The sequence below is a fragment of the Schistocerca americana genome, chromosome 2 (genome assembly GCF_021461395.2).
Source record: "Schistocerca americana isolate TAMUIC-IGC-003095 chromosome 2, iqSchAmer2.1, whole genome shotgun sequence".
Classification (NCBI taxonomy): domain Eukaryota; kingdom Metazoa; phylum Arthropoda; class Insecta; order Orthoptera; family Acrididae; genus Schistocerca; species Schistocerca americana.
The window spans coordinates 174,927,482-175,215,839 of NC_060120.1; the positions used below are offsets into that span (position 1 = coordinate 174,927,482).

General features: G+C 39.7%; 2 protein-coding genes and 2 long non-coding RNA genes across 7 annotated transcripts; 2 read left to right on the top strand and 2 right to left on the bottom strand.

The window, feature by feature from the left end:
- The first annotated feature begins 16,971 nt into the window (after nt 1–16,971).
- On the top strand, nt 16,972–161,119 carry LOC124593740 (luc7-like protein 3). 2 transcript variants are annotated; one of them, XM_047132074.1, is made up of 9 exons: nt 16,976–17,281; nt 18,685–18,930; nt 44,745–44,951; nt 49,067–49,228; nt 61,232–61,410; nt 82,083–82,187; nt 94,982–95,079; nt 114,623–114,776; nt 160,376–161,119. In XM_047132074.1, exons 1-8 carry the CDS (start codon nt 17,177–17,179, stop codon nt 114,730–114,732), a joined length of 1,212 nt encoding a protein of 403 aa, XP_046988030.1. In that variant the 5' UTR covers nt 16,976–17,176; the 3' UTR covers nt 114,733–114,776; nt 160,376–161,119. The 2 variants fall into 2 exon arrangements, with proteins under 2 accessions (XP_046988031.1, XP_046988030.1); XM_047132075.1 differs by lacking the exons at nt 82,083–82,187; nt 94,982–95,079; nt 114,623–114,776; nt 160,376–161,119 and adding an exon at nt 61,504–61,870 and having other exon boundaries at nt 16,972–17,281.
- Nucleotides 100,687–120,437, bottom strand: LOC124593741. The gene is made up of 3 exons (XR_006978144.1): nt 120,359–120,437; nt 113,971–114,079; nt 100,687–100,780 (listed from the first exon to the last, which is right to left on the bottom strand). It is a non-coding gene; the product is annotated as an uncharacterized LOC124593741 (long non-coding RNA).
- A 37,260-nt stretch (nt 161,120–198,379) lies between the features above and the next one.
- Nucleotides 198,380–211,146, bottom strand: LOC124595763. Its single transcript, XR_006978239.1, has 3 exons — nt 210,880–211,146; nt 210,506–210,772; nt 198,380–198,420 (listed from the first exon to the last, which is right to left on the bottom strand). It is a non-coding gene; the product is annotated as an uncharacterized LOC124595763 (long non-coding RNA).
- On the top strand, nt 200,283–269,626 carry LOC124595762 (soluble calcium-activated nucleotidase 1). Of its 3 annotated transcripts, XM_047134640.1 has the most exons (7): nt 200,283–201,093; nt 206,635–206,838; nt 208,299–208,456; nt 222,103–222,216; nt 225,440–225,543; nt 256,410–256,555; nt 269,461–269,626. In XM_047134640.1, the coding sequence occupies exons 1-7, from the start codon at nt 200,436–200,438 to the stop codon at nt 269,586–269,588; spliced, it is 1,512 nt and encodes a 503-aa protein (XP_046990596.1). In that variant the 5' UTR covers nt 200,283–200,435; the 3' UTR covers nt 269,589–269,626. The 3 variants fall into 3 exon arrangements, with proteins under 3 accessions (XP_046990596.1, XP_046990598.1, XP_046990597.1); XM_047134642.1 differs by lacking the exons at nt 256,410–256,555; nt 269,461–269,626 and adding an exon at nt 230,888–230,903; XM_047134641.1 differs by lacking the exons at nt 225,440–225,543; nt 269,461–269,626 and having other exon boundaries at nt 256,410–256,538.
- The last annotated feature ends 18,732 nt before the right edge of the window (nt 269,627–288,358 follow it).

Sequence of the window (288,358 nt, forward strand, 5' to 3'; positions counted from 1 at the left end):
GCTGCACTTAAATTACAACCACTCGGTATTTGTTATGTTCCATTGCAGCCTTAGGATTCTCCAAAGACTGGTCAAGTTGCTCTCTTCTGTTGTAAGTGCGTCCTGGCCACACTTGCTGGGAGTACACTGTACCTCGACTGGTCAGCAAATATTAACTACTTATTATGTGCATTTCCTGCCTAGATTTTCTTCCCAGACTTGTTATGTTATAAGATTACAAAAGTGTTATTCAGTGTAATGAATGTTCAAAATGGAACTACAGCAAACTGAATTTTCTATCAGTGCTTTGCAGAACATGATAATACCAGGTGGTTATAATTAAACTTTCCCTATTTAACACATTATAACTAGGAAACTAATTACCACATGAGTACCATACTTGGTAGCATCAACGACCAGAGTATGGGGTGGGTGATTTCCATGCGTCACAGCGCCACCGACGAGTTCCAGTTATGGTCACCAGGTACAATGATTTGTCATCATCATTCATAGTCTCACACACCTGACCAGTTACAGTGCACTTGTTGACGTATCAAAATGACCTTTGACAAGAGGGGCAGGGCATTATTGGTGAAGCTCTGTTATCAAAACAACAGTAATGCTGCAGATGCCCTTCGAGAATATCGGCAGCCGAAAGGATTATGAAAGGGTCCTCTTTCTCCACTTGCTGTGTGGAGCATGATGATGTATGAATCAACAGGAGAACTGTGTGTCGCTACAAGAAGAGGCCGACGACCGGTTGCACCACAGGTGGTTGATGAAATAGCTGTTGCTATGGCAGATAATGCTGCACGCAATTCACGATCATCAGTAGTGTGCGTGCTGAACATCTGCAACTGTACTCGGGCTCGTTCACTACCTATTTTTCACGCGGCTCAGCTGCAAAGGGGTTGGCAGTGAACGGTTGCATTTGCGCCCCTACCATTAAGTCATATATTGGCTAGCTCATGAACAGCAGTGAATTGAACTATACACGTTCAGATTGAAACTTATTTATTCAAAAGAAACACTTTAACTTTGTGGCCACGCATTTTTAAGTTCACAAATAAATCCGATCTGTACAAATAATAATCAGTGAAATTCGCACACGGTTTGTCTCGCACCTACACACTTTCACGTTGTTCCTTCACATACACTGGCGTCCATGCTAACACTCGCGGCACTTTGCCGCTCCCAACTTGCCACCACAACCGACAACGACCAAAGACCCGATTTTCCCGCTCATATCCACAGTCATGAGTCAGGTCATGTGACACTACATTAGTCAAAATAATCCCTAAACATGGCCATAATTCGATTACAATTTTTATAAGATTTAAATACTTAAATCTAAATACATTATATAATTTTACACATTTATCACCACAATGTTATAATTCGTTGCAATTAAAAGAAAACCAAAACACTATGCAACGGAACTACAACGCCCATCAAAACACAAAACAAGTATTTTCCGGTCTATTTTGCCCAACATATTATCTCTGATGCTGTGCTTTAAATTTAAATTACGAACTACTTGAAAGAGCTCCATATTATCCCCTGTTACCTTACACATTCTGTGGTCCACTGTATGGAAGGTGCTTCGAACCATTCTCAAAGGGTATCCATACAAGATCCGTATCATACAGTAGCTTGCACCACAGGATGAACAATGACATGTTGACTTCACCCTCCATTTTCTCCCAAGGATTGAAGTTGACCAGGGCGGGCTGTGGACCATCCTATAGACAGATGTAGCTCATTTTTCTCTGACGGGTGAGGTGAAAACACAGAATTGCCTAGTGTGGGGATTTTCATATACAGTCACTGTGCATGAACTTCCTCCGTGTGGTGAACGTGCCATCATATGGTGTGGCTTCACTGCTATCACGGCTATGTTCATCATTGGCCCATTATTTTCGAACAGGTTGCTGCTCAAGGACCAAAGACATTTAGTAGCAGCATTACTGTGATATAATTTGCCCTTACAGGAGAGAGACACATTGAACTCAACAGTTTTCATGCAAGATGGGGCCCCACCGCACTTCACTCATGAAATTCACTTGCTTCTCTGAAACACATTTGGTAATGATCGAATTATCAGCCAATCGTTTCCAGATGCTTGGTGAGCACAATCACCTGATCTCACTCCCTGTGATATCTGGTTGTGGGGCTACCTGAAGGACAGGGTTTACGAGGGGAACATTCTCACTTGTGCTGATGTGCTGATATGAAGCACAGCATATCAAGAGAGGTAGCCAGCATACTTACAGACATGGTTTATTCTGTTGTGCAGAATGCTATCCTGCATTTGTAGACTCTTCTGAACACTGATGGGCGCCATATTGAGCTAATTTTTTAGCAGTAATGTTACCAGTATGTAATGTACTGTAGCAGCACATTAAAATTGTTTCAATTGAATTGATTGTGCATTATTTCTCTCCCCCATATCTTTGACATTAATGCTAAGAAAGTTGGTCCTTGTACATAATTAGTTTCGATGTTATAAGGTGTTAAATAGGGAAAGTTTAATTATAACCACCTGCTAATATTAAGTAGGAAACACTTATTAAGGTTACACATAATTATATTTATGTGGTCACAAACTGACTTTTGCCTCTTAGTCTGTCATTGGGTGACAACTGAATTGCACAAACAGATAAAATGACACGTGACTTACACAGACATTATTTACACAGAAGATACAAAAGAAACAAAACTTGTAGCATGTAGAGGGTTTTCATTGGAAAATATTACATTTTTATCATACAGAAATAGTTTCAAAAATAAAAAATAATGTTTTTCATATGGAGATACATTTAACAACTAATGAAAAAACGATTTTCAATTTCAGTATATTATTTGTAACTAAAACTTGATTTAACAGAGGTGAAAAAGGTAGCTGAGTTTAACCAATTAATTCAAAGCTGGCATTCTGTGTCATATGTCTGTTGATGTTGCTGATTTCCAGTATTCACAGTAGTGTCATCTTTCTGTTTCTCTTTACAGAAAGTAAAACTTCACGTTCTAAGCACATAAGTGTCTTTCTGTTAAAATACGATTGGCCAAGGTTAATCTTTGTTTCTTAATCTCCAGCTTCTCTTATGTTCATATATCCTAATTGCCACATCTCTGCTTCATTGGCCAATGTGTACCTTATGCTTGCATATGATTTTATAGACAGCACTCTATACCAAATATTGCAGTTTGTCTTTACTATTAATTGAAATTTTTCATGTTGTTACAATTTTAAAATGCAGGTCTGTAGTTGGAAGACTTCAGATTTTTTGGGAGGTTATTTGAAATTTTGTCAATACACATGCAAAAACAAACCCACGTTTTATAATACCAATGGCATATCAAAAATTTTATTCAGTAAGAAAGACAAACTACAATTTCAAATTGTTAGTGGGATTGTCTAATATTGTTCATATAGTGATCCAAAACGATGACATAGGAAACATCTCTTCTTTCGTTTGAATCTCATTACACTCTGGCAATGCTCACAATGAACAGGTAGAACAGTTAGCAAAGTTAACAGTTAGGTTAGAAATTATCTACCATTTACCAGTTCCTAAATCAGACCTTAGTCCATGGATGAAAGAGAAAATCAGTATCTACTGGGAAGAATATATCAGCTTATCTATTCTAGGAAGGACAATTGTATGCCTTGATACGAACATAACTTCATCTAAATCTTGGTTTTATGATAAAAAGATCTCTAGGAAGCTAATAACTTGTGTAGTTCAGATGCATTGTGGCCATGGATATTTTCCAACCTATCTACTTCTACATCTATACTCTGTGAATCACTTCAAATGCAATGGCAGAGGGTACAAGGGAATATCCCACTGTACCAGTTATTTGGGCATTTGACCATTCCATTCATGTATGGAGTATGGGAAATGATTATTTAAATTCCTCTGTGCTTGCCGGAATTAATCCATGATACTTAGAAAAACTGGTAGAAACCAACCTCGGGGAAGATCAATTTGGATTCTGTAGAAATATTGGGACACGTGAGGCAATACTAACCTTACGACTTATCTTTGAAAATAGATTAAGGAAAGGCAAATCTACTTGTCTAGCATTTGTAGACTTAGAGAAAGCTTTTGACATTGTTGACTGGAATACTCTCTTTCAAATTCTAAAGGTGGCAGGGGTAAAATCCAGGGAGCAAAAGGCTATTCGCAATTTGTACAGAAACCAGATGGCAGTTATAAGACTCGAGGGACATGAAAGGGAAGCAGTGGTTGGGAAGGGAGTGAGACAGGGTTGTAGCCTGTCCCCAATGTTATTCAATCTGTATATTGAGCAAGCAGTAAAGGAAACAAACAAAAAAATTCGGAGTAGGTATTAAAATCCGTGGAGAAGAAAGAAAAACTTTGAGGTTCGCCGATGACATTGTAATTCTGTCAGAGACAGCAAAGGACTCAGAAGATCAGTTGAACGGAATGGACAGTGTCTTGAAAGGAGGATGTAAGATGAACATCAATAAAAGCAAAACGAGGATAATGGAATGTAGTCGAATTAAGTCAGGTGATGCTGAGGGAATTAGATTAGGAAATGAGACACTTAAAGTAGTAAATGAGTTTTGGTATTTGAGGAACAAAATAACTGATGACAGTCGACGTACAGAAGATTAGAATGTAGACTGGCAATGGCAAGGAAAGCGTTTCTGAAGAAGAGAAATTTGTTAACATCGAGTATAGATTTATGTGTCAGGAAGTCGTTTCTGAAAGTATTTGTGTGGAGTGTAGCCATGTACAGAAGTGAAACATCGATGATAAATAGTTTGGACAAGAAGAGAATAGAAGCTTTCGAAATGTGGTGCTACAGAAGAATGCTGAAGATTAGAAGGGTAGATCACATAACTAATGAGGAGGTATTGAATAGAATTGGGGAGAAGAGGAGTTTGTGGCACAACTTGACTAGAAGAAGGGATTGGTTGGTAGGACATGTTCTGAGGCATCAAGGGATTACCAATTTTGTACTGGAGGGCTGCGTGGAGGGTGAAAATCGTATAGGGAGACCAAGAGATGAATACACTAAGCAAATTCAGAAGGATGTAGGTTGGAGTAGGTACTGGGAGATGAAGAAGCTTGCACAGGATAGAATAGCATGGAGAGCTGCATCAAACCAGTCTCAGCTCTGAAGACCACAACAACAACAACCTATAGGAGTAGTATGAAGAGAGTTGTAGTATATTCCTGGAGTCATCATTTAAAGCTAGTTCTTGAAACTTTGAAAAAGAAGACTTTCTCAGGACAGATTGTGTCTATCTTCAACAATCTGCCAGTTCAGATCTTTCAACATTTCAGTGACTCCCTCCCATGGGCCAGACAAACAGTGGCCATTCATGCTGCCCTTTTCTGAATATGTTCAGTATCCCTTGCTAGTCCTGTTTGGTGCACTTCCCACATACTCCAGCAATGTTCTATATTCGAATAGCATTAGAAGGTACCTCACAGCGCACAGAACTGCTGCCATCTTTCAAATGTGAAGCACTAGACGAAGCAGGGGAAACAGTAGCGATCTACAGAGCAGTGACACCACTGAGGTGTTGCCATAGAGATATTTACAAAACCACATTATGTTATTGGTTGAACTAGGCCCACAAAGTTGCCACAGCCATCCCACTGCCACTATCAAGGATCAACTTACGCCGACTCAGCTTCAGGGTTGGTCGCAGGAATGATCTGTAAGCAATCTCCTTTGTAGACTGATTGTATTTGATTAGTATTCTATCAACAAAATGAAGTCTGCTATCTGCTTTACCCACAGTGGAGAATATGTGGTTGTTCCACTTCATGTCCCTACCAAGCATTACACCAAAGAATTTGTAAGAGTTTACAATTTCCACTTTACAGGTTACTAAGTGTTTTCGTTTTGTGAAGTGCACCATTTTATATTTTTGAACATTTAAAGCAAATGGCCCATCATTGCATCTCTTTGAAATCTTATTAAGATCTGACTGAATATTTGTACCATTTCGTTCACACTGTACTTCATTCTATAAAACTGCATCATTTGCAAAATGTCAGAGGTTACCATTCATGTTGTTTGCGAGATCATTAAATACAATGTGAACAGCAAGGGACCCAGCACACTTCCCTGGGGTACACCTCAAGTTACTTGTAACTCTTCAGCAAATGGGAATCTTGTAGTGGTACATGCTGCTATAAAACATAGCCACATGTCTCACTTTCTTGTACTAGCCTGATGAAAGACATGCATGTGAAAAACCTGACTTTAATTAATAGTAGTGTAAATAGCATCTACTGTGGCCACGTTTGTTGCAATTTATGTGGATATATGAGAAAGAATAATGCAGGCACAGTTCAGAAAGTGAAGATGGATGTGTAATTTAAACTGGCACCTTGAAGTTATGCTTTGGGGGTGCTGTGGACTCCACGGACGAAAGGGACCTGACAACAATGATCGAGTAGTAAAGAAAAACGAATGTTGCTGTATAGACTCTGTGCTATGCTATCTCGAGTTAAGTACAAACTAAAGGTTTTGGTCAAACACTGAAGGGTCATGTATGAACATTTGGTCTGAAAAGCTTTGTTAATCATCAGTTGTTGTGAGCTGAGAACTGTATAAGCTCTCTTATAGCACTTACCCTCTGCAATTACAAAAGAAGTCAATGGTCAAATGCGTGGCACTGCATTAATAGGAACACAACATCAAGAGAAAACAAGACGGTGACCGGGAAATTCAGAAAAGAAGGTGACTGTTGTTACAGGGAAGAATAAAGACTGGGCAACTCGCACTATATCGATCGCTTAAAACCAACTCACAACAAGGAAAACATCTCACACAGCGTCTAACTTGAGAGTAAAGACAAGAGGAAATAAAATAAGATAGGTATAATGAAAAATTAAAACTAAAAACGAGAAGATGAACATCGTTGCCTAGGGCGACGGAAGTACGCAAGCCATCAGGACTGCAAAACACAAGGAGATAAGCCGACTAGGGAGAAGATTTTCGAAGAGCGGGTTCGACAACGACAAGTGTTGTGAGAGCTTTCAACAGCAGCACACCGTTGCTTCCCAGTAGGTAGCATAGGCAGGGCGCTACAGCACCTGGTGCGGCAAATTACATGAGCTGTGCAGTTTATCAACTCCAGAATTTGTGTGTAGTTATTTAATAATTGACTGTGACCTAAGGTGACACTCTTGATACTCAAATATAAAGATGGCAGAATACTAATATTTGGTGACAACAATTAGGTTTAAGATTAGAAATGTTGATCATTTGCGAAATATATTAAGATCGAGTAACTTCAGCTGCATAAATGACAACTGGAAGGCAGGAAGCATGTCTACATAATATAATGTGTTATTTTCATCCAAACAAAACAGAATTTGGTATTCTTAAGAGTAAACCAATTGAAACTTCTCCTAATCTAGAAAAGTTATAAGATCAATTAATGACTCAGAGCTAAAGAAGTTTAAAAGTAAGTTGAATTTAATAGAATGGAATAAAATAATAATCACTGCAGATGCAAATTAATCTATCAAGAAATTTTAGAACTGTTAACTTAACATTTTGAAGCATGTTGTCTTAAATACCACAAGAAAATAGCGAAGCAGATTCGCTGCACCACACAGCATAATCTAATAACCTGGTCCACCCCACATCTAAGTAGAATAATAATCATAATGCTATTCTGTCACGATATGTCTAAGCATAACAATGCTGACAAGGAAATATATGTGAAATGTCTGAAATCAAAGCAGAAAAGTGTGAAGCAAATGATACAAATACACTGAGCACAGTGAATAAATGCGAAGCTGTATGGGAAATTATTAAAACAGAAATAAACTGTGATGATAAAGTAAACCAGTTACCAATTCCACCTGACAATCTAAATTGCACATTTTGTCAGTCCTTAATCAGATGACGGCATCATGAAGCATGTGAGTAAAGCAGACAGCTTTCAAGGGACTCAAGTAACTGAGAAGACATCAATGAATCAATAAATAATCTCAGAATTTCTACAGGAGAGAAGTACTATGGCCTCTCAGATTACGTTATTAAATATATCAGAAATCAAATTGTAATGCCATTGACGAAAATAATCAGTAAAATTTTAAATGAAGATATTTATCTGGAATACTTAAAAATATCTGTAGTTAAACCAGCACATAATAAAGGAGATATAGCATGTCCGGATAACTCTTGACCTATATCACTTAAACTCATAATAATACTGTATGTATAAACAGATGATTCAATGTTTTGAACATAATGATATTCTTTTGTCCTCACTCTATGGTTTCAGATCCAGCCTTTCTACATTCAAAGTAATTGAGAGCATAGTAGCAAAAATATACAATTGTTTTGAAAATAAGAAAATTATCTGTGCAACTTGGTTGGACCTCAGAAAAGCTTTTGATTTTCTCATAAAAAAAACTCCAACACTATAGAGTGAGAGAGAATGCTCTGTGCCTAGTGCGGTCTTACTTGGGCAATAGAAAACAGTTCATTAAAGTAAAAAACCATATACAGAATATCTTCTGATTGTAAAGAGGTTACCTCAAGGATGTATTCGTGGACCTTTCCTTTTCATAATTTTCATAAATGAATAACCCACAGTTGTATCATGTGATTCATTGCTATATGCAGATGACACAACACTCATCACATGTGATATCAACCCTGAAAATGTGCAACACAACTTGACAGTTGCAACAGAGGCATATACTACCAGGCTTGAGGCAAATGTACTGCAGAAGAGCGATGGTAAAACTGAAGACACTGTATTCAGTCTGAATCCTCCCAGTCATGATAACAAAACAGTCAAATTACTAGAATTTCACATAGATTAAGAGTTCAGTTGGGATACTCACACAGGGAAATTATGTGACAGACTAGCAAGTGCCATTTGTTGGCTGTACAAGCTGAGGAGCAGTGTCAGTAAAAGAACTGCTACAATATGCACATTTTGCCTTCTTACGTTCCCATCCGAATTTGGGATACTATTATGGGGCAATTCCATAGGTTCGAAATTAGTGTTTAAATGGCGAAAGGAAACTGTAACATGCACTGAAGGACTCGAGCCATATGAATCATGTCGAGATTGTTCAAAGAAACTAAATATAATGGCAGTGACTAGCCTTTACAATTGCAGTTGCGTTGTCTTTGTTAAATAAAATCTAGGCATATTTGACTTAGGGAGGGCAGTTTATGACCATAACAGAAGAACTGGGCATACAAATAATGTGTCATACGCTATGCTTGCAAATACTCATAACAGTTACAAATATCTTGGTCCTATCTACTTTGACAAATTACCTGAAAATGCATATACAGTGCCAGTAAATAAATTTAAAACTAGTCTTTTGATATGAATGAAAAGTACAGTTAATTAACTCTGCTCAAGAGTTCCATCACTGTGTGTCAAATGAACCATGTTTCTTATAAGAATTAACAATAAATTAACTACAAACTTTACACATGCCACACTGTGTAACTATTTCATTACTGTTTCATATATTTATTGTTCGTTATCTGTTTGATTACTCAATAACTTTGTCATTCACTCACTATGTATTTCATATATGCTCTAATTATTAGGAAACTTTTTGTTGTTATTGGCATTTATTTAAATATATAGTTTATATAATTATCATTATTGTGTCAACTTTGATGACACTGACTGCATGTGAATATGCTCAAAGGTGAAATAAAACATTTTTAAATTTGTACATGAAGAAACAAATAAACCAAATGAGATGTCTAATGAAGTCGGGCAACTAGATGAACTATCTCAAAATAATAAAAAAGTAGACGATATGGCCAAGAAATAGAAAAAGTTTCAAATTACAGGAAACATTAGCTAATTTACCTAAGGAGTTGAAAACGAATGTAGTTGAGCGTTGTGATATAGAAGAGAAGATGCGAAAATAAAGTTTAAAAATGTAAATCATAAGATGACACGCTTAGAGAAATCATCTTTGAGCAATTATGAAACTATATTCAATCAAATCTCAGAGATTCAATATAAGGTAGAAATATTAGAACTACATAAAAAACTTTATTGAAATTTCTACCAATCCAAGTACTTGACTGATTTGGAGAAGCATCTAGAAGAAATGGTAAAACAAAAAGTACACGAAAAAGTAGATACCAACACCGCTACCTCTAGTACTGTGGAAGATACTATTAATAAAGGAGTGAGTCACACAAATTAGGGAAAGATTTAGGAGACACTAAACAGGAACTTAGAAGCAAAATAGCTACATCTAACATAGAATTATCGCCAGAATTATTGAAAGAATTGTGAACTGGAAATGGAGTTAGTTGTGCTAAGCAGTTTTCAAAGTTTAAGATGGAAGGAGAAGTACATTTATCGTACTTCTTAAGAATATGTTCTCAATCTATGCCTCAGAGGTATTGTGAGAGTTTAAATATAAGGAAACGGACGAGTAAGTTTTTCCCAAAATATACCGGCCCTTTCAAGATAATAGGGATACCACATTCTAAAGTAATATCTCTGATAGATCTCAAAATGGAATGTGAAACAGGACTTTATAACATTGATACAATAAACATGTTTAAGCCGTCAGGATAATCTGCCCTCTTTGCAGATTATGCAGGGTGACGACTGCCAGATTCCAAGTTAATTGCTTCATTTCTTTCCACTTTAGTTTTCTATGGGGCAATTTTTTCCTCTTTAACTATTCTATTGTCTTTCAACTATCTCCTACTATCTTACAGAGACTTTTCCAACATGAAAGGTATCTGTCAAAGAGGTACAGATGTACCTATGTTTTGAATACGTAAGTGCAGCAGAAGCTTTGTAAGTTATTGCAGGTAGGTAAAGATTTACTATAATAATTGAAGAAAATACTTGAGTACAATAAAATTAGGTATTTATTTGTACAGTCTTTATTAAAATGATCCCAGTAATTTTATATACCTTGTTTCTGGGATTCTATATTTTTTTCCTTCCATATAAAGATTAAGTTGGGTTTTATGCATGTTTTATAGGGGAGGTTAACTCCTGGAATGAGTTATATAGTTTTCTAAGTACCGTAGTACCTGTCACATGTAGGGTATATATGGGATGACCAACTATCCACACAATCGTTAAGATCCACAAAGGTGATTCGCGAAGACATTAGGACAAATGATAACAACTAAATAACAAATAATGTGTGACTACCAGATCTTTACTGGCTATCTGTTGGTGGGGGTTAGGATCAGTTTTCAGGGTATGGAATGATGAAGCTACAACAGTCCGTTCTGTAGGAAATGCTGACCATCTTCATCCTCTGGCGTCATAGTCAAGAATGTTAGCAGAAGGGGAACTTTGGGTCGGCAGTGGGGGTTGGCGGTTGGAAGGGAATCTGTCTTTGGTGCGTATCATCTTTTTCTTCTCAATCATAAAGCACTTATTCTTATACTTTCTTTTTTTCCTTCTCCATTAGGAGTACCAATTACATCTTCCCACTTTCCATATGCATGTGTTACTATCGCAGTAACCCTTCTCTTATCCAAACCATGTAGTGGTAATGACACCCTCTTATCTCAGCTAAAGCCGAGAGCTCATAACAAAAACAACATACAGACACTGACTAAAGGTTTTTTTCTCATAAAGGCATTAAGTTTTGTCTATTAAGCTGAATGGTTGTACCTCATATTAGTGATTTCATCTGAGTGGGGGGGGGGGGGGGAGGGGGCAAAGGATAGAAGGAGGTTCAAGCTAAGAAATTACCAAGTGATGTACTAATATAAGCTAAGTTATTCAGAGGCACTCATATAACACACAAATAATAACAGATCGAGAAATAGGAGCGATAAGAGAAAAAAGGAAGTAATAAACTTATATAGATTTTGGGTAAGGTCACTATGCTGAGGGAAATCTTCAATATTAGAAATGGTGTAGCCATATAGTATAAGCATGAAAGTGAAACGTATCCAAATTTGCAGAGAGGTAGAAGAATGAGAGGGTAGGTTTACCTAAGAAAGAGGGGAACCTATATCTGAGATCAGATGAATCCAAAGAAGGAAGGACCTGAACCAGTTTGGTAGGAATGAGAGGAAAGGTTTACCTATGAAAGAGGTAACCTATAACTAAGGCATATATATATATATATATATATATATATATATATTGAGCACACTGTATTGCCTTCACAAGGTATGTGCTCCTCCATTGTGTGTGTGTGTGTGTGTGTGTGTACCCCGGTCAGAGCACACATTTTCAGCTGTCCACATCGAGGTATATCAACAACACCTGTCAGCAGCTGAAGTTTTCAGTTAGCCATCATTTATTCAAGGGAAAAGCTGCACAGTCATCAACAGTAACTGTTCTTTCGAGAACATGTTACTGTCTTCGTATATATAGTTAAAGGCTACCCAGCCATTCACATTAGTCTGTGCGAATGTGCACAGGTTGCCCAAACTCTTATGGGAATCGCCAAAGCGTGCGCGAGTAATGAGTGGTTGGGCAAATGTCTATAAGGTACAAAACATATGTAGAATTGTGGACAGGTGGGAATGTGAGTCTCACGGGAAGCGTGCAAGGGATAACCCCCCCGCAGTCGCGCTATTCATCTGTGTCCTCAGTGGCTCAGATGGATAGAGCATCTGCCATGTAATCAGGAGATCCCGGGTTCGAGTCCCGGTCGGGGCACACGTTTTCAGCTGTCCACATCGATGTATATCAACAACACCTGTCAGCAGCTGAGGTTTTCAGTTAGTCATCATTTATTCCAGGGAAAAGCTGCACGGTCATCAACAGTAACTGTTCTTTCGAGAACAAGTTACTGTCTTCGTATATATAGTTAAAGGCTACCCAGCCATTCACATTAGTCTGTGCGAATGTGCACAGGTTGCCCAAACTCTTATGGGAATCGCCAAAGCGTGCGCGAGTAATGAGTGGTTGGGCAAATGTCTATAAGGTACAAAACATATGTAGAATTGTGGACAGGTGGGAATGTGAGTCTCACGGGAAGCGTGCAAGGGATAACCCCCCCGCAGTCGCGCTATTCATCTGTGTCCTCGGTGGCTCAGATGGATAGAGCGTCTGCCATGTAAGCAGGAGATCCCAGGTTCGAGTCCCGGTCGGGGCACATGTTTTCAGCTGTCCACATCGAGGTATATCAACAACACCTGTCAGCAGCTGAGGTTTTCAGTTAGTCATCATTTATTCCAGGGAAAAGCTGCACGGTCATCAACAGTAACTGTTCTTTCGAGAACAAGTTACTGTCTTCGTATATATAATTTATAGATTGCTTGTAAGGGTAGCCACACTATCTCTAATTGTGTAAGGTATTCCACATGACATCTTTCATATTAGTGGAGGAATCTGTAAAGCATAGCAACAAGTCTCACTTTTCATTTACTAGAACAATGAAAGATGTGTGTGTGTGTGTGTGTGAAAAACGTGACTTTAATTATTAGCAGCACAACGAGCATTTGCTGTGCCCACGTTTGTTAGAATTTATGTGCAGATATGAGAAAGAAAAAATGCGGCACTGCCCAGAATATGACAATGGATGTGTAATTTGAATAGGCCAATGAGGGGTCACCTGCACTTTGCAGTCATGCTTTGGGGATGCTGTGACTCCAAAGAAGAAAGGGGCCTGACAACAATGATCGAGCACTAAAGAAAAACGAATGTTTTTACGTAGACTGTGTGCTACACTATTACTGTGCTATACTAGTACGAACTTATAGTTTCGGTCAAACATTGAAGCATCATGTATTAACATGCATGAACATGCTGTCTGAAAAGTTTTGTTAATTATCAATTGTGTGAGTTGAGAACTTATTTGGACATAGAAGAGTTATGGGAACCATGTTTTGTGGTTTTGTAGTGAGTTGTTTGGATGTAGAAGCTCTCTTCTAGACCTCACCCTCCGCATTTGAAAAAAATGTCAGTGGCACTGTATAACAGAACGACATCATCAAAAGGAAACAAGACGGTGACCCAGAAATTCGGAAAAGAAAGTAACTGTTATTATAGGGAACGAGTAAAGACTTGGCATCTCGCAATATATCGACTACTTAAAGTCAAACCACAACAAGAAAAACACCTCGATCTTTAATTCTCCTTATTGTGATTGTGATATGTCCTATTTTGGTCTCAGCTGCTTTTTCTGCATTTGTTCCAAATGCAGTGCACTCTGGCAGAGTGCTATGGAAAATTTGGTAAGAACTAGTGTTCATCTAGCATGTGGTTTTCCAAGTACACTTTATGGCCACTCGACCCATAGGTATAAGTAAATATTTAAATTTTGTAATATACTCTTACTTTACATTACTGCTTGAATATAGCTAGAGGTTCTGGAAATGAATACTTAAAATCATATTTGTAACTAGTATTAACAAGGAACTGTATTAGTATTTGTAATGTGTATGTCTATATGGTAATTTTTTGCGAACTTCCAAATTAATAAACAAAAATGAAATGAACATCTTAGGCTTCTTTCCGGTCCCAGAGACTCCTCTCCGTTAACTCCCCGGAAATCCAGTGCAATGTAATATTCTCAGAACTGGTCGGTTCTTGTATATCACACTTTTCTATATAGTTTATCGCGTGACTGTCGGCTTTTTTTTATATATCAGTGAACAAAAGGAGAGAAAGCAAACCTAACTTGATTACACGTTGAAATGATTTGGTATTTGTTCGGAAAGTTGTTATTGTCAAGCAATCTGTGCATTTATCTGTTTTTTTTTAAAAAGTGAGTTTGTTCTTCTAATTGTTAACGGCTTAACAGCGTAACTGATTAAGGCAGAACAGTGTAACTCTTGGTGCCTAAATAGTGTATCTAACCTGAAGGGTAAATAAATAAATAAGTCGTCTCTCTTAAGCCGATTCACATATGCAACTAATGTGGCGCCACAGCTCTTGTCTTTCGGTAGTGACACCTTGAGCCATCCCTCGCACAGGACGCCACAAATTCTACGTAGTTGCACAGCTTTCAGTACGGCGTCTGTTGAAATTATGTGGTCGGGTATGAATATTAATGTGCTGGATATGGCATTAGAGCTGTGACATGAGTTAAATACAAGGAAGACGAAACCCAAATGTAGGATCCATAAATAGATTTCACACAGGTCCACAGACAGAATTATAAAAGAAATATCACACGAAGACGACAGTGCTGTCTACAATGGCGAACTAACCAACGGCTGGCATGTAAATATCATCTGCAGGCACGTCACTCTTCCGGGATTTTAGAATCTTATTGTGTTCGTTCATATATGCATTTTGAATAACCAAGTTTTAGTTTAACAGCTGCTACCATACACTCGGGGGCTATTTGCTGCGTATAATACACAATTTGTATGTGCTGGTGTTCTTGTAGTTCCAGAAACTGCGAAAGTGCACCCGTCCTCCACTGTTTTCACTTTTTTCAATAATAAAATGAAAACACAATGAAATCGAATGGATTGCAGCAGCAATTACTCCACGATAACTGCGACAGAATGCTTTTGTTTCGAAACGCTACCATAAGGGAGCAGTAATGGAAGGACAGTTGCGCAACATAATACATCGAAGTTGAACGTTTTGTGGCATGACGAACCTTGCGTCTCTTAAGTTGCGCCACTAAAAACTGGAAGTTCACACATACAGCAGCATTGCAACCACAGTCTAACAGTCGCGACACTTACTGCTGTAAAAGTTGTTGCCGTTTGACAGATGGAGCGACACTAGCGCTTCAAGCGGCAGGTAAGGTGAACGTCAGACGCGTCGTAAGCATAATGTGTGTTTGCATTCATTTCCTACGTAATCTCCGAATTACTCGAGTTAGTTTCTTGCCTCCAAGAGTTTGTGTAGTATCAGAAAGCATATACGTTTCTAAAAATGATTCTAAAATAAGCGCAAGTATGGACAAAAGCCATGAATAGAGTGACAAGCTACAACACATTCGTGAAGAAACACTTGTGACATTGGACAGAATTGCAGCTTACCACGTTGATATCAAAAGAATATAAACACACAGATTCACATGTAAGAAGCACGGGCATGTACCTCTACATGCAAAAGCGATGGACAGCTCGTTTATCGTTCTGTAGGCCTACTGTGTTTGTCACTGTCGCCTGTTGCCACAAGTACGACCATCTTTATGACAAATAGTGGGAGAAATATGCTGAAAACATTATAATGAGCTGATTACATTACATTTTACGTAAAAACCAAATATTTGAATAACTTTCATACAATCTGTCTGTAGGCACTTTCCTTGTCCCATAATAATTTCGCTCGAAGTCTAGCAATCTGCACGTTCTGACACTTCACACGCTTTTGCAAGACACGAACAGCTGCACTTAGTCTAACCACTTCATCGTCAAAGCAGGTCTGTGTTGATGATTCTCACGAATCTGGCACTAATACATGGAGAGTTGAACTGGCTGCTTCTGTGTCATAGGACTGTTTTACAGCTTTAGAGTGACTGTCGAATTTTTGTGGCAGTTTCCTCTTCGTCAGTTGAGGTGGCTTATTTGGAATGTCAAACAGTGTGGGTACTGCATTCCACACGAGTTTTTATTGTCTGCGTTCATGAACTGGTTTTGTTCTAAATGTAGCGAACAAAACCTAATATTATTATACAGGTAAACTGGGTCTTTCTTCATAAGGTCTTCTCGTCTGCTATTAACTAGCCATTTTTTTGCTCCTAAAGCGAAACATTCATCATTTATACACATACATTTGCAAGTGAATCCTGACGATACAGTTTAGTAACATGATGGTATATACCTCTCAGGATCCTTAGGAAACCTAAAAAAGACAGCTGTGGTGTCTTCTTCCTATTGCTGCTGCAATTTATTGCGCTACAAACGCTCCCGATGGTAAAAACCATTGTATAAATCAAAACAAACAATCACTATTCGCTTTCACAATCGCGCCGAACTCACAGTTCAAACTACCGGCCGCTTTGAGCGCTGCTGGCGCTGAATGCAACAAAATTGAGGCGAAGTGTCGCGACTGTTGTGTTAGACTGTGATTGCGACTGCAGTGTCCCATTAGCTTTGGCGATACTTTCGTTGTCTGTGTGGGCTCAGCTTTATTGTTTGGTGATATTGTATGAGCCTCTTTGAGAACGCGTTAATGTCAGACTTGACCTGTGATAGTTTTGATCTTTGATAGAATTGAATGTATTCAGCGATCTGTGTAGTGTAATTTGTTAGTAAGTGAACATTTGTGTGGAGTGATTTGCAGATAAAATAAAAAATGGCTGTGTTAGCAGCGGCAGCTCTTCTAGATGAACTTATGGGGAGAAATAGAAATATGGCACCAAATGACAAAACGAAGGAACTCAATTGGGAAGATCCAGAGGTACATAAATGTTCTGCAATTGCGTTTTTTTCTACCTTTGATATTATCAGTCCACCACCAATAATAATAAAAGACCATGTAACTAAAGCAATTTTCTCAAAAGATTTTGCAGTGTAGCAGTAAATGTGGGAGTGAAGCAATAAGGTCGAATAAAGTAGACGTATTACATATGCAAGCAGTTGAAGGGGTTCAACAGAACAGTTTTAACCGCTATTTTTAATTAGTTTGGAAACGCGCGTTAAACAATTTTCAGAGAGTATCTTCTGAGTATATGGTGTGTGGTAGTTATACCAAGCGTTTTATTTAAATAACAAAACTGTTCAAAAATGCCAAGCTTATCATGTTAGCTCTTTCTAATATTGGAAACGGTGCGAACTTCTGTATTCGATTAAAATAATACAGATACGTTGTTTTCATTAAATGCAGTGCTTCGAAAATGTGTTTATAGTTATCACAGATTAGTAATGCCGCTATGAAATGTGCCTGTTTTTAATAACCTTAGTGACGCCGTATCAGTATGTTACTGCTCTACTTTTGTCGTCACACCAAATATAATATGCTGTTCTTTTATAACATGTGGATCGCTCCCTTGCCTCTCACCCCAAACCCCGTGTCTCCCAATTTCTTCTTGCAGTCTTGCCTTTGGTATATGACGACACATTTCACATCAGCTTCTGCATACATTTTTTCATGTCTCATTTCTCTGTTTCTACTGGAAGTGAGGACCCAGCACTCTACTCTGCCTTTCTAATTTTAATGTTTCAAGCTTTGAGTTCACAGAGGCTGCTGAAGATGGTTTCTGGAACTTGGAAACTACTAAAAAATTGGTTTCTCAATATTCACATTAAGGCTTTAGATCTATTAGTACTCATGTCTACTTTAAACTTCTTATGAATCATATACTCTAGATTCCAGACAGTGTTTACTGATAGCTCCTTGCAGTTAATATTAATATAATCTTATTTCGAAGAAGTGTATGAAAGAACACCACTTGTGAACAAGGCTGAAGAGTTGTTGATAAAATAATAATCTATGGAAGAAAACTACATATGGTAACATTACAGGTATATAGTTTGCTTAGGAGGCAGTCAGAAAATTTCACTACAGGCAGCTCCGTCTCAACCTGGTGTCGATGTAACCCTCTTTCCGCCCTGAGGAAGGAATTAACATTTTCAAGCAACATAAGTTTTTTTCTACTTTTAAATGTCAGTGTGCCATTTGCTCTTGAAGGCCCATTATTCTCTAACCATTCTGTTTCCCTGTAATACAATTTTCTCAAATGATTTTTTTTCCTGTTGATAATGTTTCAGGTATGAAATTTCGGGTCTGAAATTTGATTGATATTATAGCCATTTGTTTATATTTTTCTATTGCAAATTCTATGAAATCACATTTGTTGACAGTACTGCAAGCTGTATATGGTGAAATTTTGTCCTCATGACTTGTTTGTAAATACGCGAGCTGACTTGGGGCAGTGTCCAAAGGTCCATGATGATGAAGTCAAAGCACTGTATGAAAAATCAAACAGCTATAAAAAACAGCAGTATGAAGATGAATTCATAAGGTTCTGCCAGAGTATGCTTAATGAAGTGGAGAGGAAGATAATCAAAGGAAAACAAAGACTTGCCTTAATGGGTAAAACTGATATGGTAAGTTAACTGCAAGTATTAAAAATTATTTCTGTATTGCTTTAAAGTAACATATAAAATAATTAATCTCCATATTTCTTCTTCCAAGCTATGTGGTATTTGCAGCATTGACAAATATTCTTAATGTTTTATGATCAAAAAACTTGTTTCTCCACTATTACACATGTAATATGTATTTAGGGGAAGGGGTAGCAGATGATGGCTGCTATAGTAGCTGTGTGCTGGAAACAGTTTAGTGGTGGTGACAATCGCCAACAGTTGTAAATTCTAGTAATTAATCAATAACGGTGCGTAACACCAGTGGGAACAGAAGATAAATGTAGAAAGTGGTAATTATGAATAAAAATGAGTAACTTAGGTGGGCTATTCCATCCGACAGACTGGGACATTTGCATAACATTTTAACAAGTTTCGTTTTCAGGTTATTCCATGCCACATGATCTAGAGATTTCTGCATGATCATCACAGAATTTGAGTGAACATTTGCACATGTTCCCAATAAACATTGGTAAAGTTTCGCAATCACTAATTCAGTACTTCAATATTATGAAAAGGATAGTTGCTGCTCACCATGCAGTGGAGATGCTGAGTCGCAGATAGGCACAAAATGAGCTGTCGGCCAACAAGGCTTTTATCGGAAATGCAAAGCCCCCCCCCCCCCCCCCCCCCCGCTCCACACACACACACACACACACACACACACACACACACACACACACACGCACGGCCAGTCTCTTGCAGCTGAATCTAGACTACGGGCAGCAGCGCATGATGGGAGAGGCAAGCGGATGGGGGTAAGGAGGAGACTGGGGTGGAGAGGGGGAAGGATAGCAGGTTAGGATGGGGGATGGTGAAGTGCTGCTAGTGGGAGCATGAAGGGACAAGATGGGGAGAGGGTAGGGCTGCTAGGTGGTGCAGTCGAGAGGTTAGACAGAGAGTGGGGGGGAGAGAGGTGTTGGGATAGTGGAAAAGGAGAGAATTAAAGACTGGGTGCGTTGGTGGAATAGAGGGCTGCATAGTGCTGGAATGGGATCAGGGAACGGGCTAGATGGGTAAGGACAATCCACCTAGCCCCTTCCCTGTTCCCATTCAGCACTGCACTGCCCTCTATTCCACCAATGTACCCAGTCTTGTTACTTCTCTCCTTTTCCACTCCCACGCTCAGTCTAATCACCCGACTGTACCTAAATGTCCTACCCTCTCTCTACCTTGCCCCTACATACCCCCACTAACAGCACTTCACTGTCCCCAACCACTACCCTGCTATCCCTTCTCCTCCACCCCCCAGCCTCCTCCTCACCCCCACCCAGTTGTGTCTCCCATCATGTGCTGCTGCTAGTAGACTGGCTTCAGCTGGATGCTATGGTCCTGTGTGTGTGTGTGTGTGTGTGTGTGTGTGTGTGTGTGTGTGTGTGTGTGTGTGTGCGCGCGCTCTCTCTCTCTTTTCGACAAAGGCCTTGTTGACCAAGCGTTCATTTTGTGAGGGTCACTTTGTTGTGCCTCCCTGTGACTCAGCATCTCCGCTGAATGGTGAGTAGCAACTATGGTTTTCATAATACTATCCTGGATTTTCTATTGTTTAACTCAATACTTCCAGAGATACGATCATTTGTTTGATCCCATAGCACAGCGAACAACAGTGCACTAGGCCGTCTTCTACAACTTTTTGCCCTCTCTTAAGCGAAATAATCGTAAAAAAATATTTCATGAGCAAATTTAATACGGATAATGTGAAACAATGTCCGTTGAAAAAATAGTCACGCGTAAAAGATGTGAAGTTTAGCTTTTTATATTTCTGGAAGTAATTGCTGGATGAACCTAAAACCGTGCATGTCATAACTTACCAATACAAGGTCTTAGAATTAGAATCTCTCTCTCTCTCTCTCTCTCTCTCTCTCTCTCTCTCTCTCTCTCACACACACACACACACACAGCTAGAAAACAAGAAGTTGGAAGCGTATTGAGAAAAGGGGTAGTACCCAAAATTAAAGTAGACGTCTTTTATTGTGTTCTACAAATGTTTAGTGCACTCTGGGGAAGGCAATATCAAAAGTCTTGATGAGATAATGTCTGAATAACTTGAAAAACTCCAAAAGAGAGATGTCTTTGTCACGCTTCATTGTGACATATTTCAGTCTTCAGAGTCAAGGCGCCATTTTGCGGCAACATTTTGACAAGTTTCGTACTCATCAACTCGGGTGAAATAGGGAACTTTACCGCAGAATGATGCCTTGACTCAGCTGATAATGCGAGAAAACTTCCATCATTGAAATACACCGAGAAAGCCTGCCTTCCCATATATATTTCAATCTGTTTTTCTGCTGTAACTACAAAATCAAACTGGTTATAAACTTCACAATTTTAATTTTGCATTACCAAGCCAATGCAGATCATGGCAGTAAAACTGTTGCATGACAGCTGCAGCTCATGTTTTTTAAGTAGTCTTCACTTTTTACATCATTATGACATTCTGAAAATTATAGTGAAGTTCATAGCAGTCTTCTTGACAGTTTTTGGAATGAATTCATATTACAGAGAATTATTAGTATTTTTTAAATTGTGTAATTCTGTTGATGTGCTATTTTAATTCTGGTTTAAGGTATGGTGTACTTCATGTTAGCACAATTTGCGATTTATGTGGAACATTAGTATACTGGTGAAGAATTATGTAAATGTGTTGCTAAGGTCCATCATGGCTTAACCACTTATGGCATATTTTAAAGTGAGAAAACCAGTTCCTAACCACCCAGGGGTCCATGTCCGATAGCTGTGCAACAGCAGCTGTGGGTGATTTTTTTTACCACAAGTTCCCAAGCCTGATTACAGTTTCTTTACGCAGGATATTCTGAGCTCAGTCGTCATGTGGTATCTTGAACAGAATAATCTCCTCTATGCCAATCGTGCCAAGCACAGATTTCAAAAACATCGATCATGTGAAACCCAACTTGTACTTTCCTCACGACATACTGAAAGCTTTGGATCAAAACAGTCAGGTAGATGCTGTATTTCTTAATTTTCGAAAAGCATATGGCTCAGTACCACACCTATGCTTATTGTCAAAATTACAGTCATATGGGGTATCAAATGAAATTTGTGACTGGATTGAGGACTTTTGGTAGTGAGGGTGCAACATACTATCTTGGATGGAGAGTTATCTTCAGGTGTAGAACTAACTTCGGGTGTGCCCCAAGTAAGTGTGTTGGGACCCTTGCTGTTCATGTTGTGTATTAATGGTCTTGCAGACAATAGTAAAATCAAGCTTTTTGTAGATGATGCAGTTACCTATAATGAAGTACTATCTGAAATAAACTGCCTAAGTATTCAGTGAGATTACAATGATATTTTCACATTGCAGCAGTGTGTGCGCTGATATGAAACTTCCTAGCAGATTAAAACCGTGTGGCAGACTGAGACTCGAACTCGAGACCTTTGCCTTTCACAGGCAAGTGCTCTATCATCTGAGCTACCCCAGCTTTCCTTCTTCCAATACCTCATCTCCTACCTTCTAAACTTCACAGAAGCCCCTTTGCGAAACTTGCAGAACTAGCACTCCTGGAAGAAAGGACATTGCGGAGACAAGGCTTAGCCACAGCCTGGGGGATGTTTCCAGAATGAGATTTTAACTCTGCAGGTTAGTGTGCGCTGATACGAAAGATCCAGACTTGGAGTCTTGTTCTGACTCACAGTTTTAATCGGCCAGGAAGTTTCATTCAGTATATCATCAGAGGGTCACTTTTGGAACTGGCCAACTCATACAAATATATAGATGTAGCACTTTGTAGGGATATGAAATGGAATGATCACATAGATTCGGACATGGGTAAAGCAGGTTGTAGACATTGGTTTTCTGGTAGACTGCTGGGGAAGTGCAATCAATCTACAAAGGAGATTGCTTATAAACCACTCCTGCGACCAGTTCTAGAATATTGCTTAAGTGTGCGGGACCCGTATCAGATAGGACCAATGGGATATTGAACATATACGGAGAAGGGCAGCATGAATGTTCACAGGTTTGCTTAATCCATGGGAGAGTGTCACAGAGATACTGAAGGAACTGAACTGGAAGACTCTTGAAGATAGACGTAAACTATCCCGAGAAAGTCTATTAATAAAGTTTCAAGCACCAGCTTTAAATCATTACTCTAGGAATAAACAACAACCCCCTATGTATCACTCACATAGGCATCTTGAAGATAAGATTAGAGTAGTTACTACACACCCAGAGGCATTCAAATAATCATTATTTATGTGGTCCATACCTGAATGGAACAGGAAGAAACCCAAATTACTGGTAAATGAGATGTACCCCCTGCCATGTACCCCAAGTTTGTTTGCAGAGTATAGATGTAGACCCCCCCCCCCCCAGGCTGACAACATTTCTGTAAGTGTCAGAGGCCTTAGTTAGGAGAGGTCTCTTTTAGGATCCTAAACTTAAGTTTGCTCCAAGCTACTAAAATATTTTACAGGTTTCTGTAGTGCTGCAGCATGTTATGAGGAAGACTAGACTGCTGGTCAGATGATGTCACTGATGGGATTGTTTGGGAAGAAATTTTGATAAGACAGAATTAAAAAATTACGCTTTCTGGATGTGATTGCCTCTTATGATTAGATTCACAAAAAAAACTATCGTTTTTATTGAATTTCTTAATTGATTTCATTTTTTATAAAGAGAATTTTGTAGAGTTGAATACTGTAGAGATGTCAAAAAAAAAAAGGCTACTTATTTCCAGTACTCAAGTTCATTTCTTGGTCATCAGGGCCTCTGATTTTATTTTCCACAAAAAGTACTAAACAATTGTAGTTCATAATGAAGATATCAGATATGATTATCAGTGAAATATGTACCCATCTTCAGTGCACCTCCACCGTGTCGTTGTTTTTAGTGTCTTATATGCTCACATTGCAAAATCAAATCAAGTTCTTAGGTAATTTGATTATGGTCTCTCTAGTGAAATTGGCTTATAAGAGTTTGCAGAAGAATCTTTCTTTGTAAAAGTGGGCCAGATATATTTGGCAATTTTAGAAAAATCGTCAGCTTTGCCCTCAATTTGTGAACTATTGGGAAGCAGTAGGAGAACAAAATTTTGCATTCTAAGACCTTGCATTGAGTTCTGAAGTAAAAGATTTCATGTTTATTCCACAATTGCTTCTGCAAATATAAAAAGCTAAACTTCACTTTTTTTTTTCTTCAAACATCCACTTCTTCGGCCAACTTTCCTGTAAATTATTACTTCAGTTAAGGGAGTGCAAAAAGATGTACAAAATGACCTAGTTTTGTTTCTGTCAAGAAAATATTGTTGGAGGTGTTATGTCTCACAGTTGCTGAAAACTCACGGGTGCTCTGTTGATAGCTCTACAATGGAACCAAACAAATGAACATATCTCTGGAAATATTGAATTAGTGATTGTGAAACTGTACCAGTGCTTACTAGGACCATGCGTAAAAGTTCACACAAACTTTCAGCAAAACCTGTGATGTTCATGTGAGAACTTTTGCAAAATTAGACCACTTGGTGTGGCACGGCGCATTCCAAACTTTAATTTATACTGGATCAGGAACTTTCTTTCTGTGACCATAACATGGGATAGACCTAAATACAATTTTAGTAAAACAAAATCATAGACATGCAAATGTGATAAAATGGTATAAAAATTATGTGAAATTACACCCAACTGGATTCTAAAAATTTTTATGGTAGATAAGTAGTGTGTAGCCATTTCTGCATTAATGTTTTGTTGTTCTCACTCCCCCCCCCCCCCCCCCCCCCCCAAACTGACAATGGGACTGACACAAAACAAGTTTCATTTTAACCTGTTTTATTGTAATAATATTGGTTTCCAACATGGACATATAAACAAATTACACATTTTAATGAAAAATGTACTGGCTGTGAAATATTTATGTTCAAGCCAAGGAATGAAAATCGTTGTCAGTGGTCGAGACACATTAAGAATTTGAAGAATATCAGACCTAGGCACCCTTGCGGTATTATCGGCTCTAAATGTATTGTCTTTCTAAAGGTGGTGACTTCTTGTTCATCAGCATCTACTGTTAGAACTTTTGTTTGAAGTCTGTAATGGATTTTTTGGTTGCAAATTTAACAAAAAAGGAACCACTCAAATATATTTTCATCCCACATTTCATCATTGACTACATTATTTAGAGCACACAGAGAACTCACTGTTGCAATTTTCTCTGAAACAAAATTAAATTCAAAAACATTTTTGGTGATGAAATACTCTTTAGAAGTTATTATTTGGGGGGAGATTACTGTACAGTACCATTCCACCTGCCTGCTTTGTTCCATTACATCATGAACACAACACAAATAAAATGCAATGGACAGCTGCAGGAATTAGGGGGTTTTTGGCAGGGAGAAACGACAAATATGACGATATGAATAATGTCGGCATTCCATATGCTGGAAAAACACACACACACACACACACACACACAATTAAAGCCACGAACTACACAACAAATGAACAATTTCAGGACCAATGACAAAACAGTAGCCGATCACTAATCACATTTAAATAACTGTCTCACAAGACAACAAAAACAAACTTCTAAATCACCAAGTAATACAGCAGTAAGTCTAATGCCATACTAACATCACTCGTAAACATAAACTCCGCACTGTAATGTGCTTAGCACTCCCTCTACAAACACAATCCATGTCAGTATGTCACACATGACAGCACACAACGTGACAGTTATGTCACTGGTCAAAGCCAACAAGTGGACTCTAAGCAAACAGTTGAGCATGTGGGCAATAGTGCATCCACACATTGTACAGAATAACTGTCATGGGTACTGCACAGTTATCATGAATAGCTACATCAATTAAAGACTTAAGCTTTTCAACTTATTCCTTACCAACTTCATAAACAGGACACCACATTTCTAGCCCAATATTTTCCAACCAAAAGCACATGCCATACCATTCATTTGAGTACAACTCAACAATGCCTTTACTATGAACTTGCTACCATGATACATTAGGCTAAAATTATATTGGATATTATTACTTTAACCACACCAGGGCCATTCCTAATTGAAAAACTATTTAAAAACTCACATAATGTAATACATCTATGAAAATAACTAATTTTAGAAAATATAATGTAATTGGATAGATTAAAAAATCTGTTCACCAAGTGGCAGCAGGAGAAACTACATATATAGGTTTTGAAATTTGCAAGCTTTCAGAGCCAATGTCTCCTGACAGAGGGGTTTTAGGGGAAGGAAGCAGGCAGAAGAAAATGACTGGGAGATGTTGGAAAAAGAGGCCAACAACCCCGGGTCACGGGAGACCCAGCTGGGATGGGAAGGAAGGAACGATTGTTGGGAACTGCACTGGATGAGATTTGAAAACCTAAGAGCTTAAAGGTGGAAGCTAGGGTGATATGCAAGACTGAGATTATTGACAAAACATCGTGCACGAGTTAATAAGAGTACAAAGCTAAGTGCATTTTATTTGTTAGAGGTGGGGCAGGGGGAAATGGACAGGGCAGAACATTAAAGATGTAGAAAACTAAATGGAAGTTAAGAAAGGAGCACTTATTGAGGATAAATGCTGTGACTGAAGAAATTAATATCAGTTAAGATGAGATGAGTGACGATAGCCAAGAACATGTTGTAATGCCAGTTCCCTCCTGCAGAGCTCTGAGAAGCTAGTGTGTGTGTGTGTGAGTGTGTGTGTGTGTGTGTGTGTGTGTGTGTGGAGGGGGGGGGGCTGAGCAGGAGAATGTAGGTGGCATGTGTGGTGAAACAGGTACTGGGGTCATGCTGTAAAGCATGCTCTTCAACAGGGTATTGTGTTGCCAGTGTGCATCCTCTGTTTATGTCCACTCATCATGACTGATAACTTGGTGGTGGTCATACCTATGTAAACAATGTTTACATGGCAGCTAGTACACAACATGGGTTGTTTCACAGGTGGCTCTCGCTTTGATAGCATAGTTTTTGCCAGTTACAGGGCTGGTACAGGTGGTGGTAGGAGGGCACTTAGGGTAAGATGTATAGCAGGAATGGTCAGAGATAGGAGCCAAAGGGTTAAGGAAATGGGTGTGGAAGTAGCATAAGGTCTGACAAAGATATTACAGAGATTGAGAGGGCGATTAAAAACTATTCTAGGTGTGGTGGGCAAAATATTGGACAGAATGGACCTTATTTCGAGGCATGATTTTAGTAAATCATAGCCTTGTCGAAGTAGCTGATTAACACATTCAAGACCAGTTCTACTAAGTTTTATTTGGGGGGCGGGGGGGATCGGCAGTACCAGGACTGGCTGTGATGGCTGGGGAAATCTGCTTTTGAACTAGGCTGGTTGGGTAATTACGTCCAGTGAAAGCTGAGGTGAAAATGGTGGTGTGTTCCTGTAAAGTGTCTGCATCTGGACAAACATGTTTGCCTCGAATGTGAGGCTTTGTGAGAGGGAACGTTTGAATGGAAAGGATGACAGCTGATAAAATGTAAGTATTTTTGTTTGTTGGTAGGATTAATGAGAACAAACGGCATTACGTGCTTGTGACAAGCTGGGGGATGTTTCCATTACCATCACGCCTCATATGAGCTTAATATGGTCCAGGGTATTATATTCCGCAGGGATCTTCTTTTGCAGTCTGAAGATGAACTGTATGCCAACTTAGAGCTGCGCGGTTAGAGGCACCATGTCACTGATTGCGTGACCCCTCCCACTGGAGGTTCAAGTCCTCCCTCGGACATGGGTGAGTGTGTCGTTCTTAGCATAAGTTAGTTTTAGTAGGGTGTAAGCCTAGGGACCGATGACCTCAGCAGTTTGGTCCCTTAGTAAATCACACACACATTTGAACATAGACAAGGCGCATTCATTGGGGTCCGAGGGATAATCAGGTTGCCACCAGTGCCTTCATCTTGGCCTTAGAGGGTGACACATTACCCAACAAGGTCAAGATGATTGTCATCCGCTGTTATGTCAAGCCATATATCCCTCCTCCAATGCAGGGTCTGAGGATGAGGTTAAGATTCTGGCGTCCGCTGAGACCTAGATCTCGCCAGACCCTCAGACACAATGGATATAGCCTGTTCAGGAAGTAAGTTGGTGGCAGCAGGTGACCCTGATGCGTAGACTGCCTCATTGAATGTTTCATGCCTTCCCAGTCTCATGATCACGTCATCCTCCAGTGGAATTGCGGAGGTTTTTTCCACCACCTGGCTGAGCTACGGCAACTGTTACACGTTACACCTGCTTTCTGCATTGCCCTCCAGGAAACCTGGTTCTCAGCAACGCGGACCCTTGCCCTTAACGTCTACAGGGGATATTACAAGAACCGTAACAAATATAATAGTGTGTCAGGTGTAGTTTGCATTTATGTCCTGAACTTGGTATACAGTGAACCTGTGCCCCTTCATACTCCTCTTGAAGCGGCGGTGACTGTCAGGATACGGACAACACAGGAAATAACTGTCTGCGGCGTATATCTCCCTCCTGATAGTGCAGTACCCTTGAGCATATTGGTTGCACTGATTGACCAACTCCCTAAACTTTCCCTACTTTTGGGTGATTTTAACGCCCATAACCCGTTGTGGGGTAGCACCATGCTTGCTGGCCATTGCAGAGATGTTGAAAATTTACTGTCCCAACTCGACCTCTGCCTCTTAAATTCTGGGGCCGCTACACATTTTAGTGTGGGTAATGGTAGTTACTGGGCCATTGATTTATCAGTTTGCAGCCCAGGACTTCTCCCATCAATCCACTGGAGAGCACATGACAACCTGTGTGACCACTCCCCATCTTCCTGTCATGCCCACGGACCTCTACCCATATGGGCTTTGAATAAGGCAGACTGGGTATCCTTCTCCTCTGCTGTAACCATTGAATCTCCCTCATGTGGTGCCATTGATTTGTGATTGAGCAGGTCACTACAACTGTAATTTCTGTGGCGGAAAACATGATACCTCGTTTTCTAGGGTGCCCCCGGCGAAAGACAGTCCCTTGGTGGACACCGGAAGTCGCTGAGGACATTAAAGAGTGTCAGCGAGCTCTACAGTGACATAAGTGGCACTCTTCCCTAGAGCACCTAATAGCCTTTAAGCGGCTCCGTGCCCTCGTTTGCCTGCTTGTAAAATGATGGAAACAGGAGTGTTGGGAAAGGTGTGTGTTGACCATCTGGTGCCATACGTCACCTTCCCAAGTCTGGATGAAGATTAGACGTCTTTTTGGGTACCAGACCCCAACAGGTGTCCCTGGCATTAACATCAATGGCGTGCTCTCTACCGCTGCAAACGCGATTGCTGAGCGCTATGCTCGAGCCTCTGCGTCGGAGAGCTACACCCTCAGTCTTTTGCACCCTCAAACAGTGGATGGAGAGGAAAGTCCTCTCGTTCACTACATGCTACAGTGGACCCTACTACGCCCCATTTACAGAGTAGGAGCTCCTCAGCAGCCTTGCACATTGCCCCGACAGCTCCTGGGCCGGATCTGATCCATAGTCAGATGAGTAAACATCTCGTCTGACTACAAGCGATATCTCCTCGTCATCTTCAACCAGGTCTGGTGTGATGGCGTCTTTCCATCGCAATGGTAGGAGAGCACCATCATTCCGGTGCTAAAACTCTAAAAATCCGCTTGATGTGGATAGCTATCGGCCTATCAGCTTCACCAACGTTCTCTGTAAGCTGCTGGAACGTATGATGTGTCTTGGGTTGGGTCGGGTCCTGGGGTTGCGTTGCCTACTGGCTCCATGTCAGGGCAGCTTCCGCCAGAGTCGCTCTACCACTGATAATCTTGTATCCCTCGAGTCTGCCATCTGAACAGCCTTTTTCAGACGCCAACACCTGGTTACCATCTTTTTTTGACTTACGTAGAGCATACAACATGGCCTGGCGACATCATATCCTTGCCACGTTGTATGAGTGGGGTCTCCAGGACTCGCTCCCGATTTTTATAAAAAACTTCCTGTCGCTCTGTACTTTCTGTGTCCCAAGTTGGTGTCTCCAATAGTTCCCCCTGCATTCAGGAGAAAGGCATTCCGCAGGGCTCCGTATTGAGTAAATAGTGGCTATTAACAGCCTAGCAGCAGCTGTAGGGCCGTGGGTCTCCCCTTCTCTGTATGTGGATGACTTCTGCATTTGGTATTGCTCCTCCAGTACTGGTGTTGCTGAGCGGCACTTACAGGGAGCCATTCATAAGATGCAGTCATGGACTGTAACCCAGAGCTTCCAGTTTTCAGCCGTGAAGTCGTGTGCCATGCACTTCTGTTTGCATCGTACCGTTTATCTGGAACCTGAACTTTTTCTTAATGATGATCCACTCACTGTAGTGGAGACATATTGATTCTTAGGACTGGTTTTCGGCACCCAATTGACTTGGCTACCTCACCTTTGTCAGCTTAAGCAGGAGTGCTGGCAAAACCTCAACGCTCTCCACTGCTGAGCAACACCAACTGGTGTGCAGATTGCTCTATGCTGCTGCAGCTCTACAGAGCCCTTGTTCAATCCTGCCATGACTATGAGAGTCTGGTTTATGGTTCGGCGGTGCCCTCAGCATTGCGTTTACTCGACCCAGTGCACCACTGTGGCGTTCACCTATCAACGGGAGCTTTTAGAACAAGTCCGGTGACCAGTGTCCTGGTGGAGGCTGGAGTCCATCCATTGCGGATCTGACGTGCACAACAGCTCACCAGTTATGTTTCACACATTCATAGTTCTCCTGAGCATCTGAATTACCGTCTCCTTTTCCCACCCGCGGCAGTTAATCTCCCGCATCGGTGCCCCAGTTCAGGGCTCGCAATTGTGGTTGGTGTGTGATCCCTTCTCACTGAACTGGAGTCCTTCCCTTTACCACCTCTACTTGAGGTCCGTTCACGTACAACTGCATGGTGTACACCTCGGCCGAAGCTTTGTTTGGACCTTTTGCACGGCCCTAAGGATTCTGTTAACCCTGTTGCTCTCCGCTGTCACTTCCTCTCGATTCTTGATGTGTTCTGGGGCTCTGAAATTGTATACACCTATGACTTCATGGCGGATGTTAATGTTGGCTTCGCTTCCACAGAGGCCATATTGAACAGCATTCCTTGCCCGCTGGCTGCGGTGTATTCACTGCATAGCTCATGGTCATATCTCGTGCACTCCAGTACATCCGTTCCTGTTCTGGTGAGTCGTTTCTTCTCTTTTCTGACTCCCTGAGCAGCTTACAAGCTATCAACCAGTCCTACCCTCACCATCCTTTGCTGGCGAACATCCAGGAGCCCATCTCTGCCCTGGAACGATCCGGTTGTTCATTGGTGTTTGCGTGGACCCCTGGACATGCCGGACTCCAAGGCAGTGAACTTGCTGACAGGTTGGCCAAAAAGGCTACGCAGAAACCGGTCCTGGAGATGGACATCTCTGAAACTGACCTGCATTGGCTTTGGGAGACAGTGGCATAGCAGTATAAACAACAAACTGCATGTCATTAAGGAGACTGCGAATGTGTGGAAGTCTTCCCCGCAGGCTTTTGGCAGGGAATGAGTTGTCCTTTGTCGGCTCTGCATTGGTCATATGTGGCTCACACATGGTTACCTCCTCCATCATGAGGACCCACCTCAGTGTCGCTGTGGCTCCCAAATGACAGTCGTCCACCTCTTGCTGGACTGCCCACTTTTAACTTTCCCAGCACCCTACCTTCGGTGTTGGGTGACAATGCCTCAACAGCAGCTTTAGTTTTACATTTTATTCATGAGGGTAGGTTTTATCATTTGATCTGAGTTCTAGTGCATGGAGGTTTCTTGTTTTTAATCTCTTCTCCCTGTTTCTTGCGTCTCTGTGGTTTTCTTGTCCTGTTATGTACATTGTAGTGTTTGTTGTCGTTCTTCTGGTTCTTTCTTTCTCCTGTTATTGTGCCATTCATCATCTTTGTTTTCTTCTTTCCCTTGGGTAATTTTTCTGCTGGGAGCAAAGGACCGATGACCTCACAATTTGGTCCCTTTCCCTCCCTTTTAAACGAACGAACGAACCAACCAACCAACCAACCAACCAACCAACCCATCTACCACCACCCTGTAACTGGCAAAATATATACTACCAGAGGGAGAGCCAATTGAAATGACACATGTTGTGTACCAGCTGTTATGTGAACACTATTTGGCCTTTTACATTGCCATGAATACCACCAAGTTATCAGTAGGGAAGAATGGGCATAGACAGGGGGTTTATACTGGCAACACACAATATCCTGTTGCAGAGCATGGGCTACAACATGACATTCGTGACCTCAGTGCCTGTCTCATCACATGTGTCATCTGGATTCGACCCCCGATACTAGTTTGTCAGAGCTCTGCAGGCGGGAACCATTGTTACACTTCCTTGGTTCTTGTCACCCAACTTGCCTTAATTTATACTAATTTCTTTGGTCTCTGCATTTCTTTTCAGTAACTATTCCTTGCTTCACTCCCTTTTAGGTTTCTATATCTTTTATGTTCTATCCTGTCTATTTTCCCCCGCCCCTCACCTTTTTCACATTCAGAGCGCTTAACTTTGCACTCTTATTAACTCGTGCATTGTGTTTCATCAGTAATCACTGTTTGCGTATTACCGTAGCTACCACTTTCAAGGTTTTTAAATCTCATCCAGTGCAGGTTTGCAACAATCACTCTTTTCTTCTCACCCCTTCAACTAAGTCTCCTCTGACACGGGGTTGTGGGCAACTTTTGCAGACTCTTCCCATTTCCTACACCCCATCAGTCATTAATTCCCCTTCCTTCCCCTTCAACCCTTTTGCCAGATGAAAGAACCACTGGCTCCGAAAGTCTGTAAATTTCAATACCTTTATATGTATTTTCTGTTGTGCCATTTGGATGGTGGGTTTTTTATCTATCCAATTACATTATATTCCCTAATGGGTATCAAATATTACTCAATATTAAAAAAAAACTTTAAATTTCTCTTTTTCATCAGAGTTTAGGATCATTAAAACAGTTCCTTCAAGTTGTTTAAAAGTAGGGAATAATAAACTACTTTCAGAGTTTCTTCAAACTGGTCTTTCAAGCTGTGATGGAACAGGACAAGTTACAAAAATTAATTGTAAAGTTTCAAATTTATGTTGTTAATTATTTGCATATTACATTGTTTTTGATAGTATTTATTACTTATGAAACATACTTGCATTTTTTAAATAACATGAAGTTGTTTGTTTTAGTGTGACAGAAAGGGACAGTGGAATACACATTTTTTAACTGCATTAAAGGCTTCTTTGCATTACAGGTCGATAACTATATTTTACATATTTAATAGTAGTACTAAAGAATTTATAAAAACAAAAATACAGAAAATTAATCACAGCACACTATAGGAAACCTGTCTTTTGGAACTGTGGTTCAGGAGCTTGCTTTCTTGTTAGCAGTACCTAGATTTGTGTCTACAATTGCCAGGGAATATGTAGCCTCTATTGGAGACATGATTCACATTTATTTTTGTAGAAAATTGTGTGTAATTTATTTAAAATTTTGCTTATAATTGATTGGATGTACAGATATGATCTGTTGAGAAAAGCAGCTGTGTTTGCCTGCAAGTGAAGAATGTGCTTCACTGATTAAGGTGTTAGGTAACAATATTTTTATTTTCCTACCCAGTTCATTAAATATATCATCTGCGGAATACTGATTTCGACCATTCATGAGTATTCATAGCTGTGTGACCCAGTTGTGACAACACTGCAGATAGAATCGATAAGATACGTAGCATTGAAGTACAACTGAAAAGAATACTATTCACACATTATGGGAAGACTTTTGGTGTGGTTGAAATGCATTGACAGATTTTGTTTTCCATTCGCTATAAAGCAGTAAATCAGAAGAAAGACGAAAGTAATGAGAGGTAGCAGAAATATGAACAGTGAGAAACTAAACATCTGGATTGGTTATCACAAAGCAGACGGGGTTAAATAATTGTGCTACCAAAGCATCAAAATAACCCAAGACAGTCAGAGCAAGGACATAAAAAAGCAGACCAGCACTGGCAGAAAAGGCATTCCTGGCCAAGAGAAGTCTACTAGTATCAAACAGACCTTAATTTAAGAAAGAAATTTTTGAGAATGTATATCTGGGACACAGCATTGTATGGCAGTGAAACATGGACTGTGGGAAAAACGGAGAAGAAGAGACTCAAAGCTACAGAAGAATGTTGAAAATTACATGGACTGTTAAGTAAGGAATGAGGAGGTTCTCTGCAGAATTGGTGAGGAAAGGAACATATAGAAAACACTGGCAAGAGGAAGAGACAGGATGGTAGGGCATCACTTAGAACATTAGAGAATAACTTCCATGGTACTAGAGGGAGCTGTAGAGAATAAAAATTGTAGAGCAAGACAGATAGGAATACACCCAGCAAATAATTGAGGATATAGGTTGCAAGTGCTACTCAGAGATGAAGAGATTGGCACAGGAGAAGAATTCGTAGTGGACCGCATCAAACTAGTCAGGAGGGTGTCTCAAGGAAAAAAGAAAAGAAAATGCAGAAAGTGGGCACAGTAAACTGGAAGTCAGCCACAAGTGTAAATAATTCTACATTGTGACTGACAGGTGTGAGGAGCAGTGTGCGGAAACAAGCTCCATGTGCCTCTCACGACAGAATATCTGTGTTCTGTAGAAAGCAGAAATGACAGATACTCAAAGGGATTGCCAGCCCCTTCTGGTGTTGTTCGGGTTGTAATCAGACTCCGTGATGGACCAGGGTTAATCTTTTCACTCATTCCAAAATTTAAAAATGCACAACACACAGCATTCAGTCACTTTCTGAGGTTGGCAGTGTCACAAACAAGGTTCAGGCCTGAACTCGACTGATATTTGAGACAACTACAGTTCAAAACACCTGCCGTCTGAAACTGCTGCCTTAAGTTCCCACAATACATCAACTTCCTAAACCTTAGCTACCAGACAAGTGGTTTTTTTTTTTTTTTTTAATGTTAGGTCATATAATAGGGTCCAAAGTTTCATTACACAGTGTGTATGTTATTCAGACCAGACCATTGTAATGCCTGCAGTTGGTCTGTCACCAGAGAATTGAGTAATCTGATACATTGTGTTTGTGGACATTTTATTTTGCGAGCACTTTCTTACACATTTTGTCTTTCCAAATTGAAGTTAACAAGGCGATGTGCAATACCAGTAATAGAAAACTGGTTACATTTTCAGTATTTATATGCAGAAAATAAACCTATTTCAAACTATCTCTAATAAAATATTTCACCTGGATACAATTTGCTATGCAAGGGCATTTATTAGGCTTTTTTGCATTTTTACATTTTGATGCACAGTATTGCTATATTTGCTTTTCATGTCCCTAAAAATTCATAGAAATTTACATGTTACCATGCATGTTTTATGCAGAGCAGGAATCTGTAAACCTGACTGCAAAAAATTTTCGTCCATGCAAGCAACCAACTTTAATATTTTGAATTTCAATAAGGCTTGTTTTTAAACAGTCTGGCCTGTTAAAAAGAAAGGTTTTGTGATATAGCTTTTAAATTATGGACGAAACATACACATCAATGACACACTAAAGTATGCTTGCAGCTGCTCCTCAGATTAGCATTTTCTTATGTCGTCTCCTCTTCTCCCCCTCTGTCCTTGATAGTAGACAACTGTAAATTATATCATCTGAGTTGTGACATTCAGAAACATGTATATGGCAGCTTGTGCACAGAGGATTGTTATTCCTTCATAGATCTATAAAAGTGATTGTAATATAATCTTGTTTAGCATATTGTATTTTAGAAAAACATAATCACATAACACTGGAAAATCCAGAATGGAATGTAATAATATTATGTAAAGGAAAGTTGCTACTTACCGTACAGCAGAGATGCTAAGTTGCAGATAGGCAGAACAAAAAGACTGTCATAGATAAAGCTTCCAGCCATCAAGGCTTTTGTCAGCAATTGATGTAGACACACACACACACACACACACACACTGCAAATGCAACTCACATCCATAAAACTATTTGAGTTACAGAACTGAAATTTGTTGTACTTTATTCAGTTTCTTCTCATGTTTAAAAATGTAGCCTACTTACTAGATTCAGAAAACATTGAATTTTCCAAAACATGTTTTTTAATTCTTAAAATTTCAAAATTATAAATTTGTTTTGTCTCGAAAAGAAAGTTGCTTATACACTACCAATACTGAAGCACCAAAGAAACTGGTATAGGCATGCTTATTCAAATACAGAGATACATAAACAAGCAGAAAATGTCACTGCAGTCAGAAACTCCTATATAAGACAAGTGTCTGGCGGAATTGTTAGATCAGTTACTGCTGCTACAATGGCAGGTTATCAAGATCTAAGTGAGTTTGAACGTGGTGTTATAGTTGGTGCACGAGCAATGGGACACAGCATCTCTGAAGTAGCAATGAAGTGGGGATTTTCCTGTACAACCATTTCACAAGTGTACCGCGGATATCAGGGATCTGCTAAAACATCAAATTTCCGACATTGCTAAGGCTTGAAAAAAACCTGCAAGAATGGGACCAATGACTACTGAAGAGAATCATTCAACGTGACAGAAGTGCAACCCTTCTGCTAACTGCTGCAGGTTTCAATGCTGGGCCATCAGCAGTTGTCACCATGCGAACCGTTCAATGCCGAAGCCCCATCTTGTGTTCCCTTGTTACAAAGCTTTATGCCTCCCCTGGGCCCGGCAACACCGAAATTGGACTGTTCATGACATTAAACATGTTGTCTGGTCGGGCGAGTCTCATTTCAAATTGTCTAGAGTGGATGGACATGTACAGATATGGAGACAACCTCACGAATCCATGGACCCTGCATGTCAGTAGTGGACTGTTTAAGCTGTTGGAGGCTCTGTAGTGGTGTGGGGCATGAGCAGTTGGAGTGATATGGGACCCCTGGTAAGTTTAGATACGACTCTGACAGATGACATGTGCATAAGCTTCCTGTCTGATCATCTGCGTCCATTCATGTTCACTGTGCATTCCAATGGACTTGGGCAATTGCAGCAGAATGATGCAACATCCCACACATCCAGAATCCCTACAGAGTGGCTCCAGGAACACTCTTCTGAATTTAAATACTTCCGCTGGCCCCCAGACTCCCTAGATGTGAACACTATTGAGCATAACTGGGATGCCTTACAGTGTGCTGTTCAGAAGAGATCTCCATCCCCTTCTACTTACAGATTTGTGGACAGCCCTGCAGGATTCATGGTGTCAGTTCCTTCCAACACCACTACAGATATCAGTAGAGTCCATTCCACATCGTGTTGTGGCATTTCTGTATGCTTGCGAGGGCCTTACATGATATTAGGCAGTTCTACCAGTTTCTTTGGCTCTTCAGTGTATAATGTGTGTGCTTAATCTCTTGATAGTATTCCAACGGGATCATACTGAAATAAAATTTAATTTTACTGAAATTTGCTTTGCCATCTGTATACAACTTTTGCAGACTGGTTCATGAAACTAAAGTTAAAATGATATTAAAAATTTTCCCATTGCGCCAGTTTTGTAGCAGCCTTCTGCAAACTGCACATAAAGTACTTTTTATTTTAGTTATGCACACAGACCCATTTCAGCGTATTTGCAATGTGTCTTCAGTGGATGTCAGATCAGTGTCTAAAGCTGTTTGTTTTACAATTAATGAATTACAACTAACATAAGTACAACCAATAAACAATAATTAAACAAAACTTTCCAATTAACTTTCCAATGAACTTAAATAGAGATCAATTCTTGAAACAAAATTAACAAAGCATTGGAGGGGGAAAGAGGAGCTGGTTGCCGGAGTGCAACACATGGTGCACGAGTCAAGCTTATGTGTAGCAACCTTTCTGAAATAGTAGTAGTGCCATTTTACACAAAATGCAATGAGAGTCATTACAGTCTGAGGGCTCGAGGACCAAACTTCACTGGCATGCATTACTGGGTTCGTGTAATGGTATTTCAAAAAATTATTGATTCATAGTTAATGCATTAATTTAATTTAAACTAATGAATTTTACATTTTTGTACCCCTTTTGGGTTTCATCTTTTTGATGCTTATGCTTTATCTTCCTTTGATTTCATAAGAACATACACTTTGAATAAAAAGTGGTGAAAATCTTGTTGCAATCCCTTAAAAAGAAACGGAGACTGAATGATTGACCTGATCTGGAATACTGAAGAAAGAATGAAAATCTGCACTTTATGTAGATGGAACTTATCAGTGAAAGAAAAGTGAGTTGCTGATCACTGAAATCTTACGGAAAGGTACAACTGAGTTGTAGCACGTCTTATGATCTTGAATTTGTTAATGCTGAAGAAGGCTTGCATTAATTGAACCACTCGTTGGATTCAGTATGAAAATCCTCAGTAATAAAGAAATGTATCAGCTCAAAGAAATAATGCAAAGATAAAGCTGATTAAATTAATTTGAAATTAAGTGAACCTTCTTACAGGGAGAAACAGGTGAAAATTAGAAAATATGTGACTATTATGGCACACAACCAGAAACTATTGACTATTTTAAAGACAAGTTTCGCATTTCTAATAGAAGTGAAAAGTTTTTAGTGCTGATTTCCCTAACCAAAGTAGGCAGTACACTCATTTAGAAAGAGTTTGGAGTAAGCAACTAGGTGGCAAGGAAAACAAAGTGGAAGAAAAGAGCATACACTCTACTCTGTATCCTAAGCCTGGATAGACCTTGTCTGCTAAATCAGTTCTGCTAGTGAAAGAGTTTTATTGTAATGATAATAGTAGCAGGTGAATGCCTGACAAACAGGATTACATTTCTATGGGAAAAGCTGTCGATGGAAAGCGTATGTATGTTCAAAACAGATTAGCTTTAAGAAACCAGAGAGAAATGTACAAAATTGGCTGTATTAAGGCCAAACAATTGTATTACAGCTGGAGCTAGTGGGACTCATACTGTTTGCATTTGTACAGTTCATCAAAATGTGAAAGTAATTATAGCTGGAGCAAATGTGAACATAATGTAAAGAAGGAAAGAATCACACCATTGGTTGATTTCGCATGGACTGACCCATTATTCAGTCTTTTTTTCTTTTCTTTTAGAAAACGTAATAGCTTTATTATTTGTAGTAATGAGGAATACAGGGTAATAATGAATAACAATATTGTTACAACTTACATGCACAGTGTGTATTGCAACTATATTCCACCACATAATTTCTGCATGCTCTGTAAAATTAAAGCTTGATTCTTCATGTACTTTCACTTTTTTCTTTCCAGGGACAGCATCCTTCAAAATGCTTTAATTCCTCTTTCTAGTAATATTGTTTTTTTTTTTTTTTTTTTTTTTTTTTTTTTTTTTTTTTTTTTTTTTTTTTTTTTTTTTTGCAAAAAAGCTTGAGCACTCTGGCTACCTCATTCTCTTTCCCGATACAGTTCATTCGCTAAGACTGAATTCCAAACCATGTTTGAAACCAGTTCTCTATGTTTTGGTGCTTTAAGAAACTCTCTTTCAAATTTATCACGCAATTTTGTAACTGTCAGGAAAGCAGTGACGACGACACTGGTAGCTTGAGAGCAAGGAATGAGTAGTTTTCCTCTGCTCATATTCTGTACAAGGGAATACATTTCTTGTTCATCTGAAATGTTCTCTAACACCAGAACATGACACAAAACTCACATTTTGTATGTTTCAAAACAGAGTAGCATCAATAACTTGCTATATATGTCAGAATAGGCAAATCTTCATTGCAATTTTCAGAAATTTCTGATGAATTAACTACAATTTCATCATACAGGGAATGAATCTCAATGCCAATAGTTCATGCCTCAGAGAAAATATCCTGTATAGATTGTACGCTGATCTCACCAAAAACAGTCGATTTTAAATTTAGCCCAATTACAGTGTGTAAGTGAAGCTTCTTTTCTACTTTGTACACCTGCCTGATGCTGACGTACTGACCTTCACATAATTGCCTATACTTTCCAAATCTCTCTTCAAGAATTATATAAAAGCCTGTGTTGTTTGGATTAATGCTGATTATGTTTCTTTTGTTTAGTAAGCCCTCATGATATCGAATGTTTACTTTTTCCCGTATACTTAGCCTTTCTAACATTCCATTAAGATATGCATACTCTGGGACAGCTGCTGAACATTGTTTTATAGGGCACATGAATTCATCATTTAATCTGTTACCTTTAAATGTTTTCACATTAGCTGTTTTCCACCATTTGACAAACAAACCAATGTAATTTGGTGTTTCTGCACAGTGATGTAAGAAGCGTTTTGAACCCAGGGTTTGAAGGGCATTAGCTGTGACATCACTGAAAATTTGCAGAGCTAGTTTAGAATTTTGTTTTTCAAAGTTATTCAGTCTCATTGCTTTCAAAGTCAGACCATAACAATGGTTTGCCAGTTTTTCATGTTCAAGGTCATACAGCTTCATTCAGTAGTCAGTCATATTGCATGCATTGTGGGATAAATCGTACAAGAATTATTTTTTGCTTTAACCAGTTATGTCAGGCGCACTTCATAATGTGTACAGGGATGGTTACAAAAAACAAAGGTCTTGTTAAATCTTCGGGATGGTTATATACATAAGAGACTGAAGGGGGATTTGAAAATGATGACATTGCCTTTCTATTAACAGAATTATTATCTGAAATTACAGACAATAATTTGAATCATGTGTCTTCAAGACCCAATATATATGATTACTCTTTCTGGGGACCTAAGTTAATACTAGAAAACACTCCTTGAATTGTTGATGGATGAGGGCCTACAAAAAAACCATAATCCCTATTAAACCTATAAGCACATGGAGAAATGCTGTAAGATAAACAAGAAAATGTCACGAATGAAGGAGTATATGCAAGATCCATTGATGATAGTAACTTCAACTGTTCAGTGGTTAAGTGTATATTTTTGCTCTTTTCATACTCAAATAATTGAAATGTCTGCATTATTTCACACACACAACTCAAAATTTGCTCAATATTATTTGCTGCATTAATCTGCATGTCAGCTTTTTCCTCACAAAAGATTACCTAATTCAACGATGCTTGAAACCCGTGTTAAAAACTCTTCACTGTTTAGACCTAACTTGTTTGTTTGCTTGTTCAAAACAAATACTGATACATCAAGGGTTTCACTAACAAGAACAGGATATTTTATCACAGGAACAGTTTGAATGTTAGCAAACAATACAGTGGTAGGTTTTGTAATAATACTCCAGAAGTCAGATAATTTTAACATTGACAATTTGGCCTTAACTCACACACTTTCCTTCATACTCTGCTGAACAGCAGCCTAAATATTTTAATTTAATTGTATAGATAAAAAATCTACTCACCATGTGGTGGCAGAACATGCATATAAAAGTGGGTTGTAATTAGGCAAGCTTTCGGAGCCAGTGACTCGTTCTTCAGACAAAGGGTTGAAGGGGAAGGAAGTGGGATGAAGGAAAAGGAATGGAGAGGTCTAGGAAAAGGGGTAGATCTCGGAAAAGCCGCCCAGAACTGCGGGTCAGGGGAGACTTACTGCACAGGATGAGAAGGAAAGACTTGTTCTTATATGCCTAAATATTTCGCTCTTCACATTTCTGTCTCTTCACCTCAGGACCAAATCTGTAGCTTCCAGGTTTTCTCAAATAGTGAGGGCAGTTTGGAAAAACAGATGGAACTGCTGTTGAAAACAGACTTGGTCTGGTGAGTGTGTGAGGAACTTCTGTATTTCTACTGTTATCTTGAGATGTTCTTATACTTTCAGTAGGGTGAAAATATTGTTCATGCACCTATAACCAGTAACCCACATGATAACTATGGAGATCAGATTATCACAATCATAATGAAGACTATCTAATATTACTGAAGGACTATTGTAAAATAGTGCTTGAGAAACTAACATATTTGTAAATGTTAAATATTACATTTTATAAATTTTTCTGATATGTGTTTATGAACTGTTAGCTGAGTTACCATAATGAATTCAGTGTCTGACCATTCGTATGAGGCTAATTTATGAACTGTTAGCTGAGTTACCATAACGAATTCAGTGTCTGACCATTCGTATTAGGCTAACTGCTCTTTCCTAAGTCCCACTATTCAAAAAGCAGGTTGAAATCCTTATTCCTTTTTTGCAATATATTGAGCACTGTAATTACCATATTCTTTCTGAGAGCAGTTCATTCATAAAAACAGACCCAAAAAAACTTAACGTGGAAAACAATAAATCAACCTGCTCTAGCAAGTAAGAACACATCCTCACCCCTAGTACCTGATCATGGAATGTATAAGACTGATCAAGCCAGAGATAAATTGGTCTCGGTCATAACAAAGGGCATCAGAATGAAGTAAAAAAGAGACATTAAAACTAATGAACAAAATAGACCCAGTGTAAACACTGTACTTCCCTGCAGCATAAATAAGCTAATTTTGTTACATATGAATGTGCAGTCCTTAAGGAGTTAAGTTACTGATCTCCAGTACTGGCTGAATGAAATCATGAACAGCATTCTATGTTTGAATGAACACTGGAATAAAGAAAAGAAATAGGCTTGGTTGTATAATTTGGTTGTTCAGTGACAACAATTTGTTTTTGAAGCCTCTGCTATGGCACTGTGCACTCAGAAGTGTCTGATGAGTAAACATTCGCAAAAAGTTCTCCACTTTAATTTTAATCAGTGCCAAATACAAGCGTTATAGAATTTTTGTCACAGGATATATTAACCCAGAAATAAGAGTAAAGAGAAAAAAATGTGATGTTTCCTAAATGTGTTAAGGTCAATAAATTTCTACTGCCGAAATGAAAAATTGACTAGGAAGGGAGTGTGCCTTAACAATTAGCAATGTGTGTAGAAATTAAGTAGAATGTGACACCATCAAATTAGGCATACCTGACCATTCTGGCATATGGCTCAAAACTGGAAACCTGCTTACTGACAATTCCAAGATGTCAGCTATATATACATAGTTCTCAAAGAAGGGGACACTGAAAAAATGAGAAATTACTTTTAACTAATTGAGTTGCCCAATAGACTAACCAGTGAGAAAGAGGGTAATGAATGCTTCTTTACGTTCATTTCCATCATGAAACACACTAGGCAGTAACTGCCCTCTTGTTTCTAAAAGATGCAAAACTTGTGATAGTCACAAACCACAATACAAAAAAATGGTATACACTGCAACGTAGTAAAATGAGGATATTTTACTCATGCTGAAGGACATAACTGCTGACAGTTGAAAGAACAAGAAAAGCTCTATAAGCTTAAGAAAAACCCACATATCAAAAATTAAAGCAGCAAGAATCAAAGCTGATGAACAGTACTTTAAATCTGAAAAATAACTGTAAAGCACCTAGAATGTGGTAACAAGTGAAATAAACATGGGAAAGGAGGAGATCACTATCTCAATCAACTGTAAGACTCTCAATGAGTATTTTGTGAATTCTGAAAGTTCCCTTGTATCACAAAGCGGCGATACATGTGGGGTTTTTTTTTTTTTTTTTTTTTTTTTTTTTTTTTTTTTTTTTTTTTTTTTCGGGGGGGGTCTCCTCTGCAGTCACAGAGTAAAACTGATAAAAGATTCACTTAGAGAAGAATTGGTGCTACAGACCTTATCTGCTCTGTAAACAAGCTGAACTGCTCCAGAACAGAGGACTGTCATGGGCTCAACAACAATGTTCTAAAATGTGTAATTGTGGAAATTAGAATGTCAGTGCTCTGTCTTGTTGAATTGTTGATAAAATTATTGATGATAGTACTTTCCCTGAATGCCTCAAAATCACAGTTGACAAAGCCAACTGCATGGTAGACATGCTGAAGAGCTGACAGACTTAAATATTTAAAACTGCTAAACACAATGCCTTATTGGATTTATATGAGTGGCTCGTTTCACATAGTAATAAACCACAAATATGCAGTGCTCCAAATCAGTAACACACTGCCAAAACATTAACACAGTAAGTGCTAGGGATCGTATAAATTTGAGGTTATGCTTCACATTATCAACTTCATAAAAAATTTCTCTCAGGCCGCCTTTGCACATGGTCACACAATATCTGTAAGGCATTTGTCTCTCCCTAACAGAAATAAGTGCTGTGTACCACAGAAATAAAATTAAAAGCATTGTAAAAGGCTACATTGTGCAGCAGTCACGCATCCCTATGCTCAGTTTCTCAGCACAACACGGGTTGCTTCCTTTTGTTACGACTACTCTTGGCATACCCATCTTGCTGTTCACAGGCAGCGCACAGGCCTTCTCAATCTATGTGGTATTGCAGATATCCTAACAGTGTCATCAGTAACCAGTTCAAGATGGTAGTGATTTGATGAGAAATAGTTGGACCATATCGCTTTTCCACTTTCTTGAATAAAATATTTCACTGCCTTTCATGACCAGAGACGGCTACACAGGATCTGAGCAAAAGGGGAGGTGGGGGGCTGGGGGGAAGAACTCTGGGAGAGGAGGAACCCCTATTTATCTTGTATCCCCTTACCCTCTTAACAGATAGGTCCCTCTTATTCTGGGGTCTGAGTGATCTGTGCATCCTTTTCAACCTTCCCTAGTTTACACACTTCACCTCCCCAGGGAATGAATTATTGGTTCTGAAAGCCAGGATACTGTTTTGAATTTTTATGTGCAGCTATTGGCAGTACTTAAATTCCATTTTCTAAAGGTGAATATTGTCCAGCAATTCTCATAGTTTTTTGTTTTGTAGAATGAATTTTCCATATAATACAATTAAAATGCTCTGGTTCTTTTAAGTGTTAAGATTTTTACCTCTACATTGTGTAGGTCTTGCTGGCTGCTTTATTTTTACTGTTTTCATCCACACGTAAAACCTTTTATATATAAATTTCTTATAAAACATTACTCTTCCGTTGCAGGTGTCCTTGTCACCGGCTCAAACTCAACGCAATGAAGAGCAGATTGCATTCCTCACTGAAAAAATCAATGGTCTTGTAAGTGAAGCAGAACAAATGGGTATTCAGGGAAATGTTGAACAAGCACAAGGACTTATGAAGCTATGTGATCAGCTAAAAGAAGAACGTGAGCAGTTAAGAGGAACCAATGAAAATAGTCATTGGCAGCAAGTAAGTGAAATACAAATTAAACATGGTTCAAAAAATTTCTGGTAAATCTCCCCAAGTCTGGTTAGCAACTGGAGAAATACATTATTACTCTGTTGCTTAACTTACAAAAAATATTAATAACAAGCATGTACTGATATATTTTACCTAAGGGCTCTGTTGAATTTTACAAACAATTATTCATGGATGTGCAACAGAGAATATTTTGCTATTTTGTATATTAACTCGATTTAATTGCTTGAAACATATACCGGTCTTTAGGTGTGTTTATACGAGGTCAGGCAGTATATAAAGATAAGCGGTTAATCACTTTGGTATCACATATAGAATGACATACTTTCACATTCTCATGTCTGTATAACTCATGTCCTGAGATGACACAGGTCCCAGAATAGTGGTGGAAGGTGATGATCTAACTGCAATCTGTCTGTAAGGTAAATAGTAGATACGTCCAATAGGATTAAATTCCGTAAAGCATGCTGACTGTGGTTCTTAAGTGATACTCTTATTTTGTAATCTTCCTTGTAAAGCTGTTTGATTCTGGATCTTGTTGTCCATAACAAGGAAATATGGGCTAAAGTGCACGTAACAGTGCTGACAGATGTTGCTGGCAATGCCTTGAGATAGCTCTTAGTCACGTGACAGTACGCAGTAGCCAGTGGGAATCACTGGATCTAATATGTTCTTATTTTTGAAATGAAGAGCAGTAACTTCCATTCATCTGGTTATCTAGAATGTTAAGGTTGGTTACTGATTTTTATATATTTTTTGTGTTGCATGTTTCTCAGAAAATTTCAGGAAGTTTGGTGATATTGTTTTGTATTCCAACAGAGTTGATTTAATTTGTCGAGATAAAATTGTAGAATGGCAGTTTGAGTAAGGTCTTATTACTAAACAAAGAATTTAGACAATGGAAAATCCAGAATGGGTTTTAACAATAATATAAAAAGGACAGTTGCTACTCAGCATAAGCAGAGATGCCGAGTCGTAGATAGACTGTCGCAAATACAGCTTTTGACCAACAAGGCCTTTGTCAAAAATGGAACACACACACACACACACACACACACACACACACACACACACTCGCCCGTGCATGACCACAGTCTGTGGCAGCTGAAGCCACACTGCTAGCAGCAGCACCAGTGCATGATGGGTGGGGGCAAGGGGGAGGAGGGATAGCAGAGTAGGGGTGGGGGAGTGTACAGGGATGAGGTGAGGGAGGGTGGGCAGCTAGGTGCATTTGGGAGCTTAGATGGAAAGCAGAGGAGTGGTGGGGGAGGGGGGGGGGGCAGGAAACGAGCGAGGTAAAAAGTGTGTGGGTGGAATATAGGGCTGTGTAGTGCTGGAATGAGGAAAGGAATGGGGCTGATGGGTGAGGACTATGAGTATCAAAATTGAGGTCAGGAGGGTTACAGAAAAGTAGGATATATTGCAGGGAGAGTTCCCACCTGCACAGTTCCTGTAACACTTGTGGCCTCGATCTTCATTAGTCATTGTCCTCACCCATCAGTCCCTGCTCTGTTCCCATTCCAGCACTACTCAGTCCTCGATTCCACCCACGCTCTTTTTACTTCTTTCCTGCTATCCCCCCCTCCCCCCCACCTCTCCCCCACCCTCTGTCTAAGCTCCTGACTGCACTTAGCTGCCCACCCTCCCTGCACCTCATCCCTGCATGCTCTCGAGCAGCACTCACCGTCCCCCGTCATTACCCTGCTATCCCTCTCCCTTCCCACCCTAGTCTCCTCCTTAACCTCCACCCAGTTGCCTCTCTCATCACGCACTGCTGCTGCTGCTCGCAGTGTGACTTCAGCTGCCACAGACTGTGGTCATGTGTGTGTGTGTGTGTGTGTGTGTGTGTGTGTGTGTGTGTGTGTGTGTGTCTTATAACTTGTTCCCAAAAGAAACAAACATGCGCTTCTGACTGTACTGGAAAATTTGTTTTTTGTAATCACTACTTCAATTAGTCACACTGCCATTTTGTTGATTTTAACAATAATGTTTTCTTTGCAAATGTCTAGATTTCCAAGATAATGATTAACTTGAGAGTAGCAGCACATCTTAAAGTTATGTTAATTGACTAGTACAGTCCAAGGTCTAGGTTAGGTTGGACTATGACAATTTGGTTGTGACTTGGCGAAGCAAACAAATCTCAACACAAAATTTGACTACCATAATACATTGCTGGATAGCATAGGTTGAGATAAGCTTTCGTATTGGCAGTAAACTGCATGTATTTCTTATTTCTGATTTTACTGAAAATTTGATGATCTTGTCCATTTACAACTTAACAGAACGAAATACCCTATTTTATTTCTGAATGAGCACTCTCATTGGTTAACAACAGTTGTCTTGGGATTCATCGTATTTCGTTGAGGCATATTTGTCTATTACCTTCGAAAAGTAATCATGTTCCAAGGTTTTGGCTACATTCTGTCTTATTAGCAAAGCTTAAATTGCTACAAGTGAACAAAATAATAGCTAAATATATTTATGAAGCAAAGGAAGTTACGAAGGAAAATATCATTGATTATCTGCTTCTGAACACGATTTGTCGTGTTGGCTTCTCGTGATCGATCACACGAACCATTACCAATAGCAGCATGCCACAGAAAAGCTGGTGACAGCATAAGTGACTTTTGGTATCAACTGTTTTTTTAAGTGTCAGCACGTCGAATTGAACTGTTGCCTATTTTATGGAAATTGAGAGTTCTATACCAAGTAAATTAACTTTTTGCTGCTATGGATTGTATTCACATCCTGCTATGCCACTCGCCAGGTGCTGTAGATGTGTATATGCATGATGCTTGAGTTTTCTTTCATGCTGCTGATCTCTAACTGCTGTGGAAGAGTTCCTTTCTTATCTCGGTGAATAAATACGTTTCAAAGTACTTGGCATAGAACATGTGTGTTTCAGTTCTTAACAACTGTTCCCCTTTCATGTCGTTTGACTCTTGTAACTGCAGTCTGGTTTCTGTACAAATTGAAAATAACATTTTGCTCTCTGTATTTTATTCCCGCTACCTTCAGAGTTTCAGAATGTAGTCAAGTCACCATTATCAGAAGCTTTCTCTGAATCTTCAAATGCTATAAACATAAGTTTGCCTTTATTCAGCCTGTCTTCTAAGAAAATGTGTAAGATCTGTATTGCCTTGTGTTTTGCGTATTTTTCTGGACCCCAAACTAGTCTTCTCTTAGATCATCTCCCAGCTTTTGCTTGCCCATGTAAATAACTTAAGTCAGTAGTTTGCAAGCATGGTGGTTTGTTAGTGTGAACAGGTCTACTTCAGAATTGGAATTCTTCCTCTTATATATTGCATACCACGTGAAAAAGTGGCTGGCTGTCCCAGAGATCTTAATAATTCTGAGGAAATGTCTACTCCAGGGACCTCGTTTCCATCTAAGTCTTTCAGTGCACCATCAAATTCTTCTCACAGTATCGTATATCCCATATCATCTTTACTTTCTTACTCTTCTCTTTCTATGATATTGTCCTCAGATTTGTCAAGCGGTTCTAGGCGCTGTAGTCCAGAACTGCGCGACTGCTACGGTCGCAGGTTCGAATCCTGCCTCGGGCATGGATGTGTGTGATGTCCTTAGGTTAGTTAGGTTTAATTAGTTCTAAGTTCTAGGGGACTGATGACCTCAGATGTTAAGTCCCATAGTGCTCAGAGCCATTTCCTCAGATTTGTTTGCATTGCATTCATCTTCTATATATTCTTTTCACCTTTTAGCTTTCCCTTCTTTGCTTAGTACTAGTATGCCATCTGAGCCCTTGATATCCGTTCAGCATGTTTCTACAGCCTTGCATTTCTCCTCTAGCTATTCGTGCTTAGCCATTTTCCATTTTGTGCTAATCTCATTTTTAGACATTTATATTTGCTTTCATCTACTTCATTTTTACATTTTCTCCTTTTGTCAATTAATCCATTACAATTGCACACCTCTTATCCATCCTTTACCCTCCACACCACTTACACGAGATCTGCCACACAGAACTATTTCCATATGTTGCCACATGACCATCCTTTCTCTGTTGTAGAAACCATCTCTAAATCAGCTGCTCATGGGAATCTAATAGATATGTAACACAGAGTATATGTTTATAATGCTTGCAGACAGCTGAACTGGCAGCTTCACAAGAGAAACAGATGGAAGTCTGTGATGTCTGTGGTGCATTTTTAATTGTTGGAGATGCACAACAACGAATTGATGATCATCTGATGGGGAAGCAACATGTTGGTTACGCAAAGCTTAAATCTGCATTGGATGAACTTATGGTGAGTTCCTAGACAGTAACAGCATATATCATAACCGATAACTTGGTTTCAAGTGAATATACATCATGGATTTTTGTGTGCACTCACTCTAAACATTCCTGTTGTCATACTTTACCATCACATGCGGAAATATGTGAACTACACTCATAAAAAATTCATGACTTTGAGGTGTGTCCTTGCATTGGATCAGTACAAAAGTTCATGCCATTTTTACAGTGCTAACAACACAGGTTACTGTGTGTTCTATTTTCAAAAGTAACAGTGAGTGCCTATTCAGTACATCAGCAGTTTTTTCATTTCATTTCTTGATAGCAATTTCTGTGATCAAGAATGCCAGTTTGGTTCCACTAAAAGCACAATTTTTTTAAGGGTATTCATCACCCTTCACAGGGGGTGTTGCTTTTTTTGATAGGCAAAGCTTTTCTTTCCTCTTCTTTAAGTTTGCATAAAGGCACCATTTCTTGTCACCTGTAACAATGTTTCTGGTTTGTGCCTATGAAAAGCCTAATGGTAACTGGCCAGCAAACGCAAACATATGGTTATTTGTAATTTTTGTTGTTGTACCTGTACTACCCTTGTACCAAATTTTTTATTCCATAATTTGTGAGTTTGCCATTCACAGAAAACCCAAATACCCAGATGTAAGAGTAGAAAACTCATTGTGCCGCCCCACCCCACAAAAACATGTATTTTATGACTGTACTTAGAAGAAAACAGCCTCAAGACAGAATTGAACACAGAAAGCTGTTTCCCTAAGCAGTGGCTGCAGGGCCAAAACAGTACATAATTTAGAAATACAAATACAAATACACAAGAACAAGACAGATATTTTACTTATGACTAGCTAGAGTAAGACAATGACCCAAATATAAGTTTATCTTTAAATTATATTCCTTCCCCCTCCCCCTCCCCCTTCACCCTCTATACATGTTTTGATCAATACTGTGTTGATGGGATATCTATGCATAAATAGCTATTAGTGCATATGCAAATGTATGCATACCTCATATTAATGATATGTGGTTTATTATTGGTGTCCACTGTTTTTATGGTTTATCATTGGCAATGTTATAATTTTACTCAGTAAAGTTAAAACATAGCTCTTTGGAGGGTACTTGACTTCTCATACACTAGACCCTGCCCCCGCCCCAGATTTGTTAATTTGTTACATTTATACGTTCCATAAATTTTTGTTAAGTGACATGACCCGACCCCCTTTTCACATCATTAGTGTGGCTGACACCAGTTTCTACTCAGACATCCTTTTCTATTACTAGGGACCTAATAGTAGAATGGTTCCACATGCATGTTGTACATGATTAACAGTATACATACTATCAATGGAAAATCCAGGATGGGATGTAACAATATTAGAGAAGAAAAGTTGCTACTCACCATATAGCAGAGATGCTGAGTCGTGATAGGCACAACAAAAAGATTCATACCATTAAAGCTTTCGGCCATTAAGGCCTTTGTCAGCAAAACACACACACACACACACACACACACACACACACACACACACACACACACTACTTGCAGTCTCAGATAAGAAGTGTGGTTTCAGGTATCTGAGACTGTAGACTTGTGTGCAAGTTGCGTTTGTGTGCAAGAGTGTGTGCGTGTGTGTTTGTGTGTCTATCGCTGACAAAGGCCTTAATGGCCAAAAGCTATAATTGCGTGAATCTTTTTGTTGTGCCTATTGCGACTCAGCATCTCCTCTATATGGTGAGTAGCAACTTTCCTTCTCTAATATAGTATACATACTATTGGTGATGCCATAGATTCAGGGCTTTTATATGCTTCACACCACTAACCTCCCCCTCCCCCCACCACCCCTACCTCTTTTTATACCTTTACATTTTCCATGTTGTTGAAACAGTTTTAGCTAATTTTCGTATGGATCTTGTATTTTTCTTTATAATTGGTCTGCACACATGGTACAAATATTAAACAATATGTATACTATGGGACAGACCATGGAGACATACAGCTACAGCAAATGTTACTCCGATCCCTGAAATTCTCTCCCCCCCCCCCCCCCTCGCCCCCCCTGTTCCTTTAAATTCTTACACTTTTGTAAAGCAGAAATAATTCCACAGCTAGCTTGTTCGGGTATAACATACATGTAGGTCTTTACTGATAGTTAAATCCATTGTTAGATATTCATACTGCTGCAATTGGATAGTGAAAGGTGTATTGAGCACATGACATGTTCAGATTACTGGAAATTTGTTTAATAAAATTGGTTAGGAATGGACAGTAAAGTCACACATGTTGTAATAATATGAATAATTACAGTTCCTGTATGACACCATTTGAAGTGACTTTAGCCTTGGTGTCTGTTGGTAACACTGACTAATCCTGGTCTTATATGGACTTGTCTTTGGAATTGTTTTGGTTGTTTGGTTTTTATGGTCTCTGGGTTTAGTGGTTATTGATTCTCATATTGTTTTAACATTGTCTACGTAAACTTTGTATTATCAAAAAACAAAGATGATGTGACTTACCAAACGAAAGTGCTGGCAGGTCGATAGACACACAAACAAACACAAACCTACACGCAAAATTCAAGCTTTCGCAACCAACCTTCATCAGGAAAGAGGGAAGGAGAGAGAAAGATGAAAGGATGTGGGTTTTAAGGGAGAGGGTAAGGAGTCATTCCAATCCTGGGAGCGGAAAGACTTACCTTAGGGGGGAAAAAAGGACGGGTATACACTCGTGCGCGCGCGCGCGCCCACACACACACACACACACACACACACACACACACACACACACACACACACACATATACAGACACAAGCAGACATATTTAATATTTATGATATGATTCACTGATGACATTGCTATCCTGAGTGAAAGTGAAGAAGAATTACATAATCTGCTGAATGTAATGTGCAATCTAATAAAGTACAGAATATGGATTGAGAGCAAATCTATGAAAGATGAAAGTAATGAGAAGCAGCAGAAATGAGAACAGCGAGAAACTTAACATTAGGATTGATGGTCACGAAGTGGATGAAGTTAAGAATTCTGTTACTTAGGCAGCAAAATAACAAACGACAGACAGAGCAAGGAGGACATCAAAAGCAGACTAGGACTGACGGAAAGGGGATTCCGGGCCAAGATAAATCTACTAGTATCAAACATAGGCCTTAAGTTAAGGAGGAAATTTCTGAGAAAGTATGTCTGGAGCACAGCATTGTATGGTAGTGAAACACGGACTATGGGAAAACCAGAACAGAAGAGAATCGAAGCATTTGAGATGTGGTACTACAGGTGAATGTTGAAAATTAAGTGGACTAATAAGGTCAGGAATGAGGAGGTTCTGCACAGAGTTGGAGAGGAAAGGAATATGTAGAAAACACTGACAAGGAGGCGGCACAGGATAGTAGGACATCTTAGACATCAGGGAATTACTTCCATGGTACTAGAGGGAGCTGTAGAGGGCAAAAACTGTACAGGAAGACAGAGATTGGAATATATCCAGCAAATAACAGAGGACGTGGGTTGCAAGTGCGACTCTGAGATGAAGAGTTCAGCATAGGAGAGGATATGGGGCGGGCCGCTTCAAACCCTGTCGGATGACTGGTGACCACAACAAAAAAGTTACCTTGGAAGGTGTTGAGGTAACACATAGCAACCAAAGACACTTGTTATTGCAATTCAGTTTCCAATGTTCAGCAGTGGATTCAACAGTTTGGTAATGCTGTATATTGTTTCAAGTGTGACCATGTTTAACTTTAGACTAAGTTTTTGAAGAGAATCATCTGAAGTATCTGTTGATCTGCACAAGTACTGTGGTAATGGGATTATATTAACTGAGAATGACAGTTGAATTTAGACGCTCCCTTAGTCTGTTCCAATTTTCTACTGTTGTGGCATGCTTTGATTGCCTTGGACCTGGACCCATTGCAAGCTCATCATATTATGGCTGTTAATATCACCTCTGTACATTGGCTTCATGGAATGCACTATCACTGGCTACCTGTGGGCTGCTTTCACTCAAGTTACATTGAATAGTGGCAGGTGATGAAAAATGGATATATTTTGCGAATCCTAAGTCTTGCAAATCGTGTGAATCCTGGCAAACAATCAACATCTACTGCAAGACCAAATCGCTTTGGAAAGAAGACAATGCTCTGTATTCGGTGGGATCAGGAGGAGGTCACCTATTATGAGCTGGTGAAACCATTAACACTGGTCGCTAATAACAGCAAATGATCAATTTAAATTGAGCATTATGTGAAAAATGGCCGAAACATGGGAAAGGCAAGCGCTCCATGATAACGCCCTATCACACACAGCAAAACGGGTCTGGGAAATACTAGGACATGCGGCTTATTCTCCAGACTTGGCTCTGTCCGATTATCATCTATTTACATCACAGGGACACACTCTCGTTGAACAGCACTTCAATTCATATGAAAATGTATGAAAGTGGCTCGCTGACTGCTTCGCTTCAAAAGAACTGTTTTATTTTTGCATGCCATTCATAGCCTGCCGGAGAGATGAGAGGATTATTTTGAATAAAATATTGTTTACCAATTTCAAACAACAGATGTGTAATTATTGCAACTAAATTCCGATTTTATACTTCTGAACCTGGTATGTTGTCTTAAAGTGCCACCTGTTTCCAAATATTGATTATTTGTTCATTTGTTGAAACGTTTTCTTAGTCGTGGTTCTTAAATGTAGAAATTTTGAGTCTGAGTTCTAAAAACAGCTGTTGGACAAAGCTTTTTGTCTGTAAATATTATCTTATTTAAATTATCATTAAACTAAGGTGTGTAATTTCATGAATCTGAAAAGGTAATCCTTTTAATTGGTTCTATATCTCTTAGTTATTTTTCTTAAATAAGTATGGTTTAATAAACAATGATTTAAACTCAATTCTGTCCAGTCCTTCCACTTAATTTTCTGTTTGCCTGCAGGAGGTTTGAACTCAAAATAGGATATTCAGATTTATGCATGCAAATTAACACACACAGTAAATAACACACTCCCTTGAAAATCAAGCACCTGGAGCAAAGAAGAAGAAATTTTAAACCTATGCATAGAAAGCACATTATGGCGTGGAAAATGAATACTAATAATAATAATAACAACAACAACAACAACAACAACAATAAACATTCATATGACATCTTGGGTGTGGGGGCATGATGGTAGGGACCATGTTCCCATGCAAACAAATACCAGAATGGAAAATAATCAGAAAAAAGACCACGACATCAGACTAACTATTGACAGTCATTTTACCACTGCAGATACATTTATAAGATATGGTTAAATACATGCAAATAACAAAATTGTTGCTAAAATGGTAGGAATTATGTCAACAATCACATACACAATGTATTTGATATCTTTGACCATCACTACAAAGGGCATCCTGCTGCCCAGTAACCCTTATGCCACGTCCTAAGTGAGCAACAGAGGCAACTGGCAGCAGGCAACAGGTTTAGACAACAAAACACAACCACACTTATAGTTACGGAAGTGACCTAGATGAGTGACATCTGCGGGGCTGCCTGTCCTCCGCTGCAACTCGTGATGTTTGAAGTCAAACATGTTTGAATTTTTTCACTGCAGTACATGCGAAAGTGAGAGCAACAGCTATGAGTCTTCTCGACAAAGTGCTGGAGCAGACATGCCAGCTGCTATGAAATACTTATCTGACTTCAAGGAAACTACGAGGGTGGTTTGAAAAGTTCTCAGAATGGAATAGAAAAAAGTACTTACATCAGTGAAACTTTTTTAAATTTTTCAATGTAATCTCCTTGTAGATTAATGCCCGGCTATCAATTCTTCGTTTTAAGTGAATCTTCATCCAACAAGAAAAATTTTCAGTTTTGAGAAGAGATGGAATTCTGATGGAGCCATATCACGTAAATAAGGCGGGTGTGGCAACAATTCATACCTCCGTTCATGTAATTTTGCCACGGTGACAGCACGTTTGTGGGAGCGCATTGTCTTGATGGAAGATGACTTTCTTCCTTGCTAAACCTGACCTTTTTCCATGTATCTTTTGTTGCAATTTGTCCACAAAGTTAGTGCAGTATTCTCCAGTAATTGGTGGCCCAGTTTGCTTTCTTTGGTGGCGGAGAATCAGCATGTTTCCACTGCTTTGACTGTTGTTTTGTCTCTGGGCACAAAAAAATCTTGTTCATTTCTCCTAAAACAGGTCAAACACTGTCTGATATGTCCATTCTCATGCGTTTTTGATCCAGCGTCAAGAGTTGCACCACCCATTTTGCAGATAATTTTTTCATTTATAATTCTACAGTTAAAATGTGATATACCCTCTCAGTTGACATCTGGCAAACGTGAACAATTTCACGCATTTTCAATCGGTGATCCTCCATGACCATTTCGTGTGCACTTTTGCAATGATTCCTGGAGTGGTGACACATTTTGTCTGCCACTGTGTGGATCATCATCTAAGATCTCCTGACCAAATTTAAATTCATTTGTCCACTTGGCTACAGTTGAATGTGAAGGAGCGGAGTCCCCCAGTGTATTCTGGAAATTAGTATGAATGTCCTTTGCTTTCATATCTTTCTTTACGAAGCACTTAATCACTGCTTGAATCCAGATTTTTCCATCTTCGCAAATCACTATGCGGCAACAACAGAGCCACATCACCCCCGACACTCTCTTCCACGAGCACTGATGTGGCACATGCTTACAGGCAACAGTCCAATGAATATCATGTGAACAACTTGTGCTAGCACTGACCTGTCGTGGTGATTCCGAGAACTTTTCAAATTACCCTTGTATTCAGTGAAAAAATTCTACTTATCATCTTACATCTTGATATCTTTGTTCAATATGGGATTGAATTTTTTTGTTGTTCATTTTAGTTACTGTGCTGCTCAAAATGAAGTAAAGGACTGCACAACATTTTTAAGAGTTTGCACAGTTAAAAATGCACAGTGTAGACTTTGCATGTTGTTCATTTTAGGTAATACGTATCTGCCTATGAAACGTAGCCAAGATAATGAAATTGTATTTAAAGTTGAGAATGGAACGATATCTCTCTCAGTTCTTGAGATTTTGAATTGTATATGTAGCAGATGGGTCGCACGTGATGTGTCCAATTCCATCCATGTGCATCAAGAATCACAAGTTTATAAAAATCATCATATTTCATAAATGGTTCAAGATATTGAAATGTTTTTTGCAAATGAAAGTACACAAAGATGACATTTTGTCATCTGATTAACAAACGGAATGTTTTAGTCAAAGGTTTGAGCAGAGCAAAGACAAGATTCCCTACGAATTGCACAATGTGCTTTGTCTAAATTTTTACAGCCAAATGAAAAGAGAGAAATGTGCAAACAAAGTATCAAAGTGACGAGCATGTGGTGTAATTTTGCAACAAAAATTTATGCTTGAAAGTAATCAAGGTAATTAAGGGAAACTTAATTACTGATTTTGGAGAAAACTGAAGTATTTCATGAGCAGTTGCTGCTAGCTAGGTAAATGAAGAGTCAAAAAGTTCATTTCTTCAACACCTAGTTATTTTGTGCACAAACAGAGACACTGGACTGAAATTTAACTGTCAACAAGGCTTCCTTCAAATCAAGTACTACATTTAGGACATTACAAAAACAGAAGACTGCTAGGAAGGCAAGTGAGATGTCAGTACTATCACATTTTTTTGAATGAATCTGGGGGGGGGGGGGGCAGGGGGAAGAAAAGACAAATCATATATTTTGTGAAATGATTTGTATAAAAGAAACAAAATATATTAGAGAAACATTTCACATGCCTCTGAATGATGCTTGAAATCATGTACAGTGAATGACATGGACCAAATGTTTATCTAGCCTAGTTTATTTCTTAATTTTATATAAATCATTTCATAAAAATTCCACCCATTTTTTTTCAGAAAATTGTGTGTTTTATTTATGCAGGCTATCTGGACTAACTGAAACACTTGGCATTGACAATGACTGCTGATGATTTACTTTCCAACAACCAAATATCAGTAAAATTTCGTGGTTGTTCAATGTGTTTTATTAGAAATTTAATGTGTGTGATATACTGGAACACGTGTATATACTTGAAGTCCAAGTACTTTGGCAAGACGTTAAAAATATACTTTGAGATGCAGTGCAAAGAGTACATATAAAACTTAAGAGACCGAACAGGTGATATGATTGTAGTTGAGTCAGTTAAAATATAACCAGCAGCTTCAGCTCAACCCAGAATAATTCAGATTACTAGCCAAAGACGCTACTGTTACACTAAGGTGATTAATTTATTGAATTCTCCACGAAGAATCCTTCCTTTGTAAATTTCATTCACCACACTCCCTTATCACCTTATTTTCCTAATTAAAGCTAACTGTGTTGCCTTCCTCTCAAGCTATAATACTCTTGAATTTAATCCTGCCTTTATCTCAACACAGCGAAACTAGACTACATGCATCCAGTAACAAACTACTGAATGCCACCAAAAGAGAAACGGCAAAGTAGTAAACCAGCTTCTGAGATGCATCTCACAACTTCATGTTAATCTGTCAGGAACAGTACATTCAAGTTACCACATAATTATTCACTAAATAACTAGTCTCAAAAGATGTGTGACTCAGCACTAAGTAACAGCAGACAGTCACTACAGTGGTAATGTAGACAATGCAGATAATCATGTAAATAATGGAAAGAGTAAAAAACTAAAGGAAGATGGTTCAAAGTTAACACCAGGCAGGCAGGTCTTCTAAGACCATTTTTGGAGCAATAGGAATGAATTTTTTATAATATTCTGTAACGATAATAATTTTTGAACTGGAAACACAAAGAGGTGAATGTGACTATTGGACTGAAATTTTTTCAGGCGACTGTCAACTTGGAGAAATGCATGGTAAACACTGAGCTGTCTTACAATATATTTATTCGCAACCAGTTTTGATCATTGATCATCTTCACAGTACTGGCATAAAAATGGAAACAAAGTGAAAACTGAATATCAACACAGATTACATTTTCATGAGAATTATTAGTCCGAAAAATTAAGCATACTTACAAAAAATATTGTGACAACTTCACTTGTCATACATGCCATTTAACCACAAAAGGCATCATAGCTGACTTGCAAATGGCAGAAAAAGGTACTTCACACCATAATACCGACTTAAGCAAGCGAAAAACATTGAAAAATGAACTATGTAACAGTAGTAGATGCAAAGCACCACTAGTCAGTTGCAACAACATCCATTAGGTAACACACAGGTGTCAATCAAAGAAGCTACAAGTCAAAGAACAAGGTCTAAGACCAAGTTCCAAAATATGCGCACACTATAGTACAGTCACAGAGCAATACATGTGCACTAAAATCACAATAAAAGAAATAAAATAAAAGCAGATGCAAATGTATAACTTTTTCACTTCATTTCAATACAATATTATGTAATACAGTAGCCACATGATACTAATCATTTGGTCAAAAACACCACATAAGCAAAATAAACACAGTCATGTACAATAATATGCAATAAAACCGTCACATTACCCAATTGCAATATCACATGATGAAAACTGAGCATTTAGTAAGACCTGCATCATACAAAACTGTAAACAGGTATGCGATGTTGAAGAAATTACATTAGGCAATCCAAATACCATGAATCATTGAAACTGGAAGCAGACAGAGGTCTGAGGATGCAAACAATGTAACAGAATGAGGAGCTGCAGACTGCATACAGTGTTATGTCAGATAATAATCACCTGATATTATTAAAAAAATTATTGATATTACAATGTCAACATAACAAACCACAGACTTGGTGAAAACACCATAATAAAAAGTTTAATATAATAGAGGGAAACAATCCACGTGGGAAAAATTTATCAAAAACCAAAGATGATGTGACTTACCAAACGAAAGTGCTGGCAGGTCGAAAGACACACAAACAAACACACAAAATTCAAGCTTTCGCAACAAACTGTTGCCTCATCAGGAAAGAGGGAAGGAGAGGGAAAGACGAAAGGATGTGGGTTTTAAGGGAGAGGGTAAGGAGTCATTCCAATCCCGGGAGCGGAAAGACTTACCTTAGGGGGGGGAAAGTTCCACTCCTGAGCCTTTCTTTCATTTCCATCATTGCTTTTTCCGCACACCAATTGAACAATAGGGGGGAAAGACTACACCCCTGTCTTACACCCTTGTTAATCCGAGCACTTCATTCTTAGTTGTCCTCTCTTATTATTCCCTCTTGGCTGTTGTACGTACTGTATAGTACCCATCTCACCCTATAGCTTACCCCTACTTTTCTCAAAATTTCGAACATCTCGCACCATTTTAATTTGTCGAACGCTTTTTCCAGGTCGACAAATCCTACGAACATGTCTTGATTTTTCTTTAGTCTTGCTTCCATTATGAACCGCAATGTTAGAATTGCCTCTCTGGTGCCTTTATCTTTTTTAAAGCCCAACTGATTGTCATCTAGCACATCCTCAATTTTCTTTTCCGTTCTTCTGTATATTATTCTTGTCAGCAACTTGGATGCATGAGTTACTAAGCTGATTGTGCGATAATTCATGCACTTGTCAGCTCTTGCAGTCTTCGGAGTTGTATGGATGATAGTTTGTTGTGACTTGGCAAGACAGCCAAGCCACTATGAGATAGCCGAAAGGCACGCATTTAAGCTCACGCAGGCTTGCGTGAGGTCTGGAACAGTTAAAGGAGTTGAGTCTAGTAAAAAAAGTATGTAGCTTTTGGAATACTTAACTTCAATCCATAATTGGCAAACATCGGTCTGACGGTACATGCATCACAAGATAAATAGCAAATGATAATTGCGCCTTGCTAGGTCATAGCAAATGACGTAGCTGAAGGCTATGCTAACTATCGTCTCGGCAAATGAGAGCGTAATTTGTCAGTGAACCATCGCTAGCAAAGTCGGCTGTACAACTGGGGCGAGTGCTGGGAAGTCTCTCTAGACCTGCCGTGTGGCGGCGCTCGGTCTGCAATCACTGACAGTGGCGACACGCGGGTCCGACGTATACTAACGGACCGCAGCCGATTTAAAGGCTACCACCTAGCAAGTGTGGTGTCTGGCGGTGACACCACATATTTTTCCAAACCTCAGATGGTATGTTGCTGGACTAATACTTTCTACACATCAGTGTGAATAGTTGTTTTATTGCCACTTGCCCTAATGATTTTAGAAATTCTGATGGAATGTTATCTATCCCTTCTGCCTTATTTGATCTTAAGTCCTCCAGAGCTCTTTTCAATTCTGATTCTAATACTGGATCCCCTATCTCTTTAAACTCCTGTTTCTTCTCCTGTCACTTCAGACTAATCTTTCCCCTCAGAGACCTTCAATGTACAAGGTATTAAGTTGAGCAACATTACTCAAATCGAGCAATTTATCGGATCAGAAAGCTCCTTGTATAAGATGATTTCCACCAAGGAACCAACAGCAAATTCAAATTGCCAAGACCACACAAATGTTCCATCTATAGATAACACCCGTGTCCACAACTATTAAATAGGCAAAAATTTAGAAGGCTACCAATCACTCCATGGCACATCAGATTCAGCCAGAGGGCACATACTGCCCACGGACTCTGCGCGGCTCCCCCCCCCCCCCCCTCCCCCCCACCCCCACCCCCCCCCCACCCCCCGGTCCGACTTCAGAACACCAACTAGCCATCCAATCTGCTGCTGCTTCTCACTGCCCATCATGGCTCCACGACACACCCTGGCACCATGAGCTCCAAGCCGCAAGAAGTGACATACACCAGGCGCGTGGGGCTTGCTTTCAAAGAGGGACCCAACCGTGGCTCATGAGCATCATGAATCTTTGTGTTTGTACTGCATTTTTATTTGGAATTATAAAATAATGCTGGTAACAACTATGTTGCGTCTCATGTGCATCTTTGATAGGTAGTTTTAATTTTGTTACTCATACTGCCAACGGCAGGTACCTAGTAGCTAAGGATTTTCACTACTTTCTTTGTGTAATTTGAATATTGTGTGTTGCTTCAGACAGCACGTCAGAAAGCTCGTGAGGAAAAAGAAAAGAAACGTGAAGAGGAAAGAAGAGAACGGAATCGATTGAGGGAAGAAGAAGAACGGAAAAGGAATCGTGAAAGAGGCAGAGAAAGGGATGAACACCGTAGAATGAGGGAAGAGGAAGAGAGACGATCACGTTCTCGAAGATCCAGGTTTGTAGTAATTTATTAATTTGTTGTTTCTGTATTGATCTGAAAGATGAAAGAATTCCCCATGTGTAATGATTATTATTCTGCATGTACTAGGTAAATGTCAAGAGGAAGCACAGTTATGTGTACTGAAACAAATGAAAGTTGCAGTTGTGGTTCTAGGTGTTGCATTGATACGTAACACATGGGACTATCTCCCTCTTGTCATTGTAATGGTGACACTTTGTCTAAGATCAGACAGAAATTTTTGTTTTCCTTTAATAATAAAACTTGGAGCATGCTGCCTGGCAACTTGACTCTGCTTTGTATTTGTACATTTACTGAAACCTGCTTGAATATTTCGTCCTATACTTTCCTGTTCAGTGTTTCCTATAAAATTTTGTGCAGAAACAAACTTTGTATATTCTGGAATCTTTGTCCTCACCTTTGTGTTTTCTGGATAGAATTTATCATCTGTTATTTCTATAATTTCTGAACCAAATTTTTAAGTCTTTAACATGTTTAAGAAGGACAAATGACAAGATCTTGAGCAGTCTTTGAAGTGATGTGTGCAAACCCTTATTCAGTCTAATTTTGTAATTGTACAATTAAAAAAAAAAAAATAAATAAATAAATAAATCCATTTTCTCGTACATGACGTTTCACATTTTCAGTGATCTGGCAACCAAGAGACACTCAAATTGAGAGCGAGACAACTATTAAAGATGCTTAGAAGATAGACATAATTTTTGTTCACTAAAATACTTGATAATTCCACATAAAAAACAGCACGAAAATAAAACACATTATATTACTAAGTGACTGTCCCGGAATCCCAGAACCAGCTGAAGGATGAGTATCTGACAGCTTCCAAGGGCAACAAAAATTTTATTCTTAACATTTCACATAATTATTGACCAAATTTAAAGATTCATAATACTATCATAAACTGCTCATTAAGAGGTATTATGTATTGTTAGAAGTTTAACACAATAAGACAAGTATTGCAGTTAGAAACAGTTTTAAGACAGTGTAACTGACAGCGTGCAAATACCTGGACTTTTTTCACCCAGTATTTAAGAATCGGATCGCTTAGTAGTTTGCAACAAACTTTACACATAATTTCAAATTTTAATGAAACTTTCTTTCTGACACCCCCAGGAAACGATGAAAGGAAAAAGTTTATTGCTTATTACATTTTCGCTGTTCATGCAGTAAAACTTCAGCATCAGATATGACATTTTAATTAATACTTCTTTACTACTGACTAAATTCATAACACAGTTTGCAGACAGTATACAAATATACCTGCAATATATCATTGCGTGATTCACAATCCTGGAGATATGATGCGATAAACATTGAGATGCATGAAAAACTTGCTGTTGCTTAACATGGAGAGTAAATTACCCAACTTTCTTCATCCAGTGTTTCACAATGAGAGCAGTTAGCGACTTCCAACAAGTTTAATGGCATAATTTCAAAGTTTTTGTCACTTATATGCATAACGTCGAATATTTAAGACTCTGACTCATTTGTAAAGTTATTGGACATTTGGAGCTGAGCTATACATGAGAGAGAGATTCTTTAAAGAATCGGGGATTTACTTGTTAGTACTAATTAGAAAACTCACAAAATTATGTATACTGATGTAAGCACTTAAATTAACTGCTGCTTATATTAACAATTCATGTGTGATATCTTAATTACCAGATTCTGTTCCAGAAATTTGTATTAATCCTGGGTGATACTAAATGCCAAATAGCTCGGCAAGCTTAGCCAGCTTATATAATGGGAAATTTGTGCAATAACAACTATAAGCAATGGGATAGATTGTTGCCCACCACCGTAGACAAGGCATTGAACAGCAGATACGCATATTTCAAAGTGGATTAATCAATTGGACAGTCCTCCTCCACATGTAAAAATCTCCCCCCCCCCCCCTACACACACACACACACACACACACACACACACACACACACACACACACACACACACACACCAGTCGGGGCTTAGAGTTGCACAGAGGCAACTGGTTATAGAGTGTGTGTGTGTGTGTGTGTGTGTGTGTGTGTGTGTGTGTGTGTGTGTGTGTGTGGAGGACTCCATGAAAGCTGTCTTACTTTTAAATGTGCAGGTCTATTGCCAGCATCCAGTTTATAGAGTGACTAGCAATCTAGCCTATTTCATATTGTTTTTTATGTATCTACAAGGTGTGTGAGAAAAATAGTGAGTGACAACACTGTGAGCGATCTGGCAACACTGTGCTGTTCTTCTTGTGTAGACCGGTGGATTCATCCCTAACAGATGCTCAGTCAGAGTTTGTTCTGTACAGCCATCAAGTGATTTTCGAGAATGCCATCAGTGAAACTGTGTTTGTGTTGTGTGTTATGAAAATGGAACAGCAAAATTTAGAGGAATGTTACGCAAACAGTTTTGTGTTAAACTTGTGAAATCCATGAGTGTGTCCTTTGAAAGTTGGAACTGGTCTATGGGGAACATTTCTTTTCAAGAGCACGAGTTTTTCACTCGCACAAATCATTTTTTGAAGGATGAGTATATGCTGAAGATGAACATTGCTCAGGGAGACAATCAACATCACAAACTGTTGAAAATATAAAATGTGTGCATGCTCTTGTGAGATTTTCGTCTGGTCAAACTATCAACCAAGTGGTTTACAAAGATGTAATTGAAAGGCTCAGGAAAAGGGTGAATAAAGTGACACCGTACATTGCAGACATGCGGATGCTGCATCTTGACAATGCCCTGTGTCACAGAGCCCCTCTATTACGGTGTTTCCTCCCTCAGAAGGCATTCCTGTTGTTCTGCAGTCCCCCTATTCATTTGAGCTGAGTCCTTGTGACTGTTTTCTTTTCCCAAAATTGAAAAATGTCTTAAAAGGACTGACATGTTAAAGACCCTACCGGTTCAAACCTTTCAGTGTTGCTACCCAGACTGGAATGACGTTTCTGCTGTGTACATTGGCGGAAAGGAACTACTTTGAATGGGACGATATTTTTATTTGAAGAAAATAAATCTCGTTAGTTTTCTCACACAACTTGTGTATAATGAAAATCCACAGTGAAACATCAATGTCAGTATTAGAATAGAATGCTACTCACGACATAGATGTGGTGTCAAATGGCTGGGAGGCACATGTAATAGTAGCCTGCTCAATTTTAGCTATTGGACGAAGTCTTTAATTAGTTTCTGATAGCTACAATCTAACAGTGTGTTATTAAATGTACCTGTCTGCTGCCAACCACATCCTCTCTGTGGTGATTAGCTTTATTCAGTCTTGAGGTTTGCGTTTTTGTACCAAATTTCAATTTTTTGTGAATACTCAAATTTTCATATGATTAATAGTTAAAAATGAGAATGTTAGTTTTATTAAAAGATTATTAATTATTATTGATTAATTAACATTTCTGTTTGATAGTAAATTTAAAATTAAAATAAAATCTAAAAAAAAAGAAAAGAATTGGTTCTAGACAAAATATAATTAGTGACTTTGTGACTGCGGGACTTAAATATTATCCATCCAGCTACCGGTGGCTTCATTCTTAGTTTCTCTTCACTTACTGAAAATACCATACTTTGTTGCAGGATTATCAGTCTGTAATGTGCATTGCCACTGAAAATATCCATTTAATTAAATTCCGTTGGGAATATACATTCAAAAATTGATCAAGAACCATTCCTTACCTTGTATGGAAATAACTTTTACACACAAGCTTTGACACAGCCTGATGGTCTGCGTCTGTCATTATACTCTTCCAGCTACAGCTCTGAAGTAAATTCCTTAGAGATTGGGATGTTTGCCACAGCAATACATCTATCAAATTCGCCTCGTCATGGAATACCTCTTTGCTTTTTGTGACTCATATATTGGTATTTTGCATCATTTTCAGGACACTGAATGAGGCATTCGTTGAGATGTACCATATGTGTGTGTGTTTTGAACACTAGTCTACCCTTCTGATGCTGTTGTGATCACTCGCATCTCATCCCATATCTCTCTCTCTCTCTCTCTCTCTCTCTCTCTCTCTCTCTCTCTCTCTCTCTCTCTCCCCCCCTCACACACACACACACACACACACACACACACACACACACACACACACTTGCGCGCCTGAAACATCTAGTAACTTAGACATGTCAGGTGATTTTGATAATTTTTGCATTATGAGCATTACCTCATGGTCCATTGGAACAAGGAACATTGGGTACAGAAATATACTTTGGAGCACAGCCTAATGACTATAACATTAAAAAATCACCATGGATGCACATACCAGTCTTGAAAGGGTGCATTGAGGTTACAACTTCTGTCTCAGGTTAGTGATATTTCACGTGTTCATAACCAAACCCAAAACAGAATTTTGCGGCATCTTAAAAATGAAATGTTCCAAGCACATTTTAATGTATTAATATGAGTGACAGGATAATTTGCCAACTCATGGGTGGGGGTAACTCCAAAACCCTACCTCAAACCAAAGTATTGGAAGTGCACAAATAGTTCTGAAAGAGTCCTGCAAATGGGAGGACACTGTGTGACGTTCACTTGCTTTATTTCTTTGTTGATAGTCCTTGGTGTCAACGTATGGCATTGTTATGCTGGCTAAAAAATGGAGTGGAAATTCAATACTGACTACTGTAAATGATTTAGCTGACAGTTGTACAGCTTTGTTTCACAGTTCTTTACTTTCACTGCTCACAATCCCCCAGTATTACACAGTTATACAGTCAGTTCACTATTGGTAAACTTTTGATAAGCCTCATTGATAGTTTGCAGGCAAACATCAGCATTCTGCTACAATAGTTTTCTGTTGAACATCTATGAGCAGTAAATACCTAACCACACAGTTCTTTCAGAATAATAATACACTGTGTGTGATATTATGTCTTAAATCAATTGAACAGACACTGTCATTGTTTTAACACACAACCTATTTGTGTTACACTAATTCCAATGTTAAAGCATTATTGTTATTTTAATGATACAGACTTCCCATCTGAAAATCGGCTGTGGACAGACTGTCTCGGGACCAAAATTCAGCCATTTATATATCTTCACAATAATAGGCACTGAAACTATACATTGTTCAATGTTTAAGTTACAGAAATTGCAATTGAAACATAACTCATCCAATTAACTGAATACATTGAAAATTTCCTCCTCTTTAACAGTTCCTTCCATCACAGAGGTTAGGCCAAATTATTTGTTTAAATAATGAAATTAACAGATATAGTTATGCAAACAAGCTTTTTACAAATCTGGTAATTATTTTGGTATTAAATAAGGGCAGGCTTCGCTAATACATTTTCAAATAGAGCCAAAAAATACTTTAAGAATCCTAGTAGTTTTTCTTCCAAATGTTTATAATTAGTACACAATTTATATTTTTTTATAAACATTCAGGCAAGTTGAGATGTTTTTAACTGCTTAAGATGAATTTTTTTCATATTGCATTCCAAAAAATAGGTTTTTATTAATGAAAGACATTTTATAGTGAATGACATTATATAGAGAAATAATAGTATAGCTTTTAAAACTCAAAATAATGCATTACAAATTTTTCAAGATCACCATTAATAAAATCCTGAGTATACTTGTGCACTGGACGTAGGCTAAAATATCCTGAAACTTAATCATTTTTAGTTTCTGTGTAGATATGAAGTTCAACCACATATTTCACAATGATTTCCTGTGAACAGAAATATTGGAGGAGTTGAGTTGAGGACAGTGGACATATATCTCTCTTACCACTGGTGAGCAGCTGTCAGTCGGATGACGAACTGTTGTCACTCTGTCTCTAATGAAGTAATACCACATTCTTCTTCACTTTCTAAGATCCTCAATTCAATGGCAGACCCATGATCTCTATAGCCAGTAATTTTTTTGTTTGTTTTTGTTTTGTGCACTGCCTAAACAATAATATAGGACAGAGGCTGAAAGTGCACATTTTGTTGTTAAGTATCCATAGCTTTGCACAGTAAAGATGAAACATAGTGCCAAACACCTCAACCGAAACATGACATCAGGCTACAAACATGGAAACGGATGCTCTTGTGACCAAACAGTGAACTATCAGCACCGAGACGGACATAAGCAATGTTTTATTTCTTAATTTATTTATATTTCTTTAATTTATTTTTTTAAAAGGTTTGTTGTTAATCTGCCTGAGTATACTTGGAATTTTAAGTTCTATTAAAATAAAAAAAAAAAGATAACTTAGGATTTTATGTTAAGGAATTAACATACTTGTATATAAGACACTACCATTTGATTCGCAAATGTGTAATGATTGTGATGTCCACATTTCAGATTTTAACTGATTTGTTTTATACATAGACATAAACACAGTTTTGGGTTTTAGGTAAATTGTATGGCATTTGGTAGTCACAATTTCCTGCGTAATTATTTTAGTCTTCTTCCGTATTAATCTGACAGTGTTTTAATGGCACATTTGAAACCAAAAACTGTGTTCTAAATTTTACATTTCATGGATAGTAATGTGTAGGTGTGTCTAAATAGGTTAGTTCGAGTACAGGTGTGATTTGAACTGAGACTGTGTTGTATGATCTTTCTTTCTCTTGTCTAATTTTAGATACTTTAAAGTTGAGCTTCACAACTATACTTAAGAGGGGGAAAAGCTTGTATTATCCTGCATTATTATCCAGATGCTATTACCCTGCTGAAGTGCATGCTAAATGTATAGTAAATATGAGGGCCATAGTATATTTTTCTCTGACATGTGGCAGAATTGAAAATTAAATAGAGTGTGAATACCGTAAAGGGTTTATGTACAGATACTTCATACGCATATTAATTTATTTTACAACGTACTCATTGTGGCAAATGACATTTGAGGCATTAGTCATGATGATACACCTGTGTTCCTTTCTCCGCTGTAACAGATGTTGAGGAATGAGGAAAAGGCAGACAATACCATCTATGATCAGCTGTTAAATTTATAGATAGGCTGTCAACTGCAGTCTGAGAACATATTGTTGTCAGAGAGAAGAGGGAATGCAAACGTAAACTCTTTGTATGATACAGTAAAGCTTATTCTGAGTGTTAATCCTCTTTCTAATATTGCTAACAGTGATTGTAATAATCCACAATATTAAATTTTGATGCCAAAACCCAGGGAAAATGGAGAAGAGGTAAGGATTTATATCCACAAAGAAGAATTTTGACACACTTAAAGTTCAAAAATTTTGAAAGCATCATCCTACACTCAACAAATAAATAATGTGCAACAGTTGCTATTCCAGTTTTGCTTGCTGATTAATTTCTCATTGGTTTACATATATCCGTGTACATAAAGGTCTGTGATTGCAGTGCTGATTCTTGATGATTTTAGCTTGCGTAGATAGTCAGTAATGAACTATCTGAGTTTGGCTATTGGAAGAATTACACGCTATGCCCAGGACAGCAGTGATTATATACAAGATAAACTCCAAACATATCACATTATGTAAACTGTAAATGTTGACTGCCATAAATGTCACACTTGTTAAAATTTTCTGGGTAATTAATCTGTGGTCAAATGAATTTCATATTTATATCCAATGTTTTGTCTCCATCTGGATGACATCTACAAGGCAGTTGTAGTTTTTTGAAGGTCCAGTGCGTACCCTAACTCGCTACTGAGTGAAGTAAAATTCCATTTCCGTGTGCTTCTGCGCAGATCTGTGGTGACACCTGTTTTGAGGTCGAGTGCAGTTGGCTGTTATCAGTTGCTGGTGTTTGCTATTGATATCACACCTGGTGGAAGAGTGGTACACATCTGCTTCAGTACTGGAATCCAGGTACTGCTCAGTTTCACACCCTCCTCTTTCTGATTAAATTTACTTGGGTGTTCAGTAATCTCTGTTGCCACCCTGTGTAGCCTTTCATAGTAGCCACTTGCCCCTGCCAGTACCAGAGTTTTAACAAACTGCATCAGGTGGTCTCCTGGCTGCAAAGCATAATCTTCAATAGTTTGTCTTCCAGTCTCTCCTCTTCTACAGTTGCCCTTATTTTCTTTTAGTCACTTTTCAACAGTTCTTTTAGTATGGAATAGATCCACATAAATTGAGAAAGCTTTTGTGAAGACCAAATACACAAAAATCTGCGAAAGCCCAAACAGGTGAAATGGTTTAGTGGAAAGTATATTCAAGGGATGGGGATAAAACACTTACAGTGCTTCAGCTCACTTGCCTAAACATAAAGGTCACCATCCAGTATTAAATTACACCCATATGTTGGAGACATAGAAAACAGCAGAGAACTGCATTGTTGTGTTATGTTTTGACAAGTTACGGTGTTACTATCTCATTAACAATGGCAGTATTACTTAGTCTGGTCACTGAACTAAGCCAAATTGTGACATTACAACTATTATCAAAAACAGTAATGTTCTTCTGGCGTGGTACAATAGATAAGGCTTAACACCCAGACTTCTTTTTTACATATACTCTATAGCATCACAAACCATTGTTAATTTGCCTTATAGTTAAGTCACCACTTCTTGCTAAATCCTAATATATTTCAATATTTATATTCTTTTGTGATGAAGACTGTCTTAGTTTACTTCACCAGGAATTATTGGATAAAGTAAATACTTCATCTCTAGATATACGTTTACATGTTTCATCACTGATATCAATTTATTTCATGTCAAAACAATTACACCAATGCACAATATTAGACCAAGGCCAAGATTAAAATTGTATAAACAGCAAGATCATACTTCTTCAATTGTGTGGCACATAGTAACCATATTTCATTTCAAAACACTTATAAATTTATTATAATAATATGCAACGAAGCTCGTGATAGTGCAGCCTACAACTTCTCCCTGGCATTGGCCATTAGCTGTTTCGCTGTAGTGACCTGGACTGTCACCTGTCAGGCCCGTAGATAAGTGCCAGGCCACATTGTCAAGAACTTCCCCTCGTGAAACTGAAAGAAAACACAATTTTTTTTTTTTTTAATACTTTGGTAGATATCTACATCTGCATTTATACTTCGCAAGCCAGCCAACGGTGTGTGGCGGACGGCATTTTACGTGTCACTGTCATTACCTCCCTTTCCTGTTCCAGTCTCGTATGGTTCGTGGGAAGAACGACTGCCGGAAAGCCTCCGTGCGTGCTCAAATCTCCCTAATATTACATTCGTGATCTCCTCGGGGGGTATAAGTAGGGGGAAGCAATATATTAGATACCTCATCCAGAAACACACCCTCTCGAAACCTGGATAGCAAGCTACACCACGATGCAGAGCGCCTCTCTTGCAGAGTCTGCCACTTGAGTTTGCTAAACATCTCCGTAACGCTATCACGCTTACCAAATACCCGTGTGACGAAACACGCCGTTCTTCTTTGGATCTTCTCTATCTCCTCTGTCAACCCGACCTGGTACGGATCCCACACTGATGAGCAATACTCAAGTAAAGGTCAAACAAGTGTTTTGTAAGTCACCTCCTTTGTTGATGGACTACATTTTCTAAGGACTCTCCCAATGAATCTCAACCTGGCACCCGCCTTACCAACAATTAATTTTATATGATCATTCCACTTCAGATCGTTCCATACGCATACTCCCAGATGTTTTACAGAAGTAATTGCTACCAGTGTTTGTTCCGCTATCATATAATCATGCAATAAAGGATCCTTCTTTCTATGTATTCGCAATACATTACATTTGTCTATGTTAAGTATCAGTTGCCACTCCTTGCACCAAGTGCCTATCCGCTGCAGATCTTCCTGCATTTCGCTGCAATTTTCTAATGCTGCAACTTCTCTACTACAGCATCATCCGCGAAAAGCTGCACGGAACTTCCGACACTATCTACTAGGTCATTTATATATATTGTGAAAAGCAATGGTCCCATAACACTCCCCTGTGGCACGCCAGAGGTTACTTTAACGTCTGTAGACGTCTCTCCATTGAGAACAACATGTTGTGTTCTGTTTGCTAAAAACTCTTCAATCCAGCCACAGAGCTGGTCTGATATTCCGTAGGCTCTTACTTTATCAGGCGACAGTGCGGAACTGTATCGAACGCCTTCTGGAAGTCTTGGAAAATGGCATCTACCTGGGAGCGTGTATCTAACATTTTCTGGGTTTCATGAACAAATAAAGCGAGTTAGGTCTCACACGATCGCTGTTTCCGGAATCCATGTTGATTCCTACAGAGTAGATTCTGGGTTTCCAAAAATGACACGATACGCGAGCAAAAAACGTGTTCTAAAATTCTACAACAGATCGATGTCAGAGATATAGGCCTATAGTTTTGCGCATCTGCTCAACGACCCTTCTTGAAAACTGGAACTACCTGTGCTCTTTTCCAGTCATTTGGAACCTTCCATTCCTCTAGAGACTTGCGGTACACGGCTGTTAGAAGGGGGGCAAATTCTTTCGCATGTATAAAATAATATACATTCAGAATAAAGTGATTTTTATTTACATGACATTGCTCAGGCAGAATATGACAGCTGTGTAACAGTGAATATTCTGGAACAGTACAAAACACTTCCGTATCAACTATAAATGAACACCCTTTCCTCTGAGGTACTCAGGAACACCTAAATTATAAGTAGATGAAATCATTTACTGCAGAAATCTGTAAGCAAACTAAACAAAAACAAAAATCTAAATGAATGATTGTTGTAGAGTTTTTTGAGTAAATCGATGTTGCTGACCCCCAAAATGTTGAGGGATATGTCTAAAGGGAAAGCAGAGTTGAAAATTTCGGGACAGTTTCGCAGCAGCTTGTATGAAATTGACAAAATGACACTGCAGACCATCTAATCACTCCATATTAGACTAAGAATAAGCTTTGTGAATGGGATTATTCAAAAAAATCTCAGAGCCAATTTTGAACTGATAAAAATGGTGTAAAGTAAGGATGCCACAAAGTTCTGTTCCTCTACTGTTCTCTGGATACCTATCGATTCTGTCACCAGAATGTGAGTGCCAAGTCGCCCCCCCCCCCCTCCCCCCACCCCACCCCCCACCCCCTCCGCTCCTTTTTCAGGTACTAAGTTTTGCAGCAGTTAAGTGTTCATCATTCTTTATAGTTCATGAGCTGATATTACCCATTACCATATCTGCTTTTCATAATCATACCTGACCTTTACAACTAGAAAACTTTCCCGTTATTTCTTACATCTCATAAGAGAGAATTGGTATGTATTAAGAAAACAGTAGAGGAACTGAACTGTGTGGTACTCTTTAACTTAACAGCACACAGTCAGTTTGAAATTCGCTCCTTGTTTTCTGTCACTGCAGGAAACACACTGTCCTGTGTGTGAAATGTACCATTGGTGAGTCTCTCCTAGTCTTATAATTTTCCAAATTATACAACACGTAACATGGACCACATAATTGAATGCTTTCGTAACATCTTAAATTACAATTTAGTCATAAAAGCACTTTACACGGAGAAGAATGATGTTTCTCTTACCACTTCATTTCCTATGTAAAATCTAATTTCATGTTACTTCTCTTTTCTGTGTTATTTTTTTCAAACCTTCAAATTACTATTAGTTACAATATTAACCAGAAATTGTTTTCCTTCTTTCTTTCACCATTGTTGTAAATTGATTTTGCTGACAGGTATTTTAATTTATTAGGAGAGCAACTGCCCAAAGGGCGAATTGCGCAGGTGGCAGAGTGCAGCACTAATATATTATCCTTAAGATTGTTAGCCAACTTGATATTTCATCATACTGCACTCTCAAGTGATTTCATGCCTGACACAATCTCGTTATGGCTTGTTTTCTGTAAATGCATGTTACATAACTCTCATGTAACACCAGCTTGGAGACCTGCATACTAGCTGACTATTGTCAGAAATCGGTGATTAAATATATTGCATCACACTCATAGATCACTGACAGTTTCATTCTTCCTCAGAAGAGAGATGATATGGGATATAATATGTTGACGACCTACACAACTGACCACGGGTTTAATTTTTTTAATGAGTCCCCAATTTTCTTTCGTGTAGCGCTCTCGTGGGGAAGATGGTAGAACATCAGTTTGTTGTACAGAGGATCCTGGGTTTGAGCTCTTGTCATGCCAGTATTTGTACTGTAGTACATGTGAAACTATTAATAATAATAATAATAATAATAATAATAAACAAGCATTGGCCAAACAACTTAGAAGATACAAAAAAAGTGAAAATAGAAGGAAACAAAACCAAACATTCAACACAACCCAAAAGAAACTTTACCAGACAATAGATAACACACACACATTAAAAATAGACAATCCACCTAACATAACAGACATGGAACACTTCTGGAGCAACATATGGTCAAACCCGGTACAACATAACAGGAATGCATGGTGGATACAAGCAGAAACAGACACATACAAGATGATACCACAAATGCCTGAAGTGATAATTTTGCAACATGAAGTCACCCAAGCAATTAATTCTACTCACAATTGGAAAGCCCCTGGAAAAGATAAAATAGCAAATTTCTGGCTAAAGAAGTTCACCTCAACACATTCACATCTAACTAAATTATTTAACATTAACGATATGAATATAATAGAGGGAAACATTCCACGTGGGAAAAATATATCTAAAAACACAGATGATGTGACTTACCGAACGAAAGTGCTGGCAGGTCGATAGACACACAAACATACACATGAAATTCAAGCTTTCCCAACAAACTGTTGCTTCATCAGGAAAGAGGGAAAGACGAAAGGATATGGGTTTTAAGGGAGAGGGTAAGGAGTCATTCCAATCCCGGGAGCGGAAAGACTTACCTTAGGGGGAAAGAAGGGGTATACACTCGCGCGCACGCGCACACATCCATCCGCACATACACAGACACAAGCAGACATTTTGTCTGTGTGTGTGTGTGTGTGTGTGTGTGTGTGTGTGTGTGTGTGTGTGTGTGTGCGTGTGTGTGTGTGCGAGCGAGTGTATACCCCTTCTTTCCCCCTAAGGTAAGTCTTTCCGCTCACGGGATTGGAATGACTCCTTACCCTCTCCCTTAAAACCCACATCCTTTCGTCTTTCCCTCTCCTTCCCTCTTTCCTGATGAGGCAACAGTTTGTTGCGAAAGCTTGAATTTCATGTGTATGTTTGTGTTTGTTTGTGTGTCTATCGACCTGCCAGCACTTTCGTTCGGTAAGTCACATCATCTGTGTTTTTAGATATAAATTATTTAACAGTTACATTGCAGACCCATACACATTCCCTGATACACTTACACATGGAATAACTTATCTGAAACCTAAAGATCAAGCAGACACAGCAAACCCAGCTAAATATCGCCCCATAACATGCCTACCGACAATATACAAAATATTAACTTCAGTCATTACACAGAAATTAATGACACACACAACACAGAACAAAATTATAAATGAAGAACAAAAAGGCTGTTGCAAAGGAGCACGAGGATGTAAAGAGCAACTGATAATAGATGCAGAGGTGGCATATCAATCTAAAACTAAACAAAGGTCGCTACACCAGGCATACATTGATTACCAAAAAGCTTTTGATAGTGTACCCCACTCATGGTTACTACAAATATTGGAAATATACAAAGTAGATCCTAAATTGATACAGTTCCTAAACATAGTAATGAAAAATTGGAAAACCACACTTAATATCCAAACAAATTCAAATAATATCACATCACAGCCAATACAGATTAAGCATGGAATATACCAAGGAGACTCATTAAGTCCTTTCTGGTTCTGTCTTGCTCTGAACCCACTATCCAACGTGCTAAATAATACAAATTATGGATACAATATTACTGGAACATACCCACACAAAATCACACATTTGCTATACATGGATGATCTAAAACTACTGGCAGCAACAAATCAGCAACTCAACCAATTACTAAAGATAACAGAAGTATTCAGCAATGATATAAATATGGCTTTTGGAACAGACAAATGTAAGAAAAATAGCATAGTCAAGGGAAAATACACTAAACAAGAAGATTACATATTGGATAACCACAGCGACTGCATAGAAGCGATGGAAAAAACAGATGCCTATAAATATCTAATATACAGACAAAAAATAGGAATAGATAATACAAATATTAAAGAAGAACTTAAAGAAAAATATAGACAAAGACTAACAAAAATACTGAAAACAGAATTGACAGCAAGAAACGAGACAAAAGCTATAAATACTTATGCTATACCAATATTGACCTACTCATTTGGAGTAGTGAAATGGAGTAACACAGACATAGAAGCACTCAATACACTTATACGATCACAATGCCACAAATATAGAATACATCACATACATTCAGCAACAGAAAGATTAACATTAAGCAGAAAGGAAGGAGGAAGGGGATTTATCAACATAAAAAACCTACATTATGGACAGGTAGACAATTTAAGAAAATTCTTTATAGAACGAGCAGAAACTAGCAAAATACACAAAGCAATCACTCATATAAATACATCGGCTACACCACTGCAATTTCATAACCACTTCTACAACCCTTTAGATCACATAACATCAACAGATACGAAGAAAGTAAATTGGAAAAAGAAAACACTACATGGCAAGCACCCGTATCATCTAACACAGCCACACATCGATCAAGACGCATCCAACACATGGCTAAGAAAAGGCAATATATACAGTGAGATGCAAGGATTCATGATTGCAATACAGGTTCAAACAATAAACACCAGATATTACAGCAAGCATATTATTAAAGATCCCAATACCACAACAGATAAATGCAGACTTTGCAAACAACAAATACAAACAGTAGATCACATCACAAGCGGATGTACATACTAGCAAATACAGAATACCCCAGAAGACATGACAATGCAGCAAAAATAATACATCAACAGCTTGCCTTACAACATAAACTTATAAAATAACACGTTCCCACATACAAGTATGCACCACAAAATGTACTGGAGGATGATGAATACAAATTATACTGGAACAGAACCATTATAACAGATAAAACACCACCCATAACAAACCTGACATCATACTCACCAGTAAGAAGAAGAAATTAACACAACTAATCGAAATATCCATACCCAATACGACAAATATACAAAAGAAAACAGGAGAAAAAATTGAAAAATACATCCAACTGGCTGACGAAGTCGAGGACATGTGGCATCAGGATAAAGTTGACATTATACCAATTATACTATCAACTACAGGAGTCATACCACACAATATCCACCAGTACATCAATGCAATACAGCTACATCCGAACTTATATATACAACTACAGAAATCCATAATTATTGATACATGTTCAATTACCTGAAAGTTCCTAAATGCAATATAACATATACTGTACAGTTAAAAGGAAGTCACGCTTGATCAAGGTCCGCGTCACTTTCCATTTTTGACCAGACGTAACGTCTGAGAAAAGAAAAAAAGAATAATAATAATAATAAATTAATTCCACGTTTGTGATACAACTGTTTCTTTATTATTTTATTCAGATTGTTTGTGGTTATTCTATGAAACTACAAATTTACACTATAGGTTTGCTTCTTTCAAATAAACGAAGTAAAAGCAGACTGCCAGTAGAACATTGCTGTAAAATCTGATCAGTGATTGTAAATGTCAGAACATGATGTCCCATATAACAGTTTCACATGTAGTGGCATGACCAGGGCTCAAACCTGGGATCCTTCACATGATAAACTAATGCTATGTTAACTTCCCTATGGGAGCACTACACTATAGACACTCACTGTTATGCTTTTCCTGTATGCTTCAGGTCAGGTGCTACTTATTACTTACCATTTACGTGCTATCTCCTGGACAGCATCACATTGCATAAATTATATCTGAGTTTCGGTTGATACTCTGTCAGTATACAATGTTTGATATCGATATGACTGTCAGAGGTTTGAGTGTTGGTATAATGCATGAGTACAAGCTTTAGTATTGTCTGCAGTGAAATTCAATGGCTGGGCTGTTACTTTCCTTGATTAATATATATTTTTGCACCAGATGCAACATAGTCGTGTATATGAACAGTGATCCAATACTGTCAAATGTTTTTTATGCCAGTCTTTGATCACAATATCAGTTCTTTTGACGTTGACCGGTTTCAGTCAGTAATGACCATCCTCAGATCTTTTCTACACCATGTCCTAAAGTGATAAGGCCGTAATGGCATCGTCAAAACATATAAATTTACTCAGCACAGCATCGTCGCATGGATATGGCCTACTCTACATCTTATTTTAGATCTATGTGACGATGCTGTGCTGAGTATATTTATATGTTTTGACGATGCCATTAACAGCCTTATCACTTTAGGACATGGTGTAGAAAAGATCTGAGGATGGTCATTACTGACTGAAACCGGTCATCGCCAAAAGAATTGATATTGTGATCAAAGACTGGAATAAAAAACATTCGATACATTTTTGCTGTGGCGTGTTATAGTGTAGTCTGTTTTTTGAATGTTTCCTTTGGGCAGCTGTCAGCAGTGAACATGTATTTCAGGAAATTCATGACTCTTAGGTTCATTAGAACAATTTATTAATTTGCTACCAGTTTTGGTCACTGACCATCATCTTGCATGAAAAATTGGCTATTGCAGGTCTTATTTCAATTGTGTTGAACCATGAAATCACATTAACTATCATTGTTGTAAGTAATAATGTAAAAGAACAATGCTTTCTGCACATCAGGAAACTGTTCCCTGTTGTGTGTTCATGAGGAAGGCTGCTGATGTGTGAAAAGGAATGTCCTTCTATATTATTACTTATGAAACTGACAGTTAATGCAATTATGTGGTTAACATGATTCACATGTGACTTGCCGTAGCCAATTTTTTGTGCCAGATGATGGTCAGTGACTGAAACCAGTAGCAAATTGATAAATTGTTCTATTGTAGCCAAATGTCATAAATTTTCTGGAAATATGTTTTTTGCTAAGTAATCTTTTAATGGAAAATAGGTGTCAAAGAAAATTGTTTTCGTGTTGCCTTTTGTCATAGTTGTGTCAAGTGTGTTTTCTGATTTGTCCTTAAATGTTTTTGCTGCAAGTAGACTCTTATCTGTAAATATTTTTTGCCTTCTAGAAACATGACTTCTGTGGCTCCTTTGTTTTAATATTTGTGTTATCATTATGTGACGAGCTTCTATTCAGTTTTCTCTCTGTGTTCCTTTCAGCAATAATGTTGGTCACTTGTTAACAAAGATTCTCTTATGTGGAGTTTAAACTAGTACAGGACAAGGAATGCCAACTTCTGTAAACTGTGAGTCACTTCAATTTGGACTACCATAATTAGGAGAAAAGGTGTTGATAAAACCATTGTGTCCAGGTATTAAGAATGTCACCTAATCCTCAGAGAGATCTGGAAATTACATTGGTACTTGACTTTGTAAGATTATGACTGAATTCTCCAGGTTGTGTCTATTTTAGAATATTCCATCAGAGTAGTAGTAGTAGCTGAGAATTTGTTTGGATTGCTTCAATAAAGCATTGGAAAGCAGTGATCAGAAGGTAAACAAGGGGCAGAAATGCAAGTTTTGATGGCTGATACGTGATGAAAACCTACATGGTAAACTGGGATAACATAATGACAAGAAACAGCAACATACTGGTGGCAGAAGGAAATAGTTGGTACAAGCATTGCTACCATAGAACCACGGTGTTTTAATATTTGAATAGTTCTGCTCTGTGGTCATTTTCCGTGCCATTTAGCTGTGATGAAAAAAATTGTTCCTTAAGAGGTTGTTTTCATAAACAACCTGCTTGGATATGTCAATATAATCCTTTCTCTTGGACCATGATTACTTCTCCATCTTTACCATGAGCCCACAATATCCCTTTACGCTAACACACGTTGATTTCAAAGAAAAAAAATCTTTGGCGTCATGTTGTGGAATCTGTTCATTATTTTGTTTGTGATATTTGTATATTTTGTCCATGAATAACCAAAAGTGTGTTTAACCTTAAGCGGGCATGCTGTTTTTGCTCGAGTAGGCGCGTGAGGTATTCAGTACCCCACCGCCTATGAGCAGTTATAATTTCTTTAGGAATTGTTAAATATTTTATATTTTGCAGTAATATTTTTGTACATTTGTTTCAAAAGCTTTAATCAGTACCTGAATGAAGAAATTATGTAAAAGAGTGAGAAAATAAATTATTTAATTCATATATGACAATCAACTAGTAATATAAAGATAGCTATACATTTTAATTTCAATTATTTTTTGTTAACTCTTTAGAAATATATTGTACCTACAATAAATCAATTGCACAAAAATAATAAATGATGATTCAGTCGGTCTCCTCTTGATGACATGTAACACACCTAGGGTCTGTAATCTGATGTGCGTGTCAAGTAAACCTATTGCACTTCACACAAACTTTCATTTTGGAGTTGTTTTTTTTTCCCTTCCACACACAAGGCAATGCCCTTCTTCCTCTTCTCTGACTGCACTGGTGTGAGTGACATCTGAAGGGACTTTCCTTCTTAGAAATTTAGGAATATTGGTTGGTAGTGATATGATTTTCGATGTATTTTTCAAGTGTCCATTCATCAGTGCAAACACTAAAGTCTTCAAAAAATGTTGATTGTTCCTTCTGGTTTGAAAAGTGAATGCAAAATTTGGCAATTTATTCCAGCTATAATTAGCAAAGTATAAAATAAGATCAGAGGCCTTCTCCCTGTAATTCGAGAAACATAGTATCCTGCTATCAATTTGTCCATAGTATCCACTCCTCCTTTAGTGCGATTGTAATCAATAATGATGGTTGGCTTTCCTGTTTGGAGGTCAGTACCATCCGTACCATGCATTGTGGACAGCAGTATCACTGAATGATTATTTTTTGTTGAGTATGAGAAACGATTTATTACCTTGAAAGCCAAAGTTTGATACTTTTTTAGAGGCAAGTGGGATCTCCGTTTTGTTCTTACGAAGAGTGCCTAGAATGGTCACTTTTCCTCTAACATATCTTCTGCTAACTGGCACCTTGTGTACCAGTTGTCAATGGTGACATTTTTGTATGTACCTATTTGTCGCTTGTCAGCCTTTTTTACAATTTCTACTGGTCTGTTTGATACTTGAAATGGTCCATCTGGCTGCTTTCCCATACATACTTCAATATTACTGATGTAAAGATTCTTTGCGTCACACATGGCCAATATTTTTATCCCATATTTGGTGGGTTTGGATAGTGTGTACTGGATCTAGGAGCAGTGCCCTGTAAGTCCAATCAACATTTCGTCGGTCCTCACATATTCAGTAGTATTATAGGATCCTTTCAGGTTGGTTGTAATGGAATGTAAAAGCTTTCTGGCAGTAGCTAACTTGTCAAGTTTTCTCCTTTCATTTCGAGTGGAAATGTCATCTAACCTCATACGACGCATTACAAACAGAAATCTCTTATAGCCCGTTGTGGCTCTTGGGATATCCATCCTGTACCATTTGACTCCAAGTTCTTCTGTATTTACGTGTTGACCTTTCTTTTTCTTTATGCCTGTCAAAAATAAAATGTCGAATAGTGCCATAATTTCACTTTTGTCTGTAACTTTACAATCTCTTGTACATTTGTAGTTTGTTCTAAGGTTGTCAGTATATCTGTTGTTCTGGGATAGTATTATATCAATTTCAAAAAGCTTGAAAAAACACATCTATTCCAATAGAAATATTGTTTGAATAGCTTGTGAGACTGGGTGAAACTTTTATAATAATGTTTTGCTTAATTGTTCTTGTTTTAGAGGCCAGTTTTGTACTCCATTTTGATTGTTTGTCTTTTCCTACGAAAAATTCAATTTCTGAACTTCTTTCTTCCTCACTCTTACTTTCGCCCTGCTATTCGGAGTTAGTTTCATGGTCTTGATCGCTAATATGAACTTCTTTGTTACTCAGGTCATCTTCACTTTCAGCTAATTCAAAAAGTCTCTTGGCTTTGTCAGGCTCTTGAAGATATGCAGGTATGTCCTCAAATGTTGTAAAATCTTTGGACGTAAAAATAAATAGGCAAGAAAGAAAAAATTGTTGGCTAACAACTCTTACATTGCAAAAATGTACGAAAAAAATACTTGCATATTTTTTGATAATTGTAATAAATGCTGTTGTGAAAAGGTACTTTTATGGTTCAATACTTTACTTAGATAAAGTGAAAATTGCACACTCTTTCCAAATTGTCAGAAACAAGTATAATATGAGTTGGTGCACCACATATGGACTGCCCCACCATGTTTTCCCTGTGATACAATGAGATACTGAGTGCTCAGAGTCGAGGAAGGAGAGTAGAGGTGAGGAAAGGGGCAAGGAGGGTACAGTGATCAAATGCCTAGAGTTGCCACATCACAGGGCTCTGTGTTATACCACAGCACTATGTAATTCCGCAGTGGGTACTCGATACCTCAGCACGCCTGCTCGAAGATTAAGAAGTGCTTTCTTAATATTGCTGTGCATTGATGTAATCGATTATAGGTTTGTGCAGATGAATGCCATTTATACTTCTGTAGGTACATACAAAAAATACAAAATATAATAATATCATAGTGGCAAATTTAAAATAAATTTCCTACTTATGCTTGGAACACAAGCACAGAAACAAGTTGCAGTAACTAAAAAAATTGACTGTATTGGTGGTTTATCATTCCAAATACATTTGTCACAACTCTCAGACCTACACTTTAATTTGGCTGCAATTAAAAATGATTTTGGTGATGATTGCAGAAGCCCACACCATTCCTCTCACAGAAGTAGGAGTCATCCCAGAAAAGGAAATGAAAAAGAGCACCACCACAAAAGCAGAGGGAAAAGCACAGAAGACAGGAGCCAGTAAGTTCCTAATACTTGTATAACTAAATTATTAGCAACTTGTAATTTTCATCTACTTTGGATCTTAAATCAAAAGTAGTGAAATTGTAATTTGTTTTAAGATTTAAAGATATGTACCATCTTCAGTGCTTGGTGGCCGACACACGTGATATTTCGTTTTGCACTTGGAGAGTCAGACCAGATGTAAAGATCCGCACCATTTTCTTAATGAAGGGCTAGATGTTCACGACAAAATTCAGTATTAAACTGTTGAACTAGTCTACTACAATCATCGTATATACTTACTGTCAGAAGCATCTCATTCAGACAATAAGGTAAGGTTTTAAGAAATGTAATAGAAGCTAAGAATGTAATTAACGGAATTAAATCAAAGCAATATGGGATGTGAAGTGGTCAGAAGTGAGGGAGCACAGGAGCTGCCAAGAGATCAAAAATTGAAATCCAAGTTAAAGTGCCACTAGGAGCATAAAAATATGCACATCTTGTCATTTCTCACTGACTGCATGTAATATATCATTTAGTGTCATGCATTTGTGAAAAATCACAGATGCATTCATTCAGCAAGTACTGAAGAGAAAACTGATGAGTTTATAGTGATCACAATCATTCCTGCCACTAAGAAAAGTGTGTGTCACTCTGTCCTCGAGTACTTCATGTGGTCAGTGGCAATAGGAATGTTTTCAAACCCAAACTGAAGACTCCTTTCTTCAAATACTCATATTCTCTGCAGAAATATTTAAGGATTGTTTATCTGTGGTTTTTGTTACTACAACACGCTAAATAGAATTCTTGAAATAATGCTGTTGTATTGATGATTCAAAATTATTTCTAAAAAGTCTTGATTTTGCCATTGCAGCAACTAAACTAGGTTTGGAGACATAATACAGCCACATGACATTGTTGCTCATATTTGGACTTTAAAGATAACAAAGGTATAATCAAAAAGTATTTTGCGACTGAGTGTCCTTTGTCGAAGGTGGTAGAGTATATGAGAACAAAGTAATCGGCACTTCAGACTACTACATGAAAACAAAGCATCAGAATTCACTTAACAATTGATCTCCTTAGATGAAATGTGCCTTCGGTGTCAGTAATTGCTGGTGAACAGTACACAGTCATTGATGAAATGGATCGCCACATAAGACTGTGTTATACGAATAAGAAACATGGAATTAATGTTTTCGAATTGACAGTGAGCTTGTATTTTGTTGTAAATACAGAAGCCCTGATAAGGTGAATTGAACATTAATATCCAGGTACTTCTCACAAAGAAGTTACTTCAATATCATAACCACAAATGTTGGAGATATTGATACGGTTAATATTTTTAAAGTAAGCTTACATATTGTCACATGTGCACACAACAAAACACACATTTATTCGTAAGCTTGATATTGTTTTGGTTGAGCACTATGGCGATTATTTGCACTTTTATATCTGATTCTGTAGGAAGTATTCCTCAAGGGTTTGCATGTTTCCAATGGCCTGATTTAGGACTTACATCTCATTGTCATAGTATTTGTCTTCACTGTGTGTCTCACAATCCAGCTTCTTGTTGTGTTTATATTTGTTTGTTTTTCAGTTTTCTGTCTCATTGTTAATTAAATGATTCTGATTGAAGTGACTTCAATTTTTTTGTAACCATTAGGAGTAGTTGCCACAGTAGAAAGTGATTAGTTACTGAACTCCTTTCCTTTTAGCTGTGTTTTCAGAATTATAATTTTGAGATAATAGAAGCTTCAGCCCAGTGTCTCCACAATGTGAGTCTGGTAGAAAGAAGACATCACAGTAATTCTTAACCAGAAGGACATTTGATACTAATAAAGCATTAATTTTAGAATGGCAGTTCACTAATATTTAAGTGTTTCATTACAGTCAGCTAAAGTAGTCAGTCCTGGAACAACATTCCCTCTCAGCTGTTATGAGGGATAAAATGGTACTTCATTTCCCTGTAAAACTCATTATGCACATTGTTCTGTCTGGAAATTGTTATTTATTAAGTTTTGGCTAATGAGGGTTTGCACTGCTTTCACACACTTTATCAGCATTGGCTATGTATATCTGTTGGAACATTAGTTAATGCCACTACTGCAAATAGAGGAGGAGAAGCTGGAAGTAATTTTGCTGTACAGTACCTCCAGTATGTATACACAAGCATCTGTTGGTGGCTAAATCTAAACTTGACATGCTGATGGATCGATTATGTGCTGTCACAGACACTTCCTCTTTCGAATGTGAACTTTAAATATCTGTATGTATGAGATCATGAGATATCATGAAAGAAGGTTGTATACCTGGAAGAATCCTGGAGATACTAAAAGGTATCAGATAGATTATACAATGGTAAGACAGAGATTTAGGAACCAGGTTTTAAATTGTAAGACATTTCCAGGGGCAGATGTGGATTCTGACCACAATCTATTGGTTATGAACTGCAGATTGAAACTGAAGAAACTGCAAAAAGGCGGGAATTTAAGGAGATGGGACCTGGATAAACTGAAAGAACCAGAGGTTGTAGACAGTTTCAGGGAGAGCATAAGGGAACAATTGACAGGAATGGGGGAAAGAAATACAGTAGAAGAAAAATGGGTAGCTCTGAGGGATGAAGTAGTGAAGGATCAAGTAGGTAAAAAGACGAGGGCTAATAGGAATCCTTGGGTAAGTGAAGAAATATTGAATTTAATTGATGAAAGGAGATAATATAAAAATGCAGTAAATGAAGCAGGCAAAAAGGAATACAAACGTCTCAAAAATGAGATCGACAGGAAGTGCAAAATGGCTAAGCAGGGATGGCTAGAGGACAAATGTAAGGATGTAGAGACTTGTCTCACTAGGGGTAAGATAGATGCTGCCTACAGGAAAATTAAAGATACCTTTGGAGAAAAGAGAACCACTTGTATGAATATCAAAAGCTCAGATGGCAACCCAGTTCTAAGCAAAGAAGGGAAGGCAGAAAGGTGGAAGGAGTATATAGAGGGTTTATACAAGGGCGATGTACTTGAGGATAATATTATGTAAATGGAAGAGGATGTATATGAAGATGAAATGGGAGATAAGATACTGCGTGAAGAGTTTGACAGAGCACTGAAAGACCTGAGTCGAAACAAGGCCCCGGGAGTAGACAACATTCCATTAGAACTACTGATGGCCTTGGGAGAGCCAGTCATGACAAAACTCTACCATCTGGTGAGCAAGATGTATGAGACAGGCGAAATACCCTCAGACTTCAAGCAGAATATAATAATTCCAATCCCAAAGAAAGCAGGTGCTGACAGATGTGAAAATAACCGAACTATCAGTTTAATAAGTCACAGCTGCAAAATACTAACGCGAATTCTTTACAGACGAATGGAAAAACTGGTAGAAGTGGACCTCGGGGAAGATCAGTTTGGATTCCGTAGAAATGTTGGAACACGTGAGGCAATACTAACCTTACGACTTACCTTAGAAGAAAGATTAAGAAAAGGCAAACCTACGTTTCTAGCATTTGTAGACTTAGAGAAAGCTTTTGACAACGTTAACTGGAATACTCTCTTTCAAATTCTGAAGGTGGCAGGGGTAAAATACAGGGAGCGAAAGGCTATTTACAGTTTGTACAGAAACCAGATGGCAGTTATAAGAGTCGAGGGGTATGAAAGGGAAGCAGTGGTTGGGAAGGGAGTGAGACAGGGTTGTAGCCTATCCCCGATGCTACTCAATCTGTATATTGAGCAAGCAGTAAAGGAAACAAAAGAAAAATTCGGAGTAGGTATTAAAATTCATGGAGAAGAAGTAAAAACTTTGAGGTTCGCCGATGACATTGTAATTCTGTCAGAGACAGCAAAGGACTTGGAAGAGCAGTTGAACGGAATGGACAGTGTCTTGAAAGGAGGATATAAGATGAACATCAACAAATGCAAAATGAGGATAATGGAATGTAGTCAAGTTAAATCGGGTGATGCTGAGGGGATTAGATTAGGAAATGAGACACTTAAAGTAGTAAAGGAGTTTTGCTATTTAGGGAGTAAAATAACTGATGATGGTCAAAGTAGAGAGGATATAAAATGTAGACTGGCAATGGCAAGGAAATCGTTTCTGAAGAAGAGAAATTTGTTAATATCGAGTATAGATTTAAGTGTCAGGAAGTCGTTTCTGAAAGTATTTGTATGGAGTGTAGCCATGTATGGAAGTGAAACATGGACGATAACCAGTTTGGACAAGAAGTGAATAGAAGCTTTCGAAATGTGGTGCTACAGAAGAATGCTGAAGATTAGATGGGTAGATCACATAACTAATGAGGAGGTATTGAATAGAATTGGAGAGAAGAGGAGTTTGTGGCACAACTTGACAAGAAGAAGGGACCAGTTGGTAGGACATGTTCTGAGGCATCAAGGGATCACAAATTTAGCATTGGAGGGCAGCGTGGAGGGTAAAAATCGTAGAGGGAGACCAAGAGATCAATACACTAAGCAGATTCAGAAGGATGTAGGTTGCAGTAGGTACTGGGAGATGAAGAATCTTGCACAGGATAGAGTAGCATGGAGAGCTGCATCAAACCAGTCTCAGGACTGAAGACCACAACAACAACACGAGATATCTTACTGTTGACTTTCATTAAGGACAAAGTTTAGATGTCTCCATTAAGTGTCATTCCCAGGATTTGAAAGAACCATTACTGAAGTCATCAAGAGCATTACACCAGTGCTGCTTGAGAAGGTTTCATGAAAATGGAATTTCTGGATAGGTCATATTACCCATGGGCTCACATTTCTCTGTACATATTTCAAACTTTTCTGTTTAAGAGAGTAGTAAAATCATGTGTCTGTGTTCAGTCGTGATGATGGTATAGCCTTTTGAATTTTTCCAGTAACTAGTAGTCAGTCTGTACTGTGTTGTCATGTGATTGCAAGTAATTGATGGCATAGTAAATAAATTTGTGTTCCAAGTCATATCTGTGATTTGTCTCAAAATGGTCTTCTGTAAAATATGCAGTGTATTAAACATCAGGATTTCATAAATATGTACTGAATTATTGTCTCCATTCCAGATATTCTATAGTTGAGTGAGACACTATTGATGAGAAACACACTTGTTGGTACTCCTGACCATGAGATAGATCAAGTAAAGAAGGCACCTTGCACCCCTTGGTCAGTAAGAAAAGAACTATAATTTAAAAAGAAATAATGTTCACCAAACCTGAGAAAATTCTGGTCCTACGCAAAATCACAAAGCGGGTCTAAGGCTTCTATCCTTTCTCTTGTTGACAAGTATGGTGTGGCAGTAGAATATAGAAGAAGGGAAGTTTAAATTTTGCATTTAAGATATAGTTCACGGTGGAGGATTATACAAACATACCACCGTTTGGCCCTCGCACAGACTCTCATATGGAGGACGTGGATTCAGGCATCCCTGGGGTAGAGAAACAATAAGAGTTAAAAGCAAATAAGTTTCCAGTTCCAGACAGAATCCCAATTCTCTTGTACAAAGAGTGCTCTACGGTGTTGGCCCTTACTTAGCCTGCATTTATTGCAAATCTCTGACCCAGTGCAAAGTCCCAAGCAACTGGAGAAAAGTTTGCTGCAGAATTCTCGAACATATTCTCAGTTTGAACATAATAAATTTTCTCGAATTACAGTATAAGAGAGAAAGATATTCTAGATTTAGGAGCAGCAGACCAAGCAGCACAATTTTTGTCACTATCAAAATTTAATTTGGCCTGCATAACAAGATTATATAGGAATTTTAGTCACAAAAATGTGCTGCTATTTATTAAAAATACCAAGCCTCACCATGTGGTCAGTAAACAAACACACTGCAACAAATGACACCTACTGAGTGGTGTAGTTAAAGTGTGGCTAATCATGGAGGTTCGGTGTGGGCTGTAACTATTGTGCGGCAGTGAAACTTAGTAGCTAAGCTAATGCCTTAGTGTGGAACCTATTTATGCTAAAAATAATTTGTTCCAATTTTGACCACCAGGTGTAGATCTGGTGCTGTACAGTATCTCATCGAGGAATTGTGCAAGTGGCAGTTAACAATAAAATCAACATTATGCCTTTCTCAATTGTTTGATCTTTCCTGCCCACATCTTGTTCCTAATCCATTGCCCATGGGAACATTTCTGTACACCTTTCTTGCATTCACAGATTTACAGCTGGTGGCTAACATTGGAACTAAGTTTCTTACATCATGAATCGGTTCTGCATTAATACAGTAGAATGTCTACCAAGTTTCACTGCCATACGATAATTGCGGCCCACGCTGATCCTCGGTGATTAGCTGCACTTTAATTTTAACCACCTGGTACAATAACTTTTGCACTGCACAAGTATATTCAGTGAACACTTCCATTTTTTTTAACAGTGCAGACTAAGTAGATTAGTGGTAACAAAAGGAATTAGAGCGTGTAGCATTGAGAGGAGGAAACTGCATATGGAGCCAAAAGTTAATTGAAGCACGAATTTCTTAAATATGCAATCACTTATGAAAAAAATATTTGACAGAGTAGTTAAACCAACAAAGCATACTGCAACAAATGGATTCATTTGCAAAAAAATCAAAAGCTGTGTGGCCCGTTATAAGAGACGTAGTTTGCAGTGAAGTGGACTATAAATTGTAGCATGTCAGAGAAATTGCTCAGATTTTAAGTTTTCCAATGTTTCAGGCTTTGGTGGTTATGTGAAAATTTAATGTCCTACAAATTTAAACCTAGTGGATTGGGATGAGGTCCACATGAGAATAATGAAAAATGGTTGTAGTATTGCAAGCCCACTGTCCCTCAAACCAACCAGTCTTTTGATGACTGTGGATATGTTTGTGGAATACAATGGTGTGTAGTGCTGGTGTGGGAGCAGGGAATGGAATTGGTAGATGGAATGAATAGTGAATGTTGTGGCTAGAGGGGGATGGGGGTGGTGTTATGGGAATGAAGTATTTGTTGTATAAAGACAAGACACAGGCATTTGGAGTGGGTGGCTGTGCCACTATTGAACACTATCTTTGCCAATGCCTGACTGACCCCAGACCTAAAACATCCTTCCAGGGCACCATGACCATACCATCATCTGACCATCGGAAAGACTATAGAGAAGCAACAAATAAATCACCAGGTCCAGATGGAATCCCAATTCAATTTTACATAGAGTACTCCACAGAATAGCCCCCTTACCCAGCTTGCACTTGTTGTGAATCTCTCACCCAGAACAAAATCCCAAGTGACTGGGAAAAAGCTCAGGAGACCCCAGAGTGTAAGAAAGGTAAACGAAAAGATCCACAAAATTACAGATCTACAAATCAGCACGGTTTTAGAAAGCATTGCTCTTGTGAAACTGAGCTTACCCTTCTCTCACATGACATAATGCGAACTATGGAAAACAGATTCAATACTTCTAGATTTTCAGAAAGCGTATGACTTGTCCCAAAGACTTCTTAAGTAATAGAACCCTGCATGTTGTCCTCGACGTCAATATTCCCCACAGACAAGGGTTTGTCAGCAGTGCTCCAGAGTAGTGTGATAGAACCGTCATTATTTTCTATATACGTAAATGGTCTGGCCAACAGGATGGGCAGCAATCTGCAGTTGTCTGCTGATGATGCTGTGATGAACAGTAAGGTGTTGAAGTTAAGTGGCTGTAGAAAGATACAAGATGACTTAGAAAAAATTTCTAGTTGGAGTGATGAATGTCAGCTAGCTCTAAGTGTGAAGAAATGTAAGTTAATATAATAGAGGGAAACATTCCATGTGGGAAAAATATATCTAAAAACAAAGATGGTGACTTAACAAACGAAAGTGCTGGCAGGTCGATAGACACACAAACATACACAAAATTCGAGCTTTCGCAACAAACTGTTGCCTCATCAGGAAAGAGGGAAGGAGAGGGAAAGACAAAAGGATCTGGGTTTTAAGGGAGAGGGTAAGGAGTCATTCCAATCCCGGGAGCGGAAAGACTTACCTTAGGGGGGAAAAAGGACGGGTATACACTCGCGCGTGCACACACACACACACACACACACACACACACACACACACACACACACAGACACAAGCAGACATATTTGTAAGTTAATGCATATTAGTAGGAAGGACAAACCTGTAATGTTAGGTTACAGAATTACTAGTGTCCTGCATGGCACAGTCAAGTCATTTAAATATCTGGGCTTAATGTCGAAAAGTGACATGAAATGGACCATGCGTGTGGGAACTGTGGTAGGGAAGGCGAATGGTCGACTTCAGTTTATTGGGAGAATTTTAGGGAAAAGTGGTTCACTTGTAAAGGAGACCACACATAGGACACTGGTGCAACTTATTCTCGAGTACTGCTTGAGTGTTTGGGATCCATACCAGGTCAGATTGAAGGAAGGCACTGGAGCAATACAGAGGTGGGCTGCTAGATTTGTTGTCGGTAGGTTCGAACTGACAGGTTTGAAAATTACTGAACTGTCAGTTTAATAAGTCATGGTTGCAAAATACTAACACAACTTCTTTACAGAAGAATGGAAAAACTGTTAGAAGCTGACCTCAGGGAAGATCACTTTGGATTCTGGAGAAATGTAGGAACGTGCAAGGCAATACTGACCCTACAACTTCTCATAGAAGATAGGATAAGGAAAGGCAAAACTCTTTTTATAGCATTTGTAGGCTTAGAGAAAGCTTTTGACAGTGTTGACTGGAATACTCTCTCTCAAATTCTAAAGGTGACAGTGCTAAAGTACTGGGATCAAAAAGCTATTTATAATTTGTAGAGAAACCATATGGCAGTTATAAGAATTGAGGGTCATGAAAGTGGAGCAGTGATTGAGGAGGGAGGGAGGCAGGGTTGTAGCCTATCCCTGATATTATTCAATCTATATATTGTGCAAGCATTAAAGGAAACAATGGAAAAATTTGGAGTAGGAATTAAAATCCAGGGAAAAGAAATAAAAACCTTGAGATTTGCTGATGATATTGTAATTCTGTCAGAGACAGCAATGGACTTGGAAGAACAGCTGAATGGAATGGACAGTGTTTTGAATGGAGGATGTAAGAAGAACATTAACAAAAGCAAAATGAGAATAATTTAATGTAGTTGAATTAAATCGGGTGATGCTGAGGGAATTAGAGTGAGACACAGAAAGTAGTAAATGAGTTCTGTTGTTTGGGCAGTGGTGATAGTAGATTAGAAGCTATTGAAATTTGGTGCTACAAAAGAATGTTAAAGATAAGGTGGTCAGATCACACAACTGAGGAGGTGGTACTGGCCTCAACATTCGTTATTCGCTCCGTCTACCTATTCTGTTCCTTGCTCCCACACCAGCACTACACACCATTCTATTCTTCCTATGTACCCACTGTCTGTTCCCTTCCCTACCTCTTTCTCCCCCTTTTTTTTTTGTTCCCTCACTGTCCCTCCCTGGACATAACCTCCTGACTCTGCACCTAGAAGCCCTATCATACCCTCAGCACATCCGTGTACACACTCTCGGGCAGCACAACATTCTCCTCCCCCTACCCACCCCATGCCTCCTCCCTATCCCCACTACCCACCCCAGATTGCTGATTATGTCAGAGTCAGTTGCAGCCAGCAATCGCAACACTGCAGCTGGAGACAATGACCATGTGTCTTGAGGTAAGCTTGTATGAGTGTCCATGTGCGTGTTTTCTAGTTCAAAAGAATGACTTGCTTGTTCAAAATAATGAGATCGGCAACAGTGAGAAAGACCTGTAGTTTCCCGTTTCACCTTGTGTTCATTTTTTATGAATTGGCTGAACTTCAGCATATTTTAGTTGATCTGGGACATCCCTCATGAAAAGAATGGTTTATTTGAGTGACAGTGTGTGTGATCCAGCGAGTTTAAATAAAGGGATCACTCATTTAGTACTGGAGGGAAGCGTGGGGGGGGATGTAAAAATCAGTGTGACCAACTGATGAATACATTAAGCAGATTCAGAAGGATGCAGGTTGCAGTAACTACTAGGAGATGAAGAGGCTTGCACAGGCTAGAGTAGCATGGGGAGCTGCATCAAACCAGTCTTTGAACTGAAGACCACAAGAACAACAAGTCTGCACAACACATAAGTGTTACAGAGATGCTTTGGAAACTCAAATGGCAGTCCCTAGTGGGAGGGCGACGTTATTTTTGAGAAACACTATAGAGAAAACTTAGAAAATGGTATTTGAAGCTGACTGCCAAATGATTCTACTACTGCCAACATACATTGTGCGTAAGGACCATGAAGATAATATTGACAGTCCTTTTTCCCTCTCTGTATTCATAAGTGGAAGAGGAAAGGAAATGACTAGGAGTGGTATGGGGTAACATCTGCCATGAATCAGACGGTGGCTTGCGGAGTATTGATGTAGATGTAGACCAATTACGTACTCACCCACAACTACTTCTCTTTTCAAGGCATCACCTACAGAGAGGTGGGTAATAGAGCAATAGGTACCCACATGGCACCATCCTCTGTCAATCTATCCACAGTCTATTCATGGGCCATCAAGAGGGATTGTTCATAACCAACTAGAATCCCAAGCCTCTCATCTGCTTCATATTGTTTGATGACACATTTGGAATCTTGACTGAGGGTGTGGTCACCTTACCCACATTCCTCCAGAACCCCAACCTCGTCTCCCCATTCAATTCACCTGATCCTCCTTAATCCAAAGTCATCATCCTTCATATTATCATCGTTAAAGGATGGCTGCATCAGGAACACTGTCCACATCAAACCTACCAACCACCAATAGCTGCCATGCATTCCATACCAAGAAGTCCCTTCCATTCAGCCTAGCCGTCCTTTGTAATCACATTTGTAATGATGAGCAGTCAATCCCCAAATATGCAAAGAGTCTCAGAGGGCTTCACAGACCGAAATTACACTCCCAGTCTTGTTCAGAAACAGATCTCCTGTGCCTTCTCTCTCCAGTCATCTACCACGTCTGTCATACCCACTGTCTAGCCAAGAAGGAACAATACTCGCATGACTCAATACCACCCAGGACTGGAGCAAGTGAATTGCATTCTCCGGCAGGGTTTCGACTAACTTTTGTTGTGCCCTGAAATGAGGAATATCCTACCTTCTGTCCTCCCAACCTTTCCACAGTGGTATTCTGCCACACACCGAAACTAAGCAATATCTTTGTCCATCATTATTCCTTCCCTGCTCCCAACCCCTTGTCTCAGGGTTAGTATGCCTGTAATAGACCTCGACAGTGTCGAGAAATGTTGTAAATGTTTGAAAATGATCCTCATTTTTTAAACTCAGTTAAAACTGGTGATGAGTCATGGGTTTTTGAGTACGACCCTGAGACAAAAAGGCAGAGTTCAGAGTGGCACACCCCATCGTTGCCCCATCCCAAGAAGGCACGCATGAGCAAGTCCAGGATCAAAACTATGCTCATTGTCTTCTTTGACGTCAGAGGCATTGTTGACCACGAATTCGTACCTACCGAGACTACAGTGAACTCAGCTTTCTACTTGGAAGTGCTCAAAAGATTGAAAAGGAGGCTCTCATGCTGCCGAAGCTACATCAAGGACACGTGGAAAGTTCACCATGACAACGCACCAAGTCACAGCGCCTTCGTTGTCAACGACTTCCCGGCCAGGGCTGAGACCCCATTGGTTCCCCAGCGTCCCTACTGTCCTGACCTGGCTCCCGCTGACTTTTTTTTTGTTTCGTCGGTTGAAACAAGGAGTCGTGAAAGGAAACCATTGGGACGCAATTGAAAGCATCCAGGCGCATGTTACATCTGCTGTAAAGGACATTACGGAAAAGGCATTCCAGGATGCCTTCCAGGCATGGAAACACCGCCTCCAGAAGTATATGGATGCAAGAGGGTGCTATTTTGAGAATTTTTGATTATTTGTACGAATATATTCAAAAAATGATTTTTATGAATTTGGTCGCATTACTTATGGAATGCACCTTGTATAGTAGCTTCTCTGGAGCTCTTGGAGTGATAAATGCTAGAATATCTTGACTATCAGCCACATAGTTTTTCTGTTAAATCCTTCAATACAGAAATTTTCCTTGAGTGCCCATGTGCAGTGCCTTCTTCTTAAAAACCAGGAGCCTGTGTTGAGTGATGAGCAGCCACTATTTTGAATGAGTATTTGTCGGCAGATACCTCAGGAATGTAATAAAGCTTTTTCATTGCACCTTAACATTTTTTTTTAAATCTCTGTCTTTGAATGAAGTCCTTGAAAAATAGTGAACTGTAACTGGTGCCTCCTTGTTTGCATCATTGAGAGACATGGCCAGCTACGCCCTTTGTCAGACATACCCTAAAGTCTGCTGTATTGGTTCTCATTACTTTGGTTAATACACACACTGTCTTGCATAATTTGATACAACTTGTAAAGTTAGTTACAGGCAGAATAGAGTGTGGTCTCCAACCCAGTGCCATGCTATGAACTGCTTTTAAATAGTAATATAAATTACTCTCTGTAGATTATTAGCAAATAGAATGGAATTAACCCAGGACTAGTGCAAGCCATGTGTTTAAAATTTGTAGTGGCACGTGTACCATATATTAGATTTATAATAAAAGTGTAGACAAATAAATGATTGTGTGCCACTGCATTGCTTGTCACATTATCAGTGGGTTTATATTTCTGTAGAACAAAATAAATATCTTGAAAAAGTACGATTGTGACACAGTTGATGTCAGTTCGAGTAGTTTCTACAATTAAGTCCTGATTGTTTCCCTAGCTCTGTTGAAACCACAGAGTATGTGCTTTCCTTAATATCTTCTTCCAGTAGAATGTTAAAATACCCGATGCATAGAAGAATGTATCATACACACATAACAATGAAATGTTAACTTTTGTTTCAGTCACTCCTCTCATCATAGTCACTCCATTGATGGATCTAACCGTGACCATGGGAGAAGCGCAAGCAGACATTCAGATCATAGAAGGGAAAAAGACAGAGGTAGAAATTAATATTTGTAAACATGTTATTTCCTATTACCTTTCTTTCTCTCTGTTAACTGTACCATAAACTACTATAAGCAATAAGCAAACAGATAATGCCCATTCTCATAATCCGATAAGATAGGTTTCCACTTTCAAAGCCAAATTTTTTTCAAAAGAAGTGAAGAAAATATACGATAAAGAAAAAGTTTGTATTCATTTATGTTTTGCATGAGTGACTTTCTTGAGAAAATAACACCTTGTGGCACATCCACATGAGATGCTAGTATGTAAATCAGCTGCCGACCTGTCAAAAGTAGATTGGTGATGTGAATTATCAACTGATTATTGTATCTGTCTGGTTCTAAAATTTAGTGTGTAGAAGTGTGTGTGAAACTTATCAGCTTGTACTACCTTTGTTCTCATTAATTCGCCTGTTTTCAGTGGATATGTGGTTGGTGCTACTGTTTGAATGAATGTAGGAACTTTCACAGTGAGTCGTCAGCAGTTTATAAATTTGGCTCCAGTAATTACAGTGTACGGTCACGTTAATGTGACCACCGCATGTGTTAGACATAATGTAAAATAACCACTCGCATATGGCAAGTGGAGGGCGCTAGTGGAGAGGGTATATGAAGTGTGTCGGGAGGATGTGGAAAATAGTGCAGTAATTGTTATAATGCAGAAATGGAGTGATAAACTGTCGTCCAAAAGGGCATGATCATTGGCTTATAGGCCAAGGGTGGAAGTATTTCAAGTGGCAAAGTTTGTAAACTGTTCACATGCCACCGTGGTTAAAAATGCTGTGGATGGCAAATGGTGCTATCCTAAACCAGTGCCAAGGTAACTGTGGTGCACCAAGGGCCATAGATGACACAGGTGAACGATGGCTGCGGAGATGTGTGTGGACGAATAGACATGCAACTGTTGGGCAGTTGACCATCCAGTTGAACCAAGGGGCTGCCAGTGATGTCTCCTCAATGACTGTTCCATGAACGTTGCTGCGTATGAGCCTCTGCAGCAGGGGCCTAGTTTTCACGCCCATGCCGACTGCTGTTTATTGGTGATGCAGGCTAGACTTTGTATGGCAGTATCGCAACTGGATGTGCACCGAGTGGCAACAGGTGGCCCTTTTGAAGTGAATCATGTTTTATGCTCCTTAGGACAGATGGCCTTTGGCGTGTATGGCACTGAAACAATTGACAGAAGGGTCCAGGCTGGAGGATGGTGCATTATGGTCTGGGTAATGTTTTTGTAGCATTCCCTGGGTGATCTCATCATTCTGGAAGACACAATGGGTCAACAGAAGTATGCATCTATCCTTGGGGACAATGTCCACCTCTAATTGCAGTTTTTGATAATACAATGTAAATGGATAGACAAAAATCTACTCACCAAGTGGTGGCAGAAGAACACAAACACAAGGTTTAACTTTCAAAGCCAGTGGCTCCTTCTTGTGACAGAAGAATTTAAGGGTAAGGAAGAGGGCTGAAGGAAAAGGGGTGCAGTTTGTTTTTTCTCAACATGATGGCATCTACCAGCACTACAGTGCAACATATCTCACAGTTTGCAACGTACATGCATGCTTCAAAGGACAACAGAAAGAGTTTACCATACTCCCATGACTGCCAAATCACTCAGGATTTGAACCCAATCAAGAATCTTGATACTACCTCAATCAGGCTGTTCTCACTGTGGACCCTTAGCCGTGAAACCTAGCACAGCAGACCACAGCATTGGAATTGGCAGGTCTCTACATTCTTGTCATTACCTTACAGAACCTCAGTGAGCATCTTCCTGTATGTCTGCGCTGCAAGAGGTGGTTATTCAGGCTTTTGACAGGTGGTCACATTAATGTGACTGAACCATGTAATATAATTACAGTGATATGTATTTTATAATTATACAATATTATGTAGAAATAGATAGCACAAAAGTTCGATGGCATATCAGGAAGAAAATACGCTAGGTAGATACACAAAATCGTATATGCCGCAAGTTATGGATAGTTAAAAATAAATAAGAACATGTCTAGAGAAAAGTTGTTGTACATTGTATTTAACAGCATGGTGGGAAAAAAGGTGCAAGAGCTGACTTTGGAGAATGGAGAAGTTTTTCTGGAGAAACATCCAAAGAGTACAGCTTGAGGTCTAACAACCAGGCAGTTGTGTTGCAAGACTAAGCCAAATGATGTTTTTTGTGATGTTAGCTTGTGTTATGTACTTCAAACACAATCTGTCGCCGAGTCATTGTCCACTAGATTGTTAATGTAAATTGTTAATAGTAGTGGCTGTACAACACACTCTTGTGGTACTCCCAAAATTATCTTTACATTTGTCTCTCTTATTAAATTAAGAATGACATGTTGAGTCCAATTTCAAAAGATGTCCTGTAACCAATCTCGAATTTGGTCAGATACTTGGTAAACTCGTATTTTGTTCATTAAAGGACTGTGGAACTGTATTTGAATGCCTTTTGGAAGTCAAGGAACATGCCATCAACCTGGGTGTCATTGTCCCTGAGGCAGTGGATGTAATGGACAAACAGACCTGAGTCTCACAATATCTCTGTTCGCAGAATCGATGTTGATTTTTACAGACATTTTTTGTTCAAAAACGTTGTAATGCATGAGCGTAAAACGTCTTCCATAATCCTATGAGAGATTGACGTCAGCGATAGAAGCCCATACTTATGCACATCTGTCCAACAGTTTGTATAGAAAATGGGCATGATCTGCTCTTTTTCTCCAATTGCTAGGCACCTTTGGTTGCTCCAGTGATCTACGATGAACTACTGCTAGAAGGGGAGCAAGTTCTTTCACATAAACAATATAGAACGTCACAGGTATTTCAGCAGGTCTAGTTGTCTTTCCACTGTCAAGCATTTCTAGTTGATTTTGTATTCTGGGATCACTAATCTCTGTATGTGCAATTTCAGTATTTGTGCATTGATTGAAAGGAGAAACTGATGGTCTTCCGTGGTGAAACATCAGAAGAAGATCAAATTCACTTTTTCAGCCTACACCCTGTTATTTTCCATTTCAGTTCCAGTATGGCCACTGAGCAACGAAATAGGTGATTTTGATCCTTTTACTGACTTTATGTTAGACCAAACCTTCTTAGGATTTATAGTCACTTCTTTAGGCAAAATTTTACTTTGAAATTCACTGAGTGCTTCTTGTACTGCTCTCCTCACACTCATTTTGGCATTATTCAACATCTGTTTGTCCGTCAGGCTTTGACTTCACATAATCAGAGATGAATCTGTCTTTTCTCTCGCAATAACTTTGTAACATGGCTGTTGAACCAGGGTGGATCTGTTCCATCCCCTACGACCTTGCTCAGCACATACTTGTCTATGGCATAGTGTACAGTGCATCTGCTCCATATCTTCATTCAGAGGGCTGAATATATGATGATGATATCTTAGATACTCTGCATTTTGTATCCTGTCACTCTCACTAACCACCTATTTTGGAGTGCTAACCTACCATGATTTCCTAAAGTAAAGGATGAGATCTAGGGCTGCAGTTTCAGTGGGGGTGAAGAAGCAGCAACTAATAGTGGTGGATAGGAACCAATGTTTCAGCACATCCAAAATGTGGTAGGATGGCATAAGGAATGTGCAGCTTTAGAAAGTGGTTGCAAAACTATCCAAAATGGGTAAATGGTAGAGTTTAATAAACTATTCCAAAACCCAAAACAATGGTTGCTGTGTCATTTCTTAAGAGTTAACACAGTCATGCTGTTCAACCCATTCACTGTGACTTTCTGTGCCCTGCAATATAAGCACCACAGGACAAATGTACACTCGATGTTCTTATTCACAAGACATGTACATTAGTGTTTCAGTCATCTTTGTTTCAGCATGTGTCCTGTTGCCTAGTAGGCACAGGGTCCACCATGGGCCCTGATTGCTTGTTCCATGCATGATGGCATCAACACATATAAGCCACAAATGGCGTCCTGTGGTATTACCGTCCATGCAGTTGGTTCCAAAGTTCATCTTTGGTGGTTGGCATTGGGTCAAAGTGCTGCACCCGTCATTTCACCATACCTCTCACCTTTTCTTTTGGCGACGAGTCTGGTGATCTGGCGGACAGGGTAAAAGGCTGACATCATGTGACACCAAGAAGGCATGTGTTCATGCAGCACGTAGTCATGCATTGTCTTGCTGGAAAGTGGTGTTTGGGTTGATGTGCGGAAAAGGTGTGGCTAAGGTTTGCAGGGTGTCATTCACGTAGGTTACATTGGTCACCGTGCCCTGGATACACACAAAGTGTGATTTGCGGTTGTATCCAATAGCAGCACCCCACACTGTACGTATCGTAAGAATGCAGTGACTGTGATGTCACTCTCCGTCTGCAGCAAACCAAAATGTGACCACCATTTTCAAATAAGCAGAACCTGGATTCGTCCAAAAACACTACCTGATGCCATTCCTGTCCCTAGTGATGTTGTTTCGTACACCATTGCCATCTTGCATATTTCTGCACATTTCTCAAAGGTAGGCGGAGAAGTGGACGACATGCACGTAACCCATGCCGTAATAAACAGCAGTACTACCCCTGTTACTAACAATTTGAACCTAGACATCCTCTATGGCTTTGCTGCCAACAAAAATGTAGTTCAAACCTCAAATACAATTTGTATCTATGAAAAATTGCGTAAGAGAACATCTGTGCCAAATGCGAAGCCCACTGCATCAGAACAGAAAGACATTACAACCAAACTGTTGATCAAGAAACACAATGAGGAAGGGGCAAATGTACATGATTTTCAGTATTCTCTTACTGACAGAGCCTAGATAATTTAAAGACAGCCGTAAGAGGAAAGTTCTTTTTCATGCAGTAAGTACACATAGTTCTCGTAAACTTGGCTATTATAAATTTTTGTAGTACAGAGTAATATCACTGTAAAGTGCAGTTCAACCTTTTGTTCGTGGCATGAATATTGATGAAGTTCAAGGGAAAGTAATTATTCATTGGCACATGCATTATGTCACTCTCTTATTGCAATCTGATTGCCATGCATTACTCCTGTAAATGTCCTTACTTTCATCGGATCATTTCTCTGTGCAATGGTGATGGAATGTATGTGTTGCTAGAATGTTGTCTTTGCTGACCAGATAATATGAAAGAAATTTAAGGCACTTCTTAATTAAGTTGAAATATAAGTGGTAATACACTGAACTGTACTCTATGTTGACAATGTGGCTATATTCATCACTTTCATAGACATAAAGTTTGGAAAAATAGGTGGCTTACGATGTATTCACATTATTTGTGAATAACTCGAGGACACCTTTTCAACATTACATACTCCATTATGATCTGATCTGAAATATCAGAAGTTCATAAATTCGTTACTGTTAAGCAAGGTACAATAAATTTATTGGTAATACAAAGAATATTAACGAATTATTTGTGTTTTGATTTACTTATCTACTGCAGAACTGATCGTGAAGGTGTTCATTTCTGTACTGGCTTATGCTTGTTCAGACAATATGGGAAATTTGTTTTTCTATGCCAAAAAGATGCTCAGACACAAAGGAAGACTTTGTTACAATGAATTTATAAAGTTAAACTTGTGATCTTTCATTGCTTACCGTTTCATGGTACCAACCAATAAATTTCTGTATTCCTTCTCTGTACCATGGAATGAGGTGCCATTGATCAGTTTGGAAATTTAAATTGCTGTATTTTCGAAAATTCAAATGTACTGAAAATGGAAAGAAATAGGATATTGTTTTTTACTGTACAATTGATACAATGAATTTGATTTTTTAAATGAGCAATATGTTGAAGAAAAATGCAAATGTGAGTGATCAATGTTAAACTGTACAGTGAGTTACTTTAATTCCCCTGATTTTTTTTCAATGAAATTGAAAACAGTCCCTTTGAGCAACATTTTCCCTAAAGAATGGAAAAAATTGCTTAAGTGCAAAAAAGTTATTAAATTTTTAAAAGTTTGAGGGTGTCATTCATCAGGGCAATAAAAAATACTTTTGAAAAAAATCAGCCTTATATAATAAAGTAATAAGTAATATGATAGTGTTTTACAAACTGTTAGGAATTCTAGAATGATTAAACACAAATCAAAACATCAATCACAGTTTCCTTGATCAGAAATATTAATTGTAAAACATAATTAGAAACTAATATCAGTCATCTTCTTAGATCTATAACTCATGAATATTAATTTCAAATGAAAAAATAACAAATTCACCCTCCTCTATAAGTTTTGTTAAAAAAGATATTGCATTGTCATGATCTGTTTCTGAAATATCCTGGGTTCTTTTAAATTTCGTTTTATTTTCAGCTGACTTGAAACTCTCTACAAGTAAGGATTCTGTTTCAGTAATTTGGCAAACATATTTTCAGATATATTTGCCATGCCTCGAAAACAATTTCACCAACAAAAATGTCTGCAACTCGTGGTCTAGTGGTTAGAATTGCTGCCACTGGATCATGGGGTCCCAGGTTCAATTCTCGGCCGGGTTGGGATTTTCTCTGCCCGGGGACTGGGTGTTTGTGTTGTCATCATTATCATTTGTGATAGTGGCTAAATTGGACTGCTTAAAAATAAAGAAAAAGACTGTGTAAAAATTGGGACTTTATATAGGAACTGATGACCGTACAGTTTAGAGCCCCACAAACTAATCATCACCACCAATAAAAATCCTTCTGAAGTGCGTTCTGTCTACTCATCTTCATATTTCACCACATCTTCCTCAGGATCATTTTCATTCAGTTGTCTATCTGGATTTCCTCACTTATACACCTGTAGCTCTGGCTTGAGATGAAACTGGCTCAACCAGTGCTTGCGTTTCTATTTCTTGATGACCAGAATCTGTGGTGGCGTTCTGTTAGTCTCTCTTGTTATTACTGTGCTGATTTTGAGATTGGAATGTTTCCTCTCGCAATACAATATTCTTTCCAGGAGCTACCTCCAAACCTCTCTTCTTTCTTGCTGGTCAGTTTGAAGTGCTTCCATATCTTGAGTCTTTCAAGAAATCTGTTGAAGTATTTTTCAGTTCCCTGTTCTTTAATATGTTATCTTGTAAGGCGATTAAGAACTTTTTGATTGTGAAAAGGACAAATACCACTTTCACAAAATCTGCTCACAATATTCCGTTTAACCCTGGAAGTTATGCCTTTGTGAGAAAAATTTGGTTTTTGTTGTGCTTGATTCATTTTATTGAGAATCTGGAAATCAGAAAATCTGGAAATATATCCTTTGGAATAGTTGACAATTTAGCATTCTTCATCTTCCAATTTGTCAGCACTTGGTGTCGGGCTGTTTTTATTGAGCGGGAGAATGCCACCTCCAGAGATTGGCATAAGTGTGTTGAATGTGGCACTAAACATACAAAATCATCATCATTTTCACCACAAAGTTATATGACATCTTCATCTAAATGAGAAGAAAGATTATCTCCAATAAGAACTTTACATCTAGGCGATCTTTTTGAATGCGGCAAAAAACTACTTCCAAGCCAATCTCTGAATGTTCAAGTATCAGTCCAACCTCTGACTGTACAGTTAAATGGTGATCCTGTTTAGGAACAATGCTGATTGCGTATGATGGTAAAAGCACACCGTAATCAGACCCACAAATCATAATTGATGTGATGCTTGTAGATAAATTCATTGGCTTTTCCAGGTATTTGTCACCTCTACGATATATCCCTGGATCATCACTCAAGTTAGACTCATTGTAAGTGAAAATAAGAGTCCGGCACATATTCTAAAGTTTTTTCGAGGTTGTTGAAATATTTCTTGAAATTATCAGGGGATACTGCGGCTCGAGCTCGTTTGATGTTAGTAGCAACCTGTTTAGAATACTTGTTTTTGTGATGCTTCAGTAGTATGACCAGTCTTCTCCAGTAAGCTTGTTTCTATAGCACTGAAACAAAAAAGGCTAGCCATCATTGCAAATGTATTGATAGTTTACATTAAAACTGCAAAATTGCTAGGTCTGAGGGTGAGATTGATCAGTGACCAAAGAAACCCCTTGCCTGTGTTCAGTGACACCCTCTGAAGAATAAAAATAAATTTAAAAAACCTTACAGTGAATGAAATATTTGAGGTTGGAATACAAAACAAGACCTCTTTCTCAAGCTAATTAAACACATACCAACATAAACTACCATATTTCTAGCACCTTTCATATCCAGTCTGGTACCCTGAAGTTATTTAAGCCTTTGAAATAGTTAAAATGTGATAGGTTTTTTATGAAAATCTCCCATATCGATCCATTTGTACATGGAGTTCTTGGTCGCTGACAAAGAGTTACTTTGAGTGCTGCCAGTGCAGAAACAAAATTTGACACGAAGTAATTCTAAGTAATTCTTCTTTTTAAAAATTGCGAAGTTTTTATGAAAGTTACGCCGTGAATCAAAGTAATGCCATTCGGCAGTATCTAACACAATTAAATTTACAGATAAAATCTGCTAATGCACACTTTTTTGGTGTTTTGTATAATGTTGGCATTCACAACTGCCCTCAATAAATATTGAAGAAAATCTTTTTCCACCATTTTACAGTCTTTCACTGGAAGGGATAGTAACTCATCAGCTGGTCTCCTCTGTCAGCACCTGTTTTAGGCAAGTTGTAGTCTAATACAATGTCTGGCTTTACTACCTCAACATATCTTCTCCAGGATTTTACACTGACATATGAAGCAGTCATCTTATGCTGTGTTGACAACATCACATTTGTCTTTCCATTTCAAGCAGAAAATGTGTCCTTCGGGACAAAATGTCATTTCTCCTTCCCTTAGTTTTTCATTTGTTAGGTCACTAGGCAAACCTATCCTGTTTCTCATCACAGTTCCAACTCCCGTTGTATTTCTTTCCCATAGTTCTTCAAGGACTGCAGCACTTCGATAAAATCTGTCCGGCCAGGTATACCACAAGTCCTTTTCCCAAGTAAGAGGGACATAGCCTAAGCAGCAGGGATTTCACAGAATTTTCAACATTTCCTCCAGCACAAATGTCAGAATTGCACATGTAACCTGTTTGAGCATCACTTACAAAATACAGTTTTATCCCATATTTTTCTGATTTGTCTTTCATATAAACATGGAATCCAGCTCTTTCTCAAAAAGGACATATTTCTTCACCCACAGTCAGGTTTTGTGATGGATAAAAGACTTTTCTGCACCTCTCTGTGAAAAAGTTCCAAACAGGCCTTACTTTATGCAGAGAGTCATGGTCTGGTTCTTGTTGAGGTCTTCATAGCGCATTATTGTTCACATGCAGCATCCTGAATATGGCAAGAAATCTGTCTTGTGACATTAGCTGAGAAGCAAATGATGAAGGAAGCACAGGGTCTTCAGACCAATAATCCCTAAGCTTAGGTTTCTTTAGAGCACGCATATGCAAAACGATTGCAAAAAATTGATGTACTTCATGTATCCTCGCTGCTCTCCATTTCTTCCATACAGATTTTGGTTTGATTCTGTTCTGCCGCCGAAGTTCAGAAATAGTATCAGTAGCGTATATATTTGTCTCTGGCTTTCCTTTTAGAAACCTGCTGTGATCAAAAAATTGGTACAAAGTTAGTTTTGTTGATAATGTATCAACAGGAACCTGAATTCCACTCATTTCTTCAAACAGAGGTAATTCAGGGAGTGCATCAAAATGACACCATTCATTATGAAGGGCAGGCTGTTGAACTGAATGACAAACCTGACTAATAGAAACTTGTGCATTAGCTTCTTCATACTCACTACCATCAGCAGCACAGGTTTAACTCTCCAGCTCATGCGAGTCATCATCGTCTTCTGAAAAATTGCCGATGTCGTCCAAAAGATCATCAAGTTCTGAGCCATTGTTCAAGAGTTCTTCAATCTCTAAGGTTGACAAGTGAAGTCTGTTAGCCATATTCACTATTTATTTGTGTCTCTACACACGGGAAGGATGCACACAATAGCACAACGCTTATGAAAAGCCAAACAATTAGTCTTGCCACTCACAAACGTAAAACACACATTTAAATCACAAATAAATAAGTCAGAAGTGAAGGACGTATGACATACATCTGTCAGATTTTATGGTTAAAACATAGTGAACGTATCTAGTACGTCCATCGGCTCCAGTGTGTTAAATTATTGCAAGGTTGCGGTTACTGATGTCATTCAGTGCAGAAGGTGGTCTATAATTTTGTATTGTGTCTCTCTTTTTAAAAAACCACTTTATTTGCCAAGATCGCTATGTTAACACAATAACTGGAGTAATAGTTTCGGCAATATGTATTGCCATCCTCAAATCTTTGAAAATGAAATATCTAGAGGTTACTGCCCTACAATCAAAAAATAAATAAAAATGTAGTAGGACATACATAAATATTTTTTAATAAATGAAACATACCATAAAAAGTCAAGGCATTGCAGTGATGTGCCCCGTGAGAAGCACTGCATCAGTAATGATCAGCGTTGTCATCTAAATTAATTACAACAAACACCTCCTGGTTGGGAGAATAGGTACATCTCAAGTCTTTACCTCTACCTGATGGATTGAACGGGACACACATGTATGCTATGGAATGTAGCATACTGAACACAACTGAAGGATCCATTCATAACAAACTCTGCTATTTGAACTGGCGGTAGATGAATGATGACTCACGTAAAATACATTCATAATTGAATACTCCAGTTAACAGTGTAGGGAAAGATTGCTACTTACCATAAAGAAGACAAGTTAAATTGCAGACAGGCTCAAATAAGACACACCAAGTTTTCGACCACAGCCTTCATCATTAAAAAACAAACACACACACACACACACACACACACACACACACACACACCATTCATGCACACAAGCAAGCACACCTCATGCACACATGACCGCCAACTCCAGCATCTCGGGCCAGAATGCAGCTATGACGTGGGACGCAAGCAGAACTCAGCAGGGGGCAGGGAAGGGGAAGGGATAGTAGTGAACGGGCAGGGGGAGAGATCAACACTGTCTGGTAGAGTGTACAGGGACCAGAATGCCAACAGGTGGCGTGTCGGGAGGTGGGGCTGGGAGATGGGGGAAAAAGGAAAGGAGCAGCAAAAGACAGACAGATGCATTGGCAAAGGGTGGCAAATAAACAGGGCGAGAGACGAGAATGAGGAGGAGTGATAGGACAGAGGGTGTGGAAACTGTTGGTTGAACGGTGTGGGGACTGTATGTTACTGCAGGTTGAAGCCAGAATAATCACGGGAGTGGAGAATGTGTTGTAAGGATAATGCCCGTCTGCACCGTTGAGAAAAGCTGGTTGTGGAGGGAAGGATCCACATGGCTCGGGTAGTGAGCAGTCATTGAAATCAATTGTGTTATATTCCAACATGGTTGCTTTCACAGGTGACGTGCCCCTGATGGGGTAGGATACACAGGACTGGAATAGGAAGTGCTGGGTGGGTGTATTGAGCAGGTTTTTCACCTGGGTTTTCCACAGGGATATGATTCTTGTGGCAAGGGGTTGGCATTAAGAGTGGCATAGAGATGGACTAGGAAGTTGTGGAGGTGGGTGGACAACGGAACACCACATTGGGAAGGGTGAGAAGTATCTTGGGTAGAACGTCGCTCATTTCAGGGCGTGATAATAGGTAATCAAAGCCCTGGCGAAGGATGGGGTTCAGTTGTTCCAGTCCGGGGTGGTACCAGGCGATGAAGGGACACTTCTTTGTGGGTGGTTCTGGGGGGGGGGGGGGGGGGGGGGATTGGGGATGTGAGGAGAAATGGCATGAGATCTGCTTGTGGAACAGGTATTGGTGACAGTGCCTGTCTGTGAAGGCCTTGGTGAGACCCTCAGCATACTGAGCAAGAGAGTTTGTCACTGCAGGTACATCATACCCGGGTGGCCAGGCTGTATAGAAGAGATTTTTTTGTGTCAAAAGGTATGACAGCTGTTAAAATGCAGGTACTGTTGGTGGGTTTAATATGGACAGAGGTGCAGATGGAGCCATCAGACAGGAGGAGGTCAACATCTAGGAAGGTGGCATGCTGGTTTGAGTAGGACCACAGGAAGCAAATGAGAGAGAAGAAGGTGTTGAAGTTGTTAAAGAAAGAAGGTGTTTCTTGGCCCTGGGTCCAATCATGAAGATTTCATCTGTGAACCTGAACCAGACTAAGGAAGGTCTCCTCTAGATGGCCCCTAGAAAGGTTGGTATAGGAGGGTGCCATGTGGGTGCCCATGGCTGTGCTGCAGATTTGTTTAAATAACTTCCCTTCAAAGGAGATACAGTTGTGAGTTAGGATAAAGTTGGTAAGGTGTATGACGAATGATTTAGTGGGTTTGGAGTCTGAAGGATGTTGGGAAAGATAGTGTTCTGGAGTGGTAAGATCATGGGTTCAAATGGCTCTGAGCACTATGCGACTTAACATCTATGCTCATCAGTCCCCTAGAACTTAGAACGACTTAAACCTAACTAACATAAGGACAGCACACAACACCCAGTCATCACGAGGCAGAGAAAATCCCTGACCCCGCCAGGAATTGAACCCGGGCGCGGGAAACGAGAACGCTACCACACAACCACGAGCTGCGGACTAAGACCATGGGCATGAAGGATGATGGTGTATAGGGAGGTGGTGTCAACATTGACAAGTAGGGATCCAGGAGGTAAATGGGTGGGAATGGTGGGGGGTTAGTGAAGGAAATGGTTGGTGTCTTTGACATGGGGAGCTAGATTACAGGCAATTGGTTAGACGTGGTGGTCATTGAGGGCTGGAATTCTTTCAGTGGGGGCATGATAACCAGCTGCAATGGGGTTTCCAGGATTGTTGGGTTTGTATATTTTCGGAAGCATGTAGAAGGTGGGTGTGTTGGGTATTGTAGGGGTGGGGGGGGGGGGGGATGGATTCAGGGGAGATGTTCTGGGAAAGGCCTAAGGCTTTAAGCAGGGATTGGAAGTTGTGTTAGACTTCTGTGATGGAATCACTCTGACAGAGTTTATAGATGGAAGAGTCAGGTGATTGGCAGAGCCTTCTGCCACTTAGTCACTGCGTTTCACAACAACAATAGTGGAACCTTTGCCTGCAGGTAGGATGATTAGATCAGGATTTGTTTTGAGGCTGTGTATGGCTCTCTTTCTTCTACTGAAAGGTTGGTGCTCTGAGGAAGGAAATTGGGGAGGGATGGTGATGCTAAGTTGGAGGTAAGGAATTCCTGGAAGGTTACCAGCAGATGGTTAGAAGGGAGTGGGGGATCACAATTGGATGGTGGTATGAACTGGAAGAGTAAGGGTTCGGTGTTGGAATTAGGATGATTTTGGTTGGGGGGATTGGTGGCAAAGAAGTGCTTCCATTGCAGGGATCAGGAGGAGGAGAGTAGGTCTTTGACAAGTCCAACATGGTTAATTTTGGGTGTAGGGCTAAAGGTGGGGCCTTTGGGTAGGACTGAAACTTCTATGGAGCAGAGGGTTTTGGTGGAAAGGCTAACAAAAGTGTTACAGGAATGTTTAGGATCTGGGTTTGGTGGAGAGTTGGTAGGGAGTTCTGGGGGATGTGGCAAGTTGAAAGGTCAGCTAGGCAAGGGTATGATTTACACTGTGGATACGATATGCCACTCCTAATGCCAAATCGAGGTGCAAAACTTACCCAGTTCACCCACCCATCACTTCCTGTTCCAGTCCTGTAATCCTACCCCTTCAGGGCCGATCCACCTGTGAAAGCACCCATGTCATTTACCAGCTCTGCCACAGTGATTGCACACCTTTTTATATTGGTATGACTACCAACCAGCTGACCACCAGAACAAACGACCATGGAAAACTACGGCCAAGAGCAGAGTAGACCACCCTGTGGCACAACATGCATCTGAATATAACACACTTGATTTCAATGACTGCTCACTACCTGTGCCACATGGATGCTTCCCTCCACCACCTGCTTTTTCTGAATGGTGCAGATGGATGTTATCCTTATAACGCATTCTCCACACTAGTGATTACCCCGAACTCATACTATGGTAACATACAGTCCTCACACCCTCCACCCAACGGTTTCCACACCCTCTGTCCTATCATCTCCTCCCCATTCTCATCTCCCACACTGTTTATTTGCCACCTTCTGCCAATGCATCCGCCAGTCTTTCACCACTCCTCTCCTTTTTTGCTCCTTTTTCCCCATCTCCCTGCCCCATAACCTCCTGACACTGCACCTGATGGCCTTCTAGTCCCTCCCACCCATACACTACTATCCCTTCCCTTTCCCCTCCAGATTGCTGCTTGCATCCCACGTGATAGTTGCATTCTGGCCTGAGTTGCTGGAATTAGTGGTCATATGTGCATGAGGTGTGCTTGCTTGTGTGTATGAATGGTGCGTGACTCTTTTACTGATGAAGGCTGTGGCCGAAAGCTTTATGTAAGTATCTTTTAATTGTGTGTATCTGCAACTTAATGTGTCTTCTTTAAGGTAAATAGCAATCTGTCTTTCGCCTCATTGTTGATATTCCTACCTGAAGTTTCCATTGTTTAATACTCCAGTTATATATACCCTCCTATTCACATACTAGATATAGTTTGACTTAATACTCATACTATTTAAGTATTTACACTCATAATTGAATTTAATCCTAATAAGTAAAATGTATGTATGTTATGTGTGATGCCTGACACAGCACAGAGTTCATTATTAATAAACTTTCCTCCAATCAGCGATAAACGATCTGCCAATTTACATAACTTGTATTCAGTATTCAGAACTAAATAGTCCATCTATATACTAATTCAAAATCATGTGCATACTGCATTAAAGTGTAAAACTATTATGATGATCAAAAATTAATAGGAATATTTGTTTTTCTTAAAGAATCTTTAATTATTGATCATCATCAACAACTTTGTCCCTTTCAAAGTAATCTCCCTCAGGTACAATACACTTGTGCCAGCACTTTTTCCAATCTTAGAAGCACCTCTGGAACTCGCTTTTCATTATGGTGTTCAGCTCCTTCTGGGATTTTTATTTTGTCTCGTCAGCAGTGCCAAAACTATGTCCTTCCATGGTTCTTTTCAGGCTTTGGAATAGAAAGAAATTGCAGAGAACCATGTGTGATGAATATGTTGGATAAGGCATGTGATGATTTTGTTTCTTTCCAAAAAATCATGAACAAGCATTGAGGTTTGAGCGGGAACATTATTGTGACGGAATTTCCATGATTGGTTTTGCCACAGTTCTGGTCATTTTCTTTGGGTTGCTTGACGTAAATGGCACATAACTTCCAGGCAGTATTCCTTATTGGCTGTACAGCAGTAAGACAGGAACTCACGTTGCACTATGCCATTGTGATCAAAGAAAACAGTGAGAAGAACCTTCACACATGATCAAACTTGTCGAATTTTTTTCAGTCTTGGCTCCACAGGCAGTTTCCATCAGGACGATTGGGCCTAGATTTCGACATCATAAAGGGACACCCATGTTTCATCACCTGTTATAACATTGTTAAGAAGTTCTGTATCATTGTCAGCTTCATTCAGCAATTCTTGAGCAATTTCAGAACAAACTTTGGTACTACAAGTTTCGTGCTAAAACATCTGAAAAAATTGCTTGATAGGGGTCAAGAATATGTCAACATCACCAGCAAATTCTCTGATGGTGATTCAGCAATTTTCCAAAATCATTTTCAGTACTACTTCCACATAATCATCAGTAATTGATGTGCCAGGGCATCCATGATGGTCATCATCTTCTCGACATTTCTTGTGTACAGACTAGATTTTGGTCTTTACACCATTATTGAATACAAAGATCGTAGACCATTAACTTATTTTGTTGTATACAGTGACATATTATTTCACGCCATTATATAGTACAAAGTTCTTAGGCCATCCACAACATTTTGCTGCGCACTGTATAAGATGACAAATGTACAGTTCAGCACATTTGATTGAAATGATATAAATGATACAAAATTAACTTCTCATAGGAATGCAGCTTATCATCGTGCAGGCACATCATATTTGAGGAAGTCAGCCCAAAGCAGGCAGACACACTCTTGTCTTACTCATAGATTTGCCAATAGCCACAGTCAACATTTTGAATGCGATGCTGCACTTTATTCCATTTTTCAACCAAACTTTAATGCAAATTCTTCAATTCATCTTATTCAAAAGTAAAAGTCACGAAGCACTCAAAAACACATGTAATAATCTTTCCGACTTTCATCAAAAACTAAATGCTGAAAACAGCTGAAATGCAAACATATGTCAGGAAAATGTGAACCAACAAGATAAAAAAAATTGCAAAATTTATTTCTAAAGCCCACAGAATAAAAACATTCCCATTACTCATTGATCCCACTTTGTACTTGAGTATCTCCACTTGTAATTCTACTTTCTTCACCGCCAGTGCATATCAGGCCAAAATCACCGTTTAGAAACTTGTTACAGTTTAAAGCTTCATTTAAATGTTGACATGTGGCGAAATCACAACTCAGTCCCCCAGTTACACTTTCACTACAGCATAAGTATTTTTCATATATGGGTTTAAAATAATCATAGACTTTAGTCAGCTCACTAGGACACAAAAATTCTCTTTTAAATGCTGTTTCAAATTGACACAGAGTTTGAAACGTACACTGGTATTTAGCACTCTAGTCTATAGATTCCTGTTGTAAATTTGTAAGAATAAAAATAGATTGAGTCATATCTGCCCAACTTTTTGCTAACTCTTCCTTACATTGTTCCAAAAGTGCAAATGAATGTACAGAACCATCTGGTTTGAACTTTTGAAATTTCTTGCTGGTGTACTGAAATATCACCCAAAGAATTGGTGATTGTGTTAGTAAAATCAACATTCTGTTGTACTGCTGGTTCGTTTCGTTCTGTTAGGTGCTTCTCCAAACTAGTCACCGTATATTGGGCACTCTTAACTACTACATCGAAAACTCTACTTTGTTATAATCTCTCTACATACCCACCCATATCTGGGATTTGATTATATAAAATTTTGGGTTAATTAAGTATCTCTTGAAATCATTCATTCACTTCATTGCCTATTGGGTTACTCTATTTGTTTAGTTTGGCAGGCAGCTTCTTAGGCAAAATCTAATATTAAGAGTTTCTACATTAGAAGGTTTATCATTTGCAGAGTCTGCTTGCATAGCTACTTCCTCTCCTTGTGTCTTTACATCGGAGATGCCATTTTTTTAACACCTCTTTTTGGGTTTTAAGTGTGGTAATAACATCAGTTAACTCTTGCTTTGTGGTTTAATGTCTATTTACCAGTTCTTCTAACTGGTCTAGCTTCCTAAGTTTTTTTTAATATCTCTGCTAACAAATTTTCCGTATTACATGTAGCCTTAGTCAAAAGGTAACAATACTGCATACACTTAAGGCCATGATATCCTGTTATTTTGTGTTGAAACAAACAGGAAGAGGCAATTGTTCATTTATCTACAACACTCTGAGCAAATCACTCAATATGTACCTATTTCTTGTTGTAGACCCAGTTAACATGGTCAGCTAATCTTGCTTACATCTAGTGTAGTGATAAATTACACTTACTTTTGTTTTACAACATGATGGAATTACTTCTTCGTAAATATTGCAATCACATTGGACTTTGGTTTTTACTTTGTGTACTTGTGTTGCTTGGGACAACAGTGTATATTTTTCTCTTATTTTCTTCAAATTTTTTTTTTTTTTTTTTGTAAAATCCCAAATACTCTCTTTTTCACACCTCCAATTTGCATCCTGCACCAGGGAGCTAAACGAGGTGTAAACAACCAGGCAGTCCTGTTGCTGAAGTAAGCCAAATGAGATGTTTTGTGGTGTTACCTTGTGTTATGTACTTCAAGCATGATCTGTCACCCATATTGTGTGTATGATAGTTTACGTCGTAAGTAATTTCTGGTCGCAGTTCTTAAAGCAAATTACTTGCTTGGTCCTGCTTTGCAGTACCACATGACATTTCTCTTGAACTACTTCACTGTGATGCGATTTATTGGTGCTAGAAGAGAGCTGTATCTGTCCGACCTACTAAATGACATACACAGCTTAGTGGTAATTTTTCTGTATTTTACACCCATTGATTTTTCTACACAGCTTTAATTACAGTGATGGTTGAGCACCTCTCATAGCTCATGACATACTGTTTAAAACAGATGTGTGTCGTACTATGACATGAGCAATCAAAAGTAAGCGACAGTTTTTAAAATGACATTTGTTTCTGGTTGTTTACGTTGTTGAGCCCATTTCTCTCTTCCTTGACCATCAAGGCATTACCAAGCCACAGTGCCCAAGGAGCAAGTGCTGTGCCACGGCAGGTGTAAAGGTTTATTTGCTGTAATGCCTTGCCAATGTTCAGAGCAGACATGATGTACATTTACACAGACATAGAAACAAGAGTGTGCAGAATGGGATATTTTACGCTTGCCTACTACCTAAACCACCTGTTTTTTCAGCTCTCACAAAAATCTTTCATTTGTGTAAGAGAGTAAGAGTGGAACATGTTATTCTGAAGAATCTGGTGTTACACTACAAAATCAAAGTGTTTCACATTACCATCACACTGTGAATTGGAAAAGGAGAAAAGCAGCCTGTAGATTAAGAAGCATGTATTGCCTGAAAGTGTGGTGGTTTCTGCTCTTGGATTCTTACCAAAGTTAGGGTCCTTTTGCTGCATTTCATTCCACAAAGTTCCCATCCCTTTACTGTATTTAGAAAATATTGAAACTAGTTGTTACAGTTTAAATACATATCATTAATTGTGTGACTGGGCAGAATGTACTGAGTATTTTGTTATAAACACAAGTGTGAACCATTAAAGTATCCATAAATAAATGATCTATACCTATAAGACAGAGACACAGCAAGCACCCTTAATATCTAAATACAAGCACAAAATGGACAGCAGATAGCATTTCACAGACACAATTTGTTTCAGTGGTACGTAAACACAAATGGCAACTTACCATTCAAGTCAGTGTACAGGAGTAATAGACATAGTGTGGTGCAGTAGTCATACTTGTCACAAGTAGTCAGTATGGACAAGAAAGTCACTCACGTAAATCATGCTTTAGACTGGAAAAAAAAGATTAAATGAAGTGTCATTTTAACAGCCATGAATCATGTTCTAGAGAAATGGCTCAATAATTAGCAGTTGTGAAAGAACACAGAATTAAAGCACAAGTTCAGCAGGAAGACTGGAATAACACAAACAACCATTATTATTGTTAAGTTACCATCTTGATGAAATGAGAGTGAATTGTAGTTATGCAATGATTTGGAAAGTTAAGTCACGAAGGCACGTGAATCGGTCATTCAGAGTTGTACTTTGGTAAGCAACCAAATATTTGTATAGTTACTTCGTGACCATAGCCCCAAGTGACAGCAAATTGTATAGTTTCTTGTTCAGTTCTTCCTTCCTATTACATCTGTATCATTTGAAAAAACTGATTTATAGTTTTAATGTAGTCAATACAAAGTGTTGCTAACCATCCCTTTCTGTGGTACTAGATGTCATTAACATAAAGATTATACAATAATATGAACTTGACGTTGTAATCTTCATCTCTATCTTAATAGTATAGTGGATATATATATATAGATACATATTTTTTATAGGAGTAAATGGAGATTCAAGTAGACGTGGATCATCACCTCATCGTAGCTCCAGTCATTACAGGCACAGTTCACGGAGTGCAGGAGGAAGCGGATCGCATGGGAATGTTTAGCAAGTGCCCAACATTTGAATCAGTGAGTGAGATTCTCCAAACAGGTATGTGCTCAGTTTCATTGAGATTACTGCTGAGGAAAATCAAATGCTACTTACCAATTTGCCTTTCAGAAAAATCAGCTATGAGGTAAGTGAGACATGTTGGCCTTCCTTAACCCCACTACCAGATTTGTCTGTCACAGGAGGCCCTGTTACAAATGGAAAAATTCCCTATTCCAGCTTTGTTTGGTTATATGTTCTTATCCTCATTGTATTAGAAAAATAATTGTGTTAGTGGTATAAAAATATTTATGCAGTGGTCTCGCAGCATGTTAGTAAATGTAAAGAAATTTTAATATGAAGTCATTCATGAATTTATTCTAATTGGAACTTTTTTCATCCACACATTTTAATAACTTTATTATTGGAACTTTGTATGTGGCTGCTTGATCTGTGTCTGATTAATAGGTGTTTGTAATTTCATGCTGTATGTAGGCGGTAGTAACACAAACTTAAATTTTTTGTGTTTCAGTAACAAGGAATGCCTGTAATTTTCCAATATATTCTTGATACTTCTGAATAGTTTAACATATTGTACCCCATAGGGGGGGGCGGGGGGGGGGGGGGGGGGGGGGGGAACTGTTTCATCCATCAAAGTCGGTGCGAAAGTTCCTTAACAAACCAACGTGTGTAGCTCGTATGTTGAAAGGCATTCAATTTTGAGAATAAGTGTATGAACCCTGATCCATTCTTAAACTTCTTGATATATCTGTGTTGCTGTCTTTGTTTCTTCAAGGCACAGTTTTTCAAATATTGTATATTTCGTTTTGCTAACCAGTACCTAAACAATGCAATAATTTCCTCTTCAACAGATTTGTGTTAGAATAAAAACACTTTGAACACGCTACAGTGAAACCTCTATATAACGTTTTTCAAGGGACCACAAATTCTGAATACTGTATAGAGGAAAACACTATAAAGAGGAAGGCTTCCAAATAATAATTATAGGGCATTACTGGAGATAGGGATACCACTAATCAGCTTTGAAAAATTGTGCCATAGAAGACATTTTAAATTTTCACAATACCGTAATATGATATTCATTGCAAATGATCAATGTATCAAATGATTAGTTTTTTGTAATTAAACCATGAGGCCCGGTAGGTGGATGGGTGAAAATAAATGGATCAGTTTGTACTGTGAAAAGTTATAACAGATTCTTAAGATATGAAATCATTGTCCAAAGCTGACAGGTGGTATCCCGTTCTTCAGTTGACCCAATTATAGAATATGAATCAAATTTTGTTTATGATATACTGCACATATTACATAAAAACACAATAAGTGGTACAGATTAAAAAAGAATTAGTCACAAAAAAATTACTTTAATAATTAAATTATGAAATGGAACTTAAATTTGCACAGAACTCTAGAAACCTATCCAATCTGAAAATCACATACCTATGATTTTTTTAAATATTCAAGCAAGCATATTTGTTTTCTATTTCTCCTTGACTGTATGGCAATCATTTATTGCTTGTTCTGTCCTCAAGTCTATGGGCCATCATATATCTCCTGAATGTTTCAAAGGCTTCAGCTGCCTTAGTGTATGAGGGCACAGGGTCGTCTTCCTTGTCACTGTCACTTCCACTACCACTATTATTCTCCAAACTTCTCTCTGCAGTCAGCTTCTCAATACTTTGTACTCCTGTGGTTTCCACGTTGTCATCCACAGCCACAAAGTCCTCAAAAGTGACAGAATCACTGCCTATTAATTCCTGAAACTCTTGCAAATCACTTGCAACATCTTCCGCAGGAGCTGCCATCTCATTTTCATAGAATCCGCTTTTGTGAAACAGTTTTTAATAGTTTCAGCACTGACTTCCCTCCACAAGTACATAATTAAATTTATTGCCTGTAAAATATTCAGCTTCAGTTGTGAGCTCTGCTGGCTTCCTGGTTTTCTTTGATCCTTCAAATTCAAGGCCTTTTTGTACAAGGGCTATCCTATATTTAACCTTAAGGGCGTGTATTATTTCCAAGTCCAAAGGTTGCAGTTGGGTGACAGGAAAATTACTTTCGCATTTCTCAGAAAGGATAAGTCTGGTGGACGTGCTGCACATCTATCCACAAACAGCAGCACTTTTCTTGCAGCACTCCCCATTTTGGCATCAAATTCTCTGAGAAAACGTAAAAATATCTCACTCGTCATCCATGGTTTGGCATTGTTTGTATATTTGCACGGAAACATGGAAATGCTTTTGAAGCACCTTGGAGTTTTTTGGCGTTCCGATAACCAAAGGTTTCAGTTTTTCACTGCATCGGTGTTTGTACACAACAAAACGGTAAGACATTTCTTGCTCTTCTTACCGCCTTGGCAATTTTCCCCATGAAAAGTAAATGTCTTTATCAGTTTGTAGCCATGTATCAGATTAGGGAGAGTCTGCATACACTGAGTTACAGTTGGTTCGTCCACACTTTTACTTTCTCCACATTCCGCTTTGTATACAACACCATGATGCTGTCAAAATTTATCAATCCATCCATTGGACGCCTTAAAATTTTCCATTCCTAACTGCAGTGATATTTGAAGCACCTTCTCCTTCAGATTAGTTCAGTTTATAGGAATGTTTGCAATGCGTGCTTTCTGAAACCAAGTTAATAAAACTTCCTCCATTTCGTCATAAGTCGATGGTTTCACATGCATGCATTTCCAATTTCCACAATTCTCAAACCCTTCCATTATCGACGATCTGTTTTTCATAGTAGTGTTGAGGGGGCCAGTTCAAATTGCTTCGCTAGCTCCACGTGACTCTCACCAGAAGATGCCTCCACTTTTTTAATAACAGAAAACTTCTCTTGCAGAGAAATGTTCTTCCACTTTTCACTCATATCCACCGATGAGAGCTTTTTTTAAAAAAAAAAAAGGTTATATCGAAGACACACCCTCACTAGACACACAAACTGTTTGCTGATCAGCTCACACAACATGCTATGAATACAAAGCATCGACTGAAATGGCACCAAAAAGCAAGAAGAATGTGTGTCACATGTCACGTGACCGGATTCTGCCACTGACATATGAAACACGCTGAGCGCAGGCTTTCGGAGCTGGTGCAAATTGTGAATCCACAGATTGGAAAACTGTGTGTTTACATCCAGTCACTTAAACATTATAAAGAGATGAATAATTGACCAGGGTTCCAAAAATATGAGTGAGTGTTACATGGAGGAAATTGTAATATGGAGTAAACTCAGTAAAGAGGAAAATTTAACATTGTTTATATGGGCTTTTAGTCAGGACCGAAAAAAACGGACGTAATACAGAGGAAAACATTATATGGAAGAATGTTATAAAGAGGTTTCACTGTATAATTAAATGCAGCTGATTCCATAATACTGTGACAATCTTAGTTTCTTTGTGTATAAAACACACAATTTTCAATTACATGGAAGAGATTGAATTTATTGGATAATTTTATCCAAATTTGCTGAATAAAAAAGACTTTAAAATAGTTCCACTGTTAGAACTTTCAAAATTACTAGATGATGTTTGATTAATTTTGAGGATGGTAGTTACACAAATGGTACCTATGGGACATGTTTGTTGATGAAATTTCATGAAATGAATTCCTCTCTCTGCTCTAAATATTTTACCCCTTCCTAGTCCAAACACCATTATTCGCTGTCCATGCATCTTGTTGCCTGGGAAATCTTTGTAAACAGTCTAGTGCCACCGTGTGTGTGTGTGTGTGTGTGTGTGTGTGTGTGTGTGTGTGTGTGTGTGTGTAGAGTAAATTAGTGGCTATCGATTATCATTACATTACATTAATACTTGTTCCATAGATCATGAATAATACACACAGACACGCGGTGTTCAAAAAGTCTCTCCGCAATGCCATATGATTGTTCACTTGCCTGGGTTTTTCAATGAAACAATAAATGCACGATACCACAGTGATATTCTGTACCTGTTCGTAGGAGAACTTGGGTTAAGTGAAATACTGAACGGTTATTTTCAACAAGATGGTGCAACCGCGCATACAGCTCGCGTTTCAATGTCACTGCTTGCTGATGTTTTTGGTGATCGTATAATTTCACAGGGACTTTGGCCTCCACGATCACCTGATCTAACACCACCTGACTTTTTCTTCTAAAGCAACTGTCTATAAAAACCGTCCAAAATCCAGCAATGAGTTGAAAACTGCAATATTCACTTTCACTGCTTCTGTTACAGAAGAAATGTTACAGCTTGTGTTTGGAAACATGATTACGTGAATTGAATTGTGTGTTCAAGAACAGGGGTGACACTTTCAACATTTAATTTGAAAATTTGTAAGTAAAAATGAATATTCAATAAATTAATAACTTGTATTTCTCTGAGTTTCATTTCAGCATATTCACTGCGGCATACAGCACATGCGGCTAACAATCATACGGTGCTGCGGAGAGACTTTTTGAACACCCCGTGTGTGTGTGTGTGTGTGTGTGTGTGTGTGTGTGTATTATCTGACACATTCCACATCATTAAAAAATTTCGTATTCATTATCTATGGAACAAGTATTAATGTAATGTAATTATCTATCAGTGTGCTGCTTTCTTGTACCATTCGAGTAGGAAAATCAACAACTGACATGAAATTGAAAGAACCGAGTAGTACTTCAAAGTCAGTCTTTCTATCAGACTCTTTCAGAAAATCTACATTGAAATCCCACAAACAATAATCTGTTTCCCTCTGTCTGACAGACAGCACAACAAAGAAGCCATGTTTTTCAAAATTACCTGAAAACTTCCCAGTGGAGACCTATACACAGCTACAGTTAAAAAAGTACCGTTATTTAGTCTAAGCTACCACACACATGCTTGTATACGTTGTTGAATGCAAAAATTTTTAGTTCATAAATTTTTCACTCTGTGATAAATTTTAACAGGTATAGCAACTCCTCCTCTCTCCATAGTGTCTCCCTTTTCCATATTTGTGACTATATGATGTTCAGACTGGCATACTAGATTTATTCCACCGCCAATTTCTAAATTTTCTAAACAAACAAGAAGCTCATCTACTTTATCAATCAGTGGAGGTGCTAGCACTTTGGTCACATATTTTTTTTTTTTATTTTTTTATTTTTTTTTTAAGGTGTGCATTATATGTTACCTGACTTGTAAATGTGCTCTTGAAATTGGTCATTGTGGCAGAGCAAAAGTAGTGTGCCTCCTTATATCTCTTAACAGAAGATATATTAAGAAACTTGTTCTCTTCCTTACTTTGTTAATAGGGAGGTTTTCCGAATTTACCTAACGATCACAGCGCAAGGTGTATTGTACCACATGGAATCCATTCCAATACATAATCATGTAAGAGGATAGACGAGTACAGTTACATAAAATGATGTTAACATGGTCGAACCAATATTGTGACGACCTGCAACTAAGTACTTTCATGTGATGTGCACCTGCTACTTTGTAGTCTGATGCAGACATACGGCAGTTAAGAGTATGAAGTCACTGAGTGAGACTGTCATATGGAAAGAAAAAAAAAAAAAGATCTGTATTTATGAATGCCAGGCTAAGATACATGTACTAACTGTAAGGACTGTGCAGAAATCATATGTGCTTTGGACATATTTTTGCTATAGGAAAATACCTTTAATGTATCAACAGCAAAAAATGACTTTTCATGCTGGAGTAGTGGCTGCTCAAAGCTCCTTCTCCGTCAGGTGACATCAGCTTCCTGTTTTGTTATTTTGTTATTGTTATTCTCACATTTGGCTGCAAATTTCTGTAACAATACAGTCAGCAAGTATAATAGCAATGTAGCATAACATGATCATCAATTACAAATTATAAGACAAATGATTTAGACAGTATGGAATCCTGTTAGGGGAAAGCCATGTACGGGAACAATCTGGGCATTGGAGGGAAAAAAATCTGACCAAATATGCAAAGTAAACTGCAGAAATGCTGTTTGTTGCTTTCTAAAACTTGCAGCAATGGAAGCCATGTACTAGCAATGAAAACCAAAGAAACATACATCCTGTCCAGATTTGTGAATGACTGAGTAAATAAAAAATTTTAAGCATTATTTCCCTGAACAAGCTAATATTTGAACAAAACAGTGTGGCTGATACTTGTTATATTATTATTATGTAGTGGGTACCTTGCTGTTATACCAAAACAAACAAATTGCATGTATTCATAGTAGAAGGTATCATGAAACCAACTAAAGTTCTTCTAAAACTAATTAGTCAAGGCACACACAATAAAGTAAGGTGCACATGTTAAGATGTAAATAATGTGACTCAAGCTCACTGGCTAAGTGACAGAGTGCAAATCGGAAGGCCCTAGTTTCGATTCCCACTCAGTCTGAGGATATTATTCTGCACTTACAGATACTTTCATCTCTGGCAATGAGTTGTATATGTGGAAGAATGTGAATTTGTACCTTGCTTTGGATCCACACTACCCAGAAACCTGTCAAAAGCATAAGACTTTTCCATATCCTTTACCCTGTCACATTGAGTTACAAAATAACCCTTTCCTTAATTTGGAACTAGTTAATGCTCTTGACTCACCACTTGATGTGGCCCCAGCCCAGATTGAATTCATAGTTAGATGATCCATCATGCTCTGCCAACAGATTGAAAGGATATTAGCACAGTGAATATGCTGGGGTCTCAAATCACAGGGCCTTGTAGCCCCCTACCATCTGATTAGGCTGGAAACAGCAATCCGACAGCCTTTTTCTAAGTGTCAGTATCTCATTGCAGCACTTTTTGACCTACGTAAGGCCTGTGATGCCACTCGGTGCCATCATTTTACTTCTATAACTCGGGATTTCAAGTCTCCTTGCCAATTTTTATTCACCAGTTTTTATACCACCAGTTATTTCGTGTTAAGAGTTGGCACACTCAGCTCCCCTTAGGTCCAAGAGACTGGTGTGCTGCAAATGTCTTGAGTGTTACTCCTCCTTCTCACCATCAGTGGTCTAGTGACTGCCTTGGTACCAGTGGTCAATCTCAAGCTGCATTTCGACGACTTTTTCATTTGGTATAATCTCTAGCCTCGGCTGAACACCTGCTCCCAGCCGCCATCTAAGGGCCTCCCTTAGGACCCTTCCTCATTGCTTCCAGTTCTCTCTGACGGAAAAGTGAGTGTATCTGTCCTTGTCATCGTATTTTATAAGTTCCCCTCACCCAGCGTTCTGGGTGACTTTTCCAAACTCTCCCCATTTCCTAAACCTCCCCAGTCCCCCCCCCCCACCCGCCCCTGTCCCTCCTTATTCTTCCCCCTTTCCACCCCAATTCTTTTTCTTTCCACTTCAGCCCTTCTGCCAGGAGGAGGAGCCACTGGCTCCAAAAGATTGCACAGTCCCTTAACCTTCATATCTGTGTTCTCCTGCTGCTGCTGCTTGGTGAGTAGATTATTTAGCTATTCAGTTACATTATATTTTCAAAAATTGATTAGTTTCGTTGATATATTAGCCCATGGAAAAGTGAATCAATCAATGCAGATGGTTGGAGACACCTCCCGCTGCATGTTAGATCTGGGGGTCTCTTGTCCCTACCTCCTTTACCAGCTGCCTTGGTTATTGACCTTTCACTCTGTTGTTCATGCTTCTAGATGCAGTTACCCTATTTCTCGTCTATACCCTAGTTTCCGTTTTAGGGGTAGCTCTCTGATGAATAATGAAATGGTTGCTGTTCCCATCTTTAACTTTGACTATAACAAATTGGGAGTGGGATGCATGTGCGAGTGATGGCCACCATCACTTGCGGAGCCATTTGGGACACTCACCTGAACCTACCCATCTACTGACCTGTTATTTCTCTCCCCATATTTTCTTATTGTTGGTCCAATTGATGTCTTTCATTTTTAGCCTACTAAGTTTTACTATCATGAACCTCCCTGCTACAAAGCATTATTTACTCTGTAACTGTCCTCACCCTTAGTCTGGTTGGTGCGGATCAGCTGAGAGTGCTGTTTCTCTCACCATAGATGATCCATGAGTGAGTTCTATTCTGCTCTCTGACCCACACACTGGCCCGACCTATATACTTTTACCTCTTTTTAAATTATGTCTCCGATCTGGCAACAGTATCACTTTCAGTGCCTTGATTTTACCATTTCTTACCCACTTTCATAAGTTGATCAACTTTCTGGCTAATATTACTTATACTAGAGAATCTGTGTCTTGATCAAGGGACTTATGAGCTTGCTATTTAGTCCTGTAATCCCCAACCAACCTACTATAGTCGATAGGTTAAAGTAACCTCCAACTAATATAGCATGATCAGGGTACTTCCACGCTGCTGAGGCAAGGCTTTCTGTGAATGATTCTGCAACTGTTAAGGTGAAATAGGGTGGGTGATGAAAACCTCTAATGATTAACTTAAATTCACCTAGGCCAGTTATTCACATCTAGATAATTTTGCATTCAGACACTATTTGGACTTCAATAGATATAGTATTTTTGTTAATCACAATGAACACTTCCACTCCTGTGGCATTTAACCAGTCTTCTCTCATTAAATATTGCAAAGCTTCCTACTGCAAGTTTCACCCAGCTCACTGTTCTGAGTGTAATTTGAGTATGACCCCTTTCCTGGAGGGCAACAAATTCAGGGACGCTTGAACAAATTACTGTTAAAGTTTTGACATTTGAAGTTTATTTAATTTCCGCACAATTCATTTTACTATCTCCACATCGACTGGTGAGTGTTCATCAGAGGCCCTCAAACTATTGCCTGACCTTAGCGTCTGCTTCCCCGTATAGTGTATTCCCGACTATCAAGGAGAATCCTACAATTGTCAGTCTCATAACACATGTCTGAAATCTGCAGCCAGGACCATCACAGAAGCAACTTAACCTCTCATTGAGACCTTCCACTCACTCCAAAGCAAAAGACCTGATCAATTCTGGGTACAGTGGTGCAAGTTGTAAGGTCTGCTTGCACCTGACAAAAAAAGACCAGCAGTTTTTACCACCTGTATGTTCTTAGGTTGCTCTCAGAACCCAAGCAACAGGCATCATTGGTGCCAATGTGAGCCACACACTGACGGCTGCACCCCTGATAGCTGCAGGCAGGGCTATCGCAACACCTTGGACGAGCCCCATGGCAGATGTACTGAGTGCATGGTGGACTTCTGTCCAAACATAGACACTATTTCCTTAAGGGTCCATGACAGACTTAATGTTAGAGATCCTTATAACTAGCAGACACCTTCATCAGTGTGCCTGCTCAGATGCTGTTGAAAGAGAAGCCATTTGTCCTCTCATAGGATGAATGTTTGAGGCCAGTCTCCACATTGTCTGTGCCTCAACCATCATGAATGCTACTCACCTTGAGGCGAACACTAGAAGGTGCTCTAGCTGTAGAGTATGTGGCAAACAACCAACACCTGAGGTATTCTGTGTGATACTCTGTTTCCTTGACACCTCTACACCACAAGCTTCAGAGTGCTGACCATGGCCAACAGCATCTTCAGTTCTTCGCGAACACGATCTACCTAAGGGGCTGTATCTTTTTTTTTTTTTTTTTTTGGTCGTGTATGCAATGTCAGCTGAAGTAAATCTAATGAGACTGTTTTTTATCTTTTTATTGGTGGATGCAGTGTTAGTTGCCACTGTGAGGAAGTAGTTGTTGAATTATATCACTGATTTTCCTACTTTTCCAGAGCAAGTAAGGAGGCTTCCTTTGTTTGAAAGTGCAGTCATACGTACCAAACCCTTTGTAATACTTTAAACACCAGTGAAATGTAAGAAAGAGGCAACCCATGATAAATGTGGCAAAGCAGTCCACATATTGCCCCCAAAGGCTCGGAGAAATTGCTCCAGCAATCACACAGCATGGAGTTGTGCCTGTCCTGTTTTTCCAGAATAAAAGAAAGTGGAAATGTGAAGTGAATGCACTGTTGTGAAGTGAAAATGACACTGAACTGAAGGTGTCTACAGAAAAGTGCTAGCCCCTAATTTAGTAAGAATTAGTCTAATTGAGCAATCTGTTGTGTTTTTCAAAGCACCTCATGCTGGAAACAAGTTTTTCCATGTGTACTACTAGAAAGAGCTGTCTACTATATAATTTGTATGGTTTTATTGTTATGTTCTTGTCTTTGAATTTAACCGAGCATATATACACAATAACTCAAAATACACTCGTATGGGTTAACAGTTTGACGACCTTTTCAGTGTTTGTCTCTAAAAGCTGATACATTGTCAATGATGAAAATAAATTCCAAATATGACTCTACAACCATAGTTACATTATTTTTTCACAGTTTCTGTGTAGGTCAATCACAAATTTATTGCAGTGACAAATTTTTACAGTCAGCATTGTTAGGTGCTGCTAGAAAATTAAGCTTAAAACGCAGTTCCCTATCAAACCACTAATATCTATGGTATAAAAGATTCTATTATTTTGACATGAAACTGTATTTTTAAGCTTTGTTTTAAAACTGTATCTAATGATGGCTAATTATTGAAACTGTACAGCATGCCTGTTTTAATATTTGTGTGTTCAGATTCAAATTTGTTGGTATCTTGAAGTTCTGAACTACTGCATCTGTAAATAAATTTTCTTCTTGGACCATGTTGGCACAGGTTGCTGGGCCTTGTTTCCACTATCATTGTACTTGTGCTGTAATTGAATAAACTTCACTAGCTTTTTGACACACTGTGAAATAATACAACATGCTTCCTCTTTTAACAAATGCATATATTGCCTCTCATCGTGCAGTCACTTATTGTGTGTCAACATCTAACAACAGGGAAACATCTCGTCTGTACAGTTCGAGATTATACATTCAACTAATAACATTTTTGACAGATCTCTAAACATCTTCTCTTATGTTATGTTGTAGCATCATTCATCATTGTCACAGCATTCGGGGTTTGTCTGCAATGCACTGCGCTACTCCAAACCAGTATGCTGACCCAGATATTACCAAACCCCATGCAGGTACCACAACTCATTGTAATGTTGTGATCGCCATTCCACTTTGAAGACATGTGGCGTCCGTCCATATAAGTGTTACATGCAAAACGGATGACAGAAATCCGCAAATAGCTTTCCATCCTAAACTACATTGTTTTAGTTATTGTGACCATCGTTGGTTGGTAGGTAGATGTAGGGTTATATGTCACTGCCAGAGTGATATGTCACACCAAATATTCCCCGCTTAGATGAATGATGTCACTTTAAATAGACAAATATGCTGCAGTACCTATATTTAAACTCTTGGCCTTTCCATTACTACATTATCTTTGAATCTTACTCCTGTTTGTACAGTATTGCTTTGATTATTCATTCCAAAGTGGAATCAAAGAAATATTAGGTCCTATTATGATGATAATACAGGGTGGCGCAGGGGAACGGGAAATTTTGAACGTTACAGTTGGCAGCACTGTAGCGCCGGCAGATGTTCGAAACTTTGCACAATGGATGTGAACGCATTGCCATTTAGTAATCATGGAGAATTGGACTGGTGCGGAACTTGCAGTAGCCGTGAGAGCGTTTTACAAAAATGGTGATAGTGCGACTGCCGCGCAGAGAACATTTCGACAGCAGTACCGGCTTGGACGTCATGGACGTGTCCCATCTGCGCATGCGATTACAATGTGGGTGTGTAATTCTGAAGAAACAGGATCTGCCTTGAAAAAGAAACCTCCAGGTGGCATTCCAACGGTAAGTACCCCAGAGAACATTGCAGCTGCTAGAGCTGCAATCGAGAGAAGTCCTCACCGCTCCGTTCGACAGCATGCATCTTCGCTAGGGATTAAGCAACGAAGCGTACAAAGAATACTGTAGGAATTAGACTTCCATCCCTATAAGTTGCAGATTGTGCAACACTTACATGAACGAGACCCAGCGTCACTTATGGAGTTTAGTAGCCAGATATTGGCTAAAATAAACGAGGACGCGAATTTCCTTGGTAATTTATGGATATCAGACGAAGTCCATTTCCACATGAACGGATTCGTAAACAAACAGAATTTTCGTTATTGGGCACAGGACAATCCTTGTGAGTTTCACCAGCGACCTCTACATAGTGCCAAGGTCACAATATGGTGTGCTGTATCATGTCATGGTGTTATCGGCCCCTATTTTTTTGAACGTGGGGATGGTAGTGCAGTGACAGTAACATCCGCTCGATATTTTGAAATGCTTCAAACATTCTTTACACCGAGACTGTACGAGCTTAATCTTAACGTCGAAAATATGTGGTTTCAGCAGGACGGAGCCACATCACACACTGCTCGACAATCAATGGCAGCAGTTCGTCAATCAATGGAAGACACATTATTTCATGTAACGGTGACATTGCATGGCCTGCGAGATCCCCTGATCTTAGTGTGTGCGACTTCTTCCTGTGGGGATATCTTAAAGGCAAGGTGTACCCTACACGTCCTGCAACAATCCATGAACTGAAGGAGAACATTGAAAACGAAATCACTGCCATTCCCCAAGATTTGCTACACCGCGCATTCCAGAGTTTTCATAACAGGCTGTTAGTGTGAACGCCGAATGGGAGCACATCTTTCCGATGTCATCTTTAAAAAGTAAAGAGACACTTTTGGACATTTTGATCGTAAAGACATACTGAATAATGGCATACTGAATACATTCACTTTCATTAATGAATTACTAGTTTTATGAATTTATTCATGGAAATGACATTATTTCGAAATTTCCTGTTTCCCTGCGCCACCCTGTATTACATTACTTCGACTGGAAGCTACTTAAGTTGTGCTACATCCTGCTGCATGGTGTCTTCAATTTGCACCATCCCCTTTTGGGTTCCCCCAGAACATGCCAGACAGGTGCCCTCTTGGCTAACCTTCTCGATCAACTAAGCCTCATTTGTCTTAACACGGGAGCACCCACATACCTTTCAGATTCCATGCACATCTATTCCCATTTGGACCTTTCCTTCTGCACTGCCCATCTTGCCTATCATCTCGAGTGGTCCATACTCTCTGGCATGTACTCAAGAGACCGTATCTCGTGTGCTATCAGTTTGCTGACTCCTACACCCATGTGCACAACCAAATGGCAGCTTTCTAAGGCTACCTGGAGGCTTTACTCCTCCCTGGCGACCTTCGACGAACAACATTTCCCCAGTTGTGATGACCATGTAGAATATCTTACAAATGTTATCCTTACTATTACAAAACATTCAATTCCTTGCACATCATCTATACTGTGCCGTGTCTCAGTCTCTTGATGGACTGAGGCTTGCCACGACGCAATAGGCATGTGGAGACATGTTCTCCACATTTTTGACCACCATGCTATGATGGCACACTGCATTCGTTATAAACAGTTGCGTGCACTGTGTTGTGGTGTTCTTCAGGATCACAAAAAAGCTAGCTGGTTTTGATTTACTAGTTCTTTTAATTGTTCCACTCCCTGTTCTATCGTGAACCAAGTGGAGGCGGCTCAGGCAGTACTCTTCTCTTCTCAGAATCGCGAGTGCTACAATGCCACCTTTACTATGAGGGAGCTAAATTATGGTCTTACTATATCCCGATCCTCCACACCAGGGCCTGATGATGTTAACATTCAGATGTTGCAGAACGTTTCTCTTGCGGGCAAGTACTTACTCCTTCATACATACAATCGCATCTGGGCAGAGGTAAAGTTTCCCAGATGCTAGCGTGAAGCCACTGTCATACCCGTGCCTAAGCCTGGTAAGGACAGAAACCTTTCTTCTAGTTACAGTCCCATTTCTCTCACTAGCTGTGTTTGCAGAGTGATGGAACATACAATTTATGCCTAGCTGGTGTGGTGGTTTGAGTCTCGCAGTTTACTAACCACTGCACAGTGCAGATTTTGAGGGTAGCATTCTGAAGTTGACCATCTCGTCACTTTGTCAACACGTGTCATGAATGGGTTTCTGCGGAAATATCAGACTGTGGCCATATTTTTTGATTTGGAAAAAGCATTAAGACACCTGCTGGAGGACTGGTATCCTCCGTACTCTGTATGTGGAGGTTCTGCCTTGTTGGACACCTTTATACTGGAAAACGGTGTGCCTGGTTCCGTCCTTGCCATCACCATTAACCCTATTATGGCTCGTCTCCCGGCGGGCATCTTCAGCTCCCTTTTCATTGATGATTTTGCCACCTATTGCAGTTTTCCAGACATGTCTCCTTAAGCAGCATCTTGAGGGTTGTCTCGATCATCTTTACTCGTGGCGCATCAACAGTGGCTTTTGCTTTTCCACTGATAAAACCATTTGTGTGAAATTCTGATGGTGCAGTTGGTTTCTTCCACTGTCTTTACATCTTGGGCATGTTGCTCTTCCATTCACTGAAACTACGAATTTCCTGGGGGCTCATTCTTGATAGGAAACTTTCCTTGTTTTTTGGCATGTCTTACCTGGCCGTCCACTGTATGCGGTCCGTTAATGTCCTACATGTCATCCGCAGTACTCCCTGGGGAGTTGATCAGATCACTCTCCTTCATTTGCATTGGTCCCTTGTCCATTCAAAACCAGACTGTGTGTGTTTTGTTTATGCATCTACAGGTATGCAGAAGTTGCCGAACTACCGCTGTCATGCAGCCATGATTTTCTCCTCAGCAGATACACATGCCGTTTGTCTACCATGCCTGGCCACCCATCCTGTGCCGCCTCCTTCGTTGACTCCTTTGATCGCCAGTATGGGGTGCATCCCTCTTCTCTGTTACCTCCAGAGTTTGCTTTCGGCTATTGCTCCGACAGCTCAACTTGACACCACCTGCCACTTTGCCAATAGGTGTGAACCCTTCACTGCCTTGGCTTCTTGGACAGCATTTGCTTCCTAAGGACATTACTCCAGACTCGGCCTATCACCATAAGTTTCTCAACCTTCGCACGGAACATCGCTTTAGTACCTCTGTGTACACTGATGGCTCTTGGATTTACCATGGTGTTGAGTGTGCTTCCGTCCTTGGCACCAACAATTTTCAGTATAGCTTCCAGAAAACTGCTCAGTATTTACAGCGGAGCTCTTCGCTCTTTTTTCATCCCACAAAATACATCCGCCGACACAGGCTTTTCAATTGTCATCTGCTCTGACTTACTTAGTGCCCTTCAGAACCTGTTTGTTCTGTACACCATCCATCCCTTACTGTAGTGGGTTCAGGAATGCTTTCACTTGCTCGCTCTTGATGGAGCCATTGCGATGTGGGTCGCTGTTAACCTCCATCTGATGGGGAAACGAGGCTGCCATCCTCCTACCTCGGCCTGCTAGTTTTCCATTCCCTCCAGTGATCTCTGTATTACCGTCTGTCAGCACGTGGTGTCACTTTGGCATACCAACTGGTCGTCCCTTCATGGGAACATGCTCTGGAGAATTAAACCTTTCTCAGTGCCTTGGACGACCTCCTCTTGGTCCTCTCTCTGTGAGATCATTATTTTAGCTAGGTTGCATATTGGGCAATGTCTTTTTAACCATCACCATTTGTTAACTGATGATCCCCCCACCTCTTTGTGCTCATTGCCCTCAGTTTTTGACAGTTCACCATTTCCTTAGGGAATGCCCTTTTTTTAACCACTTATGTTCTCATTTATGTTTGCCATCTGAATTATTGGCCATTTTAGTGAATGACACGCTGGCTGTCGACCGCATTTTACTTTTTATCCATCGTAGCAATAGGGCAAATGACATTTAATCTTTAGTTCAGGACCTCAATTGTCTCTGTGGCATATTTTATGGACTTTTCTCCAAGTCCCTTTATTTTAGCTGTCTTTCCTTCCATCGATTGGGCTTAATGTGTAGTTGTTTTTAACTCCTTTTTCATTTTCGTGTTCGACAGTTCTGACATGGGCGGTTATGACCCTAGTTGTTTTGCACCCAGTACATATTTTTAGATACACCACCTGACCTTAGTTTGCTTAATGTAGGCACAAGGGCACCTGCATCCTATTTTAAATATCCCTTCTTATTTCTTTTTGAGTTTCCACAAATATTTGACCCTTTCCACACCCATGACAAGTGATGCTCAACACAGCGAAGTTTCTTTTCCACATCGGTCGATCCTTATTCAATACAATTTTCCGTAGCTCTCATATGCTCCATTCTTGGGGAATCTGACTTTACTGGGCATCAATGCTGCATAGTACTGCCATTAGAGAACTCTGTGTCAAACTGTAGCAGTTCTGTTGAGAGAAAGGTTGTAATTATTACAGTCAAATACATTGGTGAAAATGGTTAGTTTGTCATGCACAGTCATTTCTGAGGAAGAGATTGTAGAGCTTTTGGAGGAATGTCTTAGTGAAAACAAAAGTGACAATGATTTTGATGATAACAGTGATTCATTTTTCAATAACTTGAGTGAAATAATGATGGTAACAGTCCCCCCTGAAGTGTTTCAAAAAATATCACACAGTGCAAGTTTTTGTGTTGTAATGCTTATGTGTTAAATATATTTGAATGAAAGTACACTTTTTATTTTAATGTATATCCTATTTGCCAGTCAATGAACACATTTTTCACTTAAAAAGATTTGTGCAATTCTCTGAGGCATGCTAGCCACCCAGGTGACAGCAATTTAAATAAGAATGCTTGGAGAGATGCCCTGTCTGCATTACATATTACAAAGGGTTAAAGTCATCATTTGACCTAACATAAATTTTTAAACATAAATATACAGCTAAACATCAGTTTTTTTTTCCACTGTAAATAATTTCCTTGAATGCTAATACTAAGTTATTAGCACAGTTCTATGTAGACATTAGACATAACAAAAATTGACATCCCACTGGTGTAAAAGATTCAAAGTACCACTTCCAAAAAGTCGACAGAATTGTATTCTGTATTCGTTTCAACCACTGTAATTGTAATTGTGCTCTAAAATTAAACAATCTTTCCCTGAGCAATCAATTGCAGATGTCATCTGATGAAAGTGTTGTCAACAGAAAATGTAATATTTTGCTGGAAATTTTGCAACAATAAATCTTTATTTCATACCTCAAAGATTGCAAGTGTGGAACCCGACATGTCTGCCTCACTTAAATCTATATTCTGTTTCGAATTATCAAAATTGACACTTGTCTCTGAAGTTTCAATTCAACAAAACGTTTAGTTAATAGATTTACAACTAAATCAAACTGTATAGATATATAAAAATGTAACTCCTCTGGTATATTTTAAATGGTGGAGTCTAGTTTAGTTTTTCTATTATTTGTTTCTAATTTTTCCATGTGAGACTCTGTGATGCTCTTCTGACTTTTGAACTTGCTTATCTGTTTTCTTCTTTAAATCACCACTAGCAGTCTCTAGTCTGTCATTAAATTCAGTGATTGTACCTTTGACTCATGAAGAGTCTTTCCAATCTAACCTCTAGAGTGTCAGTATTTGAGTTAGTAGTCTCCCATCTAACACCTCAAGTGTTCAAGCCTGTATTGAATTATTTAGATCTGTTTTGATTCAGCTTTATTTGCATCTAGCTTGGTATTTGAGTGAGTATTATGAGCTTTCACATCTCCCAGCATCTTAAATACCTCTTCCCTCATACGGGTCAGTACAGGCATACAGTGAAACCGATGAGTCTGCAACTAATCTTCTCCTGCTTAAACTCTCACATTGGAGAGATTACTCCAGTAAAAAAAATATCTTTTGAACACTACGACACTTTAATTACCCCAATAAAAAAGGAAGAGGAGGAGGAGAAGAAGAAGAAGAAGAAGAAGAACAATAGAAGTCAGTTTGGCTTCAACACAGCTCACCTGAGTGATTTATGTGGCTCGCAGCATCGTGACAATGACGTGGCACCATATCACTGTACTCCGTGAAGTGGACTACTGTTGGTAGGTGCACTGCTGGTGATGATACTACCTACCTACTACTGTGATGTAGTCTTTGGAACTTATGAAACATAGTCTTTTATAATATCAACCAACGATCTCCCAACTGGTGGGCTTTAATTCTTCTATGATTTAATAGTTTTTGATATTTAGTTATTATTTATTGACAAATTATTTCTTCTCAAATGTATTTATTTCCTTGGATGTTATTACTTGCTGTTGATTTTGTTACTAATGACAACAGCAATATAACCATTGATAGGTTTTTAATTAAATTTTACTTTCACATTATAGTCAGTTTAGTCTGAATATTTTTTAAAATTTTTATTGATTTCCAGCACCGAATTATTCTGGGTCCTGTCACCAGGGCGCCAGAAGTAATGTTCCCCTTCTGATATTTGTGCGCTCATATTCGGATTTGTTATCTTGAAGATCTGAATTGTTGCGTCTGCAAATAAATTTTCTTCTTGGACCGTGTCAATGCAGCCACTGCACCTGGACCTCGTTTTCACTGCAGTTGTATCTATGCCTTTATTAGGTAAACTTCACCAACTTTCAACCCTCTATGAAGGAATATAAAGTACTTCTTCTTTTTTAAAAAAGTTCTTATATTGCCTCTCAGTGTACAATCACTTATTGTGTTTTAATATTTAGCAAGAGGGAAACATCGATCATATGTGCAGCTCAAAATTGAACAGTTGACTGATGACACTTCTGATATTTCTCTAGAGATCTTCTGTTCTGCCTTGATGTCATTTAGCATTGTCATGGCACATGCATTTTCTCAGTGGTGCAATGTGGTGCTCCAAACTACGCCAACCCATGTAGGTTACATAAACCACACCCATGTACGGCAATGTGTGGTAAAATTACAGTTGTTGTCACACTTTGAAGACAAACAGTATTCATATGTGTAAATGTTACAACTAAACTATTACATGGTTTGAACTACTGCAACCATCCTGTGTTATTCGTCATTTAGGCAGATATAAAGTTACACATCAATGTGCCAGAGTGATATGCTTTACACAGCGTGTAGTTGCAGTTAATTTATGTACAAACTAGATGAAAATTATTCAAAATAATGGTGTGTGTGTGTGTGTGTGTGTGTGTGTGTGTGTGTGTGTGTGTGTGTGTGTGTGCGCGTGTGTGTGCACACTACATTTCTCAAATATCCCCTTGGTGTTAGTTCCTCAAACTTCACTGAGAAAGGAGGTGAACAATGCAGAAAAACCTCATTACTAAGATGGCTCTCCTTTCAGCTGTGGCATAGTAAGAAGTTCATAACAAAAATAATCAATTATTGACAATATAATGTAAATGGGTAGATAAAATATCTACTCACCAAGTGACGGCAGGAGCACTCACAGAAAAAAGGTTTAACTTTTACGAGATTTCGGAGCCAGTGGCTCCTTCTTCTGGCAAAAAGTTGAAGGGCAAGGAAGAGGGGTGAAGGAAATTGGACTGGAGAGGTTTAGAGAATGGGGTACAGTCCAAAAAAATCACCCAGAACCCTGGGTCAGCAGATACTTACTGGGTGGGATGAGAAGGAAAGAGACATTCCTTTTTCTTTACCCCTCTTCCTTCCCCTTTCAACTCTTCTGCCAGAAGGAGGAGCCACTGGCTTCGAAAGCTTATAAAAGTTAAACCTGTGTGTGTGTGTGTGTGTGTGTGTGTGTGTGTGCGCGCGCGCGCGCGCGCATGTGTGCGTGCGCGTGGGTGCTGCCTCTAGGTGAGTAGATAATAAACAGTTTGCAACAATGAGGGAATTTGAGTACCTTGTTCCAGGAAAACAATGCATTCTACTAACACTTCTACAGAGGTGTCAAAATTATTAGACTCAAGGTTGTTTTTTCTTCAAATGAACACATTTTACAGTTTAAAAGAATTTGTTCACCAAATGAGAATACCTTAGTACTTTATATGCAATGCATGCCTTTATTCCTAATGAGCAGTTCGACATATCGTGGTTTTGTGTATGTGAGCCTTGAGCATGAATTTTTGATGTCTTCATCATGATGTCATATATAGATCAGTTTCTTGATGAGTTGCAGCCTTGAATTGCTGATGCTCCTCAACTTCTGGTTAACAATTGCCCCCCAATTCTCTATAGCATTTATGTAGGGGACTATTTCCAGCTATGACAAAGTTTTTACATCATTTTCAACTAAGAGCTGTGCAGCTGAATTAGCTTTATGGCAAGGTGCACCATTGTGCATAAACACAAAGTTACCGTTGGGAAATAATTCCTTCACCTGGGATAAAAGCCTCTTTTCCTAAATTTTACTATACCGAGTCTGATTCACAGTTCCTTCCACAATGTAGAGGCAGCCAGTACCCTTTGCTGACATGACACCCCACCCCACAACAGACTTAGGATGTTCCACAGTTTGCACTATACAAAACTCAGAAATACAAAACTTAGAAAACTCTTCCTCAACCATGCTTCAGATGTACTGTCTACTTTCTTCATGTATGGAGAATATAGACTAGTCAGGAAAGCAGACCTGAAAGGGGGGGAGGGGCAGTTTAATCATAAAAGGGCCATGATTTCAGATGTTATATGCTCATATGAACAGAAGGAAAAAAAGAATTTCTCCATATCTGTTTTCAATATTTTGTTGAAAACAAACATTCAACTTTCAAAATAAATTTTCACGTATAGGTTCTCAATTGGTTTAAATAAAGTTTATTTGCCTAGCTCAAGTCCTCTTCAAACTGATTTCTAGCTTCATGAATCCATTTAAATCTCTTTGCTCTCATTGCTAGAATGCTTTCTGCAGCTTGTAGAGGTACAAACATTGACTCTAAAGTTCTCCAGAACCGTGTTGAAATCTTGACTGGTAGCTGATCTGTTGTTTTTTCGCCATCTGAACAAGTTTACATTGAGTTCTAGGGGACAGTAGGCTCTTGCGTCCACAGTTCTCCTGATGTGCAGGACTGAAATTAATGCCATCTTTCACTGCCTGGCAAATGTAGAGTACAGATTTTTGTGAAATTTGTAACCTGCTTGCTATTTCTCACTGGGAGTACTGTTTTTCTTCAAGTAACTGTTTGATAGTAGTAACTTTTCTTGGTTACAGATTGCTTTTTGGACCCAAGTCCAACAAATACCTGACAAATGAAAGAATTATCGATAATAAAGACAATATTTATATTTTATGGCTAAAATTCAAGCAGAGATACTCATAAATTATTGTTTGATTATACATTAAATATAAACACACCTGAAGTATGTCCCAGCAAAATTAAACTGTCTCCAAAACAGCTGCAAACAAGCAATCTCTGCCTCAACAATAACAGTTGACTGATAGGGAGTGCTGCCAACATTGTTATTGGCACAGTACTGCCATATAGATATAATTGAGTGAAAATGCCAAAATCAGATGGTTGAATAATTCTAGAGCGAAATACACTCCTGGAAATGGAAAAAAGAACACATTGACACCGGTGTGTCAGACCCACCATACTTGCTCCGGACACTGCGAGAGGGCTGTACAAGCAATGATCACACGCACGGCACAGCGGACACACCAGGAACCGCGGTGTTGGCCGTCGAATGGCGCTAGCAGCGCAGCATTTGTGCACCGCCGCCGTCAGTGCCAGCCAGTTTGCCGTGGCATACGGAGCTCCATCGCAGTCTTTAACACTGGTAGCATGCCGCGACAGCGTGGACGTGAACCGTATGTGCAGTTGACGGACTTTGAGCGAGGGCGTATAGTGGGCATGCGGGAGGCCGGGTGGACGTACCGCCGAATTGCTCAACACGTGGGGCGTGAGGTCTCCACAGTACATCGATATTGTCGCCAGTGGTCGGCGGAAGGTGCACATGCCCGTGGACCTGGGACCGGACCGCAGCGACGCACGGATGCACGCCAAGACCGTAGGATCCTACGCAGTGCCGTAGGGGACCGCACCGCCACTTCCCAGCAAATTAGGGACACTGTTGCTCCTGGGGTATCAGCGAGGACCATTCGCAACCGTCTCCATGAAGCTGGGCTATGGTCCCGCACACCGTTAGGCCGTCTTCCGCTCACGCCCCAACATCATGCAGCCCGCCTCCAGTGGTGTCGCAACAGGCGTGAATGGAGGGACGAATGGAGACGTGTCGTCTTCAGCGATGAGAGTCGCTTCTGCCTTGGTGCCAATGATGGTCGTATGTGTGTTTGGCGCCGTGCAGGTGAGCGCCACAATCAGGACTGCATACGACCGAGGCACACAGGGCCAACACCCGGCATCATGGTGTGGGGAGCGATCTCCTACACTGGCCGTACACCACTGGTGATCGTCGAGGGGACACTGAATAGTGCACGGTACATCCAAACCGTCATCGAACCCATCGTTCTACCATTCCTAGACCGGCAAGGGAACTTGCTGTTCCAACAGGACAATGCACGTCCGCATGTATCCCGTGCCACCCAACGTCCTCTAGAAGGTGTAAGTCAACTACCCTGGCCAGCAAGATCTCCGGATCTGTCCCCCATTGAGCATGTTTGGGACTGGATGAAGCGTCGTCTCACGCGGTCTGCACGTCCAGCACGAACGCTGGTCCAACTGAGGCGCCAGGTGGAAATGGCATGACAAGCCGTTCCACAGGACTACATCCAGCATCTCTACGATCGTCTCCATGGGAGAATAGCAGCCTGCATTGCTGCGAAAGGTGGATATACAATGTACTAGTGCCCACATTGTGCATGCTCTGTTGGCTGTGTCTATGTGCCTGTGGTTCTGTCAGTGTGATCATGTGATGTATCTGACCCCAGGAATATGTCAATAAAGTTTCCCCTTCCTGGGACAATAAATTCACGGTGTTCTTATTTCAATTTCCAGGAGTGTACATTAGAGAACATCAATCTTTTTATTTTGTGTCTAATAATTTTCACACCTCTGTATACTAAAAAACTGCGGTTTCATTAATTATACACCTTATTTCTGCCACAAGAAACAATAGACAATGTGGCTCTCGCAGATCCCATAGCACAATGCCCCCATTGTTTCCTCAGTTTAGAGGTAATAAAACAAACTGCCATGAAACTGAAAATTAACTTGTCCTTGTGCCAATATGCTGATAGCCTCTTGATGTTTAAGAAGATATTTATATTAAAGACTCTTTGTAACACTTTCTCTGCATATGGTCATTCTTTCCTGTTGATCTTCCAGTCTGTCCCCCAATTCTTACGGATACTGCTGAATTAAGTCAGTGGTTAGCTTCTTTCTCTTTAACCGCCTTCTCTGTTAATATTATAACAGCAGTAAGACACTTCTAACGGTGCTTCTTCCGTGTGTGGAAGTCTTTTGACCAGTATTCTATTATGATATTTTGTTCTCTATACACATCAAGAATCTGAAAGCAAGAGCTCTTAAAACACTGAACTTGGTAGTGCCTTAATCACATCTCATGGGGAGCTGGCATCTGCTCACATCTTAAAAGGTTTTTTATCTGACTCTTTTTATTATCGATATGTGTACTAATCAATTAAGCCTGTGTATTTGGAAATTGCGAGTTATGTTTACTGAGATAGGATTAGGCTGGCTTCATATGCTTACATAACAAACCATGTATCCAGTTTCTATGGCCTTACTTTAAAGCCACCACTTTCTGTTCAACAGCTGCTTATGTTACATCAAATCATAGTCAGCTTTATAAGGTCCATCTGTTTCACTGTTATTAGCATCCTATACTGATTCTCTCATACACACTAGAACTGGTCGTCATAGCTCATTTAGAAGGGGGAAAAAAGAAGAAAATTGGAATCACCTCCAACATCAAACATGATACCACTTGGTTTGAGCCAACTTAGTTTGTAGCTAGAGCATTTGTGAACTAGTTTGCCATTTGGATGTTTAAGAAGCCTAGAATCTTTATTGGCTTGCTGGTGTGCAGAATTAGTTGTATGCCATTGTACTTTTGTAAATAAGTTGTATAAAATATTTCAAATGCGAACCATAATTATGAAGCATTACAAGTAAATGAATCTGTGTAGTAGGAGCATTATACTGCTAATAGCTCATGGTTTGGATGATCATGTTCTCAAAAGGTTTTCAAGCTTTATGAATTGTGTGTTAAGCAGAGAAGCTAGTCGCGAAGGTTCAAACTCCCCTACCTGTTAACAGTAGTAGCAGTGTGTTGTATCATTTTATTGGATGCCCAGAACTATAGGAAATAGGTGAAATTAAGCTATGGCAGTCAGTGTGTCCTGAAGAAATGTTGTGGCACAACATGCCAGTGTGTCCTGAAGAAATGTTGTGGTACAACATGCCGTCATCTTGGTGACATGGGGGAAACAAGTTGTCAGAAGTGAGAAATACTAAGTTGTAGTTCATAAAATCTGCAAGCAAGTCATCACAAACATTGCTCCTGCCGTCTTAGATGACAAGGTGGGTTCGGTAACTAGTCTCTGAATAACGCATTGCCCTATTACTTAGGAGTTATTCAGTCTAGACTAACAATAAATATGAAATGCTTATGGTACATAAGTTAGTGTGTTGCCTTTTAAAAGGGGACCTTTATAAGTGATCAGTCATAATTTTTTTATGTAGTCACTTTAATCCTTTTGTTCCATTTCAAGTGTACTTTTTTTTGTACAAAGCCTTTCCTAAGTGTTAAACTTATTGTATGCTTGTGTGTGTGAAAGAGCTACAGAAACTTCTTTTAAAAAAATCTTAAGCACTAATAAATGAATCCCCATTTCCTCCAAGTATTTTAGTGTGTTTGTTGGTATGTTAAACATAAAGTGGTTATATTTTTGCAGTTTCTGCCAAATATGAAACTTCCTGGCAGATTAAAACTGTGTGCCGGACCGAGACCCGAACTCGGGAACTTTGCCTTTCGCGGGCAAGTGCTCTACCGACTGAGCTACCCAAGCACGACTCACGCCCCGTCCTCACAGCTTTACTTCTGCCAGTACCTCGTCTCCTACCTTCCAAACTTAACAGAAGCTCTCCTGCGAACCTTGCAGAACTAGCACTCCTGAAAGAAAGGATATTGTGGAGACATGGCTTAGCCACAGCCTGGGGGATGTTTCCAGAATGAGATTTTCACTCTGCAGCGGAGTGTGCGCTGAACCCACCGATTCCATAGTCGTGCTTGGGTAGCTCAGTCGGTAGAGCACTTGCCCGCGAAAGGCAAAGATCCCGAGTTCGAGTCTCGGTCCGGCACACAGTTTTAATCCACCAGGAAGTTTCATATCAGCGCACACTCCGCCATAGAGTGAAAATCTCATTCTGCCAAATATGTTTTTGCAGTCAGAAATCTAGCTTTTACTTACAACTGAAGTGGAAATAACATTAGAATTCAGCCTCTTAATATCTAACATAAGGACTTAATCTCTGTACTTATGCAGGAGGTTTACTAGCTACAGATGAAAATGAAAACTGCAGTATTATAATGAAAATTGCAGTATTGTAACTATATCTTCCTGCTGAATGGAATTTACTTAGTTTGTACAGCAAATAATTTATTTTTGCTTAGGCCATTGGCCATATCACATAAAAACATATAAAACCTTAGACATCATCAATCTAACTTGTTGCTCCCAAGCAGATAACCTGACATATCGTACAAAATTGTACACTACTTGCCATTAAAATTGCTACACCAAGAAGAAATGCAGATGATAAACGGGTACTCATTGGACAAATATATTATACTAGAACTGGCACGTGATTACATTTTCACGCAATTTGGGTGCATAGATCCTGAGAAATCAGTACCCAGAACAACCACCTCTGGCTGTAATAACGGCCTTGATACGCCTGGGCATTGAGTCAAACAGAGGTTGGATGGCGTGTACAGCTACAGCTTCCCATGCAGCTTCAACACAATATCACAGTTCATAAAGAGTAGTGACTGACGTATTGTGACGAGCCAGTTGCTCGGCCACCATTGACCAGACGTTTTCAATTGGTGAGAGATCTGGAGAATGTGCTGGCCAGGGCAGCAGTCGAACATTTTCTGTATCCAGAAAGGCCTGTACAGGGCATGCAACATGCGGTCATGCATTATCCTGCTGAAATGTATAGTTTCGCAGGGATCGAATGAAGGGTAGAGCTACGGGTCGTAACATATCTGAAATGTAACGTCTACTATTCAAAGTGCCATCGATGCAAACGAGGTGACCGAGACCTGTAACCAAAGGCACCCCATACCATCATGCCGGGTGATACACCAGTATGGCGATGACGAATACACGCTTCCAATGTGCGTTCACCGCGATGCCGCCAAACGTGGATGTGACCATCATGTTGATTTAAACAGAACCTGGATTCATCCGAAAAAATGACTTTTTGCCATTCGTACACCCAGGTTCATCATAGAGTACACCATTGCAGGTGCTTCTGTCTGTGATGCAGCGTCCAGGGTAACCGCAGCCATGGTCACCGAGCTGATAGTCCATGCTGCTGCAAACGTCATCAAACTGTTGGTGCAGATGGTTGTTATCTTGCAAACGTCCCCATCTGTTGACTCAGGGATCGAGACGTGGCTGCACAATCCATTACAGCCATGTGGATAAGATGCCTGTCATCTCGACTGCTAGTGATACGAGGCCATTGGGATCCAGCACGGCGTTCCGTATTACCCTCCTGAACCCACCGATTCCATATTCTGCTAACAGTCATTGGATCTCGACCAACGTGAGCAGCAGAGTCGCGATATGATGAACCGCAATTGCGATAGGCTACAGTCCGACCTTTATCAAAGTCGGAAACGTGATAGTACGCATTTCTCCTCCTTACCCGAGGCATCACAGCAATGTTTTACCAGGCAATGCCGGTGAACTGCTGTTTGTGTATGAGAAATTGGTTGACCTCATGTCAGCACGTTGTAGGTGTCGCCACCGGTGCCAACCTTGTGTGAATGCTCTGAAAAGCTAATCATTTGCATATCACAGCATCTTCTTCCTGTCGGTTAAATTTCACTTTCTGTTAAGTTTGTTAAACATGATGTTTAGAACCCAGGGAGACAATCCTGTTGACAATGTTGTTCATTACCTCCCTCACAATGCCTGCATATTTTAATGCAAGATTTTACTCATCAAGAACAGTGAAGTGTGAATGTGGCTTATAATATACGATGTTGATACAAATTTGGTCTTTGGCCTTGCTAAGATAGCTAATGATTATTTAGTTGTATTAATCACATAAGACAAAAAGTGAAAAGATTCCCATCCAACATGAGCAGCAGGTACAGGACCAGTAGATAAGAAGCATGAGAGAGGATCTTTTTTTTCCTATTCAATAATTTTCAAACATACTTAATTTCCCTCAGTCAGTTCACCAAACAATTATAGTCTTTCACATCATCTTTCTTCCAGTGTGTCCAAAGAAACAAACATTTTCAATACAACAGGGCCCATTTCCACATACTTCTGGTCTCATTATCATAATTTATACATGTCTCATCTAATGTGACTGGTTGTCAATTTTATATGTACTTTTTTTGGTAATTCTTCATTAGGTGAGTTAACATGAAGCAATGTCCTTTTTTAGGATGTCATTGCTGTTTATTCCATGTCCAGATAATGTTTCATGAAATTCATTACATCACTGGTGTATGCCTAGAAAATAATGGGAGCATTAAAAGTAATTGCTCACCATATAACAGAAGTCATCTGACACATAAACCAGATTGAAAATGAGGTTGAACTTTGACAATGAAATTTTCTTCTTTAGAGCTAAAACACACACACACACACACACACACACACACACACTGTTTTGGCTGCAGTGTAATGTTGTTTTATTTTGTGTGTTTCTTACAAACTAATGCCTAAACTGAACTTTAATTTGCAAATTATAGATCATAGAGTTGCAGTCTTACTCAATAGCCTTGAGACCCGTATGTTTACATTAGTGAGCTCTCTTGAAAAACAAATGAAGGAAACATTTTTTGTTGTTGTTGTAGTAATAAGACACTGATGCATAACAGTTGCTTCTTCAGTTGTTATATTGTTATTTGCGTATTGAGTTCTTACTATTTCAGAAAGTTGATTAATTTATTATATTTGTGAACAGCATAAAGAAAAGTAAAGTCTAAGGTTTTTGGAGAGCAATATTTACAACTTGGGGTAAGATCCATTTCTATGCATGTTCATTCACATCTCAGCTGCAAAATGTTCTGTTTACTATAGATTATCAATTTATGTGTCTGTTATTGACATATTGGGAGCTGTGACAGATAAATGCTTTATTCCAGAAATCAAACAATGGAAAATCCAGGATGGAATGTAACAGTATTATGAGAAGGAAAGTTGCTATTCACCATATAGCAATGATGCTGAGTCTCAGATAGGCACATCAAAAAGACTCTCACAATTAAAGCTTTCGGCCATTAAGGCCTTCGTCAACAATACACACACACACGAGACTGTAGTCTCAGGCAACTGAAACCACACTGCGACCAGCACGGGACTGTAGTCTCAGGCAGCTGAAACCACACTGCGACCAGCAGCACCAGTGCATGATGGGAGTGGTGACTAGGTGTGGGTAAGGAGGAGGCCGGGGCAGGGAGGGAGAGGGATGTATGGTGGTGGTGGCGGCAGACACTGAAGTGCTGCAGGTTAGACGTAGGACAGGAGAGAGGTGGGGGGGGGGGGGGGCAGGGGTAGCGGAAAAGGAGATATATAAAAAGACTAGGTGTGGTGGTGGAATGACAGCTGTGTAGTGCTGGAATGGGAATACAGAAGGGGCTGGATGGGTGAGGACAGTGACTAACAAAGGTGGGGTCAGGAGGGTTATGGGAACGTAGTATGTATTGTGGGGAAAGTTCCCAGCTGCGCAATTCAGAAAAGCTGGTGTTGGTGGGAAGGATCCATATGGCACAGGCTGTGAAGCAGTAGAAACATTGATCAATAAGTCATTCCGTACTAACTACGACTGGCCTTCCACTTTCTTTTGTTGTTGCAATATGCAGATAGTGAACTCAGTACTTCTTTTTTATGTATTTTTCTGTAGTTGCTTCAGCATTGTACAGCTGCAGCATTTTCACAAAATCATTTTATCATGACTCTCTGTAGTAATATAGGTGAATCTCTCTCAGTTCATGCAGCTTCCTGTACTCTAACCTCTGCAACACTCCCATTATTTCATCCATGCATCATAGCAGTCAGCTTAAATAATCACTCTGTTGTATGATGTTTGTCACTGTAGTGTATCTTCATTATAAATACAAATATGAAGGCATAGAAAAAAAGATATATGGGGATGATCTAAGGGATTACTTCCAAATTGATTTTTATCTTTCTCTTCCTTGGACTTCGGACATTTAATATTAAACACTTTTTGTACTTTGTATTATTCATTGGTGTATTCTCTGTTTAATAGGAGTGATCTAAGTTAAAATACAGGAGCACCATTCGTTTTCTAGTTGTTTATTATGGAGATTTAAGAGAAACAACCGTGTACTCCTGTGAGCAAGACGATTGCTGTTGCCTTCAAACAAGGTCTCCTCTTCACACCTCCCCTCTGCCCTGTCCACCGTTTGTGAATATTTGTCATTAACTTTATTAGGATAAATTCAGAGTGTCAACAAATGTTGATTACTTATAGTTCCTTGGGCCCTGGGTCTAAATTTATTTTTGACAGTTTCATAGCTTTTATATTTTCTCATTGTTTTATTACTGTTATTAACTTTACACATTACCATATATTACCTTTTTGTTTTTATGTTGTAGATCTTATTATCCCGTACTGCTACCAATGTTGCCCCATTAGTTTCACTCCTTCCCCCCCCCCTCCCCCCCCCCCCCCCCCCTCTCTCTCTCTCTCTCTCTCTCTCTCTCTCTCTCTCTCTCTCTCTCTCTCTCTCTCTCTGTCTCACTCTGTCTCTCCAGTAACATGGCATGCAAAGATCCACATCCATTATTCAAAAGTGAAAAATGGTTAGGTTTAATTGTTCAAACTTGTTCAGAGTGTGAGAATTTCTGTTGTATAAAAACACACTGACAGTAGAATGGTGTCAGTATGGGGTTTTCCTTCCCTGTTTACATGATTATACATTGAGTCTTCACCTGTATTTAAACAGTGCGTGTTCAGTTCTTCCTCTCAAATCTGAATGCTTGTGTTCACTTACCATAAACCGTTCTATGAAAATGTCAGATGGTTGTCACTTATTTCATGTAGCCAGCTTCCATTTTCTGTATCATCACTACATATTAGACATTTTCACCATCTAAGACTTTATTGTTGATCCAGTACTGCATTTATCAAAGTTGTTAGTGAAATGACACAATTTCAGAGATTTCACTGGTCTAATGTAGAAGTGCTTTTATGTATATAGATTGAAGCGGCGAGTGAAAATTTGTACCAAGGCCGGGAATTGAACCTGGGTCTCTTGCTTACTATGCAGATACACTAGCCACTAAACCACCTTGGCACAGCAGATAGCACAACCGCATGGCAGCTGTAGTGGAAGTGAGAATTTGGATGAAGGAGGAATGCATGCCAGGGTAATCCATGCAGTTGTGCAAACCACTGTGCCAAGGTGGCTTAGTGGCTAGAGCATCTGCACAGTAAGCAGGAGACCCAGGTTTGATTCCCAGCCTTGGTACAAATTTTCACTTGCCGCTTCGGTCTGTATACATAGAAGTTCGTAGTCACTGCATGAGTGCAAATCACATTTTTCATTGTTATATCAAATTGGTGCTGTTTGCATCAATATTGCAGTCATAAATATAACATTTGCTTTGAAGTAAACAAGTCATTAGGAAGCGTACAGTACACGTTGATGGTTTAGTAATAGCATTTATGAACAAAGCTTAGTCAGAAACTGGAATGGACTGGAACAGTACAGTAACCATCTTCAAAGTTTTGAGACTTCGTCTTGGTTGTTATTGTATCTTGTCATATTTTTAAAGTAATCTTCCTTGAAATGATCGTATGGCATTGTTGTCTGGGAGGCCCCATTTGGGGGAGTTCGGCCCCCGAATTGCAAGTTCTTTTTAGGTGACGCCACATCGGCGACTTGTGTGCACTGCTACATCTATTCAAACCACTTGCTGAAGGCTTCATAATACTTTTTTTTTACAACATTATTAAAGCAAGCGTCATATGTAGGGACATCTGTTTCTGCAGACGCAAATCGACGACCTTAGTTTGGCGAACAGGAAGAAGTCATAAAGATAAATTGTAACTATAGGGTGGGTGAGACAGTGTCTGGACCCAAGACTTCTCATTGAAGTACTTAATTTTTTATGCCCAGTAAGCATTTATTTATTTTTTAGTACTCATCCATAGCTGAGGTCCCTTCTACAGGTTGGACAAATAGAAGCCTCCCGGAAAACATAATTCCAAGGGACAAAGAAACACAGTAGAGGAAAGGAAATACAGTACTAACCTGACTAGAGCAGATGTTGAAAGTGACCACCATTGTTTTCTTGGCACTTTTGGGTCCTGGTCAGCAAGTTGCTAAAGGCAAAACAAAGCTGGACTGCTGGAATTGCTGCAGCCTCATCCAAAATGCTCTGGTGCAGTTCTGGAGGGTTGTTGCGATACCCCTTAGACTTCAGGGCTCCCCACACAAAGTAATCACAAACTGACAGATCAGCTGACCTTGGTGGCAAGCTATGACCGCGATTAAACTGACCTCTGCTAACATCTCTGTTAAGCGTAAAGATTACATAAATGGGCTCAGAAGGTTAGCAAGTTGTGGGGTGGCTGCACCATCATGTTGGAAGTAACTGTAGATCTTTACCTTTGCTGTTCGTTAAGGTACATTCATGTCCAATTGTATCCATTCATCCGGGCCACTTTTATTTGCCGCACCCTGAACATCATGAAGAGTCACTGTCAAATGTTTTATAGCCACTATCTGTGGTATGTATCTTCACGGAGTACACTATACTGACCTGTTTGAGTAGGGAGCTGAAGTTGAAGGCTTCTGTCTCTCATACTAGCAGATGATGAAAGAGCCATAAAGTAAAGCAAGGTATCCTAGCAAATTTAAACTGCTTCAGGTGTACACAGCTGTGTGTTGGACTGAGCATATGGAGCGAATGGCCCCCTCATGCAGACAAGGCCTGGGGATAACTCTCACTGTGGTTCCCTACACAGTGAACTATTCCATGTACTTGGGTTGGTATAACATACTAGTAGCTCAGCTGGCTCACTTTCAGCTTAGCTGACACATATTTTACACTAGTGTTACGTCACTAATAGAATTATGGCCTAGAGAATGCCCTGGTAAAAGCACCACCATTGAGGAACCTTCCTAAAAATTAAGGGATTTTTGACTACATTATTTATTCCCCTAAAAACCAATGCACATCTGCCTGTTAAAGTATCATTTATCTACCAACTTTTTCTGGTACTAAATTACAGAAAGTGGACATGCTATAAAGTGTTTTATTTCGTAAATATTTGAAGATTTAAGTTCTGATAGGATTCATTGCTGTCATTAGTCTATGAGATTTTTCTCCTCATCTGTGTGTTTCTTGTTTTCTTTTATGGTTTAACAGTTCAGCTATACGAGCATGCTTATTACGTGCAGTTAGTAATCTACAACTACATACATATCCATAAGCCATGATATGGTGCTTGCTGGAGGGTACCTTGTGCCACTGTTAGTAATTTCCTTTCCTGTTCTAGTCACAAATAGATCGAGGGAAAAACAGCTCTTTGCATGCCTCCATACAAGCTCAAATTTCTTGTTCCTTTGTGGTCCTTATGTGGTATATATGTTTGTGGTAATTTGCTGAATGGAACTGAAAGTTGTGCAGTGGGATGTGAAGTGTGGAAAATATGATGGAGGTCTTGTTTATATGAGGAACCTTCTATTTGATGTAGATTCAGTTTTTGTTTGGTATGGATTCTATGTGACAGTGTGTGTTTGTTACCTATGTTTCTGTGAAGTCTGCAGAGATTTGATTTCAATGAAGAACATCACAGTTCCTGGCTATAAAAAGCTTAATTCATGATGTTATCACATTGTGATTGATAGACAAAATATTTTCAGATTTCCAGTCAGATTGATAATTCCATATTTATTAATGACCATAATCATATTCTATAGTGCTTACTACCAGGACTCCAGCCATGAATGTGTGTGTGTGTGTGTGTGTGTGTGTGTGTGTGTGTGTGTGTGTGTGTGTGTTTGTGTTTAATTCCTTCATGATAAATGATAAGGCCGACAAAATGCACTTTTAAATATGACTCGTCTTTCCAAGAGCAGAGCGTATGCAGAAATAGTGTATGTGTAGACATTAGACAGGAGATAGTCCCAAGAGTAATAACTTTCGAGCATCCCACAAAGCATATGTACTTTGTACTGACTGAATGAAATTCATAATGCCTTTTCACAACTGTGTTTTACTTTGGTTCTTTTGGGTTCTCTCACTCTTTTAAATGTCTTGAAAAGAATTTCATGGTTTCCATGCCATGAAATCTTGCATACAGGTGATGGAGGACACTACATTTGCCTAGTGCACCTGCCCAAATGATATATTCCTCTACATCATGGTTTTTCAGTGTGTGAGTTGGAACAAGAAACTTGTGAAATACCCTTGCATCCACCTTCTGAATCTCTTAAGTTTTGCTGCCACCTCATCAGATACATGACTTAAACTTGTAATTTAAATGTAGTTTTTTTGTTCTGTCAAATCTTGTCTAGTTAATGGAAAACATCTCTTGCAGTAAATTTCTGTGTTGGGTATCAGCATTAGCATGTAAGGAATTTTGAGGTAATCACCACCTTCATTACACATTGTTTTTGTTGTTCGGTACAGAACAGTTTGCAGATATATGAAGTAAATAGAGACCATTGTTTCATTATTCATTATTTGCAAATATATTATGTGACCAAAATTTAAAAAAGACAAAGTGGGCAACAATCATTTATTTTTCACTTTCTTGTTCATCATTTCTCTTTGAAATTATTCTTAGACATTATTTTATATTGTGGAAAGGATTTTCAAAGTGGTTGCTTTGATGATCCATTACTATGCAGTGATAAAAAAAACATGCCACAATGGTTTGGACTAAATGTTGGCCAGTGTTCAGGAGTTGATTTTATGAAGATGGATGACACCTGTTGTATGCATTTCTGTATTGTTGGAGATTGATGCTATAATTTTGTTCATTGTCAAGCTATTAGTGTCCCCTATATCTAAATATGAAAATTGAAAAATGGAAATTTTATGTCATACTAGTTGCGCGTGAAAACCTGATTAGCAGCAAATTTGGATTTTAGCCAGCAGCAACTTGAGAAATGTTTCATGCATTAACTAAATGCAATTCGTAGTGAGCTTAGGAAAGAGAAGATAAAAAATATAAAAATGTAACAGATACATACACAGTAAATTATTCAGAGAAGTTCTTCCATATTTGTTTTATCTTTTTGTACATATTTCTTTTCTTTTCTACAATCACCAAAGAATGGTACTTTAGTACTTACAAAGCTCAAAATTTATTAAAGTCTTCTTATATTCATTTTTTGTTGATCATTCCCCAACAGCCAAAGCTTATACTGTTGGGTCACTTTATTTTGCTGTGATACTCTTACAGCTTTCATTTATTATTTACTTCTTAGAATGTCACATTCTGTTTTCATATCTGATATTCGAAATGTTTTTCGTAGTCCACATGATTTTTACTTCTTGTTGATTTTTGAAAAATTCCTCTCCCACCATTTGGAAGTATTTCACAAAAGTAATCACAATATATATGCTCTCCATTTCTGTTATTTAGTGGGATTATTTTGTTTTGCATTAATTGCGTAGCTCACAGAAAACAGACTGCTGGAAATTTGGAAATTCTCTCCCAGCTAATTTCTTTCTTGTGTCAGATAAAACTGTTTGTCAAGTGATTGTTTAGTGTATGTGATTATTACCAGACTATGAACAGCACTAAGTTTCATGAATACTGTATATATTTTTGAATTTAGTATGTGTTGTTATTCGTGTTAGATCCACTAACAACAATTTTAAGCATTGAGAATGCAGAAGTTAGTTAAAGATGTACATGTTTCCCATATTTATTGAAAAACTTGTTTATTGATCACCCCTCACACCTACCTTAATTCCACTTCCATAATAGCCGAGGAGAATATATTAGATGTGCATTGGAAAGAATAAGCCACACTCCGATACCTTGCCTCCAACATTATACTCTCATACTTAATATTGTGCAGTTGTAATTTCATTTGTGTTTGAATTGACTGTTTGCATTACGAAGTCAACAATCCTGTGTAGATAAAATTACAATGGAAGAGACTACTATAAAATACATGTTTTGTACCAATAAAGTAACGTAGTGAATTTGTGGGGATAGTGATGTAAGGAGTTTGTTAGTTTTGACTGATTGATAGTGTAACATTTACTCCACTAGCAATGCTGTCCGCTCAGCCTGCTTGTGATTCGTTGGTTGGCTTAGAGCCTGCTGGTGTAAACATCTTCAGGATTTTACTCATTTCCAGGTGATCTCTAGCTACTATAGTTTAAGGATCTCATTTATTGCGTGGTTTATTTGTGACAACATTTAAGATAGCAAATGTTTAATTACTTAATATTAAATATTTTATTTTAGGCAGATAATGCATATAGTTATATTAATTACGTGCTTTTAGGATTTCTGAAACACTTTCTGGCAAGCAGCACCAGTGGAGGAATCTATCTGGGTATACGTAATTATCACTATGAACTTGTTTTTGAAATAATTCCCAAAAACTATTCACTGTGTGTTTAAATGTCTTAATGCTTCTTTGTTAAATTGTTTGAAAGTTGAGCACAAAATATAAAAGGATTCATTGTTGTTGGCATGAAGTGCCTAAATTAACTGTATGTAATGAATAAACTGTTAAAAATGGTTTCATCCTGCATAAAAGGTAAATGATGACCTATTAAAACCAGTTCACTCTGTGTGAAAATAGCAGTTAATCGTGTGCAAGTGTAAAAAAACTGTTTGTGTTGCCACAGTTGTGGCCAACATAAAATTTCAACTACCATCATATCAAAACAGTTTTATTTTGTGCTTGAATTTAATTTGATAGATTTTCTTTGTGGCTGTTATGGCACTGTTTCAAAATGTTCACATAATTGTCGAAGATAAACTGATACAGGAAATATTAAAAAATTAAGAGTTTTAATCTCTACTGAAATGAAAGCAAAATCAGAGGAAAATAGTTGTCCATTTTATAATTCCATTTATGATTCCTGCATCTCTTTCAAAGTCCCTTAATTTCTCAACCATAGGGTTGTGCCATGTACAAATTTGATTTCATATCCTTCTGCATTAAGAGTTTTATTAAACTTTTCCTGGGGCCTCTTAATAGTAGGACTGTGTAGTATCTGCTACTGGAGTTTCTGGAGCATTTAAATAACTCTCTTGCAGTCACTAAACGTGACTATGCCACAACATGCTCCATTTCATTAGATATTTTCTATCTCTTCTAAACTGGTAAGGCCCCCAGACTGATAAGCAGTACCCAAGAATCTGTTGAATGAGTGTTTTGTGAGCCACTGCTTTCGTGGATGAAGAATGTTTCCTTCACATTCTGCGAATAGCTTCTTCTGGTAATTACTGGTACCAGTGATTTATCATTTATAATGTAAGGGAACAGTAATGGACCCCCTTGCCTATTTATGTGCAGTATAATACATTTCTTTACTTTTATGGTCACAGTCAACTGCCAGATTCTGCACCAATTGTTGAACCTTTGCAGATCCTCTTTCAATTCACTACAGTCTTCTGAGGTTTCTACTTTCCTATAGACAACAGCAATGGTTCACAAATAGCCTCCCAGAATTTCCAATGTTATCCACTAGACCATTTATGTATTACGCATATAGTAAACAGTACCAACCCTATAACACACTCTGATTACTGTTGAAATTACTTTTACACTTGTTGATTTAGTCCCCTGAAAAACAAGGTGATGAGTGCTATGTACTAGGAGACCCTGAATCCAGTCATAAATGTTGTCCAATATTTGGTTCACCAAACTACTGTGCAGAACTGTTTCGAATTCCTCCTGGAAGCAGAGGATCACAGCATCAACCTCGCTACTGTTGTCTGTTGTGCTCTGTTTCTCAAGGATAGACAGAGCAAGCTGAGTTTTGGAAAGTGTCTGGCTGTGAAATACTTGTTGGTATTTACAGTTTACAAGTCATTTTCATTCTCCAGTCATTTTCGTTCTCCAGAAATGTTATGATGCAAGAGCATAAAACATGTTCTTCAGTTCTGCAACAGATCGGTATTAATATACAATTATGTGCATCTGTCAGATGAACCTTTTTGGAAACAGGAATGAATTTTGCCTCTTTCAGTAGCCTGGTACTCTGTTATTCCAGTGACCTACAACAAACTGCTTCTAGAAGGGGAGCAAGTTCTTATGCATAATTTCTATTCCTCAATCACTTATCTCAATATCTGCCATTTGAGAGTTTGTGCAATGACCAAAAAAGACAAATCGTATTACACTTTTCCACAGTGAAGCATTTTTGAAAGACTGGATTCAGTATTTGACCTCCTCTATGTCATCTGCTTTGGCACCAGTATGATCACTGAGAGACTAGATTATTTTGACTGGCTTTTGACTTAATCTAAGGCCAACACTTCTTAAAATCTGTGGTCAGTTCAGTTAGCAAAATTGTACTTTTGGATTCATTGAATGCTTCTTGCATTGCATTTGTTATTGCTAATTCTTGACGTGGCTTAAATCTGTGAGGCAGCTCTCTTTGTTTTCATAGCAACTTTGTAAAAGGGCTCGATCAACAGTAGGTCTTTCCCATACCTCACAATCATCCATTTGTACTCCATGTCTTCATTCCCAGCACTAAATATTTGATCTGACAGATTGGCTGCTCTGTAATTTGTTTTACATCATCCAATAAAAATGTTTTCCTACCTTAAGACACCTTATAACACCTGTAGTAATTGATGCTATAACAATCTCATGATCACTGATGCCCTTTTTATGTTAAATGATTCAAAATTTGTATATGTTAGTCACTGAGGGCTTTAAGATGTTACAATCTCGACTTAGTTCTCTAACTCCGTCAAACATTTTTCAGAAATAAATGTTCAGAACAATCTCTCACTAATCCGTGTTCTTGACATTACTTTTAATGATGTGAGTGTCACCTTCTTTTGCTGACAGATTAAAGTGTCACCCTGTTACAGTCATCTGATCAGGAAACTTGTCCATTATATTCTCCAGGATTTCTCTAAAGTAACCTACCATTACAGGTTCTACAGCAGCTGGTATATAAAAGCACCTGATTATCGTGTTTGACCTGTCATTAATGCTTACCATCACCCAGATTATTTTACTATCTATTTAGGTGGCCCTACACTTCTCCAACCAATAGCATATGCCGAGAACGCCACATCCAAGATTGTCACACCATACTTTGAGACATGGTTAGACCTTCCAATTTTCTCCAAACTAGAGGGTCACAATCATTGATTATACATGTGTGATGCTGCAGATAGTGATCCATGCTTACATCCTGCGAACTGTGTAAAAGAACTGAGGATGACCTCAGAACCTAGATGGCAAGCATCATTTGTACCAACATGAGCTATGATTTGCAGCCAGTTGCAAGTAGTATTTTACTCATTATTAAAGGTTCCGCCTTTTATGCAAAACACTGTTTTTTCTTGTTACCCAAACATGTTTTGGCCTCTCTGTGCCATCATCAGTGGGTTTTGTTTATTGAAAAACTGTAAAAAGTGTATGTATTTTAGGTTGTAACTGGTCTAACAAACTGAAGCTGAAAGACAAGTTTATATATATATATATATATATACAATTATGACAGCGGGTCATCTGCAAACCATACATTGTAAATGTGAATTTTATCTGCAAGTTAACACATCGCTTAATTTTTTTAAATGTGATATTGGTGTGGCAAAAGTTTTGCATATATGCTTATTAATGTAATGTATTTGATTTAAAAAAATATATATTTTGTGTATATATCTGTTAATGTAATAACAAGTATATACACAAAACATTTTGACATAGCAAAATCGCATTTTTTTAAATCAAAGGCTGTCTTAATCCACAGATAAAATTAACATTTACGTCATTTGGTTTGCAGATGACAAGTTATCAGTGCAGGACACCAAACAGATGGTTCTGCAAAATCATATGACATACAATCAAAGTATGGACAAAAACTTCCTGTAGTCCTCATTTTGTTAGGCTGCTTACAACCTAAAAATGTTGATTTCTACAGTTTTTCAGTAAACATAACACACTGATGATGGCACAGAGGTGATGAAACATGTTTGGAAAACAAGAAAAAACAGTGTTTTGCATAAAAGCCGGAACCTGTATCCAATAAATTTAACAACAAACATAGACAAAAGTCCAAAAGACAAATACAGGCATATAGTATGTTCAGAAGCTGCCAATAGTCTCTCTTTCCCGTCTTCGACAACACCACTTTGTAAACATTCGAAGTACACATTGGCCTTCATTTGTGATGTGCCAGTTATTTCTCTAAAGGGCTCCATTACCCATCTAACATTGGTGCTCCCAATTGCCAGTGTGTCCACTCTGATCTTGTGTGGACTTGCTATGAAAATCTAACTGGGCCCAGATTTGAAGCATGCTGTGCTGGCTCAGATATGTTATCAGCATAGGGCAGCACTTAGTACCTACCGAGAGAATGTAAGCGGACAGCTGTGCTCTCTGATTTTGGATTCTCCTTCTGCTCTGAGAAAAGAAATCCACTATTCACTCAGCAAGTGAGGACAAATTTCTTACCTTGCTCATTGGTATGTGGTGCAATGTTGGAGATATCAGCAACACTAGAGTGTCACAACTTTCGCTAAAGTGCTCAAACATTGCTACAACTTGAGCTGTGGCCTGAAGCCTGTTGATCTTGTTTGTGGCTACTACCTTTTTCCAGACAATGGCCAATTCCCCTCATGTCCACACTCACAAACACCACAGTCCCTATCCATGTCTCGTTATACAAAACTATATAATAATAATAATAATAATAATAATAATAAAATGTGTCAACCAAAGTAGTCAGAAAATGAGAAGTGCAAAAGATAGAAAAAATAAGCAATGGAACACCCCAATGGTGATTCTATAAATGGCGTAAATCTCAGCTATGGTGTCGTCTCGACATACTGAAGACGATACTGCTAATCCCTGTCAAGGAAAACCACAAGCTCCAATTTTAGTACAGATGCACTAAACACAGCTGAACTGCACACAAGCCACATGCATATATCAGTAGGCTGCTTAACAACAATCAGACTGTCCTATTGTGGTGCTGTTGATAGTAGAAATCTACACAATTAAAAGTATGAAACACACAAAATATAAACAAGGAAAATAGTTATTTTTGTCAATTGTAGTAACAATCCTCATCAGTAAATGAGCCCTGCTTTGAAGATAACCAGTATGGTCAATCACGTAAGCAAAATATAGAAGTCAGAGGTTGGGGAAGAATAAGCACCAAACTTCAGTTGGCAGGAATAATGTGAAGAAGTGTAGCTTGAGTGCAGTAGTGAAGTTTGTAAGACAGTCATGACAAAACTACCTGTATATCATTCCTAACTTGTTTGGCTGGTAAATGTGTGAAGAACATCATACACACTGCCAGCAAATATCAGATAAGTGGAACAGAGTGGAGACTTACTTTTGAAACCATTAACTCACTAATAAAGTTCAGGGACAAGGCAGTTCTTTTGTCCTCTTTTTTTATTTTTGGAGACACATTGAAATATGACAAGTCAAATGATTTGCATAAATGCACAGACTTTCTTCTCCTTGTGATGCATATGGAAAGGAATGGTCCTTGGCATTTGGAAAATAATGGTTGGTTGTTATCATAGCCATTCAGTTTGTGCACTAACAGAATTAGGAGGAAAAAGACATAAACCATTCATCAATACAAAAGTGATGTTTGTACTTGAATAGTTGCACAGAGATTAATTAACCTGACTTAAGATAGTTAAGATGATATGGGAATTCACCAGAATAATAATTTATTTCTATAATAATGGTATTAAGAGAAATGTGCTAGAGAAAAATAAAAAATGAAAGCTTGGGTTTCCATTGGCATAGCATTCCAATGGAAATGTTATGTAATTTCTTATGGGAATGTGTTTTTCATATTTAGGGTCTAAGTTACACTGATGTTTCTCATAACAGAGGAGGAAGTCACTTTGTAAGAAAACGTTATCAAATTTTTTAGGCAGCTTTAGTTTACTTCTCACTTTTAATCTACGTAAAATTTTTGAAAACATTATCAGCAATCCTATATATTAATATGATAATTTAGAAAAAAGTCTTGATCGCAAATTTCTTTTAATCGGAGTGACCGGTTTCAATCCTTAAGGATCATCTTCAGACTCCAAAACGGCAGGTGGACTTCCATGAAGAAACATGCGCCGACCCACGACACTGAACTGACTGCTCTCTGCACCAGTTCAGCATTGTGGGGCGGTGCAGCTTGCTCCATGGAAGTCCACCTGCCATTCTGGAGTCTGAAGATGATCCTTAAGGATTGAAACAGGTCACTCTGATCAAAAGAAATTTGTGATCAAGACTGTTTTTTAATTATCATTAACCTATTTCTCCATCTATTGCTTAAGGATGACATTACGTTCCTACTTTCCAGTCTCCTGTCTTCTTACATTTCTAATCATTATTAACACCACTTACACAACTCGACATGCACTTTGTTACTTGCTCAGGATGATTACACTTCAGATATTTACCATGCAAGCCACACTAGTATGTATTGTGTATCACTTGAACTGCTTACCACCCTCACTCATCCCAAACTGATTCCAATTACATTCCCTCTAAAAATCACTTCATGCTTCATTTCACTATTAGCCTTTAATAGTGATGTAATGCACTCAGTAATTGTAAAACAACTCATTCACAGAAGACTGCATTCTACGAGGGTGGTTTGAAAAGTTCGCAGAGTCTGATAGAAAAAAAGTACTTACTTCACTGAAACTTTTTTAATTTCTCCTTGTAGATTAATGCACTTCGTCCAACGATGTTCCAGTGCCTTGATTCCATCTCAAAAATGAGTTTCCTCCAGGCCTGCAAAATAGTTGTCAACTCCGGTTATCAATTCTTCATTTGAAGTGAATCTTCGACCACCGAGAAAAATTTTCAGTTTTGGGAAGAGATGGAAGTCTGACGGAGCTGTATCAGGTGAATAAAGACAGGTGTGGCAATAATTCATACATTAGTTCGTGTAATTTTGCCATGTCGACAGCACGTGTGCGGGCGCGCATTGTCTTGATGGAAGATGACTTTCTTCCTTGCTAAACCAGACCTTTTTTCACCTATCTTTTGTTGCAATTTGTCCAGGAAGTTAACATAATATTCTCTAGTAATTGTTTGCCCAGTTGGGAGATAATCTACAAACAGAATCCCCTTCGCATCCCAGAACACTGATGCCGTGACCTTTCCCGCCAAAGGAATTGTCTTTGCTTTCGTTGGTGGTGCAGAATCAGGATGTTCTCACTGCTTTGACTGTTGTTTTGTCTGTGGGGTATAGTATTGCATCCAATTTTCATCTGTGGTCACAAACTGACACAGAAAATCTTGTTAGTTTCTCCTAAAATGGGCCAAACATTGTTCCGATATATCCATCTCATGCATTTGTGATCCATCGTCAAGAGTCGTGGTACCCATCTTGCAGGTAATTTTTTCATTTCTAATTCTTCAGTTAAAATGTGATACACCGTTTCAGATGACATCTGGCAAGTGTGAGCAATTTCACGCACTTTCAATCAGCGATCCTCCAAGACCACTTTGCGCACTTTTGTAATGAGTTCTGGAGTAGTGACACATCTTGGTCAACCACTGGGCAGATCATCATCCAAGCTGTCCCAACCAAATTTAAATTCATTTGTCCTATTGGCAACAGTGGGATATGAAGGAGCATTCCCCCAGTGTAATCTGGAAATCGGCATGAACGTCCTTTGCTTTCATACCTTTCTTTACGAAGTACTTAATTACTGCTCAAATCACGATTTCCCCCCCCCCTCCTCCCCCCATCTTTGCAAATCACTACACGGGAACAACAATAGAGCCATGTTACCACCACAGTTCTCTTCTAAGATCACGGACATGGCACGTGTTTAAAGACAACAGCCCAATGAATATCACATGGACAACTCGTTGCGCTATCGCTGACATCTTGTGGTGATTCCAAGAGCTTTTAAAGCCACCCTCGTAAATATTGCTCCCTTCATGAAATATGACGAAGGTTATTTTATGGGTTGTGGACATTTATGCAATAAAAGCTTTACATTTCCTCATTATCACCAAAAAATTTGAAAATGGTGAACATTAAAATTGAGTTAATAGAAGCCTTTCATCACTACTGCGAAAATTAGTAATGCAAAGCTAACTTTTTGTATAATGTGTTGTTAAGCAATTCATAACCGTAGAAAAGAAGTTGAGCATCTTGGCTTAGCTTTCGATCTTGTTCCTGTTTATAGCAAGCTTGCACATACTGTATTTGTCCCTCATTCCGGAAGATTGAGGTAGATGTTGCATGGAAAATTATTATATGACATCATATTGCAGCTCTCTTCATACTGAGTACATAAAGTACAGTGTTTATTATGTTGAACAAGTTTAATCTTCCTTGAAGTAATTAACTGGAGAACATATAGTAAAAAAAGTTTACAGTTTTGTGTCAACAGACATACTGTAACTTTAGAAAATCCAGTAGGGAATAATAATAATATTATGAAAAGAATAGATTGCTACTCATCATATAGTGGAGATGTTGAGTCAGAGATAGGCACAACAAAAAGACAGTCAAACAAGTAAGCTTTCAGCCAAAGGGCCGTGTTTGGGGGGGGGGGGGGGGTAGTGTTTAATTTGGAAGAAGGCATTTTGACCAAAAGCTTACTTGTCAGTCTTTCTGTTGCACCTTTCTGTGGCTCAACATCTCTGCTACACAGTGAGAAGCCATCTATCCTTTTCATAATACCAAACGGCTGTAACTTTAGCCAGAAGTAAAACTACAACATTTTCTCATGCATGTTAATATTGTGTGATAACAGGTTTGGCAGTAAATGAAAACTGAAATGAATTCCCTTCTTAAATCTTCATTGAGGTTAGCTGACTGTCAGTGTGGTCGTTCGTCATAACTAACTTCACTTGTGCCATGTGTTGTATGAGAGCACATATGTTTTAAATCATTAATTTCATCTCTCCGCTAACATTGTCATTCTAGCTTTTATGTTTGCTCCCATGATAAATCTCACTACTGCTGTAGCCAGCTGCATTCAGGAGCCTCAGAATTTATGTTAAAAGAATGATTTGAACAGATTCCTCCTTGAAAGTTTTTTAGTGGCAGTTTAACAAAATTACAGCTTATTCCCTTACTTGTCACAGTAGTTCGCTTTGAGACTGCAGTAGTATTGTTTTTTGCCATAGTGTGAATATTATGTTGAGTGCCCTGGTATCTAACGATTACGCATTTTCTACTTTTGCCTTTTGTACTGGGCACATTAAAGACAGTATAAACAAAATCTGCTCTAATTTTGTTAGTCAGAAGACAGGATGACGGGTGGAATTCCGTGACTGTTTATGTCCATTGTGCTGACCTCGTAATACATTGTAGCAAGATTTAAGCAGTGGTACATACTCAAGTGAATCACAGAAAAGCTGTTTGAAGTATCTTTAAAACTGCGCCATTTTGCTGTAGATTTGTTACAGAATGAAATAAAAATTAACAAGCATCTGGTTAAATGTTAGAGTGAGAAATATGATATTTAGTAACCATGATGCTCTTTCATACTACAAAAGTACACTTGAGTGCTGTAATCTATTTGTTGAAACAACAGAATTTTTAAAGTAATGTCTGCATTGCCAGAAAGTGTGATCAGAATCCTAATATATATTTACAAATAAATCATTTGGGGTAGTTCTGCTATTTTATTGCAGCAGATTAGGCATGGAAAATAACTACTATGACATCATATCCAGCGCAATTGTGTGGGGACAATTTCATCTTCATTGTATCCCCTTATCCCCACAAATGGTGTGTTAATGAAAGGATTCATTTAGAGGTATTTATATTTTTTCAAGCAGGATTTGTATATCATAGTTAACTTTGATTCTCACACATAAACACATGAAAAAATGCATGTGTTTTTGTGTATTAAATGACTGCAAACTTGGCAATGAAAAACTGTTATTTTGCTATTTTTTACATTAATAAAAAATAAATATGATTGGAAATATATAAACAGTTTCCAGTTAGTAATGTGTTCATTCATAAATTCAGCTGTAAAAATATAGAGAAGTTATCCCACTTTATATTGTGATTCATTGCAGAAGTTAAAATTTGATTTGAAACATAATGAACTTTATTGCCTTGTTGCTGCAGTTACATGTTATAGTTGATTATTAAGTTTGAGATGGTGTAATGTTTTGACAGTAATAATAAGCAATGTAATAAGTGAGAAAAACAGTAAACTTGTAACTGGACTGACCATACATGCAAGGCATAGGTATTTTAGTGAAGTGACACTGCACTAATCTCTGTCTTATGATTGGTGATACTGAATACTCAGAATACAGTTGTTTGTTAGCTGAATTTAAAGTGTACTTTTAAACTTCAATGTTGCTTGATATTACATGCATGCACACGTGGTAATGATAATTGTACTTCATTTGCAGTTAGCTCAGAATCCCTAAAATGAGTAATTTGCTTATTCAATTACTCAGTATTTTACGACCATATAATGGTGTAAAATGCACATTCACAAAACTTCAGATGTCTACAGTGAATAATTGCAGCAATATTCTTATTTCCAAAGTAAATATTGTGCTTCTGTCAGTTCCTCGCACCATCTTGAACCAAGTGTGCTGATAAATATAAGATATTGTGATATCTATGACTAAAAGCTGTAATATTACTTCTTTCAGTCACATAAAAAGGGTATGCTGTCTACAGTGTACTCAAGAAGCAGTGTCAATATCCTTGCAAGCAGGAGTACAGAGCTATATTTGATTGAAGATCTTGGTCTCTCACTGTGTCGGCACAACCTGGCGATGTTCTGTTTGGAAATGTTTCTCTTGGAATCTTCAAGATGTCATCCCAAATGCAAGGTGATCTTTATTTATAAGCATCCTTCTTTTGTTATTGCTACTGGCTCTGAAAATTAAAAATCACATTCCCCTAGTGTCCAGTCATTTACATTAACTGGTTTATATGAATTTGTAAGATTAATAAATTGTGGTTCACTGAATGTATTACATCACTACTCACTTTCAGTAAATGACAGCATTATCTTTGTAATCATTGTAATAGTTCATCATTCATCATGCATTTGTGTATGTTACTGTGAAGTGAGTAGTGTCTTGATATGGAGGCAGCAAATGTAATTTTGTTACTCCCAAGTAAAATGTGATAATATCAAATGAGCAGAAAATATGCAACAAGCAGACCACCATATTGCTGGAACTGCTGTAATTTGCTGCATGACTACAGCTTCTTTTATCATTGTTTTGATGCCACCTGGATATCCATTTTGATAAGGTATGTTTGAAGCATCTTTAATGTTTTAGAATGAAATTACTTTTTATACAAATGATGATTCATAGTGATGAGTTACAAGAATTGTAAAATTATGTTATGGAAAGGAAATAAATTCTTGAACATCAGGAGTATTCTTTTTATTGTTGGAATCTTGTTATTTCTTTCATTTGAAACCCATGATTCTTTTATCATCAGACAGGATTAAAATTTCAGTAATATCTGTCAAACTAACAGTCAGATGTGGTCAGTAAGATGTGTACATAATGTTTATCTCTCATGTGGGTCATGTTGTTATTTGACATGCCTGCAAAATAATCCTCTCTGTCTTGTTTTAAGGGAGATGACATGATGATATTATAAATACCAAGGTTGTGTGGTTGATAGTATCTGTGAAAAAGTTTATTTAGCATTCCTTCAAATAGACTTTTTCTGAGTATGAGTCATAATTGGAAAATGCAGACCCTGCAGTAACACTAGGTACATGCAAAGGGTTGCCTTTTTGTCACAGAAGAATATATATAGTTATCAGAAGGTGACCATTTGTCAGAAGTGCCATGTGATTCACTCTTGTACAAATATGGCAATTAAAAGCTGTTACCCTTCACCTTTTCTCAGATAAAATATAAATGAGCATGAATACATATGCACATGATATAAAATTGTGAAGTATTATTTTAATAACTCCAGATCAAAATATTATTACAATAATTGGAAAACTTTCAATATCAAATCTGTAAAGACTGGTAGGAATCATCAATACTCACATTTTGAGACAAACTGTTCTGTTGAGGAAGTAGCACAGTGATGAGCATGAATGCTGTTGCATTGCGCGCGCGCGTGTGTGTGTGTGTGTGTGTGTGTGTGTGTGTGTGTGTGTGTGTGTGTTTGTTTTTATTTATTTAGTTATTTAAACTTTTTGTTATGATAAGGTACAAGCAGCAATACTTTCATTTTGTAGCATTCTAAAATATATGTATACACCTTGAGTGAACAGAAATGGTGAACATTTTGGAGAGCTCAGCCTAACGTTGTCGCATTCAGGTTTGGTATACTTGAGGCCGCTTTTGCAGAAAGTCTTCTGTTATAAAACTTGCAGGTATTTAACCTAAAAGTATTAGACTTGATGATGGTAGATTGTGTGATTCTACATCTACACAATTACTGTGCAGTTCACTCTTAAGTGTTGGGCAGAGGGTTCATAGAAACTTTCTGATTATTTCTCGTCCTTTCCACTCTTGAAAAGCAAGTGGCAAAAGTGAACACATGAATCTTTCCATGAAAGCTCTGTTTTCTATTATTATATTGGGATGGTCATTTCTCCCAGTGGCAACTGTGTCAGAAAGTTAGGATTTTCTGAATTGCAAGGATGATAGAAACTGTTAGTGAAAAGAACTCATAAGTACATTCATGGAAAAAATGGGTCTGGGAAGTGAAACAATCACTAACATATTCATCTTGCTCATAGCTGTGGGACTTTGTACTACATAACATGTCCTCCCAGTAATGCCATCCTATATTAATCTCTTGGAGCACTAGAGTCTGGTTGAGGAGCACAACTCTCTTTAATTTCAATACTGGATTTGCATTTGGGAGGATAGATTCAAATACCCGTCCAGCCATCCTGATTTAGTATTTCCATGGATTCTCTAAGTCTTTTAAGGCAAACGTCAAGATGATTCCGTTGAAAAATACATGGTCAGTTTACTTCCTCAATCTGAGCTTTAACTCTGTCTCAAGTAATGCCAAAGTAATAGAGCTTTGACATTTTAGAAGAATAGTAACATATGTCTTGCACTTTCACTTCATATCCATTGAAACATCTAACAATTTAGAATATTCTGTTTCATTCATTGATTTACTGTCATGTATTATTTCTAATGACGTGCTCAGGATTTGAGCAATTTGATCAACACTGAAATGCATTTGTTGTTTATTGTCTAAGTGCAGTGGCAGTCCATTTTCAGATAACCAGTTGTTAATTTTTAAGAAAATGTGATTTAATTTTCAAGCGTTGCATTGTCAGAAAAGAAACTTATTTCTGCTTCTTGGATATATGAAAGCAGATCATTTACATAAAATGAACAAGAACAGGCCCAATATTGATCCCTGTGGATTCCTGTAGAGATTATTACCCATTCTGAAGACTCTGGTTATGTACATTCATTTGGGCCTTAATCTGATAAACACCTTCTTTAAGTTAGGTAGGATGAAAACTAGTTATCAGCACGATCTCTGATACAACAATATTTGAGCTTCTCTGGTAGAATACTGTGAACTGCACAGTCAGATGCTTTTGACATGTTACAGCAAATACCAGCAGGTAATATTTTGCCTTTTAAATTTTATATAATCTGATTCATGAATTGAAAAATGGCATGGTCTGCGGAGAGACATTTTTGATGTGCAGTTTGAGATTAAGTATCTCATTTTAGGGAGATGCATTGTGGTGAATTCAACTGCAGTGATGTGTTTTCAGGATTACACTGTGTTTCGTGACATTTTAACTTACCTTGCTGCTTGTTCCTGCTCACTGTGCTGCGTTGAATCCATTCAAGTGTATAGTTATCATTCCTTTTGGCATTTTAGCATAGTAGCAATTCAGTTAGATAGAAGTTTTGATAGCTGTAGTTCTGTGTAGTTTGTAGTCAGGTAGCTTAATCAGATGTAGTTCATAGCAAACTTAGCTTAAGGCATTCTTAGATTAAGTAGGTGTAGCTAGAAGAATATAAAGCATATTTAATTTTAATATAACTCATTCTTTCATTCACATAATAATCTTGTACATAGTTTTTCATTCCTGTGTGTGTTTCTATGTTTATAAATAGTTCGTGTGTGTGTTTTTCCTTTCCTCGTGTCTGTATTCCTTTTTTGTAGCATTTAGTTTTCTTTTTGTAAATATCCTCATTCCCTCTCCCTCTCTTCTTCTTCTTCTTCTTCTTTTTTTTAAGAATATTGCTTCCTTCTACCATCTTAATCTATTTCCTATTTTTCCTACTAGTTCATGAAGAGTACCAACACTGGCACTACATTTAATCATTCAAATTGTCAGAATAATTGCTCTTTCAGTTGCTTGTGGTAGCACTTGCCGCTTTGTAAAAAGCTAGGCAGCATATTGTTAGTATTTTGCAGTCCATCGCCTGTGCGACATGATTGCTGTGTTCTCATGTAATTGAGAAGTACTGTGGGGAGGGGGAGAGTGAATGACCTTCCAAACAGACCCCTTTTCTGCTGCACCTTACATACGCGCTGCAGGCAGTATTGTTGTATACATATACATATATGTACTATTGACGAATATGTTTAATGCACAGTGCACTGGGAATGTTTACCTTTTCAAATAGTATTACAAACATAAATTCTATTACAGCCTATTTCATTTCAAGTCATCTTACTGACCTTACTTTGCATGTTATTTACACCTCAGTCTATATACGTGTGTGTGTGTGTGTGTGTGTGTGTGTGTGTGTGTGTGTGTGTGTGTGTGTGTGTGTTCGTTTTTGTGTAATAAATGTCATCCTAACAACAATTTTTTTTTACTTCCATATTTTGCCTTCATATGTGATTTAGAAATGACTCTCTCTCCTAATTGCATTCTGTGTAATGTTTGAGGTCCATGACCTCCATCTTATTGTACAAATTCCTTTATGCAGGCACAATCCATGCTTTTTCCTGGTGTTTGGATTACTTAGTAAGTAATATCGTGGGTGTCGTATTTTATGTATGATGTAAGGTCATACATACACTAATTGCCATTTTTGGTTCCGTTTCCTATGTTTTATTGATGGTGGGTGTGTTCGTAACAACACTACTTGCCCTACATGAAAAGTGGTCTTAGGGCCAATCTTTTTATCCCGAGTACTTGCAATATCCATTTTCTAACATTTGGGAAATAACAGAACAATGTGATTCTACTAGTGCACTGTGTTACCCATAATGTCCCCAAGCGTTGTGTGTCTACTATATAAAACTGACGATGCATTTTCCTGGCAACCAGACACCAGTTATGAGAATCAGGCATTCTTCGGTAAAATAATACTCGATTGTGCTATTTGTATTAATTCCCTTGTTCAGAGTAGTAATTGTCCACAAGCTGTTGCCTTGCCTTATGCCACTGTTCATCGTCTTCTTGTAACTGGGCCATGTTCTTTCACATTTTAGGGTAATAATATCTGAAAGAATTGTTGTGCATAAGGAGTACTCTGAAATCTGAGGTCTGCTCCGTGACTTCCACATACTCAATCTTTTCTTGTGGAATTCTAGAGAAGGCATCTGCCAAAATATTCTGTTCACCCTTGACATGAATGATTTCAAAATCAAATCCTTTTAAGAACAGGCACCATCTGGCTAACCGTTTGTGTAGTAATTTGCACATTAATAGGAATGAAAGTGCTTGATGATCACAGAATACCTTAGTATGATTTATCCTTAAAATTAATGACATTTTTAAAAAGCTCAGTAAGCTCGTCACTCTCTGTAAGTGCACGACTTGCGAAACTGATGATGTTTATGTTTTGACATACATGTTCTGTCGTGATTTGATACAGTATTGCCCCCCGTCCTTGTGTCAAGGCGTCAGTACTAAGAGAGAATTCTTTCGTCGTATCTGGGTATATTAAAATGTCGGAGTTTAATAAAGCCTGTTTAATTGCCTCAAAATCCTCCTGGCACTCGAGTGTCCACAACTGCATGTGGGTTTTTCTCAAAAATTCAGAGGAGCATTGCTATTTAATAGCTGATTTGGCAAGAATCTGAAAAAAATGATACAAACACTACAAATGCCTTACGCTGTTCCTTTGTCCTTTGTCCATGGTCTAGGAAAACGTTTATGTCTTGCCTGTTGGGATCAGGTCTAATACTTGTAGGTGAGATGATGGTGCCTAAAAATTTTCTCTCTTCCTACACAGACTCGATTTTTTTTCAAGTTAGCGATAAATTCATATTCAGAGAATCTTTCTAAAAAATTTCTGAGTATTTGTTCATGAGCTTCCCAAGTGGATGGGGCTATGAGGTGGTCAGCCACATTCACAGTGACTTGGCTCAAAAGTTCTGGCCCAAGCTCTCCTGTCTAATGCAACAATAAATACTCCGACACACGTTAATGCCAAATAGCTGAACCCAAAATTGGTAACTTCTACTGGTGCACACAAAGGCAATGTACTGGCAACTTTCAGGATGGAGTAAAATTTGCCAGCACAAGGCCCTGAGGTCAGTCAAGGTCAAGTACTTAGTGAAATTTTAACAATTACTCTTCAATATGTCTGACCTGGTTTTTAAGGATATGATCATTTTATTTGTTTTGCTGGTAACAAGATGAACAGTATCGTCAGATTTGGTTACTGCTAAAACTGGATTGCAGTATGCTGAGTGCGATAGTTCAGTTATACAGGGTGTTACAAAAAGGTACGGCCAAACTTTCAGGAAACATTCCTCGCTTAATTTCCATGTTAGAGCTCATTTTAGTTTCGCCTCAATTCACCGCCAGTTGGCCCAATTGAAGGAAGGTAATGTTGACTTCGGTGCTTGTGTTGACATGCGACTCATTGCTCTACAGTACTAGCATCAAGCACATCAGTACGTAGCATCAACAGGTTAGTGTTCATCACGAACGTGGTTTTGCAGTCAGCGCAATGTTTACAAATGCGGAGTTGGCAGATGTCCATTTGATGTATGGATTAGCACGGGGCAATAGCCGTGGCGCGGTACGTTTGTATCGAGACAGATTTCCAGAACGAAGGTTTCCCGACAGGAAGACGTTCGAAGCAATTTGATCGGCATCTTAGGGAGCACGGAACATTCCAACCTATGACTCACAACTGGGGAAGACCTAGAACGAGGAGGACACCTGCAATGAATGAGGCAATTCTTCGTGCAGTTAACGATAACCCTAATGTCAGTGTCAGAGAAGTTGCTGCTGTACAAGGTAACGTTGACCTCGTCACTGTATGGAGAGTGCTAAGGGAGAACCAGTTGTTTCCGTGCCATGTACAGCGTGTGCAGGCACTATCAGCAGCTGATTGGGCTCCAGGGGTACACTTCTGCGAATGGTTCATCCAACAATGTGTCAATCCTCATTTCAGTGCAAATGTTCTCTTTATGGATGAGGCTTCATTCCAACATGATCAAATTGTAAATTTTCACAATCAACATGTGTGGGCTGACGAGAATCCGCACGCAATTGTGCAATCACGTCATCAACACATTTTTCCGGTGAACGTTTGGGCAGGCATTGTTGGTGGTGTCTTGATTGGGCCCCCTGTTCTTCCACCTACACTCAATGGAGCACGTTATCATGATTTCATATGGGATACTCTACCTGTGCTGCTAGAACATGTGCCTTTACAAGTACGACATAACATGTGGTTCATGCACAATGGAGCTCCTGCACATTTCAGTCGAAGTGTTCGTACGCTTCTCAACAACAGATTCGGTGACCGATGGATTGGTAGAGGCGGACCAGTTCCATGGCCTCCACGCTCTCCTGACCTCAACCCTCTTGACTTTCATTTGTGGGGGCATTGGAAAGCTCTTGTCTACGCAACCCCGGTACCAAATGTAGAGACTTCTCGTGCTCGTATTGTGGACGGCTGTGATACAGTACGCCATTTTCCAGGGCTGCATCAGCACATCAGGGATTCCATGCGACGGAGGGTGGATGCGTGTATCCTTGCTAACGGAGGACTTTTTGAACATTTCCTGTAACAAAGTGTTTGAAGTCACGCTGGTACGTTCTATTGCTGTGTGTTTCCATTCCATGATTAATGTGATTTGAAGAGAAGTAATAAAATGAGCTCTAACATGGAAAGTAAGCATTTCCGGACACATGTCCACATAACATATTTTATTTCTTTGTGTGTGAGGAATGTTTCCTGAAAGTTTGGCCGTACCTTTTTGTAACACCCTTTATTGTACTTAATCATGCGCTCGATCTCTTTCCTGATGGCCTTCTTTTTTGTTGGTGGAATTGTGTATGACTTGCGACATAAAGTTTAATGTGGATATACCTTCATTACACTGGGTTTTTCTTCAAAAACGTGAGAGAATTGTTGCAATAAAGCATGTGAATCATGCTTCTGTTCTTGTGCACATGTGGTTGACTCAACTTTTTGATGTATATTCTATTGGGCCCCCCATGAACCGTGGACCTAGCCGTCGGTGGGGAGGCTTGCGTGCCTCAACGATACAGATATCTGTACTGTAGGTGCAACCACAACGGAGGAGTATCTGTTGAGAGGCCAGACAAACGTGTGGTTCCTGAAGAGGGGCAGCAGCCTTTTCAGTAGTTGCAGGGGTAACAGTCTGGATGATTGACTGATCTGGCCCTGTAACACTAACCAAAACGGCCTTGCTGTAGTGGTACTGCGAACGGCTGAAAGCAAGGGGAAACTACAGCCGTAATTTTTCCCAAGGGCATGCAGCTTTACTGTATGGTTAAATGATGATGGCGTCCTCATGGGTAAAATATTCCAGAGGTAAAATAGTCCACCATTCGGATCTCCGGGCGGGGACTACTCAAGAGGACGTCATTATCAGGAGAATGAAAACTGGCGTTCTACGGATCGGAGCGTGGCATGTTAGATCCCTTAATCGGGCAGGTAGGTTAGAAAATTTAAAAAGGGAAATGGGTAGGTTAAAGTTAGATATAGTGGGAATTAGTGGAGTTTGGTAGCAGGATGAACAAGACTTCTGGTCAGGTGACTACAGGGTTATAAACACAAAATCAAATAGGGGTAATGCAGGAGTAGGTTTAATAATGAATAAAAAAAATAGGAGTGCAGGTAAGCTACTACAAACAGCATAGTGAACGCATTATTGTGGCCAAGATAGACACGAAGCCCACGCCTACTACAGTAGTACAAGTTTATATGCCAACTAGCTCTGCAGATGATGAAGAAATTGATGAAATGTAAGATGAGATAAAAGAAATTATTCAGGTAGTGAAGGGAGATGAAAATTTAATAGTCATGGGTGACTGGAATTCGACAGTAGGAAAAGGAAGAGAAGGAAACGTAGTAGGTGAATATGGATTGGGGTTAAGAAATGAAAGAGGAAGCCACCTGGTAGAATTTTGCGCAGAGCATAACTTAATCATAGCTAACACTTGGTTCAAGAATCATAAAAGAAGGTTGTATACATGGAAGAACCCTGGAGATACTAAAAGGTTTCAGATAGATTATATAATGGTAAGACAGAGATTTAGGAACCAGGTTTTAAATTGTAAGACATTTCCAGGGGCAGATGTGGACTCTGACCACAATCTATTGGTTATGAACTGTAGATTAAAACACCGAGTGAGGTGGCACAGTGGTTAGACACTGGACTCGCATTCGGGAGGACGTCGGTTCAATCCCGCGTCCGGCCATCCTGATTTAGGTTTTCCGTGATCCCCTAAATCGCTCCAGGCAAATGCCGGGATGGTTCCTTTCAAAGGGCACGGCCGACTTCCTTCCCTGCCCTTCCCTAATCCGATGAGACCGATGACCTCGCTGTCTGGTCTCCTTCCCCAACACAACCAACCAACCAACCAACCAGATTAAAACTGAAGAAACGGCAAAAAGGTGGGAATTTAAGGAGATGGGACCTGGATAAACTGAAAGAACCAAAGGTTGTACAGAGTTTCGGGGAGAGCGTAAGGGAACAATTGACAGGAATGGGGGAAAGAAATACAGTAGAAGAAGAATGGGTAGCTTTGAGGAATGAAATAGTGAAGGCAGCAGAGGATCAAGTAGGTAAAAAGACGAGGGCTAGTAGAACTCCTTGGGTAATAGAAGAAATATTGAACTTAATTGATGAAAGGAGAAAATATAAAAATGCAGTAAATGAAGCAGGCAAAAAGGAATACAAACGTCTCAAAAATGAGATCGACAGGAAGTGCAAAATGGCTAAGCAGGGATAGCTAGAGGACAAATGTAAGGATGTAGAGGCTTATCTCATGAGGGATGAGATAGATACTGCCTACAGGAAAATTAAAGAGACCTTTGGAGAAAAGAGAACCACTTGTATGAATCTCAAGAGCTCTGATGGAAACCCAGTTCTAAGCAAAGGAGGGAAAGCAGAAAGGTGGAAGGAGTATATAGAGGGTCTCCACAGGGGCGATGTTCTTGAGGACAATTATGGAAATGGAAGAGGATGTAGATGAGGAAGAAATGGGAGATATGATACCGCGTGAAGAGTTCGACAGAGCACTGGAAGACCTGAGTTGAAACAAAGCCCCAGGAGTAGACAGCATTCCATTAGAACTACTGACAGCCTTGGGAGAGCCAGTCCTGACAAAACTCTACCATCTGGCGAGCAAGATGTATGAGACAGGCAAAATACCCTCAGACTTCAAGAAGAATATAATAATTCCAATTCCAAAGAAAGCAGGTGTTGACAGATGTGAAAATTACCGAACTATCAGTTTAATAAGTCACGGTTGCAAAATACTAATGCGAATTCTTTACAGACGAATGGAAAAACTAGTAGAAGCTGACCTCGGGGAAGATCAGTTTGGATTCCGTAGAAATATCGGAACACGTGAGGCAATACTGACCCTACGACTTATCATAGAAGCTAGATTAAAGAAAGGCAAACGTACGTTTCTAGCATTTGTAGACTTGGAGAAAGCTTTTGACAATGTTGACTGGAATACTCTCTTTCAAATTCTGAAAGTGGCAGGGGTAAAATACAGGAAGCGAAAGGCTATCTACAATTTGTACAGAAACCAGATGGCAGTTATAAGAGTCGAGGGGTATGAAAGGGAAGCAGTGGTTGGGAAGGGAGTGAGACAGGGTTGTAGCCTATCCCCGATGCTATTCAATCTGTATTGAGCAAGCACTAAAGGAAACAAAAGAAAAGTTCGGAGCAGGTATTAAAATCCATGGAGAAGAAATAAAAACTTTAAGGTTCGCCGATGGCATTGTAATTCTGTCAGAGACAGCAAAGGATTTGGAAGAGCAGTTGAACGGAATGGACAGTGTCTTGAACGGACGGTATAAGATGAACATCAACAAAAGCAAAGCGAGGGTAATGGAATGTAGTCGCATTAACTCGGGTGATGCTGAGGGAATTAGATTAGGAAATGAGACGCTTAAAGTAGTAAGAGTTTTGCTATTTGGAGAGCAAAATAACTGATGATGGTCGAAGTAGAGAGAATATAAAATGTAGACTGGCAATGGCAAGGAAAGTGTTTCTGAAGAAGAGAAATTTGTTAACATCGAGTATAGATTTAAGTGTCAGTAAGTTGTTTCTGAAAGTATTTGTATGGAGTGTAGCCATGTATGGAAGTGAAACATGGATGATAACTAGTTCGGACAAGAAGAGAATAGAAGCTTTCGAAATGTGGTGCTACAGAAGAATGCTGAAGATTAGATGGGTAGATCACATAACTAATGAGGAGGTATTGAATAGGATTGGGGAGAAGAAGAGTTTGTGGCACAACTTGACTAGAAGTAGGGATCGGTTGGTAGGACATGTTCTGAGGCATCAAGGGATGACCAATTTGGTACCGGAGGGCAGTGTGGAGGGTAAAAATCGTAGAGGGAGACCAAGAGATGAATACACTAAGCAGATTCAGAAGGATGTAGGCTGCAGTAGGTACTGGGAGATGAAGAAACTTGCACAGGATGGAGTAGAGTGGAGAGCTGCATCAAACCAGTCTCAGGACTGAAGGCCACAACAACAGCATTCTATTGGGGTGGTCACGTTCTTTGTCAACTGAAATAGGTTTTTCGTCAACATACAAATGGCACTTTGCTTTATCTAGATCAATCTTTATGGGATACTTCTTGAAAAATTCCATGCCCAACAATCTGTTAAGTATTAATTTTTCTACTACTAAAAATGGTCATGTAAATATGTTTTCATTTATGTTAATAGTTAAAAAAAGTTTGCAGGCGACAATTTTTTTTTACATGTCTAGTTCCGTAGGACCAAACTGAGGAGCGAATCTCGAAGGTCATGGAACGTATCAGTACATGAAATTACAACATAAAAGTAATAACAGATAAAAAAAATTTTTAATCCAGAAAAAGACACACCATAAGTTATGTAAATACCGTCAACAATACAACACAGGAATCAGCTTAATTTAGCAAGGAACTCCTCAACAGAATAGGAGTAGTGAGCCATGAGGAAACTTTTCAGTTTTGATTTGAAAGTATGTGGATTACTGCTAAGATTTTTGAATTCTTGTGGTAGCTTATTGAAAGTGGATGCAGCACTATACTGCACACTTTTCTGCACAAGAGTCAAGGAAATGTGATCCAAACACAGATTGGATTTCTTCCTAGTAATAACTAAGTGAAAGCTGCTAATTCTTGGGAATAAACTGATATTGTTAACAAGAAATGACAGTAGAGAATACATATATTTAGAGGTCAATGTCAGAATACCCAGACAGATTAACAGGGGTCGACAAGATGTTCGCAAACTTACGCCACTCATTGCCCAAGCTGCCCGTTTCTGAGCCAAAAATATCCTTTGAGAATGGGAAGAGTTATCCCAAAATATAATACCATATGTCATAAGCAAATGAAAGTAAGCAAAGTAGATTACTTTTCATGTCGAACTATCACTTACTTCAGATACCGTTCAAACAGTAAATATGGCAGCATTAAGTCTTCGAATAAGATCCTGAACATAGGCTTTCCATGACAGTTTACTGCCAACCGAACATTTAGAAATTTGAACTGTTCAGTTTCAGTAATCATATGCCCTTTCTGTGAAATTAAAATGTTGGGTTTTGTTGAATTGTGTGTTAGAAACAGTACAAATTGAGACTTACTGTGATTTAGTGTTAGTTTATTTTCTACAAGACATGAACTGTGTCTTGAACTGCACTATTTGAAATGGTGCCAACGTTGTGCACAGCATTCTTTACTACCAAGCTAGTATCATCAGCAAACAGAAATATTTTAGAATCACCTGTTATACCAGAGGCCATATCATTTACAGAAATTCTAGTACTTTTCAGTTGTAATCTTATTCTGACATTATCGTCAATGTATTTCCTTTACCTGATTTTACACTAATTGCAAGAATGAACAGATGTGCAGAACTATAGGCCTATATCTCTAATGTCGATCAGTTGTAGAATTTTGGAACACGTATTATGTTAGAGTATAATGATTTTTCTGGAGACTAGAAATCTACTCTGTAGGAATCAGCATGGGTTTCGAAAAAGACGATCATGTGAAAACCAGCTCGCGCTGTTCGTCCACGAGACTCAGAGGGCCATAGACACGGGTTCCCAGGTAGATGCCGTGTTTCTTGACTTCCGCAAGGTGTTCGATACAGTTCCCCACAGTCGTTTAAGGAACAAAGTAAGAGCATATGGACTATCAGATCAATTGTGTGACTGGATTGAAGAGTTCCTAGATAACAGAATGCAGCATGTCATTCTCAATCGAGAGAAGTCTTCTGAAGTAAGAGTGATTTCAGGTGTGCCGCAGGGGAGTGTCGTAGGACCGTTGCTATTCACAATATACATAAATGACCTTGTGAATGACATCGGAAGTTCACCGAGGCTTTTTGTGGATGATGCTGTGGTATATCGAGAGGTTGTAACAATGGAAAATTGTACTGAAATGCAAGAGGATCTGCAGCGAATTGACGCATGGTGCAGGGAATGGCAATTGATTCTCAATGTAGACAAGAGTAATGTGCTGCGAATACATAGAAAGAAAGATCCCTTATCATTTAGCTACAATATAGCAGGTCAGCAACTGGAAGCAGTTAATTCCATAAATTATCTGGGAGTACGCATTAGGAGTGATTTAAAATGGAATGATCATATAAAGTTGATTGTCGGTAAAGCAGATGCCAGACTGAGATTCACTGGAAGAATCCTAGGGAAATGCAATCCGAAAACAAAGGAAGTAGGTTACAGTACACTTGTTCGCCCAGTGCTTGAATACTGCTCAGCAGTGTGGGACCCGTACCAGATAGGGTTGATAGAAGAGATAGAGAAGATCCAACGCAGAGCATTGCACTTCGTTACAGGATCATTTAGTAATTGCAAAAGCGTTACGGAGATGATAGATAAACTCCAGTGGAAGACTCTGCGGGAGAGACGCTCAGTAGCTCGGTACGGGCTTTTGTTGAAGTTTCAAGAACATACCTTCACCGAGGAGTCAAGCAGTATATTGCTCCCTCCTACGTATATCTCGCGAAGAGACCATGAGGATAAAATCAGAGAGATTAGAGCCCACACAGAGGCATACCAACAATCCTTCTTTCCACGAACAATACAAGACTGCAATAGAAGGGAGAACCGATACAGGTACTCAAGGTACCCTCCGCCACACACCGCCAGGTGGCTTGTGGAGTATGGATGTCGATGTAGATGTAGATTGAAGCTTATTATTTATCTGACATATAATACTACTGTCCTTCGCCTTTATGTTGGTTCTATTTTCTCGTTTTATTTGTATTTGTATTATTTTTGCAATTTTAAGATTAATGTGAGTTTGCTCATGGGGTGGCAACTGGGTCATATCAGGCACTACTTTGGTGCTTGCAATAAAATTTTTAATCATACTGTCTCCAAGGTATGGTTGTGTGTTAAATTTCAGGCCTTTGTTTAGTATGTTCATTTCTGTTGGAGTGAATCTAATGTTGGTCAGATTTTCAACCCTCTGGAAGAAACTTAGGTTACTCTGCATGTGATATTTATTTTCATTGAGTTTATTTAAATATTTTTCATGTATGAGCCTACGTATCTTCTGTTCTGTGTTAGTCGTATGTTTGAACCCATATATTACATCTTGCAAATTTATCAGTTGCTGATAAAATGTGATTTGTCTCTAAGTATGATAGGACACTATCAAGATCTAAGTGAGCTAAATATAGTTTAACATTTAAATTATTCTTATGTTTAAACTTATCATGGATTTCACTGGTCACCCAATTGCGTTCTTGTATGCCCATGTTTAGGTATTATTTCTGACAAAATTACTCGATGTTTCAAGAATACAAAATTACACACCAGCTACAGAACCACTAACAGTCTAAAAGATGATTGAGACACATACCATGTATATCAGAACCATTTCCGTAATCAGGAATCTACTAAATTAACTGTGAAGAATGCCCAAAATTTCATTTTGACAAACAGGAAGAAAAGTTAGTACACGATTTAAAGAACACATGGCAATAAGCAACAATAACCCATTCACGTTTGCTGCACACTAAAAAGATACCAACCACAAAATACCTAATATAGATGGATCACTTCAAATGTTACGTAGGTTACAGAAAGGAAAAATTGTGGAAGAAATTGAAATTTACATCCACCTAAAAGATCAGTCAGTCTAAGATTTAAATGAGCAAAAACACCTGTGAAATTGCAAATTCCTAGACAACTTTCTACCAGTTCTATAGTGAAACATCACACAACCATAAAGCAATACTAGACTCTCTTAGTTCTCAGTACTGTTTCATTAGAGTACTGTGATAGATTTCATATATAAGATCTTCGTACCAACTATTCAAAAATAACGGCCTCCCGCGATTACAGAACAAATATTTACAAGTTATTTTAAAGAAATTACATATAGTCATATTTACACCAATGATGAACGATAATTAAACATAACTGAGAACAAAAGCATATGCAGTAGCAAATTTCTGTAAAATAATTATCATCTTCCTAGTGTTAAGTACATTAAAACATGGGCCTTATATATAAGACCTTTGCAACAACTGTTCGAAAGTAATGTGCTCCTAAAATAGCTTGAACACCTCGGATTTATTTTATGAGCATAACATGATGCCATAGGAGCAACGACATGCATGACATAATCTACTACTAAAATAATCATCCATAAAGTAAGTTATAATGCGCCTAGTATATCTACAGATGTGACTTGGTCCTACACCAAGATGACAAGTGTCACTAATGTATCCAGTGTATGATACTTTCATTTTAGATACTTGAAAATGGCCTAAGGCCGAAATTCTACAATCGTACATAAAATAAAGAGAATGGCAAAGGCATCAAGAAATCTTTCAAAAAATTCATCACAGCTGCGGACCCTTTCGCACTGAATATATAAAGTTCATGGGCAGGGCTATGAATTGCATATAGCTACATACGGGAAGCTGCTTACAAAAAAAGATGTTTATTGTGCTTTAAAACAGATATGTATTAATTTGTGAAATGTGGAGTTTAACACATTGAAAATTTTTAAAAAATCTACTATTTGCTGATACTGTCTTAACTACATTGAATGAATACTCTAATTGTAGATGCTATAGGCTCCCAACACACAACATATGATGAAATGGAGAGTGCACATTAACACAGTAATTAATGTGTTCACGTGGATGGACCATTGCACCAACCTCGTCCTGGAAGCAAATTTTACACAGCTGAGTACCCTCAGCCACATGCTGTTCAGATAACACTGCTTTGTTCAGAATGTCTGCCTCAAGTTTAATTTTTAAGGCAATGTTTATTGTAATTATTGCATTTTTCATTTGACAGATAGTTGTTGCCCTTCACACATATCAGAAACACACATTTGGAGAACCACAGAGCGTGTGCTGTCCATGGATCGTCCTTTTCATGTAAATGCTTCAGATCACCACCACACTGAAAACACACTGTTTCATCACCATCACAATCACCATTACCAGTGTAAAAGTACACCATTTCACTTAGCACATCCGGTCACTGCTTAGTAGCAAGAAACTACCCATCGAATGATGCAAATCTAACCTCCTGCATGCTGTACTTAAGCCACACTGGTCTAACGCCCTTGACCTTGGCATCTAGCAGGATTTCATGATTCCTGGAGTAACCTTGGAGAAAAGGAGAGGCTGATACTGTTGTCAGCAAAATATAACATGTTCAGTTGTCTCAGCTGTGATATGACGCCACAGGTAAAAACATGCTGACAGATAATGAGTTAGAATTTTTGGGCCAAACAGGCCCTGTCATACTACTACAGCCAGTGTTAATCTACAGTGCCTGCAAACAAAATGTGATCCATGTCAGTATTTTTAGATGATGTCAAGCCAGATATGTTGTGTATATCTGAGCACTGGCTAGCCAAAAAAGAGGGTGATTACCTGCATATGTATTGATACCTTGAGGGGGTGACTTCATTGTACTACCACTCATGGACATGTGTCTTTATAAGCCAACATGAACCTCAGTACAAGGAAAAATGACTTAATAAATTTCAGTTCAGATTTGTATTTAAAACTGGCTACTTTGGAACCAGTAGATATTAATATAATTGTTGTTTCTGTTAGCATTCACCAAATACAAAATCTGAAAACTTTATTGGCCAAATGGAAAGTTGTTTATGTCACCCTGTCACATCTTGGTCAACAGCTCAAATGTGTAGTGATTTTCAAGTGTACATAGGTGACAATAGTGCAAAAGAGAGAGTTATCTTGAATTTGATAAATAGTTATGGTATGTTTGGAGACTTCCAGTAAGAGGTGATGCCTGTCTTGATACCTTTATCATAAACTTAGGTAGCTGGATTACAAAATAAGTGTAGTTAATCCGATGGTAGCAGATCACATTGCGCTAGCTGTGGAGCTGCTAACGAAGAATATGAGAAATCGGCAGTTAAATACATGACAATAAAATGATGTTTCTCGGGAGAGTTGTACTAATGGAAAAACTAGAGGCCTTCAGAGCTGCACTATCTGATATTGACAGAGAACAGAAAATTGTAGAATCAGTGTTTTCCAAACACTGCAAACCAAATGTGATTAAATATTCCCAATGATACCTAAGAAAGGTAACGTGAAGAAAATACAAAAAAAAAGTAGTCAAAGAAAAGACATAGTACACACTTGAAATAGCCAAACTGAAAAGTGTTATCTTAATCTTGAGTGATCATTGCAAGACAGCCACAGATCTTCATTGTAATTGTTTGAAGGCCAAGAACCTGTACAGGAAAGAAGTGGAGAAATCCGAGGAGAAAGGCAATGACAGGTTCATGGGAGAAGCCTATAATCCATGCTAAGCACCCTGGAACCTTGTGAATGAAAACTGGAAAAACCTATCTCCTTCATAAATACCTGCAGTCCTGATAATTTTAATGATTACTTCATTAAAGTTGTTGCAAACACTGTAGCTGAAAGCCCAAATTTGGGTGTGGATCCTGTTGTTTGCTTTGAAACCATAATCCACTGCAAAATGGAAAATCTGCAGAAAGTGCAACCAAATGACATTGTAAAAATAGTGGAAGTCTAGAAACGTTTGGGGTGTGTAGACATTTATGAGATGTCCTGTACCATCCTGAAGAAAATTACCACTGAAATGGATCTTCCTTTAATCACTCCAATAAACAACTGCTTATCTACAGGAGTCTTCCCAGGCTTCTTGAAACTGGCAGTGTTAGCTAAACTGATTGAATCTGTTATAAAAAATGGGTTTTTGAATTACTCTAAGTAAAATAGTGTTTTCCATGATACACAACCTTGTTTTCAATCAATGGGAAGTCTAGTTTGGAATATCGGCAATATTACAAAAAAGATAGACTGCTACTCACCTTAAAGGTGATACATTGAGTTGCAGACAGGCACAACAGAAAGATACAATGGAAAGACTGTTGCACATTAAGCTTACTGCTAAAGCCTTCATCAGAAAAGAGAAACACACATCCATTCACACAAGTAAGCAAGCCTCACACACACGACTGCCATCTGTGACTGCTCATGCCAGAACGAAACTGAAAAATACAGAAGAGGAGCAACAATACATAGTGTGCTGGGAAGGGAGGAGGGATACCTGGTATGGGTTGGGGAAGAGGGAACAATGCTGGATGGCAGAGCATGCAGAGATTAGAGGTGGCAGAGATGGCTGCATGGTGCACTGTCTGGAGGCTGTGGGGAGGTATTTAAGGGAAAAAAGGGAGCAAAAAGAAGAGGAGCAGATGAGGGGAAAAGATCGGTGGCTGTGCATTAGCAGAGAGCAGTGCACATTGAGCGTGGGGACATGAGATGGGAGACGATAGGACAGAGAGGCAGAAACTGTTGGGGGAGGAAGTGAGGACAGTGGGTTACTGTAGCTTGAGGTCATGATAATTTCAGGAGGAGAGAATGTATTATAAGGATCACTTCCAACTGCACATTTCAGGAAAATTGGGTTGTGGAGGGGGGATACAGATGGCCCAGGTTGTGAAGCAGCCATTGAAATCAAGCATTTTATGTTCAGCTGCAAGTGGACAACTTAGCCACCTTTTGGTGTTGACCATTTATCTTCGTGGATAGCTGGTTGGTAATCACACCAACATAAAAACTGAGCAATGATTGCAGCAGAGCTGATACACAATATGGCTACTTTCACAGGTGGCCCAACCTCTGATGGGGTAGGATAAGTCTATGGCAGGACTGGAATAGGAATTGCTGGGTAGATGGATTGGGCAGGTCTTGCACCTGAGTCATCCATGGAGATATGACTCCTGTAGCAATGGGTCGGGACTGAGAGTGGCTTAGGAATGGACTTGCATGTTGTGAAGGTTGAGGGATCAATAAAACACCAATTTAGGAGGGGTGGGAAGGATCTTGGGTAGGATGTCCCTTATTTCAGGGCATGATAGGTGATTAATGCTCTGACAAAGGATGTGTTCAGTTGTTCCAGTCCAAAGGGGTGCTGGCTGATCAAGGGGGAATTTCTTTTTAGCTGGTTCTGAGTGGTGGTGGGTAGATTGATGGTGTGTGGTGCTACAGTATGGAAAATATATTTGTGGACCAGGTCTGGGGGTAATCCATGTCTATGAAGGCAGCTGTGAGACCTGCATCAAGCTGGAAAAGGAGTTTGTGTCACTGCAGATATGCGGTCCCTGGTTGGTCAGGATTTTTTGGTGTAGAGGGGATGGCAGATGGCAAAATGCAGGTACTGCTGGTGGTTGATGCATTTAATTTGGATAAAGGTGTGGATGGAGCCATCAGAGGGGAGAGGTCAGCGTCCAGGAAGGTGGCATACTGGGTTGAAGAGGACCCAGTGAAGCAGATAGGACAGAATGTGTTGATGTTTTGAAGGAATGTGGATAGGGTGTCTTGGCTAAGAGTTCAAATCATGTGAATATGGACAATGAACCTGAACCAGACTAGGGGTTTGGGGTTTTGAGAAACTAGGTAAGTTTCCTCTAGATGCCCCATAAACAGGTTGGCATAGGAGGGTGCTATACAGGTGCTCATAAGTGTGCCACAGATTTGTTTGTATTATGTTTCCTTCAAACAAGAGGCAGTTGCCCAAAATGCATCCTCGCACATCAAAGATACCAATCACTTCGTCATTGACTCTTTGCTATCTCCACTCCTTTACCACCTGGATCCCTACTCGTCACTGCTGATGTCGCTTCTCTCTACACCAACATCCTTCATGCCCATGGTGTTGCCCCTATTGAAGATTACCTCTCCTAGCACCTGTCAGACTCCAAACTCACTACCTCATTCCACATACATCTTCCTAACTTTATTCTAAAACACAACTAATTCTTGTTTTGAGTGAAGGTGGACAAACAAATCCATGGCATAGCCTTCGGTACCCACAGTGCACCCTCCTATGCCAACCTGTTTATATGTCATATAGGAAAGCTTCCTAGCCTCACAAAACCCCAAATCCATGGTCTGGTTCAGGTCCATTGTTAATCCCTTCATGATCTGATACCCAATCCTAATTCCTTCACAACCTTGACATCTTCTCTTCCATCCACTTCACCTGATGCTCCTCATTCCAGCATCACTCCTTGTATTTTTGTGCCTCCCTCATGTTAAAGAAAATATAAATTCCTTCAGCAAAAGGCATGAGATACACAACCACACCACCCCCACACAAAAAGAACATAAACAACCTATCAACTGTCCAAAACAAGAGACAGCTTTCTGACAATTGCCATGGAAGAGCAGGCCCTGCCACTGGAGAAGTTCAAGAAAAAAGTCTCAAAAAACTTAAATTTACATCCACTCTACTTTAGGGTTGCCATCTGTCCCAGCATATCGGGAACACCATAGTTATGGACATTCTTGTCATGACATCCCGACAAGACCCAATTTTTGTATGTCCATCCTTTTGACTAGAGGTCAGTGGGACTATAATCGTTTTAAGAAAATGAAACACTACAGCTGTTCTTATGATGTCATTTATTGTGTAGCTACCAGTTTCGTTGCTTTAATGCACTAACTTCAGCACTTAGTTGATGCTGAAGGTGTTATCACGATCCATATATATGATGCATCAGTGGCCAATGTAACTGGTTTATGTAGACTATCTGTAACTCTGAGGTCGTCTCACCAACCATCAACTGTCAACTCATTTTCTTACAATAGACTCAATTTTGTCCTGATTTTGCAAAACCAAGAAATAAATAATTTGAGGAACAGGCAATGGTTTTCTATATCGTATCATTTGATTACTTAGAGAAATTGGTAATTTCTTTTAATAAATGTCAAATCTTTGATTGGCTGACACTATCTGAAACACAGAATGTGTGATGATTGAAAGCACTGTAATAAACCTGACTGAAAATGACGTGAAAATTTCAAGCAACAATTGTTTTCAGGAATATATGTACCTGAAGAACTTTTTAGAAATAAGGCGTTGCTGAGAAGAATGGAAGTCTGAAAGAGAGGTGGATTTACTTACTTAAGGAAACCAAAAATCCTGAATGCAAATGCCAAATACTAAATTTATGCAAGTACTTGTTTTCTATTCCTACACACAGTAACACTGTCGAAAGAAAATTTCGCTAATGTCGGCACAGTGGACTGATGAAAGAAATCGACTGCTGTCAAGGACTGTGGAATCAATAGTACAGTGCCAGTTTAACTACAAGCTGACTAGTATGAAGTTTTATAAATACATAAAAGTGAAAAAAGACTTGCTGTAAAGGTGAAATAGTCCAGAAATTTGGTGTACCAACTACTTCTGCCTCAACAAGCTCCATGTAATTGTGTTCTAAATAAGAAGCAATTATATTAAATAATTTTTTTACTTCATTTCCACACATCCTTCTCAGTGTCCTGATGAGGTATCAGATAGATGTGACACAGCTAGCTGTACTCCATCCAGGTATTTTTTTACTCTGAGGGAAGTGAATGGATTTACCGAACAATCTTCAAACCTCCTAAATCTGGCAGAGAACTGAAATGTCAAAGACATATGAAATTTGTCTATATTAAAACGCTTAATCTGTTCAAATTTTTTGTAATTTTACATATTTTTGCATGTAATATATCAATTTTGTAATTTTTATACTAACCAGCTATGGCTGGTGAACGATGCTGACTTGTTAATAAATAATAATAATAAGTATTAAATTGTAACGTATTTACACGGCGCATAGAAGATAATGTGCGCAGACTCGCTGCACGTTAATACAGGTAGCGTAGGAAAAGTGGTGTCCCTGTGAACTACAAGCAGCACTGTTGCTTGAGATTCAGGTTGATGTATAATAGGACAGTGTCGATTGTTTTTGGCTAGATTTACTTTGTGGATTTGTTTACGGTGTTTTGAGTGAATGTTGAAGAGCTGAAGACCACAAGGAGGTGTTAAGAGTACTTAGGTACTCGTTTTTACAGAAGAAAAAGAAAAAAAAAATGGCTACGTTTTTCGTTCCAGCGTGCAGATCTGGCTGCAGAGAAACTGAAGGTAAATATTTTTAGGACCTCAAAGAATGAAGTAGAATTTTTTAAATGGGTGAGAGCATTTCATCCGAAAGACGCAGATCTCTCTCAAATGTTTTGTGTGCGATTCATATTTCGGTGAGGAAAATCAAAAAGCAGACTTAAACTGTTTATGGTGGTAAACATGTTGAGATTCGAAGACAAAGTTGGTCTCTTAAACCAGGAGCGGATCTTAATTTATTTTCCAGTTCACTGACACACACACACACACACACACACACACACACAAGAAAATCACGTGTAAAACACTCGCAGAAGAGAAGCTGCGGAAAGAAAACAGTAGACAAGACGCAGTTGCGATGTCTGAGTGTTTTTTCTGTCCAGGAAAACGTTGGGAACGCTACGTTACCGGATGGAGCCTAAGTTGAGAACAGCATTGAAGTGAAGTGCAAAAAAATGGAAATTGTGAAATCAAGTGATAAAATATGAACAGCGAATGCTGAAATAAACCACCTGCGAAAGTAACTCTCGGATTAAAAGCGTAAAGCCCGGTTTACACGACGAAATTGGGTTGCACCACTCGTTGCGTGTAGTTAGTTGAACGCAAATGTTTTCATATTTGACTGTAGACACGGCGAAACCAGTGTATACATTGTTCCGTCGTTTTGTGGGTCCCTGAGTCGTGTCTGAAATGAAAGTTTTGGCAGCTGCCCGTCGCACGAGATGTAATGGAGTTAAAGTTTGTTGCGTGGAATCGGTGCATAAGAACAAAATAATAAACGTGTTTCGATTCGTGACTCGATGAAGAAAAGACGTCAGCTCGGTTGCTCAGCATCCTTGCTGAAATAATTTATATTAGAAGACCCCAGAAGTGCTGTTAATTATCTTAGATTGTCACCAGAATTGTTCACCTTTCTTCTAAATAGAGTTAATTATGCGATAAGGAATAAAGGTACTTTAATGGATGAAGCACTGTCGCAGGAACTGAAATATGTCATTACTGCGTGCATTACAATCGAGAACACTTCGCATGCTATGAGATACGGTTTTAGTTGGTGATGACGCCATTTCATTAACGCCTATAATTATTAACATTAACAGTAATAATTATTAACATTAACAGTAATAATTATTAACATTAGCGACAATAATTATTCGAAGCAGGCCGCATTAAGAAGAGAATGGTTTGCAAACTTATCTCCAAAGACAGATCTGTACAGTGGCAATATTTCAATATTCTAACATGTGTGAATGGAGAGCACTGCAGCGACGTTTTAAATAGATGAATAAAGAATGCAGCTTCTAGAATTTGTATAGCCTTCCCTCCTGTCAACAATACTGTTGGTCAACTTGAACTATGGGATTTTAGTGTTGTAGACGAGAGCATTGCTAGAATTACACCTGCTTGTATTTTTATTAATTCAGTTGTATATGTGCTCCTAACTCAATAAATTTTGCCCTGCAGTTCAGATATTGTCAAACCTATGTTATGATCGCACATGACGGTCTCAGCGGCAGCAATATGTTGCTTATTTTTGTAATCAGCATCACTGAAATCCCACAAACACCTATGCAAAACATAGATATCCAAAATGCGAACATTATTCACCGTTCCCCACTTCTTATTTCAGTTTGTCTATACTCAACGAACACCCACAACCTCAAAACTCATGCAACTAGTACTCGCCAAAGTTGCCACACGCTGAAAGTGTTTAGTTTCACCAACGAGTTGCGCAAACGCGCGGCGCCCATGCGCAGTGGCCGGTAGCGCAGTTACCTGCAACCTAGTGTCGCCGTGTAAACTAGGCTTAAGACAGCTCAGTCAAATGTCCCCCATCACTGTAAAATCGGTAAGAAAAGGAACTCGTGGCTGACACTCATACATTTACATACGACACATCATCCGAAAGACGAAAACCGAATTTCGCAAACCGTGTTTCATTGTCGTGTTTACATGTTACGGTCTGAAGCGTATTTGCAAGCTCGGTTAAATATGGTGCTTGGAAAACAGCTATTACAGTTTCTTATTTAGTCTGCACAATCGCTGTTTCTCTTCAGTTACATGAGGTGTAAACAGCTTCAGTCTAATATATTTACTTATCCTTCACCGTCCATATTAGCCAAAAATTTTGAAAAACAAGACGAAACCTGACATCCCAACCACGTTTCAAAACTCGTTGCGTTTCATGGCAGCGAAAATCTGTTGCTGAATTGGAAAACTGGCAACCAGAAGCAGATTTCCAGAATCGATTTTGAAGTGTTTAGTAGACCAGCCAGAAGCAGTATTGGGAATTCGGTTTACGAAATCCAGTTTTGGGAGTCCCATGCGAACGGGCTGACTACGTCAAAGAAACGCCACCAGAAAACAAGCGAATGTGTTATGACAACGAGTTTCTTCTGGACAGCGTGCTCTTAAAAATTAAGTAACCCAAAGGAGATAGATATTTTCTAAGCACCGTTTGTTCACACAACCTTCCGAAACCCAACTCCCAAATTTAGTAAATAATCTCAGCTGCTCAAGTGGAACTAAAATACATGCTATGGAAGCCATTAGGAATTGTTTTGCAGGAAATACAAGATGAAAACAAAGAAGTGCTGCTTTTTGATGGAGTTAAGCTCCAAGAAAAGCGGTACATTACAATAACACTTCGCTGAAAATTGGCGGTTTCGTCAATTCACGGATATATGGTAATCAACCGAATGAAAAGATCTGCAATGTCTAGAAATTACTGGCATAAAAATAAAGTTACCTGCTCTATATCGAAGTACGCCCACGCGCAACTCTCTGCGCATGCAGAAAGTTGTTACAAATATGGGAAGTTCACACGACCACAGTTTCAATCTTCTGCTCGCCCGCCCTTTGTCGGTGTAAAAAATAAATTTCAGTGGCAAGCGGCTACATTCTCGTGAAGTAACCTCAGAGTTTATTGCATTTATTCGGAAATGGAGAAAATTCTATTACGGTCTGTGTTTGTAACTTGGGTTACAAAAAGAAAAGAAAACCAGAAACGGGGAGACAGTTCAAAATGATCTACATAGTGGCTGCTTCGGCAAATGCAGTAGCAGAACCTAAATTTACTTCACGAGTTGGCCGGCCGGTGTGGCGGAGTGGTTCTAGGCGCTACAGTCTGGAACCGCGCGACCGATACGGTTGCAGGTTCGAATCCTGCCTCGGGCATGGATGTGTGTGATGTCCTAACGTTAGTTAGGTTTAAGTAGTTCTAAGTTCTAGGGGACTGAAGACCTCAGAAGTTAAGTCCCATAGTGCTCAGAGCCATTTGACCCATTTGAACTTCACGAGTTGCAGCGCGGACCCAACCACTGACGTAGTCATATGAAGATGGATTTAGAAAGGTATACTCATCTTTTGACGCTCGTAGCAGGTAGTATTACACGTAAAAGCTTTTATGAGGAAAGCAATTTCTCCACGTGAGTGTATAACAGTAACGTTAATATTCCTGGCAGTAGGAGGTACGAGGGTCTAGAATTTGCTACTTCAGTTTCGATATTAATCATATCCAACACATGTGAGCCATTTAAGCTGTCCTGAAGGATTATTACTTGAAGACAAGTACAGTACTGTATCTCAGTACAGTTACAAATCATAATTTTACATTTATAGACGTGTTTGAGACTCAGCATATTCTTAGAAGTTATATACAATTGTCAGTGAACTATAGTTCAGTTTGTTTCTAAATCAGATTTTCCGTTTCCTGCCTGAAGTCCGCCAGCAACTTTTGCACCAGAATATAAAATTCCATTCTGAACTCTATACAGGCATTCATAGTGTGGTATATTTGCGAAGTTTTACTTGTAGAATTGTGGTACTAAATTCTAAAGTTCACCTCTAAATCATTCTTATTATGAACCACTTATTATATTAGGAAGTAAAAGATGCATAACACTAATTATGTTCCTAAAGGCATATTAGACGACATTAGATTCAGTTTTCTTTCCATAGACCCAAAAATGACTTGATTTTCGTAGGTGTGAAATAAGTCAGAAAATATAACAAAAAACATAAAACATTTGAAAATAATACTCACTTCCCTGATTATTTGTGAGGAGATTGTCAAAATATGTGAATATATTACAGTAAACTGGAACTGCTAATATTTAGAGAATTAATAAACTGTCAGAATGTAACATACTTACGCACTTTTAATAAATTTATCATTCACGAAATTTCTAATCTTGACTTTGTGACCACATGTTGTCAAAACTGAGATCTAACAGACATTTTTAACAGTCCCTGTTAAGATATTCGTCTATAGAGCAGGAGTTTCCTGTCAAAAACTCTTTCAAACTTTTTTTAAACTGTGCTTTAACTGAAATCAAGTTTTTAATGGTTGCTGGCAATTTATTGAAAATGTGTGTTCCTTAATATTGGACCCCATTTTGGACCAAGCTAAATGATTTTATGTCTTTATGTAGACTGCCCTTATTCCTAATATTGATACTACATATTGAGCTATTGGTTGGAACCAGAAACATATTACTTGCAACAAATTTCAGTAAGGAATAAATATACCGAGAATCAGTGACTAGAATACTCAGTTTCTTGAACAAGTTTCTACATGATATTCTTGACTTTATACCACAAATGAGTCTTATTGTGTCGCTTTTGCATTCTAAAACTTTTGCTTGGTTTGACTAGTTACCCCAGAATATAATCCTATTTGCCATAATATATTGGAAACAAGCACAGTATGCAAGTTTCTTGTATTTATATCTCCTACATCTGACATTTGCACTGCAAATACAGACTTTTTTTTTTAGCGATTCAGCAATTCTGTGGTACGCCCTTCCGAACTGAATTTACTATCGAGTTATAATCCCTGAAATTTAGCACTTGCAACCTCTTTGATCTGCTTGACTTCATATGTTATACACATACTGGAAGAAAATGTCTTACAGATTCTGAACTACCTATAGTGAGTGTTTTCAAAGTTTAATGACAGCAAATTAGCTTTAAACAGTTTATCAATGTCACTGAAAATTTAATTAGCAGACATTTCTAAATCTGTACTTGATGTTACAATGTTTGTATCATCTGCAAACAACACAGTCTTAGCATCTGGCAATGTAACAGATAAGAGGTCATTAATGTACACAAGAAAAAGCAACTTACCCAAGATGGAACCTTGAGAAACATCACATGTAATTAATTCATAATCAGATGAAGAATGATTGCTTATTCCACAGCTATTTTGCAACAACACCCTTCGTTTCCTGTTAGTTAGATGAGACTCGAACCATTTTGCAGAACTGCCTGTGACACCATAACATTCTAATTTACTCAAGAGAATGCTATGATTCACACAGACAAAGGCTAATGACAGGTCACAGAAAATGCCAGTAGCCTCTAGTTCATTATTTAATGAATTAAATACATTCTCACTGTATATGTAAACGGCCTTCTCTATGTTTGAACCCTTAAGGAACCCAAATTGTGACTTGGAAAATATATTATTTGCAGTCGGATGCTTAAGAACATGCTTGAACACAACCTTTTCAAATGTTTTCAAAAAAGCCATGATACGTGAAATTGGTGAATAGTTTGATGGTATCTCTTTATCCCTCTTCTTGTAAGTGACTTGAATGCAGCATATTTCAGCCAGTTTGGAAATGTTCCACTGATAAGAGATTGGCTACAGAAATAACAAAAGATATAACTCAACTCTCATGAGTACACTTTGATTAATTTGGTTGGTATGTTATCGTAACCACTAGAATACTTTAATTTTAAGGATCTTATGATGGGTGCTACTTCTCTTAGAGACATGAGTGTCATTTCAATTTTACTGAAGTATTTTGTAAATTCTAGTCTTAGATATTCCATTGCACTGTTTACTGAACATGATAACCTCGAGCTGTCAGTAACAGAACCAAATACTTGTTATTTTACAACACTACATGCACTTGTTAACAATGTCTCATTTATTTTTACAGCTATTTGTCTCACTGCCTTTTTTGTCCCATCTGTCTCTGTCTTCAGAATATCCTGTACAGTTTTATTTTGTTTCCTGATGTAGTTCTCTTTTTTCCATTATAAAGCTGACTGTTCCACGACTCTCCTTCACTGGCTTAACACAATAGTCTGACTGCACTTCTCTTCAGAACAAATAGGGCCTACTTTTTTTTTTTTGCTACCCTGTCACATCTCACATTACGTTACGACATAGAACAGTACTGAGGGAAAGTATGCTAGCAATCCCCCGCCACCAGATCGAATTGATTTCGTTACTATGTTTAGGTTTGTGGTAAACAGTCCGCAACGAATTTTTTTGGTACGTGCCGTTGCCGTGTTTGCTGTAACGTCAACCGCTAGTAATTTCTCTGCTAAAGAATTGTAAGTAGCTGCCTTCTTATCTGTGTCGCTGTTTTCCCTGCTTTCTACAAACATGTATGCCTCTTATACAAAGAGAAAATTTGCTAATGCACTATCTAGAACACTGACGTGTGTTTGCCATTTTAAAATTCAGTTTGCACACCCAGACGAGAAACACCTGAGTGAGAACAAACCATTGGTGACAAGATCCTGCAGCTGCCACAAGAGATTGAAGTTTTAGAACAGTCGTTGAGAAGCGACAGCAAGAGGGACACGCCGAAATCACAAACTCCAGCGATTGCTACAGCGCCGCGAGCGCACACCTGCGCCGAGAATTATCCACGTGCAGATTCGTTCGTGCCAACTGCGTCGCACATACAATTACGGCACCTCCATTTACGTCCGCAAAACCGGACGTATGGCTTGCGATCGTGGAAAGCATTTGCGCACAAAAACAGATCACAGACGACCGTGAACAGTTTACGCTGGCAATTAGTAATTTGGACCAGAGAGCTGGACGACGAGTCAGATTCAAGTACCCCTCCTACATCATTCACGGGGGGGGGGGGGGGGGGGGGGGCTATGTGGGAACAAGAGACCGACCGACCAGTGAAGTGTATTGTTTGATCCTTGGACGAGTAACTGATTTCGATGGTTTGCTGTTTCTTTGTTATTTGTTTAGAGCTGTACTTCCGACATTACTCCCAGTAAATACACTAGTGGCCATTAAAACTGCTACACCACGAAGATGACGTGCTACAGACGCGAAATTTAACTGATAAGAAGAAGATGCTGTGATATGCAAATGATTAGCACTTCAGAGCATTCACACAAGGCTGGCGCCGGTGGCGACACCTACAACTTGCTGACATCAGGAAAGTTTCCAACCGATTTCTCATACACAAACAGCAGTTGACAGGCGTTGCCTGGCGAACCGTTGTTGTGATGCCTCGTGTAAGGAGAAGAAATGCGTACCATCACGTTTCTGACACTGATAAGGGTCGGATTGTAGCCTATCGCAATTACAGTTTATCGTAGCGCGACATTGCTGCTCGCGTTGGTCGAGATCCAATGACTGTTAGCAGAATATGGAATCGGTGGGTTCAGGAGGGTAATACGGAACGCCGTGCTGGATCCCAACGGCCTCGTATCACTAGCAGTCGAGTTGACAGTCATCTTATCCGCATGGCTGATCAGCTCGGAGACCATGTCTGTGGTTACCCTTGACGCTGCATCACAGACAGGAGCGCCAGTGATAGTTTACTCAACGACGAACCTGGGTGCACGAATGGTAAAATGTCGTTTTTTTTATGAATCCAGGTTCTGTTTACAGCATCATGGTGGTCGCATCTGTGTTTAGTGGCATCGCGGTGAATGCACATTGGAAGCGTGTATTCGTCATCGCCATACTGGCGTATCACCCGGCATGATGGATTGTATGGGGTGCCATTGGTTACACGTCTCGGTCACCTCTTGTTCGCATTGATGGCACTTTGAACAGTGGACGTTACATTTCAGATGTGTTACGACCTGTGGCTCTACCCTTCATTCGATCCCTGCGAAACCCTACATTTCAGCAGGATAATGCACGACCGCATGTTGCATGTCCTGTCGGGCCTTTCTGGATACAGTAAATGTTCGACTGCTGCCCTGGCCAGCACATTCTCTAGATCTCTTACCAATTCGGGGACTTATGACCTAAGATGTTGAGTCCCATAGTGCTCAGAGCCATCTTACCAATTGAAATCGTCTGGTCAATGGTGGCCAAGCAACTGGCTCGTCACAATACGTCAGTCACTACTCTTGATGAACTGTGGTATCGTGTTGAAGCTGCATGGGAAGCTGCACCTGTACACGCCATCCAAGCTCTGTTTGAATCAATGCCCAGGCTTATCAAGGCCGTTATTACCGCCAGAGGTGGTTGCTCTGGGTACTGATTTCTCAGGATCTATGCACCCAAATTGCGTGAAAATGTAATCACATGTCAGTTCTAGTATAATATATTTGTCCAATGAATACCCTTTTATCATCTGCATTTCTTCTTGGTGTAGCAGTTTTAATGGCCAGTAGTGTAAATGTCTCAAGTATATGTGAGATTATTTTCTGACATATATACTTTTTAACGATGATGTCATCAACTAAATTTTGTTATTGGCAATATACTTCCCCAGGATTTGCTGGATTGAAAGTTTGCCACTCACTTGTATCCAACATCATTTAAACGAATGAATGCACCAGTTCAGTAGAAAATAGTTTAAAATTCTTCAAGGCATTTAAAGCAATATGATTCGAAAACAACAAATCAGCAGGATGATTCATTAGATATATGAACAGCTTAGTGGATGCATTTTTATTTTCGTAATATGCTTTGTAGAAAAAACCCAGAGGTTCACAAAACGTTAATGAAATGGAGAAGCAATCTTGCTAATGAAAGAATTCTCCAGTTGCAGAGTAACCACCGCCAGTGCGTTAGGAATAACTTACAGAAAAGGAGTCTCAGTTATGTCCTGACAGCAACAGTGTTTCAGCATTGTAGGATCTCGAGTTCGAATGGTCATCTGTCAGTAATACAGTTTGTCAGATTGGACAATTTACAGCATGTTTACATCCCTGTGAAATTTTCAGTATCTTCCTGTGGAAACTGTGAATTTTAGTCGACATCATACGTAAGCCAAATATGGATGTTAACTCAGCGTTTGCATGACAGAGTTGTGGAACAGGAAAACATGATCAACACAATTCTGTGTACTCCACAGAACTTCACAATGGTTCAGTCTGATGCACTACGTAAATTTCATGACTGAATGAGTCTGTGTGCTGCTTTTGTTGTTCAAACGTGTCCTTCCATGGATCACAGGAGGACCAACTGACATATCTCGGCAGAACCACTTAACTAGGGGAGTCAGCACACTTTCCCCTTTAATCACTGTGGAATATACAAATAAAGAAATACGGACCAAGACTTGACTACATTAAACATATTGTAACGGATGTGGGATGGAGTAGTTCTGCAGATATGAAGTGCCTTGCACAGGTTAAACTTGTATGGTAAGCTTCAGACTGAAAAACCAAACGTGGGGCTGGAGAGGGCGCTGATGGCAGAGGGCATGGGTCACATCTCTGTGGTGCCAGTTGGGTCTATCAGTAGATTGGGTTTCACTAGGCATGGCCTGCACCTCAACAGGTATGGGAAGGGGATGCTGGCTAAGCTTATAGATGACAGTGTAGTGAGTGGTGGTGGTGTCTCTCATGGAAAAATTCCTGTAGTAGTTGGTGTTAGAGGTGCACCTTTTTGAGATTGAAGTCACCTGATAGGTATACCTGCTTAAGGGAAGTCCCTCTAAGTAAGGGCTCACTTTCCAAGGATGTAATGTTTCCAAGTAGAGAAGGAATTACCACATTTCATCAAAATATAAGAGGTATTAGAGATAAAGTTAGTGAACTGCTTATAGATGTTGAGTATGAAATTATTGGTATATCAGAGCACCACTTAAATAATTTGACAATTCAGAGGCTTCATTTACCAGGCTACAGATTAGCTGGATGTTTCTCAAGGAGTTCCTTGCGGGGTGGGGGGAGTGACTCTGTAGCAAAAAACAGTATTCCATTTGAGTCCATAGATGTATCACGACACTGCACTGAGCAGATATTTGAATGTTGTGCATCGGCAGTTGAATTTAGTGAAACTAAACTTCTAATTGTTGTTGTTTATAGGTCCCCTAACTCTGACTTCAGAGCATTTCTGCTCAAGCTACAAAGGGTTTTTGATTCACTTTGTAGGAAGTACCAGAAACTAGTTATACGTATTGACTTCAGTATAAATTTTGTATATGATGGTGCAAGAAAAAGGATGTTGATAGATCTCCTAAGTTCATATGATCTGATGCAAACTGTGTTTTTTCCAACTATGGTGCAGGGGAACAGTAGCACAGCCATAGACAATATTTTTATTCATTCTTCATTACTAGATGGGCATTCTGTTAGTAAAAGTGGGAATGGCCTTTCAGTCCATGATGCACAAATTTTAACACTAAAAGGCTTTTGTAGTCAAACCAAGGTCATATTTAATTGCAAACTATACAGGAAAGTTAATCTAATAGCAACAAAGAATTTTTTAAACCTTGTCAAGGAACAAGAGTGGCAGGATGTTTATAGTGCCGATAACATCGATGATAAATACAATGCTTTCCTGAACACATTTCTCATCATCTTTGAGAGTTGCTTTCCATTAGAACATTCTAAATGGGGTACTAGCACTAATGGGCAGCCCTGGTGGCTGACTTGTGGGATAAGGATATCATCTAGAACAAAGAGGGAATTATATCAAAATGTTAGAAGTAGTCACAATCAAGCTCCAGTAGCCCATTACAAACAGTATTATCAGGAAGGCAAAGAGGATGTGGTATGCAAATAGAATAGCTAATCCACAGGATATAATCAAAACCATATTGTCTGTTGTGAAAGAAGTATCTGGTTAGCAGCACAAGGTCGACAATATAAAGTCAGTTCGCAGTAAAAATATCTCTGTTACTGATAAATCAGATATATGTACAGTATTTAACACTCATTTTCTGAGTATTGCTGGTGAATTAAAGAAAAATTTAGTTTCTACAGGAAATCGTATAACTTCCTTGACAAATGTCTTTCTGTGATTGATGTCTGAAATACTCCTCTGTGATACAGACAAGAGGGAGATCGGTCAATAATTAAATCACTGAAGACTAAGGATTCTCATGGTTATGATGGAGTGTCTAGTAGAATATTGAAGTACTGTGCTGCATATGTTAGCCCTGTATTTAGCCATATTTGTAATTTTTCCTTTAGGAATGGTCAGTTTCCTGGGCAATTAAAGTACTCAATAGTAAAGCCACTTTATAAAAAGGGAGAAATGGATAATGTAGATAATTTTGGACCGATTTCTTTGCCATCAGTGTTTGCAAAAGTTATTGAATAGGCTGTGTATGAAAGGTTAATTGATCATTTTACATCACACGATTTGCTATCAAATGTACAGGTCGGCTTTAGAAGTCGTTTAACAACTGAAAATGCTATATTCTCTTTTCTCTGTGAGGTACTGGATGGGCTAAACAAAAAGTTTCGAAAGCTTGGCGTATTTTTTGATTTAATAAAGGCATTTGACTGTGTTGATCTCACAATATTGCTCCAGAAGTTGGACCATTATGGAATAAAGGGAGTAGCTCACAACTGGTTCACCTCTTACTTTAGCAACAGACAGCAAAAGGTCATTATTCACAATGTTGATAACGGCTGTGATGTGGGATCTGAGTGGGGTACTGTCAAGTGGGGGGTGCCCCAGGGATCAGTGTTGGAGCCGCTCCTGTTCCTTATTTATATAAATGATATGCCCTCTAGTATTATGGGTAACTCTAAAATATTTCTGTTTGCTGATGACACTAGCTGGGTAGTAAAGGATGTTGTGTGCAACGTTGATTCGGTTTCAAGTAGTACAATACATGACCTCAGTTCATGGCTTGTAGAAAATAAACTAACGCTAAATCACAGTAAGACTCAATTTTTGCAGTTTCTAATACACAATTCAACAAAACCTGACATTTTAATTTCACAGAACAGTCATATGATTCGAACGGTATCAGAAGTGAGTGATCCTTCGACACGAAAATTCGTCTACGTTGCTTATTTTCATTCGTTATTGTCATATGGTATTATATTTTGGGGTAACTATTCCCATTCTAAAATGATATTTTTGGCTCAGAAACGGGCGGTTCGGGCAATAAGTGGTGTTAGTTCACGAACCTCTTGTTGACCTCTGTTCACGAGTCCTGGTATTTTGACATTGGCTTCTCAACATCTATATTCCTTACTGTCGTTTCTTGTTGCCAATATTAGTTTATTCCCAAGAATAAGCAATTTTCTCTCGGTTAATACTCGGCAGAAATCAAACCTGCATTTGGATCGGACTACCTTAACTTTTGTGCAAAAAGGTGTGCAGTATACTGCTGCATCCATTTTCAATAAGCTGCACCTCGAATTCAAAAATCTTAGCATTAATCCTCGCGCTTTCAAATCGAAACTGAAGAGTTTCGTCATGGGTCACTCCTTCTATTCTGTCGAGGAGTTCCTTGAAAAATTAAGCTGATTTTTATTGTATTGCTGATAGTGTTTACTTAAACTTATGGACCGACTTTTTTAAGGTTCATGAACGTTTATTTTTATCGGTTATTACGTTTATGTTGTATTTCATGTACTGACACGTTCCATGACCTTGGAGATTTGCTCCTCAATTTGGTCCTAAGGAACTTGACGAGTAAATAAAAATAAAATAACAACAATGGATGGAAGTGAACAGACTAGGTGCAACATTTAAATTAAGAAATATGCAGACATTTCTGAAACATTACAGACGAATTTACGAAAGAGTGACAAGAAGGAAATGCAACTGGCTCAGGAAAGTGCATGAAAATCTGAAAAAAATGGTACAAACAAACAGAATATTGAAAACAGGTCGAAGTACAGAAATAAAATTAAAACGTTACACTTTCCGCTCTCTAGGGGACAAGGGCGAAAATGGACAGCACTTGAGAGAACTGAAAAGTGTAAACAAATGATGAAGTATTGTATAAAAGTTAAAGCTAATTGCAGTTTAAACGTTGTGTTCAGATGAACTTCAAAAACAGAAAGAGGTAATCAATGACTGATTCCTATTTGGTCCCATTGGCTACACCACGAGTTTGCATCTTTTAACAAATAATTGGAAAACATGATAGTAATATACATTTGATAAAATTTTCAAGGGCTTCCAGCTGCATCCAGTGGTGGATTTTAAACCACTGGACGTGGCTGGAAGACAGAGAAAATTTTATCAGTATACATCGCCGCGAAATCCATGCATTCGTATACTGTATGCATTTATCCGTAGATAAAATTGTTTAGACAACATAAGTTCGTTGGCGTCCACGGACAGTGTCAATTTGAAAAAAATCAGTTCGGGCGTTCGGCCATTTCATTATAAATCACTAAAACAGCTACACAACCGACGTTTTGGTTGTCGTCAGTGCTGTAGCCGACCTGAAGAGAACCATTGATTATGTAGTAACAATGGTTGCTCTAGTGCTTTGCAATGATGCTGCCCAAAATGTTGCCCCTCTAAATGTCACCATGCTGTTATCCATACCATGTCTTACTGCAGCCCACAGCTTTCTAAACATTCACATAAAGGACGAAAATGCATCAAAAGGTGAACAAAATGCCCAATGAGATGAAACTAAAACCAGCCCAGTCAACTTAATACTTACAACTGCGAAAATGAGCCAAAAATGCACGAACGAAGGACGGACGATGTCACATACGCAGATGTGTGCACAGTAAGCAGTAGTGGTGGGCAGGAAATCGCGTATCTGTTAGAAATCACCGTGACTGAGAAGTCACAGATATCATAGTAGCAACTTTACAGAATCTAACTGCGATTTCAGTCACAGTTAGCAGTCGCAAGTTGCATTTCACATTCAAAGACGTGAGCCATCTATTGGTCGAATTTAGCACTGCTTTCTGCGAATTCAGTGACAAGTCGCAACTTTGTAAGAGTCGCAAGTAGCAACTAAAAAGCGCGGTTAACAGTGGCATCTGTTGGCCAAAGTTCGTACTACGTCCATCTCTGCGGTACGCTATGGAGTCCAACTGCGATTTCCGTGACAAGTCGCAACTAAGAGTCGCAAGTAGCAACTAAAAAGCGCAGTTAAGATACTTTTCCTAGTGTCATCTGTTGACCGACGTACGTACTTCGTTATGAGAGCCTAGTGCCTCACGAGATCGATGTGCTGTGTGTGCATATGAAGGGCTTATTTCAATAGTGGTACAAGTCCATTTTTGTTCATTTTGAGATACAGAGTCGTAAAGTTAAATGAACGCTGAAAAATCTGCAGTTGAGATACCAGAAATATTCAAGCATATGGCTTCTTGCTAGAGATGAACCTTTATTTGTGTTTGTTTGGATCACTAATTTCAGAAGCATTATAGACAGAAAAGTGGAGGTAATGGACTTGTACCACTATTGAAATAAGCCCTTCATATTATATGACGACATGCACATTCAGCATCAGTTATGATTGGTCAAATACTGCTGTGACTCTGAATGTATTATATTAATAAGAAGCAACATTGCCTTTTTCTCTTGAAAATATCAAGTAACGTAACAAATGTGTTTGATTCTGCTTCCAATATGACAGTTTTGGTGAATACTCCACATGCCTACAGGACTTTGCAATGTTAACTCAGCAGAACTCAGACATCTGTATAAGTGTAGAGAAATGAAAACAGTCATATGAATGCCTCACTTTTGTTCTGACACAGTTCAAGACTCGGGAGAAAAGTTTTACACCTGGTGTTCTACATGGCAACTTCACACACAAGAACTTTTTGCCGACACTACTACCACCTACATAAGTAAGCTTTTCCTGTGTTACTTTCAAGTAATGCACTTAAGCTATTCCTGATTTAACTGGAAGATCTGTACTTCCCACTTTCATATCAACAGTCTCAAAATGCATATTGTAGACTTCGGGATATGTGACTCGTCAGTGTCACACCAAGATTGTGGAGAAAGGGGGGAGGGGCATGTCACTCTCCAACAAGTGTTTACCAATAAGTAAATGGCGGAAAATTATGGGTATAGGACGGCTTAAACATGTGGAAAATGAGATTTTTATTATTCACTCACTGTATTTGACATTTATTATTCCTTTAAAATCGCACAACAACTTCAATAAAACACAGTTTAATCATTCACACACTTATTTCACAATTATTTCACTTTTAAACTGCAAATCCTCTTAGAGCTGTCTTGAATCTTCACGAGTCTCTCTCAACTGCCTTGATGTGGATAGATACGTACAGCAACCAGTAATCAGAGTCAGAACTGTGTCTGCAAAAACACAAGGATTATTAAACAATTTTTGCTGTCATTAATTACTAGCAATATAATTGACAGAGTAGATTGCTAATATTTACTATAATGAATATCACATTTGCAAGAACGATCTCACTGAAGTAATTAAGTCCATCGAAACGCTTAGAAACTAACCTCTCGTCTGACGAAAACGGTTTAAAGACGCAGTGGCAATTTCTTCAGATCTGTTGACAATGATATTTTGAGTTATCACTTTACTGAGTGACTGAAATGTAGTTCAGGTACCTGTGAACATAACAATATGCTAGAATTCATTTTCTAAATACGAACTATTAAGGTACTGTACGGCTACTTACATATTAATTACACTATTAATATTTTCACAGTTGTTTCTTTAATACAAAATTAAAGCCAACGGAAGAAAAAACGTAAAACATACTTGCCAATGACAGGTTTGTTGAGATGCAATTTTCTGTGTTGACAGACGTAACTTTTTCATACGGTGGTAAGTCGCAGAAATCGCAGGAATCACAGAAATCGCAGAAGTAGCAGAAGTCACAGAAATCGCAGAAGTAGCAGAAATCGCGGAAGTAGCAGAAATCGCAGAAATAGCAGTGGCGGAGGGATACACGACGTATGTTCCTTAACTGCGACAAATCACAGTTAAGAATAACAGATACTGAAAAGTAGCATTCACAGAAATCACTGATATCGGAAAATCGCAGTTTAGCCCATCATTAGTAAGCAGCTATTGATAAACTTAAAAACAATAAAGCATCTGGCTTCGATGTAATCTCATCCGAAATTTTGAAATTTGTATGTCCGAACTTAATTAATCGCCTTGCAAAACTGTGCAATATCTCTTGGCAAAGAAAGTAAATTCCAGTAGACTGGAGGTCTAGCATTATTGTTAAACTACTGAAGAAAGGTAACCAAACGGAATGTACAAATTGAAGAGGTATCATGCTTCCGTGGGTGCCAAACAAAGTCGTTTGCCGTATTCTCTTAGAAGAGATACAAGAAACAGCAGGTTCTCGACTACGAGAAGAACAGGCTCACTTTCAAAGAGAGAGATTCTGCTCTATAGAAATATTTGTTCTGTGGAACATAACAGAAAAATTCATAGAATTCATCTGTCCACTGCACCTCATTGATTAAAACAAACAAAATATACCGATAGTCGTTTTGGAATGTTATACGCCTATATGAAATTCCTGTCCATCTCCTTGATGTTTTCAGAAACTGTCCGATTCGAGTTACTGTATGAGAACACGACACCTCTTACTTTAAAATTCTGACAGACATCAGACAAACATGCATTTTATCACTATTCTTTTTAACATTAATCACAGAATTCATAATGAGAAAACAACTCCAAAATGATTATGTGCTGGATTAAGAAATCAAGTCTTATGCACTGGATTTTGCTGACGATATTTTTCTTCTGTCAGAAACACAACAAATTTTATAACCAATGATTACCAAGATGGGTGGAATGACCAGTTGTGTAGAGCTAAAAATAAATGTTGAGAGGACAAGCGCAACGTGATTAAAAGTGGCACTATATGTACTGAAAATAGAGTGCAATGGAAGGTACTACAAGATGTTGGTCGATTTCCATGTCTCGACAATCTTATCTGTATAAGGGTTATGTTGATTCAGACATCAGGAGCAGAATTGCACAAGCTTCTACAGTCTTCAACAAATGCGATCCATATGGCAAACAGACTTTATAACTATGTCCACAATGCTGCGGCTATAGCTGTTCTTCTCTATCAGCTACCGATGGCCATAAATGCATATGAGGTCTGGAAAATGTCAATAAAATCAGCACACAAGAACAATATTTTTCACCAACGATACTTGACGCGAATTCTAAAGGTAAGTTATCGGGACAAAGCTTTAGATAATGAAGTGTAATGTAGCCCACAAAAAATCGTTGCTGGAAGAATACTGACCCTTGTGGGGCATGTTGTATGGAACAGTTCCCAAATCAACACTGTTATGGAAACCACTGGCTGGAGATGTATCTGAAGACTTTGAAACCCGAGAAAGAAAACTTTTGAAACGGGGTCGTTCATGCTGGACATGAACTGGAAAGAAGGTGAAAACCCTGACAGCTGATCGAGTTCGCTGGAGAAAACTTGTAGCCTGATATGCATTTTAGCATTGGAGGAACTAAGTCTAACACGATGTAGCCACCAGTGGCCACAGTAGAACAGCACGCCTGACGCGATATGTCTGGCCTGGAGTAGTGATGAAACATTCATCACCGTGTATGGCAGTCAACTTGCTAAGTAAATGACGCAGCCAAAACCTACAATGATTTTCTGCAAATTATTTAGACAAATCTCTTAGAAATAACCCAAGGAAAATTAGCTTGCACCACGGAACGACATAGTGATTTAAAATAGTACGTAGTTCCACGTCCGCATTGAATTTTCGCAATATAGCGGGCAGTGACATTTCTCCGAGAAATGTCTTATCTTTGGTGTACAGTTGGCTGAAGTTTGCCCAGGTGTTGTATGATGACAGGAGGGGGGAGTAACGCAGACGAACATGGGGACGTGAAAGTTGTAGGTGTGAATATGTGACAAAAGGGGGGGTTTATTATTAGTTATGTATTTCTATGTTTCATACTTTGTGCACTGAGTTTTAACACATGCCAGTCGCCTCAGAAAGCAGTGAAATGATGACATTGCGAGACTGGAGGCAAGCAATCAGGACGCCAACAGCATACCGTGTTGGGAACAGTACGTTAAGGATTCAGACACATTTCGTCAGCCTAATTGTTGTTGGCGTTTTGATATTATTATTAGTATTATATACTTATAGTCCATCTAGTCGGCATAAATTACGAAATATAGTTCTTACCCAAGACCACGCGTCTGTAGATTACAACATAAAAAATTTGTATTTACCTCCCATAAAGCAAGAATTTTATAATTTTTCTTACCCATTGACCCCATCAATGACAACACCAAAGGGTGTCATGTTTCGTATTGGTATTATAAGTGATATGGATAAAAGTTCCAAACAGGCAAACGAAGAAAATGCTTGGCGAAGTTGCTTGAAAAAGGGATACCTGACTTGGAATGCAAAAACGGAAAAAATATTAGTGACCTGGGATGATGTGGAACCTTTGACTTTAAAATCCAACCTTGGCGAATCTGGCAGGGGCATGGAACTGTCAGAACTAGTAACATTTAATGCCAAAATTTTAGCGTTTGATGACAGAACGGGGGTGGTTTACGAAATCGACAATGATAAAGTTATTCCTTGGGTGGTACTACCGGATGGTGATGGAAGGACTTCAAAAGGTTCGTAACTACATGGTACTGGTAAGGACGCTGATGCCTTAGGCGTATAGTATGAAACACATGTGCTTACCTACATTACCGAATGCAAGTTACACTGCCGCTCTTACCAAATTACAGATAGTCTGACAGCATAACTTTTATGTTGAGTGAATCTTTGAAAACTGACTGTGTGTATCCTTTGTGTAACTCTCCATCTGTGGAACTGATAGTCCTAATATAGAGGAGTTACCTGATAGTATATTCAGAACTTACAGGCATGTATTTATTGGCAATTGTAATACTGACTCCTAATGCAGTGATGGACACTTTGTCATTTCTTTAATGGCGTGCATGTCAGTTCTAGTATTGTGTAAATTTTCATTTTGGTTTATCATTGCCAACTGAATTGTTTGTGGTAAGAAGATTGCATTGTTTGTTCTCCAGATTTGGATAGGGCCTAATAATAATATTTTTTAGATTATCAACCTGTTTACTACGACTCCACTTCATTTACAAACAATATAGCTTTTTCATTGTTTTATCTTGGACTTGATAACACTAGACCCAACTAGAATTCTGCTTGTTCCTGTGGTTTCCTTTTTTCTCTATATTGGTTCTGGTGGATGATTTCCTCTGTCTTCCGACTCCTTTTTTTGCTCATGTTTTCTTCTAACTTTTTTGTACATACTCTACCAAGTTTTTTCAGTTTTCACATTTCTAATTTTGTCATTTTGTATCCTTTGGTGGCTTGTGAAATTTTCACTTGTGCACTTTGAAAATCTTTTGTTTAAGACTCATGTCTCACTTAGAGTTAAATTTTACTTATGGCAGCTGTGACATAATGTGCTGATTGCAGTTGAGTTTCTGTGGAGCACAGTATGTGTTGTGTATGTTAATAAACCTTTGGGAGATTCTATCGGTGTATGATTCAGTGAGATTTTAATATGAATATTTAAATTTAACATTTAAATTGTGAGTTCACTCAAGCAGTTTGTCCACAGTTGAGTTTGGGGGGAGGGGGAATTGGAATTTGGGCTGGACGCTGGCTCATCTGTATATCCAGAATAGTATGCTCAGGTTGATGAACCAGGTCAACTAAGCTACCAATACTAGGTATCAGCTTCGCCCTGTTACATAATGCTGGTCCGGTGTATGGTGCTATATGTGCACAAACAGAGAAAGCAGAAAATTGATAAGCTAGCACAGCCTAGGTTAATGTGAAAGTGTGATTCAAAATAAAAACTGTGGTAATAGTTTCATCTGTAGCAGAGTTGGATACCTAGGTTAATGCTTCATACCCCAACACTTTGAGCATATGTCCTCCAAATACATGAACACCCCAATTCGTGGGGGCTGGGCGACTGTGTCATGAAAACTTGCTATCCGAGTCACCATCTTTCTGTCAATTGCAGAGATGATCATCCTCCCCACTGCCTGAAGTGTCCTAGCCTAATTAAGGACTATATAATCCAAAATTTAAGGTCTTTGCTTCTCATATTCGAAGCTCAGAGAAAGTAAGATCGCTTGCATTCCATCCTATTGGTGTCACTTTTTGCCTCTAGTGTGAGGTGGTTATCAGCCATACTTGGAGTGCTTACTCCCTCTGTTCCCTTAATGTTGACCTGTGGTAGTTGGACAAGAAAGTTAGCCCATAAGGCAGATAGGTCCTCCCCAGTTCAGGTTGCTGTAAACAGTCTTCAGGGATCTCGACTGTTCACACGTGATCGGTAGTGATGTGCGCTGGGCAAATGCCCAGTGGGCAGGGCATGTATAAAGGAGAATTTTACCTGCAAATTTTCCCAAAGCAGCTTTAAATGTCCGAAATCTGGCCATGTAGAAAAAAGTATTTTTTATAAATTTTTGTGATTATTGATAGCAAAATTATTACTGGATGTATTGAACAGCTGGCATATGTTTCTTGATGATTGTGTTCTTAAATGTTAAACAGTTTTCAATGAAAAACAAGAAGAGAGTGCTTTATTGTCAGATGTAACGACATTTGAGACAGATTATAGTTTCCTGTTCTGCTCCTTTCTTTACCTACTTTCTTATGACTGCACTGCTGCGAAGATAAAAAGAGAAAGCTGACTTAAAAAAAAGATTTAATAACAAAGAATCAATGTCCAAGATGCTGGAATCATTTGATTCTGACACTAGCTGATTCCCAGAGAATCGGCAACTCTCTGAATCAGTAGTTGATAAAAATACTACTTTCAGGCTAACTACTTAATACAAACTATACTTTATTTCAAAAATTTCTTTTAAACTCAAGTTTTTTCTTTTTTATTATGTACTACCCCATAAATTGATCTCATCAAAGATCTCTCTAGTAACTCTCCACTTATTCTCAAGGAGTTGTCCCAACCTATAAATACCCAGGCATTTTACATCACTATTTTGAAGACAGAGATTAATATGAGAAAGAAGTTGGTCAGAGGATCCATCGAATAACATGGTAACGTGGTACTCCCTCACAGGCAGTGGTGTGCATATGCATTCTAAATGGGGAGGGGGGGGGGGGGACGGAGAGCAGGGAGGTAAGATTGTTGATGAAGGCAGCTCTCTCAGTGTATGTAAATGCCCTGTCCAGAGCTAAAAAAAATATTGCAAATAGTAAGTGCTGGTGTCTTTCACACTCTTACTGCTATTATTTCCAATGTAGTATGGGGTGGGGGGGAGATTCAGTTATTTATGTGAACTAACGTACAGACCTCTCCAGATGCTCTGGGGGGCCAATATGAGAAGAGATCAGAGTGGTTCTGACAGATGCCATGGTAGCTTCAATATGTTGGAGAATGATTGTCAGTGAAATATGTTTACTAAACAGCAATAAAGCTCGCAGAACAGGTGGGTATTACTTGTAGTTTTGATACGTGATAGTAATAGCCATTGCAGTTACATTGAATTATGTCGAGGGCACAGTGGTTAGGCATGAAGCAGCCAAGGAGACAGGCCAGCCATCAGAATCAATGTGTCACAGGTGTAGGTGAAACAGCATCAATGAACATAGATTCTGAGTCGAATAGCTCAGAAGGATCTGGTGCATCTGGGGTCAGTGATGTAGCCTTCTCTTGAGGTTTCTTCTTCTTCTTTTTCTTCTTCTTCTTCTTCTTCTTCTTCTTCTCCTCCTCCTTCTGAAGTACTTTCAAATGTTGGGACTTTTGCAAGGGCTTATTCACTGTGGTAACAAGGAACAGATGAGTAGTAGTCAGCCCTAGAACCCAGTGTCTGTGGCTCCTACATCCACTTGCTGGAGTCGAGCTGCTGATCCTTAGATTTCTGGGAAGAGGGTTCCCTGAAGTGAATGCTGTCACCAGTAGATGCTGGAGAAGGATGGTGCTTCTCTGATCAGTGATGCAAAATGCCTGGGTATTTGTAAGTTGGAGCAAATACCCAAAATTCATAAATGCCTGGGCATTTATGCATTTTAAAGATTGATAGGTGGTGCTTATATAAAAAAATTAACTGATATTTTTTATTTGAAAAGGTGTTTTGCAACACTGTTTCTGTAGTGGTTGGGTAACCAAGTTGAAAAAGCTGCTTGAGACTTATGGGAGAGTTATTAGGGGGAAATACAGTGGGCTGTAAATATAACTATACATTTTAATGAGGTCAGTTCTTGGGACAGTACATAATAATAAAAAAAAAAAAAAGAAAATAAAACTCAAGTTTAAACGTAATTCTTGAAATAAAGGTTAGTTTATATTAAGTAGGTAGTCTGCAGGTAGTATTTTAACTTAACGATATACAGCCACAAAAAAATTAGAGTAAAAAAGTTTATCCATAATGTTTTTAATTAGGGTTGTTGAGTCGTGCTGATTCAGATCCCATGAGTCCGTGAATCACCATTTCTCTAGGAATTAACTAGTATCAGAATCAAATGATTCTAGTGTCCTGGGCATTGATTCTTTGTTACTGAGTCTTTGTTAGTGTTCTCATTTTACCTTCAAAGCAGTGCAGTCATACAAAAGTAGATAAAGAAAGGCTCTACAGAAAACTATAGTCTGTCTCAAATATGTTGTTACACCTGACAAAGCTTTTTTTCCCCACTGAAAACAGTTAAACATTTAAGAACTCATTTATGATCAAAAAACACTTGCTAGGTGTTTAATACATTTAGTAATAATTTTGCTATCAATAATCATTCTTCAGTAATATTCAGAGATTTGACCTAGGTTACGAAGTGTGTTACATTACAAAGCAGTGACCTGAAGTACCTCCCCTTCTCCTTCCCCCCTTCTCCTTCCCCCTTCTCCTTCCCCCCCTTCTCCTTCCCCCTTCTCCTTCCCCCCCTTTCCTCCTTCTCCCCCCCTCTTCTCCTCCTCCCCTCCCCCTCTTCCCCTCCTCCCCGCCCCCTCTTCCCCTCCCCCTCTTCCCCTCCTACCCTCCCCCTCTTCCCCTCCTACCCTCCCCCTCTTCCCCTCCTACCCTCCCCCTCTTCCCCTCCTACCCTCCCCCTCTTCCCCTCCTACCCTCCCCCTCATCCCCTCCTACCCTCCCCCTCTTCCCCTCCTACCATTCCCCTCCTACCCTCCCCCTCTTCCCCTCCTACCCTCCCCCTCTTCCCCTCCCCCTCTTCCACTCCTACCCTCCCCCTCTTCCCCTCCTACCCTCCCCCTCTTCCCCTCCCCCCTCTTCCCCTCCCCCTCTTCCCCTCCCCCTCTTCCCCTCGTACCCTCCCCCCTCTTCCCCTCGTACCCTCCCCCCTCTTCCCCTCGTACCCTCCCCCCTCTTCCCCTCGTACCCTCCCCCCTCTTCCCCTCGTACCCTCCCCCCTCTTCCCCTCGTACCCTCCCCCCTCTTCCCTCGTACCCTCCCCCCTCTTCCCCTCGTACCCTCCCCCCTCTTCCCCTCGTACCCTCCCCCCTCTTCCCCTCCCCCCTCTTCCCCTCCCCCCTCTTCCCTCCCCCCTCGTACCCTCCCCCCTCGTACCCTCCCCCTCGTACCCTCCCCCCTCGTACCCTCCCCCCTCGTACCCTCCCCCCCTCGTACCCTCCCCCCCTCGTACCCTCCCCCCCCTCGTACCCTCCCCCCCTCGTACCCTCCCCCCCTCGTAACCCTCCCCCCCTCGTACCCTCCCCCCCTCGTACCCTCCCCCCCTCGTACCCTCCCCCCCTCGTACCCTCCCCCCCTCGTACCCTCCCCCCCTCGTACCCTCCCCCCCTCGTACCCTCCCCCCCTCGTACCCTCCCCCCCTCGTACCCTCCCCCCCCTCGTACCCTCCCCCCCTCGTACCCTCCCCCCGTACACCCCCCCGTACCCTCCCCCCCCCGTAACCTCCCCCCCCGTACCCCCCCCCCCCCCCCTCGTACCCTCCCCCCCCTTCGTACCCTCCCCCCCCCTCGTACCCCCCCCCGTACCCCCCCCCCCCCCCCCCCCCCCCCCGTACCCTCTTTCCCTTTCTAACATCGGATATTTGTATATCCAGTTTGTCTTTTTTCAAAGTTGATTTTATTACAATAATCTTGAGTTTTAGAGGTAATATAAATAAACTAACATTTTAAGATTCAGTTACAGACTGCTTTTTTGATAAAATACGCTTATGAAAATTACTCTTTTCAGGTTTCAAAATGGAGTGGGCTACAGTGAAGGATCAAACCTTGTACATCGGTGGCCTTGGTAAAGAATGGACCACAAGTTCGGGAGAGCTTGTTAACTTCAACCCTCAATGGATTAAAACAGTCTCCGTGTCTGGAGAAGTTTCTCATATAAACTGGCGTGATAAGTACAACAAGATTAGACGTGCTGTAGGGATTGAATTTCCAGGTATCATCATCAGCTGTGTTGACGAAAACCCTTTGTAACAATGTGAAGAAAAATTGTATGTTTTCTCTCTCTCTCTCTCTCTCTCTCTCTCTCTCTCTCTCTCTCTCTCTCTCTCTCTCTCTCTCTCTCTCTCTCTGTAGCCGCAGCAACAGTGTTTCTAGGGCCACGGTACTGTGCATTTGGGTGCCTGCAGAGCTTCAAAGCTAGTGAACAGCATTTTGTGTGGCTGTATGCTACACATCAGTCTGCTATAACTGAGTGGTTGCCTTCCAGGAATTTCCTTTATTGTTTTGTAATCATATTCAAGCATACCTCACATAACTTACATTTAATGAGATGGTAACTAATTTCAGTACACAATTGTCAGTTTTCTTTCCTTGATACATGCTTAAAGGTAATCTAATGTCTCTGAACACATACACATTACTCATAAAATCATAAATAAGATTTATGGTTGCATGTTGAAGTTCTTTTAACTTTCATACTTGAACCAGAACCACTTACGTATTTGAGACATCATTAAATTAGTCCTGTTAGATAACACTGTTTAAAATAAATTAAAAGCTTCTCATTAGTCACTGACCCATTGAAGTCATGCTTTCCATAAGTGCTATAATACCTTAGTGCAGGAGCATCATTGTCTGAAATGTGTGTTTGGGATACACAGTGCCCTTGTGCAAGGGCCTCAGTTCCTTCATGTGTCATGGACATAGCCTATTTAAGTTGAACCAACTTGCAGAAAAGAAGGGGAAGATGTGATATGAAATGTGCAGAATATGATGGAAAAGGTATACAGTGAACATGCCAAAATTACCTTTATATGTATTCAGCTTGCTGTTTTAATCCAAATATTTAAAGAGTCTGTCTTCCTGTGTAAAAGTGTGTCCTAGTATTCCTTTAATCTCTTACTTTTCCCTAAATGTTAGAAGTACGTTCCCACCAGATTAGTACATAAAAAGCAACTATATGCAAAATATATTGCGTCTACACACGAACTTTGTTTCAAAGTATGCATAAATTCCTCACACAACCCGTTTTTAGCAAGGAAAAATGTGAAGAAGTGATAGTATCAAAGTGCATCTCATACAGAAAGTGGTCTAAAATCCAGCAGCCTCTGAGATTTATATCTTTTCGACCTGTGCAGAGTAAAAAATTGCTTGATGTTTGTGCCCCATGCCACTGAGTAAAATGTGCAAAGTTGGAAGTGACAACAAAGTGAACAACCACCACCTCAAAAGAAAATATTTTACATGAGTTTATAAAAATTATTTCCTCTCAAATGTATCACACTTTTGCAAGATGTCTGGAAGTAGGAATTTGGAGAATTTACATATTTATACAAGCAAATGAAAGAAATGGTTTCATGTGTGAGAAGAAATGTAACACAATTTTGCATCTAGAAGAGATAGTTTCTGTATTAGTTTACTGTAAACAAAAGTAACAGCTCATATTGTTTACAGGATACATGATCCATGAAGCAGTTTCATGGAGTACATACCATAAACGCTGGTTTTTCCTTCCGAGACGTTCCTCAAAAGAAAAATATGATGAAAATCTGGATAATGAAAGAGGAACTAACATGATTATCACAGCTGATGAAAACTTTGATGATATAAAGGTAAAAAACAGTAATACATTGAATGAAAGTTTAATAGTAACAATAAATTGATACTATGTACATATACTCCTAGTAATATTGAATAATTGCTTCTTAATGTTCTGCAAAATTAAATTTTTGGTCATAACAAGTTTTCGGCTTCCTAGGCCATCGTCATCTGATTACTAAGTGTCACAAACACAGATCAAATTATGTAAGGCTTGCACAGATATTATTAATACAAGAGGTACAAAAAGTTACATGTAGGGAGGTTACATAGAAAATATTATTTCTTTTCATCACATAGAAAGTTTCATTAAATGAAAAAGGAAACAGTTTTTTATATTCGAATACATTTAACAAATGATGAAAAATTAAGTTTAACTGAAAATTGTCCTCTAACATTTATATAAGTGAAACTTCATTTAACAGAGGAGAAAAAGGATACCGAGTTTGATCATCTGCATTACAAAAAGACTAACTCAGGGCATGGTCACCTGGTCCCAGTTGTAGACTGTCTCTCTGATAGCTTCCAGAGGCAACAGAAATTTGAATTTCTATGTTTCATATAATTATTCACCAGATTTTTTAAAAAAATAAATGCTGTAATAATCCACTCATTAATATAAGATTATTATGTTAAAAGTTTAACACTATAAGGCAAGTATTAACATTAGAAACTGTGTATATGCCTGGAGGCAGCCAGAATAAATTCATCCACTATTTGAGTGTGAAAGCACTTGATAACTTCCAACAACCTTTACAAATAATTTCAAACCTTCACAAAACTTTTTCACATTGACATCTTTCACAAAAGATGGAAGGAAAAAAGTTTATTGCTTAATCTTTTTTGCTGTTCATGCAGTAAAACTGCTGCATCAAGCATGAAGTTTTAATTTATTCTGTCTACAGTACATTTTGCAGACAGTGTCTACATGTACCACAAAAGGTATCAGCAAAATTACCATTGTGCAGCACATACCTCTGGAGATATGACATAAACATTGAGATGCATTCAAAGCCATATTTTTCTTAAAACTGAGTGTAGATTATACAGACTCCACTCAAAGTTCAGGGGGAAGAAATAAAAACTTTGAGATTTGCTGATGACTTTGTAATTCTGTCAGAGGGAGCAAAGGACTTGGGAGAGCTGCTAAATGGAATGGACATTGTCTTGCAAGGAGGATAATATAAAATAAACATCAACAAAAGCAAAACAAGGATAATGGAATGTAGTGAAATTAAATCAGGTGATACTTAGGGAATTAGATTAGGAAATGATATACTTAAAGTAGCAGATGTGTTTTGCTATTTGTGCAGCAAAGTAAATGGTGGCCGAAATTGAGAGGGTGGAAAATGTAACTGGTAATGGCAAGAAAAATGTTTCTGAAGAAGAGAAATTTGTTAAGATCAAACACAGATTTAAGTGTTATGAAGTCCTTTCTGAAAGTATTTGTGTGGAGTGTAGCCACAGATGGAAATGAAACGTGGGTGTTAAATAGTTTATACAAGAAGAGAAGAAAAGCTTTTGAAATGTTGTGCTGCAGAATAATGCTGAAGATTAGATATGTAGATCCTTTAACTAATGAGGAGATACTAAACAGAACTGGGAGAAAAGAAATTTGTGGCACAGCCTGTCAAGTAGAAGGGTTTGGTTGATAGGTCTTATTCTGAGACATCAAGGGATCACCAGCTTAGTATTGGAGGGAAGTGTGGGAGTAATCATAGAGAGAGACCAAGAGGTGAATACTGTAAGCACTCAAAAGGATGCAAGCTGCAGTAGTTACTCAGAGATTTAGAGGCTTGCACAGGATAGAGTGGTGTGGAGAGCTGCATAAAACCAGTTTTTGGGACTGAAGACCATAACAGCATACTCATCCAGTATTTGAGTTTGTGACTGCCGACAAACTTCAAACATAAATGAGTGTTTCTAAACTTTCTCTCACTTCAATGCTAGATGTAAAATATTTGACCCCATTGACTCATTTATAAAGTAAAAAGTTTCAAGCAGTTTTGTACATGGGAGTTAGTTTAGTAAAGAATAGAAGAGTTTACTGGTTTAATACGAACCTGGAATTCTGTATCATGTTTTTGTTGGTCTCCAATATTTCCAGAAGGGCCATCCTTCAGCTTTGCTTAACGAAGTATAAAACTTCACACTCTTTAAGTCATATGAGTGGTTTTCTGTTAAAAAGATTATTGGCAAAGGTTGAATTCTTCTTTCTTAATCTCATGCCTCTCTCATGTTCAGATAATCTAATTGCCTTAGCTCTGACAGACTGACCGACCAACCAGTATATACAGTGTGGTTATAATTAAAGTTCCAGGTCCAAAACACTGTAAGCATAAGAACCATTGTTCAGAATTACATCAAATTTGAACTGAATATTATCGAATAGAAGGGAAAAGTTGTGTAAACAAATAAAAATTTGCGAAAATCTTACCCCCCAGATGGTGCTGTAAGTGACAGAATATGCATAGGATGCCAGGTACACAGCTGTTCCGCAGTTTGCATCTGAGCTGCTCGGCAAGCCTATCTCAAGCAGGATTGTGTGTTGCTGATCAAGCTCTTCTACTACAATGGTGACTGTGTGCTAGTTACTCTGCAGAAGTTCTGGACACTCAAGGGTATGAAGAGGCATTTATCCACTGCTGCCAAGGCTCTGGAGAAGTGATTGCACTTCAAAAGACCCAATCTTTTTGAATGTCAATGTGGCTGTGGGAGAAAAAAATTGATCTGACGTCAGTAGAAGGTGTGGTTGCAGTATTGCGTAGAAGGTGTGGTTGCAGTATTGCATGTGCGATTGAGTGGTGGTGTGCAAACATGCAGTGCATGGGGAGTTGCACGAGCTTTGGACTTGCCTGTGGACATGGTACATAAAATTCGACAAAACACCCTGCTTTGCTATCTATACAGAATTACTTATGTTCAGAAGTTGCTTCATGCTGACCTGCATGAAAGGCAAATGTTTGCTCTAGAATTTCTTGCTTGCATGGAAGTGGACAATGAATTGCCATGAAACATTCTGTGGACAGATGAACACCATTTCTGCCTGCAAGGACATGTCAATACACAGCATTATACAATATGGCCAACAGAAAATTTGCATGCACATCAGCCAATACCACTTCATTCTGCAAAGGTGACTTGTTTGATGGCATTGTTTATCATAGGGCCATATTTTATCAAGGAAATGAGTCCTGCAGTTCCTTGTACCTATATTACCACTGGTACACACTATGAGAGTCTTTCGTGCACCAGCATTGTTCCAACCCATCAGTAGCATGTATATGTGGGTTGGATCATTTTTATGCAAAATGGCACTACTCTGCACATTGCACAGCCAGTGAAACAGCTGCTGCAAAGGAAACTTTGAAACTGCTTAAACTGTCAGCTGCCATTTCTGTTGTATAAGACTTCATACACAACCATAAGAATAGCTAGCCTACAGAGTGGTGTGGCAACTGTTATTTTAGGAACGCTGGACAGGAGCAGAAATGATAAGCGAACAAATTAACATAGTAAAAAGATGATTTACTGAACTTGTATTTCTGTAAACATACAGAGGCTCATTACAAATAATGCAGCTCGGTGTCAACAAGGAAGAGGCTCTCTGAACTAAAGCACAAATAGTGGTGTCGGAGTATTGACTAGGCGCCACCTACATAGACTCAAAGCGCGAATGGGCAGAGTCACTGTCACCGACCATACCATATTGCAGAGGTAGAGGCGGCTCATGGTCCAGAGCCGCTGGAGGTGTGGCTCAGTGTAAAAGTGCCTTTGAGTCTGCCAGATCCCACCCTAATGCTACCAGTGTGTGTTGGAAACTCACAATTCCATTGCTAACTTTGATGTTCGTGGGGTGGTTTCGTTACATGATACCACAATTTTCCTATAGCCTGGCTGTACAGATAACATGTTAGTCAGCGTGACTTCTAGCTGTGGGGTTATCTGAAACGTGCTCAGATACAAATGTTGCTGAATTGAAGGCATGCATTGCACAGCACGTCCTGAATGTGATCCCTGAGACACTCTGATCTGTTGGGGAAAGTACTGTTTCTTGATTTCAGTTGTAGCAGAGAACTGTGAACAGCTTATTGAACATGTTACACCAGTCTCTTGGCAATTAACAACAGATTTAATTGTTGTTTTGTGTGGTTTTTGGTCTCAGAACAATTAAAAACTAATATTAGTGTTGCCTTTTATGCAGTTTTGGCCCCAGGATAATTAAAATAATTAAAAACAGATTTTCCTGTGTGATATGTTACAACCTTGCTAAGGGGATGGGCTTACCTGACTATAAGTACCAGAACTGTTGAATGCAAAACTTATGTGATCATGTATTTCGCACTATAAGATTGGTTTAATGTGTGAATCACACCATAGCTGTTGTATTGTGGTTCATGTGTCATTTGTAATAGAACCCATTTCCATTATGGTGCCTACGATGCCATATAGAAGGGGGACATTTTTGTTAGTTCTTTTTATTTCTGTAACATTTCGTTCTTCTCCAATAATATTCCTTTAGAGTTTGACATGTTTCTAAGTACTGGTTCTTTTGTGTGTGTGTGTGTGTGTGTGTGTGTGTGTGTGTGTGTGTGTGTGCATAAAAGGAATTCCAGGAAGAATAATATGGATGTATTTCACAAAAAAACTAGTGTAAGCTGACCAATAGACCACTACTGTTAAAGCACTGTAAACCATGGCAAATTCTTAAATTGTATTTTAGATATATTTAATGAGTCTTTTTTACTAGATCTTGTCAAATAAACATAAATAGTAAACTTAGATTACACCAGGAACAAAAATTTCTAGTGCTAGAAAAAAGATAACTACGTAATGAATTAAAATCGAACAGAAATCCTGATTTTGTTATGTATGTCAAACACGATAATGTTTTATTTGGGAAAGCTGTAGTAGCAGCTAAAAAATAGCAAATAGTACATTTATTCTCAAACATAAATGTAAGCAAAAGCATTGTGATCACTTGTTCAGTCAGAATTAGGAGCCAAAGTCAATAGTCAAGAGATTTTGAAAATTAAATTTGGAAATATTATAATAAATCCTGTTCAGCTGTCAAACTGTTTCAACAAATTCTTCTTAAATGCAGCAAGATCGGAGGTAGATATGGCAACTTAACAAGGCAAAGCAAATTTCATAATCTTGGTAAACAAATGGAACTCATCTTTTAAAGTGTTTGAAAGAAGCATCCGAAGGGTTGTGGAAAATGAGAAACTGTCTTAAAAAAAACCCTCGTCTGGGTGGGATGAGATACCCGCTTCTGTAGTCAAGAGTCTACATAACATAATTTCACAACCACTGTCAGTTATTATAAGCTAGCTTTTGAGCAGGGATGTTTTCCAGATGTATTGAAATATGCCGAGAAAAAACTATTATTCAAATAGGGTTCAACATAAGATATGGGATACTGCCCTATCTCTCTTCTACTGGTCTTCTCCAAAGTGTCGGGAAACATTGCAGCAAGATAGATTTAAAAATGTCTTCTTTTAAATGACACAATTTTTAAAGCCCTGTTTGGATTTCAACAGGGAAAAGCATTGTAAATGACTTCAGTGAGTTTACTGATAAAATATCTCCACATTAGATAAAGCTAAGAAGGTCTCAAGAATATCATGTGATCTTACAAAAGTGTTAGATTCAGTGACCCACTCCTTCCGTCTTCACAAATTACGGATATAGGGAATCAGGCCACTGCTTTACAGTGGTTCAACTCTTACTTAACAGTTAGGAAAGGAGGAGTAACTGTAACTTCCAGTTCAAGAAATTACTCCTGAAACTGGAAAAAAATTTCCCTGAGGAATTCTTTAACATTCAGTATTGATTCCCAATCTTTTCCATTTCTGTGTAAACGACCTATCACTTGTCATTGATGTTCATTAAATTTTATTTACTGACAATATGTCAGTTCTAATTGGAAGTGTGAGGTACCTAAAAGAATTCCAGGAAGTGTCAAAAATACTCTAAAATGTCTTGCATATTGATTCTGCCAAAATGGACTAAAACTAAATGTAACTAAAACTAAAATGTTGCAGTTTGGAGCTAAAGCATTAGAATGGAGTGGAATAAAGGCAACTCACAATGATCAGGATTTCACAGATGCAAACAGTGTGAAGTTCTTAGGCATAAATCTTGATAAAAATCTAAATTTAAAGGTTGACTGCTTAGCAAGTAAACTTAAAATCTTAGCATTTGCAGTGTGTATTTTGCTATGTTTCACAAATATAGACAACAGAAAGGTAGTCTATCACCACTACTTTGAGTCAGTTATTCATTCTGACAAAATCTTTTGGGGAAATTCAACAAATGCCATGAGACTCCTAGTATTACAAAAGAAAATAATTAGGAACATGTGTGTTGCCTGCAAAACAATGGTTATCCTGTTGACCACTGTTCTTATTTAAAAATACTGTTACATGGGGTTTAAAATGAATTAAACGGCAGTAATGTATTTAAACATAGAGCTTGGTTCACTGGAAACCCACGTCGGAGGTTAGAGTTCTCCCTTTTTGTGTGTGTGTGTGTGTGTGTGTGTGTGTGTGTGTGTGTGTGTGTGTGTCTTTAGTTAGATTAAGTAGTGTGTAAGCCTAGGGACCGATGACCTTAGCAGTTTGGTCCCACAAGAACTTACCACAAATTTCCAAACATAATGTTTATGTACTGTCTCCCCATTAGTATGTTGGTCACTAAATTTTGGTGAAACATGCACACACATCTCTTCTAATCTCTGCAATATATTGTAATGACAATAATGAAATATACTTGTGAAAAACTGTAAGTACTAAAGGACTATTTATATTTATTTTATAGCGTAATAACTATTACTAAAATTGACTGCTTATGTTCAAAAGTAAGGTTATGTAGAAAAAATTCAATGAAAAAGTCTCTGTGGAGCATCATAACTGGTTGGTCATTTATCTTTCATTAGCACTTAGATCTTCACAGTGTGAGATCATTATTTCTGGACCCAATGTGTATAGTTTCTGGTAACGCAGTCGAGTCTGTGACAGCTGAATGCAGTCTGATTTTTGATCTTTCTGGATCAAGATTGAAATCATTCACCATAATCTAAATCTTCAAGAATATTTTGGCACAGTCTGTGAGCCCCCTGCGGGTTCAGGGGTAAGAATAGGCCCGTGGTATTCCTGCCTGTCGTAAGAGGCGACTAAAAGGAGTCTCAAACGTTCCGGCCTTATGTGTTGGTCCCCTCTCGGGTTTGACCTCCATCTTTCTAAATTCTTCCGAAGAGCGAGCCAATTAGGGAAGTGCACCTTATTTGGTGCGTTGTGTCCATTTTGCGTTGAGAACTTTCGCCAGCTTATTCGTCATTGCATTGCAGTCCTGCCCGCCCTCCATCTCTTGGACATGGATACATTCTTACGTGCACTTTCCACCTTGCACTGTGCAGTGCCACTTTCTGCACTGACGACGACCATGTACCGCATGTCACCGAACATCCAGCACGGTAGCCAGTCCGTTGTGGTGGGGCCGCCATGTACCCTGTTGGTTGTAGCCTCCTGACAACACAGGGATCGCTCTACTGATGCCTGCGCTGTTAACTCCCCACGTATACCAAGGAGTAGATGCCCATCTCCCTGGGGCATCAGGACTCCCGGCAATGGCCATCCTGCCAGGTGGCTATTGCTGCGGCTGGGTGGCGCCCGTGGGGAGGGCCCTTGGTCGGAGTAGGTGGCATCAGGGCGGATGACCCGCAATGAAGTGTGGTACATCATCTCTCACTGGCGGCCAGCCACCAGCAGTCTCTAAGTGTTTGAGGGCTCATTTTAAAGCTAATGTTAATGACCCCAAATCGTTCCCCTCCCTGGCCACACCATGGGAGGAACGAAAGGCAGTGAATGACAGTGACATGTATTCGCCCAGGTATCTCGTCTGTACCACAGCTGATGGTGAATCTTTTCTATCTGTGAAGCCTCAGTTCTTTGTAGAGCATTTAGAGGACAAGTTTGGGGAGGTGGAGGGCTTGTCCAAAATGCGCTCTGGGTCAGTTTTGATAAAAACGGCATCCTCTGCCCAGTCACGCAGGTTACTTGCTTGTGACAAGTTGGGGGATGTTAACGTTACCATCACCCCACATAAGAGTTTAAATATGGTCCAGGGTATTATTTTTCATAGGGACCTACTTTTGCAGTCTGATGCCGAGCTGCGCGCCAACTTAGAGCGTCGAGGTGTTCATTTCGTCCGGCGCGTTCGTCGGGGTCTGAGGGACAATCAGGTTGCTACCGGTGCCTTCATCTTGGCCTTCGAGGGTGATGTCTTACCCGAAAAGGTTAAGGTGATGGTTTACCGTTGTGATGTTAAGCCATATATCCCTCCTCCGATGCGGTGTTTCAAATGCTGGAAGTTCGGTCACATGTCATCTCGCTGTACTTCCAGCCTCACATGTCGAGATTGCGGACGCCCATCTCATCCCGATACTCCATGTGACCCGCCTCCCATCTGTGTCAACTGTGGAGAGCCTCATTCACCTTGCTCACCGGACTGGAGTATCTTACAGAAAGAACGCAAAATCATGGAATATAAGACCCTGGACCGACTGACCTACACTGAGGCTAAGCGGAAATTTCAGCGGCTACATCCCGTGCACATGATGTCATCTTATGCCTCCACTGTCACTCCTGCTCCAGCTCCTTCAGCTGCAACCTTGACGATGGGGGCCACTTCTCTCACTGTTGCTCCCACACCACCTACCTCGGGAGCAGCACCCTCTCAACCACTGGGGACACCAGTCCCCACTTCTAAGCCGGAGAAGCGTCAGTCTTCTTCGGCGCCTCTCGCTCGGAAGGGATCCCTTGGGTCACTCCCTTCCCAGGTTCCTACCAGCGGCACAGCAGACACCAACCAGTGGCTGAAGAAGCCACAGGTCGCTGGTTGTCAAGCTTCGCGATCATCTTCGGTCTCGGAGACTGACTCCAATAAGCCCTCTCAGCAACGGCAACCAAAGGAACAGCGAGACAAAACGACACTGAAGACCCGTAAGACCAAGGCACCTGCGGTGGCACCTGCTCCACCGCTACCTACAAGCTCTCCGTCTGAGGATGAGGTGGAGATTCTTGCGTCCGCTGAGGACCTTGATCTCGCTGGTCCCTCAGACGCAATAGTTAGCACTTTCCCAGGTGCCCCATCAGAGGCAGTAGGTGACCCAGCAGCGTAATTTGCCTTCCCAGTCCCTTCAACGCCTTTTTCAGCCATGGACAATATCATCCTCCAGTGGAACTGCAGCGGTTTCTTCCACCATCTAGCTGAGCTGCGACAGCTTATCAGCCTTCACCCTTTCTTCTGCATTGCTATTCAGGAAACTTGGTTTCCAGCAATGCGAACCCCCGCCCTCCGTGGCTATCGGGGTTATTATAAGAACCGGGCAGCTTATGAAAGGGTGTCTGGTGGCGTCTGCATATATGTCCTTAACTCTCTTCACAGTGAGTCTGTCCCTCTACAAACACATTTAGAGGCTGTCGCTGTTTGGGTGTGGACGCCACAGGCTGTTACCATCTGCAGTCTTTACCTTCCACCGGAAGGCGATGTCGTGCAGCATGTCCTGGCTGCACTGATAGCCCAATTGCTGCCACCCTTCTTGTTACTGGGCAACTTCAACGCCCATAACCCTCTGTGGGGTGGGTCGGTGGCGACAGGTCGAGGCACCACCATTGAGCATTTATTGGCACAGCTCGATCTTTCGCTTTTAAATGATGGTTCCTTCACACACTTCAGCATGGCACATGGCACGTACTCCGCCATCGACCTTTCGATCTGCAGCCCTAGCCTCTTACCATTTGTCCAATGGAGAGTGCATGACGACCTGTGTGGTAGTGACCACTTTCCGATCTTTCTGTCACTGCCACAACGTCAGTCTTCTGGGCGGCCTTGCAGGTGGGCCATGAATAAGGCTGACTGGGACTTGTTTTCCTCCACTGCCGCTATTGAGCCTCTCTCTAGTGATGACATTGATGCGGTGGTTCAATCGGCCACCACCGGCATCGATACTGCCGCCGAAACTGCCATTCCCCGTTCTTCTGGGTCCCCTCGGCGGCGGACTGTGCCTTGGTGGTCGCCTGAGATCGCTGAAGCGATTAAAGATCGCTGGCAGGCGCTCCAGTGTCACAAGCGACGTTCCTCCATTGAACACCTTATCGCCTTCAAACAGCTGCGTGCGCGAGCACGCCGCCTTATCTGCCAATGCAAGCAGGAGTGCTGGGAGCGGTATGTATCAACCATTGGCCTCCATGTCACTATCGCAGGTCTGGGCCAAGATTCGACGCCTCTACGGCTATCGGACCCCTGTCAGCATCCCTGCGCTTTCACTGAATGGAGCAGTTTGTACTGACTCCGACGTCATTGCAAACCGCTTGGCAGAGCATTTTGCTCTGAGTTCCGCTTCTGCCAATTACCCCCTGGCCTTCCGCTCCATTAAAGAGCGGATGGAACGTCGGAGCCTTTCGTTTCGCACCCACCATCCAGAATCGTACAATGTTCCATTCAGTGAGTGGGAATTTCGCAGTGCCCTAGCCGCTTGCCCTGATACCGTTCCTGGGCCAGATGGCATCCACTGTCAGATGTTGAAACGCCTGTCAGTGGACTGCCAGCGACGGCTACTTGACCTTTACAACCGTATTTGGGTCAAGGGTGAGTTTCCGTCGCAATGGCGGGAAAGTATTGTTATCCCCATTCTGAAACCATGCAAGAACCCTTTGGAGGTGGACAGCTACCATCCCATTAGCCTCACCAACGTTCTTTGCAAGCTGCTTGAACGGATGGTGAGCCGGCACTTGAATTGGGTACTGGAGTCTCGGGGCCTTCTGGCTCCATCTCAGGGTGGGTTCCGTAAAGGCCGCTCCGCCGCCGACAATCTGGTGAGCCTGGAGTCAGCCATCCGTACTGCCTTTGCCCGCCGTCAGCACCTGGTCGCTGTCTTCTTCGACATGCGGAAGGCGTACGATACGACATGGCGTCATCACATCCGTTCTACACTTCATGGATGGGGTCTTCGGGGCTCTCTGACGATCTTTATCTGCAGTTTTCTGTCGTATCGTACCCTCCTCATGCAAGTCACGGCCTCCCATAGTTCCTCCCGAGTCCAGGAGAACGGTGTGCCACAGGGATCTGTTTTAAGTGTCTGCCTGTTTTTAATAGCCATTAACGGGCTCGCTGTGGCGGTGGGGACATCTGTCTCAGCTTCCCTGTATGCTGACGACTTCTGCCTTTACTACAGCTCTATTGGCATTGCAGCTGCTGAACGTCAGCTACAGGGTGCTATCCGTAAGGCACAGTCTTGGGCTGTAGCTCATGGGTTCCAGTTTTCGGCAGCGAAGACCTGCGTTATGCATTTCTGCCGGCGACGCACTGTCCACCCAGAGCCACGGCTTTATCTTGACAGCGAACTTCATGCAGTGGTGGAATCACACAGGTTTTTGGGGGTGGTTTTCGATGCCCAGTTGACTTGGCTGCCTCATATCTGGCAGCTTAAACAGGCGTGTTGGCGGCATCTAAATGCTCTGTGATGCTTGAGCCACACCCGCTGGAGCGCCGATCGCTCTACCCTGTTACGGCTCTACCAGGCGTTAATCCAGACCCGTCTGGATTATGGGAGCCTGGCTTATGGCTCAGCATCCCCATCTGCGTTGCGGGTGCTGGACCCAATCCTCCACAGCGGGATACGCCTTGCCACTGGTGCTTTCCGGACCAGCCCAGTGGACAGCATACTTGCAGAGGCAGGTGTCCCTCCATTGCGGTTAAGGTGCCAAAATTTACTGGCCGCTTATGCTGCTCATGTTTTTAGCTTGCCTGGGCATCCAAACTATCGTCTCCTGTTCCCGCAATCGGTCGTCCATCTGCCAGAACATCGGCCCCGGTCAGGTTGTACGATCGCGGTCCGCGTCAAAGAGCTTCTCTCTGGGCTTAGGGTTTTCACTGTTCCACCTCCTTTCCGGGCCACTTTGCGTGCACCCCCATGGTGTGCTCCTTGTCCTTGCCTTCGGCTCGACTTGGCACAGGGCCCGAAGGACTCAGTCCCTCCAGAGGCCTTCCGCCACCGCTTTTATTCCATCCTGGCCAAGTATCAGGGCTCTGGCATTGCTTACACTGACGGTTCGATGGTTGCTGGTCATGTCGGTTATGCGCTAACTCTAGGAGACCATTCCGAACAACGTTCCTTGCCGGATGGCTGCAGCATTTACACTGCTAAGCTGGTCGCCATCTTTTGTGCCCTAGAGTATATCCGCTCCTGCTCAGGTGAGTCCTTCGTTATCTGTAGCGATTCCCTGAGCGGTTTACGAGCTCTCGACCAGTGTTTCCCTTGTTCTCATCTGGTGATGGCTATCCATGAGTCCCTGCATACTCTTGCCCGTTGCGGCCACTCTGTGGTCTTTGTGTGGACCCCCGGTCATGTCGGTATCCCGGACAATGCACATGTTGACCGCCTGGCGAAAGAGGCCACCAGTAAACCATCTCTGGATGTTGGCCTGGCCTCCCAGAGACTGATTTGCGGGCAGTCTTACGCTGCAAAGTTTTTGCGCTATGGGACGATGAATGGCGCAAAATGACAACGCGTAATAAACTCCATGCTGTCAAGGAGACGACAGCTGTGTGGCGGTCATCCCTGTGAGCCACTCGCAGGGACTCAGTAGTCCTTTGCCGGCTCCGCATTGGCCACTCCCGGCTGACACACAGTTATTTACTGCGCCGGGAGGACCCTCCTCTATGTTGCTGCGGGGCGGCTTTGACAGTGGCCCACATTTTGTTGGCCTGCCCCCTTTTAGCTGTGGTCAGGCAGACATTTGCGCTACCTGATACACTCCCTGCCCTTTTATCTGATGACCCTGCTATGGCTGGCTTAGTTTTACGTTTTATTCAGGCAGGGGTTTTTTATGTTTTTATCGTTTAATCTGAGTGTTTATGTTCTTTTGTGTTGATTCTGGCCATTGGCCTACGGTTTTAATCTGAGTTTTTAGTGAGTTTTTCGGTGGTTGGCTTTTCCTTTTTTGTTTCTATGGTCGGCCAACCACAGTCACACTCTGTGTGATTTTAGTTCGTCTTGTCTGGTCTTTGTCTAAGTTTCTCTTGTTCTGTGTCGTCTGTTATCTATTCTGTTACTCGTTTTTATTCTCTGTGGGTGTTTTTCGTATTTGGAAAAAGGGACCGATGACCGTAGCAGTCTGGTCCCTTTAATCCCACAAACCAACCAACCAACAGTCTGTGAATTACTTTTCACTACTTTTAATCATTACTGCTTCTTAAAATTGATAACATTATTTTTATATCTTTGCATTAAATCCAGATGTGTTGGATGTGATTTTCAGAAAGTGTTTATATGCATAAAATTAGTTTTCAGCAGGAATTTCACACTGGGGTGGGCTTTGGAACTGACATGGCCATTTTTCTCACTTTACATAACACAAGCATATTGCTAGTGATATCTGGTGCCATTTTTAATTCTTGTGCATATTCTAAATAGACATTGCATGTTGGTTACAAAAGTGAGTTGATTGTGACCTTTGTTGTAAGATCAAGGGATGCAGGGACAAAATAAAGCTATGATATTTCTTCATGTACTTCATCTGTAAATCTCTTGTAAGAGAATGTCTTCCTTTGTATTGTGTTGCCCAGTGCACATTTGTAACTTTTTTTTTTACAGGTTACTTTCGTTGGGGAAGTTGTTCCTACCCATGGATTTTCATCTTTCAAGTTTTTGCCAGGAACTGATGACAGTATAATAGTAGCACTCAAAACGATGGAGACTTCTAAAGAGGTGCGGACATTTGTTATGGCATTTACAGTTACTGGTAAAATACTGCTTAAAGAAACTCCTGTTGCTGAGATGAAGTATGAAGGCCTTGAATTTATTTAAAATTCCTGTTATATTAACAGGGTGAATTTAACTTGTTCATTTTGTACACATGCTGCAGGCATGATTAGAGATGACCTCATGGATGAAAAGAAGTACAGTCTTCTGTACTGAATAGTCATAAGTGTCAGTAATGAAATTTAGAACATTACATTAAAATTTGTAATTACCATGATCTGCATTAAGTTCATGCAGAATAGTACGTAAAAAAAATGTGGCTGTGCTAAAGAAAGTAATTTTATTCTTGAATGTAAGTGTACGTTGTATATTGTTAAAGAATAAATAATTTATTTCTGTAATTGATGTAAAATTTTTTTGTTAGACCAATTCCATGTTAGCTGTATCAGCTACATTTTTCAAATTGTGGCAATTCAGGACCACCTATTGTGAAAACGACAAATTTTTTATTTCTCAAACATCAGTACTTTTATTCAGGTCACATTCTTTAGGCTGTTAAGTTCTGTATGATCTACTTTTCATTGTTGTATAGCTTGATATAATTATTTCCTGGTTCCAGTGCTAACCTGCTTGCTCATCTGTTGCAGAAATACGTACAGAGAAATAGAACGTGTTTTTAATGAACAACTCTCACAAGTTAAAATGAGATTTAATACGTTGCTTATGTTCTTGTTCTGAGCTTGGTACAAACATATCTGGCCAATTAAAAAAGAAGCTATTTGTGAATTGGCAGACCTGAATTTCCATGATGAAATCTACAAATATGAGTGATGGTAGAGTTTTAAAAATAGACAATGATGAGATACTTGTTAGTGTTGAAACATTATTGGAGTCATTAATAATTCCTTTCCAAAAATATAGTTATAAATCTATTCCTGTTAAGTGTGGATGATAAGATTTTTGCGAATGAACATGGATTTCATCAGATTATTTATCAGCATTTATTTTTTACTTGAACTATAATTATTAGTACAGGATTAGTGTGATTCAATATGACATACTCATTTGTTTCTGGGCAAACATTTGCTAAAACAGTAGAAAAAACACACACAAAAATGATTAAGTTTCTAATGGTAAGAGGTACATTCCTCTGACAAAAATTAAAATAGGCAGGATAGTTACCCGGTAATGCCATAAAAATCATTCTCTAGTTGTGCGTATGTTTCTAAACTGGAAAAAGCATCTTATACAAGGACTGTCCCAGAAGTACCAGACCTTATGACTATGGTAGAATGTACCAGTCTTATAAAGCTAACATCTGAAGTTAGATAATGTTAGACAATGCTATACTGTTTGGTATTTGCTTGGCAGCCATCAGTTGTGAACACTCAGCAAATTTGTAAATATGGATAAAATGGTCATTATGTGATACAGCATTCTCATTTTAAAGGCCACAGTCCAGCTTATATTACAGGCAAGCTAGATTCTGCTCTGGGAAAGTCTGCTCCTTTGTTTACAATAATAAAATATTGAATGACACAGTTTAAGCATGGCTGTACCAGATGGCAACATAGTATCACAGCATCAACCAAATGAGTCACCCATCTGAGAAACTGTGAAGGAAGGCCACAAAATGGATGTGAATGATAACTGGCTGAAAGTGCACGAGCTAGTGAACATCGTAGGCATTTCAAAAAGTGCTGTACACTGCGCACTGGCTGTAAATTTGAACATGATAAAGTTGTGTGCTTGATGGCTGCGGCATCTACTCACAATGGAGCAAAAGCAGTGTTGTTAGGATGTTTCAGTTGAGTTTTTGGTGATTTTTCCCTGTAATAAATTAATATTAGCATTTATTCGTAACCATGGACCTGTCATGTCACACCTGGGATGAACAAAAAGTCAAAACAGTGGATTGAAAGGGAAGAATCAGCACCAGAGAAGGTGAAGCCAGTTCCATTTGCAGGCCGGGTCAGGGTGTCATTTTGTTGGGATGAGTGTGGGATAATTTTCATTGCTTATGTTCAGAAAGAAAAGTAATCAATGAGGAATATTATGCAAACTTATTGCAGCAACTGAGTGATTAATTCAAGCAAAAATGGCCATGTTTAGCAAAAAATAAAGCTTTGCTTCATGAAGATGATGCACTAGTTCACACATCTGTTGTCACCATGGCCAAAATCACTTAGTTACAGATTGAACTGCTTCCTCATGCTTCACCATATTTAGCCTCCTCCGATTATTTTCTGTTTCCAAATTTGAAAAAAATGGCTTGATAGTAAAAGATTTGCCAAAAATGAAGAGGTGGAGTCTGCATTTGATGGCTGTTTTGCAGAGTTTGACAGTTCTCACCATAAACAGGGTATCGAAGCTATTGAACATTTCAAAATTGTATCAACATGAAAGGAGACTGTGAAGACATAAACATGTGTTTTCCCAATTTTTTGTGTTTTATTTGGTAGGTTGGGTACTTCCGAGACAGCCCTCGTATCGATCTTTTGCTGCCATAGCTCATCAACACCAAATGTTACCAACCTGTCCTAATAGATGCATTTGTCATTCATCCCACAACGATTTTTACTGTTATTTCACACAGTGTTGCTTGTCTGTTAGCACTGACACTCTACACAAGCACTGCTGCTCTGTCATTAAGCAAAGGCCATTGGCCACTCTGTTGTCCGTGGTGAGAGGTAATGCCTGAAATCTGGTATTCTCGGCAAAATCTTGACATTGTATAGCTCAGAATATTGAATTCTGTAATTATTTCCAAAATGGAATGTCCCATGCATCTAGCTCCAGCTACCATTCTATGTTCAACCAGTTGTGCAACTACAATCATGTTGGACACCTTTTCATGTGAATCAACTATGTGTGTATCCCTAGTCCACAACTTTTGTCACCTCAGTGTATGGGCACCACTGGAAAAAAACATTAGTACATCCTTTTAGAGGTTCCCTCTTCATTCAAGCTTTGTTGCAACAGTGAATAGGAGTACATGAAATTATTATGTTTACAAATCAACAGCACAAGTGGTTCTGAGGTACCAGATATCAAACCATGCTGGAACACCCATATTAGTATATGATGTAACCTCCCTGGACTGCATTGTTCACGCTGACTCTGGCATCCAGTTGTTCCAGGATACGTTGTGCCATGTCCACGTGACCTGTTCATGTTTCTCTGTAAGAATTGTTGGTCGTCAAGTTGCATGACTCACTTCTCTTCCCAGCATATACCAACTTGCTACATTGGAGACAAGTCAAGAGATTTTCCTGGCCAGGGAAGTTGCTGCATGGCTCTTGGAGCACAGAGAATTTCACTGGCAGTATTGTGGTGAGCATTATCCTTTTGGAACAACACATTACCTTCTTGTTGCAAGAACAGGTGTAACAGCATTCTGCACACACACACACACACACACACACACACACACACACACACAGAGAGTGCTGGTTAGGGACCACTACAGAAACACAAAAGGTGAACAATAGTTAGCTTATTGCACCCCAGACCATAAGGCATGGAGTGGAGCCAGTGTATTTTGGACAAGTGCACCTACGAGACAGCACTCAAAATCTACTTCAGGCGTGTGAATGACTACCACTTGCATGCAGGTGGAATTGGCTTTCATCACGGAAGACCACAGCATGCCATCCCTTCTTCCAGGTGCTGCTCTGATGGAAGTGCTGCTCTGATGGCACCAGTCAAGAAGGGGCAGGGGGACAGGAGGAGGAGATTAGCAAAGTCATTGGAGATGGGGCACAAACTCTGATTACAGAAGGATGGGGGAGGACATCGGTTGTGCTCTTTTTGAAGGAACCATCCTGGTATTTTCCGGTGTGGTTTAGGGAAATTGCAGAAAACCTAAATCTGGATGGCTGGACAGGGGTTTGAACAATCATCATCCCAAATGAGTCCATTGTGGACACCAGTTGAGCCATGCAGGTCATTGCTGTGGCATTAGTGGAAGATGGTCTACAGGTGTGTGTGCCCGTAGTCCCACTGCTAATAATCGGTTTGCCACAGTTTGTGTTGACATGTGTGGGCTCATAAGCCCCCTTATCCATGCTGTGATAGCTCTACAACCTGCCATTGCCACATGTACAATAGAATTACAATAGAATGATCCTTCCAGGCGTCTGTGCTATGTGGATGTTCAGAACCTCGTCTAAGGGTGTGAGAATGTTTATGCGACCACTGACACCAGCATTGTTGCACGACTATGCAGCACATCCATATTGTGTGGCAATTCTCTGAAAGGACCATCTCGCCATTCAGTAGGCCACAATTTGACCCCTTTCAAACTCACTCAGTTGGCTCTAGAAAGCACAAGTGTGTCCCTGTGGCATGGTTGCCTGCTTGCTTCACATGTATGTAGCAAATTGAGCCTTCTGGCTCTCCCCCCTGTGGCATTATGCTGTTATCAGATCAAAACTGACGTCATCTTTCAAATTTTTTTCCAGCAGTGTAGAAGCAGAAACAGAATTACTGTGCCACACGATCCTGTAAGGGACAAGTAGATTTAGAGAATAGTGCGTGGACCCTAGTGAATTGGGTACACCGTACTTGTCCCTAGGTCTATTTTACTTGTTGCAAACAAATGTCCATTGTTCCCAAATAAGAAAATTAAAATGAGAGGCTTATGTAGACTATGTTATGTTAAACAGCTCTCAGCATGAAAACTTTTGCATTAGTACTAGCTAAATCAAAGACATATATTTTTGCAGAGGCATGGTATAGATACTAAAAGAAATTAATATGGGTATCTACATCTGACATTCATCACAAAAAGTACAGCAACTGCTATATTTAAAAAAAAAAATATTTTTCCATGTTTTTAATTTTATCTCCACAATATTCATCTACTTTCTGTAAAATAAAGTACATACTTGTTATGAAAGGGAAGTTGCTACTCACCATATAGCAGAGAGGCTGAGTCACAGATAGGCACAACAAAAAGACAATCACAAAATAAGCTTTCGGACACCAAGGTATTTGTTGAAAATACATGCACACAGTGGCATTGGCATCAAACCGTTTCGGATGCAATCGAGTTACAAATGTAGAACAGTGGAGCAAAAAGGTAAAAGTGTGTGTCAATGTTCTTTGTCCATCAGTTGCTACAAAAGAACAATATGAGCCTGGGAGGAGTTCACATTTGTGATCAGATGGTGGAGGCCTGCAGAACATTTATAAAAACAAGGAAATGGACTCTGAAATGCATTCATCTCATAAACCTTGCATCAATCCCTGGACAGGATACAAGGAAGCTTGTCAAGTTGCTGGAGTACCTGTGACGGATAAACCAGATTTTTATGGTTTCAGAATGGCTCTTGAAGAGTCACTTTTGTTCTCTATTAAATGAAGGCCTTCCACTGAAAACCCTGATAATTGGGCAGCACAGGTTTCTGCAAAAAAGTACTGACCTGCTAATCAGCCTTCTTTGGACAGAAGGCTCGATGAATATGCACACTGGCCCACAGTTGATGACTTGTCTACTGCAGGATGTTGTAGAAATGCAGGTTGTACAAAGTGAACAAAACACGGTGTACCAAATGTAATGTGTATTTGTGCCTTTCTAAAAATTCAAACTGTTTTGTAACATACCGTATACAGAAGTGATAACTCTCTAGCATGTAAATATTAATTCAAAATTTGTTTCATAGCAAATGGGCGTTTCATCTTGGGGGGGATTCTACAAATTAATTTCCAGTTTGTTGTATCATTGTGGTGATTTTTTGATGAAATACATTCTTTCTACATATGAAATATGAGTTACTTATTTTTGACAAATTATTACAGATTAAGCTTAAAACGCACATTTGTATTTTTTTTCGGCAAGACATTCAAAATTTTCAGTTTCTACAATTTTTTTTCTCTGGTCTGAAAGGGTAGGCAGAAATGGTGGCTATATTGCTGACAATACCTGTATCAGTATCAGCTTAAATGACCATGTGGGCCATCCAGTGACTAACCAACTTGGCAGTAAAAGAAAACATGACAAACCTCATTAAAAGTGGCACCTTTTCTACCGTGCTACATGGAGTCCACACAACACATTGAGGAACTGAAATCTCAACATGCAGAATGCCATTATGCTTGTCTGAAATCTGGTGCCACACCTGTGCAAAATGGCAGCTGCATTCAAGTAAATGAATATGTCCACCAACAAATGGAAGATCTCAGTGGTGACAGTACATGAGGATGAGTATCAGTCAATATGAATGGCACACGCCACTACATGGCTGTCCCTAAATAAACATATAGTTGAAATATTTGGGTAACACTGGTTCTTCATTACTTGGTACTTCAACAATATTGTGAAGGACAAGCTCTTGCTGATGTGTAAATCCTGAAACCATTTCTGATCTTCAAATATTCACTTAAACTTCTTCCATCTGCCTCATGAAGTTAGTTCTGGAGGACTGGAGTTCAGATTCCCACTTGCACTCCATGTTTTGGTTTTCGGTGGCTTCCATTAGCTGATGAGTTAAACACTGGGATTGTGCTTTGAAAAGACAAATTTGAATTACACCCTTATCCAGTCACAACATGTGGTCCATAACAATATCTAATGCCCTTGTAATTGACTGTATATTAAATCTCAATCTCCCTTCCTCTGCTTCTTGTAGCTGCCTCAGGTGTGCACCCCCTCCCAGGGGTCTAGCTAGTGCCACCAGCCCTCTATTGTACTAACCACTGGTCATCCTCCAGTGGCCCAAGCAACCTCCAGTACTAGTACTTCCTGCACTATATGTAGATGACTAACAGCCACAGCCATGAATGGAGGCTGAAAGTGGAAGATGGAAGCAAAAATCTTAAAGCTCCACACTATGATCCAAAAAGTAACAGCACATTAAAGTCTAGAAACTGCGGCTGAGAGAATATGCCTGGCCTCTGCCTGTCAACTGTGGGCATAATAGTGGAACTATTATCAGACTAGTCCTTCATGACTTTCTCAGAAGCTAATATTGCCCCATTCTCATCTCCTACAGCCTAGATATTGCTCCAGGACAATGTGCTCCTGTATACCCCAGGAACTTTCAAAAAGCTGATTGGGATAAATTCTCAAAAGCATTGGATGAGCCAGTAGAAGAGATTTCTGCCCTACTGAACCAAAACCACCATACCTAAAGGGTGCTGTAAAGAGTGCATTCCTGGATCGAACCAAGAGATCAAACAACTAGTTAATAATTTCAAGGAAAGTGGAAACTGTGAACAGCTATGAATTTGTTGAATTCCTTAAATGCAAAAAGAAGAGAAAAATGGCACAGAGAAACCAAAGTCTTTGACTTCACATATTCCAGAATAAAAGCTTGGACTCTCATCTGGAATCTGGAAGAAGACCATTCCCACAACACAAAGAAGTCAATGGTCTCTTGGGATTCTGTCACCAGTCACTTAGTAAGAGTTTTCAAGGTTCCAGCAGATAAAGCAAATTTTCAGCAAGTAAAGAAAGAACTCACTGAAGTCAAGAAATCTCTGCAACATAATTCAGAATTCTCTCCATTTGCAATCACTGAACTGGAGTCAGCTCTTAACCAAACAGAATGTAGATAAGCTGCAGGTACAGACAGGTTCTGTACTGAATTTTTGGTGCACTGTGGACCTACATTTCGAAACAGCTAGGTCTCCTTTTTAACTAAATTCTTCAAACAGGAACATTACCAGCAGAATTTAAGAGACCTGAAGTTATTGCTATCAAAGAGCCAGGAAAAGGAACAGCCGCAGAACACTGTCGCCAGATATCTCTACTTAACTGTGCTTACAAACTCTTGGAAAGACCCCTGTGGTACCACGTGAATGAGTTGGATTTATACCCTGTAGAAGTTGCTGTGACCAAGTGTTTTCCTTGACTACACACATGGAAACTGCCTACCAGAAGAAATTACAGTGTGGACTAGTTTACATTGACCTGTCAGTAGCTTATGGCACAGTGTGGCACAAGGGCCTAATGAGTAGTAGTTAGTTAAAATTTCACCAAGTTGAAAAGAAGAGTAGATGGCATATACTCTGTGATGGGTTGCCTCAAGGCACTGTTCGTGCTTTAGTGTTATTCAATATCTACACAGCAGATCTGCCGGAAATTCCAATATGCAGATGATCTTGCAATTTCATATCAGAGTGAATGTCATTCTGAATGGGAAGAATACATAATGAACAGTGTTGCCAAACTTTATGATTTCAGACACAGCAGTATTATGAAAAGGATAGTTGCTACTCGTTACATAGTGGAGATGCTGAGTCGCAAATAGGCATAACAAAAAGACTGTCAGAAAGAGAGCTTTCAGGCAACAAAGCCTTTGTTAGAAAAAACGCGCACGCTCGCCCCCCCCCCCCCCCCCCCCCCCCACACACACACACACACACACACACACACACACAAAGCAACTCTCACACACAACCCCAGTCTCTGGCTGCTGGTGGCTGCTGAGACCCTGGTCATGTGTGTGTGAGCTGTGTTGCATGTGTGTGGCGAAAGACCTTGTTGGCTGAAAAGTTCACTTTCTGACAGTATTTTTGGTGTGCCTATCTGCAGCTCTGCTATGTGATGGGTAGCAACTATTCTTTTCATAATGTTGTTACTGATGTATGGTGGGTGGCAACTATCCTTTTCATAATGTTATATTCCATCCTCGATTTTCCATTGTTTGACTTATTTTTTATTTTTTTCCAGACATGGCAACTAAGACCTAATGTTCCGAACAGAACATCTTTTCCATCTCTCTAATCGTCTAGCATCAGCAGAGATTACCCCACAGTTCGGTTCTCTTGGCATAGTCAAATACAATGGTGATATGCCCGCCAAACCCACTGGGCAGAACAGTATTGTGGAAAGGTTGAGGTCAGTTTCTCCTTCTAATTGGCATTTATTGTAATTTAATGACCTTTACAACCAATGTGGCACATAGCCGGACCTTTACCGAATGCAACTCTTTCATGGCTGAAGGCCTCCAAACAATAATTCTTAACAAACCAACAAGATAAAAATCCAATTAAGATAGCAATAAAATGATTTAAAAGAAAAACATATGCAATGTGCAATACAAATGGCTGAGGGCCACAATTAAATTTCAAAATTGTAGAATATATTACCATAGACTTTTAAAGGCAGAAGGCCAGAATGTTTAACAACAAGAAATCTTAAAAATCAACAGATTAAAGTGCAATTAAAGAGGCAAATCAAATAAATTAAAAAAAAAAAAACATATCATGGTTACGTGGAAAGCCTTAAGGCTAAGCAGATAGAACATACATATGCAAGGTGCAATACCACTGACAGAAGGCCACAGTTAAGTTTCAAAATTTTAAAATATATTACCATAATCTTTTAAGGGCCAAAAGACGCAATGTTTAAGCTTGAAAGATAAATTTAAGAATTAATTTTCCAAAATTTTTAAGAAAAAAGCAACAAATAACCATAAGCCTTAAATGTTAAGCAGCTGAAAACAGATAATTAAACACCGGTGGCACTCTGAAGCCTCCAGGGAGGTCGGTCTGCCCTCGTTCACTTAGCTGAGACAGATGGTGAGCCCAACTACACTTGATCCGTCGGAACCCAACCAGGGGACAGCCATGAACCAATCAACAAACGACTTGCTTGCCACCAATTGGTACATGAGAATTCAAATACAAATATCTCCCCAACAGCGAACTACACAACATGAATGGACGTGGCATGGGTACTTGAAACCACTACTCAACTCTGACATCCTGGGTTGGTGAACCACGAAGCTTTTAGTGATGGAATAGCTCCACACATGCTCCGACACTGCACAGGGACTGGCAGCAGACCCAGCCGACTGCACCGCGTGGAGATATCTTCCCGGGTCCACAGCAACCGAGTGACTGCCCACCGGTGCGTCCGCGACTGCTGCTCTGTCGCGACTGCACTGCTGGTGCGTCTCCCACTCACTTCTAGACACACAACGGTGGAAATACTGGCTTGGAGCCCACCATGCAGAGGAAGCGTGCCCACTGACTAAATGACATCCCTGCACCAGGAAAGGACCGACCCAAGTTCCACAATATGTTAAATGTTAACTGAAAGGGCCCAGAAATGCTCAGAGGACCAGTTACACACCACCCGACGAGATGACTGACCTCTCAGAGCCAATACGGCGACGACATTAAAATAACTTGTCGATGCAAATCACAACTACACACACAACCTGACAAACACTTGCACGAAGACCTGAATGATACCCAACAGCAAATAAGCATGCACTAAGACAAATCGGGAGTTGATGCACACACACGCACAACAGCGCACGCACGCACGCATGGCCCAAACGTGTCGTTCGGTAGGACGACTGACCAACGATCCACCAAGGCTGTGGCCCGGCTCAAGTGATGCGTGGCAGCAATGGTCGGACGAGCCATGTCGACGCAGACCTCACTGCTGCTCCAACCCGTCTGCACTAGTGCTGCATTGCAACTCCCCAACTGGCAGGTCCGGACTGCACTCAAAACATGTTCCAACTGACTGGCAGACTGGAACTCGTGATGCGAACTCGCAACCCGAACTCTCCTACGACAGACAATGACCAGGAAGTCATAGCAGTCTAGCAAAGATACTATGAGAGGGGATACATCAATACGCACTGCTAGTGCCGGTCACAGTGAGGCAAAGCAGCAACTCAGTGACAGTAGTAATTTAAATTAACGTAGTGAGTTGGAAGTATGTTAAAAAGAGGGTGTAAAATATATTATGGTGGTAACACAAGCCACGCATGGCTCAAACGGTGAGCCAAAATACCTGGTGTCGCATTAGACAGAATGCTAACGTATCATACACGCCTCTCCAACACAGCTGAGAAGGTACAAACACGAATGAACACGGTAAGGAAGCTGGCAGGTAGCACATGAGGGAGCAAATACATCAGTTGTCCATGGAGCATCACATGGACTGGTATATTCTACAGCAGAATATTGTGCACCGCTTTGGCTCTGCAGCACTCATGTGAAGAAAATGGACATTCATTTGAGTGCAAGTATGAGAGCTGTTAGTGGCACTGTCAAATAGACATCTACAGGCTGGCTGCCAATAGCGTCAAACATGTCCAGCTCATCTTCATTGAAAGGCGGCTCTGCAAAATCTTTTCCAGCAAGTTTCTAATAATTAGTCAATTTCTCTTGATGAAGATTTCTCTCACTGCCTAGGAAACACCTCGAATCCAGAAGACCAGCATAGAGAGGAGGAGTCTGAATGCTCTCCATTGGGTTCGGCCATGACAGTGAGTGGAAATGTGAGTGGCAAACCATGGGAACCAAGAACCATGAACTTTTTCACAATCCAACTGTTTAAGTTCCAGGATTTTATCATCTGAAAGAGGTGTGGGTACAGCTTAACAGATATCGGACTGAAGATAGTAAGTGCAAGGGGCTTTGAGACTGACAGAACATGTAACTATGGTGACATCCAATGAGCTACCTTGTAAATGAGTAACCTAACAGATATTTTCCCAGTGGCATCAAGAGTCTACTTGAAGCATCCAACGAGGTGCTCCACTGGATTGAGGCTTCCGACATAGTGTGTAAACTGGCTGTGTGATATTTATATAGTTTAAATAGTTGCACATGTGTATTTTTGTTTAAATGTGTATTGGATTGAGGCTTCCGACATAGTGTGTAAACTGGCTGTGTGATATTTATATAGTTTAAATAGTTGCACATGTGTATTTTTTGTTTAAATGTGTATTGGACTTGTTGTAATTGATGCATACAAAGATGATGATGATATCAACACATTATTTTTAGGCAGAGTGAAGGAACATTGTGTCTTCATATTGGGATACTTCGCACTAACACAAATGAAACACGGTATAGGTTATCGTCCATTTATATTATGAACACACAGAAAAGGAAATAGTCCTTCAAAAATCATTCAGAGCTGCCTGGCCCTGTTAGAATTCTAATTTATTCCATGAAGATATACTTTTCTGCAAATGGAATATGTTGATTTTATCTAAAGTTACAGAGTGTAGTAACTAAATAGAAAACATTCCAGCACATCACGTAGAAACAGAATAGAATGGCTGACACCAAGACATCCTGTGGATGCGTAACTAGTTCAGCTCCAGGTTAGGTTACTTTTTTCCTTAAAACATTCCTCTGTCTTGACAGCTGTGTAACTCTAATGTCTTAAATATACTACATGAAACACATCCGGCCTGTACCTTGGTGTATGGTAAATTTCCCACTGTAGATGTGACAGTGCCTTAGCTAAAAATTAAAAAGTGTCTCTTTCTAGTGGCAGGTATGATAAAACTGATGCCAAATTTTGCTGTTCCATCAACTAGTTGCGATTGTGGGATGGTTTTTCTGGAGTAGAAGCTTTGTGCCATTTGACTTGGAGCCTACATTATGCCCTTGTTCAATAAGAACCAAAGGATTTCAAAAAACCTTATTCTGAGACCATAGAGTAGGCATTGTTCCTCAAATCTCACTTATAATGAGAGGCACTTTTTCACTTTATATATTTCCTGATTCACTAAAAATATAAATAATCTGTTTTTGCTTTGATGAACAGTATGTTACAACGTGCATCAAAGTTCTAAGGTATCTGTTTTTCCCACAAAACAATCTCACGAAAAATTGAAACATATGTCATTTCTCAAAGTAATCTCCCTGCAACCATCCACAACTTTCTTAATAGCATCATCATGATTCCATAGCCACTATAAATACCTGAAGTGTCTTTTTTGACCACTGGAAAACTGCTGATGTAATAGTGTTGTGAAAGGAGAAACTGTGATCATGGATATCCCTGTTATTGTTGCAAAAAAAGACAAAAATCGCTAGGAGCCAGGTCAGGCAAGTAAGGTACCTGAGAAACCCTTTCAAAGTTGTTTTCTAGAAGAAATTCTTGGACACATTCACATAATGCATTGGCTCATTGTCTTGTGAAAGAGCACTTGTCCAAACTTTCTGGCTGTTATTCTCGCAATTCTGAAAGAAGCTTGTTCTTCAAAACATCTTGTGCCTCACGCCCATTGCTGTAGTGCCCTTTGGAACACAGTAAGTAAGGATTATGCCCCTGCTGTCCAACACATGACAGTCATTATTGTTTCAGCATTGAGACTAACTGCTTTCACTGAGGTTCATTTCAGGGTTGAAAAATGGGACAATAACTCATCCACTGTCACAGTTGTTAAGGTCATCCATCCGCATTTTTGGAACCTATTTGGAGGACACTTTCCACATTTTTAGGTTGTCACACAGGTTTATGAGCATAGGTCCCACTGAAATACCAACTATGCTGGCAATATCATCCTCACTCAATTGATGATCCTTTAAAGCAGCTGCTCTCATTCTCATTACCATGTTTTCAGACTGGCTGACGCAAGGCCAAAAATCTTTTAGTTCATTGTCACATGACATTTGGCCTTCTTTGAATTCACAAAATCTGCCTTCTTCACATTTATGACACCATCAACATCTCTCACTCTAACTGCCAATTAATTTCAACAGGTGGCACAAAACACACATGGAAAAATGAATGATTACTCACTGCTCTTGTAATGAAAGTCACCGTTTCTAATAACAAAATCCCTCCTCATTCTCTCCACAATGACTAGAATCCTGTGTGACATACAGTACTACCACCTGTGTCACATATATGCAAAAGGTGACCTTGTATTTGAAGCCAAATCACATTTTATTTTTTTTCAGTCCTGAGAAAGAAAAATGGAGATGTTAGAAGTAGAACACACCTTCTATTGTACCCTTATTAACTGCCAATATACAGATATAAAATTTGGGTATTTTTTTCCCTGTCTCTGAATGGAACTAATAATTTTTTTTTTTTTTTTTCCAAAATAGTTTTACTAGACAAGTTCTGCTACTCTGTATCCATTCTCCATAAGTTAATACATTCTCTGCCAATCATTCATTTATAAAAATCTTTATAGACTCATGACAGCTGAACTGCAGAAACGTGTGAAGGCAGGACTGTGGCATAGCCAACACAAGCGAACACGCCCAGCATTCACATGACCCACACATGCAGCTTTCCCACCCGCACGGGACAAAGCAGGCAGGCAGTGCAAGCTGATCAATGTGACATGACACACATCTGGAACCTTTCCTCAGACCACGTGGGTTGAGTTAATGTGACTCCTCACAAAAACATTTATGACATCTTGTTCATTTGCTTATTTCATGGTGTGCATCCATTCATTTCAAGGTGCTTTTTCTCCCATCCAAAAAAGTCACAACACTCCGTGGGACACACTGAAAACCAAACTTTGTAGACACAGCCTTTGTCTCGCATGGTCCACCTGGTCATGCCATGTCTCATCACCAGAATGTATACCCTCCAGGATTGGTGATTGAGCCATTCTGCCAGTGCAACGTGACTGCACAGATTGATATTAATGATAAACATTGTCTGTACCATCTTGCAAGAAATGGAAAAGTAAAAGTGTGTGACTGACAAAAATGACTCTTGTCATTTCCTGTAACCAACCTCTCCCTTGAGCTTAGCGCTTGGGTGCAGCATTAAAGCCAGTTCACTGCATATTTATGACTGTAAACGGTGATAACTATGTCCTTGCTTCACTGGTTTGGTGACCCCAGTGTGATCTGAGGCTAGCGTGTGGTGATGACCATTCATCGGTACGAGTGACGAGGACTCACGAGGAGATTGGCACTTATGCTGTTGTACCTGAACAGTGCTCCATTTTTATTTTTCTGTATGCCTCTCCCACTAACTGTCTATTGTTATTTTTTGTGCTTCTTTTTGTTGTGTGTCATGTTCTTTTCATTGTATGCTTCCCCTTGTGTGGGGACTTGACTCTAAGATAAAATGGTGACTTTAGAAGAGCTGCAAAAGACTATCGAAGATCTGCTTGCATACAACCAGAGGCTGGAGAGTGAGTTACAACCATGCCCTACATGTGCAGATGCCGCACAGTGACTGACAGCACAGGAAAATTTTGGCATGCAGAGCTGTGCCACACCGATGCCCCCTACTGTTGCTGCAGCATTCACGAGCACTAGCTGGGTGTTCGTCAGGCTACTTCCCTTTTGACCCCACGATCCTGTAATATGTTTCAGCCAAGTGGAGGCAGTCGTCATGAGCAACCACATAACCTTGCAAAAATAAGACACGTAGTGAGCCGACTGACCAAAACTACATCGCCAAAGTGCAGGATATAATCACCACCCTGCCGATGCCGTCATCATAGAAAAGCCTCAAGGAAGAGCTGATCTGGTGGATCTCATCATCAGAGAAACAATGGTTGTACCAACTGCTGGGGCAAGATGAATGTGGTGAGTGGAGACCCCCACAGTACCTGCACCAATTGCGGTGCCTCGTGCAGTCCGACGTGGTTCTGGAATTGATGTTACGTACTATGTGGCTGCGCAGCCTCCCAGCTCAGTTGCGAGCAGTGATAGTAGTGCAGACAGAGATGCAGCTGGATGCTGTTGCAAACTTGGATGACAGGGTGCACAATGCAGTGGTGATGGTGCCTACCACCACAACCATGGCAGCTTATGACACCGTTCTCCCACCTCCGTGGCAGCACGCACCACCTGCAGCCTCCACATCTGATGCTAATCTACACCAGCTAGTGCACAACTTGGCTCTACAGGTGTCAGCTCTCACCACACAAGTCGACCATTTGGCACATTCACAGGCAGGTGGCAGCAGGCACCACAGCACCAGCTGATCCAGCCACTGCTCAACTGGGTTATGCAACTGGCAACCCAGTGCCAGCTGCTCTAACGGTAGTCCATGAACAGCAGAGCAGCTGGCAAAGGACTTCTACTGGTATCAGGTGTGCTTCGCAATGAAGCGACTAAGTGCCATCTTCCCTTTGTGCACCCAAATGCCAGTTGACACGGGTTTCAACCTTTGGAAATTCTCCCATTCTATGTCAGGAGGCCGCAGGTTGTCTGAGGCACTCTCCCTCACAATGGTGAGCAATTCAGCCATTAAAACTTACAGCATACACAACCAAAATTTAGACCTAGGACTTTGCCCACATTCTCGTGGACATTTATTGTGGCCAACATCAACAAGCTGATACTGGACACATTCTTTCTCAACCACTACAGGCTCCTAGCTGACATCGCAAATGGCCAGCTGATTGAAGTGACAACAAATATAAAGATAGCAGAAAGTACCAGCTGACAATTCTATAGTGTAAAACATGTGAAGTGCCCTGGACCTTACTCTGACATCCTAAAAAAATTCTCTGACCTCACCTGCCCAGCTGGTGCACCAAAGCACTTTAAACATTCAACTGTGCACTACAGAATAACCACACCCGGCTCTCCCACATCGTGCTGCCCATGTCGACTCGTGCCTGATAGACTTGCAGTAGCAAATGCAGAGCTCAAGGCAATGTTGTGGCAAGGCATTGTTCAACCATCAAGCAGCCCATGGTCATTGGCGTTACATTTAGTCCCAAAAAAAGGCAATTTGTGGTGCCCGTGTGGGGACTACCACACCCTTAATTTGCAGATGGTGCCTTTCTGACACCTAATCTCACACCTTCAAAACTTTAGCCATGCCTTGGTGGGCTGCACTGTATTTAGCAAGATCAGTTGTGCAGAGGCATACACCCGGATTCTGGTGGTGTCCAAAGACATTGAGAAAACAGTTATAGTAACACCCTTTGAGCTTTTCAAAAGTCCATTTATGATCTTCAGTCTTCAGAATGCTACCCATACCTAGCAGCTGATCCTGGATGGTATCTTGTGGGGCTTGCCATTTTGTTTAGCATACCTCAGTGACGTCCTGTGAACTCCAAGTTGCCCGAGCTCCACCAATGCCACATAACAACCGTCTTTCAGCATCTGAGTGAAGCTGGTGTTGTTATCAATCCAATGAAGTACACATTTTCCATGGTGGAAATTGAGTTCCTTGGCCCCCCAATGTGTCAACACCACTACTAGAGAAAGTTAAGCAATGCTGCATCTGCAGAAGCCCAAAGAATTATGCCGTTACCTTGAGACGTTGAACTTTTATCGCCGCCATCTGCCCAACACTGCCAACGTGCAAGAGCCTATGACTAAAGCACTAAATGGTCCCAACTTAAAAGGAAAGACCCCTGTGAATTGGATGGATGCATTGGAGCAGGGCTTCATGGACTCAAAATGGAATCTTGCAGAAGCGACGCGGATTTAGGTGTAGGGATGGGCACCAGCCAGATGGACATCAGAGTGGCATTACAACAGTACAGGCGCGGCTCGTAATTAAAGGCTCTGAGGCGGAGCCGCCCCAAAATATATGTTAAAGTAAATTTCGCAAGAACGTATTACATAATTTAAATTATCAGGACGAATTTCGCATATTTCCCGTTCCGATTAAAATAATGACGGTCAACATTTTTGGAACTGTTTGTATCGATAGATGTTTTCCGAATGGTTAGTAGTGTTTAGGCTGCGCCTTGAAACGTCCGTAAGCTGCATGTAGTAGCGGTTTGGGGGCGTGGCTTCTACAAAGTACTGCTCTTTATGGGCGACCCGAAGGCTCAGAGCTTGCAGCCTAAGGGTGTCGTACCAACCACCACATATTTTTCAGGTTCCACTATCTATGTAATAAAGGAATGTAGAGTGGCCGAAACTTCGCTATCCAATCTCTGTCTCTGCATATCTCTACTACGCTTCGATGCGTCATTAATCGACATTTAGTATTATTGTTTTGATAATGTTTTACATAGTTGTTTTGTTTCTGCTATTGGCTATTTTATCCACATTTAGAATAAGTTTGCAAATATCCCGCCAGAGTGCACTACACTACAGTAACGTACCAGTACTGCCATCTAGCGAGAGTTTCATAAGTGGTTAGAGGACAAAACGCGCGAAATTTGTCCCGTTACTTTACCTTCCTTGCTTGCTAATGCTGACTGCTTTTGTTGATACCGTGTGATATTAGCAAGTTTCTTTTTCGGAGTATATTTTGCAGGATTTTAGTGAGTTTTACTTGCTGGTGAATACCTGCAACATACCGCGAGTGTGAAACAAGCGCAATATGAATTCAGTGTGCAAATTAATAGGTAAAAACTTGGAACACGGCCATAGGATGAAAGTGAAAGAACTTGGTGCTTCCAGACCCGCATTAAAGATCTCTCCGAAACGCGTCTTTTCATATGATTTGCTGCAAAGTGTCAGAAAATGCAATAATGACGTATAAAAACACTAACCAAAGATTTTAACACGAAGTTAGCTTCTAATGATATTTAATACCTGATTATAGAAGATACAGTACGTAAAATTATGGGTAGAGCGTGATCTGCCCACCCCCTCCCCCTGAATTCTTAGTTGTTTACGTCAGACTAATCTGTAGCGTAACCCGAGGTCTATGTTGGCTCTGATCAATAAATGCCACAGCCTTCCCCCGTATAGAAACCACGAGCCGCGCCTGCAACAGTATGTCAGAGGGAGATGGCAGCCGCTTGGTTTTTTTCTCTAAGAAACTATGTGAACTGCAACACACTTGGAGCACTTATGTCCAAGAGTTGCTTGCAGTATCTGCAGTGGTGAAACACTGGTGACCAAAATTAAAGCAACAAAAGGAAATTTTGCAAGGTTGCATTTATTTTGCCACAAAACATATAAAGAAATGATAGTGCAATAGAAAAAAAATGTAAAAAATACAGAACACAAACAACTGCAACATACATAATGGTAGAGAAAAATGCTCTTCCAACTTAACAGATTTGTGCACCTATTCTGACAACTGGTTAATATGCTCAGTATGGGGTGTGATCTCCTCTGGCAGCAATACAGGCCTGACAGTGATGGGGCATGCTGTGAATTATGTTATCAATTTCATGTTGAAGTCTTGGAGAGGAGTTGGTGGATACTGACGTGATGCAAGCTGTCTCCCTAGTGGATCGCAGACATGCTCCATTGGATTCAAATCAGGAGAGTGAGCAGACTATGCCATGTGTACAATATCTTCCATTTCCAAGAAAACATCAACCACTCATGCTATATGAGGTCGAGCATTATCGATCATCAGTATAACATCTGGGCCCACAGCACCTTTCATTAACTGCAAACGAGGTCCCAAGATCTCATTACGATACCTGACAGCAGTTAAACCTTGCTGATTCACCCATGCAATCTGATGAAGAGATGTTCAAGTGGTAAACATAACCCCTGCTCACACCATTAGGGATCCTCCTTGATCTCAGTCTCTTTCCACAATATTTGGGTCCCGAAATTGTGTTCCACATTCCCTCCAAATGCGAATCCACTGAGAATCCCTCTCCAGACTAAATTGGGACTCATCTGTGAAAACAACATGGGTCCACTGTTCAAACATCCGGGTGGCATGTTGATGACTCCATTCTAGACGTTCCCTTCTGTGAAGATCCATCAGAGGTAGACATACAGCAGGTCTCCGGCGATTAAGACCACTCTGCCGAAGCCTTCTGCATACTATTTGCCTTGATACAACACATCCAGTAGGTGCTGTGAGCTCACATGCCAATTGCTGTGCAGTACTAAGGTGGTACTCTCGTGCCCTTACAGACAAATGATGGTCCTCTGTTCTGAAGTCAAATGTGGCCAGCTCTGCCCTGGCCTTCAGTATACAGTTTCAGTCTCTATAAACTGTCACCACCTCTGAGAAACAACAAAACAATTCACATCCAGCCATTGGGCCACATCAGTTTGCGACTGTCCTGCTTCCTTTCTTTTTATGGCCCTCCGCCACTGCTAGGCATCTTCTCTGTGCCATACTGCATCATCTCTGACTGTGTGCACAGCGATAGTGGATGAAAGGGTATCCGGCAAACTACCTCATTTCATAGGTGCCCTGACATCATTGTTGGCATAGTTGTCCATTGACCGGAATGCCACCTTCCGTGCAGAACACTATCCTACGGACATCTGGTTGACAGTTTGTATGATTATATTGCGAATTAGACACAGGACAGGAAAATAACAGTTTGTTGCTTTAATTTTGGATACTAGTGTATTTCTGCCCTTTGTTATAAGCCCAACAATTCATCATTTTCACTGACCCCAATCATTCACTCACACGTTTCAGAACAATACTCTAAGGGGTCACGGTGGCAACACCTGCAATTAGATTATATGTTGCAGTTTACTACTGACATCCATCATATTTTGGGGATAGGCAGTATAGCCACCGATTACCATGGCGTATCATAAAATGCCCAAAGGACTAAGCAGAAGGACTGGACCTTAGGGCGGGGGGACCATTCACCTTTTATTGTTCACAATATTTATTAAGTCAATCAACAGATAGCAGTTGTCATAAACTTCAAATGAGAACCTTTGTACATCAAAGACATCAGTCAACTTTCGATAGCAAAGCACGCATAACAACTTTTCAGAAGAGAAAAATAATACCTTTTGATATTACACTGAATGCCTAAAGGGCTACAATAAGTTCACTTACAGTTTTGAGACCTTCCCCAAATATGCTCATTTAAAAGAAAGAATAACCTTACACATGAACTGTAAATAACTGTATTCTGCATTAACAAATAGTGAAGAAATAACATTTATAATAATAAACTCCCTGTCAGGGAACATTTATACATGAAGCCTATCAGTTGGCTGTAGTTACTAACAAATGTATAACAACTTTTCAAATGAGACAGGTAATACCATTTTATACAAAATAAAAAACACTGCATTCCCAAAGGGTTATCGTAAGTTCACTTACAGATAGTTTTAAAACCTTGACCAAATATGTTCATTTAAAGGAAAGAATAACCTTACATACAGACTCCCAACTAGATAGGCAATAATCTACATCAGACACTTCCCTTACAAATAGTTCCCAGCTCATGGGATCTGACAGGTGCACACATGAATGTCGTGTGGAGTGGCCAACATGGGCCACACCTGGTTGTGCCATTTGGGCCCGATTTATAGGTCCGACTGAGGGCATGGAGTACAGTAGGTGTGTCCAGCTTCACTGTGCAGGTGCTCCTCTCTCCCAAATGGTTAATCCAGAGGGCTGTCATTGGGTGCACCTGGGTCTTAATGGAACGTTCAATTCCCTCAGATTCAAGAATAAGCAAGAACCTGATGGTGTAGCCCAGTCCCATCACCTAGGCACAGATGTAGAACAAATTGTCAACAGTTATAGTCCAACAAATCACACGTGCTGATGCAGCAACAACATGCAACACTATGTTAATAAAACCAAAATCAACCACTTAAAACAACTTTAAATAAAGAGGCATAGCAGCAGTATTGCAAGAGTTGAAACAAATTGTGACTGCTAAATTTAGCTTACAAGTAACAATTAAACACACACTGAGTTGAGATATTTTAAGTAACTGATTGAGCTCACTTCCACACGTGATGCTCCTCCCCCCCCCCCCCCCCCCCAGACCACAAAAAAAAAAAATTGCACCAAATGATATTTTAACCTTACGATAATTGAGCCCTTGGCCCTTGGTGTATGCCGACATTCAAACCTCCCCACCAGTACCTCACAGTGTTAGGGCACTTTGTTATATCATACAGTTCAAGATCCACCCAATTGTCTCGAACAAACTAAACACTCAGTTTTAAAACATTATTCACAATAATCCCCACGGCTTGGATGGTAAGGCAGAGTGCTAACAGTACTAGACACCAAGCAACAAGAGTTCCGTCAAAATGGTGCAACAAATTGCATAGGGTCTGACCACAATATGGATTACTAACAGATTTTCGCAACTCAGCACTCGCTAATAGTTTGTCTAAGGTGAGGTACACTTGCAATATGGAAGGCAGAAAGTGCATGGCTGGTGAAAGACGTAACTAGAATCAGGTCACCTTATCAGGTTGGTGGAGTAATCATCCAACAGCATTAGAGAAGTAGGTTGCCACTACAATCACCGAATAAGATGTAATCGGATAACAGCCACCAACTGCTTGGCTGCACAGACCATCTCAAGACACAGCCGTAATGACTGTTGCCTGTACAATGCCTTTTCAAAACACTTCTTCACCAACCGGGTTACCTCCCCTCCTTGGGCAATCGCACCGTCTTATCTCCAGCTGACAACTCAACTCACTCACGCTCGCCTCTCCATCCGCTCCCTGTTGCGCCACCTCATGACCGACTCACAAGGGCCGAAAAGTTAGCATCTCTGAGTAAATATTGATAGTTGCAAAGCTGGCATGGCTTAACCTCCCCCCCCCCTCCCCCCAACAAAGCCACTAGCTGGCCAGGTGGAAAAAAAACTGTCTAACATGCACCCTGGATGTTTTCTCAGTGGCCAGGTTGCGCACCAGAATATTCACAGGACTCAGGAATTTAAGCACCTGACAGGGTCCCAGAAATCAGGTGCGTAATTTCCCGGATGGACCGTCCTCTTACTTTGACCTGGTACCAAAATTCCCCTCAAACACACAATCACCCACTTTACTCCTAAAGAGGCACCTATCCTGATTAAACTGATAAGTCTGCCTTCTATGTGGTAGCTCGATATTACATTTTGCCCATTTCCAGTTACGCTGCATAATATCGGGATTGATCTTGTCTGGTAGAATTTTGTCCAATGACCACAAGTTAGCCAGTGGCGAGTTAAGCTGATACGTGAACACTAAAGATGCTGGCATTGCCTTGATAGCTTCATGCCAAGCTGAGTTAAATGCGAACTTTAGCCAGGGCATTGGAGCATCCCAACTTTATTGGTCTTTTGCATGAGAAATGATCAATGTGGATTTCAGATTGTGGTTGACTCTTTCAGCAAATGAGGGCTGAGGATAATACGTGGTGGTGGTTATATGGTGCACAGTGTTTCCAAAGCAAAATTTCTTAAATTCCCTGGAAGTAAATGCTGAGTCATTGTCACTCACCAACAACTTAGGCGGACCAAATACTGAAAATATGCCCGTAAGGTGTTTAATCAACAAGGCAGCGGTAACTTCACGGCTGGGAATCAACCAAGTAAAATGGGAGAACGCATTGATTACCACCAGACTATAATGGTTCCCATTTTTGGTCTGAGAAGGGGTCTGATATAATCAATGTACAATTTATGCATAGGGTGTTCCTCATGAGTGGAATTCAGGAACCCTTTTCGTGAATTCTGATTGGGTTTCGCCATCTTACATTTTTCCCATTCCCCCACCGAATGTCTAACATCTCGGTATAAGGAAGGCCATGTAACATGTTGCTTGATCTTGGTGATAGTTTTGTACACTCCTAAATGTCCGCCCGCCACAGAATTGTGGAAATAGCAAAATACGGCAAGTATCAGCTCCATCGGTAAACAAATCTTAATGTCTTTACCTTTCTTTCCCTCACGACACACCAGCCCCTTGTGCAACAAGTATCCCTCAACCTGCCTCCCCCCCCCCCCCCCCCAAATCAATTCGTGCTTAATCAGGTTAATGATCGGATCACCATCTTGTTACTGCTTGAGATCGGCAAATAAAGACGGTATCTCATTCAGAACGGTACCAACGGAATCTACAGACCGAGCTTCCAAACAGCTGTAACCGGAAGTATCCTCCTCACACTTGTGGCTTAGGGTGTCAGCAATTTGGTTCTCGGTACCCCTGATATGCTTGACCATAAACTGAAAGGTGGGAATACAGATGGCTTATCGTGCAATCCTTCATGTCTTCTACGGACGTCCCAACACACAGCTCAAGGCCTGGTTGTCTTTCTCAAGTTGAAACGCTCTATGCTCAAGATAAAACTTAAATTTGTCTAACATGAAGAGGACAGCAAGTGCCTCCCACTCATAGACAGAGTATTTGAGTTCTGCCGGTGACAATCTCTTAGAGGCATAAGTTATCAGGTGCTGCTGCCCATCAAATACTTGCAGAAGCACGGCAGCAACTCCAGAATTGGAAGAATCCATCCGCACAATAAATGGCAATTCAAAATTAGGAATAGCCAAGACAGGTTGATTACTTGAGGCTTCTTTAATTGCTTCAAACACGGCTTGTTTGCTCTCATCCCAAATGAAAGCTTCTTCCTTCTTACGTAAGGTATTGAGAGGGGCCACCAACTGAGTGAAATTGGATACAAATTTATGAAAGAAATTAGCCATGCCTACAAAATGGGCTACCCTCTTTTTGTTTCTGGGAGAAGAAAACCTGAGCAAATCACACATATGCTCCTGGTCAATCCTAATACCCTGAGCAGAAACTAAATGCCCTAAGAAGGAAATTTGAGAGCGAGCTAGACTAATTTTAGATGGTTTGGCTGTGAGCCCAGCTTCCCTCATACAACACAGAACTTGCTGAAGGTGCTCTAAATGGTTATTAAAGGTGGCACTATAAATGACCACATCATCCAAATAATTATAAACAAATTTGAACTTGATATCTGCCAGAACATTATTTAGAAGACGAGACAAGACAGCGGCTCCAGCTGAAATCCCAAAAGGAACTCTATTAAATTTGTATAAACTCCAGTCAGTGCAGAAAGCAGTGACATGCTTGGAATCTTCAGTTAATGGGATCTGGTAATATGCTTGGTTCAAATCTAAAACAGTAAAGAAACGCACACCGGAAAACCATGTAAAACAATTGTGGGGATCTGGCAAAGGGACAGACTCCAAAATAACTTTCTCATTCAAAATTCTATAATCCACAGCAGGATGGCAATCTCCCACTTGCTTCTTAGGTACCAATAAAACTGGAGAGGCATACGGAGATGAAGAGGTCCTAATTACCCCATCTCTCATCGTACCATGAATCAACCCCCTAAAAATTTTCATTCTATATGGAGATTGCTTCACCGGGACATCATCTTTCAAATGGATTTTATACTCCACCCCTTAGACTCCTAGGTTGGTAGTCAAAACATCAGGAAAGTGCCCGAGAAGTCTCAACAATTTCTTTCCCTCGGCAGACCCCAGATGACGGACGTTAAACTCTGATGTTTGGCGTTGCATGGTGTTAACTCTTGGAAATTTTTGACAGGAACATATTTGTATCCTGACACTAGAATTAAATTTAAAGGAAATAGTGCCACCAGCGTAATCCAAAACAAGCCCGGTTTGTCACATGAAATCACAACCAAACAACAAAGTGAATGACAGACCCCTGACCACTGAAACATTAACAGCATACAAATTAGTAAATCTGTATAAATACCAAAAAAGAATTCAGGAAACAATAAAGGGTGAATGACATTAATTACTAGGCAAGGAAATACCCGCCCAATTTGCTAAACCAGAGCAAACGTGCTCTGCTATCATTTGAAACCGGTATTACCACGACATATCATAAAATGCCCAAATGACTAAGCAGAAGGACAGGACCTTAGTACTGGGGGACCATTCACCTTTTATTGTTCACAATATTTATTAAAGTCAATCAACAGATAACAATTGTCATAAACTTCAAGTGAGAACATTTGTACATCAAACCTATCAGTTAGCTTTCGATAGCAGAGCAAGTATAACAACTTTTCAGATGAGAAAGATAATGCCTTTTGATATTAAAAAAAATAGAATACATTGAACACCTAAAGGGCTACAATAAGTTCACTTACAGTTTTAAGACCTTGCCCAAGTATACTCATTTAAAAGAAAGAGTAACCTTACACATGAATTGTGAATAACTGTGTTTTGCATTAATGAATAGTGAAGAAATAACATATACAGGGTGGTCCATTGATAGTGACTGGGCCAAATATCTCACGAAATAAGCATCAAACAAAAAAACTACAAAGAATGAAAGTCGTCTAGCTTGAAGGGGGAAACCAGATGGCGCTATGGTTGGCCCACTAGATGGTGCTGCTATAGGTCAAACGGATATCTACTATGTTTTTTAAAATAGGAACCCCCATTTTTTATTACATATTCATGTAGTACGTAAAGAAATATGAATGTTTTACTTGGATCACTGTTTTCGCTTTGTGATAGATGGCACTGTAATAGTCACAAACATGTAAGTACGTGGTATCACATAACGTTCCGCCAGTGCGGACGGTATTTGCTTCGTGATACATTACCCATGTTAAAATGGACCATTTACCAATTGCGGAAAAGGTCGATATTGTGTTGATGTATGGCTATTGTGACCAAAATGCCCAACGGGCATGTGCTATGTATGCTGCTCAGTATCCTGGACAACAACATCCAAGTGTCCAGACCGTTCGCCGGATAGTTACGTTATTTAAGGAAACAGGAAGTATTCAGCCACTTGTGTAATGGTAATCACGACCTACAACAAATGATGATGCCCAAGTATGTGTTTTAGCTGCTCTCGCAGCTAAGGCCGGTATTACACTATCAAATTTCTTTGTCAAAGATTTGATCAAAGATGTGATCCAATATTCCGTCCAATATATTTGACAAAGATCTTTGACGTAGCGCTAGAAGGGGTATTACACTGTCATCAAATTTTTCGTCAAAGTTCAAGATGGCTGACAACAACTTGTTATTAACCGCAGATGTTCTATGTACGCCAATTGCATTGTGTGCACATGCGGAAAAGAAGTGGGGGAAAAATGGAACCATACATACGAGGTTGACAGTCTTAAAAGTCCTGGGATTACAACTTGATAATAAATTCAGTTGGGAGGAGCACACCACAGAACTGCAGAAAGGCCTTAACAAATCTGTATTTGCAATTCGAGTGTTAGCAGACATAGGCAACATAAAAATGCAAAAGCTTGCATACTTTGCCTACTTTCATTCCATAATGTCTATGGGATAATATTTTGGGGTAAATCTTGAAGTCAAACAAAAGTTTTCAGAGTCCAAAAGCGTGTAATACGTATTATTTGTGGAGTAAATTGACGGACGTCCTACAGAAACCTCTTCAAAGAACTGGATATACTAACTACTGCCTCTCAGTATATTTACTTCTTAATGAAATTTGTCGTAAATAATATATCTCTTTTTCCAACAAACAACTCAGTTCATACATACAATACCAGGAAGAAAAACGATCTGCACAAGGACTTAAAAGCACTTACTTTAGTTCAAAAAGGGGTCCACTACTCAGGAACACTCATCTTCAATAATTTGCCAGGAAACATAAAAAATTTAGTTAGAAATAAAGATCAGTTTAAAAGGAGCCTGAAAGACTTACTACTGGCCAATAATTTGCCAGGAAACATAAAAAATTTAGTTAGAAATAAAGATCAGTTTAAAAGGAGCCTGAAAGACTTACTACTGGCCAACTCCTTCTACTCCATTGGCGAAATTTTTAATAGAAACAAATGATGTATTTATTCATACTATTAGTATTGTTATTTCAGCTTTAAAAAAATCGACATGTTCCACATCCATGAGGATCTCCTCAGCACGGATCTATGGAACGAAAAACTAATCTAATCTGGGTGAAGCCATGGGTTTTACGACAACACGATAAAAGCATTCAACAAAACTTGTTACGTGAGCTTACAGTGGAAGACGTCAAGTCGTATATCAATTACTTAAGAATGGATGAGCATACATTTCTGTATGTGCTCAACGAAGTGTATCCTCATATCACAAAGCACAATATTCACTTAAGAACTGCTACATCTTCAGAAGACAGGGTCACTGTAACACTCCGATTCCTTGCTACAGGAGAGGGGTATGTTAGGTTAGGTTAGGTTAGGTTAGGTCAGGTCAGGTCAGGTCAGGTCTCCAATCTTCTTAATCTATTTTTGTATTCAGGGTGCCTCACGTTGTAAAGCACCTCATCAGCTTCAGACATCTCTATTAATTTTGTAGCTGTCGGCACACACCAATTGTATTTACCGGCAATGGTTGTAAAAACACTACAGACGACAGAACGCTGCAGCGATGCTAGCGCTCCATGTGATAACATGTCACATTGCAGTGAACAGAAGACAAGCGGTTTCTTTGATCAAATACACAGCGAGGCCCTAGATTTGATCAAATATTGGACGACATTTGACAAAGTCCCTATTATACTATCAAATATCTTTGACAAAGATATTGGACAAAGAAATTTGATAGTGTAATACCGGCCTAATCCGCGCATCAGTAGCAGACAAATTGCGCGAGAATTGGGAATCTCAAAAACATTGGTGTTGAGAATGCTACATCAACATCAGTTGCACCCGTACCGTATTTATATGCACCAGGAATTGCATGGCAATGACTCTGAATGTCATGTACAGTTCTGCTGTTGGGCGCAAGATAAATGGCCAAGCGGTTCTAGGCACTTCAGTCCGGAGCCGCGTGACCGTTACGGTCGCACGTTCGAATCCTGCCTCAGGCATGGATGTGTGTGATGTCCTTAGGTTAGTTAGGTTTAAGTAGTTCTAAGTTCTAGGGGACTGATGACCTCAGATGTTAAGTCCCATAGTGCTCAGAGCCATTTGAACCATAAATTATGGGATGATGACAGATTTTTTGCACATGTTCTATTTAGCGACGAAGCGTCCTTCACCAACAGCGGTAACGTAAACCGACATAATATGCACTATTGGGCAACGGAAAATCCACGATGGCTGCGACAAGTGGAACATCAGTGACCTTGGCGGGTTAATGTATGGTGCGGCATTATGGGAGGAAGGATAATTGGCCCCCATTTTATTGATGGCAATCTAAATGGTGCAATGTATGCTGATTTCCTACATAATGTTCTACCGATGTTACTACAAGATATTTCAGTGCATGACAGAATGGCGATGTACTTCTAAAATGATGAATGTCTGGCACGTAGCTTGCATGTGGTTGAAGCAGTATTGAATAGCATATTTCATGACAGGTGGATTGGTCGTCGAAGCACCATACCATGGCCCACATGTTCCCTGGATCTGATGTCCCCCTGATTTCTTTCTGTGGGGAAAGTTGAAGGATATTTGCTATCGTGATCCACCGACGATGCCTGACAACATGCAGCTGCATATTGTCAATGAACGTGTGAACATTACGGAAGGTGAACTACTCACTGTTGAGAGGAATGTCGTTACACATATTGCCAAATGCATTGAGGTTATTGGACATCATTTTGAGCATTTATTGCATTAATGTGGTATTTACAGGTAATCATACATGCATTCTCGGAAATGATAAGTTCACAAAGGTACATGTATCACATTGGAACAACCAAAAATAAAATGTTCAAATGTACCTATGTTCTGCATTTTAATTTTAAAAACCTACCTGTTAACAACTGTTCATCTAAAATTGTGAGTCATACGTTTGTGACTATTACAGCGCCATCTATCACAAAGCGAAAAAAGTGGTCGAACTAAAACATTCATATTTTTTACATACTGCACGAATATGTACAGTAAAAACTCGATTAACCATCACTCTTTAAACCGTCAGTTTCTGTTAACCGTCACTGCTGTAACAGCATAATAATACTGTAATAACAGAATGCTCTAAGGTGCAGTGACGTGTTCACTTTGTTTATTTACTTTATTTTAGTGGGAAGTGAATGTACCCACCCGCCGTAGAATGGTACACAAAATATGACCTTCAGTTGACGTGCTAACACATCTCCCCCTTTTCTTGTCTTTGTCTCACTTGTGAGTCAACAATCACCACTGGATCGGTTTCCAATTGTGGCGAGAAGACTGTAATTGTCGCAGTGTATCTAGCGGGCTGTGCCGTGTTACGTGTTGTCCACTTGAATAAGCTTTATTGACTAATATCTTACACTATTCTTCCATTACCATGCCTATATATCCTAGAAACACTAATGTTCATGAGGAAAATCGTAGATGAAAATAGCAAGATTGCTCCAAAAACCCAAAATATCCATTCATACAACACAAGGAACAATCAAGTTTTACATATGCAGTTTTCTCATACAACACTAAAACAAAAAGGACCCTTGCAAGCAGGAAAAAAACTGAATAACAAACTACCTAAAGAAATTAAGGCAATAACTGGCATGCATAAATTCAAAACTGCAGTCGGTGACTACTTGCTACAGAATTGCTACTAAAGTGTTGATGAATTTTTAACTACAATGTAAATATGTGAAAAATTTAAATAGTTTATACAATTAAGGCCAAAATAAGAAATGTGTACATCTATATTTGTCTGTGGTCTATTACATATATGTGTATGTCTGTATAATCAAGGCCAAAAGTATGAAATGTGTGCGTGTAAAATTTATTTGTGAAATGTTATTCCCATATGTTAGAGTTATAGTGCTATATACTGAAAACCATACAACAGTTTTTTTTATTAAACTTCATTGAAAATTATTTGACTTGTCCTATATCATTATGTACCCCTGTACAGTGTATGATTCACAGGACCAATAAATATACAATACAATACAATACTACCATATTTAGTGCAGGTGTGTGTGATACAGTGACTTGATAAAATGTCTGTAAAATGTAAACGTGTTGTTTTAGGACTTAATCAAAAACTTGAAATTATAAAACGCTTAAGAAAGGGCGAAACTGCGACAAGTGTAGCGCTGATTTATGGTATTGGAAGAACAACAGTTAACGATATAAAACATGATGCTGATAAAATGAACAACATGTGTCAACAATGCAGAGCATGGATGGAGATGTGCGAACAAGAAAGACAATGAAACCTGCAAAATATGATGAATTGGGCAATGCAATGTACCGATGGTTTATACAAGCAAGAAGTCAGGGGATTCCACTTTCAGGGCCTATAATAATGGCCAAGGCTGTTGAAATGTACAACAAACTTGATGGTGACTCGTCTTTTAAAGCAAGTATCGGATGGCTCGACAAGTTTAAATTTCGCCATGGCATTCGCCAACTTGATATCAGTGGGGAAAAACTCAGTGCCGATAGCTCTGTAATTGCTGAGTTCCGGGAACAAATTAAAGAAAAAATGGCTGAATTTAATCTTGTTAGGGAGCAAGTTTACAATTGTGATGAAACTGGGCTTCATTGGAAGGCTTCACCACAAAGGACATTAGCATCACTCTCTGAAAAAGCTGCTCCAGGTTTCAAAGTACAGAAAGATCGCATCACTGCTATGGTTTGCGAAAATGCGACCGGCAATCATAGGCTACCCCTACTTGTGATTGGGAAATCAAGAAAACCTTGTGCATTCAAGAATTTGAATTTGAATGCTCTCCCTGCACAATACTACACCCAGAAGAGTGCTTGGATGGATCAATCAATTTTTTCTGACTGGTTTCACAAACAATTTGTACCTCAAGTTAGAGCACATTTGGCTGAAAAAAAGTTGCCACAGAAAGTGCTATTGCTGTTAGACAATGCCCCAACGCACCCTACTTGTGAAATGAAAAGTGATGACAGCAACATAACATGTCTCTTCCTTCCAGCAAACACAACTTCACTTATACAGCCCATGGATCAGGGAATCATCGAAAACATGAAACGTCGTTATAGAAAAATATTTATCAAAAGTTTGCTCTAATCTGATGAATCAACAGCTGTAAAACAGTTTTGGAGGTCTTACAGTATTAAAGATGCCATTTTCAATGTTGACAGTGCATGGAGTGATTTGTCAGTGGCAAATCTCAAGAACGGCTGGAGTAAACTTTGGCCTCAACCTAGAGGTGAAGAATCGGTGGAACCTGAGTGTGTGACAGTTGATGAGATGGTCAATTTGTGCAGTAATTTACAAATCAGCACAAATTTGACCTCAGAAGAAGTATCAGAGTGGTTAGAGTGTGACAAAGTGGACGGGGGTTTTCAAATTTTGAGTGATGAAATTGTTGCCAGCGTAAGTGCCACCAAAGAAGAAGAAGAAGAAAAAGGGGCTGATGAAGACGAGTGTTCAAACCATGAAGAAAAACAAACTATTAGCCATCCAGAGGCCGAAACAATGCTGTCCAACTGTATAGAATGGCTTGAAAGTCAAGAAGAGGCTAATGCAACGCAGGCACTACTGCTCCGAAAAATACGAAATATTGCCGCAGTGAAAGCTCGAACATCAAAAAAGCAGAAGAAATTGACTGACTATTTCCAAGCTAGATAAACTATTTCGCCTGTAAGTTTATAGTACAGTACAGTACTGTACATTACGTATTTTGCAACTTTTGTAGCTACTGTACAGATGTTTTTATCATGTAATAAATAGTTTTATTTGCTATTACAATCGTGTTTAATTTGTTTTCGCTCTGAAATATTATTATATTTCTGTGAGAGTGATATGTGTCTATACATAAAATAATTGATTGAGGTTATGTTTTGGAGGAATACAGTGTTTCTGTTATCCGTCTATTCGCTCAACCGTCACGACCACGGTCCCGAAGATGACGGTTAATAGAGTTTCCACCGTAATAAAAAAAAAGGGGGGTTCCTATTTAAAAAAACGCAGTTGATATCTGTTTGACCTATGGCAGCGCCATCTAGCAAGTCAACCATAGCGCCATCTGGTTTCCCCCTTCAAGCTAGACAAGTTTCGTTTTTTGTAGTTTTTTCGTTTGACGCTTATTTCGTGAGATATTTGGCCCGGTCATGATCAATGGACCACCGTGTATAATAATAAACTCCCAGTCAGTTGGCTGTAGTTCCTAACAAATGTATAACAGCTTTTCAAAAGAGACAGGTAATACCTTTTAAAGAAAACAGAAAACACTGCTCACCTAAAGGGTTATCGTAAGTTCACTTACAGATAGTTTTAAAACCTTGCCCAAATATATTCATTCAAAGGAAAGAGTAACCTTACATACGGACTCCCAACTAGACAGGCAATAATCTACATCAGACACTTCTCTTACAAATAGTTCCCAGCCCACGGCACCTGACTGGTGCGCACATGAATGTCGTGTGGAGTGGCCAACATGGGCCACACCTGGTTGTGCCATTCAGGCCTGATTTATCGGCCCGACTGAGGGCATGGAGTACAGTAGGTGTGTCCGGCTTCACTGTGCAGGTGCTCCTCTCTCCCAAATGGTTAATCCAGAGGGCGGTCATTGGGCGCACCTGGGTCTTAATGGAACGTTCAATTCCCTCAGATTCAAGAATAAGCAAGAACCTGAAGGTGTAGCCCAGACCCACCACCTAGGCACAGATGTAGAACAAATTGTCAACAATTATAGTCTAACAAATTGTGCGTGCTGACACAGCAACAACATGGTAGAACCAATTGTCTCAAGCAGTGCTATGTCAATAAAACCAAAATCAACCACATAAAACAACTTTAAATAAAGAGGCATAGCAGCAGTATTGCAAGAGTTGAAACGAACTGTGACTGCTAAATTTAGCTTACAAGTAACAAACAGATTTTCGTAACTCAGCACTCGCTAATAGTTTGTCTCAGGTGAGGAACACTTGCAATACGGAAGGCAGAAAGTACATGGCCAGTGAAAGACGTAACTAGAATCAGGTCACGTTATCAAGTCAGCAAAATAATCACCCAACAGCATTAGAGAAGTAGGTCGCCACTACAATCTCCCAATAAGATGTTAACAGCCACCAACTGCTTGGCTGCATAGACCATCTCATGACACAGCCATTACGACTGTCGCCTGGACAAGGCCTTTTCAAAACACCTCTTCACCCACAAGTCAACTCATTCGTGCTTGCCTCTCCATCCACTCCCTGCTGCACCACCTCGTGACCGACACACATGTGCCAAAAGGTTAACATCTCTGAACAAATATCGATAGCCACAAAGCCGGCACGGCTAACCGACCATGTGCTGTTATCTTACCCTTTGTGAACTTTGAGGACTTCACCCAAGTACAGGAGAGTCCTGAAGAACTGCACAGCTTCCGTCATGATACCTCCAGCAGCCTACAACTGGAGCTAGTGCCTGTCCCCTGTTCTACATGGAAGAATTTGTGTGACATCTCAACCGGCATGCACCAACCATTACACCTGGAGAAATTCCAGCACAGTGCCTTTGACCATGTCCATGGGCTGTCATACCCCGGCACCAACACCACTGCAACACTCATGGCTGTGCACTTAGTCTGGCCCAGACTTCGAAATGACTGCTGCGAAAGGACATGCACTTACACAGCAAGTCACGATGCCAAAGTTGGGAGGCACACCCGTGCACCCATGGGCATCTTCCCTGGCGCGACATACTGATTTGTGCACATCAGTGTGGACCTCGTCACCCCACTTCCCCTCTATCAAAGCAAGTGGTATCTCCTAACTATGGTGGACTCCTTCACTTGCTGGCCGGAGGCAATGATTGTCATGAACATCACTGCCAAGACTGTCACTACTGCCTTCGTTGAGACCTGGGTGGCACGCTACGGGTATCCCAGTCACAGGACAACTGACCATGGCTGCCAGTTTGGCTGCATGTTGTTCACGCATGTCACCAGACTGTGTAGCATTCAATTATACAGGACAACAAGCTACAGTCCAGTGTCAAATGGCATGGTTGAATGCTCCACAGGACTCTGAAAGCTGCCCTCACTTGCCACAATACTTCATCGGCAGAGGCACTCCCAATGGCGCTGCTCAGCCTGCAAGCAATGCCGAAGGAGGAGATCGACGCATCACCTGTTGACATCATTTATGGGCAGCCTCTGACAATCCTGGGTGAGTTTCTAGATGTAGTACCACACCCACATGACACCATAGCACCCTCTCAGGCAGAATGTCTGTGTACTCATATGGCTGGCCTCCGAGCTCATGCTCCAATGTGGCACAGCACTGGGAAGGTTTTCGTGCACATCTACCAGCACTTCTCCATGCACTTCATGTTGCGTAACGATGTGGTACAGCAACTTCTCGGCCACCCTACTCCGGATCGCACTGCATGATTGCCCGAGGAGGAAAAAGACTAGACATCAAGTGCAACAGAAAGCCATCTACAGTCTCAAACGACCGCATCAAGTCAGCTTACATCTTGCCCTCTCCAGCAGCCACACACTTTCTCAACCTGGCAAAAGATCTGACAACAGAGGACATTCCTGCCACCGGCAGTCAAACAGAGCCCGCACCCATAGCCACCGGTGATGCACAGCTGCAGCCTGCTGTCATTGTGCCACCGCATCCGCCTCCCACCACTGCCCAAGCAGCTAGCACTGCCACTCAGACTCTGCCCACCACAACCACCAGTGGAGTATGTCACACATGCCAGCTGCTGCATCTGATTCAAACGGCCATGCTCCATCGTCAACATCCCAAGCCGCCCAAAACAGCAAACATGAGCCCCAGCTGCAGTACGCCATTAAATCTGGCATTCATGAGCTGCCATCTGCTGTAGAGACACTATCTACAGCTGGCCACGCCTTCAGCTGGTAGCTCCAGTTGAGTTCCAGACAACTTCTTTAGTGTCCGTCACGGCTCCTGGACCTGTGTTCGCATCCCTGTGCCTCTGCCGTGTTGGGCATTGGAGCCGGATTGATGGCTGCACCAAATACCGTATTCGTATTGCTATCAAGCTCCAGGTCCCACAATCTGCACCGCCGGGCTTGTTTGTAACAGCTCCAGAACCTGCATTTGGGTCACGATGACAATACTCACATATACTCTTCAGGCCTCCGTTGTCACAAGTGTTGAGGCCGAATTGAGTGCTGCACTGTGCTTCCACAACTGGAGCTAGTGCCTGTCCCCTGTTCTACATGGAAGAATTTGTGTGACATCTCAACCGGCATGCACCAACCATTACATCTGGAGAAATTCCAGCACAGTGCCTTTGACCATGTCCATGTCCATATACTCTTCAGGCCTCCATTGTCCCAAGTGTTGAAGCCGAATTGAGTGCTGCACTGTGCTTCCACAACTGAGTCAGTCAGCAAACTTGTGGGACAGTGAAATGCATGAAACACTTGGACTTATCATTCTCGATGCCACTCTGAACAATTTAAATAGTGAATTTTGTCCTACTGTAGTGCATTAACTGTAGCACTAGTGAATACACTGGCTTGTTACTAAGATATTATTGCATTGGCCTTCGAGGTGTCTACCCAAGTGTCTCGCAGCCCCATGCCTATGCCACACATTGCTATTGACAGTTCGTACGCAGTATGTGCTGCTGCCACTATCACTAGCTGACAGCGCGAGGACATGCACACGGTGCAATCTCCTGTCCGGTGCACTGATGTCACGGGCCTCTGCCCTTCCACCACCAACCGACCCACCACCACCACACCCACACTCTTACCACACAGCAAGCAAACTTTAAACATTCACGTGCCACAGGCCAATATCACCACTTTTTTTGCAGCTATGGAGCCCCGCTCTCCGATGGGGGGTCTGTGTGGTGGCTGCACTGCAGAAATGCATGAACAGTGTAATTGTGGCACAGCTGACAAAAGCAACCATTGCCCAGCAACTGCACGCATGCAACTTTTCTGTTACCCCAAATTTCAGCAATGGTGCATCATGCACCAGCCACCAAGGGACAAAGTAGGCAGACAGCGCGAGCTGGTCAATGCGATGCAACACACTTCTCCGACCTTTCTCACTGCAGACCACTTGGGTCAAGCTAACGTGACTTCCTACAAATGCGTGCACACTAGGTTCTCTGCATTTGCTTATTTCATGGCATGCATCGATGCTTTTCATCCTGCCCGGCCTTTGTCTTGTGTTTTCCACGCAGTCGTGCCGGAGTGTATACCCTCCAGGATTGGTGATCAGGCTGTACCACCAGTGCAATGTGCCTGTATGGACGGACATTAATGATAAAAGTTGTTTGTACCATCTTGCAAGCTATGGAAAAATAAATGTGTGTCACTGACAAAAATGACTTATCAGTCAGTGGTAGTGTTGCAGTTTTCAGCGGAACGACAAATGCAGCATAAACACATACATCCAGTATTTCAGGCCACCAACTCTGTAACTTTTTTTATACTTCATTTTCTCAGTGTGCTAAAAGTATGTTTGCAAGAGAAATAAATCATAATTTACTTGACTTCCTGACCCACCAAAAGTAGCAGTTCTGTCCAATACAATTTTGCAGTAGATATCTTGGTTACTGTCAATCTCTGGACACCTCATGCTTCAGAGACATACAAGGACCTCCCTTCCAACCAAGAAAATTCTGTGAAATCATTGGATTGACAGAAACACGGACTGACCTTCCACTTCTGAGATCCTTGAACACATATATGAAGGACTAATGCCAAATGAGGGTGGTATAATACATATTGAGTAAGATTTTATCCAGAATTGCTTTTTTTTAAACTACCTGTTGCAGAATGGTGAGAGAATATAATGGCTGCTAACACCAGTGCCAGAAAATTTTTACATAGAGATGTCAAAGATACAGATGTGTCAATTACCCATACAAGTTAAAGTGACAAATGTTAAAGAATACATTATGTTGAGAATCATATGAATTACACAATTACCAATACAGTAAAACCTCATTTATACATCTTTGAAGGGGGATGATAAAATAAATGTACAAGTGAGATTAACATTAAAATGAAACTTTTTAATGTATTTCTATTAAACCCAAGTGCATGCAAACAGAAGGTACGTATATTGTACAGTAGTAGGTACAGTAGTTCAGACAGGCTTATGCTTAAATTATGAACAATTTGTTTAGGCCTAAAGAATGAATCAATTACAGTTGTTGTTTGGAAGCAATACTGCATTCTTAAATCAAGTTTTCACGTGCAACCTCTAATGTTTCTTGATCTTACGTAACATTGTGTTACTTCGAGTGCAGTAAGTGCTTCTGGCAGACTGTGAGGGTCCACAGATTCACCATCCGATTCTTTGGATTCCTCAGAACTATTAATTTCAGCTGATAGTGGCATTACTTCTTTAATTATTTCATGCTGATTTTGTGTGCAACACATGGCAGTATCAGCATCACAATCAACAAAATCATAAAAATCAGTTCCATTTGAAATATGAGCCCAGTCATTGTCTTTTGGTATATTGAAATCTACATGAAAATGTTCACATTTTTCGTGTCAGCTTGAGATTCATCAGTTTTCGAAAGCACTTGCATGTTGTGTTTGGCTTCAATTGATCCCAAGCAGCTCTTACATACTGCATTACTTAGATAAGTAAAAAATAAATAAATAAAAATAAAAACTACATATAAGTATCTGTGCTGAATTTAATTTAATTTATAGATCTATTCTACAAATTTTAGTGAAATTTAGAGGGAACTGACAGGGAATGATATATACATATATGTGTACTGTATGAGTAAAGAGTGTCCTAACCTACAAAGCAATTCTTTTGTTTACCTGCAACACGTCCTGTTTAGCATCTTCCTTCCCACTGTCAAGATGTGAGACAACAAATTGAACCAGCATTATCCTGTACTTTGCTTTTGTGGCAGCAATGATGCCCAAGTCCAGAGGTTGAACATGGCTTGTGCAGTTTGCTGGAAAAAATGCCATTTTTATGTTGCTGAACTGTAGTGCCAGAGAATGAGCCTAACAATTGTCTAGAAGCAAAAGTATTTTCCTCCTCTCACAATTCATGCAAGCATTAAGCTTATCGAGGCGAGTCTTAAAGAGGTTTGCAGTTATCCATGCCTTCTTGTTTGATTCATACTCAATGGGATATGACTTTACACCCTTGAAATACCGAGGCTTCGCTGACTTGCCAGTCATTAGTTGACAGAGTTTATCAGAGCCATATGAATTTATGGTAAAGAGTACTGTCACTCTTTGCTTGTTTCTCTTTCTCCCAATGCTGGGATCATCTTTAAATGCCAATTTTTTGTCTAGCAACAAGTTAAAAAATGTCCTGCTTCATCTGCGTTGTAAATATCTTTCAGACTGTATTTTGCAATTATACTTGGGAGATAACACTCTTTCCAACATTCTACACTGACGTTAAACACAACGTTAGCCTCCCACAAACTCTGCTGCCAGTAATGCCACATCATACTTTGAAGCACTGTAACCAAGCAGAAGAAGCATTAAAGTTTTCAACATTTAACTTTTTTGTGAATTATAAAGCCTTTTCTACCAGTATTGTGCCTGAAATAGGTACAATATCTGCACACTGTTGCTGAAAACAAGTCCGTAGAAGTTCTCCACATCTGCAAACTTTCCACCCTGGATAAGCTTTTGTAGTGGTTGGGTCGAAAAAAACTGCTTGAGAGTTAGGAACGAGTTATTAGGGGAAATAAATTGGACTGTAAACATAACTATACATTTTTAATGAGGTCAGTTCTTGAGGTAGTACATCATCATCATCATCATCATCATCATCATTAGTATTCTGCCGAAAGTCAGGTTTTCACGTGGTAGTTCTCCAGGCTGTCCGGTCTTCTGCCATCCTCTTCAGGTCTGAATAATTTCCTCTTCCCTTTATGTCGTCTGTCATCTTGTATCTCCTTCTTCCTCTCAGTCTTCTCCCACAAATCAATCCTTCCAAAGCATCTGCTAGCAAGCACTCCCCTCTCAATGAATGTCCCAATCAGTTCTTTTTTCTTTCTCTTACAACCTTCAGCAGACATCTTCTCTCACCAACCCTTTCCAATACTCTTTCATTACTCACTCTTTCCATCCAGCTTATTCTTCCATTCTCCTCCACATCCACATCTCAAATTCTTCTAACCTTTTTTCATACTCTTGTCTCAGTGTCCATGTTTCTGCCCCATATAGTGCCACACTCCAGACAAAACTTTTTCCAAGCCTTTTCCTTAGACCTTTATCTAATTTTACCACATAAGAGTCTCCTCTTTCAGTTGAATGCCTCCTTCACTTTGGCAATTCGAGTTTTCACCTCCTGGTGACATCTCAAGTCTTCAGTTATTGTGCTTCCAAGATATTTAAATGCACTTACTTGGCTAATGGTAGGTTGTCCTATTTTAATATTGGACAGTCTGCGTCTTGTACTGCTGACCATACTCTTTGTTTTTGCTGTGTTTATTTGCATCCCATATTCCACACAAGCTTCATTCAGATCTTTCAGCATGTTATTCACTGTCCGCTCACTTTCTGCCACTAATACCATGTCATCAGCAAATCTTATACATTCTATTCTCTTTCCACCAATACATATTCCTCTTTTCCCACCTAAGCCTTTCGCAATAATCTCTTCAAGGTATGCATTAAACAACAGTGGGGAAAGATCACAACCTTGTCTAACACCTCACCCAATGCTTCTTTCTTCTGACATTTCAGTTCCAATCCTTATCCTTACTTTCTAGAGTAAATGTAGAGTCTGTATCAGTTGTCTCTCTTTCCAATCTACTCCTTTCCTCTTCAAAATATCCATCAACTTGTTCCACTGAACTCTGTCAAAAGCCTTTTCTAAATCTATAAAAAAAAGCAAAGATTTCTCTACCTTTTTCCATATATCTTTCCACTATAGCTCTTAACAGGCCAATAGAATCTCTTGTTCCTTTTCCTCTTCTAAATCCGAACTGCTCCTCTGCAATCCCTCTATCCGGTTTGCCATATAGCCTTCTATTCAGCACTCTCAGCAACACTTTAGCTGCATGAGAAATTAGACTGATGGTCCTATGCTCTTCACATATTTTAGCATTTCAATTTTTCTCTATTGGTATCATAACTGTGGCGAGGAAGTCCTCAGGCCATTCCCCTTTGTCATATATGTGATTACAGAGGTAGACTATTTCTTTTCTTGACTTGTTTCCCAGACTCTTCAACAGTTCTGCTGGCAAATCATCAATACCTTCCTATTCTTCATCTCTGTCAGTACCTTTTCTACTTCTGCTTCCAAGATGGTGAATCCCTTTCCATCTTCTGGCACATCTTGCTCCTCTTCAACCTTAATTTCGCTTTGTATTTCATCCCCCTTATACAGACATTCAATATATCCTTGCCATCTGTTCAAAACCTCCTGTGGTTCTCCTGCTAGAGTACCATCCGCTCTTTCTATTTCCATGTTATTCCTCTTCCTTTTACATTCAAAAACTATCTCACTAGCCACTCTATACATCATTTCATACTTTCCCCTCTTTCTCCATTCTCTCTATTTTGTCGCATTTCTGTTTCATCCATTTTTCCTTTGCTTCTTCAGTTTCTCTTCTTAATTCATTATTCAGTTTCTGTACCTCTTTATGCCTTCTTCAGTTTCTACATTTTTCCACTTTCTCTGCTCTTCCATCTTTTTCAACATGTTTTCTGTTATCCATTCTTTTTTGGTACTTTGGGATACTCTAATTCCTAGTACTTCTTTGGCAGAGTCCATGAGTCCTCCCCTCATTTTTATCCATTTGTCATTAACATTTTCATCAACACTACCTCTTTCCCATTTTTCCATAAATTTGTTTTCCAAATCTGATGGCTTTCCTACCTCTCTGAGTCTTTCTGTGTTTAGTCTTTCTTTTGCTTTACCTCTCCAGACTTTTTTCACCTTCACTTGTATGTCTCCCACTACTAGATTGTGGTGTGAATTTATATCCACTCCTGGATGAGCTTTGGCATTCTTCAAACAGTTCCTAAACCATTTTTGTATTAGGATGTGGTCCATCTGATATATTTCCCTATTCAAATTTGATATCTATGTGCAATGTCTCCTTTTGTGGTGTTCAAATAATGTGTTACCCACTGCTAATGAATTTTCTTCACAGAAATTAATTAGTCATTCACATCTCTCATTTCTTATTCCTAATCCAAATTTTTTCTACTGTATCTTCATCTCTTCCTTCACCCACCACTACATTCCAGTCCCATATGATGATAATGCAGGCATTCCTGTTTTCTTTCTTGATGAGGTCTTGCATTTTCTCATAATATTCTTCCACTTCCACATCTCTATGCTGGCTGGTTGGCATATATACCTGTATTAACACCAAACCTTTTGAACTAGCCTTCAGTCATATCATCATCAGTCTTCCATCAATATATTGTTCCTTTGATTACCTTATTTTTCAGCTTTTGCCCTATCAATATTCCTACACTGTTTTCACCATTCTAGATTTCCCTTGAACAAAAGAGCTTATAATCTCCACTTTCTATCTCCCCATTTTCTCCCCATCTCATTTCACACAAACCAAGGTCATCTAATACGTTCCTTTTCATCTCCTGTTTTGCATTCTCTAACTTTCCTGCTTGCAGTAGTGTCCTCACATTCCATGTTCCAACCTTTATCTTTCCTTCCTTCACTCCCCCAAGTACATAATAAAACAAGAAAACTAAACTCAAGTTCAAAAGTAATTCTTGAAGTAAATTCTAATATGTAATTTACAGTAATTTGGTAGCCTGTAGATAGTATTTTTACTTATACTGTACTACTGTAACAAACAGAGCAAAAAACATTCATCCATAATGATTTTGATTAGGGATGAGTCATGTGTAGATTCCAGTTACATGAGTCCAAGTATCACCAGTTCTCTAGGAATCGCCTACTGTGGGAATCACCGGGCATTGATTCTTTGTTACTAAATCTTTATGTTAGTGTACTCATTTTATCTTCACAATGGTGCAGTCATACAAAAGTTGATGAAGAAAGTAGCAGAACAGAAAACTACAGTCTGTCTCAAATGTCAGTACATCTGACAATAGATTTTTTTTTGTTTTCTCACTAAAAACAGGTCAACGTTTAAGAATACATTTATTATCAAGAAACACATGCCAGCTGTTTAACACATTCAGTAATAATTTTGCTATCAATAATCATTCTTCAGTAATATTCAGAGATTTGACACAGATTATGAAGAGTGTTACATTACAAAGCTATGACCAGAGGAGCTGTTCAACACATGCTCTCTCTCTCTCTCTCTCTCTCTCTCTCTCTCTCTCTCTCTCTCTGAATCTGTCTGTCTGCTGTCTGTGTATTGGGGATGGGGGTGGGGGGGGGGGGGGGGGGGGGGAGGGGGGGGTTTACATTCTAGCAGTAAAAACTTTAGAAAGTAGCTTTTTATGAATGCAACTGTTTTGGCCAAATTTCTTGGAAAATTCCGATTTATAAATGTTCTGCCCACTGGGCATTTGCTCTGCCCACATCACTAGGTGCAGGGGCATACACATCTGCTTTTTAATTTGTGGAATTTCTAACTGGCTGAGTTATGGTCCTTTTCCTCTGTGTGTAAGACTTGCACACCTACTACATATTTGTGGTTGAAGGTAAAGGGTTTCTCTTTGCTTTTGTATATCCCTCAGACAATAGGTAATTGCTTATTCAATGCAAAAGACAAACAACCAGCTATCACAAAAAGTGAGTTTATAAGAGAATAGGCACATAAACCCAGTTAACAAATCTTCTGGAGTTATGCAGTAAACAGTCAAACTACTTATTCACAACAACAGACTGAAATCTGCTTGGGCTGATGAGAATATGAGAAATTATAGTATTCTGCACTTTAAACATTTTTTTTACCTCCAGGTTTACCATAGGGAAATAATACTATCATTCTGTTTATTACTTGTCTAAAGAGATATGGCTCTTGCCTTGTTAACTTGTAATCTGCTAAGGAGATATTATAACTCCTCTTGCAATATATTGACTTCAGTTGAAAGGATCCATTTCAAACCATTTGGAACTCCCAAAGACAAAAAGAAATCAATGAGTTACACTTGTTGTGTCCACAACATGAGAGTTTCAGAGACACTTAAGACTCAATTATTTCGATCTGCTGCAATTGTAACCTACCTGGAACGCTACACCACCGTTTATCAGCACAATGGCCCACTTTCTACTCAGTGCCTAACCGATGCTGGTCATAAACACCTTAATCCTGTCACTCTAGAAGAAATTCAGAAAATCATCATGTCTCTAAAAAGTAAGAACTCTGCAGAGGTTGATAATATATCTAGTAATTTATTGAAATATTCTTGTGTGTGGATAAGGGACATTCTCTGTCATATTTTCAATGCTTCCCTTCAGAAAGGTGTTGTTCCCAGTAGACTTAAGTATGCCATTGTGAAGCCCCTGTACAAAAAGGGCGATAAAGCTGAACTTACTAACTATTGACCTCTCTCTTTGCTGACAGCTTTCTCCAAAATTCTAGAAAAGCTAATACATGTAAGAATTACTAATCATCTTATGAAGAATGGAGTTCTCAGCAAGAGCCAATTTGGCTTTCAAAAGGGCCGTTCAACAGACGATTCAGTCTATGCACTTGCAAATGAAGTCCTAGAAACCATTAATGAAAAAAATGCTAGCACTAGTGTCTTCTGTGATTTATCCAAAGCGTTTGACTGTGTTGATCACCAGATTCTCTTGCAAAAAGCAAAATTCATAGGAATAAGTGGTGTTGCAGGCAACTGACTGTAGTCGTACCTCCAAGACAGAAAACAAAAAGTTGTCTTGAATAGCTCAGGTGGAGTATGTGACATTTCCTCACATTCTGAATGGAGTTCCATTACATGTGGAGTGCCTCAGGGTTCAATTCTTGGGCCGCTATTATTCCTGATTTTTATAAATGATCTACCATCATGTACAAGCCTGTCGTGTAAATTTACATTATTTGCTGATGATACCACAATTTTTATGAGCAATAGAACAGATAGTAATCTTGAGGAACTCATTAATCGCATACTCTCAGATGTGGTTCAAGGTGAATGGTCTCTCATTAAATTCCAGTAAGACCAGCTTTATTCAGTCCTGTACAAAAACAGAAAAGGAGAGTGAGATAAGTGTGACATGTGGTAATCAGCCAATAGAAAGAATGGAAACAGCAAAATTTCTTGGAGTGCACATTGACAAGAAAATCTACTGGTCTTCACGTATTATAGATCTCTGTAAGAGGCTTAGCTCTGTTGCACATGCTTGTCACTACATGTGTTGAATCTAACACTGCAAAAGTGGCATACTATGGCTATTATCACTCACTCATTGAATACGGCACTATTTTTTGGGGCAACCAGCCATTAGCAAGGAAAGTGTTCATAGCACAGTAGCGAGCATTAAGAATTATATGTGGATTGTGCCCAAGAGACTCGTGTAGAAATAGCTTTCAAAAACTTAAAATATACACAACTACATGCCAATATATTTTTTCTCTCATGTGTTTTGTTTGTAAAAATATAGACATATTTCAACCAAACAGTAATTATCATGAGCATAACACATGGAGGAAGAATGACAGACAGTGAGCATAGAAATTTGAGCTTGGCGCAAAAGGATGTCCACTACACTGGAACAAAATTCTTCAATGCTCTTCCTCCTGAAATAAAGACAGAGATTCATAACAAGAGTAAGTTTAGGGAAACACTAAAAATATTTCTGCTAGAAAAAGCTTTTTACAGTCTAGATGAATTTTTACCTAAATAAACTGTAAAATTTTAATATTATGTAATACAAGTTGACATAATGCCACTAAGAATGTTATTTAATTTGAGCTCTGTATCTGTTATCTGTAGTGCGTTAATGATTCTAAGAAAATATGTATTTTCTTTTTTCTGTATTGCTGCTCAAAGAATTTACTGTATAAATTTTTATATAATTATGTACTTGAATGTCTGTATACGCTATAAGACTGTCATATTGTATTTGTAAAAAACTGACTCTTTCCACGTCCTCGTGAACCCAACACAACTGGACCCATGGAACACGAAATAAAATCAAATCAAATCACTGAACTGGCTTTACTGCCACACCCATGCACTATGCTCAATGCAAGATGTGTTTGTAATGAAATACTATAGGAAGCTATTACAATTTAAAAAAACTACCCATTTCTGCAATCAGAAAATTGTGTGTTGTCCTTATACAGTCTGTTTCCACTTGTAGTTATGTATGAACATGTTTAAAGATACTAAGCTGTATAACTTCCTTGTAGGATTACTTTGCTCAAAGTAGAGCATCATTCTAGGGTTATTTTCTTATAACATAGCCTATCATATCATAAATTATTGTAGATATGGTGGCAGTATTCTGAGGTATAAACTGAATAGTATGATGAATTATGTCTGCAAATGCACCATTCATTCTGTAAGATCCAATAGCAGCACATAATTCAAGGTCATATAGCTGGATCACCTGTCTCTGAGTGCAGTAAGTACATTTGGGAGCCATTAGATTGTTTTCGTTCCATAGACCCAAAAAATGAGATGATTCTCATGGGTGTGGAACATGTCAGAAAGTATAACATAAAAACACAAAACATTCAAATATAATACTTGCTACCCTGATCATTTGTCAGGAGATAGTCAAAATAGGTTAATACAATGCAGTAAACTGGAACAGCTAATATTTACAGAATTAACACGCTGTCAGAATGAAACACTGTTATGCACTATTAATAAATTTATCATACACAAAATACCTAATCTTGACTGTTGTGGCCAAGTGTTCTCAAAACTGAAATCTAACAGATATTTTTACTTAAGCTGGCTTAACAGCCTCTGTTAAGATATTCATCTATGGAGTAGGAGTTGCCTATCAAAAAGTCTTTCAAACTCTGTTTAAACCATGCTTTACCTGAAACCAAGTTTTTAATGGTTGCTGGCAATTTATTGAATGTGTGTTCCTGAATATTGAACCCCTTTTTGGACCAAGGTAAGTGATTTTAGGTCTTTGTGTAGATCGTTCTTGTTCCTAGCATTGATATGGGTTGGAAATACAGATGTAATACTTGCAACAAATTTCATTAAGGAATGAATATACTGAGAAGCAGTGGTTAGAATACAAAGTTCCTTGAACAGGTTTCTACAAGATGTTCTTGAATTTACACCACAAATGATTCTTATCACATGCTTTTGCACCCTGAAAACTTTTGCTCAGTTTGATGAGTTGCCCCAGAATATGATCCCATATGACATAATAGAATGAAAGTAACCAAAGTATTCAAGTTTTTTTTTTTATCTCCTACATCTGACATCATTCTCGTGACAGATACGGACTTTTTTAGGCACTTAAGCAATTCTGTGGTATGCCCTTCCCAACTGAATTTATTATCGAGTTGTAGTCCCAGAAATTTAACACTGTCCACCTCTTCGATCTGCATGTCTTCATATGTTATACTCATGCTGGAAGGAAGAGAAAGTGTCTCCAAAAACCATTCACAACAGGAAAATAAGTAGTCAACATCACACTGATGTGATAGCATGTAATTTTGACAGCCTAACAGGCATTATGGAAATTATGAACATGCTCAAAATTGAGATCCGACCAGCCTGTTATGGCTTCTGCAAAAAAGCAGGTCAAAAGGGTATTGAGCCAGCAGAGCAGTGTACGACAGAAGCTGCCAAAGACACCCACAGGACCACCACTGCCACAAAGAAGACGGAGGAGGACCTGATCTGGAAGGATTGCAGTATGGTCTAGGGACTGTTGACTAGACGTGAATTTAACTTAACTACAAAAACTGTAACCCAAACCTTCGAAAATGTTTTTCTCAAAACAGCATTTTTGACATTGGCAGGAAACATAAGCTGACAGTGGTACCAGCATTCTGAATTTTATTCTCTATCAGCATATATAGTCGTTCTGTATGTCTTCAAAAGTCTATTTTCAGTGGACACTTTTGTCTCGATTTTATGGGTGAAGAAAATGGCATTTGTTTCAACATGTCATCACTTTGTTAGAACTTTATATTTTGCAGTTATCCTATGTATGTTGACAGGAAGTATATTGAAAATTGCTTATACAAAATTATCTTGTTATAGGTCCAAAAGAAGAACTTTGTGAATTCCCGCTGATGACCAGTATGCCAGAGATCCTTCTACCTGATATAGCACTTACAGGGAGTGTGCAGTGTGTACCAAAAAATGATTCCTTAAAGAAAAAAGTGTAAGAAATGAAACTAATCATCAGATCTAACATTAATTTTTAATTTACTTGGAAAAAAATCCATGAAAAATGGTTACTTTTACTGCATTCAAAGAAGTCTATATCCTTAATACAGTATGAGCTTTTATTCAGTAACAAAACATTTTGCACTATTGCAATACAGTAACAAGAATACTGAACAATAGAATTTAGAAAGCATTCTTGGATAGTGCCCATGTGCCATGTGCATGTATACCAATGGGTCTAAATACAGGGAATCCATTGGCTCTGCCTTTATAAATATTAAAAATAAGAAGAGTGAACTAGTTTGCCTGCCAAAAGAGGCATCAATTTACACCACCAAACTCCTAGTCATTGAATGGGCACAAAAGTAGTGGATGGCCATAGCAACTACCCATATTGTAACACTTAAGGAGACACTCTACATGGTTCAAATATTAACATCAATTGGTGAGGACAAAAAGAGTTATTGTTGTTGTTGTTGTGGTCTTCAGTCCTGAGACTGGTTTGATGCAGCTCTCCATGCTACTCTATCCTGTGCAAGCTTCTTCATCTCCCAGTACCTACTGCAACCTACATCCTTCTGAATCTGCTTAGTGTATTCATCTCTTGGTCTCCCTCTACGATTTTTACCCTCCACGCTGCCCTCCAATGCTAAATTTGTGATCCCTTGATGCCTCAAAACATGTCCTACCAACCGATCCCTTCTTCTAGTCAAGTTGTGCCACAAACTTCTCTTCTCCCCAATCCTATTCAATACCTCCTCATTAGTTACGTGATCTACCCACCTTATCTTCAGCATTCTTCTGTAGCACCACATTTCGAAAGCTTCTATTCTCTTCTTGTCCAAACTGGTTATCGTCCATGTTTCACTTCCATACATGGCTACACTCCATACAAATACTTTCAGAAACGACTTCCTGACAATTAAATCTATACTCGATGTTAACAAATTTCTCTTCTTCAGAAACGATTTCCTTGCCATTGCTAGTCTACATTTTATATCCTCTCTACATCGACCATCATCAGTTATTTTACTCCCTAAATAGCAAAACTCCTTTACTACTTTAAGTGTCTCATTACCTAATCTAATCCCCTCAGCATCACCCGATTTAATTTGACTACATTCCATTATCCTCGTTTTGCTTTTGTTGATGTTCATCTTATATCCTCCTTTCAAGACACTGTCCATTCCGTTCAACTGCTCTTCCAAGTCCTTTGCTGTCTGTGACAGAATTACAATGTCATCGGCGAACCTCAAAGTTTTTACTTCTTCTCCATGAATTTTAATACCTACTCCGAATTTTTCTTTTGTTTCCTTTACTGCTTGCTCAATATACAGATTGAATAACATCGGGGAGAGGCTACAACCCTGTCTCACTCCTTTCCCAACCACTGCTTCCCTTTCATGCCCCTCGACTCTTATAACTGCCATCTGGTTTCTGTACAAATTGTAAATAGCCTTTCGCTCCCTGTATTTTACCCCTGCCACCTTCAGAATTTGAAAGAGAGTATTCCAGTTAACGTTGTCAAAAGCTTTCTCTAAGTCTACAAATGCTAGAAACGTAGGTTTGCCTTTTCTTAATCTTTCTTCTAAGATAAGTCGTAAGGTTAGTATTGCCTCACGTGTTCCAACATTGCTACGGAATCCAAACTGATCTTCCCCGAGGTCCGCTTCTACTAGTTTTTCCATTCGTCTGTAAAGAATTCGCGTTAGTATTTTGCAGCTGTGACTTATTAAACTGATAGTTCGGTAATTTTCACATCTGTCAACACCTGCTTTCTTTGGGATTGGAATTATTATATTCTTCTTGAAGTCTGTGGGTATTTCGCCTGTCTCATACATCTTGCTCACCAGATGGTAGAGTTTTGTCATGACTGGCTCTCCCAAGGCCATCAGTAGTTCTAATGGAATGTTGTCTACTCCCGGGGCCTTGTTTCGACTCAGGTCTTTCAGTGCTCTGTCAAACTCTTCACGCAGTATCTTATCTCCCATTTCATCTTCATCTACATCCTCATCCATTTCCATAATATTGACCTCAAGTACATCGCCCCTGTATAAACCCTCGATATACTCCTTCCACCTTTCTGCCTTCCCTTCTTTGCTTAGAACTGGGTTGCCATCTGAGCTCTTGATATTCATACAAGTGGTTCTCTTCTCTCCAAAGGTCTCTTTAATTTTCCTGTAGGCAGTATCTATCTTACCTCTAGTGAGACAAGCCTCTACATCCTTACATTTGTCCTCTAGCCATCCCTGCTTAGCCATTTTGCACTTCCTGTCGATCTCATAAAGCTGCATGTCCTCGGGAAAAATTACGGCTGTAGTTTCCCCTTGCTTTCAGCCGTTCGCGGTACCAGCACAGCAAGGCCGTTTTGGTTAATGTTAGAAGGCCAGATCAGTCAATCATCCAGACTGTTGCCCCTGCAACTACTGAAAAGGCTGCTGCCCCTCTTCAGGAACCACATGTTTATTATTTACCATATAAAATAGCTGCTACTATATCAGAGATGCAGAACTCTGGTAGAGAAGCATCATTTATGTTAATAAAGAGCCATGCTGGGATTATAGGCAGTGAGAAAGCTGACCAGTTGGCTAAGGACACAGCAATAAGTGGTATATCAGAGCAATGCATCCCAGTGGATGATCTCAGTGTGGTAGTTCAAGACATGGCCCAGAATGAATGGAACAAGGCACAGAAGACCAATGACCTGCACAAGGGCACATGGTACAAACAAATCCACTCTCATCTAACAACGGCCTGATGGTATTCAGGGGAGTGGGCTCTGAAACACAACTCACATGGATTAGGTAATGAGAGGCAGTTCATGTGGATCATTGGCAGGTTGAAATTCAACCACAGCTGCCAGTGGCAACACCTTTTTGGATTCCACCTCATACTGTTGCTGTAATGCAACAGGGCGGGGGGAGGGGGGGGGGGGGGCTCCAGGACATTAATCACATCACCTTTGGCTGTCTTCAATACAGAAGGGAATCCATTAGGCTGATTACATAGCTGGTTCACTTCCTTCTCATTTGTTAATTCTCTTGTTTATGAAGAATTCAGACAAATATAAATTAAAAATGGAATTTGTTTTAAACTGTAACTGTTAAGGGTGGGCAAGTCATGTCTGTGTGTGTGTGTGTGTGTGTGTGTGTGTGTGTGTGTGTGTGTCAGGAGCAGATGTATTTATGTCATCTCTAATATTCTGCTTTGTCTGTCCATGTTTAGTTTTCTGTATTGTTCATCTAGAAATTGCAGTTTGTGTTAACTTTTCAAGACAATGTTTGGACTGACTATATGGCTGCAACCAAGGTCAGTAAATAAAATGATGATAATTATATTAATTTCACGCAGAGGACAGTGTAAGAAGATGAATAATGAACACTAACTTCACTTAATGAAGGTTTATTCAGCACTTGCATATACAAGACCATGGAGCGAACTGCTTCTGGCCAGAACACATACAGTATATATACAGCTATAGAACATTCCAGTACAATGCTTCTTGCCATTTGTGGATACTTTTAGAATGTACTCAAACTGAATATAGAAATTAAATTTTTTCTGTTTAGGTAAGTTTTGAACTCACAACCCACCATGCAACAATCTAGTATCACAACCACATTAGCTAAACCCTCTGACTGAACACGCTGAACTAGCGTGCAGGCAGCACTAGACTACGGCAACTGCACTACTCAGCTTCTTCTGCGTCTCGGTGTTACATCCTCCTAGTCCAGGAATGAGTCACCGGTCCTTCATACTCCGACCCCCGATGACTGATGTTCGCCCTGGCAGTGATCTTCTTAGAACTCCTCTTGCCGCTACGTTCTTCTTTGCCTTTTCGCTTGTTGCCTGTCACTGGAACTTTGAATTTACCCTGGGTTGCAGGACCCTTATAGGGCTTCATTCGAAGGACATGGACCGTATCTCTGATCTGTCGTCGTCTTGTGTTGGGGTCAAAATCTTCAACATCAGACAACTGTCTTACAACCTTATAAGGTCCAAAGTAGGGCCTGAGAAGCTTCTCAGGGAGACCAATCTTCCGAACAGGAGTGAAGACCCAGACAAGGTCACCAGGCTAGTAGACAACAGGGTGGTGGCTCGTGTCATACCTTCGGCAATCGTTTTCTTGAGCCTGCAGCATGTGGAGTCGAGCTAACTGCTGAGCTTCCTCAGTTCTGGTTAACACCTGGCCGATGTAGTTGTCGTCCACATCATCAGGATGTAACAGAAACACAGTGTCCATCATCGTCGTCGTCTCATGCCCATGCACCAGCAAAAATGGTGTAAATCCTGTGGTGTCTTGTTTGGCGGTGTTGTAGGCAAACGTCACGAAAGGTAGCATCTCATCCCAGTTGTTCTGCTCAACACTGATGAACATTGATGGCATGTCGGCAAAGGTCTTATTAAGGCATTCAGTAAGCCCATTAGTTTGTGGATGGTAGGCAGTTGTCATGTGCACTACAAGCAGCGGAGTACATGTGGAGTGCACATGTGTGTTTTTTAGGCGAGAGAATTCCCTCCCTAGGCCTGACAAAATGCCTCCTGAGATGCGACAAAGTAGCAGTAGGCAAAACACAACAGAGAATGACAATATTAATGTGGTAATAGTAAACTGCAGAAGCATCTATAGAAAGGTCCCAGAACTGCTCTCATTAATAAACGGTCACAATGTCCACATAGTACTAGGGACGGAAAGTTGGCTGTAACCAGATGTAAACAGTAACGAAATTCTAAACTCAGATTTTTTAAAGTGCATTATCTGAAAACTACCTTGAGCAGTTAAACAGAGAACTGACTCATGGCAATAACATATTAGACCTTCTGGTGACAAACAGACCCAAACTATTTGAAACAGTTAACGCAGAACAGGGAATCAGTGATCATAAAGCGGTTACAGCATCGGTGATTTCGCCATAAATAGAAATATTAAAAAAAGGTAGGAAGATTTTTCTGTTTAGCAAAAGTGACAAAAAGCAGATTTCAGAGTACCTGATGGCTCATCACAAAAGTTTTATCTCAAGTACAGATAGTGTTGAGGATCAGTGGACAAAGTTCAAAACCATCATACAATATGCATTACATGAGCATGTGCCAAGCAAGATCATAAGAGATGGAAAAGAGCCACCGTGGTACAACAACCGAGTTAAAAAACTGATACAGAAGCAAAGGGAACTTCACAGCAAACATAAACATAGCCAAAGCCTTGCAGATAAACAAAAATTACATGAAGCGAAATGTAATGTGAGGAGGGCGAAGTGAGAGGCGTTCAACAAATTCGAAAGTAAAGTTCTATGTTCTGACTTGGCAGAAAATCCTCAGAAATTTTGATCTAATGTCAAAGTAGTAGGTGGATCCAAACAAAATGTCCAGACACTCTGTGACCAAAATGGTAATGAAACAGAGGATGACAGACTAAAGGCTGAAATACTAAATATCTTTCTCCAAAGCTGTTTCACAGAGGAAGACTGCACTGTAGTTTCTTCTCTAGACTGTCGCACAGATGACAAAATGGTAGATATCAAAATAGATGACAGAGGGATAGAAAAACAATTAAAATCGCTCAAAAGAGGAAAGGCCACTGGACTTGATGGGATACCAGTTCAATTTTACACAGAGTACGCGAAGGAACTTGCCCCCCTTCTTGCGGCGATGTACCGTAGGTCTCTAGAAGAGCGTAGCATTCCAAAAGATTGGAAAAGGGCACAGGTCATCACCGTTTTCAAGAAGGGATGTCGAACAGATGTGCAAACTATAGACCTATATCTCTAATGTCAATCAGTTGTAGAATTTTGGAACACATATTATGTTCGAGTATAATGACTTTTCTGGAGACTAGAAATCTACTCTGTAGGAATCACCATGGGTTTCGAAAAAGATGAGCGTGGCCATAGACACAGGTTCCCAGATAGATGCGTGTTTCTTGACTTCTGCAAGGCGTTTGATACAGTTCCCCTCAGTCATTTGATGAACAAAGTAAGAGCATATGGACTATCAGACCAATAGTGTGATTGGATTGAAGAGTTCGTAGATAACAGAATGCAGCATGTCATTCTCAACAGCGAGAAGTCTTCCGAAGTAAGAGTGATTTCAGGTGTGCCACAGGGGATTGTCATAGGACTGTTGCTATTCACAATATATATAAATGACCCTGTAGATAACATCGGAAGTTCAGTGAGGCTTTTTGCGGATGATGCTGAGAGGTTGTAACAATGGGAAATTGTACTGAAATGCAGGAGGATCTGCAACGAATTGATGCATGGTGCTGGGAATGGCACTTGAATTTTTTTTTTTTTTTTTTTTTTTTTTTTTTACTTTCATTCCAATTGATCCGTAGTGAGGAGGTCCTCCAGGATGTGGAACATGTCAGAAAAACAACAATACATGACAAATATTTAAACTAAAACAAATAAGCTAATGTACCATTCCACAGGTCCCAAGTGGAATGATCGTCATTTTTTAATTAACACTAAGAGTCATTTTACAAATACTATTGCACTGAATTTAAAATAAAAAAGTTTTATATTTATTTATAAGGTAAGAAACATGTAATACAACTACTGTAATACTCTCAATGTAGACAAGTGTAATGTGCTGTGAGTACATAGAAAAAAAGATCCTTTATCATTTAGCTACAATATAGGAGGTCAGCAACTGGAAGCAGTTAATTCCATAAATTATCTGGGAGTAGGCATTAGGAATGACTTAAAATGGAATGACCATATAAAATTAATCATCGGTAAAGCAGATGCCAGACAGATTCATTGGAAGAATCATAAGGAAATGCTGTCTGAAAACAAAGGAAGTAGGTTATAGTACACTTGTTCACCCACTGCTTGAATACTGCTCACTGGTGTGGAATCTGTACCAATAGGGTTGATAGAAGAGATAGAGAAGATCCAACGGAGAGCAGCATGCTTCATTACAGGATCATTTAGTAATTGCAAAAGAATTATGGAGATGATAGATAAACTCCAGTGGAAGACTCTGCAAGAGAGACACTCAGTAGCTCGGTACGGGCTTTTGTTGAGGTTTCAAGAACATACCTTCTCCGAGGAGTCAAGCAGTATATTGCTCACTCCTATGTATATCTTGCGAAGAGACCATGAGGATAAAAATCAGAGAGATTAGAGCCCACACAGAGGCATACCGACAATGTTTCTTTCCACGAACAATATGAGACTGGAATAGAAGGGAGAACCGATAGAGGTACTCAAGTTACCCTCCGCCACACACCGTCAGGTGGCTTGCAGAGTATGGATGTAGACATAGATGTAGATGTGATGAGTAATGTTGCACTGATGGTTTATCTCTGTCACAAGATTCGATTGAAAAACTTCGCCTCGATCCGTAATTAATGACCTTGGGGCACAGTGTTTTAATACGATGTCTCCTATGATGAATTTGGCTACCTCGAATGCTTCGGCTGTTTTCACAGCTTTTGTAATGGCATAGCATGTCAGGGTATCAGTGCTAACAATAATCCATCTATTGCCACTTGCAGACTTTGGAAATCATCTGAGGAGGTCAATCCCAACATGCTGGAAAGGTGTTGCAGCTGGTGGAATTGGTATGAGTCGGCCAGGTGGTTTCTGAGGAACTGCCTTTCCTTTGGCACTCTTGACAGTGCAACACATAGTGATGGGCACTCCTAAATAAATCTGGCCAGAAAAATGTCTTGCGGTTCCTATTGTATGTCTTAATAAATCCTAAATGTTGGGCCTCAGGTGTGTCATGGAATTTCTGTAGAACATCTAAGCACATGTGTTTAGGAATCAATGGTAGCCACCGCTTTCCAAACGGATCAAAGTTTTTCTTGCAAAGTAATTCATTAACTACCTTAAATTGTCCTCTCACATCCTCTGACCAATTTAAGGCAAGCATAATTTGAGATATCTTGGCATCCTTCTTCTGCTCAGCGGAGAGATCCTGGAGTACAGAGAGACAGTCACTATCTCCATCAAAGTCTTGATGGTCTTGCACAGGGTTTCTTGAGAGACAGTCAGCATCTTGGTGTTTTCTTCCACTTTTGTACACTGTGGTAATGTCATACTCTTGAAGATGTAGTGCCCACCTGGCGAGTTGTCCTGTTGGATACCTGTCAACCAACAAAGTGAATTATGGTCTGTAACAACTGTGAATGGCACTCTGTAGAGATACTGTCATAATTTGCACATGGCTCAGATCACGGCAAGACATTCTCTTTCTGTAGTTGAGTAGTTTCTCTTGGCTTTTGTAAGTGTCCTAAAAGCATAGGCTATAACCTTCTCTTTTCCATCCAAAATCTGCACCAGAACAGCACCGATCCTGTATCCACTGGCATCTGTGTGTAGTTTTATAGGTGTTCTCACATCATTCAGACCAAGTACAGGGTCAGTCATCAGAGCTTTTCGCAGCACATCGAAAGAATCTTGTTGAGCACCACCGCAGATAAATTTAGCATCGGCTTTTAGCAACTCTTGGAGTGGCCTGGCTTTGATGCAAAAGTCTTCTATAAAATGACGGTAATAAGAACACAATCAAAGGAAGCTTCTCACATCTATAATACTTTTAGGAATAGAAAATTCCGTTATAGCTCTCACCTTTTCTGGGTCTGGCTGCACACCTTCATTTGACACAAGGTTCCCAAGTATTCTGATTTCTTTTGCTCCAAAGAGACACTTTCTTGGATTAAGTTTCAGTCTGGCTTCTTGGAAACACTTAAGAACAGCCCTCAGTCTTATTATGTGTTCATCAAATGTCTCTGAGAACACTATAATGTCATCTAAATAACAGAGACACATCCCCCACTTCAGGTGCCTTAGAAGATTATCCATCATTCGTCCAAAAGTTGCTGGTGCATTACACGAACCAAATGGCATTACCTTAAACTCATACAGGCCCTCAGGGGTGATCAATGCAGTTTTCTCACGTTCAGGCTCATCTACTTTGATTTGCCAGTATCCTGAGTACATGTCCATGGTTGAGAAAAATTTAGCCCCCTTCAGACAATCTAGTGTATCGTCAATTCGTGGAAAGGGTAAAAGTCCTTTTTTAGTTATCTTATTAAGCTCCCTGTAACCAACACAAAAGCGCCAACTGCCATCCTTCTTCCTGACGAGAACCACTGGTGACGACCATGGGCCCTGCGAAGGCTGAATGATGTCATTCTTCATCATTTTCTCTACTTCGTCACAAATTATTTGACGTTCTGTTGCTGACACACAGTACGCTCTCTGGCTTATTGGTTGATGGTCTCCAGTGTTAATCCAGTGCTTCACCATTGGTTTGTCTAATTTGCTCTTCACCTGTGGATTGAAGCATTCAGAGGACTCTTGAAGAATGGCATGTAGCTTCATCTGTTGTTCCGTAGTGAGATCTGGTGATAGTCGAGCTAGAAGATCTTGTCTCATAGTGGTAACACTAATTTTGCCCACAGACTCGGCATGGGAGGTTTCTATGATGCTCAGCTGTTCTGCAATTAACGGCTCAGCATTTGCTACGCACATGCTTCTTGGAAGGATCTGTGGTTCTCGGTGGCAGTTAACTATCCACAATTCACCGAATTCGTTCTGAAAGGAGATGACAGAGGCTGGGATGACCAAGTTATTCTTCAGTGGTATGCCTCTCTTACATTCCACTACAAGATCCATGGGTTGATGCATGGCAGGACACATGACAGCTACCTTTTTAACGCTGACTGCAGCAATGAGCACTTAATCCAGCAAACATAGTCTCTACACACATGGATGCGCATCTTCCTGTCCACAGTATCTCATCTTGTCTAGCATAATCTTCAAGTGACCACAATCTATAAATGCTTGAGAAGCTTTCAAAAAGTCCCATCTGAGAATGACGTCATGACTACACTCTAGTAAGATGATGAATTCTAAAAGCTGTGTATGGCCACTTATACCCACACGAATGACACATCTCCCTGTAGGTTTTACATATTTCCCAATAGCCACCTTCAGCAGAGATGTTTTGTTGTCAACGAATATGGTTTTCTGCAACTGGTGACAGTGCTTCTCCGAAATGACGTATCGACCTAGTTTCCTGTCATTTTTGTAGTGATCGACGGCAGAGCATTTTTCTCTTCGGCGGCCTCACCTCCAAGCAAGGTCGCACCCTTTAGTTTTCCAGGTTGTGGCAGCTAGGTGATCGGCTGGGTGATGGATACCTTGATCGGCGTGTTGGGAGTGTCCTCTCCAATGGCTAGCTTTCGGCGATGGTGACCTACGTCGTCATGCACCCACATCTTCTTGTTCATCTTTGTCATCCCCAAGTTGGCGTCGGCTAAGATTGGTCTGCTGCCTTCTGGCATAGGCATCATCAAGTATCTGTCATCTTTCTCAACAATAGCACACCACATGTCCCAGTTGTCTGCAGTGGAAACATACTGGTTGGTTATTCTGGATCCTCCAATCATCAGTCTTCCTTGGTGCCCAAACAGGTTCCTCAAGCGGCATTGTAGGAATGTAACTTCACCTGCATCTTGACTTTTTACCGTTTCAAAGGGAAATGAAGGACGAGAGATGGGGTTCAATGTCTGTTCCACTTCCTCCATTATGACCCCTTGAAGCATCTCGGTTTTCCATTTGCCGTGCAATCCAACTTCCTTCAGAACTTCCTCTCTCACTATCTGATGAAGACCACTTGTGAAATCATTTTCTTCCTCCATCACAGACATCGATACAACATTTGGAAGCTGTTCAAGCTACTTGCATGTAATTCTTTTTTGATGCATTGTCTCGATATACTGGCACCATTTTATGAAGTCGTCTGCTGTCGAAACCTCCTTCAGGAGTAGGGCTTGATACATGTCCTCAGCAACACCCTTCATGAGATGTGCAACCTTATCTTCCTCCTTCACTCGAGGATCCACTATTTTACACAGATCCAAGATGTCTTGAATGTAGGATGCTGTCATTTCTCCTGGATGCTGCGCTCTGCACTTTAATTAATCTTCAGCCTTGCAATTCTGTCATTTTGTGTAGACGAAATACTTGTGTAGTTCCGCCTGGAATACTTCCCAGCTTGTGAACTTCTCCTTGTTATTCTCATACCATTGCTTGGCAGTGCCCTCCAAGTAGAAAAATATGTTAGCCAAACACATGGTGTCATCCCATTTGTTAAATTTGGCTCTACACTCAGCTACTTGTTTGGATCTTGGCTATCGCCACAAAAGAACCTGGAAGGATGTCTCATGTGGTGGCACACAGTTGCTGTCATCATGACATTCTCTTCTTCTGTCTCCAATAGATTGCAATCTGTTGAATAAGGCTCGAACTCGGGTTTCTCACCACGTAAACAGTGGCTCTGTCATAGGCTGATGGGAGCCACTGTGTTGTCAATAATGTGCTGTATCACAAGTTCCAATACCCAGCGTCTCCACCTGAATAACGTCACGTAGAGGACGGTGTAAGCAGATGAATAATGAACACTAACTTCACTTAACGGAGGTTTATTCAGAACTTGCACATACAATAGCGTGGAGCGAACTTCCTCCGGCCAGAACACATACGGTTTATATATAGCTACAGAACATTCCAGTACAATGCTTCTTGCCATTTGTGGATACTTCTAGAAATTAAAATTTTTCAGTTCAGATGAGTTTTGAACTCACGACCCTCCATGCAACAATCTAGTATCATAACCACTAGACTGCGGCAACTGCGCTACTCAGCTTCTTCATCAAGGAATTCCAGTTTGTGTTAACTTTTCAAGAAATTATATGTTTGGACTGGCTATATGGCTGCAACCAAGATCAATAAATAAAATGATGATGAAGATAATAATAATAATAATAATATATAAGGGAATGATAGAGTGCTACTCACAGAAAAGTTAACATGGTAAGTTTCAGACAGGCACAACATCGGCACTTACACATTAAGACACAAAGGAAATAAAGACGTTAGCTATCAGTGGACACTGATTATATCAATGGGGCAAGTTGAAATTTTGTGCCAGACTGGGATTTGAACTCGGGCCTCCTGCTTACTAGGCAAACACATTGACGAATGTGCTTACTAGGCAAACACATTGACCAATGTGCCATCCGGACACTGTGGTCACTACACCTGCACAAACTAACCTAGCGCACCACCTGTCAGAACCAAATTCTCAATTTTTACTGCACACTGCTGATGTAGTGCTCCTGTTGGTTAACCTCATTACTCACTGCATTGTGCCTATTCTGATCTCAGCATATCGCCAGTTCCCATCATAGTTTGAACTTGGTGTGTATCTGCCACACTGAAGGTCACATTAGTGTCTGTTCTTTCAGACATATCCGAAAAAAAAGACTCCATTTTTATCCTGTAGCCACTATGAATCAAGACACTAAGCAGTTAAAGATATTAGCTGCCAATGGGTATTCATTTATATCAATAGAGCAAGATGAAAATTTGTGCTAGACTGGGATTCAAACCCGGGTCTTCTGCTTACTGGGCAGATGCATTGACCATTGTGCCATCCATACACAGTGGTCACCGCAACCACTCAGGCTACTCTAGGATGCCTCACATTAAACCCAGTTTCTCAACTTGCATCACACACTACTGAAGTAGAGCCCCTGCTGATTAGCCTCATTATTTGTAGCAACTCGCCAATCCCCATACGATTCCTGTAGTAGTTGGTGTTAGAGCTGCACCTTTTTTAGACTGAAGTCAGCTGGTAAGTATACCTGCGTAAAGGAAGTCCCTCTAAGTAAGGAATGTTAATGTCCCTGGGATATATACCACTTTATACCCTTAACATTATATTTCCCTTTTTCTTCTCCAGTTGTAGGGTCCACTAAAAATAAGGTTTTTGGGTGGGTCAGCGATTGTACTCGGCAAGACCCCACGTACTTTTGAAAAAAATTATGCGTTTCTTTCTTCAGGGCAGAGCTCTGAAGATGTTGTTTTACTAAGATGAGGTCATCAACCTTATACTGAGGCTCTATGGCCTGTTCATTATCCCTGCCAACTTGTTGTTGTGCTTTCTTAACTAAATTCTAAGCAACTATCATTCGATTCAGTCGGTTATCAGTAGTAGGTTGTTATCGCCAAGTAAAACCTTTAATAAGTGGTTCACCTACAAAGGGTTTACCTAATACTTCCAAAGGTGTTAATCCCGTTGATAAATGTGGTAACTCATTTAAAATAAGCTCGAAATCTTTAATTTTTGTCGCCCATGTTGTATGGTTTTCATGGCAGCAAGTGTGACATAGTTTCCCAATTTCCTTCATAACTCTTTCACACGGGTTAGAAGATGGATTATAGTTGGATATTAATATTCGACAAATTCCTCCCCATGCTAAAAATTCTTTAAACTCGTTACTAGTAAACTAAGGTCCATTATCAGAAAGAAATCTTTTTGGTTTGCCTACTTCGAGAAAGTATTGTTGTAGAGAATGTATCACTGTTGGTGTGTTTGCTTTTTTAATTGGGTAGAATTTAACATACTTTGACCAACACTGTATGAGGACAAAAATGTAGGCCACTCCTCCTCTTCCTTTTGGTATTGGTCCAAAGAAATCTGCAGCCATTAGATCTCATAACGCTTTAGGAATAATTGGCTACATTTTATATTTAACGAAGATGTTATCCTTTTTTACTTTCCGACAAATCACACAAGTATTAATGACTGGTGCTAATTTATGTCCTAGCATTTTAAAGTAATAGAATTTATTCATTTGTTCAATACATTTCTTTATACCGAAATGTCCATACCCCTTACGAATGTGCCACACCAACTCGTCTTCTACTAAATTTGGTATACGTAAACACCAATGTGTGTTGTCCTACTGTCTCTCTAGAACAGATTATATCATACAATCTTCCATCTTCCCTCTTGTTTAGGCAGTAGCGATTTTCTAACACACATAGCAAAGATGTCCGTAAAATAAGGGTCATGTTGGATGTTCTCTGTTATTTTCTGAGCCATCTCTTGCACCTTGTTGCATGGGTATTCTAATGTAAGAAATCTCAAAGATTATGCCAGGTCCTTCTGAACGCTTTAGTTCTTTCAGGCCTACTGGCAGCCGAGACAAAGTGTTGGGTACAATCTTCTCTGAACCCTTTACATGCTGGATCTTAATGTCATACTCTTGAAGAAACAACATCCACCGCATTAATCTGCTATGTAGTAATCAGCTATTCATTAGGAATGACAGAGCTTGGTGATCTGTAGAGACATATTTCGGACCCCCATGTCAGTGTTTGGAATTTTTGTATGCCCCATACTATTGCTAATAATTCCTTTTCTGTTGCCATATAATTTAATTCATGTTTGTTGAGACTCCGGCTAGCGAAAGATATTGACCTATGGTCTGTACTGTCTAACTCCCATTCACCTTGGAAAAGCTCTATGGCTATACCATAGACTGATGCATTGGTCGAAATCTTAAATGGTTCACCCATCACCAGATGGTGCAGTATCGGTGATTCTGATAGCGCCCTCTTTACATTTTCAAAAGCATCATGTGCCTCTTGGTCCCAACTCCAAGGTATTCCCTTTCGTAATAAGCGCAAAAGTCGAGGGTCGTTCAACTCTTGATTTTGTACATATCGTATGTAATACCCTGCCATTCCAAGAAATCCCTTCAATTGTCATGTTTCTAGGCGGTGGACACTCCTTAATAGCCTTTATACGTTCTGGGTCAGGCTTAATTCCTTGTACACCTACGATATGTCCCAAGAATTTTAGTTCTTGCCTTGCAAAGTGTGACTTGGACAATTTTATTTTAATATCCTTTTCCTTAAATCTTTTTAGGGTTTTCCTCAAGGTTAGGTTATGCTCTTTCCAGGGGGGTGATTATCAATATATCATCTACATATTTAATTAAATCCTTTAATAACTCTCTCCCTATCGCTTCGTCCAGCGCGCATATAAAAACGGATATCGGGATATTTAGCCCAAATGGTAACACATTAAAATGATATGATTTTCCATCAAAAAGGAATGCTGTATATTGCCTTGAATGTGCATGAAACCGGATCTGCCAGTACCCTGCAGTCAGGTCCATTGAGCTAAATACTGTGCTTTCTCAAATTTGGATAATAACTCGCCAATGTTAACGGGTCTATCTCTTTCGGTTTCTGTATGTTTATTCCGAGTGCGCGCGTCCAGTATGAGCCGCACACCGCCTGTAGCCTTTTTCACCACTACCAAGGAACTATTTATAACGCTAGTACTGCGTTCTTTATTTTATTATCTACCATTTTATTTATTTCCTCCTTAACCGCTTCTTTTAAACTCACCGGTGTCGGGTACGGTCACGGTTTACAGAAGAATGGTGTATCATCTTTGATCTTAAATTTACATACGTAGTCACTAATACTTCCTGGACTATCCGAAAATACCATTTCATATTCGAATAGAGTTTCGCCTAAATCTGTTTTCTGGTCGTTGGTTAATATTGGGGATCCATTTACTTTATTTTGTATGTCAGCTCGTTGTGATGCATGACTTAGGTTTTCCATCTCTGGTAACAGTTGTGCTGTCGCGGTTAATCGTAAACTCTTGTGTTCAGTCGTTTGTTTCTATACATAACTGTTTGGTAGAAACGTAACACAATATTAATATTCCCCGAGTCCAAAAAAAAGGCAGCTCTCTTCAAAATTCAATATAACTTTAAACTCTGACAGCCAATCTAAGCCAAATAACATCTCTATTAATATTTTCTACTACCAGCAGTGTTTGCCAGAACGTGATCTCACTGATGTTACAATTTACTTGGGTTTCGTATTTGACAACCTTGCTTTTAGTTCCAGTTATACCGATTATATGTACTGCTATTACTGGTAATACAGGTAAGTTATTGCTAATTCTTAACGTATTAAATAATTCACTAAAAATAAGTGACACTTCACTGCCAGAATTAATAAAAATGTCCACTTTGGAATCTTCCACTTTTCCAACTATAGTCGGTTGTGGAGTAATTGTAGCTACGACAGGTTCTTCTAATAGCAACCATTCTTTTGTTGGTATTTTATGCATAAAGGAAATATACTTATTATGAGGTAGGCCTCTTAATGTACTTCTACGACCTGGCGCCCAGTCCTGGATCCAAATCGTCTTACGTTTTCCTTATTATTTGTAATCACTGCTGGTTACCAAACCTAGGTATGACGTTTCTATTTTGAGCCCTGTTATTGCCAGGAACAAATTATTGTGTAGGTACTGGGCCTATATTCGAAGGCTTTTTTGATAATTTTCATTACCCTTATTCCGATTATATTGGTGTATTCCAGCCAAATTCGTCTCATGTCTTTTGAAATTACCAGAGCTATTATTATTACTCCTCCTGTAGTTTTGATTCTCATTTTGATGTGTATTCTCGTTTCAGTCTTTATTTATTGCAAAAATGGTTCAAATGGCTCTGAGCACTATGTGACTTGACTGCTGTGGTCATCAGTCGCCTAGAACTTAGAACTAATTAAACCTAACTAACCTAAGGACGTCACACACATCCATGCCCGAGGCAGGATTCGAACCTGAGACCGTAGCGGTCGCTCGGCTCCAGACTGTAGCGCCTAGAACCACACGGCCACTCCAACCGGCTTATTTATTGCATCCAGTGCGTCCACAAAGGATAGTAATTCTTCTACTGTCTTCCACCCGCTACATAATATGTCTTTCGTAGCGTAAGTGCGTAACCTCCCCCTCACTTATCGACCTTAACACGTTCGCTGCGGCTGACGCTTATAAGCGTTTCCGCGATCAACACGCCAGAGCGGCTGACGCTCATAAGCGTTTCCGCGATCAACACGCCAGAGCGGCTGACGCTCATAAGCGTTGCCGCGATCAGCAAGCCAGTGCGGGTAACACTTATAAGCGGTGCGCTCGCTAGCTGAGTTCTCACTAGGGGAGGTCGCCAACTGGGACACGCCGATTTCGTCCGAATTGTTTCTAGAAAGAGGTGGGACTCCACATAACGTGCCCGAAATATTTCGCCTGAGTTGGCCATAGGAAAGGAGAACATGCTCTCGAAAGTTGTTCCGATAGCACTATAGGAGGCTATACCCTATTTAGCGCTCTGTTCGTCGTTATTGGCGTAGAGTAATGGTCAAGCGCATTGCTCACGAAACAGGCGACTTGGGATCAATCCCAGGTCCGTTCTGATTTTTTTTTCTCATTTTTATTTTACTTCGTATCTTCAGAGTGTTCGGTTATTTACGGTAGATGTATATTTCTATCGTCAAGTCAAAAATCTAATTAAAAGATTACAAAGTGCCCCTGAATAACTCCAACAACAGCGAGAGGTATCATCAAGAGAAGATGCAATTAAAATACATTCGACCGTGCTGCATCAATTCAGTGCTCTTGTGGACACCCCTATGATCTAGTACGCTTGGTTTGCATCCAAACTATTAGAGGAAACACCTTAGTTTTAAAACTTGAATTAAGTGTGCTTTCCAATGAAGCATGTTGCAGAGAAATGTAACTGCTCAAACAATGCCTTCATAAAATGTGCCTAGAGTGAAACATATATGTTTCACATGTTTCTATGATATGTCACCATAAAAATGGCAAAACTTCTACTGTCGTAATGAATAAAAAGTAGCGCACGTAATCACAAGAATCTTTAAAATCTTTATTTTCATTAAAACTTTCGCCTAGTTATATAAATATACTACTTGAATGTATTTAAATTCTACGGTAAATAGTTGAAAAATCTGACGAAACCAAGGAAAATAAGAATGAAAACAATTGAAAAAAATTAGGAAGCACCTGGTATTGATTCCAGGTCGACTGTTTCGTGAGCAATGCGCTTGACCATTACGCTACGCCGTCAACATGTTCGCTGCGGCTGACGCATATAAGCGGCGCGTTCACTAGCAGAGTTCTCAGTTTAGTTTGTTCGGCTGTGCACTCGTGTTAGTTCAAGTAACCAACGACATATCACGTAACGTGTTCCTGTCTGCAGTTGTGTGTTTTCGTTTTTTGTCGTCTGTGTTGTGCATTGTTTGCAATGGCGGCGAATGAACCGACACCGGGGCCTTCGAACGCGAAAAAGTGTAGGAAGAGTGACCAATATACTGACCATGAGTTACTACGTGTGTTAGAAGATAGTGATGTAGAGTTCAGAGAGGACGAACCAGATGAGGGTGACTGGCATTTGGAGACTGCAGAAACAGACCACAGTGATGACAGTGTGGAAGCAGAACTGTCCAGTATGTTTCGTGACAGTTCGGAATCGGACGATACGGGCGACGATGATGAGGAAATCGCCGACGATAAAGAACCAGCGCTCGCAGAGGTAAGCAAACCAGGTGTTACGTGGCATGAAGAACCACATGGGATGCAGTATCACCCGTTTACGAAAGCAGAATGTTTGCTGATGAAGCCTGCTGGCAATACGCCAATGGATTTCTTTAGGCTACTGGTTACAGATGACATACTGCAGCTCATAGTTGACGAAACAAATGATAACGCACGGAATATATTCGCGAGCGCAAATACACAAGAGGGCTCTAGAATTAGTAATTGGAAACCCGTAAGTATAGAAGAAATACTTGTCTTCCTGGGGATTTCATTACATATGGGTAATGTCAAATGTGCCCGACTACAAGACTACTGGAAGAGGGATCCGCTGTTCGAAAATAAAGGAATAACGATGAGTATGAGCAGAGACAGATATTTGCTTATCTTACGCGCATTGCATTTTGCAAAAAATCCAGAGTCAGGCGAACCGAAACCAAATGATCGACTGTATAAGATACGCCCTATATTGAATTATTTCAACAACAAAATGTGTAATGTGTATTATCCAGGTAGGGATCTCTCTTTAGATGAATCAATG

Bases quoted from the DNA above. Each gene is read 5' to 3' on its own strand.
- LOC124595762 (XM_047134640.1), top strand. From the start codon at position 200,436: ATGCCAGTCGCCTCAGAAAGCAGTGAAATGATGACATTGCGAGACTGG. The intron at 208,457-222,102 runs GTAAAAAACAGT...TTTTTTTTACAG, and splicing joins AAAACTTTGATGATATAAAG to GTTACTTTCGTTGGGGAAGT. The intron at 222,217-225,439 runs GTGCGGACATTT...TTCTCTTCCCAG, and splicing joins CGATGGAGACTTCTAAAGAG to CATATACCAACTTGCTACAT.
- LOC124593740 (XM_047132074.1), top strand. From the start codon at position 17,177: ATGGCTGTGTTAGCAGCGGCAGCTCTTCTAGATGAACTTATGGGGAGA. The intron at 44,952-49,066 runs GTAAGTGAAATA...TAATGCTTGCAG, and splicing joins AAAATAGTCATTGGCAGCAA to ACAGCTGAACTGGCAGCTTC. The intron at 95,080-114,622 runs GTAGAAATTAAT...TATTTTTTATAG, and splicing joins TAGAAGGGAAAAAGACAGAG to GAGTAAATGGAGATTCAAGT.